The following is a 234,229-nucleotide window of genomic DNA, read 5'->3' on the forward strand; positions in this document are numbered from 1 at the left end:
CTCAGGGAGCGAGCCAGCAAGGGAAACTGTTGATTGTTTTCACTCCCCCACCTCTGCTTGCAGCAGGGCCCCCAATAAAGCCTTGCCTGAATTTCTTGTCTGGCCTCTGACCAATTTCTATTGATTAAGGAGACCAAGAACCTTGGTTGGTAACGGTTGCAACAGAGACCATATGGCACACTATTTCAGCAAAGCTGAAACTATTTTCTATTTCATTCTTTACAGAAAATGTTTGCTGTACCCTATTCTATAGCATTTCCAAGAGCTGCTTGTGGGATTTAGTTTTATCTTACAGGAGCAGTAACCAGCTCACAGACTCACACGTGTTGGCATGCATCCCTTCCCTAACGTCCCATACCAGTGCTTTGGTGGTAGGCAGAATGGACCTTCAAAGACGTCCTCACTCTAATCCCTGGAATTTGTGGATATGTATGTTACATGGTAGAAGGTAAGTTGCAGAAGTCATTAAGGTGATGGACCTTCAAGTAGGGACACTATCCTAGATTATCTGGGTGGGTCCAATCTAATCTCATGAGCCCTTAGAAACAGAATATTCTCCAGGTGAAGTCAGAGAGATGTGGCAGAATGGGGCTCAAAAAGACTGGTGCTGGGAAAACTGGACATCTACATGTGAAAGAATGAAATTAGAATATTTCCTCACACCATACACAAAATGGATTAAAGATCTAAAGGTAAGACCCCAAACCTTAAAACTCTAAGAAGATAACCTAGGCAGAACACTCTTTGACATAATTTATAGCAGTATTTTATCTTTATCTGTCTCACAAAGCTAAAGCAAAAAGCAAAAATAAACAAATGGGACCTATTTAAACTTAAACACTTTTGCACAGCAACGGAAACCATTGACAAAACTAAAAGACAACCCATGGAATGGGAGAAAATACTTGCAAATGACCAACAGGGGGTTTATATCCAAAACATATAAACAGCACGTAGAAATCAATATCAAAAAACAAACAGGCCAGTCAAAAATTGGTCAGAAGACCTGAATTGACATTTTTCCAAAGAAGTCATACAAAATGGCTAACAGGCAAGTGAAAAGATTCTTAACATCGCCAATTATTAGAAAAATGCAACTCAAAAGCCCAATGAGATATCACCTCAAACCTGATAGAATGTAGAATTTAAAAGTCTACAAATAACAAATTTTTGAGGGGACGTGGAGAAAAGGGAACCCTCCTGCACTGTTGGTGGGAATGTAAACTGGTGTAGCCACTATGGAAAACAGTATGGAGGTTCCTCAAAAAACTAAAAATAGAACTACCATATGACCCAGTTATCCCACTACTGGGCATATATCCAGAAAAGACGAAAATTAATTTGAAAAGATACATGCACCCCGATGTTCATAGCAGCACTACATACAAGAGCCAGGACATGGAAACAACCCAAGTGTCCATGACAGATGAATGGATAAAGAAGATGCAGCATATATATGCAATGGAATATTACTCAGCCATAAAAAGGATGAAATTCTTCCATTTGCAGCAACATGGATAGACCTAGAGAATATTATGCTTAAATAAAAAGTTTTAAAAGTAACATAGCCTCAAAATAGAAGAATCAAAAATTGATAGTAATTAAGGAAATAAAATAGCCAAACATGGTTGGTTTTGGTTATTTTCACTGATCCAAAACTTTTTTTTTAATTGAAGTATGGTTGATTTACAATATTATGTTCGTTCCAAGTGTACAACGTAGTGATTCAATATTTTTATACATTACACTCCATTTAAAGTTATTATGAAATACTGGCTATATTCCCTGTGCTGTACAATATATCCTTGTAGCTTATTTAATTTATACATAGAAGTTTGTACCTCTTAATCCACTACCCCTATCATGCCTCTCCCCCTTTTCTTCACCCCACTGGTAACCACTAGTTTGTTCTCTGTATCTGTGAGTCTGTTTTGTTATACTCATTTGTTTGTTTTATTTTTTAGATTTGAAATATAAGTGAGAACATACAGTATTTGTCTTTCTCTGTCTGACTTATTTCAGCAAACATAATACCATTTGCAACCACATGGATGGACCTGGAAGGTATTATGCCAAATACGTTTTTTAATAGCTCCAACTATAAATGAACAAAATTCTAATCAATAGTAAAATAGAAAAACAGATGGACATATTCAATGTGTGATATACAGCAACAAGAGGGAAAAAAAAAAAAAACTATTGCTACTCACAACGTGGATGGATCTCCTAATCATCATGTTAAAAAAACTTAAACATAAAAAGAATACATGGTGATTGGCTCCATTTATATAGGTTCAAAAACAGACAAAAGTAATCTATGGTGTTAGAAGTAGTGATTGTCAGGGGACAATCTGGCAGCTTTAGTGGTTCTATATTTTATTTCTGGATCTGAATCTAGGTGTTAATTACACTGGTTTGTTCAGTAGAATATTGGGCAGTGCCTATATATATTATATATTTATACATAAATGTATAACATATGTAGTATAAATATTTTTATATATTACATAAAAGTTCACTTAAGTGTAGATGAATCTTCCTGTTCATTAGCTGTTTCTTCAGCCTTGCCTTTCGGAAGTGATTCTGCGCTTTCTTAGCCGGAAAGCGGAGTCACAAGGCGTCAAAGCCTCCTGCATAGATTTAGCGGCCAAGGCCGCCCACGTTGAACGGCGCACAGCAGGCAGCCTCTCGACCCTCCGCTGCTCTCCCAGCCGCCTGCCTCCTGCGGTGTGTGCGGTCAGGAGGGGTCTCCTCGCGCCCCCAACTGCCCTGTAGTCAAGCGTACGGCCGTTATTCGGGCTGCCATCCAGGACGTCCAGCCATGTGGTGCCTTCTGTTTCTGCTTCTGGGGCTCATCGGGCTTCAGACAGACGATAGTAAGTACTAAAACCCTCTTCTGACCTTTAGGGAATGTCAGGTCTCCTTTCTGTTCCCCTCTGAGAGGCTGGATATCCCTTTAAAAGTGTTTTTTTGGTGGGAGTTCCAACTGTGTAAGCCCGAATCCACTCCCACATTGCCACCTTTCCCAATCAAAATCCACTTTGGTTGCGAGGGTCTTTCCCACTCTTCTTGGGACCGTAGTAAAGATGGGAGATGCCGTGGCTTGAGTAGATCCCTTAAGATTAGAGTTTCATATACTGCTCTGCATTTCTGATATCTGGATTCTGTAGTTGGAAGGTCCAAAGGACCTGACTTTATTTGTTCTGAGAGCACTTGGGCCTATTACCTCAGGGTTACCAGAACCTGCCCACAGGGCAATATTTCTAAAGTAGTATACCTGTTTCTCTTTAAAAGATTTGTAATTCTAGAAAGAAGTGGGTATTGAGGTGAGGGTATTTGAAAAGAGAGTAAAAATGAGGGATGGCATATAGAATATTATGGATTTAGATGAGGAAATAATGAAGGAAGCTATGAGGTGGTGAGTGTTGCCCCTGTAAAACATTTTGCACCTTGCAGATTCAGAAAGACTACGTGTGCAAATTACAGTTCCAGAGAAAATACGGTCAACGTCAAGTGGAGGAGTTGAAACATACGTAATTAAGCCTTAACATTTTTCACAAACTAAAAAGCATGTGACTATTTTGTTCCTAATAAGTAAACCTGGTGTTTTTCATCTCTGCACACTTTCTGAATTTTATATTTATACCCCATTTTTCTTAAATGGAAGAGCCCTTTTGAAAATGAACCAAGATTAACAATGTTTCATAGAAATATGGTGCAGTGATGCTTATTATCAAAGCCCCAAGGCCCATCTAAATCTAAATGGTTCTAAATCTCTTTCCCTCCTGAGCGTCTGAATAATACCTGACCTGATCCATTTACAGTCTCTTGTCACTCATTCACCATACAATATTTGGAGGATTTTTAGTAGTTGTTAAGTAAGCCTATGGCATCCCTATAGGGGATGGCAATCATTTGATTTAATGAAGTGTTGTATGAATAATTTTTATGTCTTGATTGAAAATATGTTCATCATTAAGAATTCTTTTTATGCCATCTTAGTGTATCTTGGTTCAGGTATTAGTTTTCTCCTTTTTATTCTTTGAATTAATTAGAAAGTTTCTTATCTGTTTTACTAATTTCTAGAATCATTTCTAAAGAAGTGAAGTGTTTTTTTAAAACACCACACCTTAATTTTCTTTTTGATTGGTAGTAAATGTTTAGATAATTTGAATGCAAATATTTCCTTATCAGCTACCTAGTTGTCACACTAATACAGATATCACAAGCTTAAAATTTTCAATATATAATTTATAAGGGAATGAATATTTATGAAAACTTTAAATCATTTAAATAGAAAAAAAGAGGTGAGACATTTAACAGCATTTTAAGAGTCTTTTGTTTTTTTAATGGAAAAATCTATGGAATTACTTGGTCATATTAGAAAATGTACACAGAATCTACTTAGAGGGAAATATCTTCAACCAGGTTTCACCAGATACTATGAGAGTAATTCTCATAAGAGAAGTAAAAAAAAAAATCATCTGTCCTCAACTGTCAAATTCATGAGGGAAAAATGTTGACTATTTTGTTAATGTCTCTAACTCCAGTGCCTAGAACAGTGCTGGCTACATAATAAAGGATTAATAGTATTTTTTGAACTGATAAGGCTATTGTACCTACCGACTTAACAAATGCAACAAACATAATATGAAAAGTGTATGTTTATAATTATTATAATTAATAAAGAATATACCACAAGAGAATATTCAACTTAAAAAGACTAGGAGGTTTTAAAAATAACTGAATGGAACTTCTGTACATGAAAAATATAGTATGAGAGTAAAATCAAGAATTAACAGTAGCCAGAGACAGCTGAAGAAACTAAACAGATGCAACATATAAACAGCTCAAGGAAAAAGAGGAGAGAATTAGAGGCTTAAGTAAAGAGCAATTAGAATTCCCGGAAAATAGAGAAAAAAATCTGGAAAAGAGGTTATATTAAACATAGATGAACTGAGATCAGGTATCACAACACAGAATAAATAAAAATTAGAGTACATTAACACTTTTCAGATTACAAGAGAAGAAAATAATTTAAATAATGTACTTCAGCAGTTAGAAATTGAAACTGGGACAAAGAATAACATAAAAGCTGGAATTGATGAAAAAGTATGAATATGTATACCTCAAAACAAAACATATTGAATATACAATTGTAACTGTAACAAAAGAATATAAAGCATATATACATCTTGGTATAATAGGGAATTAAAATAATTTAAATAAAACTTAAAATTTTTGATTGATTAAATTTATCAGAAATTACATATATTTCAAATTGAATTTAAAAATATATACCACAAGAGAAACACCTAAATCACAAGGGAATAGAAAGGTCTAGCACAAAAATAAGAAAAATTATACAAAGCAAATAGTAAAGTTAGTATAGGCAGCCATATTTTATCAGGCACAAGTTGTCTGTAAGGCAACACAAATAAAAGTATGAAAGATTTTAATAGGGATGAAAAAAAGTGGACATAGTGATACATAGAGCAGAAATTTAACAAATGAATAATACAATGAATAAATGTGTCAACAAATTCAAAAATCCTTGAGGAGATAAGCAATTTCATAGAAAAACAAACTCTTGGGATATAAGGAAAGATGAAAATGCCCAACACTTTAAAAAATTTGAATCTGAATATAAATGTCTCTTTCTCCCTCCTCAAAAATACAAAAACAACCATTAAAACTAAGTCAAAAGCTAAATTATTTTACAAATAAATACAACCAAACATTTAAGAAAGACATAATTAAAACTCATAAAAACTCAGCCAGCAAAAAGAAAAAGAGTTAATACTGCTGAATACATAAAGGCAATATTACCTTGACACCAAAAACAAAGAAGGGTAATATAAGAAAGAAAATTTGGGACTGAATGAATTCATGAGTATATGTGGCAAACATAAGAAATATGAGAAAATCTAATATAACAAAGTATTAAGAAATGACCAATGGCTTGTTTGTTTTTTTGTTATTGAGTTGTATGAGTTGTTTGTATATTTTGGAAATTAAGCCCTTTTTGGTCACATCATTTGCAAATATTTGCTCCCAGTTAGTTGGTTGTCTTTTGTTTTGTTTATGGTTTCTTCTGGGGTGCAAAAGCTTAGAAGTTTGATTAGGTCCCATTTGTTTATTTTTACTTTTATTTCTATTGCCTTGGGAGACTGACCTAAGAAAACATTGCTATGTTTTATGTCAGAGAACGTTTTACCTATGTTATCTTCTAAATGTTTTATGGTGTCATGTGTCTTATATCTAAGTCTTTAAGACATTTTGAGTTTATTTTTGTGTATGGTGTGAGGGAGTGTTCTAACTTCATTGATTTACATGCGGCTGTCAAACTTTCCCAATACCACTTGCCAAAGAGACTGTCTTTTATCCATTGTATATTCTTGCCTCCTTTATCGAAGACTAATTGACCATAGGTGTGTAGGTTTATTTCTGGACTTTCTAGCCTGTTCCATTGATCCATATGTCTTTTTTTATGCCAATACCACACTGTTTTGATTACTGTAGCTTTGTAGTATTGTCTGAAGTCTGGGAAGTTTATGCCTCCTGCTTTGTTCTTTTTCCTCAGGATTACTTTGGCAATTCTGAGTCTTCTGTGATTCCATATAAATTATAGGGTTATTTGTTCTACTTCTGTGAAAAATGTCATGGGTAATTTGATAGGGGCCGCATTAAATCTGTAGATTACTTTGAATGGTATGGTCATTTTAATAATATTATTCTTCCAATCCAAGAGCATGGGATAGCTTTCCATTTCTTTAAATCATCTTTAATTTCCTTTATCAATGTTTTATAGTTCTCAGCATATAAGTTTTCACCTCCTTTGTTAGGTTTATTCTTAAGTACTTTTTTGGATCTGATTTTAAAAGGTTTTTTTTTTTTTTAACATTCCCTTCCTGATATTTCATTGTTAGTGTAAAGAAATGCAAAAGATTTATGTGTGTTAATCTTGTATTCTGCCAGCTTGCTGAATTTGTTTGTCAGTTCTAGTAGTTTTTGTGTAGAGTCTAAATATGGGCAGAAGACCGAAATAGACATTTCTCCAAAGAAGACACACAGATGGCCAACAGGCACATGAAAAGATGCTCGACATTCCTAATTATTAGAGAAATGCAAATCAAAACTGCAATGAGGTATCACCTCATTCCAGTCAAAATGGCCATCATTAAAAAGTCCACAAACAAGAAATGCTGGAGAGGGTATGGGGAAAAGGGAACCCTTCTACACTGTTTGTGGGAATGTATATTGGGGCAGCCACTGTGGAGAATAGTATGGAAGTTCCTTAAACAACTAAAAACAGTGTTACCATATGATCCAGCAATCTCATTCCTGGGCATATATCTGGAAAAGACAAAAGCTCTAATCGAAAAGATACCTGCACCCCAGTGTTCAGAGCAGCACTATTTACAATAGCCAAGACAAGGAAGCAACCTAAATGTGCATCAAGAGATGAATGGATAAAGAAGATGTGGTTTATATATACAATGCAATACTACTCAGCCATAAAAAAGAATGAAATAATGCCAACTGCAGCAACAGGGATGGACCTAGAGGTTATCACACTAAATGACATAAGTCAGACAGACAAAGACAAATATCACATGATATCACTTATCTGTGGAATCTAAAAAATGATACAAATGAACTTATTTACAAAAGGAAACCAGACTCACAGACATAGAAAACAAAATTATGGTTACCTAGGGGGAAAAGGGGGGTATAAATTAGGAGTTTGAGATTAGCATATACAAACTACTGTATATAAAATAAACAAGAAGGTGTAGCACAGAGAATTACATTCAATATCTTATAATAACCCATAATAAAAGAGAATATGAAACAGAATATACATAGGTATGTATAACTGAATCACTTTGCTGTACACCAGAAACTAACACAGCATTCTAAATCAACTGTACTTCAATTAAAAAAAAGAAAAAAAAAAAGAAAGAAATGGCCAATGGCAAAATGCAATTTACATCTAAATTGTTAAGATGATTGAATCTTAGAATATCAATGAATTAACTGTGTTTTAGAATTATATGGGGAAATGAATATACATATAGCATTAGGAGCAGTAAAACTACTGTTCAAAGTTCAATACCATATATGATAAAATAACCTAGCAATAGAAGAATGTAACTTAACTTTGTTAATCCTATAAAATAAACCTCTTAATCCTATAAAATTTAAATAAACTTTAAACATTTTAAAACTTAAAATAAATTTTAAAGATATAATTTACACTACATAAAAATCAAAGTCTAAATAAATGTAACAAAGGAAAGCAAAACCTCCTCACTGAAGACAACAAAACCAGGTGAGAGGAGGTAAAGATCTATATAAATTGAGTAGATCCTATGCCCATGGATTGGAAGGCCCAATAATGGAAAGAGGTCAAGTCTCCTCAAACTGATCTATAAAGACTAAGTTTTCCATTTGTAGACATTCTTTCTTAATAAAATCCATGAGTATTACATCCAAACTTGGAACAAATTTTATAAAATCTACAAATATTAAACATTCTGTTTTGTTAATTCTTTGCTATACTATATAAATTTTCTATTTGGTAATTTAGTTATACTCTTCCATTTTAAGCATAAATTTTGCAATGGCCTCAGTATTAAGCTAACACAATTATTGGATGCAAGTCAACAATATTTCAGGGTCTATCTTATTGCATAAGTGTTAAAATTAATAAGAAACTGTACCAATTATATTCTTCCATCTATCTTTATTATGAAAGCAAATATTTAAATATCTGATTCCATTGGAATAAATCAATATTAAATTATAAATTTTCCTCTTTTTTATTGTATTAGTGTGCTTTAGCATGTTATTATTGTTAATATAAAATGATAGTTTTTCTTTTTAACATTCTTCTCACTTTTCTTTGCTTTTTTAATATACTCTCCTGCCAGGTGTCCTACAACATTGTAATTGAAGGGAAAACGTACACTGTGAACCTAATGCAAAAGTAGGTGAACTACATTATTTTATTACCTGTCTTTGTTCTAGTTATAATTATTGTTCATATTTATCCAGAAAGTAACTATTTTGCATTTGTAAATATTTTTAGTTGCTTACTATTTGTCTCCTATTTTATGCTTAAGAAAAACATTTTAAACCTATATAATAAACATCTAGGACCTGGATCCATATGTATGCTTGCATCTTTTTCCTTCCCAGCAACATCAGATTTCTATTTGACTATTTATGTGGTTTCATGGAGAATGAATTTTGATATTTTTCTATTTTTATCACGACATAAATACGACTTGTTTTTGAGTTCTCTTACATTCAACTATATTTGAAAGAGCATAGTGGATTTTTGAGTGGAAAGAACAGTGATTCTTTAAATTAGTTTACATATCACAATGTATTAAGGACTTAGAATACAACTGTAATTAGCCAAACTCAATCCCATGCCAGCTAAGGAAATTGGGGAAAAAATAAGCACACCATATTTGGAAATAAAGAAAAATCAAAACAGTAACGGTCGTTTTTAAAATGGGTCCTTTATTAAAAGTTTTGGTCAATTTGTCTATTATAAATCTTGATAGCTTAAAGGTAAGGTCTTTCCATCCTTTTCTTCATCAAGAATGTTCTGGCTTTTCTTACTACTTTTCATTTTCATATATTTTATAATAAACTCTTCCACAAAGATATATCCATAGATATTGATTGTGACTTCATTGAATCTACAGAGTACTTTTGGAGGAATTTTTCCTGTCATTCCCTTTCAATTTTTTATTCAGTCTGGATTTTTTTTACTGAGTCTGAAATTCTTTTAATGCAGTCCAAATTATTATTTTCTTTGTAGCTATTATTCTTTTCATATTTAAAAAAAATCATTGTCTTCATACAGTCATGAATCCAAGCTGCCATTTTTTTCTAATAGCTTTTATTGTTTTCACTTTCATGTTCAACTCTAGGGTTCATCCAGAATTGATGTTTGTGTGTTTCATGAGCATGGGGATCAAGATGCAAACATTTTATCGTATTAGCATCCAATGGATCCAACACATGCTATTGGAAAAAAAAATACTTTTCTCATTGCACTGTAATGAAATGTTTGTAATAAATCAAATGACTGTTTATGAGTGGGATATCTTTCTGGACTATTTTATTTTATTTGTTTACTCCTGAGCCCTATTTATCTGAACAGATATCACACTATATTAAATACTGTACTAGGTCTTGTTACCCAGCCTTGTTCAACAATTTTAAGATGTCCTTGTTTTTCTTGATCCTTTAATTTTCCATATAATGTCTGAAGTCACCTTTTTTTTGTACCTTTTATTTTATATTCTTTTTCTTTCATAGTCTCCATTTTAATGAATCTATTATTTTATATTATACCATTTTCCCTCAATTAAATTCTTTGTTATACAACTTTTTACTATTCTTTTAGTATTTTCTCTAGATTATCATATTAATCCCTGAATTATTAAATCTAATGTACATTATTATTTTACCAGTTATCATACATTGTTAGATCTTCAAATCTTTTAATTTCACTTACCTTCTACCTTTTCATTATTTTTCCTGTATGCTTTTAAACCCCAATTAGATATGACTATTATTTTTTGTATAGTCAATATCCCTTTATAATTAAGCATAAATTTGCACATTCTGTTGCTCTTCATTTTTTCCTGCGTTTGTTTCTATCTGCAGTTAATTTCTATATGTCTCAGGAATTCTCTATATTTCTGTTGTAGATCTGCTTGTTTTTGATTAATTTGTATTCAATGTCAAATATTAACCTTACTCTTAAGAACTTTTTTGCTGGAATAAATTCTAGGATGACCTTTTAAAAATGACTTTTGTCCTTTAAAAGCATCATTCCGACGTCTTCTGGCTTTCCTCGTTTCTATTGACAACTTAAGCTATCAGTCTTATTGCTGTTCTTTGAAGGGAACATCTTCGTTTTCTTCTTGATACTTTGAAGGTTTTATTTTGGTTTTCATCAGTCTTTAAAACTATATTTAGGGGTGATTTTTCTTTGCTTTTATCATGCTCAAATAAAATAGGACTTACTGAGTCTATATCATCAATTTTGAAAAAACTTTGCTCTTATTTTCAGAGATTTTTAAGTTAATCTCCTTGGCTACTCTGGGCAACTTCAGAATTTAGCAGATGATTTTACAGGGAAAGAAACTATGAATCTGATGCAACTTAAATATTCATATTTTTATTCCAGGACTGCACAGCCACCAAAAGTTCTGCTTGTTTCTAGGCTCCCCAATAATAGCTTTCTCCCTGGTCCAAGCATGGATATTCGACTTCTTTCTTTGCCAAAAAACAGTGCTTGTATATCACTAGCTAAGTCTCTTTATAGGACTTTCAACCCAGAATCTGTGTGTTCCCTGGAGCTCCACCCCACTGTGTATTATTTTCTTTTTTTGTTACAAGAATACAAAAAGTTTTGCTCTGTTTGTCAGCGGTTTGGCTCTTTGACCTTTTGCTTTCACAAATCCACACTGCCATAGCTGTCACAAATCTTTATACTATACTAATTGGAAAAATGAAAATGAGATACCTACACCCACCCTTTCTCTTTGTAAAGCCTTTTAAGCATATTCTTCCCATATTACAAACAATGTATTTTAATGTGAGATCTCCACCTGATCTGTTGAATTCATTTCATATTAGTTCAATACTTACTGACCATTTGCTATTTTCCGGATATTCTTCTAAGAGATTGAGATGCATTAGTAAACAAAATGGATATGAATTTTATATTGTTTATCAGATGAGACTAATAGTGGTATGATAAATAGTGGATTAGGAAGAATGTTAGAAAGTGATAAATGCTTAAGCAAAAATATAGAACAAACTAAGAAGTGTCATTTGGAAATCCTATGCTTAATAATTGAGAAAGTTGAAAATTTTTATAAACTTGTCAAGAGAAGCCTCAGTGAGATGTGGATATATAAGCAAAGACTTGAAGTAGATGAGACAATGAGCCATGTTGAAGAACATCCTAGAAAGGGGCAACAGCTAGTGCAAATACCCTGAGACAAAAGTTTGCCTGTTGTGTTTAAAAAACAGGAAGGAGGACAGTGTGACAGTAAGGTGAGTGAGGAGAGGTCTGAAGACTAGAATTTTTTGAGCAAAATTAAAACTAAATCCATGTACTCAAAGAATCTCTCCCTCATGCACTCTCTCTCTCTCTCCTCTCCCTACCTATCTATAATAAGTTTAATAAAAGAAATAGCTTTTCATAATAAAATCTAGGAAACAAATTTTCCATTAAATACTTTTTATCTTTATTTTACAGAGTTTTCTTACCTCATAATTTTAGGGTTTATGGTTATAATGGCACAGGAAGTATGAAACCTCTTGAACAACAGTTTCAGGTATGATTTTTATTGTCTGTTTTACCTTTGTTATGTGAGTTTCTGTGACTGTTTTACTTAGGGTCCACATGTCTCTAGAGTATAACAGGCTGGAGTTTTGTTTTGGCATGAATGTAACCATTTCCTTTGATGATGTGTCTTGAATTAGCTTTGTGACACAGATGATTAACCAAACCACAAATGATAGTGATGCATTTAAGCTATTATTTCATGATGATGCACATGTATGTGTTTATGTACCTGTGGCAAGAGGGTTGAATATGGAATGAAATACTTAAAATGAAAAAACATGACTTAAATCAGGAAAGCTAAATCTAGGAAGAAAAGGAAAATCCAAAGACTTGTCTGAAGTATGTTCAGGGACCAAATAAATACACATAAATTTCATGCACATTTAGGAATATATTAAATTTTCAACTACTTGGAGCTTCATTTAACAAAGTTTTCCATTTGCTGTAAATATAATAAAGAAATGTGCATAGAATTTCAAGGAATACCCATGCCTGAAATGCTGTTTTGCTTTTTACATTTGCCCTGCCTTACCAATTCCTATATTTTTTTAATTTGCATTCCTGATTTCTATGTAGCGAATTAACAACTACTTTGAAATTAAAGCATTTTTATAGAGACTAAGCTCTTAACAGGAGAAATAATAGGTATGGTGAGTTCTTTAAATTTTGCCTAACAGAGTAGGCAAATACATGTGAATCATCTATGGAGTTCTCTATACAAATATAAAAATGATGCATACTGTCAAAAAGTTTTATGATATATACATACGTGCATATATACATAATATTATAGACATACTTATGTATACACACACAATATATGTGTGTGGGGGGGCATTTTTTGTGTGTGAGTGTGGTGAAAAAGAAACGGAGAGAAACAGAGGTAAAACAATGAGACAACGAGATGCACAGGGCCGCAATATCCCGCACCTGCATTTTAAGTAATTCTGCCATACCTAACACCTAACTCTACTTCCTACCTCCCAGGAGGTAATCATGAGAGACAGATGTATAATTCAAAAGAAAAAGCAAAGATGTTTTATTTATAACCTGGATGTAATAAGTTATTGAATGCTGGCCTCAAATGCCATGTTTGCCAAAGCTGCAAGCCTATCGTCAGTGTAGGAAAAACCAGGAAAGTTTATTAAATTAGGTTAGAAGCATATAAATCTATTTTTCATAAATTCCACAAATGATTTTCATCCCTAAAAGTTATGTTATCTTACTAACTAAAGATGTATCTACACGAAAACAAAGCAACCAGTTAGACACAGAAAGAGTTTGTTCCTAGTATCTGCAGTTTACTTTATGATCTCTCCAGGACAGAGAGATACTCATAATGGTTAAAAAGTAAAATTACCAGATGGCATAACAATCCAAAATGTGTATGCACATAAAAATAGACTTCAAATTATAAGAGGCAGAAACTGACAGAAATGAAAAAAGAAATAGGTAAATTATTATTATTATTGAAGATTTAAACATTTCTCTCTCAATAATTGATAGATGAAGTGGAAAGAAACTCAGCAAATACGTTGATGCCTTGAGCAGAACTATCAACTTGATCTCATCAACGTTTGTAGGCGACCACACACAACAGCAACATTCTTACTGTTGCTGAGTGTATACACATTCTTTTTTGAGTGCTAATAGAAGAATGAACAAGATATAATAAAGGAAAATAGTGCAAAAATGACAATGATAACAATAAGAAAAAAACTGGAGAAAAATAATATAATAATAATAATAAACTTTTGATTCCTCCATCTCAAAATTTTATCCTATGCTGACCTAAAAATGATTTATTTATTAATTTCCAAGTTTTCCAATCAACTTATGTATAAGGTTGATATAATTTACTGGTGGTTCTGAAGAATTAAATACATTATCAATCTGGATAATACAAACCACATTTGGAAGGAAGTGGATGAAATGCAGTGGAAAGGAAGAGGTATTTTTCCTTGATTATATAAAGTATGATTTATACAGATGAACCTGTATATGGGACCACAGTGAAAAAGTACAAATATGATAAGTCAGTGAAATATTTTAAAAATATAAGATACTGTTTTAGTCTATGTCTAAAGATACCATGCAGTAATTTACACATGGGAAGTTTAATGTAAAGAATTATTCATTGTAACAAGGATTAGAGTAAAACAATAAGAAGTAAAGAGAACTCTAAAGGTCATAGGAATATCAGATACAAGAAGCAGCCAGCAATCCCAGGACTGGGGTAAAGAAGACAGTTTCCTTGCCCCAGATTTGAGATTGTTAAAAGTGGCACAACCATGGATCTTCAAATAGGACAAGTCACTGTGGTGCTGTACCAAGAGATCTTGCTGTAAAATTTCTCTTTAGAACCCTCTGGAAATCTGTCCTTTGGGTAGCCAGGAAAGCTGTTCATAAGATGTCTCACCAAAGTCACTTTGCTATGGAAGGAGAGCGGCCTAGATGATGGGAGGATACTTCTGCCTGATGGGTGCTAGAGACCACCATGCACGGAAGGATCTGGGTACTAGAGAATCTCCAAGCACTGAGGGATCCTGGCTTTGCAAAAAGCTGTACCCTGTGCAGGAGCCTACCAAGCTAGCACACTGGAACCAAATAGCAAAGCTCTCTTCCCATGCTCTCCAGTACCCGTTACTAGCAAAGCTTCAGTGCCACCTGGCAAAGGAAAAAATAATTAAGAGGTTTATATTCATTTGCACAAAGCAGGCAAAAGGTTAATTTGAAGCTGAGTAGCAATACATCAATAATTGACAGAGCCTACAACTTTGACTACTTAGTTACTGTATGCACTCTTTTATACACATTTGAACTCTGTAAAAACAACAAAATCACCCTACATTTCTATTTAGCAAGATTCAGCCAACCTTCTCCCAAGTAAAGAAATTCTCATTCTTCCCTCAGAATGATGAGACACACAATCACGAGTCACTGTGTCCATTGCTAGCTCTATTAAGTTCTCCACAAATTTAGTCACGGTCCAACTGAATACTATGTTAACATGAGGTTAAATTAACTTGTAAAGTTAAGCTCCAACCCCTTGCATGTAAACTAATAATAGGAAGAGGGAAAAAGAAGAAAATGGTTAGCACCTACAAATAAAGATACCTATGCATATGACAAGATAAGAGAAAAATATTTAAAGCTACTATAGTCTTCATTTCTGTAATAATTCATGATTGCTATGTATGACTTCTTTTTCCCACTACCTGCTCCCCATTTCCATTGCTCTCAACCAGAACCTAAGCTTGTTACGGATATTTACCTAGCAGAATAGCACAAATCTTCACTCCCAAAGGGTTTGCATCCTTAATCATATTTTATTTTGGTTACTATTATACTCAGGTGGGTTCAAGACACAGCACTTCTTTAAGCAACAAATTTCCCTATTGTGTTCAGAGTCAGTCACTCCAGCCACTGGGTTAGCCTGTTTGTGCAGTGGCAAAAGGAGCTCGAAATATCCAGTTGCAAGTTTCATCTTCCAAATTAGAGAAATTTTTATTGTGTCCCCAGGTGCACAAATTCCCCACTGGGGGCTAGAAGCTAAAAGTTACTGGGACAGAAAGCAAGATGCTACAAAATGGTTATTAGGTATAGTGGTGGGAAGAGACACTCCCATTTCAACACCTTACTTCCTGGACCCATGTATTGTGGTTCTCAGAAAACCATGCCATATAATGGTCTTGATTCAAACATAACCCCAGCCTTTCAGAGTAATGTCTCCCAACTATTATGGTAAATGAGTACTCAGTAACCTGGTCTACCTTTCAATTAGGCCAGCTGCTTCCAGATGACAGAGTATATGGTAACACATGTACATAAACCAATTGCTGCCCTTAATCTGCTGAGAAATAAGTTTCTGTATCAGACACAACACTGTGCAGAAGCCATGGCAGTGGATAAGGCATTCTGTGAGTCCACAAGTTCTGGTGCTAGAAGAAGCACCATGGACAGGGAAGGTAGTTTTTGTTTTTCAGGGAATTTAATCCATTTACCTACATCATCTAATGTTGGCATACAATTATTCTTAGCATTCCCTTAATAATCCTTCTATAAGGATGGTAGTAATATCCCACTTTTATTTCTGATTTTAGTAATTTGATTCTTTTCTTTTCATAGTCAATCTAGCTAAATAAAGATTTGTCAATTTTGTTTATCTTTTCGCAGAGCCAGCTTCTGGTTTCATTGATTTGTTCTATTATCTGTTCTTATTAATTTCACTCTAATCTTTATTATTCCCTTTCTTCTGCTTAATCTAGGTTTAATATGTTCTTTTTCCTGTGTTATATGTGGTTGGATAGGATATTACTTTGAGATCTTTCTTCTTTATTAATACATGCTTTTATATATATAAATTTATCAAAAGCACTACTTTAGCTGCATCCCATACATTTTAGTATGGTGTGTCTTCATTTTCATTTTCCTTAAATATCTTCTGGTTTCATATTTGGTTTATTCTTTAATCCATGGTTATTTAGAGATATGATATTTAATTTCTACATCTGTGAGCTTCTCCAAATGTTTTCTGTTAATTATTTCTAAAAAAATGCCTTTATTATCAGAAAACATACTTTTATTACTTCTATACTTTTAAACTGAGGCTTTTTTAATGGATTAGCATATGGTCTATCCTGGAAAATATTTTGTGTACACGTTAAGAAGAATGCGTATCTTGTTCTTTGGTGGAGCATTTTACAGATGTCTGCTAGGTTTACTTAGTTTATGATTTTTTTTTCAAGTCTTATATTCCCTTGCTGATCTTCTGCCTAGTTGTTCCACCGATTGTTGAAAGTGGCAGAGAAGAAGAAAAGAAGCCTTCAACTATAAGTGTTGAGTTCTCTATTTCTCCCTTAGTATCTACCTATTTTTTTATGCACTGTGGTGCTCTGATATTTGGTACCTATGTTTACAAGTGTTATATCTTCCTGATGCATTAAACCTTTTATTAGTAGAAAATACTGCTCTTTATTTCTAGTAACATTTTTTTCTTTCAAAGTCTACTTTGTCTGATATAAATATAGTCAATCCAGTTTGCTCGTGGTTGCTATTTACATGATAATCTTTTTTCATTCCTTTAATTTGAGTCTGTCTGTGTCTTTGAACTTAAAGCATGTTGTCTTTCAACAGTTTATAGTAGTCTTTTCACATTGCCTGACAATCTGCCTTTTATTGTATTGTTTAATTCAATCACATTTAATGCTATCATTGATATAGTTGTATTTGCATCTGCTTTTTACTTTTTGTTTTGTATGTGTCTCATGTGTTTTTGTTCCTCTTTTTTCTCATTTTAGTGTTTTTTTTTCCCTGTTAGGTGGATATATTCTACTGAAGAATTTAAATTTCCTTAATGATTTTTCAATATTTTTGAGTTATATTTTTAGTGATTTCCCTAGGGCTTACCTTACACATTTTAACTTACCAGATGCAGATTTAGATTTATATTACCTTAATTCCAGTGATATGTAGAAACATTGCTCCTATAAAACTCTACTTCCCTCACATTTATGGTATTATTGTTGTACATATTACATCTATTAATGTTACAAACCCAACAGTACATTGTTATAATTACTTTACTATCTGCAATCATTTCCTTAACCCAGTACCTCTTTGTTTCCACTCACCTCCTATATGCTGTTATTGGCAAATATATTTCCTGGCCCCAATAATATGCCCTATTCATATTATTTTACTCAACTGATTTCTAAATCAGCTAAGAGAAAAAAGGGGGAAATACGCATTTATATTATGTTTTTAAATTACATAATAACCTGTATGAACTCTCTTTGTATGTTTATGTGGATTTGAATCACTCTCTGAGATCGCTTACTTTCAACCTGAAGAATTTCTTTAAGTGTTACTTGTAAGGCAGGGCAATTAACAACAAATTCTCAAAGTTTTCATTTATATGGAAATGTCTTTAGTTTGATTTTGTTTCTCATTTTTCTTACTGAATTTTTCATATTTTCTTGTATGGCTATTTATTTATTTTCTCTTAGGACTATTTGTCCTTATGTCCACTTCTGGGAGATTTAAATTGTCATTTACTTATGTTCATCAGTTTCACTAGGGATCAGATCTATAGAGTTCCTCATGATGTCATACCAAAAGTTAACTCTCCATATCTTTATTTTTGAAGAATAATTTTGCTTAATATATAATTCTAAGTGCCAGGGATTTTTTTCTCTCTCAGCATTTTTTTTGTTCATTGTGTCCTGCCTCCTTACATATGTGTGTGTGTGTGTGTGTGTGTGTGTGTGTGTGTATGTAAAGAAGTACCATGATTTACATCATTACTCCTATGAATGTTATATGTTACTTTTCTCTGGTTTATTTCAAGATGTTCTCTTCATTTTTGGTTTTCAGCAGTTTATTATATGATTGGTTCCTTAGGTCTTGTGGAAATAAATAAAAACCAAGCAAATGAGAATAAACAAAGGTTACTTATTCATAGCAAGGACATCATCCACTGTCACTTGCATTTTGGCAGATACTCAAAGGCAGGCAGAAGAGTGGGAAAGCTTTATAGTGGAAGGAAGGGAAGACCTCAGGTGTGCTCTGATTGAAGGTTGTTGGTGGGGGCTGCTGTAGAAGGGTTAACTATGTGATTGGAGTATTTATTTGCCTTTTCTCTGCTTGGTTCTAAGGTGGAAGCAGGGACAAAAATTAGGGAAGCTGAAAGTTTTTATTTTATTTTTTATATATTTATTTATTTTAAATTTTATTTTATTTATTTATTTATTTTTGGCTGTGTTGGGCCTTTGTTGCTGCGCATGGGCTTTCTCTAGTTGTGTCGAGCTGGGGTTACTCTTCGTTGCGGTGCACAGGCTTCTCATTGAGGTGGCTTCTCTTGTTGTGGAGCACGGGCTTCAGTAGTTGTGGCTTGCAGGCTGTAGAGCTGAGGCTCAGGAGTTGTGGCACATGGGCTTAGTTGCTCCACGGCATGTGGGATCTTCCCGGACTAGGGCTCGAACCTGTGTCCCCTGCATTGGCAGGCAGATTCTCAACCACTGCACCACCAGGGAAGAAGCAGCTGATACTTTTTAATCAAGTCCTTGTTATTGGGACTGATTGCTGTATAAGTTATTGGTTAGCTTCCTGGATTGTTACTGGAGATAGCAGCATGACTTCCTACAAAGTCAGCTATTTATTGTCAGTAAAGAGGTTGGTTTCCTGCAGGTCAGAGTTTTATTTTTATATATGGTTTGGCCATTGCCTATTTGTTTATTCATTGTCTCAATCTATAAATGTGGTTTCTCACTAAATTTGGCCATGAATTTTTCAAATACTTTTATACCTATTTTCTCTTTCCATTTTTCTGGACCTCCAATTAAACATATTTTAGATAACATTGTCCCACAGGTTGCTGCAGCCATATTCCATTTTTAAAGCTTGTTTTCTCTCAGGTTTCTTTCAGATTCAATGGTTTCTATAGATCTGTATTCTAGGGTTTTTGTTTTTTGCCATCTGCAGTGTCAGTAAAACATATCCAGTGTATTTCATTTTAAATGTATTTCTTTGTTCTAGAATTTAGAGTTGGCATTTTTGTAACATTTTATTTCTCTGCTGAATTTCCTAATTGCTTCCCTTATTATGCCCAGAATTTCCTTTATGATGTCCTTCATCATGTTTTTAATATCTGTTTTAAATCCATTTATTTACTAATTCCAAAATCCGGTGTTATTTTGAAGTCAGTTTCTTTCTGGTTTTACTTTTGACTATGGGCCACATTTTTCTTTTATTCATATATCTAATATTTTAAATCATATACTGGTGATATTCCATGATACATTGGAGAGCTTGTGATTCTTTTCTCTGAAGAGTTCTCAGGGTCAGTAAGATTGTGTGTTTTGTTGGAACATTTGCTACTTTGTGCTGCCCTGCCAAGGGGAGGCACTCAGGTGAAAACCAGTATAACACAAAACTCAGTAAATGCAGTTTTCCTCTTTCTATTGTTGATTCCCTTCTCTCACCTTTTCTTGCCTGCCTTTGTTGTTGGAGTTTAAAAAATAATTTTTCAGAGTCTACATTTGTCATTGATGAGAAGGCTAATCCAGTGCAAGCTACTCTGCCATTATACTAAAGTAATCTTGAAAAGAAAAAATTATCTTTTGGGTTTATTTACTTTTTACATCTACCTTGAAAAATTAAGTCAGAAGAGTTTGAAGAAACAAGTTTTTGATGATTTTTACCTTGATCCTAATGATTGGGTTGTCATGTTTCATTTATAACAGAAAAAATCATGGAAGTTTACTTGTTCTTTGGGACACGTAGGGACAGTTTTGGAAAATTGAGCCAAATGTTCATCTAATGATGTTATAAATCCATTTTGGAAACAATTAGTGCTTGACACATACATACATATATATATGTGTGTGTGTGTGTGTGTGTGTGTGTGTGTGTTTTAAGTATTTGAGAATAGTGCATTTAACATAAATTATTCTAATAGAAATATATGTGTTTATTTTTCAGGACTTATGCTACTACCAAGGGTATATTGAAGGTTATCCAAATTCTATGGTGATCGTTAGCACATGTACTGGACTCAGGTTGTTATACATAATTTTATGGTTACAAAAAATGGAATTTTTAAGAAATAATTTTCAAATTTGAAAAATTATAATCAGAAGCTTTATTTTTATTTTTAAATTAATTTTATTGGAGTATAGTTGATTTACAATGTTCTGTTAGTTTCTGCTGTACAGCAAAGTGAATCAGTTATACATATACATATACCCACTCTTTTAGATTCTATTCCCATATATAGGTCATTACAGAGTATTGAGTAGAGTTCCCTGTGCTATATGGTAGGTTCTTATTAGTTATCTATTTTATATATAGTAGTGTGTATATGTCAATCCCAATCTTCCAATTCATCCCACCCCACCTTCCCCCCCTTGGTAACCATAAGTTTGTTTTCTACATCTGTGACTCTATTTATGTTTTGTAAATAGGTTCATTTGTACCATTTTTTTTAATATTCCACATATAAGTGATATCATATGATATTTATCTTTCTCTGTCTGACTTACTTCACTCAGTATGACAATCTTTATGTCCATCGATTTTGCTAAAAATGGCATTATTTCATTCTGTATTTATGGCTGAGTAATGTTCCATTGTATATATGTACCGCATCTTCTTTATCCATTTCTCTGTTGATGGACATTTAGGTTGCTTCCATGTCCTGACTATTGTAAAAAAGTGCTGCAGTGAACTTTGGGGTACATGTATCTTTTCGAATTATGCTTTTCTGCAGATATATACCCAGGAGTAGGATTGCTGGATCATATAGTAGCCCTATTTTTAGTTTTTTAAGGAACCTCCATACTGTTGTCCATAGTGGCAGCACCAATTTACATTCACACCAACAGTGTAGGAGGGTTCCCTTTTCTCCACACACTCTCCAGTATTTATTGCTCGTAGATTTTTTTGATGATGGCCATTCTGACCAGTGTGAAGTGATACCCCATTGTAGTTTTGATTTGCATTTCTCTAATAATTGGTGATGTGAAGCATCTTTTCATGTGTCTCTTGGCCATCTGTATGTCTTCTTTGGAGGAATGTCTATTTAGATCTTCCACCCATTTTTTGATTGGGTTGTTTCATTTTTTTGATATTGAGCTGTATGAGCTGTTTGTATATTTTGGAGATTAATCCCTTGTCGGTCGTTTCATTTGCACATATTTTCTCCCATTCTGTGGATGGTCTTTTTGTTTTGTTGATGGTTTCCTTTGCTGTGTAAAAGCCTTTGAGTTTAATTAGGTCTCATTTGCTTATTTTTGTTTTTATTTTCATTACTCTAGGAGGTAGAGCAAAAAAAGATCTTGCTTCGATTTATGTCAGAGAGTGTTCTGCCTATGTTTTCCTCTAAGAGTTTTATAGTATCCAGTCTTACATTTAGGTCTTTAATCCATTTTGAGTTTATTTTTGTGTATGGTGTTAGGGAACATTCTAATTTCATTCTTTTACATGTAGCGGTCCAGTGTTCCCAGCACCACTTATTGACGAGACTGTCTTTTCTCCATTGTATATTCTTGCCTCCTTTGTCATAGATTAGGTGACCATAGGTGCGTAGGTTTATATCTGGACTTTCTAGCCTGTTTCATTGATCTATATTTGTGTTATTGTGCTAGTACCATACTGTCTTGATTACTGTAGCTTTGTAGTATTGTCTGGGGAACCTGATTCCTCTAGTCCATTTTTCTTTCTCAAGATTGATTTGGCTATTTGGGGGTCTTTTGTGTTTTCATATAAATTGTGAAATTTTTTGTTCTAGTTCTGTGAAAAATGCCATTGGTAATTTGATAGGGATTGCATTGAATCTGTAGATTGCTTTGGGTAGTATAGTCATTTTCACAATATTGATTGTTCCAATCTAAGGACATGGTATATCTCTCCATCTGTTTGTGTCATCTTTGATTTCTTTCATCAGTATCTTATAGTTTTCTGAATGCAGGTCTTTTGCCTCCTTAAGTAGGTTAATTGCTAGGTACTTTATTATTTTTGATGTGATGGTAAATGGGATTGTTTCCTTAATTTCTCTTTCTGATCTTTCATTAGTAGTGTATAGGAATGCAACAGATTTCTGCACATTAATTTTGTATCCTGTGACTTTACCAAATTAATTGATGAGCCCTAGTAGTTTTCTGGTGGCATCTTTAGGATTTGCTATGTATAGTATCATGTCTTCTGCAGACAGTTTAACTTCTTTTCCAATTTGTATTTCTTTTTCTTCTCTGATTGCCGTGGCTAGGACTTCCAAAACTATGTTGAGTGAAAGTGGAGAGAGTGGACATCCTTGTCTTGTTCCTGATCTTAGAGGAAATGCTTTCAGTTTTTCACTGTTGAGAATGATGTTTGCTGTAGGCTTGTCGTATATGGCCTTCATTATGTTGAGGTAGGTTCCCTCTATGCCCACTTTCTAGAGAGTTTTTATCATATATGGGTGTTTAATTTTGTCAAAAGCCTTTTCTGCATCTATTGAGATGATCATATTGTTTTTATTCAGTTTGTTAATATGGTGTATCACACTGATTGGTTTACGTATATTGAAGAATCCTTGCATCATTGGGATAAATCCCACTTGATCATGGTATATGATTCTTTTAATGTGTTGTTGGATTTGGTTAGCTAGTATTTTGTTGAGGATTTTTGCATCTATGTTCATCAGTGATATTGACCTGTAATGTGTGTGTGTGTTTGTGATACCTTTGTCTGGTTTTGGTATCAGGGTGATGGTGGCCTCATAGAATGAGCTTCTGAGTGTTCCTTTCTCTGCAATTTTTGGAATGGTTTGAGAAGGACATGTGTTAGCTCTTTTCTAAGTGTTTGATAGAATTCACCTGTGAAGCCATCTGGTCCTGGACTTTTGTTTGTTGGAAGTTTTTATATCACTGTTTCAACTTCAGTACTTGTGATTGGTCTATTTATATTTTCTACTTCCTCCTGGTTCAGTCTTGGAGGGTTGTGTCTTTCTAAGAATTTGTCAATTTCTTCTAGGCTGTTCTTTTTATTGGCATATAATTGCTTGTAGTAGTCTCTTATGATCCTTTGTATTTCTATGGTGTCAGTTTCAACTTCTCCTTTTTATTTCTAGTTGTATTAATTTGAGTCCTCTCCCTTTTTTTTCTTCATGAGGCTGGCTAAAGGTTTATCAATTTTATTTATCTTCTCAAAGAACCAGCTTTTAGTTTCCTTGATCTTTGCTAAGTTATAAAGTGAGGCATGGCTTATAGTGGGAAATTGTCATTGGAAAAGCACAGCATGGAGACTTTTGTACTGTCTCCTACTCTTCTCCTGAATTACGATTTTTTAGTGTATGTGGAGACCACAGAGTACTAGTAGCTTGGTAAATACCAATAGCATTACTACTCTGTTCCACTCAGTAAATTTGTGGATACTCGGTAACTTTTTCTTACTTCACCACATAAGGCTAAGAATGAAAATAACCTGCATACTATTAAAAAACCCTGATTATGTCATTTTATTGACTTTGTGAAAAATGAACTGTTTTATTTATTCACTTACTTTTTGGAATTTTTAGGGGCTTACTACAATTTGAAAATGTAAGTTATGGAATTGAGCCCTTGGAGCCTTCAATTGGTTTTGAACATGTGATTTATCAAGTAAAACATAGGAATACAGGTGCTCCTTTATATGCTGAGAAGGATATTGAGTCAAGAGAAGAGCCCTATAAAATACAAAGTGTAGAGGTAAGTGATCAATTGAGTAAGCTATATAGTTATTACTAAGCAGCAATATAAAAAATGTATTTTTTTCTGATAAAAAATTATTAACATATGTATATGAGAGAAAGAGAGAGAGAGTGATACCAGAAACTTCATAACCTATTGTAAGTCTTAAAACTAGTCATTCAGTTTTCCAGAACACCAAGATGGCATTTTCTGCTGTTAGTGGCATTTTTCCCTGTGATCCAGACCTTTGTTGTCTGCAGATGCTCTCCTTTCTCCATATCCATTATATCAAAGTTTGGATATAATAAACATAAGTGACATTCACATAAATTAACATAAAAATTCACATAAAATGAAGATACTTATCTAGGATGCTGAGAAGAATCACTAGTGTCTTTTAAGGCAACTGCCTCAGGGTAGGCCATTACATTTTCCTTATATCCTTATCCAGGGATGGAGAGACTGCTTCTACTGGCAAAGGAGACTCATCAGAATTTAGTAGAAGTTTAGGGACTTCCCTGGTGGCACAGTAGTTAGGAATCTGCCTGCCAATGCAGGGGACATGGTTTCAATCCCTGGTCTGGGAAGATCCCACATGCCATGGAGCAACTAAGCCCATGTGCCACAACTACTGAGCCTGCGCTCTAGAGCTCACGAGCCACAACTACTGAGCCCGTGTGCCACAGCTACTGAAACCTGCATGCCTAGAGCCCGTGCTCCACAACAGAAGAAGCCACCACAATGAGAAGCCCGTGCATAACAACAAAGAGTAGCCCCCACTCGCCACAACTAGAGAAAGCCCACATGCAGCAACGAAGACCCAACACAGCCAAAATAGATAAATAAATATTTATTTATTTAAAAAAAGAATTTAGGGATTTAGTGACCCCAGCTTCATCAGAGTTTCTCATATACGCTCATTCCAATTTTTAGGATGTTATTTCTTCCAGTAGACACCCTGTGAGGGTGGAAATTCAATTTGTGTTGTAGTTCATCCATTCACAAAATGAGATTCTGGGTTTGGTTTTCAACCTCAGCTCTGCACCAACACGGCTAAGGGTATCTTTCAATAAAGACACTTCCCCAAGAAAACAGAACCAACAGAATATATGTATGTGTGTGTGTGTGTGTGTGTGTGTGTGTGCATACACACACATATATATTTGATGTAAACACACACACACACACACACAAAGAGAGGGAGAATGAAAGAATTTAGAGTAGACTGTAGACTAGCAGGCTGGAGACAAGGGAAGAGTTGTATTCAAGTCCAAAGGCAGTCAGCTGGAAGGATTCCTTCTTGCTTACAAGGTAGTCTTTGTTCTAATAAGGCCTTCAACTAATCAGATGAGCTCCACACATATTATGAAGGGTAATCTACTCCACTAAAAGTCCACCAATCTAAATGTTTATCTTATCCAAAATCATTTTCACAGAGACATCCAGAATAATTTTTGAACAAAAATCTGGGCATTGTGGCCCAGGCAAGTTCACAGAAAAAATTAACCATCACACCAGGTTTACAAAATTTATTTCATATTTCCTCCAAAAGTTTTATTCTTTAATCTCTTACATTTCAATATATGATCCAATTTAATTTAATTTTTGTATGGAGTGAAGGAGGGCTCTAAATTCATCATTTTTCGTATGCATATCTAGTTTTCCCAACACCATTTGTTGAAAAGACTCATGTTTGTTCCACTGAATCTTCATGACCCTTTTTTTCAAAGATCAGTTGACCATAGATGTTAGGGATTATTTCTGCACTTGCAATAATACTCCATTGATCTTATGTCTATCCTTATGCCAGAGCCACACTTTTTACTACTATACCTTTGGAATAAGTTTTGGAATTAGTAAGTGTACATCCTTCAGTAATGTTCTTTTTCAAGATTGTTTTGGCTATTCTTGATACTATCAATCTCCAAATAAATTTTAAAATTCACTTATTTTCAATTCCCTGAAAAATCAAGCTGGGATTCTGTTGATTCTGTAGATTAATCTTGGAAATATTGCCACTTAACAATATTAACTCGTCCTATCCATGAACATTGAGCAGCTTTTTGTTTTTAGGTCTTCTTTAATTTTTTACCACAATCTTTTGTATAGTTGTCTTCAAGTTGTCAGCCAAACTTCTTAGGTTAAATTTATTTCTACAAATGTTGTCATTTAAATGCTATTTCACATTTAAAATTTTATTTCAAATTTGGATTTCTCATTATTCATGTTTGGAAATTATTGACTTTTGTATACTGATTTCATATTCTGCAAACTTGTTTAAATTGGGTATTAGTTTTTTATTGTACTCTTTGTAGTCTTCTATGTACAAGATGATGTCATCTTAAACAAAGATTATGTTCTTCCTTTTCAATTATGATGCTTTTAACTTCTCTTCTATTGCCTACATGCCCTGGTTAGCATGGTGTTGAATAGGTGAGAAGAATATCCTTGTCTTGGACCAATTTTAAGAAGAAAGTCCACCACTATTAAGTATAATGTTAATGGTGAAATAATATAAAAACTTTCTGAAACTTTCAATTCACTTTACTCTCTGATAAAATTCTCCTGCTTCACTTTCTATCTCACTTTCTCTGACTTTTCCTTATACACTCATGTTCTAGATAATGATATTTCTTGTGTTATGTCTCAGGTTTTTGTTTGTGTTGTATATTGTCTTGTATATTTTTTCACGGCTTTATCTACGGTGATTTACAGATCTCCCACTCTTATTCCAATTTTTTTCTGAGTTATTGATCTTACATTGGACATAATGACTGCCCAAGTTAAACAAAATACACACACATTAACTATCTACCTACTTATCTATTTATCTATCTATATCATCTATCATCTATCTATCATCATCTTCATGTCCCTCTCACTTCCTGAATATTCTTACCAGTGGGCTTTGGTATCTTTTAACTTTAACTTTTTAATCCAACTACATTGCAATTGGATCATTTAGTAGTGTTCTCCAATCTTCTTCCCTAGCTCCAATTCTTTAGTGTTTATTTGACCAAAGCAAAGTTTCATGCAATTGATGTCAACTTTATATAGCACATTTCCAAGAAATTGGTTTTCTTTATTGGCTACTTTCATTTACTAAATAAAATAGCTTTTCAGGTCTTCTGAAATCTTAACACCTGCCCACCTTCCCAATATACAGATTTCTTGGCATTCTTTTATGCATCTTTGTCTTAAATTTTTAATTATTTTGCTGAAACAGACTATATCTTTTCCCCATGAAAGCTTATTGTCCAGTAAATAAGTGAATAAATTATAATCAACTAAATATCATCAATCCCTATCTCACAGATGAAAATAAACAAGGATTACTTCAGGAAATGTAAGTCAACTAACACTTATGTTGCTTAAAACAAAGAAATAGCTTTGAATCTCTCAAACCATTAATATTTTGTTAGTTTCAATTAATATAAATGTTTATTTTTCTCCTCCAGTAAAGTTCATTTCCTTGTTTAGGCACTTCAATGAAACTTTGGAATCCTATAAGCAAAACTATCATGAAGCATTCAGTGCTTCCTTTTGGATGGAAATGAAAATAAACCAATTAGACCATAAGGGGATTTCATTTGCATTTTAAAAAAAACAAACCCTCAAGTCTCCAAGAGAATTTTTTTTCTTTTTTCAGTACGCGGGCCTCTCACTGCTGTGGCCTCTCCCGTTGCGGAGCACAGGCTCCGGACGCGCAGGGGCAGCGGCCATGGCTCACGGGCCCAGCCGCTCCACGGCATGTGGGATCTTCCCGGACCGGGGCACGAACCCGTGCCCCCTGCATCGGCAGGCGGACTCTCAACCACTGCGCCACCAGGGAAGCCCAAAGAGAATTTTTAAATGAAGGGAAAAAATGAATGATCATTCACCCCTGAATTTGTCTTACTGACCTTATTGACTTTTTTTCCTTTAAATTACTACAATCTTCACTTTTCTCTGCTAAATCCTAGATTTATTTTTCTCTATTGCTCCTCTTTATGTTAAGGAAAATGGTTTAACTAAAATGTGATAGTTTTGAACTTTCAAAGGATTAAATACCAGTGTAAAAAGAAAAAAATTCAGGCATTAAAATACCATAATAAAAGTTTTCTCAACTTTTGAAATTTGATCCTCCTTTTCTGCTTCTATATATTTGTCCAGTGCTTATACATGGTATGCTATTTTAGTAACAAACTATTTTGAGTTAACTGCACTATAGTCTTAAAGTGCCCACAAAGACTGTCTTCCAAGTTTTCCCTAGTGCATTCCTCCTAGGTTAACTTCATGTAAAAATAATGATGAACATAAGTAATATTTTATTAAACGTAGTTACAACAATTATTACTTGTTGGCAGAGTGTAAGTCACACAGATCATAAGCCCATCGGGCCTCACATTTGTGCCTAATTTAACCACTGTGGTCTAATTAAATGACATCATAACCAGATTCCACATACTGAGATATCTATGGTGCAGTTTAAGAAACCCATTTTGTTTCTCTGTTGCTCACTTTTTTCTGCGGTGATTTATACAAGGATTAGCTTTATCCTTCAGATGAAATCCCACCCCTCTAAACACAGAGATGTGCCCCTACTCTTTCAAGGCCGTAGATAAAACCATACAGCATAATAATGTATAGTGGAATCATTAAACGAACATAAATACACACATAATGGCAAGTCAAGGGAAGAATTTCCTCAGGGAAAAGAATCATATGAGTAGCCCAGTACCAGTGAGAATATGGAGAATGGAAGGTAGAGGAAAGCTATTTTCTGAGTAAATTAAGTGATTGATCAGGTGTGAAAGACATGACAAAGGCAATATTCTGAAAATGATTTCTATTTTCATATAGAAAACTGAATTTTCAATGTTGAATTTGTGAAGTAGTATATTACTTAAAATAATTAAATGATTCTTCAATTTTTATCTAAAGATTGTGACTTTTTTTCAGGCACCTGCAGACTTCTCTCAGTATATAGAAATGCATGTTGTAGTTGAAAAAAATTTAGTAAGTATACTTTCACTTATTTGTCTTATCTTAATTTATATTAGCAATGGGAGGTTATAAAAAGTGTTGGAATAAATTTTTAACATAGGACAATAAATGATTTTATTTAATTTTTGCTTTATCTCTGCCTTAATGAATTTAAATTACTAGTATCAGTAGTAAATTGGAAATCAAATCTCTATTAGTTTATTTTAAATTTTATATAATTAACATATTAAAACATGTTACCTATAAAATAGTTTCTTAGTAATTTTTATTCATCATTCCCATACCCATAATGTCTAATAACCTTTGATCTTTTACTGTCTCCATAATTTTGCCTTTTTCAGAAGATCATATAGTTGAAATGTACAGTATGTAGTTGTTACAGATTAGCTTCTTTACCTTGGTAACATGCATTTAACTTTACTACATGCCTTATCATGGCTTGCGAGCTAATTTCTTTTAGTACTGAGTAATATTGCATTGTCTGTATGTACCACAGTTTATTTATCCATTCATCTACTAAAGGACATCTTGGTTGCTTCCAATTTTGAGATGAATCAAGCTGCTATTAACATCCATTCACAGGTTTTTGTATTGACATACTTTAAATCCTTTGGGTAAATATCAAGCAGCATGATTGCTGCATCATATGGTAACAGTATGGTTTTTTTGTTTGATTTTTTTGTGAGAAACTGCCAGACTGTCTTCCAAAGTGCCTGTTTCATCTTGCATTCAGCACTTTAAATATATCATCCCCTTGTCTTCTGTCCTCTAAAGTGTTTGCTAAGAAATCGGCTAGTAATCTTATTATCACCCCTTTTATGTGGTTAGTTACTTTTCTCTTGCTGCCTTCAATATTAATATTCTCTTTAGGTTTTGACAGTTTGATTATAATTTGTCTTGGTGTGGGTCTCTTTGGCTTTATCCTTCTTAGAATTTAAGCTTAAGGATTTGTGTGTTCATGTGGTTCATCAGATTTGGCAAGCTTTTGGCCATTATATCTTTAAATAATCTCTCTTCTTCTTCTGGGATTCCCTTAAGTCATATATTGTTCTGCATAATGGTATCCCACCAGTCCCTCCTTTTTCTTTCTGGTTCTCAGACTCAATAATTTCAGTTATCCTGTTCTCAAGTTTACTGCTTCTTTCTTCTGCCCCTTTAAATCTACTGTTGAATCCTTCTACTCAATTTTCAGCTCAGTTATCGCATTTTTCAATGCCAGAATTTGTTTGGTTTCTTTTTATAATTTCTGTATCTTTGTTGATATTTTCATTTTATTCATATATCATTTTCCTGACTTCCCTTCATTCTTTTTGTTTTCCTTTAGCTCTTTGAGCATATTTTAGGCAGTTGTTTTAAAGACTTTGTCTAGTATGTCTCTATGTCCTCAGGAAGGGTTTCTGTCAATTTATTTCCTTCGTTTGGGCCATGCTTTTTTTCTTTGTTTGCCTTGTAACATAGACTGTTTCTGTTCCTCTAAAATTTATACTAATGCATAGTGATGGTACTGGGAAGTGGAGCCTTTGGGAGTGGCTTAGGTCATGAAGCTGGAGCCCTCATGAATGGGATTAGTGCCCTTATAAAAGAGAGGCCAGAGAGCTCCCTCACCTCTTCTACCATGTGAGGACAGAGCAGGAAGATGGCAAGATGGCCATCTCTGAACCAGGGAGCATGTTCTCATCAGACACAGGGTATGCTGGAAACCTAATCTTTAAACTTCCTGGCCTCCAGAACTGTGAGAAATAAATATTTGTTGTTTGAGCACCCAGTCTATGGTGTTTTTGTTAGGGCAGCCCAAACTGACTAAGACACATTGTGATTTTTGTTGAAAATTCAGCATTTGATAAAATAACCAGGGGACACAGAAAACAGCCATTCAGGCACCTTCCAGACCGGTTAGAACATTGCAGATAAGGTCTTCTCTGCTCCACCTGGTATAAGGGAGGGAATTGGGAAATGGACTACCATTTCCTCCAGATTAAACCATGCCACACTGGGGAAGGGAACAGGGCATAGGGGAGTAAAAACACCACAAAATTTCCTGTCATTTTCAAGATGTTTTTTTCTTGATTGGACATTTGTAGACCTTTGAATGTTTTCCTGAGGTTTTCTGGAGGCTCCAATGAGGTTATTTCAGCCAGTTTCTGGTTGTCTTTTGATGTTTCCAGAGAAAAACGAAGGCTTGGTGTTTTCTAGTTCTCCATTTTGTTGACTTCACTCCCCATGAAGGATATTTTTAATTATTTGTTGTCATCATTTTACAAAGGCTACTTTAAATCTTTGTCAGATAATTCTACCAAGTGATGTACTTTGGTGTTGACATGTATTGACTGACTTTTCTCCCTCAAGTTGTGATTTTCCTGGTTCTTGGTATGGCAAATGGTTTTCAGTTGCTTTCTGGAAATTTTTACTATTACGTTATGCAATTCTTCATTCTACTTAAATCTTTTATTTTGTTCATTCAGACTCCTTAGTTGTAGCACATAAGTCCTGACCAAATTATATGGGTTAAATTCAATGACAAAAGTTCTCAGAGCCTTCATAATGCTATTTTGGTCTTCTTGGTTCAGTCACTGTTTCTGCGGGTCCCAGTGATACTTGCCTGTCCTGCCTGCAGGAGTGGAAGGACCTTCCCCTGTCTCCTTCTATTGCCTCTGAGTGGAATATTGTAGATGGTGGGCCTGTGCAGGTGGAAAGTGTCTCCCTGGTCCACCCAGTGCCAGTGGGACTCTAGTACTGTTTGTGCGGGTGGGAGTTACTTCCCAGGGTCATTCTGCCTAGCGTTTCTAGGTAGGTACAGGAGACATCAAGCCTGTGGGGGTGGAGATATTTTGTCAGAAGAGTTTCGCTCTTCCCTGCTGATACCGCCAATAGGACCAAATGGCTGTTTCCTGGTCCAGGCCACCTGTTGTCTCAAGCTCGTTAATGAGAAGCTCCATGCTGTGGTGCAGAGGTTACTATTCTAGGCATCACGGTGTTAATGGGTTTCTCATTCCATTTCTACCTGGACTACTTTTTTGCCACTGGATGGGGTGTTGGGAATTGCTGAGAAGCTATGTTGTTCTTCCATTCCTAGCATACCTGTACAGGTACCTTCTTACTTCCACCTTTTAGAGACTTCCTATGATTTTTTTGTTATATTATTTCAGGGTTTATACTTTTTTATAATTTTGATCAGCTTGGAGGAACAGGGAGAGATGAGTTTATACCACCCTTTCTTGAAATTTAAATTATTGCCTTTTGTGGGAATTCCTTGACGGCCCAGTGGTTAGGATGCAGGCTTTTTCACTGCTGGGGGCCCAGGTTCGATCCCTGGTTGGCGAACTAAGATCCCAGAAGCCGCTTGGCCAAAAAAGAAAAAAAAAGGGATAAATTACTGTCTTTTGCAAGTTTTTTTAAACTAATTTTAGAGAAGAAAAGACAAGATATTTATTGTTTTATACTTTGTTATTGCTAGTACCGATGTTCTTTATTATACTTATGTAGATATGAGTTACTGTTTTGTGTCATCTTTTCAACCTGAGAATTTCCTGATTATTACCATTTCTTGCCTTATTATTTCTGGCAGAGCAGCTCTGCTATCACTGATTTCTCTCTCTCTCTCTGTCTTTAAAATTTGAGAATGGCTTTCTGTTGCCTTTACTTAAGAAGAATAGTTTTGCTGAGTATAGAATTCTTGATTGAGAGTATTTTGTGGTAGCACTTTGAATTTGTAACCCCACCTGGTCTCCATTGATTCTAATGAGAAGTCAGCTCTGAACCTTGCTGTGCTTCTCCTATAGGTGATGTACCACTTTTTTCTTCTCAGTGTAAAGATTTTCTCCTTGTGGCTGTTGTCCAGTAACTACAACTATGATGTGTCTATGTGTGATTGTCTTTGATTTTATCTTACTTGAAGTTTGTTAAGCCTAAGTAATGTGTAGATTAGTGATTTTCATTGTTTGGGAGTTTTTAGCTATTATTTACTCAAGTTTTGTATTTTTGTTTGTTTTGTTTTGTTTTGTTTTTGATCATTTCTATGTCTCCTCTCCTTCTAAGATGCTCATTCTGTAAATGTGTATTTGCTTCATGGTGTCAAACAGGTGTCTGAGATTCTGTTCACTTTACTTCTTGTTTTTCCTTTCTGTTCTTTATGTTGAATAATTTCTATTGATACATTATTATTTTCATTTATTCTTTCTGCTAGTGAGCTTATATAATTTTAGTTATTATATTTTCAACTCAAGTATCTATTTAGTTCGTTTTTACAATTTTATAATTATTATTTGTTTTTTCTATTTCACTCAGGTTTATTGAGATATAATTGACACATAACTGTGTAAGTTTAATGTGTATGTGTTGACTTGATACATTTATAAATTACAAAATGATTACCACTGTAGTATTGGCTACCACGTCCATCCCATCACATAATTAATTTTCATTTCTCTTTTGTGGTGAGAACATTTAAATTCTACTCTCTTAGAACATTCAAGTATATGATGCAGTGTTATTAGCCATCATCACCAAGCTGTACATTATAATGTGTAATTTATATTCTTTACTGATACTCTCTTTTTTATGAGTCAATGTCATCATTCCTTTACTTCTTTAAACATGGTTCCTTTCAGTTCCATGTTTACCATAGTTGTTTTATAGTTTCGTGTGCTAAATCCAATAAGGTCTACCTCATAGTTTCTAATGACTGCATTTTCAAATATGTGGGTAACATTGTTTTATTGTGCTTACTGTTTTTTAAATTCTTGTTTCTACTTTTAAGCCAGGATTTTTGTGGTTGACCTTGGGTGAACATATCTTAGTGGTCAGCCAATGACTGGTCAGAGGCTATGCTCCAACATTTGAGCTAGTAGGCTTCTAACGTTTGCAAATGGATTTGTCTGTTAGGGAAAGTATTCAGTTTTCAAGTCAGGTAGGTTTTGATTTTTATAGGACTTTCTCACATCTCCTCAGGTAGTGAGTAACGTTTCAAGTTCAGCCATGAACTTGTCGATATCTTAGACCCCTTTCAGTCTCTCCTGAGCATGAGTGTTAACTGGTGCATGAATGGAATATTCCAGACTATAAAGGATATATGGAAGGTTGTCAAGACCCGTTATGGCTATCATATCCCCCCCCCAATTCCATGTTAGATTTCTGGCTCATCTTCTGGTCTGTTGCTTAAAATAACCAGTATCACAGCCTAAGTTTATCTGTGATGATGCCCTTCAATATTCATTTGCCACAGAGATCACTATTGTTTTTGACAGTATATCTGGGCACGTAGTTTTGCCCTGCTCTGCACCAAATCAAGTTATCCTCCTCTGATAGGGAAGTGTTTGGATTTTATGGCTTGACCTACCATGGTAGAATTACCACACAATACAATTTGAGATGTGGTTGGGGACAACCTCAGGTGAAATGTCACAGATTCCCACTGTTCTTACCATAGGATTAATAGTTTTTCTTTAATTAATATTTCTCATTTTAATGCCCTTGGTCAATTGCCAGAATCTTGAAATGTTTTTGAGACTTTTGTCTTTTATCATTCTTATTGTGGAAAGGATTTGCAGACCTCATTATTTCACCATCTCAGGAGTCCCACTCTCTGTAATTAACTTTTTAATCCCCCTTAGTTTGTGAACTTTTCTTCTTGTAGGTTTCACATATTTGCTAGGTATTTTATTTTACTGTGCTTGAAAATTAGATATTTTCATACATTCTTACTTCTATTCCTTGTTTTAGTCATTTATAGATTTCTGAGACACTTTTTGTTGCTCATAACAAACTACTCCAAAATTTAGTGGCTTAAAAGGACAACTATTTATTTAGCTCACAATTCTTAAATATCCTCTGATCTCATTAAGATCTCCTTGTGCTGGACTGGCCTCACTTGTGTACTGTTAGTAAACTACTGATTTTGCTTGGAGTTGGGTGGTCCACTGGGTGTCTCAGCTGGCATGTCTTATCTCTGCTTTCCAATAATATTCGTATCATAATAATGTTATTTTTGTACAAGTTTTTGTGTGGACATAAGCTTTTATTTCTATTAGGTAGATGCAAAAGGTGAGAGTTGCTGAGTTGTGTGGTAACTCAAAATGTTTCACATTTTGAGACCCTAAAAAACAATTTTCACCATTATGTATTGCAGCAGCAATGAACAAATGTATGAGTTCCAATTCCTCTAAATTCTCAACTCTGTTATTGTCTGTCTTTTGGACTTTAGCCATCCTGGTGGGTGTGAATTAGTTTCTCACTGTGCTTTTGATTTGCATTCCCTATTGTGTAATGATGTTGAGAATATTTGCACTTTCTTATTAGCTATTAGAATATTTTATTTGAGAAATTATTTAAATTCTTTACATATATTTCATTGGGTTGTCTTTTTAATTGTTGTAGTTAAGTATTCATTATATATTGTGGATGCTAGACCCTTATCCAATACATGATTTGCAAATATTTTTATCCATTCTGTGGGTTACCTTTTCATTTTTTGATTGTGTCATTTGAAGCATAACATTTAAAAATTTTGAAAACATCAGTCTTTCTCCATTTAATGTTCTTGCTCTCTCCAAATATCAATTGACCATAAGTGTTAGAATTTATTTCTAGAAATTGTTATTTTATTGATCTATAACTCTAATCGAAAGCCAAAAGCACACTGCCTTGATCATTACAGCTTTGTAGTTAGTTTTCAGATTTGGGTGTATGAGTCTTCCAACTTTGTTCTTCTTATTTAAAATTTTTGCAGACATTCTGGATCCCTTTCACTTTCATATACATAATAAGGTAAACTTGCCAATTCCTGCAAAACAATGCTGGAATTTTAATAGGGATTATATTATTTCTATAGATCAATTTGGAGATTATTGCCATCTTAACAATAATAGGTCTTCCAATCCATGAACACAGGTTCACTTTCCATTTATTTGTATCTTCTTTACTTTCTTTCAATGGTGTTTTGTAGTTTTCAGTGTGTGTTTTGTACTTCTTTTGTTAAATTTATTTTTTGGCATATAATAATTGTTTGATACCATCATAAATGGATTTATTTTCTTAATTTAATTTTAGATTGTTTATTGCTGGAGTATGGAAATGCAATTGATTTATATATTGATCTTGTATTCTCCAATTCTGCTGAAATCATTTATTAGTGCTAATGTTTTTTAGTGGTTGTCTTAGGATTTTTATATATACACACCTTTTTGTCTGTTAATAGAGTGTTTAACTTCTTTTTTTTCTACGTAGATGCCTCTTGTTTCTTTTCCTTTACTAAATGCTTAGGCTAGAGCCTCCAGTGAAAGCTGAGATAGTAGCAATGAGAACAGATATACTTATCTTTTTCCTGATCTAAGAGAAATAACACTTATTCTTTCACCATTAAGTGTGATGCTATCTGTGGTTTTTTAATAGATGTCTTTTATCAGGTTGAGGGAGTTCTCGTCTATCCCTAGTTTATTGAGCTTTTTTTTTTTCTTTAGTCAAATGCTTCTTCTGTGTCTTTTGAAAGAATGTCCAGTTTCCACAAAATCTACAAACAATAAATGCCAGAGAGGGTGTGGAGAAAAGAGAACCCTTTTGCACTGTTGGTGGGAATGTAAATTGATATAGCCACTATGGAAAAAAAAATAGAACTACCATATGACCCAGCAATCCCACTACTGGGCATATACCCTGAGAAAACCATAATTCAAAAAGAGACATGTACCACAATGTTCACTGCAGCACTATTTACAATAGCCAGGACATGGAAGCAACCTAAATGTCCATCGACAGATGAATGGATAAAGATGTGGCACATGTATATAATGGAATATTACTCAGCCATAAAAAGAAATGAAATTGAGTTATTTGTAGTGAGGTGGATGGACCTAGAGTCTGTCATACAGAGTGAAGAGGAAAACAAATATCGTATGCTAACACATATATATGGAATCTAAAAAAAAAAAGGTTCTGATGAACATAGGGACAGGACAGGAATAAAGACGCAGACGTAGAGAGTGAAATTGAGGACACAGGGGGTGGGGAGGGGAAGCTGGGACAAAGTGAAAGAGTAGTATTGACATAAATACACTACCAAATGTAAAATAGACAGCTAGTGGGAAGCAGCTGCATAGCACAGGGAGATCAGCTCAGTACTTTGTGACCACCTAGAGGGATGGGACAGGGAGGGTGGGAGGGAGATGCAAGAGGGAGGGGATATGGGGATATATGTATACGTATAGCTGATTCACTTTGTTATACAGCAGAAACTAACACAGCATTGTAAAACAATTATACTCCAATAAAGATGTAAAAAGGAAAAAAAGAATCATGTGGGTTTTGGTCATTATGTTCCTTGTTCTATAATGTTTTGAAATACGTCTATTGGTTTTTAAACATTAAGCCAAGCTTGTATTTCTGAGATAAATCCCACTTGGTCGTGGTGTCTAATTCTTTTTATGTGTTGCATAAATTGGTTAGTTTTCTGATTAGGATTTTTACAATAATATTCATGAGGAATGTAGTTTGTTTTGGACTTTTATTTTCTTGTTATGTCTTTTCTGGTTTTCGTATCAGGGTAATACTGACCTTATTGAATGAATAGAAATGGGTTCCCTCCGATTTTATAGGAGAATTTGTAACGAATTGGTGTTAATTCTTCTCTAAATGTTTGATTGGATTCACCAATAAAGCCTTCTAGAACTAGGCTTTTCTTTGTGGGAATTTTTTAAATGCATATTTAATCTTTTTGCTTGTTACATATTCTGTTTCTTCTTGAGTCAGTTTCAGTATCTGTTTATTATAAGAAATCATTCATTTCATCTAAGTTATCTAAATTGTTGCCACATTATTTTTCACAGTGTTCATTTACAAGGCTAGTTATTTCTCTGTGGTTAGTGACTGTAACCTTTCTTTTATCCTGAATTAATAATTTTTGTTTTGTTAATATATGTTGTTTTTTATATTCATATTTCAATCATTTTGCTCTGATTTTTATTAATTTCTTCCATTTCCTTCCTTTGAGTTCTTTGCTTTTCTTTCACTAATTTCCTAAGTGGAAATTAGTTATTTGAGATGGTGCTTCTTTTTTTTAATATAGCTATTTCCTATAAGTTGCCTTCTGAGCACTGCTTTAGCTGAATACCATAAATTTTACTATGTTGTATTAGTATTCTCTAATTTCCCTGTGATTTCTTCTTTGATTATTGGTTATTTATAATCTATTGTTTAATTTCCACATACTTTGAATTTCTCAAATTTCTTTCTGTTGTTGATTTTTTATGGTCAGAGAGCAATTTTGTATTTTTTAATTGTATTAACTCAGTTGAAGCTTATCCTATAACCTAGTATATAGTCTATTCCTAGATCATGTTCCATGAGCACTTGAGAAGCACATGTTGTGACATTTTGGGGTGGAATATTCTATAAATATCTGTTGGTTTAGGGTTTAGTTTTAGTCTCCTATATCTGTGTTGAGTTTTTGACCAGTTATTCTACTACTGAAATTGTGTACTTAAATCTCCATACATTATTGTTGAATTTTCTATTTCTCCCTTCACTTGTGCGTTTCGTGTAATTTTTAGGCTCAGTTCTTAGATGCATATAATGTTTATAGTTTTATGTCTTCCTGATGGACTTCCCAGTCCTTGAAAATGTACTATGTCTTCTGTAACAATTTTTTTCTTTTGGCCATGCCGCACGGCATGCGGGATCTTAGTTCCCCGACCAGGGATCAAACTGTGCTCCCTGCAGTGGAAGTATGGAGTTTTAACCACTGGACCACCAGGGACATCCCTTCTGTAACAATTTATATTTAATTGTTTTTTTTCCTTAATCAAGTCTGTCAGTCTCTGATGTTTGCTTGGATTATTTAATATACTCATTAATTTTTTTGGTGGGCGGTCTTTCAAATCAACTGAATAGCTAATTCATTTTTAAGGGCAGCACAGCATACCATTGTATTTATATACCATCATTTATTCATTTATTCTATTATTGTTGAGTATTCACTTTGTTTCTAGTTTTTTAAATGTTGCTTTGTCACTATAAATAATGCTACATGAAGTATCCTTAGTCATGAGTTCTTACATCTTGGGAACGTAATCTCTGTGAAAGTAGGTAACCAGGAGTATGGATGATGGGTCAAAGGATATGTATGTAGTTTAATTTCAATAGATATTGTTCATTGCTTTATAAAAACGCTGTAACTTTTCGCATCTCCAAGGTAAAACTGAAAGTAGTATTTTCCTCTCATACCTGCCAACGATTAGTTTTATATTTCTCTTTAATTTTTGTCAGCCAATGGGTATAAAATTATATCTCATTGTAATTTTAACTTCCATTCTTTAACTGAGAATTAATTTGAACATCATTTAATGTTTACTGGCCACTAGTATTTTCTTTTCACTGAACTGACAACTTAATCCTTTTGCTCATTTTATTAATGGTTGTTTGCCTTCTTGTCAACTTGTAAGAAAACTTTGAATATTAAAAATATTCATGCTTTGTTCATTATCCACCCAATGTGAAGGAGCATATCACCTGTTTTCTTCTAGGTGTTTTATGGTTTCAGGTCTTGCATTCAAGTCTTCAATACATTTTGAATTATTTTTTTGTGTATGGTGTAAGATAGTAGTCCAGTTTCATTCTTTTGCATGTGTTGTACAGTTTTCCCTACATTATTTATTAAAGAGACTGTCCTTTCCCCATTTGTTGTAAACTAATTAACCCACGATAATTGGGTTTTTTCCTGAACTCTCTATTCTGTTCCATTGATTTACGTGTCTGTTTTAATGACAATACCACCCACAGTGCTTTGTACCGGTAATATAGTTTGAAATCAGGGAACATGATGTCTCCAGCTTTGTTCTTTCTCACATTTGCTTTGGCTAGTCAGGGTCTTTGTAGTTCTATACAAATTTTAGGTCTGTTTGTTCTATTTCTGTGAAAAATGCCATTGACATTTTGATAAGGATTGCATTGAATCTGTATATTGCTTTGAGTAGTGTGAACATTTTAACAATATTAACTATTCTAATTTATGAGCTTGGAATAACTTTCCACTCATTTGTGCCTTCTTCAGTTGCTTTCATCAATGTCTTTTAGTTTTCAGTGTAAAGACCTATCTCCTTGGTTAAATTTTTCCTAGGTATTTTATTCTTTTGATGCAATTGTAAGTGGGATTGTTTTCTTAATTTCTCTTTCTGATAGCCTGTTATTATTATAAAGAAATATAACAGATTTTTGCATATTGGTTTTTTACCCTGTAACTTTGGTGAATTTTTCTTAGTTCCAACAGTTTTTTGGTGGAGCCTTTCAGGTTTTCTATATATGTCAGCTGCAAATAGTGACAGTTTTACTTCTTTTTTCCCAATTTGAATACTTTTATTTCTTTTTCTTCCTTAATCTCTCTGGCCAGGACTTCCAATACTATGCTAGATAAGAGTGGCGATAGTAGGTATCCTTCCCTTGTTCTTGGTCTTAGAGGGAAAGTTTTTAGCTTTACACTGTTGAGCATGATGTTGGCCGTGGCCTTTATTTTGCTGAGACACATTTCCTCTGTATTCACTTTGTTGAGAGTTTTTATCCTGAAAGGAGGTTGAATTTTGTCAAATGCCTTTTCTGTATCTATTGAGATGATCTTATGATTTTTTTATTCTTTATTTTGTTAATGTGGTGTGCATCACATTGACGGATTCATAGAAATAGAACCATTCTTGCATCCCTGGAATAAATCCCACTTGATCATGATGTATGATCCTTTTAGTGTGCTGTTGAATTTGCATTGCCAATATTCTCTTGAGGATTTTTCCGCCTATATTCATCAGGAATATTGGCCTGTGATTTTCTTTTCTTGGGGTGTTTTTGTCTGGTTTCGATATTAGGATAATGCTGGCCTTGTAAAATGTGTTTAGAAGGCTTTCTTCTTCTCTTAATTTTGCAAGAGTTTGTAGTGCCTTTTTGTATTTTTTTAATATTTTTAATTTTCCACACATTATGTCTATAATAATAAATACTATTTAAAAACTAATAAATTGGTAATTTAAATAATTTCTTAACTCATACTTCTAAATTTTAAACATAATAACCATCATTAAATATTAAGCAATATATATTTAGATCTAAAAGGCAATTATCTTTTTCAGTATAATCATATGGGTTCTGATACAACTGTTGTCACTCAAAAAATTTTCCAGTTGATTGGATTGACCAATGCTGTAAGTGTTTGCTTTTGCATTTGTGTTACTTAAACAATTCTCAGACTTTTTTTATGACCCTGCCTGAATACACATATTGTGTGAAAGAGGGCAAATATATAATCATCTTAAGTTTCAGTTTTCTAACTGTTTAATTGGAGTAATAATAATTGTAAATACCTAATTAGGGTTTTGTAAGGCTTAAATTAAACACTTGACATTGGGCTGGCTTAAGCACAAGCATATCAAAATGTTACTTATTACTTGTTTTATTAGTGATATTTATTACTTGCTAATAGAATTTATAAGATCCAATCCAGATTTACAGTTTAGGTTTTTAATATTTACATCGGTATAGCGTTTATTTTTGCAGATAAATTCCCAAATCTATTTAAACCATGTAGTTTGAACATATTTTCTTTATGTCTTCAATTTTAGATTTTTGATTCATTTAATATTACAATAATTCTATCTTCATTAGAGCTTTGGATAGATGAAAATAAAATTCAGGTAACTGGAGATGCCAATGAATTATTACGCAGATTTTTAAAATGGAAACAATCTTATCTTGTTTTGCGTCCACATGATGTGGCATTTTTACTTGTGTAAGTATATCTTGGCATTACTAAATCTTATACATTAGAAAGCATATGTAATTTGACCTGATTTCTGACAGTTGACAGGCCCTTAGGGAAAAAAATCTTATGTCATTTTTTTATGTACAACATCCTGTGAATATTATTTTTCACAACACGGGTTTTATAGCAGAATTACTAATATAATTACTCTGTTTATTGACTTATAGCTAAAACTCACTTCAATCTTATTACCACGTTTTCTTACCTTGAGTATATAACGTATCATTAAATGTGCCTAACTATACATAAAATATTAACAATATCTGTCTGAAAAAATATACCTGAATTTTATGAATATAGTAATATGGCCTTCTTTTAATGTTTTATTTCCATAAAATCAAAACAAAATAGTGATGAAATAGAAACACTATTGTACATTTCAATATCTCTGACATACTATATTCACAGTGAGCTGCACTTTTAAAAATATAAGCCTCCCTTTCTATTTAATAATCTCTTTGTTTTTCTCTTATCAATATTCAGAACCTGTATGTATTATATATTATCATATTATGTAAAAATCATGTATATAATTATAAAATTATAATCTTTTAAGTTATTTTTTGTCCCACAAATATGCATGCCTTTGCATGGCTAGGGCAGGCTAATTCTATCTGATTAAGGGGAGACTTCAACACATAAGCTTACTCTGCCCATTTGTCAACTTCATTGGCTTAGCTTTCTACTTTTAAGAAATTTTATTTATTATTTTTATGTTATAGGAATCAGTATAATTTTTTAATTACATAAAAATACCTTCATTATTCTCTAAAAATCCGTATGATAATACACTGTTTATTATTTGTTTTTTAAATCTATTTGCAAAATAAGCAGACACGTTTAGTCCCTTTCTATGCTTTGTTATCCTAGTGTTAAAGTGGAAATATCTATGAATTTGTTATATAAGTATGCAAAACAAAAAGTATTAGGTAAATTTAATATTAATTGTTCTTAATTTTACAAAATTTTATGATTTGCTTCTTTTTTAAACTTAAGTTACAGAGAAAAACCAAATTATGTTGGTGCAACCTTTCAAGGGAGGCTGTGTGATAAATACTATGGAGGAGGTGTTGCTCTGGTATGGTACGGTTTAAGTGACTTGGCTAAGATGTATAAGTACGATGCTATTTAGAGTAATATACAATTAACTATTTCTGTATTTTATTATGGCTAAGTATATTAAAATTTGCATAATGATTCTAGGGATCTTTGTTCCTGCTGCTGACAGAAATGTGTGAACTATAAGAAGTTTAACTTAACACATATAACACATTTAACTTAATACATATAAAATTTTTACAATTTTCTTCTTGTGAGTTCAAATTACCCTCTTTTAGAAAGTTATGGTAGTGATCTATTTTATAGTCTTATAAGATGCTCATAAATTTTTAATATACTCAATATTTAATAACTAATTTTAATTTCAAGCTTAGATTTTGAGCATTTTCTTCATTATGTAGCTGATTCAATTATGAAGCAAGTTAAAATAAAACTTTTGAAACTATTTATCAATTGCCGCAAAATGCTTCCTGGGACATAGGTGAAGAAAAACAGAATCAAATGCAATAATTGACATTTCTATCTTAGCAGAAAATCTTGGTGTGCTTAAAATTGGTATGTTTTTGCTCCTATTTCACAACGCTTTGGTTATATATATATAGAACTTGTTATATATATATATATATAGAACTTGTCTTCTTAAGAAAACAGTAAAGATATTGGTATGTTTTAGAAAGAAGTAAGGGTATATGAAATGAATGTTGGTCTTAAGAACAAATAAGAAGAAAACCACACCATATAATAGTCTAATGGAAGAAATGTAAAGATGGCCAAGGAAGAAGAAACTTAAAAACAATAATGTAAAATAAAATGAATAGAAAATAATCAAAGGAAATGTTTTAAACATACCCTAATATAATGACAATCATGTGAATGTAAATGAATTAAACTCACCAAGTAAGAGATGGAGTCTCTGATGGATTTTAAAAAAAAAATTTAAGTTCAAACATTAGTTCTTTACAAAAAATACATTAATGGGGCAAAGTGAAGGTGAATATAAAATAATAAAACATACTTTGGTTAAATAAGAAGTAAACATGAGAAAATGGAATTTAGAGTAAAATACACTATAGATAGCAAACAGGTGTAAACTGTTTGTAGCTTTTTTATTTTGCAGTACGCGGGCCTCTCACTGTTGTGGCCTCTCCCGTTGCGGAGCACAGGCTCCGGATGCGCAGGCTCAGCGGCCATGGCTCATAGGCCTAGCCGTTCCGCGGTATGTGGGATCTTCCCGGACCGGGGCACGACCCTGTGTCCCCTGCATCGGCAGGCGGACTCTCCACCACTGCGCCACCAGGGAAGCCCCTGTTTGTAGCTTTATATGTAGAAGTTTTGCAAATATTTTGTTTGATTTATTCCTAGTCATACCAGTAAATTCTATACTGTTTGATGATATTAGTAAATACTACATTTTAAGTATAATTTATGAGTTTCTGTTATGTTGAAAAACAACTGAATGTTATACACTGACTTGTATACAATAATATTTCTATATTTATTTCTAGTAGTTTTAGATTTAAATTTTTCTGTGTCCAACTTTGTCATATGTGAATTAAAACAATTTTTTTCCAATATGTCTATCTTTTATTTTTTTTAATGTTTTTCTCCTATTGAATTGCCTAGGATCCCAAGAACAATTCAAGTTGAACAATGTTTAACTGAATTCATAGTAGACATTTTTGTATCATTCCTGATCTCAAGGGAAAAACTCTCAATATTGTACTATTAGGTATTATGTTCATTCTGGTTTATCATAGACATTCTTTAACGTAATAAGAAAGCTCAATTCCATTTCTAATTTTCTAAACTTTAAAAAATGTATTTTATTTTTTTATCCTGTCATTATTTTTGACGGGGAATTAATTCCATTTAAAGTTATATGAATTTTTTTCTAAATGTCCCATTTTGGTAACAGATTTTTTACTATAGCTATTGATATGTTCATATTGATTTTGTTCTTACTTTATTGAAATGTTTTCTCTTTTGTATAGAATTCAGTTTTCTTTTACGATATTGAAGAGATGTCAGTGCATTCCTAATCAAAATCTCAGCAGGCTTTTGGGGGTAAAATTGACAAGCTTATACTAAAATCTTATAAATAAAGAAAATAGATAAAGCAGTTTGGAAATTGAGTAAAAGTTGAAGATATAAACTTTTTATAAAAGTATGGTAGTTAAGATATTGCAGTGTAGATAAACTGATTAGGCAATATGTCAGGCAGAATATCAGGCAGAATCAGGCAGAATAGTTAAGGATATTAGTATCTAGTGAATTTTGCAGAAAATAAACCTTTAAATCAGTGAGCCAATTATCCAACCTAAAATATGTGGAAAGATGGAAACAACATTGCCCTAAAACTTGCTGAACACAGGTAATAGTGAAGATAAAAGCAAAAATCAAAGAAAGACAGATGATCAGTAGGACGGAGATATTCAAGAAAGATATTAGGCCTTTAAAAAATTAAGAACAAAAATATTTCTGGCAAAACTATTTTTATAAGACAGAGTAGGAATATATTAATAAAATTACAAAAATAATGGAGAACTACAGATATAAATAACATTTAAGAGATAATAGAACAATTTATAACTTAAATAAATTTGAAAACTTAGACAAATAGTATATTGTTAATAGAAGCCCATAATTTACTAAAATGTTACACAAGAAGAACTAGAAATTCAGAATAACACCAAGGTATTAAAAGAATTGATATATTATTTTAAAATCTCACAAGGGGAAAAACAATGCTTTTAGGAACACATTCTACACAATTTTGAGGGAACCAATTATTTCAATCTTATATTTGCATTTCCTAATAAGAAGATACATTAGGAGAATATGATAAAAATTGATGGGATGTGAGGTAGGCTATTTTAGCTGGGGTGATCAGAGAAAAATTTCGAGGAGAAGGTTTTTAAGAAGAGGAATGAATGATGAGACAAAGGCAGTCATTGCAAGACCTAGGAAATCAGAACCGATGAAAATGATCATTAAATTCAAGGCTTTCAGATGGAAATGAATATCAAGAACAAGATGGCTGTGAAAATATTGATTGTCGAAGTAAGCAACAGACTAATCATATACAGCCTTATGGATCTTGGTAAATCGTTTTGGATTTTATCCTCTTTGCAATGAAAAGGCACTGGAAGTTTTGAAGCCAGAGAGAAATATTTCTCTGGTTACCTTATACAAAAGTGATCGTAGAGGGGTGAGGATCCACAACAAGGAGACCGTATAGGAGACAATTGCAGATGAATGGTATTAACTGGTGTTTTATTCTTGGATATGCGAGAAGTAGCTTTTATCTGGTATATATCATGAAAGCAGAACATATAGGGCTTGCTAAGTTACTGGATACATGCCATGAATGGCATGGAAACATCAGTGATTATGCTCAACATTCTTCTTGAGAAGCTAGGTAGAGGAAGGCAGGGCAGCTGGCTTTGGGGGCAGAGGGGAATATAAGGGTGGAAGAAAGCTTCATTTTGAACCTGAACCTGTAAAGTTTGAGACATGCTTGTGGTGGTTAATTTTATATGTCAACTTGGAGGGGTTTGATGAGATTAATATTTAAATCAGTGAAATCTGAGTCAAGCACTTTGCCCTCCATAATGTGGGTTGGCCTCATCTAATCAGTTGAAGGCTTGAATAGAACAAAAAGTCCATCCTCTTCAAGCAAGAAGAAACTCTTCAGCAGAATACCTTCAGGCTTCATCTGTGCCATCGGCTCTCCTGTGTGCCCAGGCTGCCAGCCCACTCTGCAGGTTTAGACTTGCCAGCCTTCAGAATTGTGTGAGCCAGTTCCTTATAATAAGCCTCTTCATGTATAATATTCCTTATCGTATGTGTGCGATTGATTCTATTTCTCTAGAGAAGCCTGATTAATACAATGGCTAATAATTAAACATAAATATATACTTAAATATTAAAAGGTAGGTACAAGATAGAGTTGATGATGATGAATAGATGATAGATACATAGATAGACAGCTTTATGTCTCCTTTCTCCAGCACCACCTTGTCTTAATAACTACAGTTTTATGGTAAATCATCGAAAATTATAGTGTAAGCCCTACTACTTCTTCTTCAGACTGATTTAGCTTTTCTAGGTTTTCTGACTTTCTCTTTTAAAATCAGCTTGTCAGTTTCAACAAAAACTACTCTGACTTTGGTTTTGAATTGAATCTTTAGGTCAATTTGACATCTTAACAATACTGATTATCCATGAAATTGATAAACATGTGCTTTTTATTGCTTCATATAATGCTTCATATAATGTAAGCAATAAAAAGAAGTACTGTTATACTCACCATTGATCTCAAAAACTGTATGTTGGGCAAAAGAAACCACAAACAAAAGAATCTTTACTTCGTATGCCATTTTCTGAAGATAAAGTGTAGGAAAGATAAACCATATTGCTAAACATCAGAATAGAAGTTAAATTTTGTGGCAAGATAATTCCTGAAAACTTGCTGGAGAGAACTTCCTGAGTGATAAAAATATTTTATATCTTATTCACTGTCGTGGTTGTGTAGGTATGTGTCACATGCACACATACATGCACTTCACAAATATGTGTGTATATATGTGTGCACAAATAATATGTATAAATAAATTATGAATGTGTGTATATAGATATTGTATATATACATATATGTATGTGTATGTATATTTATATAAAACTGCATCAAGGCACTTAAGATTTGTACACTTGACTTAAGATAAATTATTTAAAAAGCATGAAGCCATCATACAGAATAAAATGTTATTAGTAATTTCAGAGGGACAATAATCAAAAGAGATTTTTTAAAGTTTTAATTTCAGCTATTAAAAATTATCAGGTTGTTTTCTCTTTATAAGTTTCAAACTCATGTATAATGCTACAGAAATTTTAAGAATAAGAAAAAGAACAGACTATGTCACCAAAGGAAAATTAATATATCAATATTAACATAAAACAGCAAAACGTTTTTCAAGTAAAATAAATATGAATTTTAAGTGATTCATTATTTAGGATGAAATATACTTTGACTATCATTATATGAATAAACCTGAACTCATATGTACCTAGCTAAATAACTCTAAAATAAACAAAGCAATAATTAATCTCTCAGAACAAAATTTAGAAAATTTAAACACTATTGATAAGCTTTGTCTGAAAGGCCTATGTAGAATCTTGATTCCTAAATTAGAGACTACAAAACATACATGGCAGACACATTTATAGAAAATGACCACATGGTACACAATAAAGGAAGTCTCAATACTTACTTGTCAGGAAATTTCTCAGCCTAGTGATTGGCACATAAGAAGCCATAACAAACACCAGGTGCTGTTCTTGTTATTTGACAACTGTTGTCCTAAGCAGGCATTATTCACCAAAAGAAACTAGTCTGCTTAGTTGTAAATTTTTTCTAAAAATATTTTTAAAAATCCAATGCTAAATATAATTTTACTTTTTCCCTTATGTTATTTTCATAACAGAAGTAGTCATAACCATAACTTTTAGCAAATTCTCGTACTCCAGTCCATACATTTTTCAAGGTTTTCGTACTAGTCTGTTATGGACTAAGTTGTGTCCCCCTAAAATTCATATACTGAAGCCCTAACCCCCAGTGTGGCTGTATTTGGAGAAGGGGCCTTTAAGGGAGTCATTAAGGTTAAAGTAGGTCATAAGCCTGGGCCCCTAATCCAATAGGACTGGTGTCTTTGTGGGAAGAGGAGGAGCCAGCACACAAGGAGGGAGGGCCACTGAGGACACAGGGCAAAGGCAGCCCTCCAGAAGCCTGGGAGACACACCTCACCAGAAACTGACCCTGCTGGCACCTTGAGCAACGTTCTCTGTGATATTGTTTGAGGGCAGCCCAAGCTGAGTAATAGAAGTAAGAGTGTCAGAAAGGGAATGTAAAGAAATTCCATCTCAAATACAAAACCATGTCTTTGATCCTTTGATACAAGGAAAGGAGAGACCAGAACATATGCACTAATCAGAAGATAAAGAATAAAAAAGTTGCATATTGGGATTTTATACAAATCACATGAAATTTTTTGGATGTTGTTATTTCCCTCTTACTGCGCTATGAGTGATAATAAGGAACAGGAGAGACGGAGAAAACGAAGCAATTGTAGGGCTTCCCTGGTGGCGCAGTGGTTGAGAGTCCGCCTGCTGATGCAGGGGACACGGGTTCGTGCCCCGGCCCGGGAGGAGCCCACATGCCGCGGAGCAGCTGGGCCCGTGAGCCATGGCCGCTGAGCCTGCGCGTCCGGAGCCTGTGCTCCGCAACAGGAGAGGCCACAACAGTGAGAGGCCCGCGTACCACACAAAAAAAAAAAAAAGCAATTGTAAAGATATATTGATTGAATGATTGCCAGGCCTTTCCTACAATATCCTGAAGACAGGAAAAGCTGAATAACTACACTGATAACATAATAGTCTCTTATTTATTATATTATTATTTATAATATCCTATTATTTAAATGGGCAAAATTTATCAGAATCCGTCATTTTCTTCCCCATAGAATCAAGCATTCCTCCTCCTCTTCATCTACCTCCCCTTGCCCCCTCCCCCTCCTCCTTCTCTTCTTTTTGTTCTTCTCCCTCCCTCCCTCCTCCCTCCCTCTCTCCCCCTCTCTCCTCCACCCCTCTCTCTCTGAAAATGGATGGTACATTCACCTGTGTTATTTTGATAAAGGGACCATTTATCAATGTGTACGCAAGATGTAGGGACTTTGCATTACCTCAGGGCTAGTAATAAAGATATGTAATTGTCCCCTAGGCTTGAAGGAAAGGACAGTGTCAGTTTATTAGGGTTATACATGGAAGGTAGAAACCTCTACTCAAGGGTTCAGACAGTCATAGGTACCCTGGAAGTGATGGTAATAAATACCCTGCTCTTTTCTCACCCTTTCCTCCCCATTAGACCAAATCAAGGTGAGAGCAGAGGGCAAAGGAACCCTTTGACATAATCCATTGGTATAGTCCTTCTGATCTGGAGAGTAGGGTGGAAAGTAATGGAAAGTTGATTGACAGAGGCAAACAGAAGATACCAAAATATATCCCTAGGAACCTATCCTGAAGTATAGTCATCAATGTTATTAGATATATTTGAAGGGATATTGTGATTTGTGGATTTTTCTTAAAAATCGTATGTTTAGCATGGTCTAAGTGTGCTATAATAAGCATCTTACATTTGTTAAAAAGTGATAAAAGCATTTAGTTTTGAAAATAAAGTTTAAGCAACTGTGGAGAGTTAGCATTCTTATCAGTCATTATTATCATAATATATATTAATTCAGTGAGCTAATTTATGTTTTTTAAATGCATGAAACAGCATATAAAATATTATCTCCTATAATTAAATTATAAATGAGCACAAACTGTTCATTTATAATTGATACTGTGTGTGTATATGTGTGTGTCTTTAAAGACTTTCTTTTATGAGTACAAACATGGTTATAGCTATTGTTATATATGATTAACAAGTTATTGGGACAAATATGTTCTTGGCCTGATGCCACCAAATGAACCATACATTTACATTTTTGTAAAATTTCACACTTCACTTTTCATATTTTCCTTATATTGATAATGGTACCTGTAACATATTAGGCCAACATGGATGGCATTTCTGTGATTAACATATCTGATGTCTCTATTCTATTTTATCATGTGACTATTTTTAATAATTACATTATACTCCAGGTAAATAAATTATCTCCTAAAATGTGAATGTATACATGTATGGTTTTTTCCCCAGCACCCCAGAACCATAAGTCTGGAATCACTTGCAGTTATTATGGCTCAATTACTGAGCCTTAGTATGGGAATAACTTATGATGACATCAACAAATGCCATTGCCCAGGAGCTGTCTGCGTAATGAACCCAGAAGCAATGTAAGATGCTTTGCTTTTATATGCTTTACATATATAGTTTATATGAAAATAAGTTTGGTGTATTTTGTTTATGAAAGTCTATGTTATTAAAATAATTATTAATGGTCGAATATAAACTGTGGCCAATGACCCCAGATCAAAATATGTATTCCAGTGCCCCTGCTGCATATCTCAATATTTCTTGTAATCTAATGTCACACTTGCTATCTCATGTGACTTACCTCTACATTTATCACTGTTACTTGCATGATTTTATAATTTAATGCATGATTTGATAAGCCAAGTATGGGCTTGTGTTCGTTATACAAGAATGATTTATTAGAGGAGGCGTTTTGCAGCAGTTATCATGCCTCAAAGGCCTACTGAAGTTTTTGCTATTATCCTCAGTATTTAGAATATGCTATGAGATTTTACGGAATTAGAACCAAATAGTCAGGAGATTTATGGAAACCATCATCCAGTCAGTGACTGGACCCAGTCTCTTATACTTTTTATTTATTTTATTTTTTTAAACTGTAACCCAACAGTACATTTTATTTAACAGTACATTTAATTTCTTTTATATTATCTCTAATATTTTGCCTTTTTTTCACTTTCCAATTTCTCCCCAAAGCACCTTAATCAACCAAAAAACTTAGCCTACAATCTTAATGAATGTTGAAATTTTTTTCATTAATTTTTTAACATAACTTTGATTCTTGTGTAGATATGAAAAAAATAGAAATTCCACTTAAAAATATATAATTATGGCCTGTATAAAATTGGTGGAATTATTAACACACATATAGAAACCATTCATCTGTGGAAATGCTTTTTTAAAAAGCTTAGTTTGACAAATTACAATCTTGCAAAAAATGCTTATTAATCATATCTTTAAATGCTTTGCATCATTTGAATAGCATTGCATGATTCTAAAATTTTGGACAACACAGACATTTTATTCATCATTGAATGGCAAAAAATGATGTGAAAATCTACTATTTAAAGGAAAATCTGAATAAAGAGGGCATATTTGAAAAGGATTCATTGCTGTCTTTAAACTGGTGGGAAACATCTTCTAGAATTATTCATCTTTAATGCCTTTTGACACTATCACATTCAGTGATTTTGCACAGGACGGAGTCCTAGTAGGACATATGCCTTTCTGAGGCAGGTGTCCTCAATCTAACCTTAAAATTTGGCTTATTAAATAGAAGTACTTAAGGAGTTTAACATGTTATTTTGTTTCTGTAATCCATAGAAAATACATGGCCCACACTGATTTTTTTACAAAAGACTGTCATTTTTCTGAGGGCTCACAATCAGTAGTCCATGTTTTATTCAGTCTATGTATCCAGCGAGTCAGACATGCTACCTAATATGTTTCCGAATTTCAACTTTCTTTGACATTTTAATATTTTAATTAGGAACTTTGTTTCTTTAGATAAAGAAGTTGTCGTTATGAAACTGTGCTTTTTTGGCTCATTCGAAGGTAGCAATATATCTGAGCTTTGGAAACAATGACTAAGGAAAAAAATGTTTAATAAAATACATTGAGATAGAACAGAGTATAGCTTTTTTTTTTTTAATTTTAAGTAAAATGAAAGTAAAAGAGAATGGTAGTTTTCAAATACATCCACAAATTGTTGCTACTTCTCCCTTCAAGAGGTAGAGTTTAATTTCCCTCCTATTGAGTATGGGTTGGATTTGGTGACTTGTTTTCATCAAATAGACCATGGTAGAGTTGATGGTGTGTGACTTTCAAGATTAGATAATTAAACAGTTTGAAAATTTCTCTGTACTCTCTCTTTGATCAGGTGCCCAGGTTGAAGCTAGGTGCCATATCGTGAGGACAGTTTAGTAACTTTATATAGAGGTCCATATGGCCAGAAACTGGGGCCTCTTGCCAATAGAATGAAAGGGCAGATAAAAGCACAGCTGTAAACATTACTTCATATAACTTAAATTTATGGTTTCATTTAAGGCCAATGGTCTGCTCCTAGCTTTACAAAAGCTAAATGTATTATACAAGGAAGTTATGTATAAGAGGCTCTATTATCAAGGAAAAATGGGAGAATAGAGAATGAGAACATCCAGCAAATATGTGCAAGGATTCAAGCTGCAAATAAATTATCCAATTGGATATAATTATGATTGATAATCTCTTCCTAATGACAACATTCATTATCAGAAAGTGTACCCCTCTATAAACAAGTTCACACAGAGTAAACCTCTTGCATTGCCTAGTTCTCAATAATATTAAAGTTCTATCAATTTTTCTCCTTCTGTTTTCTGGTATTTAGATAGAAATCATCTGAGTTGTTGGCAATGTAATAATAAATCTATTATTTATGGTTAATATAATTAAAGAGTATATTCAAGCTGGATGCAACCACAAAAAACACCAAAATTGGTAGTTTGTCCAAAAATTTCTAATGTTTTTCATGGTCCTCATGCAAAAAACATTTTCCTGTAATAATCCACATGACTAGAATTTGAGTCTATTGCCTTAAAATTTAGTAATTTTATATTAGCTATATTTATCATTAGATTATAGACTTTTCTTCTGAGGCTAGTCAATTTACGGAAGCGACAGTTACATAAAAGTCTGATGTTTGATGTATTTTTAGTCATTCCAGTGGTGTGAAGATCTTTAGTAACTGCAGTATGGAAGATTTTGCGCATTTTATTTCAAAGTCACAGTCCCAGTGTCTTCAAAACCAGCCACGTTTAGGTTCAACATACAAAGTGGCAGTTTGCGGTAACGGAAAAGTCGAAGAAGGAGAACAATGTGACTGTGGGGATCAGGAGGTTGGTACTAATTTGGAAGATTACACACCAGAATTACATAAAAAATTATTAGTTAATTTTTATACTGTCACACTGCCATTTTACCTAATTTATCAAACTTCCTTTTCAACAAAGACCTTAAGGATGTATACTGGGATTATATTAATGAGTACACTTAAATATTGGTATATGAATTCAGCAGTTTGTAGATTATTCATACTGGTGATTTTCAAGGTCTTAACCCTATAGCTCAGCGGTCCTCAACATTTTTGGCACCAGGGATGGTTTCGTGGAAGACAATTTTTCCACGGACGGGGGCGGGGGTTGGTTCAGGTGGTAATGCAAGTGATGGGGAGTGATGGGGAGCGGCAGATGAAACTTTGCTCGCTCACCCACCACTCACCTCTCGTTGTGTGGCCTGGTTCCTAACAGGCCATGGACCAGTACTGGTCCCCTGCTATAGGTGAGTTGACCTAGGTTTATACTTCCCCGCTTGAGCATACACTTCCTTAGTATGTCTTTTTTTTTTTTTTTTGCGGTATGCGGGCCTCTCACCACTGTGGCCTCTCCTGTTGCGGAGCACAGGCTCCAGACGCGCAGGCTTAGTGGCCATGGCTCACGGGCCCAGCCGCTCCGCGGCATGTGGGATCTTCCTGGACCGGGGCACGAACCCGTGTCCCCTGCATCGGCAGGTGGACTCTCAACCACTGCGCCACCAGGGAAGGCCTATTTTTGCTTTTATTTCTATTACTTTCTATGATTTATGTCAGAGAATATTTTGCCTATATTCTCTTCTAGGAGTTTTATGGTGTCGTGTCTTATATTTAAGTCTTTAAGCCATTTTGAGTTTACTTTTGTGTATGGTGTGGGGGAATGGCCCAACTTCATTGATTTACATGTGGCTGTCCAGCTTTCCCAACACCACTCGCCAAAGAGACTTTCTTTTCTTCACTGTATATTCTTGACTCCTTTGTCAAAGATTAATTGACCATAGGTGTGTAGGTTTATTTCTGGGTTCCCTATTCTTTTCCATTGATCCATATGTCTGTTTTCGTGCCAATACCACACTGTAGCTTTGTAGTATTGTCTGAAGTCTAGGAGGGTCATACCTCCTGCTTTGTTCTTTTTCCTCAGGATTGCTTTGGCAATTCTGAGCCTTTTATGGTTCCATATAAATTTTAGGATTATTTATTCTAGTTCTGTGAAAAATGCCATGGGTAATTTGATAGAGAGGGCATTAAATCTGTAGATTGCTTTGGGCAGTATGGCCATTTTAACAATATTAATTCTTCCAAGAGCATAGGATATCCTTCCATTTCTTTGAATTATCTTCAGTGTCCTTTATTAATATTTTATAGTTCTTAGCATATAAGTCTTTCACCTCCTTGGTCAGGTTTATTCCTAAGTTTTTTTTTTTTTTTGGATGCTATCTTAAAAGAGATTTTTTAAAAATTCCCTTTCTGATATTTCATTATTAGTGTAAAGAAATGAAACCGATTTCTCTATGTTAATTTTATTTCCTGCTACCTAGCTGAATTCATTTATCAGTTCTAGTAGTTTTATGTGGAGTCTTTAGGGTTTCCAATATATAGTATCACAACCCACTCATATCAATGGACAGATCTTCTAGACAGAAAAACAATAAGGCAACAGAGATCCTAAATGGTACAATAGAACAGTAAGACTTAATTGATATTTTCAGGACATTACATCCAAAGAAAACCAGAATACACATGCTTTTTCAAGTGCACCTGGAACATTCTCTAGGATTGACCACATCTAGGGCACAAAAGAAGCCTCAACAAATTTAAGAGCATAAAAATTATTTAAAGTATCTTTTCTAACCACTATGGCATGAAACTAGAAATCAACCACAGAAAAGGAAATGAGAAAAAAATGATTACATGGAGACTAAGCAACATGCTACTAAAAAACAATGGGTTAATGATGAAATCAAAGAGGAAGTTAAAAAATACCTTGAGGGCTTCCCTGGTGGCACAGTGGTTGAGAGTCCGCCTGCCGATGCAGGGGACAAAGGTTCATGCCCCGGTCCTGGCAGATCCCACATGCCACGGAGTGGCTGGGCCCATGAGCCATGGCCGCTGAGCCTGTGCGTCCGGAGCCTGTGCTCCGCAATGGGAGAGGCCACAGCAGTGAGAGGCCCGCGTACTGCAAAAACAAACAAATAATAAATAAATAAATAAATAAAGACCTTGAGACAAATGACAATGAAAATACAAACATACAAAATCTACGGGATGCAGCAAAAGCAGTTTTTAGAAGGAAATTCAGAGCTATACAGGCCTTCCTCAGAAAACAAGAAAAATCTCGAATTAACTATGTAACCTACCACCTAAAGGGATTAGAAAAAGAAGAACAAACAAAACCTAAAATCAGCAGAAGGAAGGAAATAATAAAGATCAGAGAGGAAATAAATAAAATAGAGATTTAAAAATAGAAAAGATCAATAAAATTAAGAGCTGGTTCTTTGAAAGAGTAAACAAAATTGACAAACCTCTGGCCAGGCTCACCAAGAAGAAAATTGAGAGGACCCAAATAAAATAAGAAATGAAAAAGGAGAAATAACAACTAATAGTGCAGAAATACAACAACAACAACAACAACAAACCATAGGAGAGTTGAACTATGAACAATTATATGCAAATAAATTCAACAACCTAGAAGAAATGGACAACTCTCTAGAAACATACAGCCCACCAAAATTGAATCAAGAAGAAATAGATAATTTGAACAGACCAAGCACTAGAAGTGAAATAGAATATGTAATTTAAAAAACTCCCTACAAACAAAAGTCCAGGACCAGATGGCTTCACAGGCAAATTCTACCAAACTTACAAAGAAGAACTTACACTGATCCTTCTCAAACTCTTCCAAAAGATTGAAGAGGCGGGAACATTCCCAAAGTCATGCTATGAAGCCACCATCGTCCTGATACCAAAACCAGAAAAAGACACTACCAAACAAGAAAATTATAGGCCAATATCTTTGATGAATATAAATGCAAAAATTCTCAACAAAATACTAGCAAACAAAATCCAACAACACATAAAAGAGAGCATACACCACGACCAAGTTGGATTCATCCCAGGTTCACAAGGATGGTTCAATATACGCAAATCAATTAATGTGATATACCACATCAACGAAAGAAAAGACAAAAATCACATGATCACCTCAATAGATGCAGAAAACGCATTTGATAAAATTCAATATCGATTCATGATAAAAACTCTTACCAAAGTGGGTATAGAGGGTCCTTATTAGTTATCTATAGGTCTTTATTAGTTATCTATTTTATAGATAGTAATGTGCATGTGTCAATCCCAATCTTCCAGTTTATCCCTCCCCCCGACCCCTGCAAATAAACTTATGGTTATCGATGTCTTGGCTTTGGTGGACTCTGGGACTTCAGAAAATCCTACTACGAATATAGTCAAACCTACTGATATAAAGAACACTGGGTTTAGCACATTAGGTGACCAATAAATGTTAAATAAATGAATGAATAAGTGGTTTTATTTTTTTCTGTTTGCCAACATTTAAGTTAAGCATCAGTCTGTATATTATATAATATGTTGTCCTCATTAAAATATCTATTTAATGTAAATAAAAGTTGGAACATACTTCAGAGCATTTGATTTGCCTTTCAGGATTGTGCAGCTCTGCCAGACCCATGCTGTAACCAAGCCACATGTAGACTCAATGTTGGGTCAGCTTGTGCTACTGGACCGTGCTGTAATGCTTGTGCTGTAAGAGCCTTTTAAAAATTTTGTATTACCTACATTAGTAATGTTATCATTTTTTATAATATTTAAATGTTCACATTCTGCTGTACTCAATATCATTTACTTCACCCCACCAGTTTATAGCAAAAGGACAAGTGTGTAGGGCTTCCACTGATGAATGTGATCTCTCTGAATATTGCAATGGTACATCTGCAGCATGTCAAGAAGACCTTTATGTTCAGGATGGGCATCCATGTGCAGAGAATCAATGGATCTGTGTGAACGGAAAATGTATGAACGGGATAAAACAATGTTTGGAAATATTTGGTGAAGGTATTTATCATAATTTGATTTTCTGTATATATTTTTTTCTGGAAACTGACTAACATACATATCTTTATATATATTAGAATAGACAAAGGATATTATGAAATGAAGCTATTAATATGTCAAAAATATATTAACCTCTAGAGGTATAGAAAAAGATAGTATCACCAGGAAAAAAATAACTGAAACAAAACTCAATCATTCCAATAAAAGAAAGCACTCAGAGAAATTAAGAATTGGTGTAAGTCAAGTATTTGTTTTATAATCTAAGATAAACAGAAGAAGAATAATATAATAATTAGAAACTAAAAACTAATAAAGGGGAGAAAAACAAAAGCAATTAACATATTTGATTAACCCAAAAGAAGGCAAGAACAGAGTAAATAAAAGAACAAAGGATATGAAAATAAATAGTAATATGTATTGATATTTACATATTTAGCAATTACATTAAATATAAAACCTGTGTTAAATATTCAATTTAGGGAAAGGATGTAGCAAGAAGTGACGATGCAACTACAAGAAAATGACTAGAAAAATCAAGGTGTATTGCACTGATGATATTTTTAAAGGCTTTAGAGTACAGTGAAACCAAAGACAATTAATTTAAATCTCTGCAGGATAGAAACTTTGCCTATCTTAGGGAACAACTGACAGCCATTTATGTTCCTAGGGACATATGCAGACTCTGAAAGTTGAAGATCAAGCTTGGCTTAGCTAGAGATCTTCAAGAAAAAAGAAAGATAAACTAGAAAAGTTTTAGCAGTTGGAATTGAAGGGGAGGGGCTGTCAAAACCATAGGCTATTTTTCCATGAGGTGTCTGCATCTTTGGAACTTAAACGCTGCTCAGAAACTTGGTCAATTTAATAGATTAAAAAAAAAATTTACAAGGCATTACAAATTTTCTTGTAGTCACAAGATGATCAAAGACCAAATGGTAGAGGAATTTTACCTTTAAAAAAAATCTTAGTCTTCCTCCAGAACCTTTTGCTACATTTTCTTTTTTTTTTTTTTTTTTGCTGTACGTGGGTCTCTCACTGTTGTGGTCTCTCCCGTTGTGGAGCACAGGCTCCGGATGCGCAGGCTCAGAGGCCATGGCTCACGGGCCCAGCCGCTCCGCAGCATGTGGGATCTTCCTGGACCGGGGCACGAACCTGTGTCCTCTGAATTGGCAGGCGAACTCTCAACCACTGCGCCACCAGGGAAGCCCCCTTTTACTACATTTTGAACTGCCTGTGTTGGTAGGCCAGGAAGCTATGCTGAGACTAAAGGGCATATATTTATCCCTGGCAAACTTTCAGTGAAGAGAAGATAAATGTTTGCAAGGCTCTCAGTTGGTAGGGTACAAGGGTCACACCCAAGATAACGAGGTGAATCCAGAATAAAACTGTACATCAGCCTTGGCCCATATAATTGCCTGATTGGACTTAGGTGATCACTGCCTTGCCCAACCCGCCTAACTGTTCCAACCATCATATAGTTGGATCATGTCTTATAATACATTCTGTCAATCTCTTCTTTTTGATTGAAGTGTTTAATCTATTCATGTAAGTAAGGTAATATTTCCATCTGCTATTTTGCTATGTGTTTTCAATATATCTTATACTTTACCCTCTATTCCTCAATAACCTCTTCATTTGTATTGAATAGATATTTTCTAGTGTAATAGTTTAATCTCTTTGTGGTTTCTTTTACTATATATATTTAGTTATTTCTGAGTGGTTTGCTTAGGTGTTACAATTATTATCTTAAGACATTCAATTATTAACTTAATATCAAAAGTAAACAAAAAGCATATATATACCTCTGTTTTCCCATCCCTTGTTCTATTTCTGTCAAACATCTTACATCTTTATGTAAGTCTAGTGAAAATGTTTTATAATAATTGTTTTTATGCAATTATCTTTTAAATTCTATAGAAGAGAGTCCAAACAATAGATATGTTTATACTATCTATTATATTTTCTTTTACTTTATTTGATAATTTACTATATTAGCATTGTGTTACTTCATGTAGATCCTGGTTACCTCCTAGTGTCCTTTGATTTCAGCCTTAAGGATGCACTTTAGTAGGTCTTGCTGGAAAGGTTTGCTAAAGATGAGTTCTCCCTGACTGTGTTTATCTTGGAATGCTATCATTTCTCCCTTAATTTTCTGAGGAGAGTTTAGCCAAATATAGAATTCTTAGTCTTTTCCTTTCAAAACTCTATAGATATCAGCCTACTGTCACCTGGCCTCCTTGTCTTTAATGAAGAGTGGAATCAATTTCACCATGATCTGTGGATCTCTTTAAGATTATTCCATGTGGAGTTTTTAAAGAAATCTTCTTGTAAAAATATAGATATAGGTATACATTAAATTTGAAAAGCTTTCAGTCATTATTTCTTAAAATACTTCACTGCCCTTTTCTGTTTTTTCCTCAGTTTGGGAATCCCTATAGGCCAATATTTCATACGCTTGATGTTGTCCCACTGGTCCAGGAAACTATTTTTGTCATTTGATTTTCTTTCTTTCCTCATACTAGATAATCTCCATTGACCTATCTTCAGGTCAATAAAACCTGCCAGATTAAATCTATTGATTTTTAAATTTCTGTAGTGAAGTTTTTCATTTTAGTTAATACAGTTTTCAACTTCAGAATTTATATATGGTTCCCATTTTTATTTAAAAGTCTATATTAGTATTTCCCATTTAGTTTTTAAGAGATGGTTTCCCCTAGTGACTTGAACATATTTGTAACTTGAACATATTTGTAATAGCTAATTTAAGTCTTTGTCTACTGGATTCAAAATTGGGGCTCTCTGAGGACATTTTCTGTTGGCTTTTTTTTTTTCTGGGTATGTAGCATAATTTCATTTTTTTGCATATAGTGTAAATTTTTTTAAAAAAACTAGAAATTTTAGACAATATATTTTAACAATTTTGATTCAGATTTCTCTAAGGTTTGTTGTTGTTGTTGTTGTAGTGTAATAGTTTAATCTGCTTATTTGTTTAGTGACTTTCCTGGACGAATTTTTCCAGTTCTGTATTCTGTGCTGTGTGCATCCACTGAGTTCTGATAGTTCCACTGATAGTTTGTTGTTTTTTTTTCTCCCAAGTTCTTGTTTTTATTTTTAAGCCAGGCTTCCTAGGGATAACTCCAAATTAGTACAATTTAGTGCCAAGCCAATAACCCATCAGATACCCTTCAATGCCTTGACTCTTTATTTTCTACCCTATGCCAAGGATAGCTTCAAGCTTCAGGCAGTTTGCAAAACCGCCATAGCTTTCACTTCTTGCTTGTTCAGGACCTAAATATAATCCAGAGAAGAGTGACTGGGAACTTCTCTTCCTCAGGATTGTTCTTGGCATGTGTACATCTTTTTAGACCCAGTTATGTGTTAAGTTTTCAACATCACTTATGATCATCTAGTTCTCCAAGGTTTCCTTTTAAACTCCCAGCAGGCTCTTGTTTGCCTCAACTGCTGTAATGTTGCTGTCATCTTTCTATTATTTCAGTAATTCCCTGAGTGTAAGGCTCTTTTTCCCACTGAGCCGAGCTCTAACTCAAACCAAATAACAAAATCACCCCGGGAACAGAGATCTTCTAGGTAAGTGAAAGTTTGGAAAATGTTCAGACTGTGCTCTGGTGATTTTAACAAAGCTCAAAATAGGTCAGACCTCTTCATTAGCTGTAAGGCTGCTGGCTTTTGGCTACCCTGCCACTGAGGAAAGATGAAAATATCCCCAAAGTAATACAGCACTGAGCCTTCTGTCTTAACAACTGTATCAGCCAGGATTCCACCAGAGAAACAGAATCTTTCCCTGTACCCTGTTTATTTTATCTTTATATACCCAAATCAGATGCCATCCCCTCAGGCCAGAGCTTCAGAAAAGCAAAGAGGTCTCTCTCACAGCAAGACTAATCCTGCATTTTAGCCTGCTGCCTGTGCTGTGACCTGGGGCTAAAAACTTCTAATTGTTAGCAGCCCAGGGGACCCAGGAATGCAACCCCCCCTGGCACTAGAGCCAGGTGATCTAGGGGTGTCCCTGAGAAGCACCACACATAAAAACCAGAGCACAAGATGCATGTAAAGGCTCCCCTCTGGGAAATACTGGCACTCTGGAGTGTGGCAGGGTGAGAACATGACATTAGCACTCACCCACCAAAGTCTCTGTGAAGGGTTAGGGCAGGTCCTTAGACATGGGTTTCATTAGAAGCCTGCCCCTCAGGCCACAGCTACTGAGATAAGCTGACAGGCCTCTTACCCAGAAAGACTGGGCTCCTCTGACTGCTGCCTCTTGCTGTGCCCTGGGTGTGGTAGCCAGTTAAGAACTCTGTCTCCTGTAGTTACAGTCTTGTAGGACCCTTGAGCATAAACCACGCATCAGAAGCATTTCACAGTTCTCTATAGCCTTGTGGGTCTCGTGGACGTGAGTGCTTGTTGGTTATCAAAGCTGGAGGTTTTAGGGGCTCATCTTTCTGGCGCAGGTCTTAAAAGTTGTGGTGCCTGATGTGAGAGCCAAACACTTCACCCCTCAGGGAGGAGCTCCACGTTTTGAGTTCCCTCCCAACTGTGGATCGCCATTGCCAGGATGGGTTTCCAGCAAGGTGGTGTCTCAGCCTTGCCTACCTGCTTCAGTGTGGCTTTCCTCTTGTTGGCTCAGTGTGAAGTGGTCACTCCGCCAGTTTTCAGGTTTTCTTCACCGGAAATTGTTCCATATGTAGCTGTAGATTTGGTGTATTTGTGGGAAGTTGTGAGTTCGGGATCTTTCTACTTTGCCATCTTGAATTGGAACCTCTATTTCCATCAGCATTTTAAAGAGGTTACTCCGCTGTCATATGGCTTTCATATTTCTGACGAAAAATCCGTTATGTTGTGTCTCTTTTCTCTTTGAGCCATGAAGACACTCTTTGGTCTTTGGTTTGTAGCAGTCCTCATATCATCTGTTTGAATGTGCGTTTGTGTGGAGTGCGTGCACGTAATTCTGCTTAGTGTTCCTGAGTGCCTTGGAACTGTGGTGTACATACTGTATTATTATACAGATTTTTAACTTTCAGCTTATGTTTATATTTAACTGTCTCTCCATAATTATTTCAATTTATTTATTTTTGATACCTTGCCTTCTTGAAGATTTATATCCTTTGTAATTAATTTTAGTATATATGTACCATGGTTCTCCTACTCAATTACATGTAGATGTCTCTATTTTATATCTTTTCTTGAATATTTTACATAAAGGCATATTCCTAGTTAAAATTTTTTTCACTGTCTTCCTCTTCAATTTTTGACTTACAGAAACTGTGTCTTCATTCTAAATGCTTCTCTCATATAGACACTGCAATCTTATATAGATACATCCATCTTTTTCTTCTGTTAAGTATATGAAGTAAGAGACTAATCACTTTTATTAAACCAGAAACCAATAATTGTTAACGTTTAGTTAGAGTTTTGATTAGGTTCAGTCTATATCTAGTTCACTCTTGTTTCTAGGGCATAACTCTCCAGGGCTTTCAACTGAGAGATCGTATATTTACTGAGACTCCTTCCCCTGGCAGGTATGTAATCACAATGCAGAAACTGCAGAAAAATATGCTCTGCTTTCTGGAAGTCACCTCCTTATATTTTAATCTCCTTCTCTTCACATGTTTAGAAGCAGGAAAATGTCTTAAGAGGGGACTATACTATATGTTGAGGCCCCCGAGTCTCTAATTTTATCACTATAGTCATAAAAGATCCTCCAACTTTGGCCTTTTTTTGTCCAATGGCCTGCTTCCCTAGCTAAGCTTATAATTTTGATTTCTCACACATAGCTATGTTTCCAAGTGACCTCTGGGATGCTTATTTTCAGTTTACTACTGCCTCTAAGACTTTCAACTGAGATCCTGATGGGTCCACAGGGCCTCCTCTTATGCTGTGTCATTTTTCTTCACAGTTAAATCTCCCTATCAAAAGTTTTTGGCTCAGTCCTCCCATTAGAGTAGAATTAACTGAGTCATGATAAATAACCTGCTCTTTAAGTAGACTGAATCTTATGAGAATTAAACACATAATGTGTGTGGACTGAATAGTAAATATGAAAATAAATCAGCTGTGACTCCAGGAATTTTTGGTCTGGGGAAATTAGGATAAAAAAATAAGATATTATTTTAATGATTTGTCTTGAAAACACATTTATATGAAAACACTATTGACCAATAAGTCAATTATTTGTTTAAAAAAGTTTCTTATATACTTATATATTTCTAGACTTACTAAAAATTAGAAGATAAACTGCATACTGTAGTTAATCCTAAGGTATCTGTTTGGATAGTAGACAAGATGCTTTCAATATTTAAATATTTCATTGAAGTAGTTTTTTTGTGATTTTAAAACTAGGTTTTATTTTCAATTTTGTATTATGCTCTTATTTTGTGCAATATTGTAAACAATCTCAGAATTTTAAGTGTACTCATTAATTATTTTAAATTAATGTAAGTTCAATATGACTAACCACAAATTTTTATTTTTCAGGTTCAGGTTTTGGTACTCAAGAGTGTTTTGATCAACTTAATTCTAAGACTGATCCATCTGGGAACTGTGGCTCAAATGCTTCAGGGTACACACAGTGTAATCCTAAGTATGTTCTAGGAAATCTATCTGAGAAACTTTATTTATTGCTTTATATTTGAAAATACCATGAGATAATTTACTTTACATGTAAGTGAAATGTCACTTGATCATGAAGTAAGACTATATTTAATCAAATTATAAATGTCTCAAGTACAGAATATCTGTACTTATCTTTCTCACACATCCAAACTATCCCTTGTTCCACCCCACAGAGCATTTAATTTACATATAGTTACATTAATTACCCATTAGTTAGAAGGACTGATCAGTTTTATTTTGCATGCTGTCACTTTAATTTTACAAAGGATGATCATTCTTCATAGTGATCTGATAAAAATGAATGAATTTTTACTATCCAGGAAGTAAAGCAATGTGTTTAAGTACATATACTCCACAAGCAGACATCTTGGTTTCAAATACTAATCCCAATACTTACCTACTTGTGTGACTTTGGACACGTGCCTCACTTTTCTGATATTTAAAATATGCATATCAATTTCACTAACGTCATTGGGCTTGTGCCAGTGTGGAATTTAGACACTCTATGAAAAGCACTTAGAATGGGACTGACACATATGAGGGTTAATTGTTAACTACTATGATTATTATATATACTAGAACTAGAATTATATATACTAGAACTAGAATGCTACTGTTACTATAATATTTTACTTTGTTACTATTTCAAACTTGGTTTGATAGCAAAAGAAATTTCTTGTTTTGCATGAATAGCAAAAAGACTTCCCATATAGCCTCTACTCAGTGGTTTACATTTTGCGCATTTGCTTTATCCTTCTGTTTTTCTAACTCTCCTCTCCTTTCCTCCCTTCAAGACGATTTTCCTAAACCATTTGAATGTAAGTTGGTTACTATGTTTCATTATCCTTAAATAAAGCATTGTATTTTCTTGAGAACAAAGGTTTTTTTTTTTTAATGGCTCTATTGTAGTTGTCAACCACAGTTCTCAATAAAACTTCATTCATTATCTCAATAAAGTATTTATAGGTCTTTTTTCTTGTTCAGGAGCAAATCCAGAGTCACGAGTTTGTTAAACTTTAATCTAGAACATTCTTTTTGTTTCCATTTCTTTTCCTGTTTTTTTTTTAAAAAAAAATACTACAAGCCAATTATTTTGTAATATTTTCCTCAAATTGGGTTTGTTTGATATTTTTCATCATTAGATTCATGTCGTAAATTTTGGCAAGCTTGCCACTGAAGTAGTGTTGTACCGTCAAGTGCAATTTTTAAAAGGTACATGCCATTTTCTCTCAAAGTTGGATATTTTAAGTTAAATTATTTGGTAACGTTAATTTTCTTTAGGTCTCTATTGTAAAGTTACACTTTTCCTTTGTGTTTAATGTGTTAATATGGGGAGAGTTAATATTGAGACCATGGACATGTTCTGTTCTTCTTCGAACTTTCACCCACTAGTATTAAGGTTCATTGATGATTTTCTAACTCCATTATTGCCTCCCCCTTTAAGCTAGAAATGTATTGTAGAAAGAAGTATTATTTTTATTTATTTATTTATGTTTGTGTATTTATTTATGTCAGTTCAGACACAGCAATTGTTATTTGACTCAATATTATAGAATATATTACTATCATTTATTTTAACACTTACTTTTTCAAATTGTCTCAATTTGGGCTAGTGAGAGTTTCTTTTAGCTGGCCACAATATTCTTTTCAAAAGTCTGTATGACACTTTAAAAACTTACACATTTTTCCAGCACAAAAAAAGATGTTCTAGGCCCCTGTTATATTTTTCCTACCCTTGTTCTGGATTCAGCTGTTTCTCTAAGTAGCCCAGATTCCTTTTAGTAGAGAAGAGTATTTAGTAAACATCTGAGAACCAGGTGTGCTTATTTCTGCCGTTTTCCATTATCTCTAAGTCTTCTCAGATAACAAAGCTAGAACATACATGTATCACATTTATTTCTATATCCACGTATTATATCTCTGTTTTTAAAACGTGAACTTATAGTGATAATTTTATTTCCAGACACCACAAATATATACAAACTACATCTTACATTCATAAGTTGCTTTTTCATATGCTCAAGCCCAGAAGCACAAAAGTTTGTTTCATAACTGCTAAAGCATATACTGACTAAAGGAAGCTTTCTAGCTGTTAGGATTATATTTTCTTTTAAATCATTGATCCTTTTATATTAGCTGCTATAAAGTGCTTCTCTGCTAATTGCAATATCTGGGTCATTTGGATATTGATATCTAGTGCTTTATTTGCACCTATATCACATTTTAACTTTTTGGCATGCATTGCAATTTTTTGACTTTATATTGGTTACTATGAGTAATACATAATGGAAACTTTGCATATATTTATGATTTTCTGTATAAGTACTTACAAACATTATATTAGTTTCAGAGGTAGAACATAGTGATCCAACATTTTTTATAGATTACACACCATACAAAGTTATTATAAAATACTGACTATATTCCCTATGCTGTATATTACATCCCTTTGGCTTATTTATTTTGCCATTGGTAGTTTGTACCTCTTAATCCCTTTCACCCATTTTGTACTTTCCGTACACCTCTCCCTTCTGGTAACCACTAGTTTGTTCTCTGTATCTGTAAGTCTGTTTCTGTTTTGTTATATTTGTTTGTTTGTTTTATTTTTAGATTCCACATATAAGTAAAAACATACAATATTTGTTTTTCTCTGTCTGACTTATTTCATGAAGCATGAAGCAATATACTATCCAGGTCCATCCATATTCTTGCAAACGGCAACATTTCATTTTTATTTGTGGCTGAGTGATACTCTATTACATATATAATATACAAATAATATAAATATATCTCACATCTTTATCCATTCATCCAATGCTGGGTTCTTAGATTGCTTCCATATCTTAGCTATTTTAAGTAATACTGCTATGAACATTGGGGTACATATATCTCTTTGAAGTAGTGTTTTCATTTTCTTCAGATAAATATCTAGGAGTGGAATTGTTGGATTTTATGGTAGTTCTACTTTAATTTTTTCTTTCTAGGAAAGTCCATACTGTTTTCCATTTGGCTGTACCAATTTACATTCATACCGACACTTTACTACAGTTTCCCCACACCTGACCAATGCTTGTTTTTTTGGGGGTCTCTTTGATAATAGCCATTCTGACAGGTGTGAGATGATATCTCATTGTGGTTTTGATTTGCATTTCCCTCATGATTAGTGATGTTTAATGTCTTTTCATGTACCTGTTGGCCTTCTGTATGCCTTTGGGAAAATGTCTATTCAGGTCCTTTGCCTATATTTTAATTGATTTTGGGAGGCTGTTGTTTTATTGAGTTGTATAAGTTCTTTATATATTTTGGATATTACCCCCTTTACAAATATCTTCTTCCCATTCAGTAGGTTGCCCTTTTGGTTTTTTGTTTTTTGGTTTTTTTTGCGGTACGCGGGCCTCTCACCGTTGTGGCCTTTCCCGTTCCCGTTGCGGAGCATAGGCTCTGGACGCGCAGGCTCAGCGGCCATGGCTTACGGACCCAGCCGCTCCACAGCATGTGGGATCTTCCCGGACCGGGGCACGAACCCGTGTCCCCTGCATCAGGCGGACTCTCAACCACTGCGCCACCGGGGAAGCCCTCTAATATGTAATCTTTTTGTCTGGTTTCTTTTACTTATGTTTTTGAGATTCATCCATTTTGTAGCCTATATCAGTAGTTTGTAGCTTCTTATTACTGGGTAATATTATATGGTGTGGATATAAACATTTTAAAATCATGTACCACTTAATGGGCATTTAGAATGTTTCTAGTTTAAGGCCATTAAGAACAATGCTGCTGTGGATGTAAGCTATTATATAGAGAATGGATAAACAACAAGGTCCTACTGTATAGCACAGAGAACTATATTCAGTATCCTATGATAAACCATAATAGAAAAGAATATTGAATATATATATATGTATAACTGAACCACTTTGCTGTACAGCAGTAATTAACACAACACTGTAAATCAACTATACTTCAATAAAAAAATCAAGAACAATGCTGCTGTGAACATTCTTGTGCAGTATTTTGTTTGTTTGCTTTGTAAAGCCATGTATTTGTTTCTCTTGGGCTATAACAAGTGTGAAGGTGCAAGTCTTTATGTAGACACATATTTTAAAATTTCACTTGGATGCACACTTAGAAGTAGAATTGCTGGGTCACATGGCAGCTATATGTTCAACATTTTAAGAAGCTTCCCAAATATTTTCCAGAGTTACTGTACCATTTTACATTTCCAGCAAATATGTATCAGAGTTCTAGCTTCTCTACATCCTTTTCTACATCACCAACATTTGATATTGTCACGACTTTTTGTTTCCTTGTTTATTTGTGTGTCATTCTAAAAAGGTATCTTACTCTGGCTCTAATTTGCATTTACCTACTGATTTATGAAATTACCACCCTTTCATGTGATTATAAGGCATTTGTATATCTTCTTTGGTAAAATGTCTTGGTAGATCTGTAGCCCACGTTTAAATTGGGTTTTGTTGTCATTATTGAATTGTGAAAATTCTTTTACGTATCAGAATAGAATCTTTATCAGATATATAAATTGTAAATATTTTGTCTAGGTCTATCTTTTCTTAATGACAACTTTTTGAAGATCAAAAGATTGTAATTTTGATGAAGACCAACTTATCCCTTCATTTTTTTACAGATCTTGCTTTTGGTACAATACCTAAGAAATCTTTGCCTCATTGCATAAAAGTGATAAAAGCAGAAATGTTTGTTTTGTTCCTGATTGTAGAGTGATAGCATTCAATCTTTCTACTTTATCCCTGATACTACTAGTAGGTTACACATACAGCTCTATCAATTTGAGGAAGTTTCTGTCTGTTCCTAGCTGGATGAGACAGTTCATCATGGTTCAGTGCTGGATTTTATGAAATGCTTTCTCTGTGTCCTTTGAGAAGCTTCTGTGTTTCCCCCTTTTATTTTATTTTATTATCTTTTAACACCTTTATTGGAGTATAGTTGCTTTACAATGGTGTGTTAGTTTCTGCTTTATAACAAATAGAGACTTGTGAAGTCTCCCTGCACATACATGGAGCCTCACAGCCAGCTAGGGATGTGATGTAAGGAGAGCTGACAGCCAGCCTTTATGGAACCACTCTCTCCAGAATCATGGCTCCAATTTCTAGCTACTCCGTCCCGAATCTCAACTCTGACCTCAGTCTTGGGCTAACAGTGCTGCTGGTTTTACATTCATTCCCTACTACATTTGCTACTTTTACTCAAAATGCTGCTGGGTGAGACTTTTTGCTCTCTGCACCAAATCAAGGATGATCCCTCTGGCACTGAATTTATTGGTTTTAATAGCCAGCCTTGCCCTGGTAAAACGACAGCTGAAAGAGTGTATGGGAGCAGACTCAGGCAAGAGGACCACAGCCTTTCACTATTATTACTGATTTTATGGCAACTTTACATAAATGCTTCTCGATTTGTTGTTTGCTTTTGATCAGTTTCCATAGCCCTGAAATGTTTGTTGTGACAAATTTGCACAGTTTTATACTTATTTGGGGGGAGATAATTTACCTATATCTTCTCTCTCTCCTACCCACCTTGTTAAGATTTAACTACACAATTTATTTTGTGCCTGATGTATCACAAATCCTAGAACTGACTCATGATAAACACTCTCATCTAATTAGGAATAGAATGAAACTTCCTCAATCTGATAAAGCTATATGTGTTTTGTACTTCTACAAGTTACATCTAAGATAAATTTCCTTCCATGGGAAGAACTCAGTTTACATTTTCTTTAGTCTGGGGCGTCTATTGATAAATTTTATTAATTATTGTCTGAAAATGCCATATTTCCTTTTGAAAGATATTTTCTCTACCTACAGAATGCAAAGACACTAGATATTTTGTCTCACCTTTGAGTCTGTCATTCAATAATCTGATCTCCATTATTTCTCTTGGAAAGTCAGTCTTAAGTTGTATTACTGTTCTTTTGTTGTTAATGCTTTTTTATTTTCTGGTTACTTTCATGATTTTGTCTGTGATTTATGCACTATCGTTGTGATGTATCTCCGTGGTTCAGCGTTAATATTTATTGCATGTACTGCTTCTTGAGTGTATGCCTCAGTGTCTTGTCAGTTTGGGACCCATGATGTGGAGAGTACATATTATGTTTGAAAAACACAAAAGGAAATCCAATCATACCAGTAATTTTTTAAATTTTACTAATTTTTTAGAATAGAATAAGCTTGGAATCATGTTTAAGAATCAAAAAAGGAATAAAGAATTGTTACCAAAAAAGTGATAAGGCTAAATAGAAAGTAGTTCATAATTACTAAGATGTTGTTACTATTAACAATGCAGGAAAGGCTCTCATATTTTTTGGTGTTGCACAATTAATTGCATACATCTTTTAGCAGCCCTTAATGCTTTATTTAAATCTGTTTGCTTTAGAAATGATATTCTAATATTTCTCTGTATTGAAAACTAATGATTTTTATTTGTTGGTAAATTATAGGGATGTGCGATGTGGAAAATTACTGTGTACATATGACAAAGGAATTATAATTAATATTCCAAATGCCACTGTTTTGTATAGCAACATAGATGGAAACATCTGCGTTGGACTGGAATATGCATATGATGATAAAGACAGCGGAAACATGTGGGTAAAAGATGGAACTGTTTGTGGTCTAAATAAGGTATGTAGTCTTTTATTACCAACTAATTTCCTAATTTCAAATTTTAAATGCATATTTGGTATTTTTCTCATAACTTAAGTGCACATTTAATTTCAAAAAATAAGAAAGTAGAAAGTTTTGAAAATGAGATATTATCACTATGAATATTTCATTGGCTATTTAGTACTTTTTTCATGGAAGTCATATGTATTAACTGTTTTATTAATTATCTCATGTTACACAGGGAGTATTTTTAATGTCATGAATTATATTTTGATATACTTACTTAAAATAGCAGTTAAAGTAACATATGCCCATTTTAGTGATGAAAATAATAAAGGATTCACAGAGTAAAGGAAAAGTCAATCAAAGGCACCTAAATCTGAGATATAAGTACTCTCCATTTTCATGAACCTTCCATCAACTCTTTTTATTATTTGAAGTATAATTGATTTACAATATTGTGTTAGTTTCAGGTGTACAGCATAGTGATTCAGTATTTTTGCAGATTATATTCCATTATAGGTTATTACAAGATAATGGGTATAATTCCCTGTGCTATACAGTATATCTTTGTTGCCTATCTATTTTATATATACCACTTTGCATCTGTTAATCCCATACCCCTAATTTGTCCCTCCCCACTTTGATCTCCCCTTTGGCAACCATAGGTTTGTTTTCTATATCTGTTTCAGTTTTGCATATATATATTCCTTTGCATTCTTTTTAAGTTTCCACATATAAGTGATATCATATAGTATTTGACTTTCTCTTTGACTTATTTCACTAAGCATAATTTTCTTTAAGCCCACCCACATTACTGCAAATAACAGTATTTCATTCTTTTTTATGGCTGAGTAATATTCCATTATATAAATTTATAAATATATATATATACATATATATATTTAAAAATCACATTTTTAAATGCAGTAGTCTGTTGATGGGCACTTGAGTTGCTTCTGAGCCTTGGCTATTGTAAATAGTGCTGCTGTGAACATTGGGGAACATGTATCTTTTTGAATTAGTGTCTTTCTTTTTTCCAGATGTATACCCAGGAGTGGGATTGCTGGGTTGTATGGTAATTCTATTTTTACTTTTTTAAGGAACATCCATAGTGTTTTCCATAGTGGTTGTACCAATTTGCATTGCCAGCAAAAGTGTACAAGGGTTCCCTTTTCTCCACATTCTCCCCAATATTTGTTATTTGTAGACTTTTTGATGAGAGCCATTCAAAGAGGTGTGAGGTGATACCTCATTGTGTTTTTGATTTGCATCTCTCTAATAATTAGCGATGTTGAACATCTTTTCATGAGCCCGTGGGCCATCTTTATATCTTCTATGGAAATATGTCTATTCAGTCTACTGCCCATTTTTTAACTGTTTTGTTTTTGTTTTGATATTGTATTGAATGAGCTGTCTATATATTTTGGATATTAACATCTTGTTAGTTGCATAATTAGCAAATATTTTCTCCGATTCCATAGGTTTCTTTTTGTTTTGTTGATAGTTTCCTTTGCTGTGCAAAAGCTTTAAGTTTAATTAGATCCCATTTGTTTAGTTTTGATTTTACTTCTTTTGTCTTAGGAGACTGATCCAAGAAAATATTGCTACAATTTATGTCAAAATGTATCCCACCTATGTTCTCTTCTAAGAGTCTTATGGTTACAGGCCTTACATTTAGGTCTTTAAACCATTTTGAGTTTATTTTTGTAAATGTTGTGAGGGATTGTTCTAATCTTATTGTTTTACATGTGGCTGTCCAGTTTTCCCAGCACTACTTGTTGGTGATACTGTTTTATCTCCATTGCATATTCTTTCCTCCTTTTTCTCCTGTTTCTTTTTATAGCATGTGATTTTTTGGTTAAAAACTGGACTTTTGAAAAACAGCCATTTCTCCCACTGTTTGCAGTCTGGCTCCGTGCCAGTGTACTCCTTTTCTAATTTCTTGGGTGTGCTCTGAGCCTTGGGAGTAGCCTGAGGAGAAAGCTTGTGGTCTCTGAGATCTCTGTGAATATGCATCTTTCCTGGGTCTTTTTGTGGCTTTTCTTATTCCCCACATACATGTATGTTTTTTAATGTCTTGTTTTTCCAAATAGTCTCATGCCAGGGTTGCCTTGGAGCCTTAGATGGTCTATTGTATGTTTCCACCCATTCTCTCTGCTCCAAATGTCTACAAGTCTTAGTTTCCCTGCAGTTTTCCTGGGCAGTGTCCATCTGAGATCTGAATTAGGTGGAACAGAGACCAGTCTTCAGGCAGTTCCCAGACAGGTTACAATATTGAAAATAAGGTGTCCTCTACTCCATTCAGTTCAAGGGAGGGAATTGGAAACTCAGCTGCTGTCTCCTCCAGACCAAGACTATGGCATGCCCAAAAAGTAGTGGGACAAGGTTTGAGCAAAATACTACAAAACTTTCTAACATTTTGATTGTGGCTTTTTGTTTGTTTGTTTGGGCATTTGCTTAGCTGCAGTAGACCTCTGACGGCTTCCAGAGCTCCTATGGGTTGCTTTAGCCAGTCCTTCTCCCCCTCCCCCCCTCCTTCCCCTCCTCCTCCTTCTTCATCTTCTTCTTCTAGGATCTCTAAAGGAGAACAAGACTTGGGACTTCCTAGTGCACCATTTTGCTGATGTTGCCCTCCAGATTATTTTTTCAGGATTTGGTAAAACCTGCTTTTAATTCTGTCACTGGTGTACGGTGCATATAATCACTTAAATACTACATCCTTAGCCATTGATGACCATGGGAGGAATGCTGGCTTCAGGTTTTGGTTACTTTTGTGGAATCACATTGTTTCACATTTTCTGTGCCTAAAAATAATTTTTATTTTATCTCAAGTGCATAGTATTATTTGATATTACAAGTAAAAAGAAGTCTCAAAAAATAATATTTCTAAACTTTTGAGCTTTATGCTTAGCTTTCTTATTCCATTACTTGTACCACAACCAAGAAAGTTAGACATACCAGAGACCTTGGTGTCATTGCTCCATCTCTCTTTTCATCCTTTATATACAATCTATCACTAAACTTAGGTGGATCAAACTATTTAACTCTGTCTCAAACACAACCACTGTTTTTCATCAACACTACTACCACTCAATTTCACTCTATGGTTGTCATTTTTCTGGACTACTGTAATGTTATTCTAGTTTGTCTTTCTATATTTTCTCTTGCCTTTTACATTCTCTTTTTCAAAACCTCCTTTTATCAGCTTTCCATCTTCCAATTAAATCTCTAAACACCGCCAATTGCTTATAGGTTATAGACCAATTTTCTGATTAAGACTATAAGACACAGACAAACCCTCCATAATAACCTCTGTCACATCATGTATAGATTTTTTGTTGTGTGTGTGTTTCTATATCTTTTACTGCAATATGAGCAACATGAGTTTTGTTGTTGTTGTTCACTGCTGTGTTCTCAGGGCCAGGCACATCGTAAGACTCAAATATTTAGTTAATTAATGTTTGAATGGCTGTTCTTTGTGTAACAACTGAACTTCCCTAAATATTTCTTAACAGTTTCATAATAGATGTGATGTAGGGTCATTCTGAATACTTATTCTTTTTCTATAAGTACTTTGTCTTTCATTTCTATGCTTGATTAAGTCATGTTCAACATCAGAGTTCAATAAAAAAGTTTCACTGTCCTCATATATTAGATAAATTCTGTGTTTTTATTATTTCATAAAACTATTTTATTATAGTATTTATTACACATTTACCTTTACTGTTACTTATTTCATGTCTGTACTTCCTATCCCAGTATAAGCAGGGAAGATGTTTTTATTGTTTTATTTATTTTCAGATAATCAGTCTCATCTAGTGCTGAAAACATAATAGCACTATGAATTAATCACTTATTATTAGTATATTAATATTTATTATTAAATGAATACCTTTTATGTCAGTATAATAAGGAATCCTTTTAATTAGATGCCAAATACAGATGTTGGTACAGTTAACTTACTTTGGGATATCTCCTTTTTAGGTTTGCAAAGATAAGAAATGTGTAGATTCTTCATTCTTGAATTACGACTGTACTCCAGAAAAATGCCACAATCAAGGTGTAAGTATCAGCACTGTAAGACAAGAATAGAAATCATTGAGGCTGATATTTGGAAAGCAAATGCACAGCTAAACACACACACACACACACAGTCATATTCATAAACCATGTAAGAAAATCAGCCTTATCTGACCTAGCTATTATTTCAAAATTTTAAGTGAACACAAATAATTTTAGCTATTTATGATATTTCTCCTGTTTCAGCTATGTAATAATAAAAGGCACTGTCACTGTAACCCTACATATTTACCTCCAAATTGCCTAGCTTCACTAGAGTCATGGGAAGGTGGGAGTATTGACAGTGGCAACTTTCCACCCTCAGTACCAGGCCTACCTGGTAAGTATTGATTGATACTGATTTCAATTGAAATTATAATTAAAATAACATTTTAATGTATTAAATTTAATAAAATAAGTATTTTGTCTACCAATTTATATTTAGATTATGTTTGGACATAAAACAATACACCATATATGGCTATTTAATTTATGTTTTCCTTCCAGAGACTAATGTGTTATAACATATTAAATATATGTTATAAATAAGGTATGTCAGTGAAGGCCCAGGCACGAAAATAGAAATCACTTTAGCCTTTCATACAGAAGGAATTCAATACAAGGCATGGGGTAACACACAACGGCAGAGATAAAAGCCAATCAGAGAACAGTGAGGCAACCAGAGATTAGCAACACAGGAATCCACTACCACTTCTTAGGGCTAAAGGCACAATAAATGGAGATGTTATTACTAGAACCAGAATCTAAGCCATCTCGCATGACATGTAACTGTGGTCAGGGCTATATACTAGGGTCTAGAACACAGGTTAGAGGTACTCTCCAGCATGAGGTGAAGGTGTAGAGGATACAGGGACACAATTGCAGATGCTGGAGACAGAGAGGGTTAAATACCATGGCAATTTCTGTCTTCTTGCCCTCCAAATTTTATCCAGTGAATCCCATTAGCCAAATCTAACTAGAAGACCAAAGGTTAAGGAGCTTAGGAAATATAATTTTCGACACATTTTGGTTCAAAGTAGAGATGTATTTTAGAGCAAGCTGGCAGATCCAGTGTTGCTTAGGACTAGATTTCTTTTATATAAAAACCTATGTTTAGGGCTTCCCTGGTGGCACAGTGGTTGAGAGTCCGCCTGCCGATGCAGGGGACACGGGTTCGTGCCCTGGTCCGGGAAGATCCCACATGCTGCAGAGCAGCTGGGCCCGTGAGCCATGGCCGCTGAACCTGCGTGTCTGGAGCCTGTGCTCCGCAACAGGAGAAGCCACAACAGTGAGAGGCCCGCATACCGCAAACAAACAAACAAACAAACAAAAACCTATATTTACAGAAAATCAAAGCAAGCAGATTTTGAGCCAGACTTAGTTCGTAACATTTCCACATTCATTCCAGCATTTGAAATATAGTATTTAAGACCATGCAGTAATAGATTAAGTAAAAAACATTATAACATACTTATGTATCACCAAGCTATTTCTATGTTAGTGGGAACGGTCAGCTTATCTTCAAATTAACAGCAATTAACTGCTTCTATCCATGCACATGCATGCTGTTTCCCCAGTGAGAAGAAGACTGTTTCCTAGAATCCAGGTTGGTTTTAGTGACGTGATTGAGCAGTAAAATATACAGAAGTGAGATTCTGAGACTTCCATGGTTTTGCTGCAGATTCTGATTGGGTTTTTTAGAATACTAATGCTTCGAACTCTCATTATTGGAACACTCATTCTGTTGAAAATTATCTGCTGTATATGAAATTTGACTACATTGAGACATAAAAATAAAAATACAACCATGCAACTAAGCCCTCCCCAAATTCATGACACACAAAATTAAAAGATTAAGTTACCAAATTTAGGGATACTTTCTTGCACAATCTCTCTCTCTCTCTCTCTCTCTCTCTCTCTCCCTACACACACACACACACACAATTTGGTACCAGATGGTGCATTTATATTTATATAACAAGAATCTAAAACATGTGCCATTAGCTTTGGAATTGGGTGGTGCATGGAAGGTAGAACAGGAAACTGCTGATGACTACTGATATATGTTGACATTGTCTCAAGAAGACTGTTGGTGAGCAATTCAAAGACAGCTTAAAAACATGTTATTAGAAGTTGGAGAAATGAGGACATTTATTATGAAGTAGTGAATTGTGTGGCATCCTTGCTGCCTGTGGTAATGTGGAAAGTAGAATTCATGGTTCTGGTCAGCAAGATTTCCAAGTTGGGTGACTTAAGTTACCTATAATAAAATATAAGATGATAGTAATTATTAATAAAGGAACAGTTCAGTTTTCAAGTAAAATGTCTATTTTACTTGAAAAGAGCTAGAATTTATTTGGTTTGAAAATAAAATTAATTTTTATTCCTGAATTCTTCCAGCAAAACATTCTTAAAGTGAGAAATGGCTAACAGCTAAATTTGAGATACTGAGCAATAAAATTTGATCTCAGATAAAAATTGTCAAGCGTATGTAAACCCCTCTGTTAAGACCTCAGGAAAACTTAAAGTGATGCCTCTTAGACACCTTCATCTATCAATATACAAAAAGCCTTCTAAGTATTGTACTGGACTGCCTCTTAAAAACTCTTAAACAGTAAGGCTACTATGAATGTTAAATAGGTTATTTTATAGCAGCCTCACCAGAGTCCAATATAGACAGATTTATGTTAAAAAGATTTGTGGGTGTGGTTTCATTTAATGGGGTGTATTTTTTATTTAATACACAAGAAATCCATACATTTTTAAGGAATTACCTCAGTCAGACTGAAAACGGTCAAGATAATACATATGTTCTTCAAGTCCTAATCAATTATGGGTAAAAGTAGACTGATAGAGCTACTCTAATGTAAAAAGTGTTATAAGGGCTACTCCTTATGGAAAAGGAATTATAAATCATAGGGTATAACCAAGAAATCAGAAGCCCAAACTTCATGATGTGTGCATTTGTGATTTTTGAAAATCACCACCAACAAAAATAACAGCAACAAGAAATACAGATGTATTTGGTTTCACAGGTTAATTCTGGCAAGTTTTTGCAAGGAAGAAATACCATTTTAAAAAGTAGCAGTGAAGTGACTCCTGTCACCTCGCTGTATGAGGAAAACATATCCCTGATGCCAAATCCAGAAAGAAAGTTAACAAAGAAAAAATTACAGAACAATATACTTCATAAACATAAATGTAAGCATTCATTTGAAAGTCAATCAGTGCAATTCACCAAATTAAGAATTTTTTAAGTGTATATCATTTTCTCTTTTGATGCATAAAAGTCATTTGACAAAATTCAACACGTATTTATGAATTTTTTAAAGGCAACAAACTACCAACAGAAGCAAACTTCATCAATATGATAAAAAGCATCAACAAAAAAATTTTAGCCAATATATCTTATGATAAAATACATTGTTTTTTCCAAAATTTGAGAGCAAGGCAATGAAGTCTGCTCTCACCATGTCAATATTTTACCCTAAGTCATAGCCAGTGCAATAAGTAAAGAACAAAAAATCAGGAGCATGAAGATTAGAAAGGATGAAATTAGACTGAACATGATATGATTAATTACATCAAAAATCCTAAGGACTCTACAAAAATACTTCTAGAAGTAATAAAAACCTTTCGAAAGGTCAAAGGAAATGTTTAAAAGTGGATAGTATTGCTATATACTAGCAGCAGTAAATGAAAAGCAACTTAAAATCAGTACCATCTACAATACTATCAAAATATAAAATATTAGGAATAAGTTTAACAAAAGATGTGCAAGACTGAAACTAAAACAAAAATGCAGATAGATGCTAAACATACAAGTAAATGGAGAAATATGCCATGCTCACCTATTGGAAAGTTTATTATGGCCAAGATGTCAATTCTCACCAAATTAAATCTATAGATAAAAATAACCAATCATAAAAGCATGCAACATTTTAGGTGTCAACAATTTGATTCTAAAATACACACAAAAGTGCTTAGAATAGCGAAAGAGCTCTGAAAAAGTACAACAAAGAAGGACAACTTAGTCTATTTGCCTTATATTAAATTTAGAATAATATAGATTTAGTATATAGTTACAGTAATCAAGAAAAGTACAAAGATAGTTCAACGGGAAAGGAAAGTGAGTTCAAAACATTGTATTCTAACAACTGGATATCCACATAAGGCCAAATGAATCTCAAAATTACAACTTACTTCACAATTCATGTGTGATAGACGATAAATCTAAATGTAGAAGCTAAAACTATTCTTGAAAGAAACACAGGAAATGTCTACATGACCTTGAGCTAAGCAATTAATTTCTTAGATGAAACATGAAAATAAATACCAATGCAATAAAAGAAAAGAATTTGGACTTCATTGAAATGCTATTACATATGCAATATTTCTTACAAAAAAAAATTGAGTATTGAGGGAAAATTCAGTTCTTCCTGGGATCACACTATAATCCCTTTCGTCTGTATTATGAGACAGATCTGAAAAGAGACTACATGGAATAGAAGGTTCTTAATAAACAAGCAAGGAATATAGGACTATTATGTAAGAGAAGAGTCTAACTTTGAGCACTTATGATGTCAACTTATCCACTTCATATAAAATATGTTAATTATAAAATTATTAAATGTTTAAACATTTTATTCTAATAGTCATATTAAAATGCAGAAATGGTTTTGCTATATTCCTGGTAATTGCTTTCAAATCACTGGTGTTTTCTCTCCTAGACAGGCGCTATATTGAGAATGTTTACTATTCCACACCTACGAGATGGCCATTTTTCTTACTCATTCCTCTTTTCATTATTCTCTGTGTACTGATTGCTACACTGGTAAAAGTTTATTTCCAAAATGAAAATTGGAGAACTGAGGACTATACAAGCGATGAGTATATTAATTTCATATTTAAGATTCATTACTTTTGTAATTAGTTGGCCTACATAGTAACTTATCAATAAATAACATTATGGTGATATAACTAGTAATAATTCCGATTATATATTTATCTTTATATGGAAATTTAATATGTAATATATTAATGATCAATATAATGAATAATAAATTTCTTTAATCTTAAAATAACTTGGACTGTGTTAAGGGTAAATTTAAGTAGAAATGATTTCTAGTTAGTGTTTATCTACCTCCTTTTACTATTTGATCTTAATTATTAAATATGTATTAAATATTATTACTTTTTAATATTTATATATTTCAAAGAATTTTGCATACACTATTTTATTAAAACATAGCATGGAAATTTAGGAGAGTAGTTAAGCTTTAAGGCACTTAAATAAATTGAGAGGCAGGCAGAGTTGGAAAAGGTTAGAAATTAATATATAATAGTAAAACTGAAAAATCTAGATATAGCCATGGCTAATCTACAGAAAAAACTTTTTTAAATTAAATAACCTTATAAATATCTGAAAATATGCTTCAAGAATAAAATAAATATTAAAATTGGTTTATTTCCTTTCATGGAAATCGCTATAAAATAATTTCTGCCTTTGAGTTTTACATCTATGACCTCCATCTTAATTAAAATGAAATGAATTTTATTCAAATATTTAAAGAATTTTATTGAAGTATTTGAAGTTGATAAGATAATACTAATTAAAAGAGAATATATTTCACAGAAATATTTTGAAAAGTTTATGTAAAATTGCTGAAGTAATATGTAACACATAAAATAGTCACATAATTCAGATAATATATAAACATATTAAAGGAATTTTCTTATATTAGATGACTTTATTGTGGAAAAACTGGGCAGAATATGAATGGTAAAAAAAAGTGTAAAACTATTTAGCTAATAATGTCATGATATAAATATGATCTGAGCTCATTTCCAGATAAACTTATATTACTTTGCTTTTTCCCATATTAGTCTTTCTTACCAGTTAAGAGGTGCTCTCGGTGGTAAGATATTCTTAAGTAGTGACTGCTCCCAGATCTCAGATAGGGATTCAAAACTATTTCAATACTGATAAATGGTACAGAGTTTTGTAGAACCATCTTTGAGGAAAATACAATTTTAAATGATTATTTTTATTTTTAAATACATAGGCAAGTGGAAAGTGAGAGCGAGACCAAAGACTAGCCTGGAAAACAAAGAATCCATGGTATCACAGTAAGTATCAACTATTTTAGGATGAGAGGAAGAAACAGACAAACAGAAAATTCAATGTATTAGATAGATAGAAATAATATAAATGTATATTAAGTGAAGATGGTAATATAGCTGCATATAATAAAAATCAAATTGAGGCTATATCATAGACATGGTAAATCTGTCACCTAAAATATGTCTTAGAGTGCTATCTTTTCTTTTTTTCTAATAATGCTTAATTCTTTAGCATTTGTGTATTCAAAATGTTGGTTACAAATAAATTATTGATACAGGATAGAACTCTACTTCAAAATAAGTGTACCCTCATGCCATTTGTTGAATTAATCATCATTTTTAACTTGATTGATCATACAGGTGACTTTTCCCCCTTTATTTATTCTACCAGAGTAATTATCTCTGATGGACAGGAAAAATGGAAAAGAAAACGTACATGCCTTGCCTAATTACCTGGGATTCAAAACCTGTGCATTATGTCTTTCATCTGTCAAGAAAAGATAAAAGTTTTCATATATAACATAATACCACAAATAATTTATTTGCAAGGAATGCATGTTTATGAGTTTTTGTATTACATATTTCTTATTTTTAAAGTTACCTCATATTAATTCTGTTAGTAAGCATTAACTCTGTTAATGAGTAGGCATGAGGTAAGGAAAGTGTATAATACATGCAATACCATGATTAAAGGCCACTGTTATATTTTAAGCCGCAATGGTGTGTGGTTGTGTTATAGTCTCATGGTCCATAACCAATCAAAAGACAACAATAAAAATTAAAAAAAAAAGATTTGGAAAAAAATTTCAACTATACGCTGCTTATAAAAGACAATTTCAGGGCTTCCCTGGAGGTGCAGTGGTTGAGAGTCCGCCTGCCGATGCAGGGGACACGGGTTCGTGCCCCGGTCCGGGAAGATCCCACATGCCGCGGAGCGGCTGGGCCCGTGAGCCATGGCCGCTGAGCCTGCGTGTCCGGAGCCTGTGCTCCGCAACGGGAGAGGCCACAACAGTGAGAGGCCCACATACCACAAAAAAAAAAAAAGACAATTTCAGTTATATAAAGGTTCAAAGTAAAAGACAGATATACCATGGAACTTTAAACTAAAGAAAGCTTGGTAGACTTTAACACAAAAAGCATTAGTAGATATAAAGAAGAACATATCATAGTGCAAAAGGTAAATCTAAGAAGAAGCTACAATAATATAAATGTGTGAGTCAGGGTTCTCCAGAGAAACAGAAGCAATAGGAGTTATATAGATAGATGGGGGGTGGGAGGGATGAGGAAATTTATTAAAGGAGTTGGCTCACATGGTTCTGGAGGCAAAGAAGTCCCAAGATCTGCCATCTGCAAGCTGGAGAGCCGGGAAACGACTGGTAGCGTCATTCAGTGTGAGTCTGAAGGCCTGAGAAATGCAGGGCCAATGATGTAAGTCCCAATCTGAGTCCAAAACCCTGAGGACCAGGAGTGCCAGTGGGTGTCCCAGGATAGGAGAAAGCAAATTGACCTTCCTCTACATTTTTGTTCTGCTCAAGCCCTCAAAAGACTGAATGATGCCCACTCCAATTGGTAAGGGTAGTCTCTCCTTCACTCAGTCTAATGATTCAAATACTAATCTCTTCCCAAGACACACAGACACACCCAGAAATCATGTTTTATCAGACATTTGGACATCCCGAAGTTGACACATGAAATTAACCATGACAAGTCTCCCCCTTGTCAACTTCGCACCCATATGCATCTCCTTAAGCCATACTTAATCTCCAAATAAAGGTCATAACTCTGCCTAAAGTGATATAACTGTCCTGCATACAACCAAAGGTGCCCTAATTCCTTTCCAGAAGAGGAGATAAAGCCCCTGCGTGATGTTTACTCTCCTCCTGATATTTTATAACTTAAATACTACGATGTAAAATTTAAAATATTTATACAAAGTCGATACATGATAAAGGAATGAGAGGAAAGAAAGCAAAGATATTTGCTCAATATGTTTATATACAGACAAATGTATTCATAACAAAATAATTGTGAAATCACAGTCTGCATTTCTGTAACTAGTCACATGGTTGTAGCTGGTATTTATAACTACCTTCTTCTATTCTCCACTCTGCATTCCCTTTGACTTCATCAAGCACCTGAGCTGCTTTGCTGACCCAAACCTTCATTTCTGAAAGGTCTGCACCATTAGTAATCCTTTCTGGATGGAGTTGTAGTTCTTCATTGACCTTAATTACAGAGCATGGTAATATGAGGAGACATTCCACAGGATTGCCTGTATTTCATACATACTCTTCCTTACCTCTGTTGTTGAGTAGTCCAGTTCCCTTTGGTAGTCAAGATCACTAACCACAGCCAATACCTTACCTCCCTTGTTTTCCTATTGATTCAGAGGTATGAGGAACTGAAGTAACCATGCAGCAGTCTTAATTCCAATTAAAGATATCACTGTTGTGTTTCCTGGCGAAAGCATTCTTCCCTCTGGGACTAAGACCTCTAGGCCAACAGAACTTAAAGTTGGGAAACAGGAAGCAAAAATTTTGCTAGTGGGTCACTTGGGGTAATAGTGAGTGGTGCCACTCCTCTTTCCACCCTTCAATTCCTGGACCCATGAATCCTGGTTACTGGAGAAACAGCATCATATATTGGACAGTCTTCTGGAGAACCTTGCCCCAGCCCTGAAAAACACTGCCACCTAGCCAGCACTGTAATAGAGTGCTCAAAAGGCCATGCCACCATTCTATCAGGCCAGCAGCTTCAGGATGGTGGGGAACGAGTGAATCCATGAGCCCAGGGCCACTGCTGCAATTCTTTTGCTGTGAATTTAGTTCCTTGATCAGAAGCAATGCTGCATAGAATACTGTGATGGTGGGTAAGTCATTCTGTCAATCAATGGATGGCAGTTTTGGCAGAAGCATTACATATAGGGAAGGTAAACCTGAACCCAGAGTGTCTATTCCAATAAGGAAAAAATACTGTCCCTTCCTTGATGGTAATCAGCCCACCACCAGGTAGGTGACTGATCATCCTGAGAACGGTGCTGTATCCTGGGCTCCGTGTTGGCCTCTGCTGCTGGAAGATTAGGCACTCAGCAGTGGTGCTGCCAGGTTGCTAAGCCCATCCTGCCACCACGATCACTTTATTCACTAGCCCATTTGACGATAAAGGCATGGCTAGGAAATAGGCTGACTAGTATCCACAAAATGGGTCATCGTTTCCACCTGATTATTAAAATTGTCCTCTGTTGAGATCACCCTTAGTGAACATTCACATGGGACACAAACGTCTTCATGTTTCTTGCCCATTCAGAGAGGTCTAGCCACATACTTCCTCCCCAAATAATTTTGTCATCAGTTTTCCATTTATGTTCCTTCCAAGTCCCTGATCACCCAGCCAAACCACTGGCTACAGCCCAGAATTGGTATATAATCACACGTCTGGCTATTTCTCCTCCCAAGCAAATTGCACAACCAGGTACACTGCCTGAAGTTCTGCCCTTTTAATAGGATTTCCTTTCACCACTATCCTTCAAGGATGTCCAAGAGAGGGGCTGTAGTGCTACTGCTCTCCACTTCCAAGTGATGCCTGCACACCAGGCAGAATCATCTGTCAACTGATTATAGGGAACTCCTTATGAGCCCATAAATGCAAGCTGAGAGAAGGCACTGTGGTGGTAGTTGGGACTATAGGCATTTATTCCACTTCTTCTTGTAACTTACCTGTGCCTCAGGGCCTGCTTGGGCCTGATCACAGTTACCATTTCCATTTGATGATGGAATGTTTCTGTGCAGCCCGATTTTATGACTTGGTGGTGAGAAAACATAGTTTATGATCAACAGCTGAGGCCGCAGTATAATTTGGTGGCTTATGGTCAAGTGTTCAGTCTCTACTAAGGCTCTACCAGTAGCTGACCAAAAGTTGTTTTTGAAAAGGAAAATAGTTCTCTTTAGATTATGTCAGGGCCTTTCTCTATAGTCCTAATGGCCTGCACCACGATACACATATGGGGCCTGCCAGAGGCTCCAAACAGCACCCCTATCTGCCACTTCCCACTTCAAGTACCATTGGATCTGCTGGCTTATGTGGCCCAAGTGGAAGAGCAGCTTGCACTGCAGCCTGGGCCTGTTGCAGAGCCTTCCCCTGCTCTGGGCCCCATACAAAACTAGCAGCTTTATGGGTCACTTGGCAAATGGGTTGAAGAAACACACTCAAATGCGGAATATGCTGTCTCCAAAATTCAAAGAAGCCCATTAGGCACTGCACCTCTTTCTTGGCTATAGGACTGTCCAGAATCAAAAATTTACCTTTCACCTTAGAAAAGAGTATCTCAACAAGCCCCACACCACTGATCTCCTAGAAATTTCACTAGAAATCGAGATAGATGGCCCCAAAATTTTAGTCAGATTTATTTCCCACCTTCTGACAGCAAATGTCTTAATGGTAAGTCTAGAGTAGTTGCTACTTCTCACTCACTAGGTCCAATCAGCAGCATGTTATCAATGTAATGGACCAGTATGATATCTTGTGAAAGGGAAAGGTGATGAAGATCTATATTATGACATAGGGCTAGAGAGTTGATAGACCCCGGTAGGTAGGACAGTGAAGGTGTATTGCTGACTTTGCCTGCTGACAAAAATTGCTGCATACCAGGGACCAGAGGACGTGCTAATCTGCTCAAGCGATGAAACCACAACTGGTATGGCAGATGCAATTGGAGTCAGCCCCTGGTTAAGCTTAATGTAATCCATGCTTATTCTCCAAAATCCATCTGTCTTCTCTGCAGGCTAAATAGGAGAGTTGAATGAGTATGTGGTGGGAACCACCACCTGTACATCTTTCAAGTCCTTGATGGTGACAGTAACCTCTGAATCTCTTTCTCTAAATTAAATCAGAGGAGGTTGGACATTTACAATTTGCTCATCGTGGCTATTTTTGGTCTATGTTTTGGCCAACGAACAAACTGTTAGAGCACTTTTAACTCCTAAGCTGCAGCATTAAATGCAGAATCTCTTCTTAGTGAGCCTATGTCAATACATTTGGCTTGATGCAAGTTTATGTTCCTTCCACTGTTATCCCACACCCTTAATATCCCTTCCCACAGAGCTTCTCTCGATGTCTGCTTATATAAATCAGAGAACTCAATTAGTTCTTTTGGAGTGTAGTTCACCTCACCTTCAGGAATCTGCTTAGACTGAGTCTAGTTATAGGTCTAGAAGCAAAGATGGATGGTGGGGGTCAGTCCTGAGGAGAATCAGCAGTGTCTTGAGTCCAAGACCATTTCCTCAAGGTTAATTCCCTCAAATTGAGGTGGAAAGGCTGAAACCACTGTGGGTGGAGACAGCACTGTGGGTGAGAAGGTCAATTCCACTGGAGTTGGGGAGAATACTTTTGCTGAGGCTGGGAGGCCTCTTCCACAATGAGGACTCATCAGGATTTAGGGGCTCAGTGTCCCTGGCTTCAACAGCATATTCCAACACATCTCCATCCCACCTTATAGGGTCTCATTCTTTCCCAATGAATGCCCTCACTTTGACAACAGACACCCTGTGAGGCCAGGAGGTCAACTTGCATTATAAATCAGCCAGGACGAAGTTCTCCATTTAATTTTCAGCAATTTCAGCCCTGGGGCTATAGGAGATAAGTCCTTTCTTCAGGGCACACCTGGAAGCCTTTAGGTCATTTACGCAACACTTGACCTGGGAATTCAGGTCTCTGAACTTATCTTTTCCTTTCCCTATGTTGTCCAGCAACATTAGGAGAAATCAACCAATGTCATTATATTCCTTCATTTTCCAAAAATGTTCAAAAATATCATATAGAGTCACGTGGCTCCTTTCTTCCTATAAGTGGTTGATTAGAAGTATCCAAAGCAGATATTTTGCATATCTCTGTAAACAGCAACTTTTTTCTTTTAGTCTTTATTGAATTTCTTACAATATTGCTTCTGTTTTGGATTTTTGGCCACGAGGCATGTGGGATCTTAGCTCCCTGACCAGGGACTGAATGCACACCCCTTCATTGGAAGACAAAGTCTTAACCACTGGACCACCAGGGAAGTTCCTGAGTCAACAGCATCTTAAAACTTAATCAGATTACAAAGCCAGTTCCAGGAATCCCAAAACCAATTCAGAAAACTCATCCTTTAAGTCCCCAAATCTGTATCAGTCAGGGTTCTCCAGAGAAACAGAACAGGAGATTTTATATATATATATAGAGAGAGAGAGAGAGAGAGAGGGGGGGGGGGAGGGAGAGAGAGAGAGAGAGAGAGAGAGACATGAGATTATAGACATTGGCTCATGTGGTTATGGAGGCCAAGAAATCCCATGATCTGCCATCTACAAACTGGAGAACCAGGAAAGCTGATGATGAATTCCGCCCAAGTCTGAAAGTCTAGAATGGGAATGGGGGTAGTGACAGTATAAGTCCCAGTCTGAAAAGCAGGAGTGCCAATGTCTGAAAGCAGGAGAAAATAGAAGTCTCAAATCAAGCACAGAGCAAATTCACTCTTCCTCTGTCCTTTTATTCTATTCAGGAGCTCAGTGGATTAGATGCTGCCCACCAGCATCTTTGAGAGTGGTCTTTACTCAGTCTTCTGACTCAGATGCTAACCTCTTCCAGAGACTCCCTCACAGAAACATTCAGAAATAATGTTTTAATCAGCTATCTGGGCATCCCTTAGCCCAGTTAAGGTGACACATAAAATTAAAAGTCACAAAAATTATAATATTTTATAAATCTTAGTATAACTTCAGTACACAAAAGGAAATTATTATCAGAAAAAAATTAGAAAAATCAACAAATATGTGAGGGATTTGAAAAATATGATGAAAACACATGACCTACCTCATATAGAGAACAGTATACCCAACCTCTGCAAAATACACATTTTAAATATGTATAAAAGTTTTAATGATATATACCACATGCTTAGGTATAAAATAACTCTTAACCAATTTCTCATGACTGAAATATTTCAGATTATGTTCTCTAACGAAAGTTAATTTAAGACAAATATATTATAAATATATAAAAATCCCCAAATATTTGATGTAATACTTTTCTAATTAATCCATGGATCAAAGAGGAAAATTCAATGAAAATTAAAATATTCTTTGGTACATACTATAAAAATACTAAAGTAAAATCCATGACATAGGTAGGTCTTGCTTAGCGGGAATCTAAGCCATCTGAAAACTGCTGACACAAATAATCAATAATGAATCTATAATAAGGAATAGAGGGGGAAAGGGGTGGGGTGGGAGGAATTGGGAGACTGGGACTGACACACATACATTGATACTATGTATAAAATAGACAACTGATGGGAACATACTGTATAGTACAGGGAATTCTACCTAATGCACTGTGGTAATCTAAATGGGAGGGAAGTCCAAAAGGGAGGGGATATCTGTATGTGTATGGCTGATTCATTTTGTTGTGCGGTGGAGGCTAACACAACATTGTAAAGCAACCATACTCCAGTAAAAATTAATAATTTAAAAAAAAGGAATCTGAATACACTAAAGTGGGTACACAGCTTTCAAAGAGGAGAAGCAGTAACAAGAGAAACACTGGATTCAACTCCTAGCTGAGTAAATGCCACTGGGACAAGTCACAGGCTAGCTGAAGTTTAGAAGCTCTGCAAGGAAGGAGGAAGGTTAAGACTTCCGGGGGTGGGGAGGAGATTCAGGTCAACCTAAAGAGCAGAAAGGAAAAGGGATGCTCTCTACCCTGGGGTCATGAGGCACAACTGGCAGGCCCTCAGGGCTTTATGGGGTGAGGGTCTTTGGCTGCTTTTACCTGATTCAGAGCCTTTTCTGGATTCAAGTTAGAGTAGATAGGTTGGAAGTTGGAACTGAAAATACAGAGAAAACACCAGACATAATTCAGGTGATTCAGGGGCAGATGATTTATTATTTCATAATTTAACCCTCAGCAGTGACAACAGAGGCGAGCGAGAAATATGTTTTTTCCTTCTTGGTTTAGGCCAGTTTCTGGTGATTTATTTGGTACCATCCTCTCTTCAGGCCAAGATTGTTAGAGACTGTTACTGTGAGGGAAAACAAGACAAAGCACACCACAAAATACCAGTTATTTATTATTTTTTTTGGAGCCCACATATTTCTAACACAAGAATTTATTTAAAAGGCATGGAAAACTGAAGAGCAAGGATGAAGAAAATAAAAATTGATTCCAGAAAAAAAAAATCATCTGTTACCTTCAACTGCAAATATTCTTAGTCTTCTACTAGAGTGGCTTCCTAAAATATCCTAAGTGTTTATCTATTTTTGGTAACTAGGTCAATAAAGCAAAGTGCCTTTAAATTTCCATTCTAAGTATATAAACGGATTTTAGTTTAGAATAAAAACGAAAAATTGTGATGTTTCTAAGTACAATCACATTTTATAAAAGATAAAACACCAACATATACACCATATATACATCTATATATATTGAAATATTTTAAAATGATCATCCTAGGTGCTAAGATTAATGATGATAATTTTTTTATTCTTTTGAATATTTTTAAATGAACGTTTATTACTTGTACTGCTATAATAAGAAACAGAATGATTCACCTACTCACAAGCACGTGCAATTTATTGAATAAATCAAGAGAGGAGAGTCAAGGCAAGATTTGGGTATCCCAAGCTCTCCGGACTAAAAAGAATCTTATTGTCATTAAAATCGAAAATAATCCATCAGAATTATGAATGATGAAAACAGTTAAGCATAAAATAGAGTCAAATGTTTGTTGTAAACCTCAGCACAAAACTGAAAATGATAAAGTGTTTTTGGAACCAAGAAAATAATGTTTAAAAAACAGGAATTTATTAACATTAGGCTAGGTCTAAACTCCCAACTTACATAACAAAAAAAATCAGTGGAGCGAGAGAGATGGGAAAAGGTAAACGTACACTAAGCATCCCTCATACTAAAGGAAGTCTCAAAAATGCCTCTAATCCCTTACTTTTATATTACATATTTTTCTTTCTATTACATACTCATTTAAGAAACAGCTTAGTACTAAGTGACACAGTGGAAAATAAAGAAAATTCAATACAATAGTGAAAAAGTAAAATTTAAGATAAACTAGAAAGCACATCACTCAAATGTACAAATGACTAAAAATAACTTATGAAGGTTACAACCTGACACAAATGGATTGATGGTCATCATTACAATCAGGCAATTTGGCAGTAGATATCAACAAGCAAGAGTGTAAATATTATATTTATGCTTTGATCAAGCTCTCTTCTAGGGATTTACCCTGAGGCTATAATTTATATAGCCTTTAGTTTATTATTTAGACTATTATAATTTATATAATAATATAAGGATGTTTATTACAGGGTGTTCATAATACAGAAAAACTGGAAGTAGTTTACATATTCATAATAATGGATTTTTTAAATGTTATTTTTCTTTTTTTTTTTTTTTGCGCGGTACGCGGGCCTCTCACTGTTGTGGCCTCTCCCGTTGCGGAGCACAGGCTCTGGACGCGCAGGCTCAGCGGCCATGGCTCACGAGCCCAGCCGCTCCGTGGCATGTGGGATCTTCCCAGACCAGGGCACGAACCCGTGTCCCCTGCATCGGCAGGCGGACTCTCAACCACTGCGCCACCAGGGAAGCCCTATGTTTATTCTTTAGAAAAAATTTTCAAGAATATATACATCTATATTGTTAATGGAACTTTTCTTTGGGTATTGTGATTATGAGAAATTTATCTTTAATTCATATACCTACCAAGGTATTTTATATATTTTAATAAATACTTGATAATCATTAAAAATCAGAAAGATGCTTTCTGAAAATAAAAAGATCTAAATTTTAACTAATTGTTAGTTCTAAAGTTTACCTGGTTATCCCTACTTTCCTTTCATATGAATTTCAGAACCTTTTTCTCAATTTTTCCTACCCTTTTATATAAAAAATAGTGAATTTATGTTAAATATACAGAAGCTTACCTATATACAGATTATTGATATTTGAAAAGAAAAGAATAAGATTTAAAGTTAAAAGTATAAAAACAGAAGTAAAGACAAGCAGATTCAAATTAAATGGAAAAGGAAAAAAATATTTTAGGTAATTAGACTCAAAATTTATGGAAAATCTCCTTTGCAAAATTCTAGGAAATAAAAGTTTAGTTATAATATAAAGTAAATATAAAATGTAAGCATGATAGTTTTAAAAATGAAAATTGTAAACAACTGAAACCTGATAACTTTAGAAGATGCTAAACTGCTGAACTGTAATAAAAGTATTAAAGTGATAAAATATATGCTCCTGCCTGCAGTGTGTGAGAGTCCTTGTTGCTTGATATTCTAACCAACACTTGAGGTTGCCTGTTCTTTTAATTTTAGCCACTCTTATAGGTGTGTAGGGGACACTCGTTTTTATTTTAATTTGTCTCTTTCTGATGATTAGTGATGTTGAGCAATTTTTCATGTTTTGAGCTCCTTTGATATCATCTTTTGTGAAGCGTCTTTTCAAATATTTTGCCTATTAGGCTTTCCCGTGTTTTGTTACTGGTTTACAGGGATTCTGTATATATTCTGAGTATGAGTTCTTTATTGGAAATATGTATTACAGACATCTTCTCCCACATTGTGGCTTCCCTTTTCCCTTTCATAAGGGTGTCTTTTGTGAAGCAAAACTTCCTCAAGGTTTAAAAATTTTATTCTACTGTGCTTAAGAACACTTAAATGAGATCTACTCTCTTAACAAAAATTTAAGCATACATTTTTAACAATAGGGACAACGTTGTACAGCAGATCTCTAGATTTTGCACAATTGAGACTTCATTCTCATTGATTAGCAACATCCCACTTTACTGTCATCCCAGCCTGAAGCAACAACCATTCTACTCTCAGTTCTACGAGCTTCACTATTTGAGATAGCTTAAGTGGAATCATGCAGTTATTTGTCCTTCTGTGACTGGCTTATTTCACTCAGCATAATGTCCTCAAGGTTCATCTATGTTGTCATAAATGCAGGATTTCCTTCTTTTTAATGGCTGAACAACATTCCATTATATGTATATACCACATTTTCTTTATCCATTCATCCAATGATGGACATTTAGCTTGTATTCACATCTTGGCTATTGTAAGTGGTGCTGCAATGAACACGAAAATGCTAATACTGCTTTGAGATCCTGATTTCAATTCTTCCGGAAAAATATCCAGAAGTAGGATTGCTGGGTCATACAGTAGTTCTATTTTTAATTTTTTGAGGAATCTCCAACAGTTTTGCACAGTGGCCACAATATCTTGCATTCCCATCAACATTGTACAATGATTCCAATTTCTCCACATCCTTGCCAACGCTTGTTGACTTTTGTGGGTTTTTTTTTTTTATAATAGCCATTCTAACAGGTGATACCTCATATGGTTTTGATTTGAATTTCCCTGATGATTAGTGATCTGAGCTATCTTTTCCTATATCTGTTGGCCCTAAGTATGGTATTTTGGGAGAAGCATCTATTCAAGTCTTTAGCCCATTTTAAAATCAGGTTTTATTTTCTTTTTTGTATCAATGGTAGGAGTACCTTATATGTTTTGGTTATTAACCCTTTTTCTGATACATGGTTTAAAAATATTTTATCCCATTCCATAGGTTGCTCCTTCACTCTATTAAATGTTTCCCTTGCTGTGCGGAAGCCTTTTTAGTTTGATGGAGCCCCACTTGTCTATTTTTTGCTTTTGTTGCCTGTACTTTTGATATCAACCCAAAAATTCATTGTGAAGACCAATGATATGAAGTTTTCCCCCTATGTTTTCTTCTAGGAGTTTTACACTTTGGGGTCACTTTTAATCCACTTTGAGTTGATTTTTGTGTATGATGTAAGGGTTCAATTTCATTCTTTTGCATGTGGCTATCCAGTTTTCCCACCAACATGTCCCACTGCATATTCTTAGTACCCTTTCAAAGGTCATTTGACCATCTATGTGGGGATTGAATCCTGGGCTCTCTATTCTGTTCCATTGATCTTTATCTGTCTTTATAACAGTACCATACTGTTTTGATTACAGTAGATTTGCAATATATTTTAAAATCAGGATGTATGATGCGTCCAGCTTTGTTCTTTCTCAAAATGTTTTGGCTATTGAGGGTCCTTTGTGGTTCCACATAAATTTTAGAATTTTTTTAATATCTCTGTGAAAAATGCCACTGGAATTTTGAGAGGGGTTTCATTGAATTTGTAGATACCTTTGAGTGGTATGGATATTTTAACAATATTAATTGTTTCAGCCCATGAACACAGGATGTCTTTCCATTTCTTTCACTGCTTTCTTGTAGTTATCAGTACACAAGTCTTTCACATTCTTAGTTAAGTTTATTTGTAAGTATTTTATTTTTTGATCCAATTATCTATGGGATTGTTTTCTGAACTTCATTTTAAGATAGCTTATTTTTAGTATATAGAAATGTAACTGATTATTGTACAATGATCTTGGAGCCAGCAGCTTTATTAATCTTGTTTATTAGTTCTAATAATTTTTTGTGAAATCTTTAGGGTTTTTTATGTGTAAGAACATGACATCTGAAAACAAAAACAACTTCACTTCTTCCTTTCTGATGTAGATGTCTTTTGTCACCTAATTGCTCTGGCTAATACTTCCAGTACTAGGTTGAATACATATGGTGCCAGTGGGCATTCTTACCTTGTCCCTGATGTTAGAGGAAATGCTTCAACGTTTTCAGTTTGACTATGATATTAGCTGTTAGCTTCTCATATATGGCCTTTATCATGCTGTAAATTCCTTCTATTCTTAATTTGTGGAAAGAATATATCATAAGAACATTTTGAATTTTGTCAAACGTTTTTTCTGTATCTATTGAGACGATCTTGTCATTTTCATTCGTCATTTTGTTAATGTGGTGGGTGTATCACATTGACTGATTTTCATATGTCGAACCATCCTTGCACTCCCATGATGTCACTTTCTCATGGTGCATGATCCTTTTCATGTGCTGTTGAATTTGCTTTGCTAGTAGTTTGTTGAGAATTTTTGCATCTATATTCATCACAGATATTAGCTTGTAGTTTCCTTTTTCTGTAGTGTCCTTATCAATTTTGGTATCAGAGTAATGCTGGCCTCATAAAATGAGTGTTACCTCCTTTTCTACTTTTTGGAAGAATTTTAGAAATATTGGCTTTAATCCATCTTTAAATGTTTGGCAGAATTCACCAGTAAAGCCAATCTGTCCTGGGCTTTTCTTTGTTGGGAGGGTTTTAGTTACTGGTTCAATCTCCTTAACTAGTTTTTAATCTGCTCACTTTCTATTTCTTCATGATTTAATCTTGGCAGGTTGTATGTTTCCAGGAATGTATTCATTTCTTTTTGGTTCTTCAGTTTCTTAGCATACAAATATTCACAGTAATCTTTCATGAACTATAAACTATAAAAAGATTATTTGTATAGTATCATTTGTAATGTCTCCCCTCTTATTTCTGGTTTTATTTATATTAGTCTTCTCTCTTTTTGTGTTAGATGGTCTAGCTAAAGGTTTCTTTCTTTTTTCAAAAAACATGCTTACTTTTGTTGATGTTTAAAATTGCTTTTTTCTTCTTCATTTTGTTCATATCTCCTCTGACCTTTACTATTTCCTTCCTTTCACTTACTTTGGGCTTAGTTTGTTCTTTTCTTCATTCCTTGATGTGTAAAGTTCGGTTGTTATTTGGGATCTTAAGACAGTAAAATGAATGAAAACTCCAAGGCTCTATCTTATTAGCAATAATTTTTTTCTGAGATAATATTATAACTATAAGCACATCTGACATTTTTATAATATCAGTCCTCTTATTATGTGGCAGTAAAATGTCATCAACATATAAGTGCTGCTTACCAAACCTCAAAAAAAAAAAAAAGAATCCTAAAACTTATGTGGTCATAAATGTTAGTGTGGGTGCACAAAAATCACTCCTTTGATGTAGGTCAGGGAGGAGAGGTTGAGACATAATGAAATCAAGTTTTATTGTTTAGCATTATAAAATCACCTACAATGGGAACCACAAAGAATATTATTAACAAATGTTTTGGTTTCAAGCTAACAATTTTTAAGTGCTCCTTCAATAATGATCAAAAGGTATGATGCCAAATGGTTAATCAATCACTCGTTCTACACTCACCTTACACTGAGTGACAACTTGCTGTTACTGCTGCTTTCTTCCGACACAGACCTATAACATTGATAAAGTTTATTTTAAATAAGTGGGGGAATTTAAAAATGTTGAACAATTAAGTGACTATTTGAACAAAAAATGTTCTTCAAAGAAACAGAGTGATTCACTACATAAAATGTCTCCTTCCAGCAAAATAAAATAAAACTGGTACCATCTCAATATTAGAACAAATGCCATCAGCCACCTTGCTTTGTTGACAAAATCCTCACATCCTCATTTCACATTTACTCAATTTTACAGATAGGCCCCCTGATTCTATGATATCACTAACTCCTCAGGCCAAATTAAACCAAAACCATAAAGTAGCAGTCAAAAATTTCAGTTAATTTTTCCATATATTTCTACAGATTTCTTTCATCCTCTCGTAACATACTCAGATCTTCTCTTCATATCACTTCTTGGAAGGTAAAACTAGAGGTAAATACCTCTCTGGAAGAATACAGTAAATTATGACTAAGGGGCTCAATAATGATGTTTAAATAGTTGTGTAACTGATTACAGATAATATGGTGATTTCATTTATTAATTTGGTGTACCCAAAAGTTTATGATACATTGGAAAGCTATTATCTCACATTTTGTAGAGTTACAGAGAATAATTTTAAGAACATAAAGATTAAATCCCTTGCTCAAGATATCATAGTTAGCAACATATGTAAGATTTAGGAGTTGAAACCAGGTTTTCTGAGGCTAAATATAATTTTCTCCCCACTGCATGATGCTTCCTCCTGTCTCCTAACCTGATTAGTATGAATTACACATGTAATTTCTAGCTGAGAAATGACTGGACAAATCAGCAATAATTAGGAAAATAAATATTATGCAGGCAGGTTCATAGGTATTATATCTAGTTGAGTGGGGTGTTCTGATGAAGTTATTTACCACTGGTCTGAGGATCTATATCTTAAAATTTTATTTATTTATTTACTTTTTAAATGCAGTGTTATTTATTCTCATGAAGCTCATGGACAATTTGACTATTTAGACAGAATCAGTGGATTAAGAGGACGAATAAACCTCCACAATACCCTTGGCACCCATATCTCCTCCTCAAGTGATACTGGTGGTAAAATGAATGGTTTTAGTAATGAGTAAAACCAGAGAAAACATGAAAACACCAAGCTAGTTTGAAATGTATCCCTGGGCCATACTCATATTGTTTTACCTACAGTTTTAGCTTATTCCTGATGAAACCTGACTACTTGTTGCTTGACTTATTTAATTTAATAAGAATTAAAATATATATACCTCTCACTTTCAGGTTCTCCTCTGTAGCACAGCTCCCTTATTTTACTCTGGTTTATTATAATAGCAATAATAATGATGAACACAGGTAGAGAAGTGTAGAAAATCAGTTGAAATCTGTGTTTTGGATGACTGAGAGATCTCTGCAGCAATAACTTTTTACCTAGAATGGAAAGCATCCATTTCAAATTATGTCAGAGATTTTATTAACCAAATCAAAAGGTGGAGGGGTATCATTACCAACAATATTCCCCAAAACTAAAAATTTCATTCACATAGACTGTGAATATAATAAAATCTGAAAACCTAAACTAATATATAAAATGGGCTGTTACTAGCGCTTTACTGATGTTTTTGAGTTTTCAAACTTCCACCCAATGGTGATTTCCTTGATTGAAGGTAGTAATGTTCTTTCATGGACCACATATTTAATACTTGCAAATATTTCTTCAATTCTGTTCTGATACAGGGTTTCCGAGGCTCAAACATGTATATCACAAAGAGTATTGGATTGTACCTGTATGTGAGAATTAAATCTGGGGTATCTGGCATTTAATTTCTCTTACATTACTACAATTTTTTTCCTAAAAATTAAAAATCAGTAGTCTCTAAACTTAAGTTCGTTAATCAAATATGCAGCAATAGGAAATTGTTAAAATGGCTCTAGAATTATTTTATAGAATGCATGGCTAAGCTTGGCTTTGACCCACTTCTGACTGACTAGTGCTAATATCTACATTTTCCTCATCTGTTCTTGTAGATTCTCAGCTGACATCTGCATTCACCTTTCCGGATTCATAACGTATCGAGTTCTGCTTTCTCCACAATTTGTTGGTATGCTTCCTTTTATTTGATATGAACCGTGACTCTATCACTTCGCCGCACTGGAGGAGCTGACGGTCAGAAGAGCAACTCCCCAGCTACAGTGTGGATGACCGCTGAGGCTCAAAATACTTCTCCTACTACTGTCCCAGCACTTCTCCCTTTTCCCCCATGTGTTTGTTTTAAGCAAGTTCAAGGTAGGAGCAACATTTTCTTTTTCAGTCAGCTTTGTGCATGCGCTTGGGGCTCCCAGTATCTTCGAGACAAAGATTACGTGATATTTGTAATTAGAAAACAAGTGAATCAGATGAAGAGATCAGCCTCTCTGGCCATATACTGCAGATTGATTCTCAGCTATGTGTATAGTCTTCCGGGTAATCAGTGATACCACATGGGTTATTTGAAAATGAATGTAATATATGGCCAGGTGGCCTTGGAAGTCTAAGTAGGAAAAACTGGTCTCACTTCTTTCCCTTATACCGTCTAGTTTTAACAAGCACTACTTATTTATACCAGCCAACAAAGAATATTTTCTACTAACTCTCCTCTCAGTTTGGTGACCTTCATTAAGTTAATTACTCGGAATCTCCATTTCCCATTGGTTAAACTAGTCCCCAATAATCTGCCTCAAGGCTTCTACCTCCTTCTAAAGATGCCTCAGGGAATCATCCAGTCATTTAACTATTGTTCATGGTTTTTCACCTCCTTCCTTTTATGACCCCAAAGTGTCTTAGCCTTTATGACTCAAGCGTTTAACTGTCATATCAAACTCCCCAAAACATAGATCTTACCCATACCAAACTTCATGGGTAAATATCAGGTATAGAAATAAAAGATTTTTCCCTGGAGGAGCCAGCATGCATCAGCGGCAGCTCCCAAAGCTTCCCTATCCTCCACCCTGTGCCACATTCAGATTGATTACAGAAAACACAGATGGAGAGCTTTGTGTAAAGTAGACACAAGATTGCTCATAAATAGTCATTTCACTTTTGCACTGTTAGTTACACAGTTTACATGATTACCAAGTTTCTCCAGCCAGCTATTCCACCATAAGTCCAGGTTTACTTAGAATAATCTATATATACGGATAAGTATATCCTGCCAAAAACATTTTATAGAGAGGGACTCCTGTTATCTTTCTCTAGCAAACACTGTTCATATATGTAACAGTTAATTTTATGCATCCGTTTGACAGGGCCACGATGACCTCAGATATTTGGTCAAATATTATTCTGGGTGTTTCTATGGGGTGTTTTCAAATGAGATTAACATTCAAATCAGTAGACTGAGTAAAGCAGTAGCTTTCTTTAACGTGGGTGGGCCTCATCCTGGAGGCCTTAATAAAACAAAAACACTGACCCTCCAGTGGATATGGGAAGATCCTTCCTGCCTGAGGTACCCAAACTGAGACATCAGCTTTCCTGACCTTCAGGCCTGCTGCCCTTCACACAAAAATTGCACCATTGGCTCTCCTGGAGCTGCAGTTTACTGACTCACTCTGCACATCTCGGGATTTGTCAGCCTCCGTAATCACATGAGCCAATCAGTTCCTTCTAAAACATCTCTCTCTCTCTCTCTCTCTCCATACTATTGATCCTGTTTCTCTGGAGAATTTTGACTTTGGTACCAAGAAGCAGGGTGTTGTTATAATAAATACCTAAATATGTGGAAATGGCTTTGGGACTCGTAATGGGTAGTGGCTAGAGGAATTTTGAGGCACATTTTAGAAAACTCCTAGATTAATCTGAAGAGACTGTTGGTAGAAACATGGACGGTGAAAGCAACTCTGGTGAGGGCTCAGGGAGAAAAGAGGAGAGCAGAAGAGAAAGCCTACATCTTCTTAGAGAGTAAAAAGATAATCATGAACAGAATGGTGGTGGAAATATTTACATGAAAGTTGTTTCTGGTGAGATTTTAGACAGAAAAGGAAAATGATTAAGAAAAGGCAACTCCTGCTGTAAAGTGGCAAAAAACTTAGCTAAATTGTAACCTCGTGTTTTATGGAAGATAGAACTTGTGAGCCATGAAACTGGATAATAGCTGAGAAGATTTCTAAGTGAAATGTTGAAGATGTAGTCTGGGTACTCCTGACTGCTTATAGTAATATGTGAGAGAAGGAGATAAATTGAAGAAGTAAGCGTTACACAGGGAGGTACCAGAACTTAAAGATTTGGAGAATTCTCAGTCTATCCATATTGCAAAAAATGGGAAAACATGTTTTAGAGAGAACATACCAAAAGTGTGGATGGAAAAATCATCTGATAAAGAGACTGTGCATGTGAACCACCTCAGGAATAAGGATGAGATTACACCAGCAGAAACATTGCTGGGCCAAGCTCCCCCGCCCAGTGGTTGAGAGGGGCAGGGCCACTCCAAAGAGCAGTATGGATGGGGCCTCTATCCACAGCTGAAGGAGTAGGGTAGCCTCTACTGCAGGCTCTGGGGTTATGCTGCTACCCCAATGGGCCTGGAGGGCAGAAAATCAAACCTAAGAGGATTATCTTCCAACCTTAAAATCGAATTGAATTTGCCTTGCTAGGTTTTATTTGTATTTACTGGGATCTGTCACCCCTTTCTTCTTTCCAATTTCTCCCTTTAGGAACAAGAATGTCTATCCTATGCCTGTCTCACCTTTGTTTTTTGGAAGCACATAACTTGTCTGATTTCACACGTTCATAAATGGCGAAGAATTTTCCCTCAAGATGAATCATACCTCAAGTCTCACCCATTCCTGATGTAGATGATATTTAGAAGAGACGTTGTATTTGGAATTTATACTGAAACGGGTTAAGACTTTTGGAGCTACTGAGATGGGGTGGACATATTCTGCATAAAAGGAGGACATGAATTTGGGGAGCCATACGATGGAATGTTATGGACTGAATAGTGTTCCCCCAAATTCATAAGCTGATTTGAATCCCTAAACCCCAGTGTGATGGTATTTGGAGATGAGGCCTTTGGGAGGTAATTAGGGTTGAGATCATAAGGGTGGGGTCCTAATCTGATGGAACTGATGTTCTTATAAGAGGAGGAGGAGACACCAGAGAGCTTTCTCTCTCCACACACACAGAGGACTCAGCAAGAAGGCAGCCATATGCAAGCCAGGAAGAGAGGTCTCACCAGAAACCGAATTTGCCAGCACCTCGATCATGGGTTCCCAGCCTCCACAGCTGTGAGAGAATAAATTTCTATTGTTTAAGACACCCAGTCTGTAGCATTTTGTTATGGCAACCAAGCAGACTAATAGTGTATTTTCATGAAAGAATGGATGAGGTCATTTATTCCCTAGGCCATCCATTGAAGGGAGAACTAGCTGTGGAACACCAAACAAGTGATTACCAGTGGACAGTGGGAAGGGGGGAGGGGAAAGGGATTAAAAGGTATAAACTTCTATGTAGAAAATAAGCTACAAGGTTATATTTGTGCAGCACAGGGAATAGAGCCAATATCCTAATAACATTAAATGGACTATAATCTATAAAAACTTTGAATCACTATGCTGTAAACGTGAAACTAATACATTGTAAATTGACTGTACTTCAAAAAAAACACTTTCCTTCCTAGTGATATTCATTACCTAATAGTCTAGAGAACTTCAGACTAGAAGACAAGATGGTTTAGTATTAGAAAATCTTCAAAGGCAATATAAGACAATATAATCAGTTCAATAGATGCCTTACACATATCTAATAAAGCCCAAAATACATTCCTGATTTTAAATAAAATTGGGAGAGATAAATATTTTCTCAACAAGATAAATATTGAATCAAAAGGAGCAACCTTTTCATGAGACAATATTAGAAGTATTCCTAAGAAGTGATGATAGCCTCTTTCATGATGATTTCCTGTTATTCTGAATGGATTACCCAATACAATTATGAAATGAGAGAGAGATAAGGTGAAATTAACTGAAGAAGAGGAAAGAAAGGAAAATTATTATTAAAGAGGTGTGGCAAAATTATTAACTTCAGTTCATATCATTTAAAAAATATCAACCCCCTAAAAAAATCAACTAAAAGCCTTTTGAAAATGATGGTAGTCCATTGATAAAATGTACACACAAAAAATCAGGTTTCCTATAATAAAAAGTAGCAATTTAAAATACAACAGATCGGGCTTCCCTGGTGGCGCAGTGGTTGAGAGTCCGTCTGCCAATGCAGGGGACACGGGTTCGTGCCCCGGTCCGGGAAGATCCCATATGCCACGGAGTGGCTGGGCCCGTGATCCATGTGCTCCGCAACGGGAGAGGCCCGCGTACCGCAAAAAAAAAAAAAAAAAAAAAAAAAAAGATAATAAAATACAACAGATCTTCCGATAACAACGTTCAACAAAATGATGATATTCTTAAAAATTAAACTGGCAATTTTTGATCCATAGATCCTGATATACCCATAGAGAGATCAAAACCACAATGAGTTATCACTTTACACTCATTAGGTTGGTTACTATAAAAAGAAAAGTTGGTGAGGATATGGAGAAATTAGAAAACTCATTGATGAGAATGTAAAATGATTCAGCCTCTATGAAAAAGAGTTTGGTGGTTCCTCAGAAAGTTAAATATAGGATTACTATATTATCCAGCAATTCCACATTTAGGTATATACTCAAAGTATTGAAAGCATGGACTCAAACAGATATTTGTACACCCACATTCACAGCATCATTATCCACAATAGTCAAAATGCGGAAGTAAGCCAGGTATCCATCAACAGATCAATGGATAAACCAAATGTGATATATACATGCAACCGAATATTATATGGTCTTAAAATCGAACGAAATTTTGACGTGCTACAACATGGGTGAACTTTGAAGACATTATGTTAAATGAAACAAACCATAAATAAAAGGACAAATAATGTATAATTCCACTTCTATAAGGTATGTGAAAGTGGTCAAATTCATAGAAACAGAAAGTAGAATGGTGGCCTCCAGGGGTTGAGGAAGAGAGGAATGGGGGATTATCGTTTAATGAATATAGAGTTCCAGTTCTGCAAGATGAAAGAGTTCTGGAGATGGATGGTGGGTTTACAACAGTGTACACCAATATATTTAATGTCACTGATTCATACATTTAATAATGGTTAAAATGGTAAATTTTATGTTATGCATGTTTAACAATTAAACATATACATATAAAAATGTATGTGTGTTAGAAAAGGTCAAAAATATCACTAGAAGTGATTGTCAAGGGTAATGAAAGAAAAATATGCAGAATAATTATAAATTTCCTACAACCATAAGATAATTGGGAAGCCTCATGAAATTAAAGAAATGCGAGTGGAAATTTTTTTACTGTTGGCTTGTCATAGATTTAAAAGGTTGATAATAACACCTGAAAAATCAATAATAATATATAATATTAGTAGTGGTTAACTTCTGGGGTTAAGATTATATAAAAATTATTAAAAGAAAAATTATAATATAAGATTAAATAAACTTGATGTATAAATTTTATATACCAAGTAGACAAGTTAACAAAAATATATGAGGATTTAGATTCTAGAATATGCAAACAAGTAAGTCACACACACAACCACATATATATTTAATTATATTTAATTATGTACATATGTTATATCTTTGTATGTAATGCTGTAAAAACAGATTACACATTCTTTGAAAATATCCATGAAATATTAACAAAAGACAATAAGATACTGGTTACAAATAAGGCCAGGATAAATTCCATAATTTGAGGTTTTTCCAGGCCATATACTGTTAACATAAGTCAGTGATATTCAAAATAAATAAAATGAGGATATAAAGCAAACTTGGATTCCTTGGGATCACCTTGCCTCTCAAATTCTTTATGCCCCCAAATGCATTCAGCATCACAAGGGCGTCTCCCACATGGAGTCCAGGCCCATCAGCAGCCCAGGGTTTCCTTGACTGGGTACAGGGCCCCAAGGAGATAATTTGGGCACAGAACAGGCAGTCAGCTGGCATACCAGCCCAGGGCTTTCGGGGTAGACCTACAGGCCCCAGAATAGAGGGGATGAATACAGCCTACGGCAGCTGACTAAAAGAAACTAGTTGTATTGGAAGGTTTCCTCTGAGCCCAGGCTCAGGTGCAACCACAGTACTGCCATTTGGACCTAAAGTGGCCTAGGGTAACTAACCATGACTGTTGGCCTGGCACTGTTCCAAGTGTTGTCAGGAAAGCCTTATATACCGGGGCATCCATTAACAGGATGGGAAATTTTCTGATTTTTAGAAACTGGCTTGGAAGTTTGGAAGCACAAAACAAATTTCATACAGAAGCTTAAAAAAAATACCCAGGAACTAAAAGCAACATTGTTTTGGTGTCAAGTGAATATAGCATAGATTATCTGCAGTTGCTGTTGCTGTTTTTAACTCTGACTACTGATGTTCACTCTGAGTGATGTGACTTAAGTGTGCAACCTAAGGGTATTGAAATCATTAATGTGAACAGTACATCTTTGACTTAGTCTGTGGATTAACTGTTGTGCTTTGTGTCAAGATAGCACTAATTTTTCATATTGTCAATATTGTGATCTTTTCTAAGAGCTCAGATAATAAAAATCAGAATGACGACAATACTAACACCAGCATGACCCAGACATCACTGAACAAGAAGGCTAAATGACTGTTCCTAGTGACAGATGGAGGAACGTATACAACTAGATTAGATATGTAAGTAACCAAAACATAGCATATTGTACAACATGCCAAAAATAATTTGGACCTAGAAATAAACCATGCATATATGGTCAATTAACATATAACAAAGGAGCCAAAAATATACAATCTAGAAAGGATAGTCTCTTCAATAAATTGTGTTGGGAAAACTGAACAGCTACATGTAAAAGAGTGAAACTGGACCACTATCTTACACAACACATAAAAATTAACTCAAAATGGATTAAAGAGTTGAATGTAAGACCTGAAACCATAAAACTCCTAGAAGAAAATATAGGCAGTAAACTCCTTGACTTTAATCTTGGTGATGATTTTTTGAATCTGACACCAAAAGCAAAGGCAACTAAAGCAAAAATCAACAAGTAGCAAAACATCAAATGTAAAAGCTATTTCACAGCAAAGGAAACTAGCAACAAAATGAAAAGACAACCTAGTGAATGGGAAAATATATTTGCAAATCATACATCTGATAAGGGGTTAATATCCAAAATATACAAAGATGTCATACAACTTAAGAGCAAAACAAAAAAAAATCCAATTAAAAAGTGGGCAGAAGATTTGAATAGACATTTTTCCAAAGAAGACATCCAAATAGCCAACAGGTATATGATAAGATGCTCAACGTCACAAATCATTGGGAAAATTCAAATCAAAACCACAATGAGATATTACCTCACACCTGTCAGAATGGCTATTCTCAAAAAGATAAGAAATAACAAGTGTTGGTGAGGATGTAGAGAAAAGGAAACCCTCATGCAGTGTTGGTTGGAATGTAAATTGGGTTAGCCACTATGGAATACAGCATGCATGTTCCTCAAAAAATTTAAGAATATAACTACCGTATGATCCAGCAATTCGACTTCTGGGTATATACCCAAAGGAAATGAAAACACTAACTTAAAAAGATACGTATACCTCCATGGTCATTGCAGCAGTATTTACAGCAGCCAAGATATGGAAACAATCATCCATCATCCTGACCAAAAATGTGATATATGTATATATATATAAAATGAAATATTATTCAGCCATAAAAAGAATAAAATCTTGGCATTTGCAAGAACATGGATGAGCCTCAAGGCTCATATATTTCATTATGCTAAATGAAATAAGTCAGACAGAGAAAAACAAATACCATATGATCTTACTTACATGTAGAATCTAAAAAACAAAACAAAACAAAAAACAAGCTCATAGATACAGAGAACAGATTGGTGGTTGCCACACATTGGGGTGGGGGATGAGCAAATTGGCTGAAGGGGGTCAAAAGGTACAAACTTCCACTTACAAAATAAATACATCATGAGGATTTAATGTACATCATGGTGACTGTAGTAAATAATACAGTATTTTACAGTTTGTTTCTTATAGTTGATTTCTAATCTCATAGCACTGTGGTCAAAAAAGATGCTTGATATGATTTAAATTTTCTTAAATTTACTGAGGCTTACTTTGTGGCCCAAGATGTGATCTATCCTGCGAATACTCCATGTGCACATGAAAACAGTGTGTATTCTGCTGTTTTCAGATAGAATGATATATAGATATCAATTAAGTCCATAGGATCTAATGTATCATTTAAGGCCTGTATTTCCTTATTGATTTTCTGTCTGGATGATCTGTTCATTGGTGTAAGTGGGGTGTTAATGTCCCCCACTATTATTGTGTTACTATCAATTTCTCCTCTTATATCTGTTAACATTTGTCTTATATATTGAGATGTTCCTGTGTTGGGTGCATATATATTTACAATTGTTATGTCTTCTTAGATTTAACCCTTGATCATTGTGTACTGTCCTTCTTTGTCTCTTATAACAGTCTTTATTATAAAGTCTATTTTGTCTGATATGAGTATTGCCACTCCAGCTTTTTTTTGATTTCCATTTTCATGGAATAACTTTTTCCATCTCCTCACTTCCATCTGTATGTGTCTTTAGATCTGAAGTGGGTCTCTTGTAGACTGCATATATATAGGTCTTGTTTTTCTATCCAATCAGCCAGTCTCTGTCTTTTGGTTGGAGGATTTAATCCATTTACATTTAAGGTAATTATCAATATATATGTTTTTATTGCCATTTTCTTAATTGTTTTGGGGTTTTTTTGGTCTTTTTCTTCCCTTCCTCTTTTGTTCTCTTCTCTTGTGATTTGATAACTAACTTTACTGTTGTGTTTGGATCCCTTATTCTTTTTGTGCGTGTATCTACTGTAGATCTTCAGTTTAGGGTTGCCATGAGGTTTTGATATAGCAGTGTATATATAAACAAGATTGTTCTAAGTTGCCAGTCTTTTAATTTCAAATGCATTCCCAATATCCTGCATTTGTACTATCTTCTCACAATTGCCGGTTTTGATATATTTGTGTGCAGATTATTTCCTACCTTTACTATATATTTGCCTTTACTGGTGAGCTTTTCCATTCATATATTTCTTGTTTCTTGTTGTGGCCTTTTCTTTTCCACCTAGAAAATTCCTTTAGCATTTATTGCAAAGCTGGTCTGGTAGTGCTGAATTCTCTTAGCTTTGGCTTGTCTGTAAAGCTTTTGATTTCTCTGTCAAATCTGAATGAGAGCCCTGCTGGGTGGAGTATTCTTGGTTGCAGGTTCTTCCCTTTCACTTTAAATATATCATGCCACTCCTTTCTGGCCTGTAGAGTTTCTGCTGAAAAATCAGCTGATAACCTTATGCAAATTCCCTTGCATTTTATTTGTTGCTTTTCCCTTGTTGCTTTTTATATTTCCTCTGTCTTTTATTTTTATCAATTTGACTACTATGTGTCTCAGTATGTTTCTCCTTGGGTTCATCCTGCCTGAGAGTCTGCGCTTCCTGACTTGGGTGACTGTTTCCTTTCCCACGTTAGGGAATTTTTCAGCTATTATATCTTCAAATATTTTCTCAGGTCCTTTCTCTCTCTCTTCTCCTCTGGGACTGCTATAATGAGATGCATTTAATGTTGTCCCAGAGGTCTCTTAGACTCTCCTCATTTCTTTTCATTCTCTTTTCTTTATTCTGTTCCCTGGCAGTGATTTCCACCATTCTGTCTTCCAGGTAACTTATCTGTTCTTCTGCTACATTTATTCTGCTATTGATTCCTTCTAGTGTATTTTTCATTCCAGTTATTTTACTGTTCATCTCTGTTAGTCTGTTCTTTAGATTTTCTAGCTCATTGTTAACCATTTCTTGTATCTTCCCAGTCTGTGCCTCCATTCTTTTTCCAAGATTTTAGATCATATTTACTGTCATTACTCTGAATTCTTTTTTGAGTAGATTGCCTATCTCCACTTCACTTACTTGTTCTTCTGGGGTTTTATCTTGTTCCTTGCTCTGGGATATATTCCTCTGCCATCTCATTTTGTCTAACTTTCTGTGATTGTGGTTTCTGTTCCACAGGCTGCAGGGTTGTCATTCTTCTTGCTTCTGCTGTCTGCCCCCTGGTGGATGATGCTGGTCTAAGGGACTTGTGCCAGCTTCCTGATGGGAGGGCGTGGTTCCTGCCCACTGGTGGGTGGAACTGGGTCTTGTCCCTATGGTGGGCAGGGCCATGTCAAGGGGTGTGTTTAGTGGGAAGCTGTGGGCTCAGGAAGACTTTAGGCAACCTGTTCACTGATAGGTGGGGTTATGCTCCCATCCTGCTTGTTGTTTGGCACGAGGCATCCCAGCACTGGAGCCTATAGGCAGTTAGGTGGGGCCAGGTCTTGGTGAGAAAATGGCAGCCTCCAGCAGGGCTCATGCCAATGAGTACGCCCCAGAACTACTGCCACCAGTGTCTTTGTCCCTGCAGTGGGCCACAACCACCCCCAGCCTGCGCAGGAGACCCTCCAATACCAGCAGGTTGGTCTGGTCCAGGCTCTTATGAGGTCACTGCTTTTTCCCTGGGACCTGGTGCATACAAGACCTTGTGTATGCCCTCCAAGAGTGGAGGTTCTGTTTCCCCAAGTCCTGTGGAATTACTGTGATCAAACCCCGCTGACCTTCAGAGCCAGATGCTCAGAGGGCTCCTCCTACCAATGACAGACCCCTAGGCTGGGGAGCCTGACATGGGGCTCATAACTTTTACTCCTTTGGGAGAACCTCTGCGATATAATTATTTTCCAGTTTGTGGGTTGCCCACCCGATGGGTATGGGATTTGATTTTACCACTACTGTGCCCCTCCTACCATCTTGTTGTGGCTTTTCCTTTATATTTGGATGTAGGGTATCCTTTTTGGTAGGTTCCAGTATTTTTCTGTTGATGGTTGTTCAGCAGTTAGTTGTGATTCTGGTGTTTTTGTGAGAGAGGGTGAGGTAACTAACGTCTTTCTACCCAGCCATCTTTTCTCTGCCTCCTTTTTTTTCCCTTTGTGCTTAGTCTTGTTTCACTCCCTCATAAGGTGTCGAGTGCAGAGGCTTTGCACCCAACACTTCAAACCAGAGTGCCCAGTGTGAAACGGCTGTGCCGACATCTCCGCTTAGTGTGCAGAAGCATTCAATAATACAGTGTTGCTCATTTAAAAGTTGCTAAGAGATTAGAACTTAAAAGTTCTCAACACAAGAAAAAAAAATTTGTAACTATGCATGGTGACAGCTGTTACCTAGACTCATTACAGTGATTATTCTCCAAGGTATACAATATCAAATCACTATGTTGTACACCTGAAACTAATGTAATGTTATACATCAGTTATATCTCAATTAAAAATATTTGGATTTGGGTATGGTGGAGAAGGAGCTGTGAAAGCTACATATGGAGATGGAATCTCAAATGTCTGCAGTGAGACAAGCAAGTATTTCTAAGTCAATCATATTTTTCTGTTTCCTAAATGAAAAAAACAAATTGTCTTCCCAAAAGATAGCAATGTTCAAATAAAAATAGCTACCACTGAATTAGTTTGGGTACACCACAAGAACAAAAATGTTTTATCTATTCATTCAGTTTCTTGATTGCTCTACAAAACTGAGTGAAATTACATTTCCAGATTCATAGATTGCAACTAAAATGCCCAACGGGAGAAAAAAGAGTTATTTTGATAACATCTGTTGACTCCTCACAGTGAAGTAATGATTCTGTCACATTTTACCAAGTGAATGTGGAGCAAAATATTGCCCCCAGCTCTTAGGTAATTTGGTTTCCAGAACAGAGTTTCAAATAGGCTTCTGAATTTCTATGAAAATTTTAATAAAACCATATATAACAAAAAGATTTTTGCTATCTTGCTCAAATACAAACTAGACTTTGCTCATCTATATGTGTAGTTAGCAGACAGGGCAAATGTAAATTTTTGCAAGTTCCGTTCAGTCTATAATTTTCTTAATGAAGAAAAGAAAAAGATCTCACTTGCCAAATGTCCTGTACACCTGGTACACAACACCAAAAGGAGTGTGATTTGTTTTCCTGTGATATAAAGGCTTTCATAATGAAAGTTTCAGTCAGTTTCAGTTTCCTCAAAACGCATAAGCACTTACCAAGAATTTTTTTTTTAACTTCACAAAATGGAAAGAAATTGCTTCCTTAAACAAGTGTAGAAGACGACTGTACTCCTTACTGACCATAAAAGATATGTTAAAATATTTAAGATGTAAAATCTTATTTTTAAAAGTTTGGACAAGAAGAATGTACTTCTCTAATTTTGAAATTCATAGAGGATGAGAATAGGAAAAAAAGTGTGTAGTGAAGCAGAAATTTATGTGCTATTTCTCCAAAACAATCTGATGACCTGTGAAGGGGCCATCAGGATTATAGAAAAGGATGCACTGACTGCACCTGGGTAGTTCTATGATTTGCACAGGTTGTGACAACTCATACAATGAAAAAATGACTCATATTTTTGGAAATAAGACTGCTTCAGAACTCAAAAAAATGTAACCAGAAATGGGTAAGCAAGTTAAGAAGGACCTTCTCAGTTCCTTTATTAAAACTGTAATTTATGTGGAATTCAACTTAGATTTCACTAATTAAGATTACTTCTGTGCTTTAAAGCATGCTCCCTGAGAAAGAGAGATTTAACACATGACATCCAATGTGCTTTGGAGTGTATAAATATGATGGGCCTTATAGACATGGACAGCCTATAAGATGAATTTAAATATGCAAAGGAGCTGATTGACAGAGAGGTGGCCTACTAGAATAAGCCTGTAGAAACAAAGAGAATGAGTTTTGAAGAGCTGCAAAATAATATTTCCAAGCCTGAAAACCTGCTGTATCTAGTAAATAAGACCCAAGTATCCCATGCTCAAATGCTTTTGTCAAGATACTTAGCTTAAGGCCACCATGATGGACTGACACCAGAATTCAGTAAATGTGGGTTTGTTAAAACAGAGCTTCAAGTCAAAATGAATTTTACATTTGATTCTATTCCATTTTGCTACTACTTAAAAGAAGAATGTCTTATAGGCTGCAAGCAGTTCAGAAAAGTATAACTGGAAAATGAAACCAAAAATCAAAAATATGTCTGACTGTATTATGGCACAGAAGGAAGCATGTCAATGCTATTTTCATTAAATATGAGCATATCTTTAATCATTCCTATCATATTTATATTTTTTCTCCTTTCTAAAAGTCCTATGTTTATGTATCTTAAGAATAAACAATAAGATAACCATGCAAAATTTAAATATCTAGTAAAGAATTTTTAAAAAGAGGTAAAATAAATTGCTGTATCAGAGGTTACATTATAAAATATTCTCATTATAAAGCATTGCTGTTTTTGCTCACATATTTTATTTTTTAATTGGTTGTTCTATAAACTACTATTGATCAGCACTGTTTACTAGTTCTATTGCTATTTCACTTAAATAATAGCAATTTATGTAACAAAAGTACACAGTACAGAATAATATACAATTTCAAATAAACGCCTATTCTTTCAACATATTTATGTGAAAATAATAATATACGTGTAGTTGTATATGTTAAATGATTATGTTTATTTTTTGGTCTGATACACAGTCTGATACAGCTGTGTTTTAGCTGTCTGAAAAGTTACTCACCCTAGGTATGCCCCCCACTAATAGTCAAGCTACACATAAGTCTGCCCAGGAGTTCACCATTTAATTGCCCCAAAAGAAAAAGGGTTTGTAAAGGTAGACAGACCTCCTCTTCTCCCAGGTTAGTTTAGGTGGGCTCCAATAACCTTCTGGAACCAGGGACTATCCCCCACCTGTTCCCAGTCTCATCCAGGCCTGCTTGATCTCAAAATACTACTCAGGAACCCTAGAGGGGATATCCTAAAGGGAAATTTCTAAAGATGAGATTGTAGCCCCTAAAATGCAGGAGAAAGGAGTAGCCTTGCAAGATTCTGGTGGCATTAATATTACAATGACTACTAACATCATTTAAAACTAGGAATATATGAGACAATACAAAGTGAATAATCTAAATTAACTAATCAAATTATATGCACGGGAATTTCTACTTTTAAAATTTCCTACCACTAGTTACACTTTTTGTTAGACAATGTCAGTGTTGATATATAAAGAAGAGTTCAAACTTAACTGTCTTAGAGTCTTTTAAAATCTTACAAGTAAAGTAAAACCGTATTTGTTGACATTAGTTGCTTTGCAATGTGACTTGGAACCTACAACCGTAATTTATTGTCTTACATATTGTCTTTGATTAATAAAGTTTTAAAGACACTAACCAACTTTCCTCCTGTGTCCATCATCAATACTTCCAAAATCTTTTGCCATCGGCTTGCAACGAGGAGGAGCAAACCCCATTCTACAATGGCAATGGTTAAAATTGTTGCAGACCTAGAATAATCAGAAAATAGAACAATTTTTATGTACAAAGATGGTTTTCAATAGAGGCCAATTAATATTCTACACGTATTCAACAGAGAATTTATTCCAGAGAATTTATCCATTCCAGAGAATTTACCTTAAATAGACAAATTCAACAAATTTTCTCTTGACATTTCCCATACTGTAGAAAGTATATCTGGCTTCTGTTGCCAAATCAATTTTTGCCAAATAAATTCTTTTGCCAAATAAATTCTTTCAACTCTCCCCACAGCCAGACCAAACTATTGTCAATCACCAGCAACATGCCTCTAATTATCATTTACTTCCTAGCTTCACAGAACAGCCCAGACACTAAATTAATGAGCAAGACCAGCAAGAAAATCCTAATGACCTTTATTTACCATTTCCTGCCTTCTCTCTGTAAAAATAAGATCATTTTGGTTAGATGGTAACACATAGTGCTTATAGCACATCCAGCCCACATATTTACCAAACATCTTATACATCCAGAATCATCTTAAATGTTTCTACTTTATCTTCTCTAATAAACAGTTTGGCAAGATTTCTCAAGAAGATAAGATTGAAGTTATAATTTACAAACTGTTAAATGACACCAAGCAGCATGAAAGTGATCAAAAAAATTATTCAAATGATTTCTTTAAATCTCCAAACTGTTTATTGAATTGTTCAAAGCATGTTGCTTAAAATGAAAACTGAAATTACTTACTCCATTTGAATTACAATCTCTGGTAGAACTGCAACTCTGAAAATTGACATGGTATTTAAGCTCTACACATTTAAATCTCAGACAATACTGAAACAAAGCAAAAGAAGTAAAAAACAAATTCAGTCAAACCATCAGATTGTGTGCATAGATAATACATAAGAAAAAATTCAAGAAAATTCAAGAATTTGTATTACCAAGAATTGGCATAAAAATCCAAAACATAAAGTAATAATTGTGACTGCATTGAAATAAATGTGAAATAAGCTATATGCTTTCAGATTGTAAATGTATAGTCTTATATAAGAAGTTGAAACTTTTATTTTCTTACCATCTAGCACCAGAAGTCCTCTTAGAAAGAGAAATATCTGGAAAAATAATTTGATTAGTCCCTTCAGTTCAATAATTATCTGAGAAGCATTTAAAAAATACACGGGCCTGGGTACCTCCTGAGACTGTTATATTAAAATCTCTGGGGCCAGGGGCCAGGTGATTATCATGTGCAGTCAGGGTTAAGAAGCATCGAGTGGGAGGCTGAGGTACTAAAATCATTGGTATGAGGAGCAAAGGAAGGTAAATTACTATTCCATATGGGGAAAAAAATGAGAAGCAAGGATAACAGGTAGTTATATGAGGTAATAGGACAATGAGAGACTCCCATGGGTGAGATGGCTAAAAGGCCTTCTAAGAAAAGGAATGTTTAATGTGTGAATTACATTGTCCTAATTTATGGCATTAAATTGTGTGACCTTTCCCAATTATACAAAATTTTTCAGTAAAGTCAATACTTTACGAAAGAGTTTTGTTCTTTGGTGAGTTGTGTCTTTGGATCATAATAACAGGGTATGCAGAAAGAAGAGGATCAGAATTCTGAAATAGAGATTTGAGCCAATATCATTTACATTTCAAGGGGAGAGAGATCTCAGGTCTTATTTGTATCTATATGTTTCCAAATGAGCAAGATGTGACAGATACTTGGATTATTTTCTTGCACTATTACCAAAGAGCATTATATAAAAATAAATTTGAATTGAGCAAGCAAACCTTGAGACTTTCTCTCAAAAGAAATGTAAATTTATTTAATTTTCCAGAGTAGCTCTTGGGATTAATAATTTCTAGGATTCATTAGAACATTAAATGGTTGTTAGATATATTGTTTGTTTATAGGATATTAGAACATTCTAAAACATTCTAAAATTATAGTATGCTATATTATTAACTGTTAATACTGTTCTCTTGTTCTTATGTATAACATAAGTGATAACTATAATATGTTACAGCAGAATATAATATTGTAAAAATAGTATTCAATTTAATTAAAACATTCATCTACCAATCAGAAAAAAATCAGAGTTGATTATAAGAAGTTAAAATCAGTGTAACTTTGAAGGTTCTATTGAAACAATGAATACAATTCAAGAAAGTTGTTGCAAAAACATTCCAAAGGAGGAAAAATGCTTGATCATATAATAACTTACTCACCCCAAACTAGTATTCACATGAGATCTTCAAATGTTAGCTAAAAAATTACTCCCTATAGTGCATGCAAGAGCACTTGATTACATATTGCCGAACATAAAAAAATGAGCTGTATAAAAATTACTTAAAAGTAATGTTGCTGTTAAAAAGAGGTGTGGAGGTCATTAAAAACAAATATTGCTGGAATATTGCTAATATACCTGTTAAAAATTGTCCACACTTGTAAATAGAGAAAATTGGAGAACCACATTTCTTTTCAATGTCATTTTTGAACATTCATTAAAGGACCCATCTAAGGTAAACCTAAAGTTTATTTAATTATTTAAGGAATGTACTTTGTATAACTTGCTAGTCAGTACTGATAAGAGCCTAGATTTTGTGAACTTATATGTTAACATAGTTTTTGTCTGGCCGATATGTAAATGAGTTTTGTCTGATTGAAATGATAACCCGAAATTACGGTTTTATTACTCTATAGGACATTAGCAGATTTTACTTCGAACCTAACAACTGTATTTCAACATTCTTTCACCTAATGCCTCTAAAGTAGGGTGATTCCCAAGTGGCATCAAAAATTTAACTTGGCTGATTCTCCATTTCTCTGAGTTTTTTTCTTCTCATTTTGGTTTTTTGTTGCTTTGTTTTTGTTTCTGATTCTTGACCAAGTCAGTAAGTCTGCTCATGATGTGTATATATTTGTGAGTGCTTGTATATATGCATATACACATGTGTATACACATACAATTTTGCTTAGTTTATATATTACAGAATGGCTATACCTTTGGGTTGTATTAACTTGTTCATTTTTGTCACTTTAAAAAGAAAATGAGTGTGACTGTAAGGGATTGTATTAGGTGTGTATGAGTTTTTAGGCTGCTAACTAGCTTCTGTATGAGAGGCAGAAATAAATTATCTACCTTTACATCTTTCTGAAATATAACTTAATTGGTTTAAAAATTATAATTACTACAATTAGGACATGCCAGTAGCAATAATGGCAGAAGACAATTATGTCTCAGGATAATAGGATGTGTAATTGCTTCTCAAAAGACAAAACTGTTTTATCCTAATGCTATATCTGGTTGTTTCAGAATATGAAAGAGGACAGTGAATGTCAAGGCTTGAATGAATATGGAAAATTATAGACATTTTGTGCAAGGTAACCTTGGTTTTGTTGATAATACCTATGCACAAGAAAATAATGATTCTGAAAAAAATTTAGCAACAATTGTTCAATTTTGGTGGGGTCATTCATAAGATAATTTAAAAAATATCCTTGTGAATACCGTAAAGCCTCATACTATATTGATGCAAAATTAGAATTTGGGTTTTTAAAAATTGTATACATGGAAATTGCTTGTGAAGTATTCAGTTTGCTCTTAACAGTGGTAGTACAAGGTTTTTGTTTACTTTCTATAAATTTACCTGGATGGCAGAGATTCAATATTTCACCAGAATAATTTTCTATGCTTTGTATTATGTAAATGGTTATTTTTAAAAACCTCCCCGTTTTTTGAAAGAGCTAAAGTTCCCTATAATTTTAGTACCTTTTCCTATTTTATGCAAGCTCTTGCACTGTCACTTTGATTAACAGGGAGTTAAGCAATTTTTACTAGATAACCAATAATCCTTTTTAATTAAGTAACCACCTTGGACAACTCTGGTGACTTTACCTTACCAAGGTCAGAGTCTAAAGTCAAAAATATTTTTTTTCTTCATGATTTTAATAATACCTAAAACTATCTTTGAGATTTCTGAGATTGCCATCAGAAAATAACAGATTTGTTCTCTTATCTCATAAATATAAGAATGCTAGAAATAATTACAATTTGTTTGGTATTCTCCATTATTTATTATTAGTTTTTTAATGAAAACTCATCATATTGTAATGGCTTTTTACAAAATAAGAGAAACTATTGTTCCTAATTGCAGTTGGGAAGAATTTTACAATATCTTTCTTTTTTTAATTCATTTTTAAATTTAAGTAGTTAATTTACAATGTTGTGTTAGTTTCAGGTGTACAGCAAAGTGATTCAGATATATACATATGTTTTCTTTTTCAGGTTCTTTTCCATTATAGGTTGTTACAAGACCTTGAATATAGTTCTCTGTGCTGTACAGTAGGTCCTTGTTGTGTACCTAGTTTATACATAGTAGTGTGTATACTGTAATCCCAAACTCCTAATTTATGATATTCTCCATTATTTCCTAATAGATAGCAATGTAAGAGCTGCATAGGAAGAACTGTCAAAGAAATTCAGCCAGCCTTCCCTAGGTTAATTTTAAATGTTATTAATATAAGCATAACTAATGTTCTTAGCATAAATGTTTCATATATTGTACATGTAACTAGAATGGATTGAATGCTTGTAGAAACTCAAGTCCACTTCTCTTCATAATATTTTCTTATCCTCAAGAGAAACTTTGATCAAACTCTTAATAAATAGTTATTATCACACCCCTGTCTGCAAAATAAGAGATTTTGCTTTTCTCCATTCCCATACTATTGATGACTCTAATAAATGAACCATTCAAACTTTTCAGGCTTTTGATCAACTGGTAGTTTGTGCTTTTCTCTAATGTTTACCTAAAGTTTCTGCTTTCAGGTACAGGATAGAAACTAGGTCTTCACTGACATGTAGAAAGGATCATATCAGGTATTCTAAACTATTTAAATTCAAGAATTAGACTCACAGGTACAGGATATGGTGCTTAAGCTGATACTGAGGAGACAATTTCAGAACACACCATATGGCTGAATTAGGCTTTATTGGAATCCTTTATATCCAGGAATATAATGCCATATGAAAGCAAACTGCTAACTCAAAATCCAGGGGAATAAGAATCAATTATACAGGGCTAAATTAAATAATGAGAAAAATTAACTGTGGTTATACATTTCAGATGATATATCAGAAAGCCCTTTTTCTTTCTTCTTGATGCATTTCTAATCCTCAGTTTATTAGCTATGCTTTTATAAACTGAAATGAAACATTTTAAAACTAGGAACTGGTTCTCACTAGTGCCCTCAAATTCAGAAACAATACATTTACTGTTCCTTCACTTTTTATGGCAATGCAATTATTTATAGGCTCAATAATGGTCCACCATTACCCTCCTACCATAAATAACTAGAAAACTAGACAAATTATAGAAAACAACTATTTTTACACATTGGACTATAGGCAGAACAAGACTATGATCTCTGAGAAAAAAATAAAAAACAAATGAGGTGAGCCCTCCTATTTTCCAGGCTCTTTGCTTGGAGGCAATTTCCTGATTAAGGTGTAGTGAGGAGGAACCCAAACACAGTTGGGAAATCTTGTTGAGTAAAGGAGATGGGGATTCAAGTATGTGAAGGTTAGGAGGCTGTGGAACCTAGAATTTGCTGGGAAGACTATTCTAGAGGAGAGAACTACAAATGAAAGAGTTCTATAAACCTACATAGGAACTGCCTTCTGTCTTTGGCTGAATACAATCTGCACCTGCACAGGGCTAACATCCATAAGACTGAACAAGAACTACTTCCAGAGGAAAAAAATTAGCAAGGAACTATAAGATGAATAGTTCCAGAAATCACACAACATGGAAATCATACAAGGTCCTATCAGCATGAATGTACAGGCCATGTTGAATGAACAGAATATTCAATAGAGACCATAGAAGGGTCACAACTCAGAACTGGGGCAAATTTAGCCTAAAGTAAAATTTAGACCCTAAAATATTTACTCTATGCCTTCAAAGAGCTTAACAACAAGTCTTGAAAGTTTAAAATGATCTGCAAGTCTACCCAACAAAGAATTGAAGGTAATGATCAAAGAACTCAGGAGAAGATTGGAAGAAAAAAGTGAAAAGTTAGAAGTTTCTAAAAAAGAGTTAGAAAATATAAGGAACAACCAAACAGAGATGAAGAATACAATAACTGAAATAGAAAACATACTAGAAGAAATCAATTATAGACTAATTGATACAGAGGAGTGGATCAGTGAGCTGGAAGACAGAGTAGTGGAAATCACTGATGCCGAACAGAAAAAAGAGTAAGAGGAAATGAGGAAAGTTTAAGAGACCTCTGGTACAATATTCTGTGCACTAATATTCATTTTATAGAGATCTCGGAAGGAGAAGAGAGAGAGAAAGGGACTGAAAACATATTTTAAAACGTAATAGCTGAAACAAATCCCTAACCTGGAAAAGGAAGCAGACATCCAAGCACAGGAAGCTGAGAAAGTTCCAAATAGGATCAACCCAAAGAGGACTACACCAAGACACACTGTAGTGAAAATGGCAAAAATTAAAGACAAAGAATATTAAAAGCAAAAAGGGGAAAACAACAAATTACATACACGAGAACTCCCATAAGACTATTAGCTGACTTTTCAGCAGAAACTTTGCAGGTCAGAAGGGGGTGGCACAATATTTTTAAAGTGATGAAAGGAAGAAAAACGACAACCAACAATACTCTAGCTGGCAAGGCTTTCATTCAGATTTGATGGTAAGATCAACAGTTTTACAGGCAAGCAAAAGCTAAAAGAGTTCAGCACCAGCAAGCCACCTTTACAAAAAATGTTAAAGGGACTTCTCTAAATGAAAATGAAAAGGCCACAACTAGAAACGTGAAAATTACAAAACAAAAAATCTCACTGGTTAATGAAAATATATAGTAATGGTAGTAAATCAACCACATATTTATATACATGGAAGGTTAAAAGACAAAAATAGTAAAGTCACTTATATCCACAATGAATAGTAAAGGGATATGAAAAACAAAAATATGTGAAATATGATGTCAAAAATGTGGGGGAAGGGGAGTAAAATGCAGGATTGTTAAAATGTGGTTGAACTTCAGAAATCAGCAATTTAAAATTATATATATATATATATATATATAGTTTTATATAAACTTCATGTTAACCACAAACCAAAAATCTATAATAGATACACACACACAAAAAAAGATGTGTGCAAGCATAACACTAACTATAGTCATTAAATCAGAAGGTAAGAGAGCAAAAAGAGAAAGTAACAAAAAAGAGAAGTACAAAAACAACCCCAAAACAAATAATAAAATAGCAATAAGTACATCACTATCAATAATTACTTTAAAGGAAAGTGGACTAAATGTTCCAATCAAAAGACACAGAGTAGCTAAATGAATACAGAAACAAGATCATATACATGCTGCCTACAAGAGACTCACTTCAGAGCTAAAGACACACATGGACTAACTGTGAGGGAATAAAAAAGGGTATTCCATACAAATGGAAACAAAAAGAAAGCCAGGATAGCAATAATTATACCAGACAAAATAGACTTTAAAATAAAGACTGTTACAAGAAACAGAGATGATAATATAAATGATGACAATGATAAAAGGATTAGCACAAGATATGAAAACCTTTAAATATGCATGCACCCAACATAGAAGCAATTAAACACATAAAGCAAATATTAACAGACATAAAGGGAGAAATTGCCAGTAACATAATAATAGTGGGGGACTTTAACGGCCCACTTACAACAATGAAGAGATCATACTGACAGAAAATCAGTAAGGAAACACTGGCCTTAAATAACACATTAAAACAAAGAGACTTCATAGATATATATAGAACATTCCATCTAAAGCAGTAGAATACACATTCTTTTCAAGTGCACAGGGAACATTCTCCAGGACAGATCACATGCCACAAAAAAAAGATACTAGGCCACAAAACAAGTCCGGGTAAATTTAGTTGAAATCATATAAAGCATCTTTTCTGACCACAAGGTGATTGAGACTAGAAATTAACTATGAGGAAAAAAAAAACCAAACGTGGAGCCTGAATAATATGCTACACAACAAAAATGTATCACTGAAGAAATCAAATAAGAAATTTTAAATGCTTGGAGACAACGAAAATTAAAACACTATAATTGAAAATCCATGGGATGCAGCAAAGGTAGTTCTAAGAAGGAAAATTATAATGATACAAGTATACCTCAGGAGACAAGAAAAATCTCAAACAACTTAAACTTACTTAACAACTTAACAACTTAACTTAAACAACTTAAACTCCTTTAGTTACTTAAAGGAACTAGAAAAAGAAGAACAAACAAAATCCAAAGTTATTTGAAAGAGTGAAATCATAAAGATCAGAGCCAAAATAACTAAAATAGGGACAAAAAAAAACCCCCACACACAATAGAAGAGACCAATGAAACAAGAGCTGGTTCCTTGAAAAAGAAACAAAATTAATAAACCTTTAGCCAGACCCATCAAGAAAAAGAAGAGAGAGGGCCCAAATCAATAATACCAGAAATGGAAAAAAAAAGTTACAACTAATACAACAGAAATACAAAGGATCATAAAAGATATTCCAAAAATTATATGACAATGAAATGGACAAAGTCCTAGAAATGTACAATTTCCCAAGACTGAATAAGGGGTAAAAACAAAATCTGAACAGACCAATTACCAGTATGAAACAGAATCAGTAATTTAAAAACACTCCCAACAAACAGAAGTCCAGGACTAGATGGATTCACAGTAAAATTCTACCAAACATTTGTAAGAGAGTTAACAGCTATTTTGCTCAAATTATTCTAAAAAATTGCAGAGAAAGAAATGTACCCAAAATCATTCTAAGAGGCCAGTATCACCCTGATTCCAAAACCAGACCAAGATATCACACACGAAAAAGAAAATTACAAGGAAATATCACTGACAAACATAGATGCAAAAATCCTCGACAAAATATTAGCAAACCAAATCCAACAATATATGAAAAGGATCATACACCATGATGCAGTGGGAATGTAATCCAGAGATACAAAAATGGTTCAATACCCACAATTCAATCAATGTGATACACATATTAACAAATTTAAGAATAAAAATTATATGATTATCTCAATACCTGCAGAAAAATCTATGGACAAAATTCAATGCCACTTATAATACAAACTCTCAGCAAAGTGGGAATAGAAGGAATATACCTCAATGTAATAAGGGACATACATGCTAATTCCACAGCTAACATCATACTCAATGGTGAAAAGCTCAAACCATTTCCTCTAAGATCAGGAACAAGACAAGAATGCCCCCTCTCACCACTTTTATTCACCATAGTATTGTAAGTCCTAGCCAGAACAATCAGACAAGAAAAAAATAAAAGAAATCCAAATTGAAAAGGAAGAAATAAAACTGTCACTGTTTGCAGATGACATGATATTATGTATAGGAAACCCTAAAAATACCACAAAAACTACTAAAGCTAATTCAGTAAAGATGCATGATACAAAACTAATATACAGAAATCTGCCCCATTTTTATACACTATCAGAGAATTTTTTTTCAAAATTCCAATTTCAGTTGCATCAAAATAATATAATACCTAGGAATAAATCTAACTAAGGAGGTAAAAGACCAGTACTTAGAAAACTGTAAGACACTGATGAAAGTAACTGACGACAATACAAACAGATGGAAAGATGTACTGTGTTCACGGATTGGAAGGATATTGTTAAAATGTCCATACTACCTAAAGCAATCTACAGGTTTAATGCAAGCCCTATCAAGATACCCATGACATATTTTCACTGAAATAGAACAAATAATTCTAAAATGTATATGGAACCCCAAAAGACCCCAAATAGCCAAAACAATCTTGAGAAAAAGAACAAAGCAGGATGTATAACTCTCCCTGATTTCACACTATATCACAAAGCAACAGTAATCAAAACAATATGGTACTGGCATAAAAAAGACACAAAGATTAATGGACCCATATAGAGAGCCCAGAAGTAAACCAACACACTTATGGTGAATTAATCTATCACAAAGGAAGCAAGAATAGACAATGGTAAAAAGACATCAATAAGTGATGTTGGGAAAACTGGACAGCTACATGTAAAATAATTAATTTAGAACATTTTCTCACCCCATAGACAAAAAATAAACTGAAAATGGCTTAAATACCTAAATGTAAGACTGGAAACCATAAAACTTCTTGAAGAAAACACAAAAGAATGCTCTTTGTCATAAATTGTAGCGATAATTTTTTTTGGTCTGTAACCTAAGGCAAAGGAAACAAAAGCAAAAATAAACAAACAGGACCTAATTAAACTCAAAAGCTTTTGCACAGCAAGGAAACCATTGACAAAATGAAGAAAACCTACTGAATGGGAGAAAATATTTACAAATGATATGACCAACAAGGGATTAATATGCAAAATATATACACAGGTCATACAACTCAATATCAAAAACCCAAAATACTCAATTAAAAAATGAACAGAAGACCCGAATACATATTTTTCCCAGGAAGACATACAGAAGGCAAACAGGCACATAAAAAGATGCTGAAAATTCATAATCATCAGTTGTAACTTGTCCTTTTTCAATTTTAATTTTATTGACTTGAGTCCTCTGCTTTTCTTTCTTGATGAGTCTGGCTAAAGGTTTATCAATTTTGTTTAACTTCTCAAAGAACCAACTTTTAGTTTCATTGATCTTAGCTATTTTTTTCTTTGTATTTATTTCTGCTCTGATCTTTATGATTTCTTTCCTTCTACTAACTTTGGGTTTTGTTTGTTCTTCTTTCTCTAATTCCTTTAGGTGTAAGGTTAGATTTATTTGAGATTTTTCTTGTTTCTTGAGGTAGGTTTGTATTGCTATAAACTGCCCTCTTAGAACTGCTTTTGCTGCATCCCATAGGTTTCGGATTATTATGTTTTCATTGTAATTTGTCTCTAGGTATTTTTTGATTTCCTCTTTGATTTCTTCAGTGATTTCTTGGTTATTTAGTAGCATATTGTTTAGCCTCCATGTGTTTATATTTTTTACAGTTTTTTTTCCCTGTAATTGATATCTTGTCTCATAGCATTGTGGTCAGAAAAGATGCTTGATATGATTTCGATTTTCTTAAATTTACTGAGGTTTGCTTCATGACCCAAGGTATGGTCTATCCTGGAGAATGTTCCATGAGCACTTGAGAGGAAAGTTTATTCTGTTGCTTTCAAATGGAATGTTCTATAAATATCAATTAAGTCCCTTTGGTCTATGTGTCATTTAAGGTCTGTGTCTTTACTGGTTTTCTGTCTGGATGATCTGTCCATTGATGAAAGTGGGGTGTTACAATCCCCCACTATCATTGCATTATTGTCGATTTCTCCTTTTATGGCTGTTAGCATTTGCCTTATATTTTGAGGTGCTCCTATGTTGGGAGCATATATATTTACAATTGTTATATCTTCTTCTTGGATTTATCCCTTGATCATTATGTACTGTCCCTGCTTTGCCTCTTGTAACATTCTGTATTTTAAAATCTATTTTGTCTGGTATGAATAGTGCTACACCAGCTTTCTTTTGATTCCCATTTCCATGGATTATCTTTTTCCATCCCCTCACTTTCAGTCTGTATGTGTCCTTAGATCTGAAGTGGGTCTCTTGTAGACAGCATATATATAGGTCTTGTTTCTATATCTATTCAGCCATTCTAGGTCTTTTGGTTGGAGTATTTAATATATGTACATTTAAGGTAATTATTGATATGTATGTTTTATTGCCATTTATTAACTATTTTAGATTTTTGGGGGGTCTTTTTTCTCCCTTTGTCTTTTGTTCTCGTGTTGTGATTTGATGTCTATCTTTAGTGATGAGCTTAGATTGCTTTTTCTTTTTTGTCTGTGTATCTATTGTAGATTTTTGTTGTGTGGTTCCCATGAGGTTTCGATATAGCAGTCTATATGTATACCAGACTGTTTAAAATTGTTGATCTCTTAGTTTCAAATGCGTTTCCAATATCCTGTATTTGTACTCCCCTCTTCTCACAATTGCTTGTTTTGATATCATATTTGTGTGTGGATGAATTCCTACCTTTACTTTATGTTTGCCTTTAATGGTGAGCTTCTCCATTCATAATTTTCTTTTTTCTTGTTGTGGCCTTTTCTTTTCCGCCTAGAGAATTTTCTTTAGGATTTTTTTAATGCTGGTTTGGTGGTGCTGAATTCTCCTAGCTTTTGCTTGTCTGGAAAACTTTTGATTTTTCCATCAAATCTGAATGAGAGCTTTGTTGGATAGCATATTCTTGGTTGTAGGATTTTCCCTTTCATCATTTAAAATATGCAGAGCCATTCCCTTCTGGCCTGCAGAGTTTCTGCTGAAAAATCAGCTGATAGCCTTATCAGGGTTCCCTTGTGTGTTATTTGTTGATTTTCCCTTGTGGCTTTTAATATTTTTTCTTGTCTTTAATTTTTATTTGTTTCATTAATATGTGTCTCAGTGTGTTAATCCTTGGGTTTCTCTTGTATGGGATTCTCTGCATTTCCTGGACTTGAGTGACTGTTTCCTTGCTAAAGTTAGAGAATTTTTGGCTATAATCTCTTCAAAAATATTCTCAGGCCCTTTCTCTCTCTCTTCCTATCCTGGGACCCCTTTAATGCAAATGTTGGTGCATTTAATGTTGCGCCAGAGGTCTCTTAGACTGCCCTCATTTCTTTTCATTCTTTTTTCTTTATTCTGTCTTGTGGCAGTGATTTCTACCATTCTGTCTTCCAGCTCACTTATTCGTTTTTCTGCCTCAGTTACTCTGCTATTGATTCCTTCTAGTGTATTTTTCATTTCACTTATTGTATAGTTCATCTCTATCTGTTCTTTAAATCTTCTAGCTCTTTGTTAAACATCTCTTGTAATTTCTTGGTCTGTCCCTCCATTCTTTTTCTGAGATCCTGGATGATCTTTACTATCATTACTCTGAATTCTTTTTCAGGTAGTTTGTCTATCTCCACTTCATTTAGTTGTTCTTGTGGGTTTTTATTTTGCTCCTTTGTCTGGAACATTTTTCTCTACTGTCTCCTTTAGTCTAGAAATACACCCACACACCTATGGTCAACCTACGACAAATGAGGCAAGAATATACAATGGAATAAAGACAGTCTTTTCAGTAAGTGGTGTTGGTAAAACTGGAGAGCTACATGTACAAGAATGAAATTAGAACATTCTTTAACATCATACACAGAAATAAACTCAAAATGGATTAAAGTCCTAAATATAAGACCAGATACTATAAAACTCTTAGAGGAAAACACAGGCAGAACACTCTTTGACATAAATCAGAGCAAAATATTTTTTGAGCCCTCTCCTAGAGTAATGGAAATAAAAACAAAAATAAACAAATGGGACCTAATTAAACTTAAATGCTTGTGCACTGCAAAGGAAACCATAAACAAAATGAAAAGACAACCCACAGAATGGGAGAAAATATTTACAAACAAAGCTACCAATGAGGGATTAATCTCCAAAATATACAAACAGCTCATGCAGCTCTATGTCAAAAAAGCAAACAACCCAATAAAAAATGGACAGAAGGTCTAAATAGACATTTCTCCAAAGAAAACACACAGATGGCCAAACAGCACATGAAAAGATGCTCAACATCACTAATTATCAGAGCAATGCAAATCAAAACTACAAAAGGTATCACCTCACACCGGTCAGAATGGCCATCAACAAAAAGTCTACAAACAATAAATTCTGGAGATGGTGTGGAGAAAAGGGAACCCTCCTACACTGTTGGTGGGAACGTAAATTGGTACAACCACTGTGGAGAACAGTATGGAAGCTACTTAAAAAATGAAAAGTAGAACTACCATATGATCCAGCAATCCCATTCCTGGGCATATATCCAGAGAAAACCATAATCCGAAAGGATACATGTACCCCAATGTTCACTGCAGCACTATTTACAATAGCCAAGATTTGGATGCAACCTAAATGTCCATCTAGAGAAAAATGGATAAAGAAGATGTAGTACATATATACAATGGACTATTACTCAGACATAAAAAGGAACGAAATAATGCCATCTGCAGCAACATGGATGGACCTAGAGAATTTTCATATTAAGTGAACTAAGTCAGACAAAGAAAGATAACTATCATATGATATCACTCATATGTCTAATCTAATTTTTAAAATGAAACAAATTCTTATTTGAAAAACAGAAACAGACTTACAGGTATCAAAACCAAACTTATGGTTACCAAAGGGGAAACATGGTGGGGAGTGATAAGTCAGGAGCTTGGGATGAATATACACACACTACTATATATAAGATAGAAAACCAGCAAGGATCTGCAGTGTAGCACAGGGAACTCTACTCAAGATTCTGGGAAAACGTATACAAGAAAAGAATCTAAGAAAAGAATGAGTATATGTACATGTATAACTGAATCAATTTGCTGTACACCTGAAATTAACACAACATTGTAAATCAACTATACTCCCATAAAATTAAAATTAAAAAATAAATGTAAAAAATTGTTAATGATCAGAGAAATGCAAATCAAAACCACAATGAGATTATCACCTCACACCCGTCAAATGTTTATCATCAAAAGTCTACAAATAATAAATGCTGGAGAGGGTGTGGAGAAAAGGAAACCATAGTGCACTGTTGGTGGGAATGTATTTTGCTATAGCCACTGTGGAAAACAGTATGGCGGGTCTTCAAAAAACTAAAAATAGAATTACCATGTAATCCATCAATTCCATACCTAAATATACATGCAAAGAAAATGAAAACACTAATTCAAAAAGATATATGCACTCCAGTACTCATAGCAGCATTATTTATGATAGCTAAGATACAGAAGCAACCTAAGTGTCCATCAACAGATGAATGGATAAAGAAGATGTGGTACATATATACAATAGAGTAGTACTCAGCCATAAATACAAGTGAAATTTTGCCTTTTGTGACAACATGGATGGACCTTGAGGGTATTACACTTAATAAGTCAGAAAGAGAAAGACAAATACTATATATTATCACATATATGGAATCTAAAATATGAAATGAGTGAACATAACAAAACAGAAACAGGTATAGAAAACAAACTAGTGGTTACCAGTGGGGATAGGGAAGTGGGGAGGGGAAAGAGAGGCACAGGTGATTAAGAATATATGTAAAATAAATAAACTGCAAGTATATATTATACAAGCAAAGGGACTATAACCAATATTTTATAATAACTTTAGAGTATAATCTATAAAAATGTTGAATCACTCTGCTGCATACGTGAAACTTTTATAATATCATAAATCAACTACACCTCAATAAAAAATGTATGTAGATCCCGAGCCCTCGATAAGACGGAACATAACTTCCTACTTTTTAAGTCTGGTATATACATAGTGACTTTTTCAATAAAGTGCAAAATGGAAAGAGGGGGAAAAGAGTAATTTTACAGTGAGAAATCTGGAAACATTACCTCAGCCAGGTAATCAAGGTTAATGTCAACATGCACATATACTTGATATGATGAAAGGGCACTTTACCTGTGCATTTTCCTCCCAAGAACACATAAACCCAATCTAATCACAAGAAAAACATTACACAAATCCAAATTGAGGGACATTCTACAGAATATCAACCAGTTCTACTCCAAAATGTCAAGGCCATCAAAAACAAGGAAATTCTGAGAAATTGTCAAGAGGAGCTTAATAAATGTCCTGTGGTATTCTGAGTGGAATCCTGCAAAAGGACACTAGGTAAAAAGCCAAGGAAATCCGAATGAAGCATGGAATTCAGTTAAAAATAATGTATCAACATTGCTTCATTGATTATAGCAAATGTACCATACTGTTGTTAGATGTTAATAATAGGGGTGTTGCTTAGCGGTGAGGTGTTCAATATGGGCAACAGGGAAATCTGGGGGTCGATAGCATGGTCTAAAACTGAATGTGGTGATGGTTGTGCAACTCTATAAATTAATCAAAAGCAATGAATTGTACACTTACCATGGGTGAATTTTATGGCAAATGATACCTCAATAAGGCTGTTTTAAAATGCATTGGTTGGTATATTGGCAAAATGAGTACAAGCATAAAAAATAATTTTTAAAACACTTAAAATATTTAGTTATAATTACCATTTCAGGACCACACACAGTGCCATCTTCTACAAATGTTTGATCTCTGTCTTCAGGGTTTTCAATTGTGGTCAGTGTATTTTTAGGTGTCCTCTCTGTGGTTAGAAATGTTGATGTACACAGGTCATCTCGTACATGTGTATAAATCACAGATAAATTTTGGCGTCTTACTAAAGCTTTGTGAGGCCAGGTACAAACTAATTTTCCACATAACACATGGCTAGAAGCATAATGAAGAAGAAAAGTTTCTTATTATTTACAGAAATAATGTAGATTGCTGATATAGCTAAATTTTTAAAGTATTTTACTAACTTAAATCCACATTTCAAAAATTTTCTCTAAGTAAATTTTTTTGAGCACACTGACTCATGTATGATGTGGCTCTTTTTGTTTTGTGCAGAAATGTAGCAAGGGAAAAATTAATCATTTTTGCAATCTGACAGCCATGATCTGTTCTATATTAGCTTCTGAAATTTGAGCAAATGATCATTGGTCTTTGATTTTTTTCATTAGTACAATGGGATAAATAATTCTAACTACAAATATTTGATGTATATAAACATATATTTATAATATATAGCATAAATATATAATGAATATAAAGGAACTAACACAATGCCTACCTCAGCCCATCAATAAACACAGGTGATTTTTATGGTCATTATTCTAACATTATAGACACTGAAAACATGTTGTTTGTAGGAAATAGGTAATACTGTTCAGCTCAGATCATGAAACAAGAGAAAACTTGTTATAAAATGGCATCTTAGCTTGTACATAATATGTTCCAGAATCTTAGCAATATACAACCTACATGCCAAACAAAATTATAATTTTCTAAATACATACGGGTAATAACAAAAATTTCGGCCACAGTTTCCAAATTTATCTCCTCTTGAATTTATTTCCTCAAAACAAGCAAATGAAGCACCTCTAGATGCTAAAAGAAAAAAAGAAACTTAAGTAAGTAAATTACAACACACAATTCCAATTATCATGATAGAAATAACAGACCCAGTCTGGAAATTATAATGTTATCCCTAGGAAGGTTTATAACTACCTCGCATTAAAAAGTTGCTGGGGATAGATCAAGATTAATTACTCAAATGGCTATATACTATTAGAAAAATAAGCAGTCATTGCCTCTCTATTCCTCTAAACTGTTTATGCTCTGCCTTAGTTATCTACCAAATGTGAAAATAAAGTTTGCTCTTACTACAAAAAAAAGAGGAAAGAGATGGGATTTATAATGCGATACTGACAAGAAGCCCAAAGAGCATTTCATTTAACTCTTCCTATTCCACACTAGAGTCCTCAGCTGTGTTCCCTAGTAACCTAACAATCACTAAACAAGAACTATTGAATTTTAAAATTAGGAAGGATGTGAATGTTCATCTACTTTGGCCATTTAAAATAGTTCTATCTAATTTTAAGATCATGAAAAATTAGAAGATATTTAAAGCTGCCCCATCACTTTGACTTGATGATTTAGAGGTAGGCAGTGTTGCTCATTTTAATCACATGTAATAAGAACTGAGATCTTTTGTTGTCACTACGTTTAATTGACAAGGGAATTCTCCTTAGCAATTTCACAGATTTTTATAGTTGGAGAACATGATCTATAAACTTCACTCTATCTCCTGAAATTTTGTCATTTGCAACAATATGGATGGACCTGGATGGTTAAGCTTAGTGAAAGTCATATAGAGAAAGAAAAATACTGTATGTTTTCACTTACATGTGAAATCAAAAAAAATAAATAAATAAAACAAGCAAATGACTGTAACAAAAAAGAAGCAGAATCACAGATACAAACTAGTTACCAGTTGAGAGAGGATTTTAGGAGTGGCAAATTATAGGAAGGGGATTAACAGTTACAAACTACAAGGTATAAAAATAAATAAAATATATGAATATAACATACACCACAGGAAATGTAGCCTATATTTTATAATAACTTTATATGGAGTATAATTTATAAAAATATAAAATCAGGAATTCCCTGATAGTCCAGTGGCTAGGTCTCTGCACTTTCACTGCACAGGGCATGGGTTTGATCACTGCTTGGGAACTAAGATAACACGTGCCACATGGTGCAGCCAAAAATAAATGAATGAGTGAATAAATAAATAAATAAAATCACTATATTGTATACCTGAAACTAACATAATATTGGAAATAAACTATACTTCCATAAAATAAAATAAATTACTGAATTAGAGGAGACAAAAAATAGAATGAAAAGGAACGAAGAACACCTACCTGACCTATGGGGTACCGTCAAAGAAATGACAAACACATCATTGCAGTCCCAGAAGGAGAAGAGAGTGAGGAAGGGATAGAATGCTTCTTTAAAGAAATAATGGATGATAATGTCCCACGCCTGGGAGGGATTTGGATATCCAAGTTTATAAAGCTAATAGATCACCTCAAAATTCAACTCAAAGTAATCTTTTGCAATGCACATAATCATAAGACTGTCTAAACCAAAGACAATGAGATAATTATAAAAGCAGCAACAGAAAAAAATTTTCTCATACAAGGAAACTCCCATAAGGATATCTAAATTTCTCAGTAGAGACTTTGTAGGCCAGGAGAGAATGGGATGATCTATTAAAACTGCTAAGAGAAAGAAACTGTCAAACAAGAATGTTTTAACCAGAAAAGCTGTTAATCAGAATTGAAGGGGAAATAAAGACTTTCCCTAAGAAACAAAAATGGAGGGAATTCACCACCACTAAACCTGTCTTACAGGAAATGTTGAAAAGAGTTCTACAAGCTGAAGTAAAGGGATGCTAATTAGTAACATTAAAACAAATGAAAATGTGAAACATACTGGTAAAAACAAGCATATAGTCAGATTCAGCATGCTCTAATACTGTAATATGGTGATGTGTCAACTCCTTGATTCTAATATAAAAGTTGGAGGAAGAAAGTATTAAAAATAGCTATAGCTTCAACAACTTTTAGTGGGTACACAATATGAAAAGATGTAGTTCTCAGTACAAGAAAAATTGTTTGTAACTATACATGGCGACAGATGTTAACAACACTTATTATGATCATTTTGCAATATTTAAAAGTATTGAATCACTATGTTGCACAACTGATATTAATATAATATCATATTTCAATTATACCTCAATTTTAAAAAAATGTAAGTGGTGACATCGAAAATATGAAAGGGGATAAAAGGATAGAGTTTTTAATGTGATCAAAGATAAATTATCATATCATATCATGTTTTATGTGAGCCTCATGGTAACCACAAAGCAAACACTTAAAGTAGATACAGAAAAGATAAACAGAAGGGAATCAAAGTATACCACTATAGAAAATCATTAATTTACAAAAGAAGGTAAAAAGAAAAGAATAAAAGAAAAATAGAGTTACAAAACACAAAACACCCAGAAAACAACAAATAAGATGGCATTAGTTGACTGTTAAGTAACAGTAATTCTTTAAACATTAATGAACTGAATTCTCCAGTCAAAAGACATACGGTGGCTGGATAGAAAAAAAAAAAGACCCTATTATGCGGCCTACAAGAGACTCAGTAGAGTATTAAGGACACACAGAATGTCAAAAGTAAGACATGGTAAAATATATTCCATGCAAGTGGAAGCCAAAAGAGAGCAAAGGTAGCTATATTTACATCAGACAAAATAGACTTAGGCAAAAATAGAAACAAGAGACCAAGATGGTCATTATGTAATGATAAAGAGGTCAATTCATCAAGAAGATATAACAATCATAAATATATATGCACTCAACAATGGAGCACCTAACTATATTAAACAAATACTAACAGATATGAAGGGAGAAATAGACAAAAATACAATAATAGTAGGGGAACTCAACACACCACTTTCAACAATGGATAGTTCATTCAGACAGAAAATCAACAAATAAACGTTGGACATGAACCATACATTAAACCAAAGGGATCTGACAAACATATTCAGAAGATTCCATCCAACAGCAGCAGAATTCACATTCTTCTCAAGCACACATGGTACATTCTCCAGTATAGAGCAGCGTTAGGTCACAAAACAAGGCTTAGCAAATTTAAGAAGACTGACATCATAGTAATTATATTTTCTGACCACAAAGGTATAAAACTAGAAATCAATAAGAGAAGTAAAGCTGGAAAATTAACAAATATGTGGATATTAAACAATATGTTCCTGCACAACCAGTGGGTCAAAGAAGAAATCAAACAAGAAATCAAGAAATATCTTAAAACAAACAAAAATATAACATATGAAAATCTCTGGGATGCTACAAAAGCAGTTCTAAGAAGAAAGCTTACAACAACAAATGGTACATTAAGGAAAAATAAGGATCTCAAATAAAGAACCTCACTTTACTTAACAAGGAAGTAGAAAAATAACAAACTAAGGCAAATGTTAGCAGAAGGAAGGAAATAACAAACATCAGAGCAGAAATAAATGAAATAGAGACCAGAAAATAATAGAAAGAAATGAAGAGCTAGTTTTTTGAAAAGAAAGATTTGACAAAACTTTAGCTAGACTAAATCAGAAAAAAGAGAGGGCTCAAATAAATGAGAATTTAAAGAGAAAATATTACAACTGGTACCACAGAGTACAAAGGATCTTGAGAGACTACTATCAACAATTATAAACCAACAAACTGGACAATCTAGAAAAAATGGATAAAATCTTCAAATACATACAAACTACCAAGACTGAAACATGAAGAAATAGAAAATCTGAACAGACTAATTACAAATAAGGAGGTTCAAAAAACTTCCAACACAGAAAAGCCCAGGGCCAGGTGGTTTCACAGGTGAATATCAAACATTTAAAGAAGAATGAATGTCCATCCTTCTCAAACTCTTCCAAAAGATTGAAGAGAAGGAAACACCTGCAAACTCAATTTATGGGGCCAGCATTATCCTGCTACGAAAACCAAAGTGTAAGGATACTACAGACCAATAACACAATAACCCCAATAAATACAGAAAATTACAGACCAGTAACCCAAATAACCCCAATAAATACAGATGCTAAATTTCTCAGAAATATTAGCAAACCAAATTCAATATCACATTAAAATAATAATTCACCATGATCAAGTGGGATTTATCTCTGGGATGCAAGGTTGGTTCAACGAATGGAAATCAATAAATGTGATATGTCACATTAATAGAACGAAAGATAAAATTATATGATCATCTCAATAAATGCATAAAAGGCATTTGACATAATACAACATCCTCTCATGGTAAAAACTCTCAACAAATTGGAACTGGAAGGAACATACTGCAACACAACAAAGGCCATATATGACAAACTCACAGCCAACGTCATACTCAGTGGTGAAAGGTTGAAAACTTTTCTTCCATGATCAGGAAAAAGACAACAGGGCCCATTCTCACCAGTCCTACTCAACATAGCACTGGAAGTCATAGCTAGAGCAATTCGGAAAGACAAAAATTGAAAAGCATCCAAATCAGAAAGGAAGAAATAAAATTGCCCTTGTTTGCAGATGATATGATCTTATATACAGAAAATCCTAAGACTCTACAAAAAAATTCTTAGAATAAACAAATTTGTTTAAGTTACAGGATACAAAACATATATGAGACAGTTGCATTTCTGCCCACTAATAACTAAACATTTGAAAAAGAAAAAGAAACAAAGAAACCAATCCAATTTACAAAAGGATTTGAAAGAATAAAATACTTAGGAATAAATTTAACCAAGGAGGTGAAATATCTGTCCACTGAAAACAAGGTTTTGATGAAAGAAATTGAAGAAGACACAAACAAATGGGAATATATCCCATTATCATGTATTGGAAGAATTAATATTATTTAAATGTCTGTATTACACAAAGCTGGCTATAGATTCAATGCAATCCCTATCAAAATTCCAATGGCATTTTTCAACAGAAATAGAAAAAACAATCCTATCATTTTTGTGGAGCCATAAAAGACCCCATATAGCCAAAGCAATCCTGAGAAAGAAAAATAAGGATCCAGGGGCTTCACACTTCTTGATTTCAAATTACACTAAAAGTTTTAGTAATCAAAACAATATGGTATTGCCACAGAAATAGACACATAGAACAATGGAACATAGTTGAGAGCCCATAAATAATCCCCTACACACAGTCCACTAATATTTGACAAGGGAGCCAAGAAACTCAATAGGGAAAGGAGAGTCTACTCAATTAATGCTGTTGGGAAAACTGCATAACCACATGCAGAAGAATGCAATTGGACCTCTATCTTACACTGCTCAGAAAAATGAACTTGAAATGGACTAAAGACTCAAACATAAGACATGAAACAGTAAAACTTCTAGGAGAAAACAGGGAAAGAGCTCCTTGACATTTATCTTGGCAGCAGCAATTTACTGAATGTGACACCAAAAGCAGAAGCAACAAAAGCAAAAATAAGTAAGACTACATCAAACTAAAAAGCTACTGCATAGCAAAAGAAACAAGTAATAAAATAAAAAGAAACCTACAGAAGGGGAGAATATTTGAAAATCATATATGTGATAAGGCATTCATATCCAAAGCACATAGAGAACTCTTACAGCTCCATAACAACAAAGATTCGAAAATGCACAAAGGCTCTGAATAGATATTTTCCATAGAAGACATGCAAGTGACCAATAAGTACATGAAAAGGTGCTCAACATTATGAATTATCAGGAAAATCAAAATCAAAATCACAGTGAGACATCACGTCACACCTTTTACTTTTGCTATTATCAAAAAGATAACAAGTGTTGACAAGGATGTTGAGAAAAGGGAAAACTTGTATACTGTTAGGGGGAATGTGAATTGGTGAAGCCACTATGAGATTCCTCAAAATCTTAAAAATAGAACTACCACATGATGCAGCAAACCCACTTCTGGGTACACATCAAAAGAAATTGAAATAAGGATCTCAAAGAGATATCTGCACTTCCATGTTCATTGCAGCTTTATTCACAATATCCAAAATATATAAACAATTTAAGTCTTCAGCAATGGATGACTGTAAATAAAATATATATGTATAACGGATACCAAAAAACTCCTAGAGGAAAACAGGGGGAGAACACTATTTGATATAAATCGCAGGAATATTTTTTTTTTGATTCATCTCCTAAAACAAAGGAGATAAAAGCAAACATAAACAAATGGGACCTAATTAAACTTAAAAGATTTTGCACAGCAAAGGAAACCATAAACAGAATGAAAACACAACCTACAGACTGGGAGAAAACATTTTCAAATGATATGACAGATAAGGGGTTAATATCCTACATATATAAAAAGCTCAGACAACTCAACATTAAAACAAACAAACAAACAAACAAACAACCCGATTAAAAAATGGGCAGAAGAACTGAATAGAAATTTTCCCAAAAAAGAAATGCAGATGGCCATCAAGTGCACGAAAAGATGGTCAACATCGCTAATCATGAGGGAAATGCAAATCAAAACTACAGTATCACCTCACACTGGTCAGAATGGCTATCATCAAAAAGAAAATGAATAACAACTGTTGGGGAGGATGTGAAGAAAAGGGAACCATCGTACACTATTGGTGGGAAAGTACACTGGGGTAGCCACCACGGGAAACAGTATGGAAGTCCTAAAAAACTAAAAGTAGAACTACCATATGACCCAGCATTTCCACTCCTGGATATATATCCAAAAAAACCCCCACAAAAACATTAATTCAAAAAGACACATGCCTCCCAATGTTCACAGAAGCACTATTTACAATTGTCGAAGCAACCAAAGTGTCCATCAACAGATGAATGGATAAAGAAGACGTGGTGTACGAGTACACACACACACACACACACACACACACACACAATGGAATACTACTCACACATAAAAATGAATGAAGTTTTGCCATTTGCAACAACTTGGATGCACTTGGAGGTCACTGTTAACTGAAATAAGTCAGAGAAAGACAAATACTGTATGATATCACTTATATGTGGAATCTAAAAAATATATCAAAGTAGTGAATACAACAGAAAAGAAGCAGACTCACAGATACAGAAAACAAACTAGTGGTTACCAGGGGGACAGGCAAGGGGACAGGGTCAATATAGGGGTAGGAGGTTAAGAGGTATAAATTAGGTATAAAATAAGCTACAAGGATATATTGTACAACGTGGGGAATATAGCCAATATTTTATGGTAACTATAAAAGTAGTATAAACTTAAAAAGTGTGAATTGCTATATTGTACACCTGTAACATCTATTATTACCGTATATCAACTATACTTCAATTAAAAAATTAAGGAGAGGGGCTTCCCTGGTGGCGCAGTGGTTGAGAGTCCGCCTGCCGATGCAGGGGACATGGGTTCGTGCCCCGGGCCGGGAGGATCCCACATGCCGCGGAGCAGCTGCGCCCATGAGCCGTGGCGGCTGAGCCTGCGCATCCGGAGCCTGTGCTCCGCAGCGGGAGAGGCCACAACAGTGAGAGGCCCGCGTACCGGGAAAAAAAAAAAAAAAATTAAGGAGAGACAAAATCTCTCCAGACAAACAAAAGCTGAAGAAGTTGATGATCACTAGACTTGCCATATATGAAGTGCGGAAGTGAGTGACATCAGCACTGTGTTGGCAGAAGGGATCCTTCCTTTTTGTCCCCCCGCTTAAAAAAAATCCACATATATTTACTACCTATGAATTCTATTTTAGATGCTCATGAAAGCAGAGGATGGGAGGAAATAGTTCCCAAGCTTCAAGAAATTAAAGATTTAGATCTAACTATACAAAATATGATGATAAAATGGTAAAACACTAATTGCTAATGGGCTTCAGAGTAAGGAAATTATGCAATGAAGCTTTAAAAAATATGGAGCTGGATTATTTTAAAGAAATTTTAAAAGAGGTAGGTACTATATATCAAATAAATTGGGTTTTGTTTTCTACAAATTTTTATTGTGTTAAAATACACATAAAGTTTACCAATTATTTTTAAGTGTTCAGTTCAGTGGTTCATTGTACATTCACACTGTTGTGCAACCATCACTACCATCCATCTCCATAACTCTTTTTATCTTCTAAAATGGAAATTTTATACCTATTGAATAACAACTCTCCATTCTTCCCTTCCCCAAGCCCCAGCTACCACCATTCTACTTTCTGTATCTGTGATATTGATTACTAAGTACCTCATTTCAGTGGATGATACAGCATTTGTCTTTTTGTAACTGGCTTACTTCATTTAGCATAATGTCCTCAAGGTTCCTCCATGTTGTACTTTGTTGCAAAATTTCCATCCTTTTTAAGACTAAATAATATTCCATTGTGTATATACACCGCAGTTTGCTTTATCCATTCATCCATTGATGGACATTTGGGTTGCTTCCAAGTTTTAGCTATTGTGAATAATGCTGCTATGAACATGAGTGCATAAATATCTCTTCCAGACACTGCCTTCAATTCTTTTGGGTATACCCAGAAGAGGAATTGCTGGGTCATATGGTAATTCTATTTTTAATAATCTGAGCAATCTCCATACACAGAATAGTGGTGATGCCATTTAACGTTCCCACCCACAGTGCACAACTGTTGCAATTTTTCCTCATCCTCATCATTTGTTGTGTTCTGTTTTTTTTGACAGCAGCCATCCTAATGGGCGTGAGGTGGTATCTCATAGTTTTGATGTGCATTTCCCTAATGATTAGTGATGTTGAGCTTCTTTTCATGTGCTTATTGGCCATCTGCATGTCTTCTTTAGAGAAATATCTATTCACATCATTTGCCTGTTTTTGAATCGGGCTGTTTGTTTTCTGTTGCTGAGTTTTAGGAGTTTTCTATATATTCTGGATATTAATTTCTTATCAGATGTACGATTTGCAAATATTTTCTCTCAGTGGAAATACAAAACAGCCAGAAAGCAATTAATGAGATGGCATCTGGTAAGTCCTTATATTTGGGGTCAGATAATTCCTTCTTATAGGGGCTGTTTTGTGCATGGTAGGATATTTAGTAGCAACCCGGACTTCCACCCTCTAGAAGCCAGCATCAGTTCCACCCCAGCTGTGAAAACCACAAAGGCCTGCAGGCGTTGCGTCTGGAAGGAAAAGGTCATGGGTGCTGCTAAAAATGCTAAAGTACACAGGATCCCACACCCCCTCACAGAAAGAACTGCCAGGCCTAAGATACTCACAGTGCTGAGGTGGAGAAACCCTGACGTAACTTCGTTTTGCACTCACATTGTTTTATGTGTCAAAACAAAAAGAGCAATGTTCTCCTGGCATCAGCAAGATAACTCCTTAGGAGATAACATTCCTTTCTCAATCCTGTAAGGGTTTACGATGAACCACTACTTGTCTTCTACACGCAGATCTGGACTATGTATACTGTCAGTATGTTACTTTCATGTATAACCCTTTGTCTTGAAAACATATATAACTGTGCCTTGACCTCTAATGGGCAGAACAGTTCTCAGAGCTTTTTGGAAGACTATCTCCTGGGTTATAATCCTCAGATTGGCTTGAATAAAATTCTCTATTTCTTTCTTAGGTTGACTATTACTTAATTATTTTGTCAATATAATCTTCCAAGAAGATGCATTTCCACTTGAGGTCTCTCCCTTGTGCAAATAAGGATTCCTTATAAATTCAGAAGTTTTTTCTCAGAATCAAAAAAACTTTACTTCCTTTAACACTAATATACATTAGGCCTACAAATAGGATACACTTATTTTAAAATTACACTTACATTTTTGTTTTATAGCATTAAATAACAGAGCTTGGGATCATCAGGATTTAGGAACTAAGAAGAAAATAGTGGTCATTACCTCCTCCAATTAATTTTCTGCACTGTCTGGTAAACGACCGACATCGTCCTTTATAACAGAAGGAGTTGCCCGAATCACAACTCTGTCCATCACGTGCATAAGTGTCAGGCACACAGTGTGCATTAGTCCCATCACAGAATTCTCGAAAATCACATTCATCAACTGGTCGCCTACAAGGTGTATTAACTGGTTTTATCTGGAAGAGAAAAGAAACATAAGAAAAAACTCACATATAAATGATACCCAAGTTTTCTTTCTCTTTCAGGCTTGAAGTTTCCATCCATTTTTTCTAAGTTGTTAAGAGCAATGAGGACATTGTCTTCTTGTTAACTACTTAAGCATTGCACAGACAATTAGGTGATTGAATTTTCTGTGCTAAAGGAGTGGGTATTGCTTGTGAGAGATATGAGAAACTCAAAGATAAGCAGACTACCATAATTATAAAAAAGAAAGTAGAGCTAAATGATTATTATAAAAATTACTTTCAACCCACTAAGGATATGCTCACATGGGCAGACTCTGGTTTCTCCATATGCCATCCTTAAAGCAGAAATCAGCAACCATTTACAAAACAATAAATATGCCTCATAAACATTTCGAAAAAAGTTTGCAAGACACATAAGAGAAGGTTTGTTTCATGTACCACATTGAAAACAACTGTAAAAAGTAACTTGTCCAATTATATATCTCTGATCTCTTCAGTGTTCACTGTTAGCTCATAGCTTCCGGGGTTCCCTTTATGCATATCTGCTTTTGAAAACAAACATATAAATACCATGACTGCAAACCCTTTCCTCAACACAAATCCCAATTCCTTACGGCTATCATCACTATCGTACACAAACTAAGTCAAATTTGTTCTGGCTTCAAAGGTCCTAGAGACCCAGATTATATAACATTCACTGCCCCGCCTCTGAAAGAGGGTTTCTAGATAGTTTTCTCATTTACAACAAGTACCTGCTACCTGCAGCAAATCTGACACAAGTTCTCCAAGAGATGGGTGGGAAGACAAAACAATACTTGTGTTACCCAAGCTTATAGAGTTAGCATTCAAATCAAAACAAATAATCAAAATTGTTTTCAAAAGAAAATACATATAATGAGAAAGTATTAATATTTGTTTCTTCAGAATATACTTTCTTTTACAAATGTGTATAAATGGCAATCTTCCTTTTATTCTAATTTCTTTTACCATTAAAACTTTATTTTTTACAGCTGTTTAAGGATCACAGGAAAATATGAGGCGAAAGTACAGAGATTTCCCATATAACCCCTGCCCTACACATGCAAAGCAGGTATTACTAGAGTGGTACATTTGTTGCAACTGATGAACTTACACTGACACATCATAATCATTCAAAATTCATGGTTTATATTAAAGTTCACTCTTGGTGTTTTACATTCTACAGGTTTAGACAAATGTATAACGACATGTATCTATTGTTGTGGTATCATACAGAGTATTCGTACTACGCTAATAATCCTTCATGCTCTTCCTATTCATCTCCCCCTCAGTCCCTGGCAACCACTGATTTTTCACTGTCTACATAGTTCTGCCTTTTTCAGAATGTCATATAGTTGGAATCATACAGTATATAGCCTTATTAGAGTGCCTTCTTTCACCCAACTTCTTTTTCAATACTTAAATACCCAGATCCTTAAATGCCCTTTGAACCAAGCTTTATCACTGTACTTGCTCCTCCATTAAAGTGTGTTTATTTTCCTTTCCACGGCTCTCTAATTCCCAGACGACCCTAAAACATTAAACCTTCTGGCTCCTTGTTCCACATTATTTTCTCCTAAAATATTTTTATTTTGTTTTTCCTCGTAATTTTTAATTTATTTTTATTCTTGCCAAGACTATCAGTCTGCATGTGTAATGTATAATTCATATACAGGGCTGTGTCCCTTTACACAACTGAACCAGGGATGAGTGAGTTAATTTACTGCTTCTGACCATCATATCAGCCTTAACAGCATAGTAAAAAAATTACTGTGTATTTCAGAAAAATCATCGTCTGGGCTATGTCCCTTTCCATAATTGGGCCCAGGAACTAATTAGAATCATAAATACTATCCCAGTCTCAACAGCAGTTGTTCAGGTATCCTTGTGGACATGTGAATCTTGTTTGTGCAGCAGAAAAATATTTCCTTTTGGCACACGGATGACACTACATAACTATACTAGTTGTATTTGACAGGTTGGTTAATTTTTTTTTAACATCTTTATTGGAATATAATTGCTATACAATGTTGTGCTAGTTTCTGCTGTATAACAAAGTGAACCAACTATATATATACATATATCCCCATATCCCCACCCTCTTGCCTCTCCCTCCCACCCTCCCCATCCCACCCCTCCAGGTGGTCACAAAGCACGGAGCTGCTATCTCTGTGCGATGCAGCTGCTTTCCCACTAGCTACTTATTTTACATTTGGTAGTGTATATATGTCAATGCTACTCTCTCATTTCATCCCAGCTTACCCTGCCCCCTCCCAATGTCCTCAAGTCCACTCTCTACATCTGCGTCTTTATTCCTGTCCTGCCCCTAGATTCATCAGAAACTTTTTTATTTTTTTTAGATTCCATATATATGTGTTAGCATACAGTATTTCTTTTTCTCTTTCTGATTTATTTCACTCTGTATGACAGACTCTAGGTCCATCCACCTCACTACAAATAACTCAATTTCATTTCTTTTTATGGCTGAGTAATATTCCATTGTATATATGTGCCACTTTTTTATCCATTCATCTGTTGATGGACACTTAGGTTGCTTCCATATCCTGGCTATTGTAAATAGTGCTGCAGTGAACATTGTGGTACATGACACTTTTTGAATTATGGTTTTCTCAGGGTATATGCCCAGTAGTGGGATTGCTGGGTCATATGGTAGTTCTACTTTTAGTTTTTAAGGACCCTCCATACTGTTCTCCATAGTGGCTGTATCAATTTACATTCTCACCCTCCCCAGCATTTATTGTTTGCAGATTTTTTGATGATGGCCATTCTGACTGGTGTGAGTTGATATCTCATTGCAGTTTTGATTTGCATTTCTCTAATGATTAGTGATGTTGAGCATCTTTTCATGTGTCTGTTGGCAATCTGTATATCTTCTTTGGAGAAATGTCTATTTAGGTCTTCTGCCCATTTTTGGATTGGGTTGTCTGTTTTTTTTGATATTGAGCTGCATGAATTGCTTGTATATTTTGGAGATTAATCCATTGTCAGTTGCTTCATTTGCGAATATTTTCTCCCATTCTGAGGGTTGTCTTTTCGTCTTGTTTATGGTTTCCTTTGCTGTGCAAAAGCTTTTAAGTTTCATTAGGTCCCATTTGTTTATTTTTATTTCCATTTCTCTAGGAGGTGGGTCAAAAGGACCTTGCTGTGATTTATGTCATAGAGTGTTCTACCTATGTTTTCCTCTAAGAGGTTAATGGTGTCTGGCCTTACATTTAGGTCTTTAATCCATTCTGAGTTTATTTTTGTGTATGGTGTTAGGGAGTGTTCTAATTTCATTCTTTTACATGTAGCTGTCCAGTTTTCCAGGCACCACTTATTGAAAAGGCTGTCTTTTCTCCATTTTATATTCTTGCCTCCTTTATCAAAGATAAGGTGACCCTACGTACATGGGTTTATGTTTGGGCTTTCTATCCTGTTCCATTGATCTATATTTCTGTTTTTGAGCCAGTACCACACTGTCTTGATCACTGTAGCTTTCTGGTATACTCTGAAGACCAAGAGCCTGATTCCTCCAGCTCCATTTTTCTTTCTCAAGATTGCTTTGGTTATTCGGGATCTTTTTTGTTTCCATCCAAATTGTGAAATTTTTTGTTCTAGTTCTGTGAAAAATGCCATTGGTAGTTTGATAGGGATTGCACTGAATCCATAGATTGCTTAGGGTAGTATAGTCATTTTCACAATATTGATTCTTCCAATCCAAGAACATGGTATATCTCTCCATCTGTTTATATCATCTTTAATTTCTTTCATCAGTGTCTTATAGTTTTCTTCATACAGCTCTTTTGTCTCCCTAGGTAGGTTTATTCCTAGGTATTTTATTCTCCTTTTTGCAATGGTACATGGAATTGTTTCCTTAATTTCACTTTCAGATTTTTCATCATTAGTGTATAGGAATGCAAGAGATTTCTGTGCGTTAATTTTGTATCCTGCCATTCTAATAGTTTTTTTGATTAGCTCTAATAGTTTTCTGGGAGCATCTTTAGGATTCTCTATGTATAGTATCATGCCATCTGCAAACAGTGACAGTTTTACTTCTTTTACAATTTGGATTCCTTTTATTTTTTTCTTCTCTGATTGCCAAGGCTAGGACTTCTAAAACTACGTTGAATAAAAGTGGCGAAAGTGAACATCCTTTTCTTGTTCCTGATCGTAGATGAAATGCTTTCAGTTTTTCACTGCTGAAAATGATGTTGGTTCTGGGTTTGTCATATATAGCCTTTATTATGTTGAGGTAGGTTCCCTCTATGGCTTTCTGGAGAGTTTTTATCATAAATGGGTGTCGAATTTAGTCAAAAGCTTTTTTTGCATCTATTGAGATTATTAAAAACATGGTTTTTATCCTTCAATTTGTTAATATAGTGTATCACATTGATTTACATATACTGAAGAATCCTTGCATTCCTGGGATAAACTCCACTTGATCATGGTGTATGATCCTTTTAATGTGCGGTTGGATTCTGTTTGTTAGTATTTTGTTGAGGATTTTTTTTGTGTGTGACATCTTTGTGTGGTTTTGGTATCAGGGTGATGGTGGCCTCATAGAATGAATTTGGGAGTGTTCCTCCCTCTGCTATATTTTGGAAGTGTTTGAGAAGGATAGGTGTTAGCTCTTCTCTAAATGTTTGACAGAATTCGCCAGGGAAGCCATCTGGTCCTGGGCTTTTGTTTGTTGGAAGACTTTTAATCACAGTCTCAATTTCAGTGCTTATGATTTGTCTGTTTATATTTTCTATTTCTTCCTGGTTCAGTCTCAGAAGGTTGTGCTTTTCTAAGAATTTGTTCATTTCTTCCAAGTTGTCCATTTTATTGGCATATAGTTGTTTCTAATATCTCTCATGATCCTTTATATTTCTGCAGTGTCAGTTGTTACTATTTTTTCATTTCTAATTCTGTTGATTTGAGTCTTCTCTCTTTTTTTCTTTATGAGTCTGGCTAATGGTTTATCAATTTTGTCTATCTTCTCAAAAAAACAGCTTTTAGATGTACTGATCTCTGCTATCATTTCCTTCATTTCTTTTTCATGTATTTCTGACCTCATCTTTATGATTTCTTTCCTTCTGCTAACTTTGGGGATTTTTTTGTTCTCCTTTCTCTAATTGCTTTAGGTGTAAGGTTAGATTGTTTATTTGAGATTTTTCTTCTTTAGGTAGGATTGTATTCCTATAAACTTCCCTCTTAGAGCTGCTTTTGCAGCATCCCATAGGTTTTGGTTCATTGTGTTTTCATTGTCATTTGTTTCTAGGTAATTTTTGATTTCCCCTTTGATTTCTTCAGTGATCTCTTGGTTATTTAGTAGTGTATTGTTTAGCCTCCATGTGTTTGTATTTTTTACAGTTTTTTTTCCCTGTAATTGATATCTAGTCTTATAACATTGTGGTCAGAAAAGATACTTGATATGATTTCAATTTTCTTAAATTTACCAAGGCTTGATTTGTGACCCAAGATATGATCTATCCTGGAGAATGTTCCATGAGCACTTGAGAAGAAAGCGTATTCTGTTGTTTTTGGATGGAATGTCCTATAAATATCAGTTAACTCCATCTTGTTTAATGTGTCATTTAAACTTTGTGTTTCCTTATTTATCTTCATTTTGGATGATCTGTCCATTGGTGAAAGTGGGGTGTTAATGTCCCCTACTATTATTGTGTTACTGTCGATTTCCCCTTTTATGGCTGTTAGTGTTTGCCATATATATTGAGGTGCTCCTATGTTGGGTGCATAAATATTTACAATTGTTGTATCTTCTTTTTGGATTGATTCCTTTATCATTATGTAGTATCCTTCTTTGTCTCTTGTAATAGTCTTTATTTTAAAGTCCATTTTGTCTGATATGAGAATTGCTACTCCAGCTTTCTTTTGTTTTCCATTTATATGGAATACCTTTTTCGATCCCCTCACGTTCAGTCTGTGTGTGTCCCTAGGTCTGAAGTGGCTCTCTTGTAGACAGCATATATATATGTGTCTTGTTTTTGTATCCATTCAGCCAGTCTATGTCTTTTGGTTGCAGCATTTTAATTTATTTAAATTTAAGGTAAATTCTCAATATGTATATTCATATTACCATTTTCTTAATTGTTTTCAGTTTGTTAGGTCTTTTCCGTCTCTTGTGTTTCCTGCCTAGAGAAGTTCCTTTAGCATTTGTTTCAAAGCTCGTTTGGTGGTGCTGAATTCTCCTAGCTTTTGATTGTCTGTAAAGGTTTTAATTTCTCCATCAAATATGAATGAGATCCTTGCTGGGTAGAGTAATCTTGGTTGTAGGTTTTCCCCTAACATCACTTTAAATACGTCCTGCCACTCCCTTCTGGCTTGCAGAATTTCTGCTGAAAGATGAGCTGTTAACCTTATGGGGATTCCCTTGTATGTTATTTGTTGCTTGTCCCTTGCGGCTTTTAATATTTTTTCTTTGTATTTAATTTTTGATAGTTTGATTAATACGTGTCTTGGCATGTTTCTCCTTGGATTTTTCCTGTATGGGACTCTCTGCCTTTCCTGGACTTGATTGACGACTTCCTTTCCCATGTTACGGAAGTTTTCAACTATAATCTCTTCAAATATTTTCTCAGACCCTTTCTTTTTCTCTTCTTCTCCTGGGACCCCTATAATTCGAATGTTGGTGCATTTAATGTTGTCCCAGAGGTCTCTGAAACTGTGGTCAATTCTTTTCATTCTTTTTTCTTTATTCTGATCTGCGGTAATTATTTCTACTATTTTATCTTCCAGGTCACTTATCTGGTCTTCTGCCTCAGTTATTCTGCTATTGATTCCTTCTAGAGAATTTTTAATTTTATTTATTGTGTTGTTCATCATTGTTTGTTTGCTCTTTAGTTTTTCTAGGTCCTTGTGAAATGTTTCTTGTGTTTTCACCATTCTATTTCCAGGATTTTGGATCATCTTTACTATCATTACTCTGAATTCTTTTTCAGGTAGACTGCCTATTTCCTCTTCATTTGTTTGGTCTGGTGGGTTTTTACCTTGCTCCTTCATCTGCTGCATATTTCTCTGTCTTCTCATTTTGTTTAACTTACTGTGTTTGGGTCTCCTTTTTGCAGGCTGCACGTTTGTAGTTCCCATTGTTTTTGGTGTCTGCTCCAGTGGGTAAAGTTGGTTCAGTGGGTTTTGTAGGCTTCCTGGTAGAGGGGACTGGTGCCTGTGTTCTGGTGGGTAGGGCTGTGTCCAGTGGTGTGTTTTGGAGTATCTGTGAACTTAGTATGATTTTAGGCAGCCTCTCTGCTAATGGGTGGGGTAGTGTTCCTGTCTTGCTAGTTGTTTGGCATGGGGCGTCCAGCAGTGGAGCTTGCTGGCAACTGGGTGGAGCTCTGTCTTAGCCCTGAGATGGAGATCTCTGGGAGAGCTCTCGCTGATTGATATTACATAGGACCAGGAGGTCTCTCGTGGTCCAATGTCCTGAACTCGGCTCTCCCACCTCAGAGGCTCTGGTTGACACCAAACCGGAGCACCAAGACCCTGTCAAGCACACGGCCAGGTACGTGGGGATTTTCTTGCTTTTTGGGAAGTCTGAGGTCTTCTGCCAGTGTTCAGTAGGTTTCCTGTAGGAGGTGTTGCACATGTAGATGTATTTTTTATGTATTTGTGGGGAGAAAGGTGATCTCCATGGCTTACTCCTCCACCATCTTGAAGGTCCCCAGGTTGGTTAATTTTTAAAGTTACTATTAATATCAATAACTAATCCTACACTATGTCCAATAATGGGAAAGAAGAGGAGAGTGGCATCAGTAAGGTGGGAGAATAGGAGATTCCAGGCTGCATACTCATACAGAAACAACTACCATGGATAAGAATACCTTTATGGGAGTCCAGGAATCCAACAAAAAGGTTCCAGTCCCCTTTTGGAGTAAAAACATCTGAGAGTAGATGCATTGAAGTGGGTAAGAACAACAGTTTCTCTTGACCCACATCACCCCTTCTCCAAGGTGGCCTGTGACTTCTCCAAGAGGAGAAAGTGAAAGCGATGTAAGGAGCCTGGTTTCCCCAGCCTTGTGAGACACTGGCCACGAGGCCCACTTTTGTCCTGCCCCACCCAGAACACTGAGCGGATTGGCAGTCTGGAGACACATACGAGTAGGGAAAAGGGATGGGTGCTCACAGCAACAGTGTATGGATCACAGCAACCAGCCATGTATCCTAATAACTGGCTCGCAAGCTCCTGCAAGAGCCCTCGATATGAACCAATAGGATGCCTCACCTGAGGACACCCACAACTAGCCAGAGAACACCTACAGCACTCCACACACACCCGCATAGCCAGCACCCACACTCTCCAGCAGATGGTGCACGTAAGCCTCCAACAGGGTGCAGAATGCTGCGGAGGACACATGGATAGTAGCAGCTGCCTGGACTCTGCTGAAGTGGGGGAAGGTGCACAACTTTGAACACTTCAGGGCACAGCCTTAAGGAAAATAAATAGGAGGCTTTCCACATTCATACTGGCTTTGCAAGACTGAGAGAAAGCATACAATCCTAAACTTTCGCACCACGAGGGAATAAGAGGAATGGAGTATACACACCCATAGAAAAGGTCTGAGAGACCCTCAGAACTCCAGCTGGGCTGACGGGTGCCTGACTTCTTTCTCTCCCAAGGCCAGTTACTAAACACTGGAGGAGATGGTGACTTCTTCAAATGTGAAGACAGCAATGCAAGGCATCAAGGAACATAAAGAATCAAGGAAATAAGACACCACCAAAGGACTGAAATATGTCTCTGTGGAAGACCCCAAAGGAATGAAGATGCACAAATTGTCTGACAAAAAAAATTAAAAATATTCATCATAAGTTCAGTGAAATATAAGAGAGAATAGATAGGCAAATCAATAAAAATCAGGAAAATAATACATGAACATAATAAGACATCTAACAAAGAGAGAAAATTTTTTTTAAGAACCAAATAAATTCTGGATCTGAAGAATGAAATGACTGAACTGAAATTTTTCATATAAAAAGCTGCAAAAGCACAGTTGATCAAGCAGAAGAAACAGTGAATTCAAAGACAATTATTTGAAATTATCCAGTTGGAAGAACAAAGAAGAAAAAAAATAAATTCTGTGGTACATATGGAACATTGTCGAAAGAAACAACCTATGCATATGGGAATCCCAGAAGGAGCAAAGAGAAAGGGCAGAAAGCTTACTTAATAAAGAAATACTGACAGAAGAAGAAAGAAACTTATCACAAGGGAATCCACATAAGACTGTAAGACTACTCAGCAGAAACCTTGCAGTTCAGAAAGTGGGAGGATATTTTCAAAGAAAAAACTCTGCCAACCAAGAATACTGTACCTGGTAAAGCTGCCCTTCAGAAATGAAGAAGAGATAAGACTTTCCCAGAAAGACCTATGCTGAGGAAGTTCATCACCACTAGACCTGTCTTACCAAAAAAAAAAAGGCTCTTTAAAGAAGGTTCTTCAAGTCAAAATGAAAACATGCCAAATAGCATCGTGAAAACATATGAAAGGATAAAATCCACTGGCAAAAGTAAGTATTCAATAAAATTCAGATACTCCAATACTATACATAATATGGTGGTATAGTAAATTACTTTTAACTCTGGTATAAAAGTTAAAAGACAAAAGCATTAAAAATAACTGTAGCTGCAACAATTTGTTCATGGATACACAATAGTTTTAAATGTAAAAATATGACTAATAGCATGAAATGTGGGGGGAGAGAAGTAAAAGCTTAGAGTTTTTGTATGAAATTGAAGACATTATCAGCTTAAATAGGCTGTTATGACTATAAAATGTTTTGTGTAAGCCTTGTGAAAATCACAAAGAAAATACTTTTAGTCAAAACACAAAATATAAAGAGAAATGAATCAAAGCATACCACCACAAAAAAAAATCACAAAGTAAGACTGTGAGAGAGGAAAAATGGGACAAAAGAACTACAAAACAAACAGAAAACACTATGGCAATAGCAAATCCTTCCTTATCAATAATTACTTTGAAAGTAAATGAATTACATTCAACAATCAAAAGACATAGAGTAGATGAATGAATAAAAAACAAAATTCAACTATGTGCTGCCTATAAGAAACTCATTTAAGCCTTTAGGATACACATAAACTGAAAGTGAAGGGATGGAATTAACTAGTTCATACAAATGGCAATCAGAGAGAGCAGGGAGGCCACATTTATATCAGATAACATAGACTTTAAGAACTTAAATAAACAATATTTATAACAATTACAAATACATATGCACCCAACCTTAGAATACCTAAATATACAAAGCGAACATTAACAGAACTGAAGAAACAGTCACAAATACAGTAATAATAATGGGTGACTTCATTACCATACTTTCAATATCGGTTAGATCATCCATAACAGAAAAATCCATAAGAAAACAATGGACTTTAACCATATTATAGACCTAATGGACCTAACAAACATACACAGAATGTTCCATCCAATAGCAGCAGAATATATATGCTCCTCAAGTGCACATAGAACATTCTCCAAGATACAGCATAGGCCAAAAACAAGTCCTAACAAATTTAAAAAGACTGAAATCATATCAAGCATCTTTTCCAACTACAATGAAAGAAAACTTGAAAATTCACAAATTTATGAAAATTAAACAATACACTACTGAAAAAGACAATTGTGTCAACATAGAAATTAAAAGGAAGCAAAAATACTTTGAGAAAATGAAAAATGGAAATAACAACATTCCAAAACCAAAGGGATGCAGGAAATTTACTTCTGAGTAGAACTTTCATAATAATAAACACCTATATTCAAAAAATGATCTCAGACAAACAACCTACCTAACACTTCAAGGAACTAGAAAAAGAAGAACCAACTAAGCTCAAAGTTAGCAGAAGGAAGGCAATAATATATATTAGAGCAGAAATAAGTGAAATAGAGATTTGAAAAACAATTTTAAAAAGTGACAAAAACTAAGAGCTGGGTTTTTGAAAAGATAAAATTGGCAAACTTTTAGCTAGGCTAACTGAGAAAAAAAAAAGGAGACAATTCATATAAATTAAAAATGAAAGAGGTGGCATTATAACAGATAGCACAGAAATACAAGGGATTATAAGAGACTACAATTATAATCAAAGTTTATAAACTAGAAGAAACCTAGAAATGATCTTCCAAGATTGAATCATGAAGAAATAGGAAATCTGAACAAACCAATAATGAGCAAACAGAGTGAGTCAGTTATCAAAAACCTCCCATAAAAGAAAAGCCCAGGATCAGATGGCTTCACAGTTGAATTCTATCAAACATTTAAGGAAAAATTAAGGCCAATCCTTCTTAATCTCTTCCAAAAAATTGAAGAGGAAAAAACACTTTCAAACTCATTTTACAAGGCCAGAATTACCCTCAGACCAAAGTCAGACAAGGACACCACAAGAAAAGAAAACTATATGCCAAAGTAGTTTTGACCTGATGAACAGCCTGATGAACATAGATGCAAAAGTCCTCAACAAAATACTAGCAAACCAAGTTCAACGGCACATTAAAATGTTCATACACCATCATCAAATGAGATATAGCCCTAGGATGCAAGGATGGCTGAACATACCCAAGTCAATAAATGCCATACACTACATTAACAGAATTAAGGATAAAAATAACATGATTATCTCAACAGATACAGCAAAAGCATTTGCCAAAATTTAATATATTTTCATGATGAAAAACTGTCAACTTAGCTATAGGAAGGAATGCACCTCAACATAATAAAGGCCATATATGACAATCCCATAGCTAACAAGCCAAGGATGCCCTCTCTCACTACTCCTGTTCAACTTAGTACTGGAAGTCCTAGCCAGAGCAATGAGGCAAGAAATAAAAGACATCCAAATTGGAAGGAAAGAAGTCAAATTGTCTCTGTTTGCATTATGCTATATATAGAAAAGGTTAAAGATTTCACCAAAACAACTGTTAAAAATAATAACTTAATTATTTAAAGTTGCAAGATACAAAATCAACATACAAAAATAGTTGTGTTTCTTTACAATAAAAATGAGCTATCTACAAAACAAATTAAGAAAAAATCCTATTTACAATAGCCTCAAAAAGAATAAAATGCTTAGGAATAATTTTTATTAAGGATATATAAGATCTGCACATTGAAAATTATAAAACATTGATGAAGGAAATCCATGATGAAAAACAAGTAAATGGAAAGATAGCCTTTGCTGATTTTTCTTTGTGTCCTTTGGCTTTAATAAATCACAGTCACAAGTAAGCTATATGCTGAGAACTGTGAGTTCTCTACTGATTCATTAAACCTAGAGATACTACTGGGGACCACCGAGAAAGGAAAAAATTGCCATCTTAACAATTCTGAGTTTCCAATCCATTCACATGGAATATTCCAACTTCACTTAGATTTTTTCTTTTCCTCAAAATTGTGTTAAGTGAATCTGTTTTGCATTTCTTTTATTAAGAGTATTCTTATGCTACTGTGAATGGAATTGCTTTTCTAATTTCATTTTCAGATTGTTCACTGCAATTACATAGAAATTCAATTCATTTTTGTATAGTGACTGTGTATCTTGTGACTTTTATAAACTCATTTGCTTTCAAAGCTATTTTTGATGAATTCCTTAGGATTATTACATACATGCAGGATCATGTCATCTGCAGAGAGACGTGTACTTCCTCCCTCCAAATTGGACGACTTTTATTTCTTTTTCTTACCTGACTATACTTTCTACAGTCTCTAGTACAGCATTGAATAGAGGTGATGAGAGCCTACACCTCCTTGCTCTGTGTCTGATTTTAGGGGGAAAGTACTCAGAATTTTGATATTAGTATGATGTTAGCTGTAGGTATTTCATAGATGACCTGTATCAGGTTAAGTTTCTCCCTATTTATAATTTGTGGATAATTTTATAAATGAGTGGTTATTACATTTGTTATATCCTTTCACTGAATCTTCTGAGATGATCATGTACTTTCTTTTCCTTTATTTAAATAATATGGTGTGCTACATTAATTAAACAAACTTGCAGTACTGAAATAAATCCCTCTTGGTCATGGTGGCATTCTTTTCATGTTTCTGGATTCTGTTTGTAATTTTAAAAGGGTTTTTGCATTGACATTCATGAGGAATATTGGTCTATAGTCTCCCTGTGAGGCTTTCATCTGGTGTCAGGGTAATACTGTCCTTTAAAATGAGTTATTTTTCTTATTTATTTTTTTAAAATAAATTTATTTATTTATTTATTTTTGGCTGCGTTGGGTCTCTGTTGCTGCGCGTGGGCTTTCTCTAGTTGTGGTGAGCAGGAACTACTCTTTGTTGTGGAGCACGGGCTCTAGGTACATGGGCTTCAGTAGTTGTGGCACACAGGCTCAGTAGTTGTGGCTCACGGGTTCCAGAGCACAGGCTCAGTAGTTGTGGTGCACAGGCTTAGTTGCTCCACAGCATGTGGGATCTTCCCAGACCAGCACTCAAACCCATGCCCCCTGCATTGGCAGGTGGATTCTTAACCACTGCACCACCAGGGAAGCCCTAAAATGAGTTTTAAAGTATCCCTTTCTCTTATATTTTCTGGGAGAGATTGTGGTATATTGCTATTGTTTCTTCTTTAAATGTTTGGTAATATTCACCAGGGAAGCTATCTAAATCTGGGCTTTAATTTGTGGAAAGATTTTTTAATAATCATCTTAAAGAACCTTGATGAAGAAATGTAAGAGAACATAGGTAGATAACCAGAGGAAATTGAAAAAACTGCAAGAGCAAAATGGAGGAATAAAGAAAGTGTAACCATCAAAAAGAACCAAACAGAAATTGTAGAGTTGAAGAAACAATAAAAATAAAAATTTAATAAAAGACTTCAAAAGCAGAATCAATCATGCAGAAGCAACAGTAAGTGAACCTGAATATTGTTTATTTCCAATTATCTAGTAGAGAAACAACAACAACCAAAAATAATAAAAAAGTAAAGAACACCTACCTGAATTATGGTAGCTTATCAAGCAAATGAACATTCATGAGAGCTCCTGAAGGGGAAAACAGAGAGAAAGGAGCAGAAAGATTTTTAAAGAAATAATAGCTGAAAACTTCCCAAATCTTGGGAGACATACGGACAGCTAGGAACAGAAGGCTAAAAGGTCTCCAAACAAGAAAAACCTAAAATATATTCCCCTAAGACAAATTATAACCAAAATGTTAAAAGTCAAAAGAAAATTTTTGAAGCAGCAAGATAAAAATTACTCATTACATATAAAGGAATCCATAAGGTTATCAGTGGATTTCTCTGCAGAAATGTTGCAAACCAGGATGGAGGGGGATGAAACATTCAAAATACTAAAAGAAAAAATTGCCAACCAAGAAAACTATACAAAGCAAAGTGACCTTCAAAAATTAAGGAGAGATAAAGACAATTCCAGACAAATAAAAGGTAAGACGGTTCATCACCTCCAGACCTGCTTATAAGAAATCCAACAAGGAGTTCATCAAATTATAAGAGGACATTAAGTCATGAAAATATATAAAAGTGTAAAACTCACTGGTAAATGTGAATATATAGTCGAATTCAGAATATACTACTACTGTAATCATGACAAATCACATTTATCTCTACTACAAAAGTATTATGAAATAAACATAGTTATAATAATTTGTTAATGGACTCACAATATAAAAAATACAAGGTGTGATATTAAATGCATAAAATATAGGAGGAGGAGAATTAGAAATGCAAAGCTTTTGTATTTATAGAAGATGGGTTGTTATTAGCAGCTTAAAATATACTGTTATATCTATAAAATATCTTTATAAGCATCATGGTATTCACAAAGAGGTAATCTATAATAGATACACAAATTAAAATATATCACTACAAAAAATAAATCAAAATGGAAGACAGAAAAGAAAAAGGAACTTTAAAAAACAGAAAACAACTAACAAGATGGCAATAGAAAGTCCTTGCCTATCAATAATTACTTTAAATGTAAACAGATTAAATTCTCCAATCAAAATATACAGAATGGAAAATGGATAGAGAAAAAAAAAGATTCAACAGTCAAGAAACTCAATTTAGCTTTAAGAATATGCCTAAGCTGAAAGTGAAAGGAAGAAAAAGATATTCCATGCAAATGCTAACCAAAAGAAAGCAGGGTTTACTGCACTTATATTAGACAAAATAGACTTTCAGTCAAATCAGTCACAAAAGACAGAGAAGGTCATTATAAAATGATAAAGGGATCAATCCATCAAGAGAACATAACACTTGTAACTATACATGCAACAAATATTGGAGCACCTAAAAACTTTAAGCAAATATTGACAGACTGAAGGGAAAAGTAGACAACAATACAATAACAGAAGGGGACTTCAATACCCTACTTTTAACATTGGATAAATCAACCGGAAAGAAAGTAAGAAAATAGCAGACCTGAATAACATTATAGATCAAATAGACCTTGAGACATATATAGGACATTATTTCCAATGGAAAAAAATACAAATTCTTCTCAAAAGCACATGTATCATTCTCTACAATAGGATATATGGTGGTCACAGGCAAGTTTTAAGAAACTTAAGACTGAAATAATATTTTGTGTATTTTACAGTGCTATGAAACTAGAAACCAATAAAAGAGGAAAAAGTGGAAAATTCAGAAAATGCAGAATTAAACATAACACTCCTGAACGACCAATAGATCAAGGAGAAATAAAAGAAAAATCAGAAAGAATCCTGAAACAGAGAAAAACAAAAAAAACAATATACCAAAATATATGAGATGCCGCAAAAGCAGTTATAAGAGTTACGTTTATAGCAATAAATGTCCACATTAAAAAAGGGAAATATCTCAAATAAACAACCCAACATTACACCTAAAGGAATAAGAAAAGGAGGAAAAAAGTAAACCCAAAGTTAGCAAAAGGTAGAAAAGAACAAAGATTAGAGGGGAAATAAATGAAATAGAGAACTAAAAAGAAAATAGAGAAGATCAATAAAACTAGGAGTTGGATTTTTGAAATCCAAAATGGCAAAACTTTAGTTAGACTAACCAAGTAAAAAAAGACAGGCCTCAATAAAATAAAATTATGAATGAAAGAAGAGACACTAAATCTGATACTGTAGAAATACAAAGGATCATAAGAAGCTACTATGAAGAATTATATGCTGACAAAGTGCGTGACCTAGAAGAAATGTATACGTTCCAAGAAACACACAATCTACCAAGACTGAATCATGAAGAAATGGAAAACTCGAACTGACTAATCGTAACTATAGGGACTAAATTTGTTTTTAAAACCTCCTAAGAAAAGCCCAGGACCAGATGGTTTCACAAGTGAATTCTATGAAATATTTAAAGAAGAATACTAATCCTTCTCCAACTCTTCCAAAAAATTAAAAAGGAGGGAATACTTCCAAACTTGTTTTCCAAGGCCAGCATTACCCCAGTACTAAAGACAGATAAGGACACCAGAAGAAAAGAAAATTGCAGGCCAATATCCCTGGTGAATACAGATGAAAAACATTCTGAAGAAAATGCTAGCACACCAAATTCAACAGCATATTAAAAGGATCAAACACCATGGTCAAGTGGGATTTATACCTTAGATACAAGAATGATTCAACATACAGGTATCAATAAATGCAATACACCCCATTAATAAAATTAAGAGTAAAATTCATAAATCTGCTGAAGAGATGCAGAAAAAAACATTTGACAAAATTCAACACTCTTTCATGATAAACACTCAAAAAATTGGGTATAGAAAGAACATATCTCAACATAATAAGAGCTATATATGACAAACTTTAGCTAACATTATACCCAATAGTGAAAAGCTGAAATCTTTTCCTCTAAGATCAGGAATAAACGGAGGTATCCACTATCACCACTCCTATTCAGCACAGTACTGGAAGTTCCAGCCAAAGCAATTAGGCAAGAAAAAGAAATAAAAGGCACTCAAATCAGAAAGGAAGAAGTAAAATTGTCGCTGTTTTCACATGACATGATCTTATATACAGAAAATCCTAAAGAACCACAAAAAAAATCCATTAGAACTGATACACAAATTGAGTAAAGTTGCAGGATACAAAATCAAACTACTAAAATCATTTCTATCCATTTATAACAAAATATATGAAAAAGAAAAATTTTAAATCCCACTTATAATAGTATCAAAAACATTATATTACTTGGGAATAAATTTAACTTTTAGACTTTATATGATGAAATTATGGCTGAAAACTTCCCTAACCTAAAGAAGGAAACAGGTATCCAGGTAAAGGAATCACAGAGAATCCCAAACAAGATGATCCCAAAGAGACCCACATTAAGAATTATCATAATTAAAATAGCAAGAGTTAAAGATAAAGAGAAAATTGTAAAGGCAGCAAGAGACAAAGTCACATACAAGGGAAGCCAAATAAGGCTCTTAGCTTATTTTTCTAAAGAAACTTTCCACCACAGAAGAGAGTGGTATGATATATTTAACGTGCTGAAGGGAAAAAAAATCTACAACCTAGAATATTCTACCCTGCAAGGTTATCATTCTGAATTGAAAAAGAGATAAGGCTTTTCCAAGACAAGCAAAAATGAAGGGTTCATCACTACTAAACAAACCTTACAAGAAATGTTAAAGGATCTTCTTTAAGTGAAAAATAAAAGGCCACAACAAGAAATAAGAAAATATAGGAAGTGAAAAATCTCCCTGGTAAAGGCAAATACATAGTTAAGGCAGTGGATCAGCCACTTAAATAATCTAGTATCAAGGTTAAAAGACAAAAATTGTAAAAATCAACTATAGCTACAATAAACATATAAGGGATAGTCATGAAGATGTAAAATATGACATCAAAAACACAAAATGTATATGGGGGGGAGGGTAAAAAATGTAGATCTTTTAGAATTGTGTTTGAATTTGAATGACTATCAGTTTAAAACAAATAGGTGTAGCTATAGGTCAACATATATGATGGTGTATGGTAACCCAAATCAAAAACTACAATAGATATACAAAAATTAGAGAGAAAGGAGCCCATACATAACACTAAAGAAAATCATCAAACTGCAAGGGAAGAAACTAAAAGAGAAAGAAAAGAGAGAAGAATTACAGAAACAACCAGAAAGCAAGAAACAAAATATCAATAAGTACATAGCTATCAATAACCCCTTTAAATGTCAAAGGACTAAATGCTGCAATCAAAAGGCTGACTGGATTAAAAAAAAAAAAAAAGACGCATCTATAAGCTACTTATAAGAGACTCAACTCAGAGCTAAATACATACGCAACAATCTCATCTACAATCACATCAAAAAGAATAAAATACCTAAGAATAAATTTAACCAAGGAAGTGAAAGACCTATACTCTGAAAACTATAAGACATTGATGAATACATACAAATAAATGGACAGATATACCATGTTCATGGATTGGAAGAATTAATGTTAAAATAACTGTACTACCCAAAGCAATCTACAGATTGAATGCAATCCCTAGCAAAATACTCATGACATTTTTCTCAGAACTAGAACAAAGAATTCTAAAATGTGTATGGAACCACAAAAGACCCCTAGCAGCCAAAGCAATCTTGAGAAAAAAAGAACTAGAGTTATCACACTCCCTGACTTCTATTTTACAAAGCTACAGTAATCAAAACAGTATGCTACTGACACAAAAACAGGTATAAATCAATGGAACAGAATAGAGAGCTCAGAAATAAATCATACACATATGGTCAATTAATCTATGACAAAGGAGGCAAGAAGGTATACAATGGTGAAACAACAGTCTCTTTAATAAGCCATGTTGGGAAAACTGGACACCTCCACCTAAAAGAATGAAATTTTTGTATATCATGTGTGTATATTACATCATATACAAGAATAAACTCAAAATGGATTAAAGACCTAAATGCAAGACCAGAAACCATAAAACTCCTAGAAGAAAACATAAGCAGTACACTCTTTGACTTTGAATTTAGCAATATTTTTAATGGATCTGTCTCCTCAGGCAAGGGTATAAAAAGCAAAAATAAAGAAATGGGACTCATTCAAACAAAATCTTCCGCACAATGAAGGAAACCATCAAGAAAACAAAAAGGCAACCAACTGAATGGGAGAAGATATTTGCAAATATGTTTGTTAAGGGGTTAATATCCAAAATATAAAATGAACTCAGATGACTCAATATTAAAAAAACAAACAAGCAAACAAAACAAAAACTTGATTTTATTTTTTTCCCTTTTTTTAAATTTAATTTTTATTTTAAAATTAAAAAAAAATTTTTATTGGGGTATAGCTGTTTTACAATGTTGTGTTAGTTTCTACTGTACAGAGAAGTGGAGTTCCCTGTGCTATACAGCAGGTTCTCATTAGTTATCTATTTTATACATATTAGTGTACATATGTCAATCCCACTCTCCCAATTCATCCCACCCCCCCTTTTCACCCCTTGGTGCCCACACGTTTCTTCTCTACTTCTGTGTCTCAATTTCTGCATTGCAAATAGGTTCATCTGTACCATTTTTCTAGATTCCACATATATGCCTTAATATATGATATTTGTTTTTCTCTTTCTGACTTACTTCACTCTGTATGACAGTCTCTACTGGTCAGAATGGCCATCATCAAAAAATCTACAAATAATAAATGCTGGAGAGGGTGTGAAGAAAAGGGAATCCTCTTGCACTGTTGGTGGGAATGTAAATTGATACAGCCACTGTGGAGAACAATGTAGAGGTTCCTTAAAAAACTAAAACTGGAATTACCATATGACCCAGCGATCCCACTACTGGGTATATACCCAGAAAAACCATAACTCAAAAAGACACATGCACCCCAATGCTCACTGTGGCATCATTTACAATAGCCAGGTCATGGGAGCAACCTAAATGTCCACTGACAGACGAATGGACAAAGAAGATGTGGTACATATATACAATGGAATATTAATGAGCCATAAAAAGGAACGAAATGGGGTCATTTGTAGAGACGTAGATGGACAACTTGATTTTGAAATGGACAGAGAGCCTGAATAGGCATCTTTCAAAAGACACACAGATGGCCAACAGGCACATGAAAAGATGTTCAACATCACTAATCAGGGAAATGAAAATCAAAATCACAATGAGATATCACCTCACACCTGTCAGAATGGCTATAGTCAAAAAGGCAACAAATGGCAAGTGTTTACAAGGATGCGGAGAAAAGGGAACCCTGGCACACTATTGGAGGGAATGTAAATTGTTACAGTCACTATGAGAAACTATATGGAGGTTTCTCAGTTAAAAATAGAACTACTTTGATCCAGGATATATATCTGAAGGATATAATAACAGTGTCTTGAAGAGGCAGGTGTACCCCCATGTTCATCGCAGCATTACTCACAATAGCCTAGATATGGAAATGACCTAAGTGTCGAGCAATAGATTAATGTATTAAAAGAAATGTAGTGTGGAATAATATTCAGCCATAAAAAATAAGGAAATCTTGCCATTTGCGACAACATGTAGGAACCTGGAGGACATTATGCTAATTGAAATAAGTCAGACAAGAGAAAGAGAAATACTATATAATCTCACATGTGAAATGTAAAAAAGTCAAACTCCTCAAAGCAGAGAGTAGATTGGTGGTTGCCAGTGGGTGCTAGGTGAGGAAAATGGGAAGATGTAGGTTAAGGGTACAAATTTTCAGCTACAAAATGAAAAAAATCTGGGGATCTAATGTACTGCATTACTGTAGTTAACAATAATGTTATTATATAGTTAAAAGTTGCTAAGATAGTAAATCTTAAATGTTCTCAGTATGTGAAGTGGTGGATGTGTTAACTAACCTTATTGTGGTCATCATTTCACAATACATACTTAGAGCAAATCATTACGTTGTACATCTTAAACTAAAGAATTATATGTTGGTTATATCGAAAAACCTGCGGGAAATTTTTTTAAAGATTAAATCATGCTCTTCCTCCTGTCTTAAGAATATGTGCATTTACCTTTGTTCAAGAGTTTGTTTCTTTCTCCTTAGGGTTCCAATGGATTGTGCTGGGTGTTGGGCAATTTTCAGGGGTTCGTTAAATGCTTTCATTAAAAGGAACTGAATGGTTGTAACAGTAACTGAATGAATTGTGAAGGTAGAGAGGATTTTTACCAGAAGACAGTAAAGAGAAGTTAGCCAGCAAAAAGAACTAGTCTAACTTCCTGTCCCTATGTTAAGTATGGTCTTATAAAATAAGAATTTAAGAAGGTTGCCCAAGGTGTATGTTGATCACAGAGAAATCCCAGTGGGTACAGGAAAGATTTGTAATGTGGTATAGGAATGGGAAGTCAAATCAGGAGAGAGAAGCATCAGGCATTATGTACAGGAGAGTCCTAGAAATGACAGATTACAGAGTGGACTGAAGTGTGACAGGGGCTCCAATGCTGCTTGCATATAATAAGATGGGAAGGACTGCATAGAGTAGTGACATGTTTTCCATCTCCCTGGAACAAGTATTTCAAGAAATTTAATGATGGGACTTCCCTGGTGGCGCAGTGGTTAAGAATGCACCTGCCAATGCAGGGGACATGGGTTCGAGCCCTGGTCCAGCAAGATCCCACATGCTGTGGAGCGACTAAGCCCACGCGCTACAACTACTGATCCTGTGCTCTAGAGCCTGCAAGCCACAACTACTGAAGCCCACGCACCTAGAGCCTGTACTCTGCAACGAGAACCCACCGCAATGAGAAGCCCACACACCGCAACAAAGAGTAGCCCCCACTCGACACAACTAGAGAAACCCCGCACGCAGCAACAAAGACCCAATGCAGCCAAAAATAGATAAATAAATTAAAAAAAAAAAAAAAGAATTCGCCTGCCAATGCAGGGGGCACAGGTTCGAGCCCTGGTCCAGGGAGATCCCACATGCCGTGGAGCAACTAAGCCCGTGCACCACAGCTACTGAGCCCAGGCACCACAACTACTGAAGCCCATGCGCCTAGAGCCCGTTCTACACACGTGAAGCCACTGCAATGAGAAGCCCGCGCACCACAATGAAGAGTAGCCCCTGCTCGCCGCAACTAGAGAGAGCCCGCATGCAGCAACAAAGACCCAACACAGCCAAAAATAATAAATAAATAAATAAATTTTTTAAGAAAAAGAAATTTAATGCTAACATATAAAATACAGATTGCCTCCTACCTTGCAATTTCGTGTGCAGCATTCCCCCGAACCACATATTTTATTTTTTTTCTTTCTACATGTTCTAGGATCACAGCAGGCTGGATGTGTACAATTCTGGAAACAAATGCTTTGTTACTCAGTCATGCATGATTAGGTACAATCAAATAAAACTACAATACAGAATTTATTTACGAAGTATGAGCATTTCTTAAAAACCAGTTTCTGTAATTCCACTCTTTACATGAGACTTATTGAAATCAACATCTCAGCCAGTAGGTTGTAAAAGAAATGTGTCATTTCACTACATTCCATATAATCTGAACAATATTAACATACTACTGTGGAGCCAAAAACTTAGAAGAAATAGTTATTAGATTTCTTGTTAGCTACCATTCTCTTCTAAATTTTTCCTATATTCTTGCTTTCATAATAAATCTATTTACACACTGCCAGCAGGCAGACTCTCAGCTTCTGTCTGAAATGGCAAACCCCCAAACTTCTGCCCCCAGAAAAGTGGTCCCAGAAGCCAGTCTGGTCTGTCCAGATTTCACTGGGATGCTGGCCCCATACGTACTTGTATTTTACAAGATTCAGTGCCTTCAATCAACTTTTCCAGTCTTCAGTAGCAAGTTTGTTTTAAACTCTGTAATTTACCAATATTAGAAGTTTGAGTTTCCTGGTGTTGTGTTTTTTCTTACTGGTATTTTTTTGTTTGTTTTTGTTTTTGTTTGCAGTACGCAGGCCTCTCACCGTTGTGGCCTCTCCCGTTGCGGAGCACAGGCTCCGGACGCGCAGGCCCAGCGGCCACGGCTCACGGGCCCAGCCCCTCCGTGGCATGCGGGATCCTCCCGGACCGGGGCATGAACCCGTGTCCCCTACATCAGCAGGTGGACTCTCAACCACTGCGCCACCAGGGAAGCCCCTTACTGGTATTTTTAATTGGTATTTTCAATGAACAGCTTCACCACAGGCAGCAATATTATACTTTTAAAAGGCTATTTATTTCATCTATTGACTCGTGTATTCATGTACTCAAAGTTTAAATATTCCTTTGTTAGCTTTTTTTCTTACTGTATCTCTTAATCAAATGTTTGGTTATTCTAGTTTGGGTTTTTTTTTTCTTTTTCAATACAACTCCATTTGTAAGGGCAGACTTTCTTAAGAATAGAATGCTCTGGCTATTTCAAAATGGTTCCTTTTCCCCTCCCTCTGTCAGAAGCATTAGACTTCTCTCCAGTATTCACTGTGACAAACAGTTCAAGTTTCTGCAGGTACAACTCATAAAAGTGTGGGGACCTTCCTATGATCGGGTTCCCCTGGAGTTTTAAACTATCAGAGTTCTACACACTGAGACTCCAAAAATTTGTCAATTCCAGTTCAGGTTTTCCTACCCAGATACTGGTTCCCAAAAGGTTTTAGCTTGTGGGTTGCTACTCTATTAAGTTGTGATTCTCTGCATCCACCTGTTGGTTTTTCCAATTTGTGGGGCAGTGGTTTGCTCTGTGACCTCACATCTCTGATGGATGCAAGAAGAGCTATTTCTTTTCCAAGTTGGTTAGCTTTTTACTTGTAAGGACTAAGTGGTGACTTCTAAACTTCTCACATGTCAGACCAGAAACCATAATTGTATTTCAATGTATTTGAATAAAAGTCCTTTGAATTGGCTTTTGAATCTCCCATTTCAGAGTCTATCATTTTATTTTTCTTAACAGAGCCTAAAAGAAAAAGTTTCTAAATTTGATTAAGTACAACTTACATATTTTTCTTTAAAACCTCATTCTTATTTGCCTTATCTAAGAAAGTTCTGCCTATCACAGAGTCAAAAAGACTGTCTCCTGTGTTTTACTCTAAGAGCTTTAGGATTTTCGCTTTTATATTTAGGTCTTTGATCCATTTCAAGTTAGTTTTTGTGTATGGTGAGATGTCAAAGTTTTCTTTTTATGTACGTGGATATCTAGCTCATACAATACCTTTGTTGGAAAGGTTTTCTTTACCCATTTAACTGCCTTAACATCTCTGATTGGCAGAGAATCAACTGACCTTACAAATATTTTATATTTGGATTCTCTATACTGTTTCATTAAGGGATATATTTATGCTTTGGCCAATACCACATTATACTGATTATTTCTGCTTTATAGAAAATTTTGAAATTTACAGAAAATTAGTGTATGTGCTCCACCTTTGTTCTTTTTAATTGCTTTGTCTATTCTAGGTCCTTTGCATTTCCATATATATTATAGTATCAGCTTGTCAATTTCCACAGAACGATGGTGGGGTTGGGATTGGGATTGTGTGGAGTGTTGATGTAGAGCTGACATCTTGGCAATATTGTGTCTTCCAATCCATGAAAGTGGGATATGTCTCCCTCTCGATCTTCTTTCATTTCTCTGAGCAATGTGAGTTTTCATTGTACAGGTCTTGCACGTATTCTGTTAAATTTATCTCTATTTCATGTTTTTGAAACAATGTATATGGAATTGTACATTTTAGTTCATTTTACATTTGTTCATTGTTTATACATAGAACTCCATGGAATTTGGGTTCACGTGCATTCATTAATTAGCTTTAGCAGACTTCGGGGGTAGATTGTTTAGGATTCTCCAATCACGTGGCCAAGTTGAATTTGATTAGACAGTTTTAATCTTCCTTTCCACTCACTGTTTCTTTTTCGTGCCTTACTGCAGTTTCACTGTGTGTTTCTTTGTGTTTCTTTATCTTCCCTTACTGCAATGGCAGGAGCATCCACTGCAGTGTTGAAGGGAAACATAACCTGTCCATACAAAACTTTTTTTCCGTATAATAGCAAACGATGCATTTTGCTATATAGTCTATAGTCTTTAGATGTTCTTGTCTTTTTGTTACTGCTTGTAGTTAAAGGCATATTTCTGCAACTCCTTATACACTCTTTGTGGTCACTAATTATAAGATTAGAGCTGATGCATACACTAAAGAATTTAGGAAGACAATATTTGAAGACAAATATTAACTAAAGGATGTTTGCTCCCCACTTCAAAAAATGGCAAAATTAGGAAACTTAAAGGCTTCCATCTTCCCCAAAGAAGGTATTTTTCAAAATTTTTCTTCTAAAAGACAAGGTCTTCTTTTCCACCTCGTACTCACATATACAGGAAGTAAAAAATATTTTTGAAAAAATTTCCACTAACCTGTAAAGTGCCGCAATCACATTCTTCACCCGATTCCAACTTTCCATTGCCACACGTCTGCCTCTGTTTGTAAACTGGCTCAACAGGAAGGATTTTATGAAGACATTCAAGGCCAGAATGTGCAGCAAAATATTTAAAGTCATCCAAGCTACAAGTGCTAAAATCCTTTATACCCTCAGATAGCCTAAAATATAAAAAAAAAAAGGGTATGACAAAAATTATTGCTGTATAACTCTACATTTCTCCTAATGTATGATGTTTTCAAGAGAGATTTAAAGAGCATTATTCTCATGGATAACAATAAGCACACGTTTAAAAATATAAAAGTATTTTAAAAATACTAACATTTTTAACACACTTTTTAAATTTCACCAAGAAAATTCTTGTAATGAAAAAAAAATTCCAAAATCTTTTGCCATTCATCCTGTTTTAAAGAAGACCAATTATTTACCTGTCCTAAAATCTTTATTAATTGTTTAAACATAGGAACTATGTTACTCTTTATTTACCTTCTTAGTGCCAAACAACTGAATTTAAAATTTTTGGCCTAGGTATTTAATATACTTTTATTTATTTAATATCATTTTTGTATTTTTTCTGTAAATATCAATATGAACATGTCTGTATTATCTTTAAAAGTATATTTTAGAACTTTTGCTCTCTGTAATTAGGCATTTTTCAAACAAGAATCTGTTGTTTGATTTATACCATGGGAGGGACAAGAGGAATACCTGTCCTAATGGAGTGAGAAAGTTGTTAGTAGTCTGCTAATATATCAGCATCCAACTAAAACCCTAGAAAGAATACAATTTAAGAGTAAAGACTATGCCCTAGACCAGTAGCTGACAAACTTATCTGTGAAGGGCCACACAGTAAATATTATAGGCTTATATGCCATATGCTCTGTTGTAGCTACTCAACTCTGCCACTGTAGTGCAAAAGCAGCCATGAAAAACACATAAAACAGTAAGCCTACAAAATGAATTTACAAAACAGGCAGGCAGCCAAATTTAGCCTATAGATCATTGTTGGCTGACCTCTGCCCTATACCAAAATCTACTCTGTATCAGTCCTAACAGTTAGAGCCTAAACTCAAGCCCTGACAACATCCCCAGAGGAAACCAAGTTTGGAAGTTCAGGCCTGCCATTTTAGAGGGGTTTGGAAATGCCTTGAGTTTTCTATAGACTCATGTTAATGAAGTATAAAACCAAGCACATAAAATTTAAAATGATTACCCAATAACTGAATTGCCTGGTAGAAAAAGAATCAATGCTTTTCAGAGGAAGGTAATGAGAATCTAGGCTTTCTATTGTACTATCAAACAATATCCAATATGCTACTACTAATAATAATCATACAAAGAAATAAGAAAATGTAAACCATAGTCAATAAAAAAGCAGTCAATAGTAAGCAACACTGAGATGGCCCAGGTGTTAGATTTGGCACACAAATACTTGAAAGGAACCATTATAAATATATTCAATTAATTAATTAAATAATTCAGAGAAATTACAGCCTTACAGAGTGAACACTCAAAAGAGAGTGCATATCATCCAATTTACCTAATGTTCTAGAGCCAGTAAAACCAATTGTAGTGATAGAAATCAGATCAGCTGTTGACTGGGGCAGGATGGAAGGTAAAAAGGACAGCCAAGGATCACAAAAGAACTTTCTGTGGAAATGGAAATGTTGCATAGCCTGATTGACACTGGTTCAGTAATTTGTATATATTTATCAGTCATAAACTTGTACACTTAAAGTTTAAAGTGTATGAATTTTATTGTAGACAAATCGTACCTCAAAAGTTGATTTTTTATAGTGTATATAAATACAACACTCAAAAAGATGATGAAAGAATATTCCTTTGAGAAACAATTTCACACAGAGAAGAAGTAATTTAGTTATTATCTACTTTGTGCCTTCACAGATATTTGGGATAACATAGATTCAGTCATCACAGGACAAAATGAAATAATAAGAATACTGAGCTAAAAGGTCATTATTGGAAACATTTACCAAGCACTCTTCTAGGCAACTGGTGTGTAGTGAAACGTAGACCAAGTGCCTGCTAGGGGCAAAAAGTATAAACATCAGGAAATAGGTATATGAAATAAGTCAGATAGTTATTGGAATGATGAAGAAAAATAAAACAACACAATTTACAGGGAATAAAAGACACTGTTTTAGAAGAGAAGACATTTATTTAAAAAAAAAAAAAACTATAGCTAAGATTGGTAACAAGGCAAGGGTACCCACTCTCACCAGGTCGATTCACATTGGGCTGAATTTATTTCAAGTGCAATTAAGCAAGAAAAAGGAATTACACAAAAATAGATGGAGAGGAAAACATAAAGCTGTTCTTATTCATGGACAACAAGATATTGTTTACAGAAAATCTTAAGCAATCAACAAATAAAATCTCCTGGAATTTCTGTTGAGTTTAGGAAGTTTGCAGCACACAAAGTCAACATACAAAAATTATATTTCTATGTACTAGCAATGAGCACTCTGAAAATGAAATTAAGAAAACAGTTCTTTTCAAAATAGCAAAAAAGAATAAAATGTTTAAGAATAAATATAACAAAACAAGTACAAGACATGTAAACTGTAAAATACCATACATTGCTGGGGAAAATTAAACACCTAAATAAATGAAGACATATACCAGATTCAAGAATTAAAAGACTCAGTATTGTTAAGATGGTAACTCTCCCAAAATTGACTATTTATAATACCCAAGATATGGAAGCAACCCAAATGCCCATCCACAGATGAATGGATGAAAAAGATATGGTATAGAATATTACTCAGCCATAAAAATGAATGAAATTCTTCCATTTGCAGCAACAAGGATGGATCTAGAGACTATCATACTAAATGAAGTAAGTCAAACAGAGAAAGACAAATACTGTATGGTATTTGTCATACTAAGTGAAGTAAGTCAAATAGAGAAAGACAAATACCATATGGTATCGCTTATATGTGGTAACTAAAAAATAGTACAAAAGAACACATATGCAAAACAGAAGTAGACTCACAGATATAGAAAACAAACAAGGGGTTACCAAAGGGGAGAGGGAGGAGGGGAGGAGCAAGTTAGGAGTAGGGCATTAAGAGATATAAACTAGTATGTATAAAACAGATAAGCAACAAGGATACAGTAAATATATAGCACAGGGAATTATAGCCATTATCTTGTAATAACTTATAATGGAATATAATCTGTAAATATACTGAATCACTATGCTGTATACCTGGAACTACCATAATGTTGTAAATAAACTATACTTCAATTTTTAAAACTCTCAACAGTTTTCATAAAAATTGGAAATTTGATAATAAAATATATATGAAACTACAAAGGACCTAGAATAAACAAAACAATTTGGGAAAAGATGAAAAAACTTGGGGATTTGTACTACCTGATTTCAAAATTGTTTTTAAAGTATTATCAGTGATACTAAAATTTTAAAAAAGCCTTTTTCTTCAGTAGTCTCTCTCTCAGTGGGGCATAGTTTTACTTATTTGTGACTTGATGTCTTTCTAAATTAAAAAAAGATACATTTTTAACTTGAATTGTACTGTTCATCCTTATATTGTATAATGCCAGTATCAAGGCACTTAACTTTAAATAGAATCACTAAAATCACACAATTCATATGGCTTGTCCCCAGAGGGCACCTTCAATCTAGCCAGCAGAGAAAAATACAAGCCAGACTCTGGAAGGTAGGAAGGAGGAAGAGAATGTCCCCAGGCATGGAGAGGCCTGAGGGAGTGCTGGGTCTTATTTTGGCGTGTGTTCCATCTGCACTTGAAAAGAATGCGCATCCTAGTGTAGGATATAGTGTTCTATAATTGTCAATTAATTCAGTTTGGTTATAGAAATATAAAGTCCCTAACCAAAAAACAATTTTTAAGTATACTGTGTGTTTAATAAAGAAAATGATCTTACACAGCTTTTGGTGACATTGCGCAAACATCTCCTGAACAATGGCAGATCTCAGTATTATCATAACTCATTCCCATGTTAAGGCCAAGCAACTGCACAATACTGAGAGCATATGACTCCAAGGATAAACCCTCTGAATACTAAATATAAGGAAAATAAAAGAAAAATAGTTAGCTAAGAATCTTATTCAGTTATAAAAAGTTACTTACTATAATCAAAAATTCATACATAAAAGTCATTTTTTAAACATCTTTATTGGAGTATAATTGCTTTACAATGGTGTGTTAGTTTCTAATTTATAACAAAGTGAATCAGTTATACATATATATATGTTCCCATATCTCTTTCCTCTTGCATCTCCCTCCCTCCCACCCTCCCTATCCCACCCCTCTAGGTGGTCACAAAGCACGGAGCTGATCTCCCTGTGCTATGTGGCTGCTTCCCACAGGATTAAAGACACAGACCTACTAGAGAATGGACTTGTGGATATGGGGAGGGGGAAGGGTAAGCTGTGACAAAGTGAGAGAGTGGCATGGACATATATACACTACCAAACATAAAACTCATTTTTAAAATTCATTAATGCAGCCAAGATACTTAACGTAGACACAATTGTACTAGTTATGTAAGTATTATTAAATACGGATGGATGAGTAACACTACAGTTTAATTTCAAGATACTATTACATAATGACAATACCAGCTATCTTAGCAAATCTAATAGAGTTTAAACACCACACTATATCGCTTCTTTGAATTATTTTAAACAAGATGCTTTTAATCTTTTATTTTAATAATCAATCCTACATTCTCTTTGTAGTATACAGTCTCTAAAATGGGTCCCTGCCTCCTGGTATTTATGATCCCGTGTATCCCCACTCCATTGAGTGTAGGCTGGACTTACTGACTTGCTTCTAATTAACTGAATATAGCAGAAGTGATGGGTCATCATTTCCAAGATAAGTTATTAAAAGACTGACTTCTTGGATTCTATGTCTCTCTCTCTCTCTCATTCGCTCTGGGGGAAGGTAGCTACTTTGTCATGAAGTAGGCCTGTGGAGAGGTCCTCGTGAGTGAGCTTGGAAACTTTTTCTGAGGTCTTCCAATAGTCACATGACTGAGCTTGGAAGCAAATCCCCTCTGTGTTGAACCTTGAGATAATTACAGCCCTAGCTGACATCTTGTTTTCACCAACTAAGCTGCTCCTAGATTCCTGACCCACAGAACTGTGTTGTTTTCATGTGCTAAGGTTTGGTACAATCAGTTACATAGCAATAGATAACTAATACACCCTCAATAGGTATTGCTGTTTTCCTTTGAAACATTTCTATTATCTGCACAGAAGTTTATAGCAGTTTTATTCATAACTGGCACAACTTGCAAGCATCCATGATGTCCTTCAGCAGGTGAACAGATAAACTGTGGCATGTTTCAGACAATAGAATATTATTCAGCACTAAAAAGAAATGAGCTACAAGGTCATGAAAAGACACCGAGGAAATTTAAATGCATGTTACTAAGCGAGAGAAGCCAACCTGCAGAGACTATATACTATATGACTCCAACTATATGACATCCTGGAAAAAAAGTTATGGAGACAAAAGATCCACGGCTGCAGGTGGGGAGGGGAGAAATTAATTGGCAGAGAGCACAGAGGATTTTTAAGGCAGTGAAAATACTGTGTATGATACCATAATGATGGGCACATATCATTATTTGACCAAATCCGTAGAAAGTACAACACCAACATTGAACCCTAAGGCAAATTATGAACTTTGGGTGATTTTTAATGGGTCAATGTACGTTTATCAATTGCAATAAGTATAACCCTCTGGTGAGTGCTGGTGATAACGAAGAAGGTTATGCAAGTGTAGGGGCAAGGGATACATTGATAATCTATGCACCTTCTTCTCAATGGTGCTGTGAACCTAAAACTGCTCTAAAAATAGTAGTTTTTAAAAAGTTGTTGGTACTTGATGGACCAAGAGCAAGATGGCATTGTGAGGGAGTGGCAAGTAAAGCACAGTTCAGGGGAGAAGATTAACTGACCCATGAAGATGTTTCTAAGTTTCCATTCCGCATATTGCCCTGGGTTGCTTGTTGTTCAACCACAGCCACTGAGAGGTAGAAAACAACAATCAGCTGACGCATCAGACACTTCAGTCCACCTTCAGAGCGTAGAGAGCAATTTTGTTTACTGGAAGACTGCTTGAACTCAAGCAATCCCTCCTTCCTGCACCCCAGCTTTTGATCAAAAGCAGTTCTTAGGACCAAACAGAAGCCCTTGCCAGGACACACTTTATTCCCTTCATAGTTACAGACAATATTAATAGTAACCAAGGAACACATTTCGTTTCTCAGAAGACACAATGCCACGCTATTGGAAAAGGCATTCAATATAACTTTCATTGTCCCCAACAGGTCTCAGATAGCTGGTTCAATTGAGAGACATAACGGTTTCCTTAAATAATTCCTTTTCAAATCCAACAAATGGACCCTTAAATGGGTGTCTATATTGGCCAAGCTATTAATGTCTCTTAATTCAAGGACCCTTGTCTGACACACACTTCACACAAACTTTAAAACATTTTTCCCTTTTCCTTCCCTATATTTAAAGGGGCTTATGTCTGGCCTCCATGTATATGAAGACTCACTGTATAGGAGCCCCTTTAACTATGTCTCCCCTACTGCTGTAAATATTTTATCTTGCCCCACCCCATAAGGGTTGGAGACCAGATCCAGGTACATACCATCCTGAGGTCTATTAACCATAGATTTCCTCCTGGTCCAGGCAGCTGCTAATTTGACATGAGACCCATTTGAGCCTAAACTTCCACCACCACAAAAACAAATGAAAAACAAAAACAAAACCTCTCAAGTGCAGCTGTACAACATTCTGTTGACTGTTCATCTCATTACCATTGATCTGAGTGTTTTTATTGGTTTGCAATCTAGAGGCCCAAATCCTCCAAGTAAGCCATTATTTCAGCCAGACGTGGCAAATGCTGAGGCCCCACATGCCACTGAGTTTGGATAATACAAACCTTACAACCAAAAGACTTCACCAGCTTGCCTGTCAACAACCAAACCAACAACTGAGGCAAAAGGCCCATACTGGCTGGCCAAATTAGGGTGCCTGCCTCCAGCATAATTATGGAGCCCTAAACACGGGTATAAATATTTTAAATGGCAAACAACCTGACCTCCTATTAACCACATACACCAAAATCAGGTCATAAAATCTAAAACCTATTTATAACAGAACTCTTCTCATCACCTAATAAGGCAAAACCCTAGACTGTTGGACACTTTTAGATCCAGCCACAGCTAACTTGGGCTGTGCCAGTCAGGCTCTGCACAGATGTCAATATCACTTCTGCTCGCTGTGCACCCACAAGCCCCTCGAGTTAACAGATATTTATAAATTGAAGTCACAGGCCCAACATTGCCTTCAAATTACACAAGTACTTCAGCACCATTTTAATACCACAGAGCCACAAAAATAAAACCTGCGTTCATTCAAGTGGGGATCAGCTTAAAAAGGATATCCTAGCACCACACCCCAAACAACATTGCCCTGGCCCAGGAACTCGCTGCTAGAGATGTTATTACCTCAGATGACATCACTCCAGCTTAAGACCTGCCTGTTGGAGATGACTCTGCATCCTGCACGGAGACAACTTCCCCTCAGACACTAAAACTTCCACCCCAGGCAGGCTCATGGACTGCCTCTCCCAAGGCACAAATTGCACACAAGAAATGTACTGGTTTTCTTACTTCGATATTAGGGACTCTATTGTGTTTCCTGAGCAGCTGTCTGTGTAGCCCATGACAAGGGTATACTTTTTTGTCCTCTATCAAACCATATATCCCTACACTCCATGTCTCTCTGTGCCATTCTAAACACTGGTGGAGATTATTGCTTTCCCTAGGAGTCACCTGCCTTGTATCATGAACCCCTGGATCCTAGGGAGAGGAGCACTCACTCCCCAGTCCCTTCTCCTACTACTCCCACCCTGCATCTCTGACCATGACTACAACCACCTCTTCCCTTTGGGTACATACAAATACCATCAATCTTTATATATACTTTACCAAACTAATCAGCTGATACTCTCCAACAACATAAACTGCCTGACTTAACACTTTTACCCCAAAATACACCAGGATATTATTGTCAAGAAACACACATATAGAATTTTTAACACAATTTACAACTGCACAAAGATGCTCTTAGAGACTCCAGAAATTTCAGATCTATTTCCTTGGCTAATGTTATATAAATGGGAAATTTAGTTATGAGCTGGTCTACAAGAATTCCTTATACGTCTACTTCTGTTTCTCCTTTTTACTCTCATAATAAAATGTTCTCTATGCTGTTTAGCTAAACGTATGCTCTACTCTCTAAAAGTGTCTTATTATGCCAAAGGTTTGATCATATTTCAAACCACAACAAGACTAACTTTATTAACATCACCATTTTCTGTATGCCGAAGCTTTCATATCTAGGGCCTTACCAACCTAGAGGACTGCCCTTCTTAGGGTTATCCAATTACTTCAGATAGTAGACACCTCACCTTTCATATGCAAACCAATCAATCCAGAGCCCATATACCCTACCACCTGACAGTCTGATAAAGTCTGCTTTATCAGACTCACATACACCAGGCCACTATCCACCTGCCAAAATCACACCAGGGCTAGGTACCAGACAACTAAGGACAGCCTCTATGCATCATGGACTGCTGAAACTAGCCAACCCTAGACCTGCTTACCCTGTCTCTCCTGTTTCTTCCCAAAAAAACCACAATAGAGGCTCTTGCCCACATTTGCCCCCTATCTCCTATGCTTCCTGACCAAACCTGGTACTTCCCTATGTGGCCTCCGCATGGCATGGCATATTTCTTATTTCTAGGGAACTGTATGATAAATTTCTTCCTGAATGACAGTCATTTTCATGCCTGCATGTATTTCCATACCTGATGAAACCATATCCCAGGTAACCTTAAAAAAATCTTTCAATCTAGATTAGTTTCTCCTACTTTAGTTAAGTTAGTTTACTCTAGTCAATTCAAACTAGATTACAACAAAATTAGTTGTAAATGTATACTGTAAACTCTAGGGTAACTGCTTAAAGATTTTTAATGTAATTGATGTTCTAGAAAGGAGAGAAAATGGAATAATATAAAACCACAGAAGGCAATTAAAACCACAGAAGGCAGAAAAAACAAAAAGGAGTGTGGAAGATTTCAAGAAGAAACAAGAAACAAGGATAATGAATAGAAAACAGACAAAATTCAACATCCATTTATGATTTTTAAAAACTCTCAGGTGTGGAGGAAACATACATCAACATAATAAAGGCCATATACGACAAGCCCACAGCTAACATCACACTCAATGGTAAAAAGCAGAAAAGCTATTCCTCCAAGGTCAGGAATAAGACAAGAATCTGAGCTATCACCACTTTTATACAACTCCTAGCCAGAGCAATTAGGCAAGAAAAAATAAATAAAAGAGATCCAAACTAGGAAAAAAGAAGAAAACTGTCACCATTGGCAGATAACGATATTATACAGAGAAAAATCCTAAAACTACACACACACACAAAAACCTGTTATAACTAATATATGAATTCAGTAGAGTTTCTAGACCCACAATCAATACAAAGAAGTCTGTTGTGTTTCTGTACATTAATAATGCACTATCAGTAAGAGAAATTAAGGAAGCATTCCCATGTACAATTGTATTAAAAAGAACAAAATACCGAGGAATAAATTTAACCAAGGATATGAAAAAATTGTACACTGAAAACTAGAAGATGGTGATGAAAGAAATTGCGGAAGACACAAATAAATGGAAAGATATTCCACACTCATGGACTGGAAGAATTAATATTGTTAAAATGTCCATTTTACCCATAGCCATCTACAGATTCAGTGCACTCCCTTTCAAAATTCCAATGGCAATTTTCACAAAAATAATACAAACATCCTAAAATTTGAATGGAAGCACAAAGGACCCCAAATAGCTGAAGCAATCTTGAGAAATAAGAGTAAAGCTGGAGGTATCATGCTCCTTGATTTCAAATTATACTACAAAGCTGTAGTAATCAAAACAGTATTAAATTCTATATTTATGGTGATAGACGTTAACTAGAATTTTTGTGGTGATCATTTTGCAGTATATACAAATACCAAATCACTCTGTTTTACACCTGAAACTAATATAATGTATGTCAATTATACCTGAATTAAAAAATTTTTTTTAAACAATATGGTACTGGCACAAAGGCAGACACATAGATCAATGGAACAAAATATAGAACCCAGAAATAAACCCACACTTACACGGTCAACTGATCCATGCCAAAGGAGGCAGTAATATAAAATGGGAAAAAGACAGTCTCTTCAATAAATGGTGGTGGGAAAAACTGGACAGCCACATGCAAAAGAATGAAACTGGACCCCTATCTCACACCATACACAATAATTAACTCAAAATGTATTAGAGACTTGAATGCAAGACCTGAAACCATAAAACTCCTAGAAGAAAACATAGGCAATAAGCCCCTTGATATTAATTTTGGTGATGAATTTTTAGATCTGACTCCAAAGCAAAGTCAACAGAAGCAAAAATAAACAAGTGGGACTACAGCACACTAAAATTCTTCTGCACAGCAAAGGAAACCATCAACAAAATGAAAAGGCAGGCTACTAAGTGGGAGAAGATATTTACAAATCATATCTCTGAAAAGGGGTTAATATGCAAAATACAATACTCATACAACTCAATAGCAAAACAAAAAAAAATCAGATTAAAAAATGGGCAGATTATCTGAATAAACATTTTTCCAAAGCAAACATATAGATGGCCAACAGCTACATGGAAAGATGCTCAACATCTGGGTATATTCCCAAAGGAAATGAAATCAATATCTTGAAAAGATATCTGCACTCCCATGTTCACTGCAGCATTATTCAAAACAGCCAATATATGGAAACAACCTAAATGTTCAATCATGCATAAAGAGAAAAAAGACAAAAAAAAAAAGAAAAAAAAGAAGGAAATCCTGTCCTTTGAGACGGCATGGATGAACCTGGAAGACATCATCATTCTTAGTGAAATAAGCCAGATACAGAAAGATAAATATGTATGATCTCACTTACATGTTGAAACTAAAAAAGGCAAATTCATAGAACCAGAGAGTTAGAGTGGTCATTGGCAGTGACCAGAGGATGGGTCAAAGGGTATAAACTTTCATCTTTATAAGATGAATAAGTTTGGGGATATAATATACAGCAATGTGCTTATAATTAATAATACTTATTGTATACTTGAAATCTGGTAAGTGAGTAAATCTTAAGTTTCTCACCAAAAAACAAACGAAAAAATGGTATCTATGTGAGTTGATGTGTGTGTTAACTTGATTGTGGTAATCATTTCAAAACGTATACAAAGATTAAATCTTCACATTTTACATCTTGATAAAAATCATGTCATACAACCTAAATGTATATACTTTTTATTTTTCAGTAAAGCTTGAAAATAAGATATACATAAAATAAATGGAAGACAAAGTAGATTAAAAATGAAAAATTTCACAAAAGCATTGGAATTTATAAACAAAATAAATTAAAAACTGTAGAACTGGAATAAAAGGAATATCTGAAATAGCAGAATAGAGTATTACTGAACAGAATTAAAGATCATAGAAAATACTCAAACTGAAGAACAAAACAAACTGAACAAAAAAAGAATTAAAAAAAAAAAGAACAACAGTGACATATGGTACATCTTTTAAAGGACTAATGTATGTTAATTAGAGCCTAACAAGAAAAGGTAAAGATAATGGGACAAAAATAATATCTGAAGTACAATTATAATGGTTGAGAATTTTCCAACACTAATAAAAGACATCAGGCAATATTTTCAAGAAACCCTACTAACACTAAAGGAGAAATACAAAGAAAAATGAGTCTAGGTCCATGATGTCTCTGCAAGAACTGTCTTATTTCCAGCTCATCCTTGTTCTAGGATGTAGTTCTTCTAATTCTCAGTGAAAAGTGTCACAATGATGCTTAACATTGACTGGCCTTGATCTCCCACTTTTTGCTCCTCTCGACCTTGAGTCTGTCAAAAATAACCTTGGTTTAGCGCCCTCAATCATCTGGTTGAAACAAACAAAAATTCCCTGATGGAAGGTAAGAGCAACTAGACTCTAAATTATTTACATGAATAATTTTTAAATGGCCAAAATGCAATTACAAATAACCATATCCAAAAAGAAAAAAAATACAGCATGAATGAAAATTAACAGGAGTGCCAGACAGCAGAAAACCAAAAGGGGCTCCACGTATTTAAACTATCAGATACATTATTTAATTTAACTATGCAGTATAAAAAGGCAAAATACAGTATAGCCTATGCCATGGTCTGTTGTAAAAGTAAAACATAAGTATATGCCTATATTTCCATAAGAAACATTGGAGAAATTTCATAAGAATCTGATGAAATGGGATGATGGATGATTATATGAGAGAATAAAACTTTTCAGATTATACTGCAAACCAGAAGACAGTAAAGTGGCATTTGTACTAAAAGAAAAATTTTGGTAGTCTAGGGTTCTATAGTCCAGTGAAAATAATCTGAAAAATAAAGTAAAATAAAGACATTGTCAAATAAATGAAAGCTAAGAGAATTCAATGTCTGTAGATCTAATACTACAAAAAAAAATCATTAAGTAAATTCCTCAGAATGAAGGGACATGATTCCAGATGGAAATCTGGATCTGCACAAAGATTGCAAAATGCTACAAATGGCAAATGAGTAAAAGAAATATACAATACTATTATTTCTTTCCCTAATTCCTTCAAAAAGCATTTGACAATATAAAGGGGGAAAAATCATAATTGTATTACAGGGATTATGTATATGTAGTAGTAAATATATGGAAATTCAACAAAAAAAGGAAAGGTGTAAAATGGAATTATAGTACTGTAGAACCCTTACATTTAGTGATATAAGAGCACATCCAATAGACAGTCATATGGTAAAGACATCTATTTTACTAGGACTAAAAGGGAGAAGGTAGGAAAGGAAGATCAAAGGAGAAAAACAGAAGCAACAAATGGGACACAAATAACAAGATGGTAGCCCTATACCCAAACTTAATAATTATATTAAATGTGAATGGGCTAAATATTCCAATTGAACGCAAAGGTTGTCAGGATGGATTTGACAAAACAAATGTAACAATAAAAACAGATGCACTGATTATAGAAGAGGCACTCTAAGTATAAAGTGGTAAATGGTAGTGGTAGTTAGAAGTAAAAAGGTGGAAAATATTTATATACCATGCAAGCATCATAAAGTTGATGATGTTGTACTGATGTTACATTTCACAATGAAAAAAAAGAGTCAATGTATCAAGAATATGTAGCCATCCTAAATATTTATACACTTAAAATTAAAGCTTCCAAGTATGAATCAGAAATTGATAGAACTAATTGGAAAAACAGGTAAATCCACATTAATTAGAGCCTTTAATACTAATATCTCACTAGTTGAGAGAACAAGTTGACAAAAGTCAGAAACACTGTCAACCAACTAGACATAGTAAATATTTCTAGAATACTATACCTAACAACTGCAGGATGAATACACATTTTTCTCAAGCACAGTTGAAAAAATAGGCCAACATACACTATATGCTAGGGCATAAAGCAAGTCTGAATAAATGAAAAAGGATTAAAGTAGTACAAAGTATATTCTCTGACAAGTGAATTAAAGTATGAAAAGTCAGCAAAAAGATAATGCACAAATATTTAGAAATTTAGCAACACACATGTAAATCTCATAAGCCAAATGAGAAATGAAAGGGAAATAAGAAAGTACTTTGAACAATTAGAAAGCATCAAAATATCCAGAATACAGCTAATTTTACACAAAAAAGAATTCATAGCTTTAAATCTCTATAGTTTCTAAAGATTTAAAATAAATCTATAATCTAAATTTCTGTTTTTAAAAGCCAGGAAAAAAAACCATTATAAATCCAAACAAATTAGAAGAAAGAAATTAATAAAGAGAAAGAGTCAATTAAGTAGAAAACAAACATCAGAAAGAATCAACAAAGTCATAATTTGGTCCTTTGAAAAAATTAAAGAGTTGATAAACCTCCAGGAAACCAATCTAAAAGTAGGATGAGGAAGAGGAGAAATATCACTACAGATCCAACCACAGAATAAGAGAATACTACGAGCAATGTATACCGATCAAGTTGATTACACAGATGAAATACACACATCCCTTGAAAAACATAACTCACGAGCACTTACACAGGAATATATAAACAAATTGAATATACCCATAACCGTGCAATAAATTGATTTCTAAATTTAAAAATTTCCCACAAAGAAAGCTCCTTTCCTACACTGTTTCACTGGTGAGTTCAGGAGCAACACAAGGATGTCCTTTCTCATCATTTCTATTAAACACTGCCCTGGAAGTCCAAGCAAGGTAAATAAAGAATGCGAAAGAAGCAGTAAAACTGTTCACAGACATGAGGGCGTTTAATGAAAACCTAAAGGAATATGCCCCCCAGAAAGATAGTGATGTCATCAAAATGGAGACATCCCTGACTTCAGTCCCCCTCACAAGAAGACCAACTAACAACTATCCTTAAATAAGACACCACTGTGAAAATCCCAGAACCTGGGGGTGAGGCTGAAGCATGTCCCTGGAGCACAGACTAAGAAAGACCACATTAGAAGGGTAAGAGGAGCATGAGAAAGAAAAGAGGAATGGCTCCACTCTGACTACATTGCCTTCCCCAGGCACTGCACCAAGAGGGCCCCCCAGACCTACAAATCCTCCAATGAGGAAACAAGAGCCCAAGCTGGAAATCCAGCTCCCACAGCATTGTGGAACACTTCCTAGGAGATTCAATGAGGTCGAACCTCACAGGATCACTGGGGGAATCTGTGGGGCTTGACCACTGGTAATTAGCTAGAGATGGGAGAAGAGGGGGGACAGGTGTATAGCAACCAGTGCACAGATCTTGGCAGATCACAGTTCTGCTTGCAGCAGTGCCTGAGCAGAGATCCCAGCCAGTGGCTCTGCCCATCTTTAGAGCTGAGCCAGTGGCCCTGTCTAGCCAGGGAGCTTGGTTGGCAGTTCTGCCTAATTTGAGTGCCCAGGCAATAAGCCAAACCATACCAGCCCTGGACCCCATCCTATAGCCATGCTTGAGCAGAGAGCCAAGTCAGCCGTCCTGCCAACAGTTAAGTATAGCCTATGGCCCTGTATAATAAGAGAGCCTGAACAATGACCAAAGATATCCTTGAAACCCAGCCCATGGTATCAGCTAGCAGCAAAGCAGAGCCTAATGGCCAGCTCCAGCCTATCGTCTTGCCTGACTGCTGAACAAAGCCTGCAGATTCAACCAGGCAGGGAGCCTAGCTAGTGACTCTGCCCAATTGTGGAACATAGCCTACAGGCCCACCCAATGCAGAAGCCTAGACAATGACCCTGCTCTGATGCGCAGTGCAGTCTCTAGAGGCTGCACTCTGGAAGCCCCTCCTGACAAGAGTGCCTGCCCAGGGACCTTGTCCAACAGCACAGCACAGCCAGAGACCTACCTGATCATGAGGTCTAACCTGGGGCCCTGCAAACTTAGGGGTATAGCTTGGGCCTCACCTAATTTCAGAGCACAGCCTAAGGCCTTGTCAACCACAAAGCCCTGCCTAGAGCTCTACAAAGTACTGCCAGTGGCACGATCCAATCACTGAGCAGACACTTACAACTCATCAGACCAGGAATGATTGTGGAGCCCAGCCATGGCCCTATCCAATGGCAGAGTCCAAACAGTGGCACCACCTTAAAAGGAAACACAGCCTATGACCTCGTCTGACCAGATGTGATTGCAGAGCACAGTTAGTGAAGGCCCACCTGACCATGCAGCAGAGCCAGCAGCCCAACCTAATCAGAGAGCACACCCAGTAGACCTGCTTGAATGCAGAGCCCAGCCAGCAGGCTCACTCAGCCACAGTGTCTAGCCAGTGACAAGTCTGCTGACCACAGAGCACAAGTAGTGCCCTCACCCAAATAGAGAGCCCCGCATAGTAGCAAGCCCCGCATATCCATGACACTACCAGCTGACCCATACGATAACCCATGTGGTGAAGGTCTATGCCTGCTGAAGTGTATCTGTAAAGTGTGGAAGAGGAGAGTGCTTGCTAAAGTGCACAGATACCAACGCAAGGAATCAAGGATCATGAAGAATCAGGAAAACATGACACCACAAAGGAAACTAATAAAGCTCCAATAATTGAACCTAGTGGAAAGGAGATGGATAAAATGTCTGAAAGAATTTAGAATAATCCTCAAAGAATTTCAGTGAACTACAAGAACTGACAACTACACAAAATTAGGAAAACAATGCATGAACAACATGAGCAGTTCAACAAAGACATAAATCCATCCAAAAATAATCAAAGAGAAATCCTAGAGCTGAAGTATATGATGACAGAAATGAAGAATTCAACAAAGAGCTTCAACATCAGACTAAACTAAGCAGAGAAAAGAATCAAAGAACTGGAGGATAGGTCATCTGAAATTATCTGGTCAGAGGAGCAAAAGGAGAAAAGAATGAAAAAGGATGAAGAAACCCTACAGGTTTTATGGGACATGATCAAAATAAATAATATATGTATTACGGGAATCCAGGGATAGAAGTCTATTTAAAGCAATAATGGCTAAAAACTCCCCAAACATTGGGAGAGAAACAGACATCTAGATTCACGAGGCCCAAAAGGACCAAATATGTTGAATCCAAAAAGGGTTACACCAAGGCACATCATGATAAAATTGTCAAAAGAAAGCAGCAAACAAAAAGCAACTTGTCACATGAAAAGGGAATCTCCATAACTGGATTTCTCAGCAAAAACTTCGTAAGTCCACAGAGAGTGGGATGATACATTCAAAACACTGAAAGAAAAGATGACTGTTAACCAAGATACTACACCAGCCAAAGCTGTCCTTAAGAAATTTAAGATTTTCTCAAAAACCAAAGCTGAGGGATTTCATCACCACTAGACCTGTCTCACAAGAAACGCAAAGAGGAATTCTTCAAGCAGAAATAAAAGGATGCTAAGTAACATCATAAAAACATACAAATGTATAAAACTCAGTGGTAATGGTAAATATAGAGTCAAAGTATTCTCTAATATGGTAATGGAAATACATAATTCACTTACAACTCTCATTTAAAAGTTTACAAACATGTTAAAAATAACCATAACTAAAACAATTTATTATTGTATACACAATATAAAAAAGATGTAAATTTTAACACCAATAAACTTAAAATGCGATTGCGGGAAAGTAAAAGAATAAAGTTTCTGCTTGCTATTAAAGTTAAGTTGTTATCAGCTGAATATAAGATGCTATCAATGTATTTTATGTAAGCCTCATGGTAACCAAAAAGGGAAAATCTGTAGTGGGTACACAAAATATTATGAAAAAGAGGTCAAGCCATACCACTACAAAAACTCATCAAGTCACAAAGGAAGACAGCAAGAGCAGAAACAAGAAATAGGCAAAACAGTCAGAAAACAATTAACAAAATGGCAATAGTAAGCTCTTACCAATCAATAATTACTTTAAGCATAAATGGATTAAATTCTCCAATCAAAAGACACGTAATGGCTAAATGGATTTTTGAAAATCCAATGATATGCTGCCCACAAGAAACTCACTTAGCTTTAAGAATATATACATAAAGTGAAGAGATGGAAAAAATATTCAAGGAAATGGTAAGCAGAAGAATGGAGGGAGAGCTATACTTATAATACACAAAATAGACTTTAAGCTAAATATGGCCAAAATAGACAAAGAAGGTCATTATATAATGGTAAAGGTATCAATTCATCAAGGAGATTTTAAAATTGTAATTATTTATGCACCCAATATCATAGCACCTAAATATATTAAGCAAATACAAAAAACTAAAAGGGGTAACAAACAGTAATACAATAACTGTCAGGGATTTTAATACCTCACTTTCTATGGTAGACAGATCATCCAGACAGAAAATCATGAAGGAAACAGTGGGCTGGAACAACACTATACACCACATCGACCTAAGAGACATATATATGGAACATTCAATCTGGCAGCAGAATGCACATTCTTCTCAATTGCACAGAGAATATTTTCTAGATTAGATCACATGTTAGGCCACAAAACAAGAGTATCAAAATTATATCAAGTATCTTTTATGAGCACAATGGAAATGAACTAGAAATTAATAGCAGGAAGAAAGCTTGAAAACTTACAAATACATGGAAACTGAGCAACACACTCCAAATAACAAATTGATAAAAAAAAAAAAGAGGAAAGGAGAATTTTTTTTTAAATCTTGAGACAAATGCAAATGGAAAGACGATATATCAACACTTAAGGGATGCAGCAAAAGCAATTATAGGAGGGATGTTAATAGCAATAAATGCATACATCAAGAAAAAATAAAGATCTCTAGAGAGTCAAGATGGTAGAGGAGCAGTAGGACGTGGGATTCGTCTCTCCCTGCAAATGCATCAAGAATACATCTACCAATGGAACAATTCTCACAGAGCACTGGCTGCACACTAGCAGAGGACCTCGGACACCTAAAAAGACAAGAAAGATCCCCGTGTAACCGGGTAGGACAAAAGAAAGAAGGGAAAAGGAAGAGGAGAGGAAGCAGGATGGGACCTGAACCCCTGTGAGGGGAGCTGAAGGAGAGGAGAGGTTCTCACATCCAAGGGAAGCCCCTCAGCAGGGACATCATTGGGACAGAAGGGGAGCTTCGGGGGCTACTGGAGGAGAGTGCAGCAACCAGTCTGTGGCAGGCAGGGCAGAGTGAGACCTACACAGATGGTCCATGCCACAGCCCTGCGCATGCCAGCCTGAGACATGTGTCCGCTGGTGCAGATGGGGGATAGGTGCTGGAACACAGGGTTTGGAGAGCAGACCGGGGGAGGGCACTGCTCCGGCTGTGAGTAAATAGCCTGAGCGGTGGGAATGAGGAAGTCTGCAACCAGTAATTCTTGTGGAGAAAACACCAACGGCCGTGGAAGCGAAGCGCCATTGTTGAGTGACTCACAAGGGGCAGGGCCGCCATTGCAGCCTCACTACCCACGTGCTGGCCCTGACTCCCCAGGCACTAGGAAGGGCCCCTGCCAGGGCCAGCTCTCTCACACCTGCGGCCGCTGGCTCCCCCGCACATCCCATCGCTGCTGGCCCCGTCCCTGCAGGGACCCCACAAGGGCTCCTGCGACCCCAGCTGCTGCCACCTCCATGCCCCCTTCTCACTGGGGTGAACTCGTGTGCTCCAGGGCAGTCTCAGGAGCAGACCCCTGTGGGTGGCCCACACATAGAGGTGGGCTGAAACCACAGCTGTACCCCAGGGGTTGTGCAACTAAGGAAGAAAAGCTGAAATCTCTCCTTGCAGCTGAGCAAACTGCAGATTGACTCTCCTGTGACCAGCTTTGCAAACTCAGTACCTACAGAACATCTGAATGGACGAGCGCTCCTGCAGCCAAGACGGGTCCAGCTTTAGCAGCTGTAGGCTTTGTGGGCACGTACACGTGGGGGGCTGGGGCAGGCCAGAGTCTGACCTGTCCCCGTAGCACCCACAGCTGGTCCAGATCCATGATTACTGCAGTCCTGGGGCCTGACTTCAGTGGATCTACTCGGGTGGCCTGGTGAAAACAACGTCCGAGAGACACCAGGGCCAACTGCCGGCACACCCACAGTTAAGGTGGGGCCGAGAGCAGTGCCAACAACAGTGTAACTCGTGAGCTCGCACAACGGGTGAAAGGTGACACAACAGATCACACCCGCAGGTGAACAGCTACAGAGGAGGAATACTCAGTGGCTTCCCTCCCAGCAGGAGTGCTCCAAACCTGCCTACCTCACATCATGGATCAGAAACACAGCTAAGAAGCAGATCTGGGGGCTCTACTCCAACAACTAGGGAGCAGACCCTGCCCTACCAGGGCAGTGGCAACCACAGAGCAAAGGGGAGACCCTGCACAATATCCAGTGCAGGCTCTGGTCACCACAACACCAGTCACACCTCCTGTAAAGGGGAACATGGCCAGCATACACTGAGGAAAGAGATGGAAGACATCTATATGAAAAACAACCCTCGCACCAAAAAATATTAAATCCACACAGGCTACACAGGGACGTTCCCATGTAAAATAGCCCTCCAACACAGTCTGAGGGTCTGGCATCGGGTGGAAGAACCACCAGAGCCTCTAGCCTTGAAGGCCAGCAGGGCTTGAGTGCAGGAGCCCCACAGGGCTGGGGGAAAGAGAGACTCCACTCTTGGAGGGGGCACACAAGGTCTCAAGTGCACTGGGACCCAGCACAAAGCAGTACCTCCACAGGAATCTGGGCTACATCTACCTAGGGGTCTTGGAGGGTCTCCTAGGGAGGCAAGGTCGACTATAGTTCACTGTGAGGGCAAGGACACAGGTAGTGGAAGCCCCAGGGAATACTGACTGGAGTGAGCTCTCTCGGAAGTCCACATTTCAGCAACAAGACCCGGCCCCATCCAACAAATTGCAGGCTCCAGTGCTGGAAAGCCTCAGGCCAAACAACTATCAAGATAGGAACACAGCTCCACCCATCAGAAGACAGTCTGCCCAAAGTTGTACTGAGCTCACAGCCACCTCAAAACACACCCCTTAACATGGCCCTGCCCGTCAGAGAAACAAGACCCAGCTCCACCCACCAGAGGGCAGGCAACAGTCCCTCCCACCAGGAAGCCTGCAAAAGCCCCTGGACCAATCTCACCCAACAGGGTGCAGACACCAGAAGCAACAGAAACTAGGGTCCTGCAGCCTGTGGAAAGGAGACCACAGAGAAACTTAGACAAATTACCAGTGGCATTTTTCACAGAACTAGAACAAGAAATTTTACAATTTATATGGAAACACAAAAGACCCTGAATAGCCAAAGCAATCTTGACAAAGAAAAATGGAGCTGGAGGAATCAGCCTCCCTGATTTCAGACTATACAAAAAAAGCTATAGTAATGATACTGCTACAAAAACAGAAATATAGATCAATGGAACTGGATAGAAAGTCCACAGATAAACCCATGCACCTGTGGTCACCTAACCTATGACAAAGGAGGCAAAAATATACAATGGAGAAAAGACAGTCTCTTCAATAAGTGGTGCTGGGAAAACTGGACAGCTACATGTAAAAGAATGAAATTAGAACACTCCCTAACATCATACACAAAAATAAAATGGGTTAAAGACCTAAATGTAAGGACAAATACTATAAAACTCTTGGAGGAAATCATAAGCAGAACACACTCTGACACAAATCGCAGCAAGATCTTTTTTGATCCACTTCCTGGCGTAATGAAAATAAAAACAAAAGTACACATATGGGACCTAATTAAACTTAAAAGCTTTTAAACAGCAAAGGAAACCATATACAAAACTAAATGACAATGCACAGAATGAGAGAAAATATTTTCAAATGAAGCAACTGAGAAGGGATTAATCTCCAAAATATACAAACAGCTCAGGCAGCTCAATATCAAAAAAACAAACAACACAATCAAAAAATTGGCAGAAGATCTACGTAGACAGTTCTCCAAAGAAGATATACAGGCACAACAGGCACATGAGGAGACGCTCAACGTTGCAAATTATTAGAGAAATGCAAATCAAAACTGCAAAGAGGTATCACTTCACACCAGTCAGAATGGCCATCATTAAAAAGTCTACAAACAGTAAATGCAGGAGAGGGTTTGGAGAAAAGGGAACCCTCCTACATTGTTGGCGGGAATACAAATTGGTAAAACCACTAAGGAGAAGAGTATGGAAGTTCCTTAAAAAAAAAAAGAGAGAGAGCTACCCAGCAATCCCAATCCTAGGTATCTATCCAGAGAAAACCATAATTCGAAAAGATACATGCACTCTGATGTTCATTGCAACACTATTTACAATAGCCAGGACATGGAAACAACCTAAATGTCCACCGACAGAGGAATGGATAAAGAACATTTGGTACGTATATACAACGAAATACTACTCAGCCATAAAAAGGATGAAATAATGCCATTTGTAGTGACATGGATGGACCTAGAGATTGTCATACTAAGTGAAGTAAGTCAGACAGAGAAAGACAAATATCATATGATATCGCTTATATGTGGAATCTAAAAAAATGGTAAAAATTAACTTGTTTATAAAACAGAAAGAGAGTCACAGATGTAGAAAAGAAACTTATGGTTACCAAGCAGGAAACGGGGGTGTGACAAACTGGGAATATGTGCTTGGCATATACACACTACTATATATAGAATATATAACTAATAAGAACCTACTGTATAACACAGGGAACTCTACTCAATACTCTGTAATGACCTATATGGGAATAGAATCTAAAAAAGAGTGGATATATGTATACGTGTAGCTGATTCACATTGCTGTACAGCAGAAACACAAGACTGTAAATCAACTATACTCCAATAAAAATTAATTTTTAAAAAAAGAGAAAGATCTTGAATAACCTAATTCTACTGTTCAAGGAAGTAGAAGAAAGAACAAATCAAGCCCAGAATTAGCAAAAGCAAAACCATAGTAAAGATTAGCACAGAAATAACTGAGATAGAGAATAGGAAATCAATTTTAAAAATTTTAAATTAACAATTTTTTCTTTGAAAAGATAAACAAAATTGACAAAACTTTAGCTAAAGAGAACTCAAGTAAATAAAATTATAAATGCAAGAGGAGAATTACAGCTTATAATACAAAATTACAAGTAATCATAAGAAACTACTATGATCAAACACCAACAAACTGGATAACCCAGAAGAAATGGGTAACTTCTTAGAAACATACAATCTACCAATACTGAATCCTGTATAACTCGAAAATCTGAACAGACCACTAATGAGTTGAATCAGTAAGCAAACGTCCCCCAAAAAAAGAAAAGCCCAGGACCAGACTGTTTCACTGGTTAATTCTACCAAACATTTAATGAATAATTAATGCTAATCCTTCTCAAAATCTTCCAAAAAATTGAAGATGACATAACACCCCCAAACTCATTTTAAGAGTCTATTACTACCCTAATACCAGAGCCAGATAAGGACACTACAAGGAAAGAAAACTATAGGCCAATATCCTTAATGAATACAAATGCAAAAATTATCAACAAACTACTAGCAAACCAAATTCAAGCATGTTAAAAGGATCATATACCAAGGTCAAGTGGGATGCATCCCAGCAATGCAAAAATGGTTCAACATATAAAAATAAATGAATATGAGGCACCACATGAATAGAATGAAAGAAGAGAATCATATGATCATCTCAACAGATGCCAAAAAAGCATCTGACAAATTTCAACATTCCTTCATGATAAACATTGGGAATAGAAGGAATGTACCTCAACATAATAAAGATCATATACAACAAACCTATGGCTAACATCATACTCAAAGGTGAAAGGTAAATCTTTTCCTCTAAGATAAAGATCAAGACAAGGGTGCCCACTCTCACCATTCTTATTCAACATAGTTAGCCAGAGCAACCAGGAAAGAAAAGGGTATAAAAGGCAACCAAATCAGAAAGGAAGAAGTAAAATTATTTCTGTTTGCTGATGACATAATCTTTTATGGAGAAAATCCTAAAGACTTCACAAAAAAACTATTAGAATAAACAAATTCAATAAAGTTTCACAATACAATACCAACGTACAAACTGATATATTGTGTTTTGATATATTAACAATGAATTAACAGAATATAACGAAATAAATCAATCCCATTTACAACAGCAATAAAACAACAAAATGATTTGCACAAAGAAAACTATAAGACTGTGAAGAAAGAAAGTGAAAAAGAGGGAATTATCTGGTGGTCCAGTGGTTAGGACTCTGTGCTTCCACTACAGGGGGCCTGGGTTCGATCCCTGGTCAGGAAACTAAGATCCCATGAGCCGTGAGGGAAAGAAAGAAAGAAAGAAAATAAGGAAGGAAGGAAAGGAGAAAGAAAGAAAAGAAAGAAAGAAAGGAAGGAAGGAAGGAAGGAAGGAAGGGAAAAGGACACAAATAAATGGAAAGCTATCCCACGGACTGGAAAAATTAATATTGTTAAAATATGCATATTACCCAAAGCCATCTATAGATTCAATGCAATCCCTCTCAAAATTCTAATGACATTTTTTCATAAAAATACAGAAAACAATCTTAAAATTTGTATGAAACCACAAAAGACTCCAAGTGGCCAAAGCAATCCTGAGAAAGAAAAACAAAGCTGGAAGCATCGCAGTTCCTGTTTTCAACCTATATTAAAAGGCTATAGTAATCAAAAAGTATGGTCCTGGCATAAAAGCAAGTGTCGGGAAAACTGGATATTCACACGTAAATAATGAACTGGACCCTTGTATTACACTATTCACAAAAATTAACTCAACATGGGCTAAACACCTATAGGTAAGAAGTGAAATCATAAAATTCTTGGAAGAAAACAGTGAAAAATCTTCTTGACATTGGTCTTGGCAATGATTTTATAACTATGACAACAAAAACCACAAACAAAGGCAAAAATAAACAAGTGGGACTACAGCAATATAAGGGTTCTGCACAGCAAAAGAACTGATCAAAATGAAAAGGCAACTACAGAATGGGAGAAAATATTTACAAACTATATATATGATAAGAGGTTAATATCCAAAGTATATTAAGAAGTCATATAACTCACTAGCAAGAACTAAATTATCTTATTAAGAAATGGTCAGAGGACCTATTTCTCCAAAGAGGATATTCAAGTGGCCAACAGGTACATGAAAAGATGCTCAACATCACTAATCATCAGAGAAATGCAAATCAAAACCACAAGTGAGATCACCTCACACCTGTTAGAATGGCTATCATCAAAAAGATAAGAGATAACAAATGCTGGCAAGGATGTGGAGAGACTGGAACCCATGTGCACTGTTGGTGGGAATGTAAATCAGTACAACCACTATAGAAAACAGTGTGGAGTTTCCTGAAAAAAATTAAATATAGAACTATCATATGAATCAGCAATTCCACTTCTAAGTATATATCTGAGGAAATGAAATCACTGTCTCAAATAGGTCTTTGCACCCCATGTTCACTGCAGATTATTCACAACAGCCAAGATATGGAAACAACCTAAGTGTCCACTGACTAATGAGCAGATAAATTGTGAGATGTGTGTGTTTAATAATCATGTATATATGAATATTATTCAGTCATAAAAAAAAGAAGGAAATCCTGTCATTTGACACAACATGGATGAAGTCAGAGGGCATTACTCTAAGTGAAATAAGTCAGACAGAGAAAGACAAACACTACATGATCTCAGTAGGTGGAATCTAAAACAACTGAACTCATAGAAACAGAGAACAGATTGGTGGTTGCCAGGGCGAGAGTTGGGGGTGGGAATGAGTGAAAGTGGTCAAATGGTACAAATTTCTAACCTGGGGATACAATGTAACTATAGTTAACAATACTGTATTGAATATTTGAAAGCTGCTAAAAGAGTAGGTCTTAAAGTTTCTCAACACACACACAAATGGTAACCATGTGAGATGACGGATTATCAAATATATACATATATATATAACCTTATTGTGGCAATCATTCTGCAATATATACATATATCAAATCATTACACGGTACACCTTAAACTTACACAATGTTATATATCAGTTGTATCTCAGTAAAACTGGAAAAAAGAGTGGGTCTTGTAAAAAATAAGAAACAGAAACCTCAATTAGAGTCGGGCTACCAGAAGGGGAACTCTCACAGCCTGGAGGATAGCAGAACCCAACAGGAAAAAGAAAGACTTCTCTTCTCCTTTCCTGGCAAGGACTCAGCCAATAAAAAGCCATGGACACTTTGTTTACTATAGCTCCCTTCAACTTTCTTTTTCCCCTTTATAAAAGTGTTGTTTCCCTTGCCATGAGAGGATCTGCACCTGGCTAAACATGGTTGCAGACCCCAAATCATAATTCTCTGCTGATTCTGAGTAAACCCATCATTTCTGGAGAAATCTGGCAGTCTATTTGTTTTAGATCAACAGGCTCATAATGTAAGTTCAGCAAGGTTACTGGATATTTACAAAAATATATAAAAACTGGCCATATACTGATATACACTAGCAGTGAGAAACTGGAAGATGAACTTAAATGATCAAGACCAGTTGCAATAGCATCAGAGCATATAAAATACCTAAGAATAATTTTAGCAGTATATGTATTAAACCTCCACAGAGAATTTTTAAAAGACCTGAATTAACGGAGAGATAAATCATGTTGGTGGACTGGAAGATCCAACATTATTAAGATATCAATTCTCCCCTAATTGATTCATAAATTACACACCATCCCAATCAAAACCTAAGTAAGCTTTTGTGTATGTGTAGAACTAGACAACCTGATTCTAAAATCTATAAGAAAATGCAAAGTTATATATAGACATACATAGTATTGACAAAGCACAAAGTTGGATAGCTTTAACTACCTGATTTCAAAATATTTAACAAAGCTACCATATTCAAGGAATTGATTCTTAACCTAAAAAGAAAATTTTACAATATTATGATTGGTGTCTATCATTTTAAAATTTAATCTTCATACTCTTTGTTGTTGGAATAAACAAAAAATGTATTTTTATATTGATAGTTGTATTTTAATTTTATACTGGCTTTTTATATATTTTTCCTTTACAAATTTTTATTACAAAAATTCCAATCAAACTTAAAGTCTGAAGAATGGCACCAGGAAAACACATACTAACCACTTACATTCAATAATTCCTATCATCTGCTTTATTTTCTTCACACACACATGATCTAAACATTAGTTCTCAGCAAAGAAACATTGTTTTCAGGAGGATTCACAATAGTGACAAAGACCTGGACAATTGCTGACAGTCTTTCCTGAGGCTTTGGCTGAAAGAGGACCAACAGCAAGGACTGAGAATAAAACAAATTCCTAGGGAATATCTGATTCTTCTTTAGCCATGGTGACAAATAACCCCTAGAAATGGTTTTAGATTTATCTAATCAATCAATATGTCTTTTATACTAATGGTAGCAAGTACACACCAGTACAGATTTTAATTCTGTCTAATCTATCAATGACAATTTGAATCACTGTACATGCTACTAAAAGTCAACTAAATATACAAATGGGTCAGTATAAAAATCATAGTGTAGCCTTATTTTTCTGAAACACTGTCAAGTTCACTCCCCTTGCTACATTTTATATAGCTTGTTGTAAAAAGAACATAACTGTAGAAAAAGGTCATTCCCACTTTCCAGAAAACAGTAGATTATGAATATTTGATGGCTGTTCCTTCCTACAACAGTCTGCTCCTCACAAACATAATAAAGAATTGAATGCAATAATAAAAGTTACCTTGAAACAATAATACAATGAACGTCACTTAACAAAAAGTACATGAATGTATACCAATTATTAATTTTGAGGAAAATACTGATTTTATTTTTTTGATATTTATTTTTTATTTGATATTTATTTAATATTTTGATGTTTATTTTTATTTATTTTGAGGAAAATGTTTAATAATTAAAATCACACTGATTATATAATAACTACTGATGCAAGCATACCACTGCTCAAAACAATTAAACAGACTTACAAAGGCCAAATGTTTTTTAAAACAATATGAAATTATGATCAGTTGACTTTAAAAATATTCTGATTTTTAAAGCAAATATATACAGTTTAATTTTTATACTCTTAATTAGTAATAAAAATACTATTAAAGGAAGAATAAACTAAGTAATATATATATATTCTTGCTTTAAAATATTTAGGAAATTTTGAAACATGAAAATAATGAGAGCAAATTTGATAGTAATTACATACCAAAGCAACTCCTCCAGCAAAATTCTTATCACATATTTTTGCAGGATGTGTGGCTCCTATAAAAGTAGGACTTTTCTGGAAGCTAAAAAAATAACAATTTTCCTCATAATTACATTTCAGTGGTATTATTAATGATAATCAGATCAGACACAAGAATGTAGAGATAATAGGTAGTAAAAGTTTACTAGCCAAGAGACATCAAAAAATTGTATCACTCATAATTAACCTCCTTTAGTTATTTCAAAACTTTTATGTAATTTTACTTCTTTCAGGTAATTTTATGTCATTTGATAAAAGATTTTAAGTCTTACCTCACATTAGCTACTTGAGGACAAAGAGGTTAACCTACATTTTCTTCCCATCCCATGGTGTCTACCAAATTTACAGAACTCAGTATACATTAAGTAAATGCTTGTTTTTCATAATTAACATATAAAATCACTTTGGGTTATTTCTTTATACAAATATGAAATACTATACTCACGCAAATAAGTATGCAGTATGATGAGGTTGGGAGAGAAATTCGGTTTTCCATTCTAAAAATTTATATAATATATGATTAGGATGTCTTGTAGTAGAAATTTTGTTTTTGTTTGACCAAATCTCTATGGAAGATATTCTAACAGTCAGTTTTAACTGGGTAAGCATCTAAATGGAGAAAATAAATAAAATTTTAAAAATAAATTTGAACATTATATTAAATTTTTGTAAAGGTATATTTAAGACATTTAATTCAATATTTTTAAAAATTTTTTTTAATTCAATATTTTGAATGTGGAAACTCTTCAACAGCACAGCAAAATACTATATATATCAATACATATTACCTATACTCTTACAGAATATATTTAAAAAGTAGTTTTAAAATACTTACAGTGTTAACAAAGCCAATGATCTGAATAACCTTCTGTGTTACAATTTTTACATCAGAGCCCATGTAATCAAACTGAAAAAGATAAATTATTATTAAAAAATAGTGGATACCATTAATATACCACACAGCCTTTATATCTATAATATGCTATATACTAAACTAGCCAGAGGGCTACATTCCAACTGAAATCCAGGAAATGCATATTTACATTTGTATGTGTAAATGTATAAATAATAATTTATTTAAATTAATTAATCAAATGTATAACTTTATCTATATGAGATAAATAAAAATATTTGATAACATTTAAAATATTTAAATGTTTAATGCACTTGTAGCATTATTTATAAAAATTGAATCATAAATTTTTTAAATGTTATTTCAAAATATACTTATTTCTAAAATAATACATATAATCACAAACCAAAAAATATATGCATAAAGAGGGAAAAATCTTTAATAAAAGGTTCACTGTTGAAGTGATCATGGATACTGTGTTAGGTTACATCCTCTGATATCACCACGTTAACTCATGTTACTCATGCTTCTTAATTCCAATAAGCTCTTTCTATTTCTAACTGCTTAAAAATGCCAGGACAATATTAAAAAACAATGGTGATATCAGGAATGTGAGCTTTGCTCCTGAGTTTTCACTGGAAAATCTCAAATATAACACCATTAAGTGGTGTTCAGTTTAAGATGAGTATTCTAGATCATGTTGAGAAACACCTACTTATAAATCTTCCTACTTATAAAACTTTTGTTAAAAATGAAGTTGAATTTTTATCCAAAGCCTTTTTGAAGCATACCCAAAATGATAATGACTTTTGTCTTTTGACCTACTGATGGAATACATTTCATTAATACTTTACTTAATATTAAACCATCATTATACTGTTTGATCAAAACATTACATTCTATTAATATACTATCAAAATTAATACAATATTTTGTTTAGAAGTTTGTAGATTTCAGAACGATGGGCCTGTTGGTCATATGTGCATGCATGCATCCTTTGTCATAACTGAGCAAATGAGTGTTGCTTACTAAATATTAAAGCACTACCTAAAATTAAGTTGCTTGTTTTTTCTACATCCTAGAATTGTATTAGCTTATGAATTATATCTTCCTGAAACATTTTTTAAAACTCTCCTTTAAAACTATCTATACTTAACACTGACAACTGACCCATTCAAATTCTTTTTATTTCCAGTTTTTTGAAATATAATTGACATATAAGATTGCGTTAACTTTAAAGTGTACAATGAGATGATTTCATTTAAATTCTTATCTCCAATGGAGAAATCATGAAATTTGCATTTGTTTGTTTGTTTTAATCTCCCCCAAGGACACAGTTACACCATCTTAACCCTTTTCACACCATAACTTGTTTTCTTCCTTTTTGCTTAATTACACTTTCTACCTACTTATTTGCCTTTTCAACAGTTTGTGAATTTACTTATCCATTTTAATGTTTCCATTTATCATCAACTTAACAAATATCAAGTATTTTTCCTTATTTTTCTAATATCAACTTATTTGAAGAATATGAATTTCCTCTCTGCTTAGTTTTTATACTATCCTCTGCAACAGGTATTATCTGTATTTACCAATATTCAGTTCTCTTCTAACTCAGGAACCCTTCTTTTAAAGGTAGGCATGGGCAGGTGATTCACTTTGGCCAATGCAATGAGGGCAAAAGTGATGCATGCCATTCCTGAGAAGTATTTCCTTATTGTAGCTCACGTCTCTCTGGTCTGCACTTCTATCGGTTTGGCAATTGGAAAAGAAACTATCAATCTAGAAGTGCCAAAAAATCTAAGCATTCTCTAGTGCTGAGCCAACACATGGAAGACTGCTGCCCTGGAGAGTCAGCCAGGAGCATGGTTGGCATTGATTGAATCAATGAAACTTAAACTGTGTTTAGCCACTAAGATTTGGGGAGTGTTTCTTGTGAGAGCATAACCTAGCCTCTTCTGATTAGTACACATCCACCTAATTTTTAAAACACTATATACAATTCATTAATTTCTAAAGAGCTAAAGACTATAGTTTTCCTTTTCTGCCTTGAAAAATTACTCATAATTGTATTTAATTTTTTAATTTTATTATTTTTGCCTTATCTCTTTTTATTCTTTTTTTTAATATACTGTGATAAAGCTCTGGCAAAATGTTTTTTTTAAATAAATTTATTTATTTTCTTTTTGGCTGCGTTGGGTCTTCGCTGCTGTGCATGGGCTTTCTCTGGTTGCGGCGAGCAGGGGCTACTCTTTGTTGCGGTGTGTGGGCTTCTCATTGCAGTGGCCTCTCTTGTTGTGGAGCACAGGCTCTAGGTGCACGGGCTTCAGTAGTTGTGGCACGTGGGCTCAGTAGTTGTGGCTTGCAGGCTCTAGAGCGCAGGCTTGGTAGTTGTGGCACACGTGCTTCGTTGCTCTGCGGTATGTGGGATCTTCCCGGGTCAGGGCTCAAACCCATGTCCCCTGCATTGGCAGGTGGATTCTTAACCACTGTGCCACTAGGGAAGCCCCTGGCAAATTGGTTTCTGCTTTTACAAAACTATTGGTGTTTTCCTTGTGACCTATAGATGACTACATTTGCATGTATTTTCTATATATATCTATAGACATTTGAATGTATGTGGTACCCATTCATAAGATACAAAGGTCAATAAGTGTTTAGTAAAACAAGCTGATAAATAATTTGATCTTTATATGTTAACACTTATTTTCTATCTGTTAAAGGCTAACAGAAATGATTGAATGTACTCCAGTATAGTTTTGGTTTCTGTTAAATTCTTCTGATCACTTCCAAAGGTTTTCTTTTTATACTTTCAACATAATTCACTTAGCACTAAATGCTTATTATTAGAAATTCATCTTTAACTTGAACTGTAACATTCAATATAAAATACTTCTTTAATTCTTCTATCTACATTTTTTTTACCCTGAACTTTACCTATTAGTAATATCATCCTGATTTTCTTTTTTGTTTTGTTTTGTTTTTTTTGCGGTATGCGGGCCTCTCACTGTTGTGGCCCCTCCCGTTGTGGAGCACAGGCTCCAGACGTGCAGGCTCAGCGGCCATGGCTCACGGGCCCAGCCACTCCGCGGCATGTGGGATCTTCCCGGACCAGGGCACGAACCCGCGTCCCCTGCATCGGCAGGTGGACTCTCAACCACTGTGCCACCAGGGAAGCCCCTGATTTTCTTTTTTTATGGTAAATCTTGCACACTTTTGCTGGTCTTTTAAGAAATGTTTTATACCTAACAGTGTCATTTTATGTTAAGCTGTGTCATAAATGTCATCTAATTTGAGATCCTTTGCACATTTTAATGGGAATATTTAATCCATTCCATTATTGTAATCAATGAAGCTGACTTACAGTTTTCTATTTTTCCTATTCATGTCTTCATGGTATTTCCTTTTGATTTTTGCTATGTTATAAGAGAACATTTGGAGGGGGGAGGTTCTATATTTCAAGGTTATATCTTCAGGATTTTATATTCAGATATGTTTAAACATTGTGCAACAAGTTTCTCCATTTTTATCAACTGGACTCACCTATATAAAAAGGCCTTAACCCCTTATGAGGTGAAAATCAAAAATTTTGAGGATTCATCAGGGTTCAACTCTTTTTTCCAAAATGCATATTAACTCTTACTAGGACGAGGCTGAATATGGTTATATAAATAAGGCACTACTACATCCTGCCAACTGACTGAATGCATACACTGCCTTTCTCTTTCTTTCTGACTTAGTGATAAAGTTGGTATATATAATTGTTTTGAAGTGTGTGTTTTTTAGTGCTACCCAACTCTTAAATTTTTAGATCAAATTTATTGAGGTATAATATATATACAATTAAATTCCCCCATTTTAAGGATTCATTAATTTTGAAAAATAGCACTTACTTTATATTCTGAAAAAATTCAACCTTCAGAAAATATAAAATTCAAAGACATGGAAAACCACCAAACCAAAATGCCAGACAGAAATACAAGAAAAAAGAAACAATGGAGATACAGAGCAGCCAGAAAACAAAAGCAGCATTATGAAGACCTCATTTATCAATAATCTCCCTAAATGTAAATGGACTGAATTTACCAACCAAAAGACACAGAGTGGCTGAATGGATTAAGAAACAAGACCCAATAATATGCTGCTTCCAGAAGATACATCTTAGCTCTGAAGACAAACACAGGCTCAAAGTGAAGGGATGGAAGAGGACACTCCAATGGCAGCCAAAAGAAAATGAGTGTAGCCATACACATAACAGACAAAATAGACTTCAAACCAAAAAGAGTAACAAGAGACAAAAATGGACAGTATATAATGATAAAAGGAACAATTCATCAAGAACACATAACAGTTATTTAATATGTATGTACCAAACATAGGAGAACCAAAATATATAAAGCAATTATTAACAGACCTAAAGGAAACAGTGGCCTTAAATGAAACATTAGACAAGATGGATTTGATAGATTTGTACAGAACATTCCATCTAAATGCATCAGAATACACATTCTTCTCAAGTGCACATGGAACTTTCTCAAGGACAGACCATATGTTGAGAAACAAAACAAGTCTCAATAAATGTAAGAAAATTAAAATCATATCAAGCATCTATCCCAACCACAATGTTATGAAACAAGAAATCAACTACAAGAAGAAAGCTCTGAAAATCACAAATGTGTGTAGACTAAACACCATTCTTTGAACAACTATTGGATCAAAGAAAAAATCAAAGGAGAAGTCAAAAATTACCTGAAGACAAATGAAAATGCCACATATCAAAATCTGTGGGATGCGGTACTAAAAGGAAAGTTTATATCAACACCAGATTACCTCAAGAAATTAAGAAAAATCTCAAAGAACCAACCTAACGCATATCTAAAGTAACTAGAAAAAGAAGAAAAAGTGAAGCAAAAAGTCAGTAGACAAAAAAGGAATTAATAAAGATCAGAGCAAAAATAAATGAAAGAGACTAATAAAACAATAGAGAAGATAGATGAAACTAAGAGCTGGTTCTTGGAAAAAAAGAAAAACCTTTAGCTAGACTAAGAAAAAAGAGAGAAACTCAGAGAAAATCAGAAACAAAAGAAGAGAAGTTACAACAGATACCTTAGAAATACAAGGATTATGAGAGAATACAATGAACTGCTATATGCCAAGAACTTTAACAACATACAAGTGGATAAATTCTCAGAATTATACAACATTTCAAGACTGAACCATGAAGAAATAGAAAATCTGAATAAACTAATCACTAGTAAGGAGATTGAATCAGTAACTTTAAAAATCTCCCAAAAAACAAAAGTCCATGGTGAAATGGCCACATAGGTGAATTCTACCAGTCAAAGAAGCTTTAGTATCAATCTTTTCAAACTGTTCCCAAAAAATTAAGGAGGAAGAAATGCTTCTTAACTTATTTTACAAGGCCAACCTTACCCTTTTACCAAAATTAGAGAAGTACAACACACAAAAAAGTACATTAAAGCCTAATATCTCTGATGAACATAGATGCAAAAATCCTCAACAAAACATTAGTAAACCAAATACAACAATACGTTAAAAGGATCATACACCATGATTAAGTGAGATTTATTCCAGGGACACAAAAATGGTTCAACATCCAGAAACCAATTAGCATCATACACCACATTAACAAACTGAAGAATAAAAACCATATGATCATTTCGATAGATGCAGAAAAAGCTTCTGACAACATTTAACATCCGTATGATAAAAACTATCAGTAAAATGTATATAATAAAGGCCGTATATGACAAACCCACAGCAAACACTATATTCAATGCTGAAGAATAGAATGCTATCCCTCCAGGATCGAGAACAAGACAAAGATGCCCACTATCACACTCTTATTCAACACAGTTTGCGGAAGAGCAATCAGGCAAGAAAAAGAAATAAAAGGCATCCAAATCAGAAAGAAGAAGTAAAACTGACCTATTTGCAGATGGCATAATTTTACATATAGAAAATCTGAAAGACCCCACCAAAACCTGTTATAACTATTCAATAAAGTTGCAAGGTACACAATCATTATACAGGAATCTATAGTCTTTCTATGCAGTAACAATGAACTAGCAGAAAGAGAAATTAAGAAAACAGCCACATTTACTTACTTAAAAAAAAGAGAAGATACAGATTTGAAAGGCTCCCATGGCCCTCATGGAGTATGATGGATGGATGAGTCCAGCAGTCTCAATGAGTTACTCATCAGGAAAAGGAAGCCTCTCCTCCCAGATTCTTGTGTGCACTGGGACTGAGAGAAAAAGCGGTGACTTCATAAGAGCCTGAGCAAGACCTACCTGCTGGTCTTGGAGCATTTCCTGGGGAGGTGGGGGATGGCTTTGGCTCACTTCAGTGACATGGACACTGGTGAGAGAGGTACCTGGGAGTACTCATTGGGGTGAGCTCTCCTGGAAGTGGCCATTTGACAGCAAGACCTGGCCCCACCCAATGGCCTGTAGGCTCAAGTGCTGGGATGCCTCAGGCCCAACAACCAACAGAGCAGAAACACAGCCCACCCATCAGCAAACAGGCTTCCTAAAGTAGTGTTGAGCCTAAAGCTGCTCTAAACACACCCCTTGACATGTCCATGCCCACCAGAGGGAAAAGACCCAGCTCCACACACCTGCAGGCAGGAACCAGGCCCTCCCACAAGGAAGCCTGCACAAGCCTCTTAGAACAGCCTCACCCACCAGAGAGTAGACCCCAGAAGGAAGCGGAACTACAATCCTGTAGGCTCTGGAACAGAGACCACAAACACATAAAGTCAGACAAAATGGGATGGCAGAGGAATATGTTCCAGACAAAGGAACAAGATAAAACCCCAGAAAAACAACTAAGTGAAGTGGAGATAGGCAATCTACCTGAAAAAATAATTCAGAGTAATGATAGTAAAGATGATACAAGATTTCAAAAAAGAATGGAGGCACAGAAGGAGAAGATATAAGAAATGTTTAAGAAAGATCAAGAAGATCTAAAGAAGAGAGTTGAACAATACAATAATTGAAAAGAAAAATACACTAGAAGGAATCAATAGCAAGATAAAAGACGCAGAAGAACAGATAAGTGAGCTGGAAGACAGAATGGTGGAAATCACTGCCACAAAACAGAATAAAGAAAAAAAGAATGAAAAGAAATGAGGACAGTCTAAGAGACCTCTGGGACAACATTAAACAAACCAGCATTCGCATTATAGGGGTCCCAGAAGGAGAAAAGAGAGAAAGGTCCTGAGAAAATATTCAAAGAGATAAGAGCCAAAAACTTCCCTAATATGGAAAAGAAGTCACCCAAGTCCAGGAAGGGCAGAGCGTCCCATACAGGACAAAACCAAGGAGGAACATGCTGAGACACATATTAATCAAACTGACAAAAATTAAAGACAAAGAGAAAATCTTAAAAGCAGCAAAGGAAAAGCAACAAAAAACATACAAAGGAATCACCATAAAATTATCAACTGATTTTTCAGCAGAAACTCTGCAGGCCAGAAGGGCATAGTACAATGTATTTAAAGTGATGAAAGGGAAAAACCTATAACCAAGAATACTCTACCCAGCAAGGCTCTCATTCAGACTTGACAGAGAAATCAACAGCTTTACAGACAAGCAAAAGAATTCAGCACCACCAAACCAGTTTTACAACAAATGCTAAAGGAAAAACTCTAGGCGGAAAAGAAAAGGCAACAACTAGAAAAAAGAAAACAAATGGGAAAGCTCACCTGCAAAGGCAAACATGTAGCATAGTCAAGATATCATCCACACAAAAATATGATATCCAAACAAGCAATCATGAGAAGAGGAGAATACAAATTCAGGATATTGGAAATGCATTTGAAATTAAGTCAACCAACTTAAAACAAACTTTTATATATATAGACCACTGTATCAAAACCTCATGGAAACCATAAACCAAAAAACTACATTAGATATACACACAAAAAATAAAAAGGAATCCAAACACAACACTAAACATAGTCATCAAATCACAAGAAAAGAGAACAAAACAGAAAAGGAAGAAAAACAGCTTACAAAAAAATCCAAAACAATTTTTAAAATGGCAATAAAAACATACATATTGGTAATTATCTTAAATGTAAATGAATTAAATGCTCCAACCAAAAGACATAGACTGGCTGAACAGATACAAAAACAAGACCCATGTATATGCTGTTTACAAGAGACTCACTTCAGATCTAGAAACCTGTACAGAATGAAAGTGAGGGGATGGAGAAAGGTACTCCGTGCAGATGGAAATCAAAAGGAAGCTGCAATAGCAATACTCATATCAGACAAAATAGACTTTAAAATAAAGACTGTTACAGGAGACAAAGAGGGACACTACATAATGATCAAGGGATCAATCCAAGAGAAAGATATAACAATTGTACATATATATATATGTGCACACAACACAGGAGCACCTCAATATATAAGGCAAATGTTAAAAGATATAAAAGGAGAAATTGATAGTAACACAATAATAGTGGGGGACTTTAACACCCCAGTTACATCAATGGAGAGATCATCCAGACACAAAAATAAATGAGGAAACACAGCCCTTAAGTGACACATTAGATCAGGTGGACTTAATTGATATCTATACAGTGTTCCATCGAAAAGCAGCAAATACACATTCTTCTCAAGTGCACATGGAACATTCTTGAGGACAGGTCACATCTTGGGCCATAAGGCAAGCCTCCGTAAATTTAAGAAAACTGAAATCATATCAAACATCTTTTCTGAATACAACACTATGAGATTAGAAATCAACTACAAGAAAAAAACTGTAAAAACCACAAACACGTGGAGGCTAAACAATATGTTACTAGACAACCAATGGTTCGTTGAAGAAATCAAAGATGAAATCAAAAAATACCTAGAGACAAATGAAAACGAAAACACGATGATCCAAAACCTATGGGACAGAGCAAAAGCAGTTCTAAGAGACATATTTATAGCAATACTATCTTACCTCAGGGAACAAGAAAAATCTCAAATAAACAACCTAACTTTATACCTAAAGCAACTAGAGAAAGAAGAACAAACAAAACCCAAAGTTAATAGGAGGAAAGAAATCACAAAGATCAAGGCAGAAATAAATGAAATAGAAACAAAGAAAACAATAAAAGATCAATGAAATTAAAAGCTGGTTCTTTGAAAAGATAAACAAAATTGATAAAGCTTTAGCCATACTCATGAGGAAAAAAAGGAGAGGGCTCAAATCAATAAAATTAGAAATGAAAAAGGAGAAGTTACAAATGACAACACAGAAATACAAAGGATCATAACAGACTACTAAAAGAAAGTATATATCACTATAATGGACAAGGTACCACCTTCTAAGACTGAAGCAGGAAGAAATAGAAAACATGAACAGACCAATCACAAGTACCAAAATTGAAACTGTAATTTAAAAACTCCCAACAGACAAAAGTCCAGGACTAGATGGCTTCACAGGAGAATTCTATCAAACATTTAGAGAAGAGTTAACACCTATCCTTCTGAAAATATTCCCAAAAAATTGCAAAGGGATGAACACTCTGAAACTCATTCCATGAGGCCATCATCACCAAAATCAGACAAAGATACCACAAAAAAAGAAAATTACAGGCCAATATCACTGATGAACATAGATGCAAAAATCCTCAACAAAACACTAGCAAACCAAATCCAACAATACATTAAAAAGATCATACACCATGGTCAAGTGGGATTTATCTCGGGGATGTAAGGATTCTTCAATATCCACAAATCAATGTTATACACCACATCAACAAAGTGAAAATAAAAAACATATGATCATCTCAATTGAGGCAGAGAAAGCTTTTGACAAAATTCAACACCAATTTATGATCAAAAACCCTCCAGAAAGTGGGCATAGAGAGAACATACCTCAACATAATAAAGGCCATATATGACAGATCCACAGCAAACACAATTCTCAACAGTGAAAAACTGAAAGCATTTCCTTTAAGACCAGGAACAAGGCAAGGATGTCCACTCTTGCCATTTATATTCAACATAGTTGCTAGCCATGGGAATCAGAGAAGAAAAAGAAACGAAAAGGAATCATAACTGGAAAAGAAGAAGTAAAACTGTCACTGTTTCCAGATGACATGATACTATACATAGAATATCCTAATGATGCTAACAGAATACTACTACAGCTCATCAATGAATGTGGTAAAGTTGCAGGATAAAAAACTAATACACAGAAATCTACTGCATTTCCATACACTAACAACAAAAGATCAGAAAGAGAAGCTAAGGAAACAATCCCATTTACCATCTCATTAAAAAGAAAATACCTAGGTATAAAACTACCTAAAAAGGCAAAAGACCTGTAGTCTGAAAACTATAAGATGCTGAAGAAAGAAATCAAAGATGACACAAACAGACGGAATCATATACCATGTTCTTGGATTGGAAGAATCAATATTGTCAAAATGACTATACTACCCAAGGCAATCTACATATTTAATGCAATCTCTATCAAATTACCAATGGCATTTTCGGCATATCTAGAACAAAAAATCTTAAAATGTGTATGGAAACACAAAAAACCCTGAATAGTCAAATCAATACTGAGAAACAAAAATGGAGCTAGAGGAATCAGGCACCCTGACTTCATACTATGCTACAAAGCTATACTAATCAAAAGAGTATGGTACTGGCACAAAAATAGAAACATTGATCAATGGAACAGGATAGAAAGCCCAGAAATAAACCCACACACCTATGGTCAATTAATTTACAACAAAGAAGGCAAGAATACACAACGGAGAAAAGACAGCCTCTTCAATAAGTGGTGCTGGGAAACGTGGACAGCCACGTGTAAAAGAATGAAATAAGAACACTCTCTAACACCATACAGCAAAATAAACTCAAAATGGATTAAAGACCTAAAATGTAAGAGGAAAACACAGGCAGAACACTCTTTGACATAAATGGCAGCAAGATCTTTTTTGATCCACTTCCTAGAGTAATGAAAATAAAAACAAAAATAAACAACTGGGACCTAATTAAACTTAAAAGCTTTTGTGTAGCAAAGGAAACTATCAACAAAATGAAGACAGCCCACAGAATGGGAGGAAATTTTTGCAAATGATGTGACCGACAAGAGATTAATCTCCAAAATATACAAACACTTCACACAGCTCAATATCAAAACAATAAACAACACAATCAAAAATGGGCAGAAGATCTAAATAGACATTTCTCCAAAGAAGACATACAGATGGCCAAAAGGTACATGAAAAGATGGTCAACATCGCTAATTATTAGAGAAATGTAAATCAAAACTACAATGAGGTATCACCTCACACCGGTCAGAATGGCCATCATCAAAAGGTCTACAAACAATAAATGCTGAAGAGGGTGTAGAGAAAAGGGAACCCTCCTACATCGCTGGTGGGAATGTAAATTGGTGCAGCCACTATGGAGAACATATGGAGGTTCCTTAAAAAACTAAAAAGAGAGCTAACATATGATCCAGCAATCCCACTCCTGGGCGTATATATCCAGAGAAAACCATAATTCAAAAAGATACATGCACCACAATGTTCACTGCAGCACTATTTACAATTGTCAAGACATGGAAGCAACCTAAATGTCCATCAACAGATAAATGGATAAAGATGATGTGGTACATATATACAATGCAATATTACTCAGCCATAAAAAGAATGAAATAATGCCCTTTGCAGCAACATGGATAGACGAAGAAATTGTTATTCTAAGTGAAGTCAGACAGAGAAACACAAATATATGATAACACACATATGTGGAATCTAAAAAAAATGGTACCAATGAACTTATTTAGAAAACAGAACCAGAATCATAGACTTAGAAAACAAACTTATGGTTACCAAAAGGGAAAGGTAGGGAGGGATAAATTAGGAGTTTGGAATTAACATACACACACTACTATATATAAAGTAGATAATCAACAAGGACCTACTGTATAGCACAGGGAGTTATATTCAGTATCTTGTAATAACCTATATAGGAAAAGAATCTGGAAACGAACAGATATATGTATATGTATAACTGAATCACTTGGCTGTACACCTGAAACTAACACAACATTGTAAATTAACTATACTTCAGTATAAAATTAAAAAAAAAATTTAAACAGAAGATACAAATAACTAAAATTAGAAATGAAATGAGGACATTACAACTGATACCACAAAAATAAAAAGGATTATAAGAGACTACTATGAATAATTATATGCTAACTAATTGGATAACATAAAAAACATAAATTCCTAGAAATCTAACCTACCAAGACTGAAATATACAAAAATATTAAAGATATTACTAGATCAATAATGAGTAAGTAATGAAAATGAATCAGTAATCAAAAACCACATAATAAAGTAAAATCCTGGACCAGGTAGATTCACTAAAAAATTCTATCAAACATTTAAAAAAGAAAGATCCCAAAGAAATATTTACACATTCATGTTCCTTGCATCATTATTCACAATAGCCAAAAGGTGAAGAAACTTAAAGGTCCATTAACAGGTGACTGGATAAAGAAAATATTGTATAGGTACACAGTGGGATATTATGCAGCCTTAAAAAAGAAGGGCATGCTGTCACATGCTACAACATGGATAAAACTTTAGGACATTATGCTAAGAAAACATAATACTATGTACTCCTTCATTAGAAAACAATTCAAGAAATAGGTGATTTCACACTGGTGGGCTATTTCAAGGAAAGGCACTAGGAGAACTTCTTTTGCAAGCTCCCTACTGGGCTTCACAAAGGTCGCAGTTAATCCTCATACCTGCCACTGGTAACCACATAGCAACGTATATTTTGTTTAAAAGAAGTTGTTCAGGGGCTTCCCTGGTGGCACAGTGGTTGAGAGTCGGCCTGCTGATGCAGGGGACACGGGTTCGTGCCCCGGTCTGGGAGGATCCCGCATGCCACGGAGTGGCTGGGCCCGTGAGCCATGGCCGCTGAGCCTGTGCATCCGGAGCCTGTGCTCCGTGACAGGAGAGGCCACGGCAGTGAGAGGCCCGCGAACCGCAAAAAAAAAAAAAAAAAGTTGTTGAAACCTTTTAAACTGTATTTCTATGCCTTTGAAATCTTAGTAAAGAACATTTTCTGTGTGAGGAAAAACAGGTGGTTAAAAAGTAATCCTGTAAAACGAAAAAAAAAAGAGAAGAGAAAAGAAAGAAGACTACAAAGGTTTTAAGATACTGTATCAATAAAAGGCCACCAGATTAGATAAAAAGGGTCTGAGATTGATAAAAGTCCAAAAACATCTCTGGGCTACCAACCAAATAAATAAATGGTTATTGGTTTAGGCCACTAAATTTTGGAGTGGTATGCTACACAGTAAGAGATAACTTACACTTATCTTAAAGTCTACTTTGATATTAATCTAGCTAAACAGGATTTTAGAATATTTTTATGGTATATTTTTTATAATCTTTTACTTTCGTGACATATTTTTGACGTCAGTTGTAAGCAGAGCGAGTATGTACGTGTGTGTGTCTTACATCACACTCTGTCTTTGCTTTTAATTAAACTTTATCTTTGGATTTTAACTGCTGTACTTAGTCCCTCTGCATCTAATATAATTACTTACATATCTGAGTTGAAATATTTTATCTTAATTAGCTTTTAATTTGTTCCACATTTATGAAACAAAAGTTTAATGTACGTTTTTCTTTCCCTTTATTGCTTTCCTTTTGTTGATTATGCTTAAAATTCTGCTTTCCTACTTCTAATTGCCTTGTAATTTTGTAAGAATGTGATTTTAGTGTATGTGTTGACTTTGTACTGGGTCAGCTTAGCCACACTAAAAAACCTATCAACTCTTTAATGAGTCATACACTTCAATTTTTGTCACCTCTGCCAAGAGTTAGCTCAGCTTCCCTGCCTCATATTCACCTCTTCAGAACCAATGACTTCCTTATGGGAAAAAATATCTTTATTTTATAACTTATATCTTAAAATTTTAATATCTCAAAATTTTGTGGGTCTAATCTATGAGTTTTTGTTTTGCTAACCCTTGTACATGGTGGCTAAGTCTCTTATGGATTTTGAGCTCATATACGGCTGATATGAATCTGCAGGAATCCTGCTTGAAGTTGCATTCCTCCAGAGAGAAATACTACTTGCTTCCATCAGCTGCCCTCAGATCTACCAACCTGGGACAAATGTAGCCTCATAGCTTAGAATCTACTAATTGCCCATGCTGTATAAATTCAAAACCCAAACCTATACAAGACCTGAAGTACAGTCATGCATCCTCAATATGAGAATTTTGTTCATTTTCTGTCATTTCATTTACCTTGAACTTAGGAGAACAAAACATAACTTGTTTCCCTAGAACTTAGCTAGAACAAAACATATAACTTGCTTTCTCCCTTTGCTTAGAAGGAGTGGCATATTTGTTTTGTAGACTACCCTTCCAATTAGGCTGAGGCAATTAGATATTATTGTATGTAGGGGTAGGGTTTGGAGGAGTTCTAATCTATGCTTCCATTGAGGATGTAGTCCTTTTGAAAACAAGAAAAATAGCTGGCAAGCTTCAGAAAATGATAGTTCACTTTACAAAAGCAGTTAGAGAGCCCAGAATACAAAATAAATGAATTAACAAAAACTTGGTGTATTCATAATTTTTAAGCATTCATTGCAAAAGCAAAATAAACTTTTATCAAAAAATGGTTTTAAAATTTTTATTATATCCTTGAAATCAGATTAAAGACGATTGTTAAATCATTTAAAAATAACAATGCAAAAAAAAGAACCTACCAGATTTTTATCCACAACAATATACATATCAAGATATTGGGGAAATAACTTGAAATAGCCAGGTGTCTGAAAAACATACAACATGAGTCTTGAGAAATTTCCAAAAATTTGCCTTCTATTGAAATTATGTTCAGAGATAAACTGAGAGACGAGTTGATACTGATTAAATATTAAGGTGATTTTCAACTACAAAATTTATGTACTATTCAGAAAATTCCAGTCCAAAGCATGCTGTGATTAATAAGAATTTTCAATGAGACTCCAAGCTATACAAGAACCCAGGTATATTTCGATTTTTGCAGTAGCTGAAATTAGAAATATTAAGTTTCCTTTCCTTAGCCTTGTGATAATTTTTCATAGTAATCTTCCATGTGCGCAGATTTTCTGCCACCAATTATTAGAAACTACTTTTGACAAACAATGTAGTTTAGAAAAATGTTACTAAAGTTTACAATCATAGGCAGTTCACTAGAGCCAGGAAAGTTATTTATGGCAGCTTACAGGTCTTTGTGGAGGAAGAATTCATCAGTTTGCTTTACATGTACCTTATGTAAGCCACTGATATTATTCATTTCTGAATTCTCACATTAACAAAGACTCATTTAGAAATCTAGATCACATATTATTTTCACCTAAATTACCAGAGTAATTGAGGAAAAGGAATAATTTACATTAATTATCCAAATGCCCACACAAGAAAATTAGTTTTTTGCTTTATTTAATCTTATATTCACATATGTTTCCAAGGTTAATTACCTAAGTTTTTGCTGAACTTTCATCTAATAACAAGCATAACAAAGAACTTAATTTCTTTCTCCATCCATTTGAAAAGTCATGTAGAGCCATCATGAAAAAGTAAAACAAATTTAAAATTTGCATATCACCAACTTTTGCTCTGAAAGTATTTTTCATTTCATAAAATTATACTGAAAAATTTAAAATTAAACAGTCCACACTTACTTCTGAACTTTTTCTGACTTGATACTGTGAGCTATCATAGATATAAGTGTCATTTTCCCATAACAGAGGAATATTAGTTATATCATTTTTTTCTTCATGAATCATGTGCATGAATCCTGATACAGCTTCCATTGGTTCAATTCCATATGAGATGTTTTTAAACTGCAATATTCCCCTGAATGTTAAAATAATCAAAACAAATCTGATATGATTCTACTGAAACTATGAGAAATGTTGATGTTGGCCAAAAATTTTTTTACATTTAAAGTCACTTTATTTTTCTACTTATCTCTTTATTCTTTGAGGTGTTGCTCCAGAACTGGACCAGTAATAACACAGGATATGAATGGCTTTTTATTACAAATATTCTAATAAAAGTATTTTGATTATCTTAAAGAAAGAAGGTCAGTGGCACGCATCCATGTGCTAAAGGGGTTAAGACCTCTACCTAGGGTGTTGATTTTCTAAGCCAACCTTTAGGAGCCATAGACACTCTTTTCCTTGGTCTTAGGTCCCTTTCTTCTCTTTGAAATCTCTGCCTCTCCTCTGACACTTCACGTCTTAAATCATTTATCTGTGTGGCTGAGTTAAAGGTGCTATGCGCCTAAGAATGACTATGAGCAGAGCCAAAGTACCTGTCAGACTCAGGCATTCCACACTGTCAACCATTCTAGGAAATTAAGACACGGGTTAAAACATAAAGAATTTGGGAAAACTAGATTAGTATGGAGAGACCCAATCAGCACCTCCCACACTCAAGATTGCTCAAAGCCTCAAGCAGCATATCCTGTTAGAATCAACAAGTAGCCTCCCATCTGGAATGGATGCTGCCAGGGTGACACACTTTATTTTATCAGTAATTCTGGTTCACGCCTTTGGGAATTGAAAAAACAAAGGTGACTGTAAAACTAGAAAAGATACATAAAGGATCAACTTATAGACTAGCAAGATCTAGTACTGGCAAATGGAATGCCTTTAAACAGGCTACAACCTGAGTCCTGAACAAATGTTGAGTGATACAAGAGAATTTGGAAAACCTGCAACATATCCATGATAATTGCAATCCATCTGAAAAAAATACACAGAGAAAAACAAATGGATAAGTTCTTTTTGAAATGGACATCCCAGATATCTCACTTATACTTTTTACTTTCACTACCTTAGTACTTTAATATGAGTGGCCATTACCCAATGAAGTTGTGCCAGGTAGAAATAAGAACTAGTCCACATTATTCGATTTCAGTGAATGTGTAAAATAATATTCTGAACTTTCATAATATTTGTATTTTTAAAGAAAATCCAGAATAAGAAATCTGTAACAAAATACCTAAGTCTTACCTGAGCTAACAAAGGCTGAAAATGTTGGGTGTCATCTTTGTCATAAGAATAAACAACAGAAGCTGAAGATAAAAATGATCTAGGAAGAAATCCCCAAAACATGGTCAAATTGTGAACAGAAGACATAGAAAAATTATTCTTCATAATACAAATTTTCCTTTTGAGGGAGAAATTTAAAGTAGTGCATTATCTTGGCATATCCTATTGCCCCAATGCTTGTCATTTACAATAAATTAGGGGCAGAGGGAGGCATTTTAATTATAGTGACACATAATACTAAAATGCATGATAATGAACGGCCTAAATTGCTAGAAATATCAAATAGCGAAATAACATAGGTCTCAATTTCCAACAAAGAACTTTCAATTCTCTGTCATTATTGCTCATTAATTCCAGATTTTAAACTTGAATCTCAAAATTAAAATGTAGGGTTAGGACAGAATTTTGAAAGATTTTTTAGCATCACTACAAATTCATATTCACTAAGCTTAACTAAGTACCAATTCTTCCCAATAACCTGGGTCTGAATTTTCTTTCATTCTCCTCAGTAATTATTCAGAAACTTGACACCGCTCCTGTCAATCATCTCAATAACTTCCATGTCACCTCATCAGATCACCTGTACCCATCCTCACTCCTTATATTTATTCCCAGAGAATGACTACTTCTTTTGCTCAAAGCAAACACTTGTGCTATGCATCCTATTCTGCGCCATGTATTGAAGATACATACTTTATTGGTACTGTAATTTCAAACTCTTCCTCGCTACTGGTTTTTATCTTAACACTATTGAAAAGTTTATTGTCAAGTCATTATCATCCTAAATAACTCTCCCTTGGCCCTGTGTCCTCCTCTAGCTATTCCCTACATATTTTCAATTCTCAACAGATTTTACCAAAAGAGTGGTCTACACACAGTTTCTTTGCTTTGTCAATTCTTACTCACCCTGAACTGCTCTGGAAAAGATTCATAACCACCAGAATGTCAAATCCAAGAGACAGTTTTAAAATTATCATTGCACTGGACTTCTAGCATTATTTTGAAAACTGTGACCACTCACTCTAATCACTTAATTTACATCACACATCACTCTTCTGCTTCTCTTCCTACCTCCCTGACCCTTCTAGCTTGATCTCTTTCGGTAGAACCGAAAAGAGAAATATTGGTCTTTCCCAAGATTCCGTCTTTAGCCACAGTATATTTGTAAGCACTCTGTAAGCTCTCATTTAAAAAAAATTACACCAAACTATTGATTACTGCTAAATCTATATCCCTATTGCCAATCTCTCTTTAGAGATTCAAATTTCTACATTCATATACCTAAGGGAAAAAAAAACCCACTTGAATATCTTATAAGCAATGCAAACCAAACTCACCCCTTCCTCACATAAATATCTCCTTCATTAATATCCCCCATTTTATTACACTATAACCTACCAATTTTCTTAAGCAACAACTAAATTATCCAAGATTCCTCACTGTTTCCCAATCATTCTACCAAATCTATCCTCAAGGTTTACTGAATTTTTCTTTCCAGCGCTATGATCATTGTTCAAGCCACTATCATCACTCACCCAAACTATTATATAATCATACAATTAGACACCTTACCTCCACTTTTACCCCCTCAGAAACAGCCTATAAAGACTCAACGGACCTATATAAGTACATGCTTAAAAACATTTTGGCTTCTAATACCCTTATCATGGCATTCTAGATCTTCTACAGTCCGGCTCCTGCCTACTTTTCCAAAATGTTTTACTTCTATCCTCAATAAACCTGTCCTTCAGTCATTCACACTACTTTTTGCACACCACAAAAATCCAGTCTGTCTCACACCTGCACATGATTTCCTTCAAACAGAATGTCCCCCAACACCACCTCACTTCTTCACAGAGCTAACTATCTTCGCTCAAGTCATCTCTTTCCAAAAAGCCTTCTCTGATTTCCAAAGAATACTATCTACACATTTATCTTAATAATGCATTATAAAACAGTTCTCCATTTCTCTATTGATGTGTTTGAATATATCTTTCTATATTATAAATTATTTACCTGTGCCCATGTTTTATTGCCTTTTGTATGCCTATGACTTTACCCAATAACTGATATACAATAGGTATCAAATGTACATATGTATCAAATATACATTTGAATTGAAATAATCCTATTTGTAATTATTTTTAAAAATCAAGAAACCAAAAAATTAAAATTTGAAAAGATAAAATACTTACTGCTTTTTGAGATGGATAAAATATGGTTTTCCTTCTATTGTAATGATATAAGCAACCTGTATATGAGCATCCAAAAAAATTTCAATAACACGTGTAAATAATATATGCAAAAAATGTTTTCTTCAAGTTATGCTCTTAAAACTGACAAAATTAGGAACAATATATAACTATCATATGTGCTTCCCTTCCCATGTGGATGTTGGAATCTTCAGGATTCTGAATTGAATTGCCCCCTATTCACCGTTACTCACATATCTGAGGGACAAGCTTGCTGATAATTACCTTTTGGCTTAGACACACACCACCAATTCACCATGCCCAAGGCAAATGCCAAGATGCCCACCTCACTTGAGAGAAACCTTTGCTTGCTTACTCCCAGACCTCCTGGGAAGTAAATTTTCCTGCTCATTGGAAGAGACTCCTAAAAGATAGAACGACAAGAAACCTACTACATCTCTAGCAAGATAACACAATAAGTACCATTGCACTTTGTTTATCGAATGCAAACAATGAAATTCCTCTGGAATAGAAGGTAGGAGAGGATAGAGGAAGGGCAGAGACATGTCTAGAGAACCCTCTAGAAGATAACAGAAAATATAAGATTCATTAAATTATTTATTTGGTTAATTTAAAAAACTTATTTTAGCAAGAGAAGTAGCCATTTAAAAGTTTTCAGTTCTTTAACTTTCTATTAGAAAAGAGCAAGATTCATTGCAGCAGATAAATGTTCTGAGAAGAATCATTTGAATGGCACTCTACAAAGTCTCAGTGGACTCTTGAGGGGACCTGAAAATTGCACCCTCTAAAAATGCCTTCTTATTAAATAAATATGATGAAAAAATAAAGGAGAATATGATAGCACCAATAAAGTTTTAAATCCACATGTCTTACAAAGCAAAACAACAACAAAACTAGGATGCAATTAACAAGAAATGTACAAAACTGACAGGAGAGAAAAACTCAAAAAAGACATCATCCAGAGCTTCTACAACTTTTCATACACAGCATCCAACTGTTTGGAATTGTGTCCCCCTCCATCCAAATTTACATGTGAATTCCTAACCTCAGTCCCTCAGAATGTGACCTTATTCAGAGACAGGGCCTTAACAGAGGTAATCAAGTTCAGGAGAGGTCATTAGTGTGGGCCCTAATCCAATGTGAGCAGTATCCTTGTAAAAAAAAGTAAATCTGGACACAGACATACACAACAGGAGAATCCCACATGAAGATTCATACGAAGACATCTATCTATAAGCTAACAATAGAGGCCTGGAGCAGAACCACCCCTCAAAGTCCCTAAAAGAACCAACCCTGCGAACACCTTGATCTTGGACTTCTAGCCTCCAAAACTATGAGACAGTAAGTTTCTGTTGTTTAAGCCACATTGTTCATGTTTCTTTGTTATGGAAGCTCTAGTAAATGAATACACCATTTTTTCCATTAAAAAATTACAACAAATGCTAAAGAACAAGATCAAATTTTTAAAAATACAAATAAAAAATAGAGAATAATAACAAAGCCACAGTAATATCTATAAAATAACCATGATTAAAATGAGAAGATGGAGAATTTCAGTAGAAGTATAGAATCTTTAATAAAGGAATTAAAATCAGAAAGACATTTCTGATTTTATAGAAGAAAAAATCAATATCTATTATTAAAAATTCAATAAAAGGGTATAAGAGAATATTAGACATAGCAGGGGATAAGATTGGTGACAGGAATATAGGTCAGTAGAAAATATCCAGATTGCAACACAGAGAGAAAAATATGAAAAAGAAAACAAGAGAAATGTGACCAATGAAAAATGTCTAACACTCATGTAATTATAGTCCAAAAAAATATGATAAAGATAAGACTAGGAAAGAAATGACATTTTAAAAATTCATGGCTGATATTTTCAAAGCTTATGAAAGGTATCAACCCACAGGCTCAAAATATTCTATTATTCCAAATCAGGATGAACGCAAAGAAAGTAAACCTAGGCATGTCATGCTCAAACATTTAAAACAGAAGACAAATAGAACATACTCAAAAATCAGTAAGAGAAAAATGACCCATTACTTTCAAAATAATTCTTAATAAATTATGTGTGGATGGATCTAGAGACTGTCATATAGAGTGAAGTTAAGTCAGAAAGAGAAAAACAAATTTTGTATATTAACGCATATATGTGGAATCTAGAAAAATGGTACAGATGAACCAGTTTGCAAGGCAGAAATAGAGACAGATGTAGAGAACATACGTATGGACACCAAGGGGGGAAAGTGGCGGGGGGCGGGTGGTGGTGGGATGAACTGGGAGACTGGGATTGACATATATATACCAATATATATAAAATGGATAACTAATAAGAACCTGCTGTATAAAAAATAAATTAAATAAAATTTAAAAAATAAATAAATAATGTGTAACTCTACGACTGAAACAATGGACACCAGAAGGCAATGGAATGACACCTTTAAAGTTTTGAAAGAAAAGTAGGAGTACGTATACTAACTTATATTAAGACTTCTAATAAAGCTACGGTAATTAAGGCAGTGGAATATGGGTCAAAATAGGAAAAACAGTCTAATGGCACAGATGATAAAAGGGTCAAGCCAACAAGAAGATATAACAGTTGTAAATGTATATGCACTCAGCACAGGAGCACCTAAATGCATAAAGCAAATACTAACAAACACAAAAGGAAGAATTGAGAGTAACACAATAACAGTAAGGTTTTTAACACTCCACTTACATCAGCGGACAAATAATACAGACACAAAATTAATAAGGAAACACTGGCCTTAAATGACACATTACAAAATGCACTTCAGAGATACTTACAGAACATTATATCCAAAAGCAAAAGAATACACGCTCTTTTCAAATGCACTTGAAACATTCTCCAGAATAGATCACATATTATGCTAAAAACAAGTCTCAGTGAATTTGAGAAAATTGAAATCACATCAAGCATTTCTTTTCCCAACCACAGAGGTATGAGACTAGAAGTCAAAACTAGAAAAAAACTGCAAAAAACACAAACACGTAGAGTCTGAACAATATGCTACTAAACAACTGATGTGTCACTGCGGAAATCAAATAGGAAATCAAAAAATACCTGGAGACAAATGAAAATGGAAACAAAGTGATCCAAATTCTATGGAATGCAGCAAAAGCAGTTCTAAGAGGGAAGTTTCTAGTGATACAAGCCTATCTCAGGAAACAAAATCTCAAATAAGCAACCTAACCTTACACCTAAAGGAACTACAAAAAGAAGAACAAACAAAACTCAAAGTTAGTATGAGGAAAGATAATGAAAAGATCAGAGCAGAAATAGATGACATAGAGACTTTTAAAAAAATAATGAAACTAAGAGCTGGTGCTTTGAAAAGATAAATAAAATCAATAAAACTTTAGCCACACTCATCAAGAAAAATGAGGGCCCATATAAAATCAGAAATAAAAAGGAAGTTATAACAAACACACCAGAGCTACAAAAAATCATGAGAGTACTGTGAACAATTATGCACCAATAAAATGGACAATCCAGAAGAAATGGATAAATTCTTATAAATGTACAATCTACCAAGACTAAATCAAGAAGAAATACAAAATATGAACAGAATTGTAATGAACTGAATCAGTAATTTAAATAAACTCCCAACAAACAAAAGTCCAGGACCAGATAGCTTCACAGATGAATCCTACCAAACATTAAAAGAAGAGTTAACACTTGTCCTTCTCAAACTATTCCCAAAAATTAAAGAGGAAGGAACACTCCCTAACTTATTCTATGAAGCCAACATCAGCCTGATACCAAAACCAGACAAAGACATCACACACACACAAAAATTATAGGATAACATCACTGATGAACATAGAGGCAAAAATCCTCAATAAAATATTAGCAAACCAAATTAAACAATATATTCAAAGGACCATACACCATGATCAAATTGGATTTATGTCAAAGACACAAGGATATTTCAATATCTACAAATCAAATATTGTGATACACCACATCAACAAATTCAAGAGTAAAAATCATATGATCATCTCAATAGATGCAGAAAAAGCTTTTGACAAAACTCAACATCATTTATGATACCTCAACATAATAAAGTCCATATCGGACAAGCCCACAGCTAACATACTCAATGGTGAAAAACTGAAAGCTTTTCCTCTAAGACTAGGAAAAAAACAAGGATCCTCACTCTCATCACTTTTATTCAACATAGTACTGGAAAGCCTAGCCAGAGTAATCAGACAAAAAATAAATAAAAGAAAATCAAATTGAAATGCTAGAACTACAACAGTCACTGTTTCATACAACATGATACTATATATAGAATATCGTCAAGAGGCCACCAAAAAACTATTAGAACTAATAAATGAATTCAGTAAAGTTGCAGGATACAAAACTGATACACAGAAATCTGTTGCATTCTATACACTGACAATAAACTATCAGAAATAAAAATTAAGAAAACAATCCAATTTACAATTGCATCAAAAAGAATAAAATACCTAGGAATAAATCTAACCAAGGAGGTAAAAGACCTGTACTCAGAAAACCATAAGACACTGATGAGAGAAATTGAAGATGACACAAACAGATGGAAAGATACACTGTGTTCATGGATTCCAGGAATTAATATTGTTAAAATGACCATACTACCCAAGGCAATCTACAGATTCAGTGCAATCCCTATCAAACTACCAATGGCATGTGGCTAGAAGAGCCATACTCAAATAACTAGCTTCTGCAAGTTAGCAAATCAATGACAGCCCAAAGTTTCTGAAAGTCAGCCAATCAGTGACAGCCACAGCTTCTAGATAGGAGTAAGTGCCTCTCTCCTCTGACACTGCACTGATGAGGATTCTGAAAGTGAGAAGGCCAGCAAGTACTCTTCCTGTACTAACTGCACTAACACAGCTGAAAGCCTGACAGCACCTAAACACTCTCACTTCAGAAAGCCCATGGCTCCCTGACACCAGGCTTCCCAAAACCTTACATAACATTAACTCTGGCTTTCTTCAGAAAGACTGTGTTTACAACTGGCCCTTACAGGCAAATTGGAAGTTCCCCATTTTTTAAAATAACATATCAAGTTCAGTTTATAGTTTGTTCACAGGTTCACAATCTTTTCAACAGTTCAGCTCATTTATGATTAGTTATGAGTTTGAACGTGTGAGTTTCACTGACACAGCTGCAAGATTTTCAAATTCAATATTTTCAATTCTTTTTGAAATGTTTTGGAACTACTACCTATATTTTTATATGTGTATATTTAAACCCCAAAATGTCAAAAGGCAAGTGCAAATTTTGTAATGAATTTGCTAACAGTAGAAACTCCTCAACTGAGGAAAAAGTCCTTTTGAAGCTCTTTGTGCAGTTTGCAATTGTTCACTAAACATCAAAAATGGTGGAAAGTCAAATATAAACCAGTACATACTAACAGCTAGGCAAAAAAAATAAATGGTTTCCTCCTACAGTACCAAAGAAGGTCATATAACAAATTTGGGGGATTAAGAAAAATTCAGAGGAAGATGATGTAAGACTTGTAGCAGGCACTGTACTGGTTTTCCACTCTGTGTATCAGCAGTCTTTCTGCCCAAACGTCTAGCTGAATGCACAACTACCAGAAATACCTTTTGATTCCAAAATTGCAAGCAAATTTTCAAGTGCCAAGTTAAAATCCACTGCCACTATCAAAGAAGTAACACCAGCTGGCCCTATGTTTAACACCTGTGGACCCTCATCCTGTAAATATCTATCTAAATGGGTCCATTTTACCCAAGATGATTTAAAATTACACTGGCCAAAATGAAGAACTTTTGACATTCCCAAATTAGTTTATCTCCACATGCAATTGGGAAAAAAAAAAAGTGTAACAACTAGGCAAAATGAGTGGGAAGCTTATTTAATTGGTATCTAGAGCCTCTAAACACAACACGGAGAAAATTGTTCCCCTCCAAGCTATGGCTGAAAAGCTGACCCAGACTGTCTCTTAACTTGAAAAATCAGCTCATCTTTCTCACTTTCACTCACTGATCACTTTCAGCTCTTCCCTGACTAACTGAAAGTTGAGGTAAGTAGCTGCGGGCAAATCCGCAGGCCTAGGACTTGGGGCGGGGCCCAGAAAACTCAGTAATCAAGATAAGTACTATTTCAATGCAATACTTTAAACAATCAAAATTAATGCAAAACTTCCGTGATGGAAAAAAATATCAATACCTTCAAGGAAGACAGGATCTGACCTGGTCTAACCTCATTCAGCCTCATTCTAATCCCAGTTCTTTGCCACTCCCTTAAATTCTGCACCTGAGTCAAGCACTTTGCTTGCCTTTCCCTAGTGCTGGCCCCGTGGATCCTCCTTAGAATCCTTCATCCTCAACAGAAACACACACACACACAGGGTCACACACACAAATACACATCAAAATGCTCCTCCCTGTGAACCTGGCCTGAGTGGTCAGCTGTGCCTCCAAGAGCTGGAGCCCACCTTCAGCTACTAGGGTCTTGATATTAAAAGCAACTTAACACAATTTAAGAAATAAAAATATTTTTTCCCAATTACATTAGTTTCTGGATGTTTTATTGCCTCGGATGTTGAAATCTTTTCAGGAACTGTGGTCTGCAGAAAGGTTTTATGAGGATCTAAAACAAAAAATAAGCAGTTACTGTGATACTTGTAATCTTGCATTATTCATTTCTAAACCCAATTCATTTGTTTCTCTACATTACCAAGTTTTTCTTATAATCTATGCATCTACTTTTCCTTTCTGCTGTCCTTCGGTCATTCTTACCGATAAATTTCTTAAGCCTTGTCAAATCTTAACTTTTTATTCGCTACACACACACACACACACACACAAAGTCAGACTGCTGTAGGTAGAAAAAGGCCACACCTTTCATTTCTGTCCGTTTTACAGACAAGGAAACCACCCCACGGAAATGAAAAGATTTCCCCCGGAGTCTGCCTCTCTGCCTCCTTAGCTGCAGACCTCGAGGCCAAGGGTCGGGAGGCTGTGGGGGGTGAAGGCGAGGGGCGAGGGGAGGGAGGGAGTACTGAGCCTGGATCCTGGACCAACGAGGGCAGCCCCCCGACAGAACAAAACGAGGGGAACGGTCTCTGGACTCACTGCGGCCCCCGTGCAGCCCGCCTAGGCCAGTGAACAGGACCAGCAGGAGGAACATGGCTCCGCTGACTTGGAGCCGCCCTGGCGCAACACCGACGTCCGTTGCGCTGAGGGCGGAGCGCGGGAGCAAGACGCGCGCCAGCAGGGGGCGCACGGGGAAAGCGCCGGAAGGAAAAAGCCGGCGGAGCGCTCGGCGGCCTCGGGCCGCGGCGGGCGCGCGCGCCCAGCGTGCCGCGGATGGGCCGGTAGGGCGTGGGGGAAACTTTCGCTCCCTAGTTAAGGAAGGAAAAGCCGCGCGAGTTCCAGTTCTCAGATGAAGCGGGTGCCTGGTTTTGTTTGCGTCTTTTCCTTAGGCCGGCGGTTTTTGGTTTTGTTTTTGTTTTTGCGGTACGCGGGCCTCTCACTGTTGTGGCCTCTCCCGTTGCGGAGCACAGGCTCCGGACGCGCAGGCTCAACGGCCATGGCTCACGGGCCCAGCCGCTCCGCGGCATATGGGATCCTCCCGGACCGGGGCACGAACCCATATCCCCTGCATCGGCAGGCGGACTCTCAACCACTGCACCACCAGGGAAGCCCAGGCCGGCGGTTTTTGAAGTAATTTCTAATCCCAGTGAAGAGAAGGAGCAAGGATGAAAATGCTCAAGTTACTGACAGCAAACAAGGTTCCTCCTAGTACATTACTTACCGCAGGAGGCGGCAAAATGCGTGTATTTGCAAAGACTGGTGCGAACACGGTGGCTTCTCTACATTTCATGGTTGGATATGCCATTGCTAGACAGCCATGGAATGCAGAAGACCCCATATACGATCCTTGTCCGAGTATAGACTCTTCCAAAAAATCTTCCTTAGTACCCTAAGTTATTATTGCCACACTCTGTAATCTTGCAGCCCCTAGTTTTTACGTGTTTACCTAGCCCTTTGTACGTTCTGCGTCTATTAGGACCAAGAACAGTTTGATTTCTTGACGTCTGTAGGCGTTCTTTCCTTCGCAGATCCTAGCCCACATCACATTAAATACATTAAAATACAGCCATACTCGATCCTGACTCTAAGTTTGCTTTAACAAATGTTGAAATCATGTCTATAAATTCACTTTGAAACTGCTTGGCAGTCCTGAAAAACCAAGAGAAGTTATTAGCAGAATAGAACAGTAACAATCTTTAAAAAGAATCAAGTGGCAGGAAATAAAGTCACAAGTGTTGGAATAAATAGTAGAATGTATACTTATTGCTTTGTGGATTTGCAGTTTGGAATATCCGATCGACAAACTCTCCCAGGAAGGAACAAGAAAGGATTTTTAAAAATAGAAAATACCAAAATAAAATTAAGAGGTAAGGAGAATAGAAGTAGAACTGTTAATAATAGCATTTTCCAGAAAGAGAAAAATTTAAATAATTAGGAGGAAATATTTAAAGGGATAATGGGGAAAGTTTCTCTTAACTTGAAAAATAAGAGAATGACTTAAGAAAGGACCCAAGTGTTAAAAACTGGGCTTTGGAGGAAAAACAAATCTGAAATTTTAAATGACAGGAAAGATTCTGAAATCTTCCAGAGGAAAAGAACAGAGCACCTATCAAGGGACAAGAGTCAGATTGACATTAACAGCCATACTAGGTGCATGAAATCAGTGGGTTATTAAAGTGTTGACTTCCAAACAGCTAAGGATGGCAGTCACACTAAGCCAGCCTCTTGCATACACTTTTAGAGGAGGGCCAAAGAACTGAGTCAAGTGGGCATCACTGAAGACAGTACTCTTGGAATTTACCTGGACTCTACAGCTAAAATCAGACCACTGAATTGGTCAAATTTCTGTACACTTGAGTTTCTGACAGTTCTGTCACTATTGCAAAACTAATTTCCTCTGTGGATACAGACCAGATTTCTAGTGTACATTAACACCGGACAATGCTGTTGGTGTGCAAAGCCTATAGCCTCTCTGACACATCAAACACCCTGAAAACAAATAAGTGTGTGCTTAAAATGGACACAGATAAAGGATATTGCCTTTGTATGGATCTGGGCTAAAGCAGTGTAAGAATATCTTTAAGAAACTCATGAGTGTGGAGTTAGCTACAAAGTAGCTCTTGCCCAAGGTACCTATTGTTCCTATTGGCACTGCCTGTCACTTGCAGAGAGATTGCAGTGGGTCACTCACTCACCTAATCATTAAGGAAAAAGTATATTTTCACTTGAGCTAATTCTTATTTTTTTGGGGGCGGGTATAGTTGTTTCCCAATGTTGTGCTAGTTTCTACTGTACACCGAAGTGGAGTTCCCTGTGCTATACAGCAGGTTCTCATTAATTATCTATTTTATCCATAGTAGTGTATATATGTCAATCCCAATCTCCCAATTCATCCCACTGCCCCCCCTTCCCCCTCTTGGTGTCCATATGTTTATTCTTTACATCTGTGTCTCTATTTCTGCCATTTACAGGCAACTCTGCAGGAGCTACATTATCCTTGATTCCATAGTACATGTTCAGAAAACACGTTTTTGCACCTGCTCTCTAGCTTTCACATGGTATATCCATGTCTGAGGTTGGGAAGGCTGGACCAAGGGTCTAGGCAGCTCAGCTGGGTTCAGGAAACTATTCCACAAGCCAATAAACTGCAGAGGGAGATTTGCAAATGTAGTGGCTGGAAAAGCCACAATGCTTCTCTTCAAATCTTCCTGGAGCTGACCTACTGCAAGTAGTTGTCACTCTGGCTGAAATGTGTTGTATTATAGCCATGCACTAGCCGCTTATATTATTGATTGTGAAATATCCTTTCATCAGGATCCACAGAGCGACATGCAAGAAAATAAAGAAGATATAAATAAGTGGAAATATCCCATTTTCGTGAATTGGAAGATTTATTACTGTTAAGATCAATACTACCCAAAGCTTTCTACCAGCTAAATGCAGTCATTATCCCAATGGCATTTTTTGCAGAAATTAAAAAACCCATCCTAAAGTTCATTCGGAATCTCAAGAAGCCCAAATACCCAAAACAATCAAAGAAAAACATGCAGGTATCACACAAGTTATTTCTGCTCAGTCAAGCTTTCAGTAGTCTATTTTTCAAAGAGAACAACCTGTAGTACAAGACTGTTTAGAGAAGGCCCAATTTAAACATCTCTATGGATGAGAATGAAAATAATATGTACAGTACAAATTTAGTCACCTGCCATCAAAAGAAAGTATTTGAGTTGGCAAAAATGATCCCAAACCACGTGATTTGGCATCTGAAGACACATTCTAACGAAAAACTGTAACCTCCTAATGATAACATTTCTGGATACAAAGAGAACTACATAGAGAACTACATAAAGCTTTCTGTAATGGTGGGACTTGGTAGGCACAGGCAAGACAGGAGAAAAAGTGTCTCTCAAAAGCCAAATGCTAACTTTCACCCAGTACTCAAAGTTTCTCTCAACTTTGAAGTAAAGTTATGTAGTCAGAATTTTCCCTTCTAGGTTAAAGTTTTTCTCTCAGCTTCTTGGGAAACGTCGGCTAGGTATCCAAACAGTTTTTAGATCACACTTGTGGTGGGCCTATTTCATGAAATTTAAATTAATTTTTCCTTGAGCAACCAAATAGGAGAAGCACCATTCCTGCCTCCAAATCTCTTCTAGACTTCAGGTGAAAACAGAAAAAAAGAAAAAAGAAATGACCCCCAAACCCTGGAAAAGTTCAGTAAGCCCAGAATTATGGAGGATATTCCAATATAATTTATCAAGGAGAACATATAAACCACTGTACCTGAGCTTCAATATTGGAATAGGAGCAAATTTCCTGTTGGCATATTTGGCCAAAGAAGACACAGAGAAGCTAGAAGAGCACGGGGATTTAATTGAATTTTTTGTGTTTAACAATTCCCTGAACCAAAAACCCAAGAAGGTAGTTACATCCGATTGGCTAAAAGAAAGCCTCAATTAAAAATCACCTTGTAATTAAGTGGTAGTGTTCCCAATTATAGGATTCACAGAGGCCATCGGTGCTGTAACCTAATATGGCCAGGTTAAGGACTATGGAACTCAACTGATTCAATCATTTGAAAGAGTATTGTGTGAAATATCACATCCTGCGCATTCACACAGATGCACGTAACTATTCGATTGGATATTCCAGAACTTCTCCAAAGAAGTTAAAATTAAAACCAAATATGATGACTCAGTTAAGGATTGTGAAGAAGCTACTTCCATAATACCTTAGTTAAATACTCAGATCCTATAAGCAGAATTTTCTGTCACTGTTTAATTACAGAGAGAAATAATTAGAAAACTGGTAGAAATGTAACAGGCCAAGATTCAAAAAGCCTACCTTAGACTTTCATCTTTTAAATATATACTTGGACAGATTCTTACAGAAAGCATTTCTGGGGTTAGAGAGACCAGCCGAAAACAGAATAGAAAGGATCCTGATCCTTTTTCCAGCCTGCTCATAAGCATCCCAAAAGCCCATGAAGCCCTTGCTTGAACTTTTGAAAAGAAGACAAGATCTTGGATATTATGAAGCTATAAAGCTTACTAGATCTCCAGCGATCTGAAAACAATAAGCAAATCCTTCTACAATACTTATTACATTTAAGAAATTATCACGGCAGTCTTTGCCAATTGAAAAGAACGCAGTCCTCCTCAGAGTGAATATTACAAATGTGCCAAGCTCCAAGATAAATTCTTCGTCACTGAAATTAAGGAAAATGGATTGACAATAATTTTCTCCTCTTCCTTAAAAACTGGTTAGTGTATTTACATATACGTTTGGTGGTTTCATTTTAAAACAAAATTGGATACCTAAGCTTCTGCACCCATTTCCAATGTGGGAAGGGGGGAAGTTTACCCACACCAGCAAGCAATTCTCTGACACCCGCTGCGTGTGCTACTATTCAACGCAATTCTAACACTGTTTATGTGGAGATAGTGCCAGACCCCACAGATGAAGGGTTCAACCCCAAAAGACTGCCCCCTCCCCTCACACTTCAGATACCAATCCCAAATCCACGTTGTCACCTGTGCTTCTGACAAACCAGCTGTCAACTGCAGGTTCCCACGATGCCCTCCTTGAGTTTGCTACAGTGGCTCACAGAACTCAGAGATAACACATTACTTATTAGATTACCTATTTATTATGAAAGGACTTAACTCAGGAACAGCCAGCTAGAAAAGATGAATAGGGCAAGGTATGGGAAAAAGTCAAAAGCCATCTTGCCTTCTCCAAGTGCACCACTCTCATTGTATCTCCATTGTATCTGGTGTTCACCAACCCAGAAGCTCTCTGAACCCCATCCTTTTGGGTTATTATGGAGGCTTCATTACATAAGCATAATTGATTAAATCATTGGTCACTGGTGATTCAACTCAATCTTCAGCTCCTCTCCCCTCCCTGAAGGTGTGGGGGGCGGGTGGTATACATTCATTCAATCACATCTTCTTTATCCATTCATCCATTGATTGACACAATTTGTTTCCATATCTTGCCTATTGTGAATAATGCTGCAATGAACATGGGAGGGCAGATATTTTTTCCAGATCCTGTTTCCCTTTTATATGGGTATATACCCAGAGGTAGACGGATGGATCATATGGTAGTTCTATTTTTAATATTCTGAAGAAACTTAATACCATTTTCCATAGTGGCTGTACCAATTTACATTCTAACCAACAGTGCGCAAGTGTTTCCTTTTCTCCACATCTGTGCCAACACTTCTCTTCTCTTTTTGATAATAGCCAATCTAACAGGTGTGAAGTCTCACTTTAGCTTCAATTTGCGTTCAATTTGCGTTCAATTTGCGTTCCCTGATTTGCATTCGCTGATGATTAGCTATGTTAAGCATCTTTTCATATAGCTGTTGGCCATTTGGATGTCTTCTGAAAAATGTCTCTTCAGGTCTTTGGCCAATTTTTTAGTTGAGTTGTTTTTTTTGATATTGAGTTGTATGAGCTGTTTGTATATTTTGGATATTAACCCCTTATTAGTCATATCATTTGCAAATATTTTCTCCCATTCAGTAGGCTGTCTTTTCATTTTGTTGATGGTTTCCTTTGCCGTGCAAAAGATTTAAGTTTAATTAGGTCCCATTTGTTTCTTTTTGCTTTTATTTCCTTTGCTTAAGGAGACAGACCCCAAAAAATATTGCTATGATTGATGTCAGGAGTGATCTGCCTATGTTTTTCTCTAGGAGTTTTATGGTTTCTGTTCTTATATTTAGATCTTTACTCCACTTTGAGGGTTGCTTTTTTTTTTTTTTGTAGTATATGGTGTAGAGAATGTTCTAATTTCATTCTTTTACATGTAGCTGTCTAGTTTTCCCAGCACCGCTTATTGTCTTTTCTCCATTGTATATTCTTGCCTCATTTGTTGTAGATTAATTGACCATAGTTGTGTGAGTTTATTTCTGGGCTTTCTATCCTATTCCATTGAACTATATTTCCGTTTTTGTGCCAGTACCATACTGTTTTGATTACTGTAGCTTTGTAATATAGTGTGAAGTCAGGGAGCCAGATTCTTGCAGCTCTGTTCTTTGTTCTCAAGATTACTTTGGCTGCTGGGGTCTTGGGTGTTTCCCTACAAATTTTTAAATTATTTGTTCTAGTTCTGTGAAAAATACCATTGGTGTTTTGATAGTCATTGCACTGAATCTGTAGACTGATTGGTTAGTATGGTCATTTTAACAGCATTAATTCTTCCAATCCATGAACATAGTGTATCTTTCCATATGTTTGTGTTGTCTTCAGTTTCTTTCATCAGTGTCTTATAGTTTTCTGAGTACAGGTCTTTTACATCCTTAGGTAGATTTCTTCTAGGTATTTTATTCTTTTTGATGCAATGGTAAATGGGATTGTTTCCTTAATTTCTCTTTATGATAGATCATTGTTGGTATACAGAAATGCAACAGATTTCTGTATATTAATTTTATATCCTGCAACTTTACTTAATTCATTGATGAGCTATAGTGGTTTTCTGGTGGTGTTTTCTGGGTTTTCTATGTATAGTATCATGTCATCTGCAAACAGTGACAGTTTTACCTCTTCCTTTCCAATTTGGATTCCTTTTATTTCTTTTTCTCTTCTGATTGCTGTGGCTAAAACTTCCAATACCACATTGAATAAAAGTGGCAAGAGTGGGCATCCTTGTTTTGTTCCTGATCTTAGAGGAAATGCTTTCAGCTTTTCACAGTGAGTATGTTGTTAGCTGTGGGTTTGTCATAAATGACCTTTATTATGTTGAGGTATGTTCCCTCTATGCTTTTTGGAGAGTTTTTATTGTAAATGAATGTTGCATTTTGTCAAAAGCTTATTCTGCATCTCTTGTAATGATCATACAGTTTTTATTCTTTGATTTAATAATGTGGTGTATCACATTGATTGAATTGCGAATATTGAAAAATCCTTGCATCACTGCACTGGGATAAATCCCACTTGATCACAGTGTATGATTCTTTTGATATATTGTTGGATTTGGTTTGCTAATATTTTGTTGAGAATTTCTGAATCTATCTTCATCAGTGATATTGACCTATAATTTTCTTTTTTGTGATATCATTGTCTGGTTTGGTATCAGGGTGATGGAAGCCTCAAAGAATGAGTTTGGGACTGTTCCTTCCTCTGTAATTTTTTGGAATAGTTTCAGAAAGGTAGGTGTTAACTCTTCTCTAAATATTTGGCAGAATTCACCTGTGAAACCAACTGGTCCTGGAATTTTGTTTGTTGGGAGTTTTTAAATTACAGATTCAATTTTATTACTGGCAATTGATCTGTTCATATTTTCTATTTCTTCCTGGTTCAGTCTTGGGAGAGTGTACACTTCCTGACCTTGGAGAAATGGCCTTCTGAGGAGATGTCCTCTTTGTCCCAGAAGCACACTTCCTTCTCGTCACCCAAGCTCTAGGGGCTCTCCCCTATGTGGGCTGCGTGGGTCCTTCTGTTGTGGCAGGCTGATTATGTGGGTGGTCTGTTTGGCTTTGTTGGCCCCTGGTCCAGTTGGTTGTCAGGCCCTGCCTTGTGCAGAGGCTGTTAGCTGCTGGTTGGTGTGGACAGGTCACAAGGCAGCTGACTGCAGAACCACAGAGGGCCCCAGGGCTAGTGCTGGCTCACTGGTGGGTGAAGCCAGGTCCTGTAGTTAGTGCCAGTCTACTGGCAGGTAGAGCCAGATCCTGGAGTCTGGTTGCAGGGCCCAGGGATCCCAGAGCTAGTGTCAGATTCCTTGGGGTGGGGTCGGGGGTGTTGTTCCTGACACAGTTCAGTGTGGGGTCTGGAGTGTCCTGAAGCTTGTGTTGGCCTGCTAGTGGGCAGGGCTGGGGCCCAGCTAGTCCCAGGGCAGGGTCTGGCCTGCTTTTGGAGGGCTGGATCCCCCGTCTGTGGGACTGTGGTTTTCTTGCATCTAGTATCTGCCCTCTGGTGGGTGAGGCTGGTCCAAAGGCTAGAACAGGTTCCCTGCAGGGCGGGACCAGGGTCCAGGGGTTTCTGGGACTGGTACCTGCCCACTGGTTCGTGGAGCTGTGTCCAGGGCCCTCTGGTAGGAAGGGCTGTGTCTAGAGGGAGCTGTGGGCTCAGGAGATCTTAAGGCAGCCTGTCTGCTGATGGGTAGAGCTATGCTCCCTCCCCCAATTAGTTGCTTGGCCTGAGGGATCCCAGCACTGGTGTCTACAGGCTGTCGGGTGGGCCAGATCTTGGCATTAATGAGGTAGAGGGAGGATTCAACAATGGCACCTGCCAGCACCAGCATCCATGCGGTAGAAGGAGCCCCTGAGAATGGCTGCCTCCCGTGTCTATGTCCCCAGGATGAGCTGCAGCTGCCCGCTTCCTCTCTAGGAGACTCTCCAAGACCAGCAGGTAGGTTTGACCCAGGCTTCTATCAAATTACTTCTTTTGCCCTAGGTCCTGGTGCACAAAAGATTTTGTGTGAGACTTTTAAGCCTTTTTTTAAAAAAATAAATTTATTTATTTATCTATTTATTTATTTTTGGCTGCGTTGGGTCTTCATTGCTGCATGTGGGCTTTCTCTAGTTGCAGAGAGCAGGGGCCACTCTTCGTTGCAGTGTGCAGGCTCTCACAACAGTGGCTTCTCTTGTTACGGATCACGGGCTCTTAGGCATGTAGGCATCAGTAGTTGTGGCATGTGGGCTCAGTAGTTGTAGCACACGGGCTTAGCTGCTCTGCGGCATGTGGGATCTTCCCAGACCAGGACTCAAACCCATGTCCCCTGCATTGGCAAGCAGATTCTTAACTACTGCACCACCAGGGAAGTCCCTTTTTTAAAAAATTTATTATGGGAAACATTAGTTCATTGGTAAAGGATTTTATTTCACCATAAAGAGGCAAACTGGAATAAACACCATCTCTCTTAAGGCAGACATTACAGCTATTTTTTAAGTATTTCTGAGTTTCACTTGGAGAAGCCAACGATTATAAAATTTAACAAGTTTGCAGCCTTAAATAGAGAGTGAAGTCCTGTGAGACTCCCAAAATTAATCCCTGCTGGCTTTCAAAGCTAAATGCTCTGGGGGCTCATCTTCCTGATGCTGGACCCCTGGGCTAGCAAGCCTGAAGTTGGGCTCAGAACTCTCATTCCTGTGGGAGAAACTCTGCAATATAATTGTTCTCCAGTTTGTGAGTCACCCACCCGGGGGTACGGGACTTGACTATATCATGAGTCCACCCCTTCTACCTGTCTTGTTGTGGTTCATTCTTCATGTCTTTAGTTGTAGAAGATCTTTTCCGGTAGGTCCTGGTCTTTTTCATCGATGGTTATTCTGCAGATAGTTGTGATTTTGGTGTGCTCGTGAGAGGAGGTGAAAGAACTCAGGGTCTTTCTACTCTGCCATCTTATAATATTTTTAAAATATTATATTTTGTTTTTGAGTTGAATTCTTTATACATTTTGAATATTAACCCCTTAATCAGGTATATGATTTGCTAACATTTCCTCCCATTCCCTAAGTTATCTTTTTATTTCATTGATTGTTTCTTTTGCTGTACAGAAGCTTTTTAGTTTGATGCAGTCCCACTTATTTTTGTGTCATAACCAAAAAATTGTTGCCAAGACCAATGTCAAGGAGATTTTCCCCTATGTTTTCTCCTGGGAGGTTTATAGTTTTAGGTCTTATATTTAATCCTTTAATCCATTTCATGTTAATTTTTATGAGTGGTGTAAGACAAGAGACCAATTTCATTGTTCTGCATATGGTTACCCAGTTTTCCCAAAACCATTGATTGAAAAGACTATTCTTTCCCTATTGAGTATTCTTGGCTCCTTTGTCAAATATTAGTGGACCATATGTACAAAGATTTATTTCTGAGCTCTAGATCTGTTCCATTGGTCTGTGTCTACTCTTATGCCTGTACTACACTGTTTGATTACTATAGCTTTGTCATATAGCTTGAAATCAGGAAGTGTGATATCTCCAGCTTTGTTCTTCTTTCTAGGGATTGCTTTGGTTACTTGTGGTCTTTTGTGGTTCCATACAAATTTTAGTTTTTTTCTGTTCCTATGAAAAATGCCATTGGAATTTTGATAGAGATTGCATTGAATCTATAGATAGCTTTGGGTAGTATGGACATTTTAACAATGTTAATTCTTCCAATCCATAGACATGGGATATCTTTCCATTTATTCATGTCTTCTTCAATTGCTTTCATCAAAGTCTTACAGTTTTCTTTGTGCAGATCTTTCACTTCCCTTAGTAAATTTATTCCTAATTATTTTATTGTTTTAATGCATTGTGAATGAGATTGTTTACTTTTTTCTCAGCTATGTCATTTTTAGTATGTAGAAATGCAACTGATTTCTGTATGTTGATTTTATATCTTGCAACTTTGTTGGATTTGTTGATCAGTTCTTTGGTTGAGTCTTTAGAATTTTCTTGTATAAGGGCATATCTACAAATAAAGACAATTTTACTTCTTCCTTTCTGATTTGGATGCCTTTTATTACTTCATATTTCCTGATTGTTCTAGCTAGGACTTCCAGTACTTAAGAGTGGTGAGAGTGGACACCTTTGTCTTGTTCCTGATCACAGAGGAAAACTTTCAACCTTTCACTGTTGAGTATATTAGCTGTAGTCTTGTCATATATGGCTTTATTATGATGAGGTATGGTCCTTCTGTATACCCAATTTGTTGGCTATTACTGAAAAGATAAAGAGAACAAGTATCATCCAGTATGTGTGTGGAGACATTGGAACTGTGGTACACTGTGGGAGAGAATATAAACTGGTACAGCCATTATGGAAAACAATATGGCAGTTCCTCAGAATTAAAAATAGAACACTATATGATCCAGCAATCCTACCTCTGGGCATATATCAGAAGTAAATGAAACCAGTATCTCAAAGACATATCTGCACACCCACGTTCTTTGCAGCATTGTTCACAATAGCCAAGATATGGAAACAACCTGTGTCCATAAAGGATGAATGGATAAAGAAAATGTGATATAATTACTCAGCCATGAAAAACATGGAAATCCTGTTATTTGTGACAACATGGATGAACCTAGAGGACATTTGCTCAGTGAGATAAGACACAGAAAGATAAATACTGTATAATCTCACTTATATGTGAAACCTAAAATATATAGAAGCAGAAAGTAGACTGGTGGTTACCAGGGTTGGAGGGTGTGGGAAATGGGGAAATGTTGGTCAAGAGGTACAAAGTTGCAGTTATGCTGGAGGAGTAAATCTAGAAATCTAATATACAACATGATGACCAAAGTTAGTAATTCTATAATAAAGACTGGAAATTTGCTTAGAGACTAGATTTCAGGTGCTGTCACCACCCAAAAAAGATTGGTACCTATGTGAGGAGATGGATATGTTAGTTAGCTTGACTGCAGTAATAGTCAAGTGTATATGTATATCAAATCATCATGTTGTATATCTTAAATATATACAATTTTTATTTTAAAAAAAGAAAATATAAAGCAGGAAATTCTGGAAGCAAGAGAAAGGCTGAGATCCAAAATTTGAGAATAAACTCATCTAAATCCCTGGCTGACCACTAAACTAGGTCTGTATGCAAAAGACCCCAGGAAGCCTGGCAAAAAAAGCAAACAGAAGGATAGGGGTTGAAGATGGTTATTTTAAGACTTTAGTCTGCCATCTTCTCAGTCTGTGGGCTTTCCGAATAAAGTCATATTCCTTGCCTCAAAAAACAAAACAAAACAAAAAAAGGCAAACAAAAAAAAAAGAAAGATGGCGGTCTACTCTTAAAAAGGGCAGAACTGCTCTTGGTGGGATGTGTGAGTGTTCTGCACTTTTGACTCAATTTACTCCCCAGCCTTCACACAGGCTCAGGCGGCAGAAAGTAGGAGCTTTCTGGCTTGAGGTTTCAAAGGCCAAAACTTGGGCTTCCCTGGTGGCGCAGTGGTTGAGAGTCCGCCTGCCGATGCAGGGGACGCGGGTTCGTGCCCCGATTTGGGAAGATCCCACATGCCGCGGAGCGGCTGGACCCGTGAGCCATGGCCACTGAGCCTGCGCGTCCGGAGCCTGTGCTCCGCAACGGGAGAGGCCACAACAGTGAGAGGCCCGCATACCACAAAAAACAAACAAAAAAAACCCAAAGGTCAAAACTTGGGGCTGTCAAAGAAACTGGAAATTAAAGGAGAAGGGAACTCTGAAAGCTATGGATCTGCAGACAGCTTAAAGGCCTCATATACATGATGTCATGTACATGAAATACTGTGAAAGGCAAGACTATATTGACAGAAAGAGATCATTGGTTGCCTTGGGACTAAAGGTGGAGGAAGGACTGACTGCAAACAAAAACAAGGGAATTTCTGTGGAGTGATGGAAACATGCTACTTATTGGATGTAGTGGTGATCACATGACAGAATAATTAGCCAACATACACCCATCTGTACATAAAAAATACTCCAGAGAAACTCTTGCAAAGAACTATCAGGAACATGTACAAGGCTGTCAGCAGTATCATCTGTGATAGTGGGAGCTTTAAGCAACTTACTTATTAATCACTAAAGAAAATGGAGAAAAATTCTAATAGATGTACAATATGAAATACTGTGTAGCAGTTTGAATGAAATATTTTATAAATATATATTTATAAATATTATAAATAATGCATTTTATATTAATATGTATATACCCACGTGAATTAAATATTACAAACATTAGTATTGATTGAAAATAGTAAAAAAGAATGCATCAAATATATAGGACATTATCATGATAAAAACACATACCAAACAACACATATCCAAGGGCATGTATCAAGCACATTAAAATGGGAGTATTTGATTTGGTAGATCAGAACTTTAAAATAACTGTTATAAACATGTTACAGCATGCGAAGAACAAAATAGACAAAAAGGATTTAAAATCAATAATTTCAACAGAAGAAGGGAAACTAAAAGAAGAACCAAATGGAAATTCTAAGACTTAAAAAAATCATTGGATGAGGTTACAGAAGATTGGACAGAGCAGAAGGAATCAGTGAGCTTGAGATAGGGCATCAGAAATTATCCAAACTGAATTAAAATAGGAAAAATCATTTAAAAAACAAAACAGAACTTCAAAGAATTATGAGACAGTATCTAATAAGGAAAATGTGTAACTGGAGTTCCCTAAGGGAAAAAAGAGAATGGGTCAAAAGAAAGATATGAAGACATACTTAATGGCTGAGAATTTTCCAAAATTGCTGAAAGACATTAAGTAATAGATCCAAGAAGTTACTTGAATATAAGTTAGGGTAAATTCAAAGAAAAACACCTTAAGCATATCATGATCAAACTTCCAAAAGCCAAAGACATGGAAAAATATCTTAGGAGTGCCTGGGTGTGTGAGGAGACACATTACAATCCAGTATACCAAAAAGAATAATAACTGAATTCTCATCAAAAATAATGAAACCCAGAAGATAAGAGATTAAATACTGCTGAAAGGGAAAAAATGGCAATTTAGAATTCTGTGTGCAATAATTGTATCTCACTGAAAAGAAAATAAAAAAACTTTTCAAGCAGAAAAAAAAAAGATGAAAGAAATTGTCACCATCAGAAGCACACTGCAATACTAGAGAAGGTTATCCAAGCTGAGGGAAGTGATCCCATATGAAAGCACAGATTATAAGAAGAAATGAAGAGCAACAGAAAGGGTAAACATGTGGGTAAATATAAAAAGCCATATAAAAATTTTGAAAACACTATTGACTGCTTCAGGTGAAAAAAACCCAGCAATGTATACATGGAATTTATAAAATATGTAGAATTAAATGTAGTAGCACCAAGGGCAGGAGGAGGTAACAGGAACCATGCTGTTGTAAAGTTCTTTTGTTGTTTGTTAAGTAGGAAAATACTAATTCAAGGTAGACTGTGATGAATTAAGGAT

The 234,229-nt window shown here is 35.2% G+C and overlaps 2 protein-coding genes across 6 annotated transcripts; one reads left to right on the forward strand and one right to left on the reverse strand.

Moving 5' to 3' along the window:
• The first annotated feature begins 2,146 nt into the window (after positions 1 to 2,146).
• On the forward strand, positions 2,147 to 102,171 carry ADAM2 (ADAM metallopeptidase domain 2). Its single transcript, XM_033415023.2, has 22 exons — positions 2,147 to 2,876; positions 3,457 to 3,533; positions 8,937 to 8,992; positions 12,299 to 12,377; positions 20,870 to 20,946; positions 24,444 to 24,612; positions 29,536 to 29,592; positions 41,682 to 41,753; positions 42,171 to 42,337; positions 43,367 to 43,448; positions 51,186 to 51,322; positions 53,932 to 54,112; positions 57,763 to 57,861; positions 57,975 to 58,170; positions 64,660 to 64,765; positions 71,264 to 71,447; positions 75,417 to 75,494; positions 75,699 to 75,831; positions 80,222 to 80,381; positions 81,557 to 81,620; positions 97,807 to 98,065; positions 100,468 to 102,171. The coding sequence occupies exons 1-20, from the start codon at positions 2,822 to 2,824 to the stop codon at positions 81,588 to 81,590; spliced, it is 2,199 nt and encodes a 732-aa protein (XP_033270914.1). The 5' UTR covers positions 2,147 to 2,821; the 3' UTR covers positions 81,591 to 81,620; positions 97,807 to 98,065; positions 100,468 to 102,171.
• Positions 12,444 to 220,056, reverse strand: LOC101284300 (disintegrin and metalloproteinase domain-containing protein 5-like). Of its 5 annotated transcripts, XM_033415017.2 has the most exons (28): positions 219,909 to 220,055; positions 219,344 to 219,423; positions 212,775 to 212,830; positions 210,541 to 210,619; positions 210,194 to 210,270; positions 209,203 to 209,377; positions 208,243 to 208,308; positions 193,436 to 193,507; positions 193,046 to 193,209; positions 192,562 to 192,643; positions 168,624 to 168,760; positions 164,671 to 164,854; positions 161,522 to 161,617; positions 139,158 to 139,353; positions 129,211 to 129,301; positions 128,362 to 128,581; positions 112,975 to 113,061; positions 112,145 to 112,256; positions 97,050 to 97,209; positions 95,749 to 95,799; positions 89,412 to 89,466; positions 83,704 to 84,105; positions 82,925 to 83,019; positions 82,068 to 82,101; positions 79,343 to 79,392; positions 75,396 to 75,507; positions 56,068 to 56,260; positions 12,444 to 15,055 (listed from the first exon to the last, which is right to left on the reverse strand). In XM_033415017.2, the coding sequence occupies exons 1-22, from the start codon at positions 219,961 to 219,963 to the stop codon at positions 83,992 to 83,994; spliced, it is 2,409 nt and encodes an 802-aa protein (XP_033270908.1). In that variant the 5' UTR covers positions 219,964 to 220,055; the 3' UTR covers positions 12,444 to 15,055; positions 56,068 to 56,260; positions 75,396 to 75,507; positions 79,343 to 79,392; positions 82,068 to 82,101; positions 82,925 to 83,019; positions 83,704 to 83,991. The 5 variants fall into 5 exon arrangements, with proteins under 5 accessions (XP_033270908.1, XP_049560142.1, XP_012394132.1 ...); XM_012538678.3 differs by lacking the exons at positions 12,444 to 15,055; positions 56,068 to 56,260; positions 75,396 to 75,507; ... (3 more) ...; positions 83,704 to 84,105; positions 89,412 to 89,466 and adding an exon at positions 89,506 to 89,661; XM_049704185.1 differs by lacking the exons at positions 12,444 to 15,055; positions 56,068 to 56,260; positions 75,396 to 75,507; ... (3 more) ...; positions 83,704 to 84,105; positions 97,050 to 97,209 and having other exon boundaries at positions 89,448 to 89,466.
• Between the last annotated feature and the right edge of the window lie 14,173 nt (positions 220,057 to 234,229).

The sequence above is a fragment of the Orcinus orca genome, chromosome 21, assembly GCF_937001465.1.
Source record: "Orcinus orca chromosome 21, mOrcOrc1.1, whole genome shotgun sequence".
Taxonomy (NCBI): domain Eukaryota; kingdom Metazoa; phylum Chordata; class Mammalia; order Artiodactyla; family Delphinidae; genus Orcinus; species Orcinus orca.

What these genes read in the sequence shown, in the direction of transcription:
- ADAM2 (XM_033415023.2), top strand. Translation starts at nt 2,822, where the DNA reads ATGTGGTGCCTTCTGTTTCTGCTTCTGGGGCTCATCGGGCTTCAGACA. An exon ending in TTGTAGTTGAAAAAAATTTA is followed by an intron (nt 29,593 to 41,681) that starts GTAAGTATACTT and finishes TATCTTTTTCAG; the next exon opens with TATAATCATATGGGTTCTGA. An exon ending in GTGACTGTGGGGATCAGGAG is followed by an intron (nt 54,113 to 57,762) that starts GTTGGTACTAAT and finishes TTTGCCTTTCAG; the next exon opens with GATTGTGCAGCTCTGCCAGA.
- LOC101284300 (XM_033415017.2), bottom strand. Translation starts at nt 219,963, where the DNA reads ATGTTCCTCCTGCTGGTCCTGTTCACTGGCCTAGGCGGGCTGCACGGG. An exon ending in AAGTCAGAAAAAGTTCAGAA is followed by an intron (nt 208,309 to 209,202) that starts GTAAGTGTGGAC and finishes TATGTTTTTCAG; the next exon opens with ACACCTGGCTATTTCAAGTT. An exon ending in GCTGCACACGAAATTGCAAG is followed by an intron (nt 139,354 to 161,521) that starts GTAGGAGGCAAT and finishes TTTCTCTTCCAG; the next exon opens with ATAAAACCAGTTAATACACC.